Genomic DNA, 272,720 nt, shown 5'->3' with positions numbered 1-272,720 from the left:
GTGTCGTATCACGGGCACAGCGCCCATCGTGTGGAGGTGCTGGTAGTCTGTTCACAGAGGCTCAGGAAAGCCAACAGTCAGCTCTCCCTCTCCCATGTCCTCCTTGCTTACAGTCTAGCTGGGTAGAGTGCAGGGTGGCATTAGAGGCAGCATTGGACAAATGACTTGTTTTCCTAGCTGGCTTTGCAACCGGGGTTCCAAGGTCACAGAGTTGTGGCCAATCAGACATGAATAAAAGTCAGCTGGGGAGACAGCTTCTGCAGAGAAAAATGATCGGCTCAGCTAACACTGCCCTTTGTCCTGGGCCTGCCCGTGCCTGGAATACTGATGGGGCGTCGGGATTTGCGACAGCCATCTTGAAGGCCCAGCACAAAGAAACCGTGCAAGCCAACTGCTGAGAGCGGAGGAGCGGGGAGAAAAATGGAGCCCGAGCTCCTGTCCGCCTCTGGGAGCAGCTGACCAGGCCCCAGTGGTGGCCTCGTTAGGGACACATGAAGGACAGTGGAACTGCGCTGGGTTAAACCACGCTGGGTTGATTTCTGCCATTTCTCAGGCCCTCCTGTTTCAGTTCACAGATACCATTTGTTTTTAAAAGAACTCCCCCTCTCACTCTGTGTGTGTGTGTGTGTGTGTGTGTGCGCGTGCACCCCCATACGCCATGTTGTGCTCGTGGGGGTCAGAGGACCTCAGGTGTCCGTCCTTACCTTCCACCTTGTTGGAGGCAGGGTCTCTTGTTCACGGCTGTCGATACCAGCCTCGCTGGCCCATGAACTTTCAGGGCAGTCTCCTGTCTCTGCCTCCTATCTTGCCATAGGAGTGCTGGGATTCCTGGCGCATGCTACTGTGTTTAACTTTACGTGGATTCTGGGGACCCCAGCTCAGGTCCTCAGGTTTGCGTGACAAGCGCCATACCCACCGAGCCATCTCCTGAGCCCACTGATAGCATTTGTTGGTAACGCCTAGGGCCCCTGGTCCAATGGCTGAGGGTCAGCCCCTCAGGAATAAAGGGGAACGCTTGGACGAAGTTATCTGAAGCCTGATTTGAGACAGGAAGAAGTGCGCGATGGGGCAGGAGCTGCAACAGGGTGAAGCTTGCTCACCATGGCCCACCTGGTACCAGGCTGCCTGGTGGGTGGTCAAGCCTGGGCTGGGGCTCCACCCTCCGCACTCAGCCCTGCTGTGAGGGGACCATGACCTCATCCTCTGCACTGCGTTCCTGCTTCCAAGGCAGGGACCTCAGGACCACCATCCTCTCACATAAGGACTCATTGGTGTCCTCCAAGCGTCCACTAAGTCCAGTCCCTAGTCGCACGATCATTCCTGCTCTGGGCCTTGTCACCAATCCCCTGGTCAGCAGCAGCTCTGACCTCTCCAATGGCCTCCTTGCTTCTCCTTGTTCAGTCTCCACTCCACCCTCAACCAGGGAACCTGGGGAATTCTCTGTTTTTGTTTTTGTGTTTCTTAAAGAAGGTCTTATGAGGACTTTCATTTGGGGAGGATTTTTGAAGGTTTTTTAAAAATCATTTTATTTACTTATTAGATACAAGAAAGAGAACAGGCATGCCAGGGCCTCTAGCTATTGCAAATGAATTCCAGATGTATGTGCCCCACCATATGCATCTGGCTTATGTGGGACCTGAAGGATCGAACCTGGGTCCTTGGCCTTTGCAGGCAAGTGCCTTAACCACTAAGCAATCTCTCTAGCCCAAGAATTCTCCTTTCAACTTCTCTTGCTGCCTTAAACAATATGTCACAGCCATCATTCATGGGGTTCTCTAAATTGTCACAGCAAGATGTGATTGAGACTGTGGGCCATACCCAGGGCTGGAGGTGGGCCACATCCTCAGGAGTTCACAGGCTACCCTTGCCAGCAGAGAGCAGGGCAGAGGCCCCTCTGTGTGGGTGTCTTGCCAGCCTTAGGCACTGGTAGCTGAGGCTTTCAAACTCTGGGGGCCATTCTTCATGCATTCTAGTCCCTCACTTTTTCCTTCCAGAACACACCAGACCCCTCTCAGCTGCCCCTAGCTCTCCACTGCCTCATTGACACTGCCTCCTGAATCACCACAGGGTCTCTGGTCATAGTCAGTGCCTCTGCAGCCATGCTGCAGAACAAATTACTCCAAACTTGGAGGCAAACAGCAGCATGCCTCTATCCTCACCCCCATGAGGCTGCAGGTCTGTGATGGGCCAGCTGATATGCTCTGAGCTGGGGGTTGGTGGCCCAGTGCCTGGCTCACAGGCTCAGGCTGAATCCAGGTCTATTTCAGGTATTCTCCTTAGACCAGCAGTGACTGAGGCCCTGGCATGCCCATTCTCTCCCTGTCTGTCTCTCTTCTCTCTCTCTTTGGAGAGAGAGGAGAGAGACGGAGAGGGAGAGAGAGAGAGAAAAGAAAGAAGGAAGGAAGAAAGGAAGAAAGAAGGAAACCTAGTTGGGTGTAGCGGCGCATGCCTTTAATCTCAGCACTTGGGAGGTAGAGGTAGGAGGATTACTGTGGGTTCGGGGCTGCCACCCCGAGACGACATAGTGAATTTCAGGTCAGCCTGAGCTACAGTGAGATCCTACCTCAAAAATAAACAAAGAAAGGAAGGAAGGAAGGAAGGAAGGGAGGGAGGGAGGGAGGAAGGAAGGAAGGAAAGAAAGAAGGAAGGAAGGAAGAGACCTAATCAGCTCACTCCGGGGCTTAATGCTTGCAGCCCTAGGCTAGTTTTCCCTCTTGCTGTGTCCACAGTGTCTGGCAGAGACAACTTCCAAGAGGAAAGGTTTCTTTTGGCTCAGAGGGATTCAGGTCATCATGGCAGGAAAGCATGGTGGAGTGGTTCAGTTCATGGAGGTAGGAATGTGCAGAGAGGCTGTTCACATCACAGTGGACCAGGAAGCAGAGACATGGGAATGCTGGCCCTTGGCTGGCTTTTTTCTTTCTCCTTTATTCCAACCAGCCCCAGCCCATGGGATGCCTCCATCAACATTCAGAGAACCCCACCACCAGTCCAATTAATCCTATGGAAAATCCCTCACAGACACACCTCAATGTGTGCTTCAATCTCCTAGGTGAATCTAACTCCAGTCAAGGTGACAATGAAGATGACTGTCATTACCCCAAGGAACTCCAGCCTTACCTGGCAGCCCCGTCTAAAGCCACCTTGTGCCAGGGCCCCTTCCTCACGAAGCCCCCTTCCAAGGCTGCTGCCAGGCATGCCATCAAGTCTCTGCCCTTTGCCACTTTGAGATCAGGGCTCTTCCCCTTCTCACAGAAGTTTCTTCCAACCTCCCACTCACCACGAGGCTCCCGCCCCCCGACTGTTCCACCTGCCCTCTGGTACCCCACCTCTCACCTTCGCCTCTGTTGAGAGCAGTCTTTTTTTTTTTTTCTCGGTTTTTATTAACATTTTCCATAATTATAAAAAATAATCCCATGGTAATACCCTCCCTCCCCTCACTTTCCCCTTTGAAACTCCATTCTCCATCATATCCCCTCCCCATGTCAATCAGTCTCTCTTTTATTTTGATGTCATGATCTTTTCCTCCTCTTATGATGGTCTTGTGTAGGTAGTGTCAGGCACTGTGAGGTCATGGATATGCAGGCCATTTTATGTCTGGAGGGAGCACGTTATAATGAGTCTTACCCTTCCTTTGGCTCTTACATTCTTTCTGCCACCTCTCAGATCCAGAGCCTTGGAAGGTGTGATCGAGATGTTACTCAGTACTCCAGTCACTTCTTTTTTTTTTTTTAATTTTTATTAACATTTTCCATGATTATAAAATATCCCATGGTAATTCCCTTCCTCCCCACCCCCTCACTTTCCCCTTTGAGATTCCATTCTCCATCATATTACCTCCCCATCACAATCATTGTAATTACATATATACAATATCAACCTATTAAGTACCCTCCTCCCTTCCTTTCTCTTCCCTTTACTCCAGTCACTTCTTTCCAGCACTCTGATACCTTCTGAGTCATCCCAAGGTCACTGCCGTCTGAACAGAGAAGATTCTCTATGCAAAGTGAGAGTAGCATTAATATAAGGGTATAAATATTAAGAGAAGTGCTTACTGGGTAGTTTGATAAGCATTGTATGTACATTTTTCCAGACATTGAGAGCAGTCTTAATGGCTGCTTGTCATTAAGCACTTTGAAAAAGAGCTTTGCATGGGCACTTCCTGTAGATGGTAAGGAACCTGGCTGTGTGGCACCGAGAGACGCTGGGCGAATGTCACTTATGCAGATGAGGAAATGCTTGAGAGAATAGACTTGAATGGAGAGACAGACAGTGACAACGGGCTCATCAGCCCTTCCCGTGACCCTCTGAGCCAGCCAAGGTGTCGGCCATGTGTGCGGGAGCCATGTTGGGTGAGCCAGCCCAGCTGAATCCCCAGAGGACCGTCTCAGCCACCATCACGTGGAAAACAAGAGCTGCCTGGGCGAACCCAGCTAGCTGCAGAGCCACAGGAGAGAGTTGTGTGGCTGTCACTGTAAGGCCCTGGGTCCCGGAAGCTGCAGCCCTTGCCAGCCACTCCAGTGGCCTCTGTTCTTCTCCCCTTTGTCTCCGTGGGACTCTGTGCGGTGCAGAGCAGGGCTGAGGACTTCAAGGGAGGCAAAGGGAGCAGCTGTGTATATAATCTTAAAGCCCTTCATGTGCCCTCCATCAGGCTGTGCCCAAAGGCCAGAGGGACAGAGAGAGAGGAGCGAGTGTGGCCCGTGCTCACCTGAGGCTTGGAAGCCAGCGCAGCACACACACCTGCTCTTGATCCGCACTTCGGAATGTCCTTTGTACAGAAAGAAAGAGCTCTGGTCTGAGGGTCACCTTGTCTCAACCCCTGCTGAAAGGCCGCTCATGATAAGGGGGAGTAGAAACAGGAACTAAAATGCTCATCTTCAGAGGCACCAGGAGACACCTGTCACCTCAAGCCACCGTGTGGGCGTGGCAGAGAGCAGCCAGACAAGGACAGGGGTGAATGATCTACCAGAGGGTTGGGGGGAGGCGCCGTGACCACTGGGAGGAGCGGGGTGGGGGGTGGGGAGCTGCGGACAAAGAGCTGCACCCCAACTCGCCTCACAGATTCCCCGGGGGACACGGGCAGGAGGCGGAAGGGGTGGCCAGGAAGCCCGTTTTATGGAATGCTTTGGCACCAGGTCTCTGCTCTGCGCCTAGACAAGCCACGCATTCCTGACCACAGCAGGGAAGAGTCGCCCAGAAACACCTGCCACCGGCAGCCTGGCGGCGAGGCACCAAGACTGAGGTTTGGAGACGTGGCGGGGTTGATTCCGCTTAGCAATTTACTAATCTCCCACGCTCGCTGCCCCCCTCCCCCCCCCCCCCCGCTAGGCTGGGCCACAGGGTGTCAATCAGCAGGTGCTTTGGAGGACTGAGGCCCGGAACACCCCGGGGCCTGCTCTCTTGTGCTGCTAACCAAGAGCCCGCAGGGGGCAGGAGCTTGAGAGAAAAAGCCTAGCCGAGCTGTCCAGCTGACCTGAGGTTGCCTCTTGGCGTTCATCTTCCCAGTGGGACCTCTCTTAGACTGATGCACCCAGATCAAGATGGGAGTAAATAAATGCTTATTGTTGTTGTCATGGAGATTCTATGATAGGTTTGTTTCCCAGCAGTATCTGGCGGATTCGGGGGGCTAGTGAGAGTCTGAATTCTAAGCAGTGTGTTTATAGCATCCTTCCCCGGCCTGGCTCTGGAGAATGAAGGCCCAGGAAATAAACTTACCCAGGCAGGAAGCTGGAGGATCCAGTAGGGCTCGCCCAAAGGAGGGCCTTACAGAGGCTGACGTCCAGGCGTCCTGAACAACAGCCCCGTGGTGCTGTGGGCATGTCCGCCAGTGCGCTCCTTGAGAACCGGCAGGGTTCAGCACCTTGCTCTGAAGCACGAGCGCAGACCAAAGCTGATGGGAGCTGTGGAATGAAGAGAGGCCGATCTGAAAAGAAACACAGTGCACAGAAGAAAACGGAGGGCCCCGTCGGTGCTGGAGGACGAAGGAGGTGGATTCCCTCCACGGACATGTGCATCGCACTGCAGAACGGAGCAGCCTGGAGGCAGCAGAGCACTCACAAGAATTAAACAGAGGTCGATTAAAGAAATAGGAGGAGCGTGACGTGGTGGCACTTTGGAGGCAGAGGTAGGAAGGTCACTGTGAGTTTGAGGGCAGCCTGGGACCACATCGTGAATTCCAGGTCAGCCTGGGCTAAAGTGAGACCCTACCTTGGTTAAAAATAAAAAGAAAGAAAGATAAAATAGAAGGGCTGGAAGGATGGCTTAGCAGGTAAGGTGTTTGCCTGCAAAGCCAAAGGACCCAGGTTCGATTCCCCAGCACCCACGTTAGCCAGATGCACAAGGGGGTGCACGCGTCTGGAGTTCATTTGCAGTGGCTGGAAGCCCTGGCTCGCCCATTCTTTCCCTCTCTTTCTCTCTCCCTCTTTCTCTGACAAATAAATAACTATTTTTAAAAAAGAAAGAAATAGAAGGGTTCAGGGGCTGGGGAGATAGATGGCTCAGTCACTAATGTGCTTGCTGTGCAAGCATAAGGACCTGAGTTGAGATCCTCATCTCCCATGTAAGAGCCCACTGTGGAGGCAGGCTGCTGAAATCTCAGTTCTGGAGAGGAGGAGAAAAGGGATCATGAGATTTGCTGTCTAGATGTCTAGATGAGTCAGTGAGCTGTAGGTTAAGTGAGAGACTCTGTCTCAAATAAGCCTGAGGGCTGGAGAGATGGCTTAGCAGTCAAGGTGCCTGCCTGCAAAGCCAAAGGACCCAGGTTCAATTCCCCAGTACCCACGTAAGCCAGATACACAAGGTGGCACATGAGTCTAGAGTGCATTCGTAGAAGCTGGAGGCCCTGGAGTGCCCATTCTCTCTCTCTCAAATAAATAAATAAAAATAAATTGTCCTTAAAATAATAAGTCTCAGTTGGATGTGGTGGCACACATTTTTAATCCCAGCACTCGAGAGGCAGAGGTAGGAGGACTGCCTTAAATTCAAAGCCACCCTGGCACTATATATAGTGAATTCCAGGTCAGCCTGGACTAGAGTGAGACCCTACCTCAAAAAAAAAAAAAAAAAGTCTCAGAGCTGGAGAGATGGCTTACCAGTTAAGGTGTTTGCCTGCAAAGCCAAAGGACCTCGGGTCGATTTTCTAGGACCTACGTAAGCCAGATACACAAAGTGGTGAATGCGTCTGGAGTTCATTTGCAGCAGCTAAAGACCGTACATGCCCATTTTCTCTCTCTCTCAAAATAAATAAATAAAAAGAAAATATTTTTAAAAATTAAAAATAAGCCTCAGAGATATTGAAGAAGAAACCTTTGCACTCATGAGCACACATATGCGTGCATACCCTCCCAAACACATGAACGTGTAGGCACGCACACACCCACACATGCAAAACGAAAAGACTGGATGACAAAGAGTTTTTTTTAGGGCTGGAGAGATGGGTTAGCGGTTAAGCGCTTGCCTATGAAGCCTAAAGACCCCAGTTCGAGGCTCCATTCCCCAGGACCCACGTTAGCCAGATGCACCAGGGGGCGCACTCATCTGGAGTTCGTTTGCAGTGGCTGGAGGCCCTGGCGCGCCCATTCTCCCTCTCTCTCTATCTGCCTCTTTCTCTCTCTGTCACTCTCAAATAAAGAAATAAATATTTTTTTTAAAAAAGAGTTTTTTTTTTTTTAAGCAGGAAGTAGAACTGGAAAAGAAAGGCGAAAATGATGAAAGGTTTAATCCAGGAGACCCAATATTCAAATAATAGAAGTTCTGAAGGGGGCTGGAAAGATGGTTCAGTGGTTAGGGTGTTTGCCTGTAAAGCCTAAGGACCCAGGTTTGGTTCCCCAGTACCCACATAAGCCACATGCACATAGTGGCACATGCCTGTGGAATTCATTTGCAGTGGCTAGAGACCCTGACACACACATTCTCTCTATCTACCTCTCTCTCTTCCTCTCTCTCTCAAATAAATAAATATAAATATAAATATTTTAAGAAGTTCTGAAGGAAATAAGTAAGAATCTTTTCTAGAATTGAAGAACATGGGCCTCCAGATTGAAAGTGTCCACTGGTGCCCCAAACAAGGAGCGAAAAACACAGCCAACTAAAGCATGTTGTTATGAAGTTGCAGAAGACCTGGGATAAAATGAAAATCCTGGAAGCTTCTAGAATAAGGAAATTAGTTGCCTAATGATACTGTGTTCAGTTTTCATGAGTGTAACAAACTTACTCTGTGGTTCCAGGCTGGTCTCAAACTCAGAGTGTTCCTCCCACCGCAGCCTCCAGAGTGCTAGGATTAAAGGCTGCCCCACCACACCTGGCTTCAAACATTTCCATTCTAAAGGGGAGGTAAAGGAGGATAGGAAGGAGGGAGGGAAACAGCAAACCCCAAACGCATTCAATCCTGTGGAGCCCTGTCTTGCACCTGAGACGTGGTAACACGACTTCCCACCTCCCACTTTTAATCAGGTAGGTCGTCTTTCCACCAGGCTATCTCAGATTGCTCACTCTCAAACTGCATTAAAAACAAAACAAACAAACGAACTAAAAATTGTTTTAAAATTCTGGGTTTTCCTACCTGTAATACTTTTATTCTGAGTATGTTATTTATTTACTTATTCATTCATTGTTTTTGTACTTTTGGTTTTTTTTTTCTTTCTAGGTAGGGTCTCACTCTAGCTCAGGCTGACCTGGAATTCACTATGTAGTCTCAGGGTGGCTTTGAACTCACGGCGATCCTCCTACCTCTGCCTCCCGAGTGCTGGGATTAAAGGCGTGTGCCACCACGTATGCTTTATTTATTTTTTTTAAGATTTATTTTTATTTATTTATTAGAGATAGGAAGAGTGTGTGTGTGAGAGAGAAAGAGATCGGGCACTCCACCTGGAGGGAGGGAAACAGAGCAAACCCAAAATTCAGGGTGGCAAAATTCAGTCCTGTGGAGTCATGTCTTGCACCCGAGACACGTGGTAACATGACTTCAGCTTCTAAGGACTTAGGCAACCCCATCCCTATGGCCATGCCAGCCGTTGCCCACCTGACCTCTTTCCTGAGTTGCCTCTGCCCACCGTCCATGGCTGTCCTTGGCAGATGTTCCATGTCCCCAGCCTCTCCAACTCGGCAGGGTCTCCCTTTCATCTTTCGCTTTGCCCTCTCAGTGACCGACACTGTCACACCTTGCCTGCTTTCCAGAGCTTACTTTGAGACATCTGGATGGAAGCCTCTACGACCCTGCAATTCTCATGTTCCATGTGCCCGCAAAACAAGCACCGTGGGGCCGGTTCAAGATTTGCCACCATCTGAAGCAACAGCGGGGCCCTTAGGGACCATGGCTGCGACAGCCCCCCGGGAGCCTGGGGCAATGAGCATGGTGAGATGAATCCCAGGGATGCCTGTGCCATCCTGTCCTGGCAGGGTGCCTGGCAGGTGCTCTTTGGTTAGTCCAGTGTCTCAAAACGAGCTCTCCCTTCTGCACTCTGGCCCTGCAGCGAGGTCAGCTCCTGACGCCGCCTCAAGGTGGGCTTTCCTGCTGTCCAGGTGCAAGCCACTGGCTTCCTTTTAAAGGTGCTGATTTCTTTAGCACCGTGCCTTCCTTAGCTCCAACTTTAAGCAGCTCCCTTCCCCTTTCTAGGTAGGCAAACTGTAAGCTTTCCCAATTCTTTTTCCCTGTCTTTTGCTTCCAGTTTTCACCGTAAATCTGGCCAAAAGCCACTTGCAGTAACCGTGCTGCAGGCTGAATGCTGGGATGCCTTCGCATTCCCTCTACCAGATAAAGCACCGCACTCCCTCGAAACTCAGCCTCACACAGCACGTGAACAAGTTCTTTGCCACCATGTGATGCGGGTTCCCAGGACACTTCTCGTCCCCATCTGAAACCCCATGAACACAGTCCACATTCCCACTGGAATTCTTATCTCCTGAGCTTCTGCCAGAATCACCCATTAAACTCTGCTTCTAGAATTCGAGGGTTTTTCTGGCCCATTTCTACAAACATTTGCAAATTCCTCCCACCAACCAGTTCCAAAGCCTCTTGAACTGATGTGGGGAAGTATCTAAAACTAAAGCGAGTGGGGTGCTTCGGAATAATCCTAGAGCCCCAAATCCCAAATTCGTGTCTGTTAATTAGCTAAAGAATTGGCAGTCCTGACTAAAGAGAATGATTTTTAAACCACCACATTTAATTTGAACGCAATAGGGATGGATGGGAGGGAGAGAAAAGGGCTGAGGGGTCGAGGGCCGAGGAGGAAGGGAAAGTGGCCAGGAACAAGGAAAGGACACCACATTATCCAGGAGCCCATGTGGAGGAATGAACATGGACCCCAGACACAAAAATGTGAGACAGGGAGGGTTGGAGAAGAGATGGCTTAGCAGTTAAGGCGCTTGCCTGCAAAGCTAAAGGACCCAGCTCCAGTCCCCCAGGACCCACATAAGCGAGATGCACAAAGTGGTGCATGCATTCAGAGCTCGTTTGCACTGGCTGGAGGCCCTGGCACGCCCATTTTCTCTCTCTCTCTCTCTCTCTCTCTCTCTAAATAAATAAATAAATAAATAAATAAAAATAAAATTTTTTGACAAGTTTACAAAACGTGAAGAGGAGTTTTTCTAAAAAGCCAAGGCATGCCCTTCCAAAGACATTAAAAAGCCATAAAAACAGTAATAAAAAAAATTTTCCTTCCCATCTAGTGTGCCAGGGTGGGAGAGAGATAATCTTGGCAGCCCGGAGACCCAGGCGTGGAGCTGTATACAGCTCAAAACCAGAAAGAAAAGGGACCTTCTCTGTGGGCCCAAGTAAGATAGTTTGGAGTCTGCTCTCAGGAGCAGTTTAGCACACGTGTATCAGGTGCATCAGCCAATTGGCTCAGAGGAGGGGCCCACCCACACCTGGACAGGGTGCACGCTCCAGAGAGATTTGATTTTGATCGGGTAGGACTAGCAGACATGTGTACTACAACTGAAGCATGCTAGGCAGGCTGAGGCATAGACGTGGCAAAGGTGTGATGCAAGACTCCTCCTCAAGGCCCGCTTCCCTGATCCAATCGGCCTAATTTAGCCCTTCTGAGGATTACAAGGTCAGGGCTTGTCACAGAAATCACTTCACTTCTCAGTCCCAGTTTTCTGTGGTTGTTTGTTTGTTTTTGTCGTCACAGTGATGAAACACCCGAGAAACACACCTGGACTAGGAAGACTTCATTTCAGCTCAGTTTCAGAGGTTTCTGCCCACTCTCGGCTGGCTGCGTTGCTCTTAGTCCCATGCTCAAAATGATTCTCGGCTTCAGATTCCACACCCAGCCAAGCTACCCATGAATGTGAGAAATAGGTCGATGTCTCTTTTCTCAGGAAGTTCCCGGAATCCGTGTTTCACCCAGAGGAAAGAGTAAGCCATCAGAGAGGAAGACAGAGACTCCAAGAAGCCAGATTTAGCCTGGGAAAAGTTGGAAACAACCTGTCTACTCTGATGAGGAGAGTCCCAGAGCGCCCGCCACATGCAGGCCTAAGGGGTGACTGTTCAAGAATAAGGGAGAGGGAGGCTGGAGAGATGGCTTAAGCGGTTAAGGCATTTGCCTGCAAAGCCAAAGGGCCCCTGCTCGATTCTTCAGGAGCCACGTTAGCCAGATGCACTAGGGGGCACATGCGTCTGGAGTTCATTTGCAGTGGCTAGAGGCCCTGGTGCGCCCATTCTCTCTCTCTCCCTCTCTGTCAAATAAATAAGTAAAAAATGAAACAAAATGTTTTAAAAAAAGAATAAAGGAGAGGTCTCACTATAGACTCTGGAAATTCCACCCTGAAGCTGACAGTCACATAGAAATATGTCTTCCCAGAAAAGTAAGATTTTTTTTAATAAGCAAAGAAAAAAAATGAGGCAATGATTAATTCCTGGTTGAACAGGAAATAATATCTCCACTGTATTAAAAATGGAAATACTTGGGAGCTGGGTGTGATGGTGAACGCCATTAATTCCAGCACTCAGGAGGCAGAGGTAGAGGATCGCTGTGAGTTCAAGGCCACCCTGAGACCACAAAGTGAATTCCAGGTCAGCCTGAGCTACAGTGAGACCCTAACTCAAAAAACAAAATATCAAACAAACAAAAAAAGGAATACTTGGGGCTGGGAAAATGGCTCAGTGGTTAAAGGCACTTGCTTGCAAAGTCTGCTGGCCTGGGTTCAATTCCCATGCCCCCTACATAAACTGGACACAAAAAGTGGCTGCAAAGGCAAGAGGCTCTGACCCTGCATCCTCCCCCGTACATGCAAATAAATTAAAAATAAGTATAAATGGAAACACTAACATAAGTCTTGCTGAGAGGTCAGGGAGGAGGAATGAGAATGTGTAAAAAAAAAAAAAAATCAAGAATCCTGCTGGTGTGGTAGGTCATTTCCATAATATTAGTTCTTAGGACCAAGAGCTCAAAGCCATCTAGGACTACATAGTAAGATTCTATCTCAAAATGTAAAAAAAAAAAGAAAAAAGAAAAGAAGGAAGGAAGAGGATGGAGAGATGGCTTAGCGGTTAAGGTGCTTGCCTGCAAAGCCTAAGGACCTGTGATAGTTAAGGTGTTGTCAACTTGATCTGTTTAGTAATCCACAGGCTGCTTCTAGGAAGGATCAACTAAAGGAGGAGGTCTTTCTCCCAGGGTGAGCCCTTCCCCCAGAGTGGGCACCCCGCTCAGAGGGGGACTTGATATAAGGAAGCTCTGGGTAGAAGAGTTCCCTTTTCCTTCCTTCCACTTGGCTGCTGGAGCTGCTCCCTACCTTCTAGCGTGGATTGAAGACCAGTGTGGACTAAAGACCAACATCAACTGAAGACCCGTGTGGATCGAAACCCAGCGGCTCCTCAGGAAGCCTCCAGGCTTCCCCGCACCATCTGCAGTGCCGGGTCGGGACTGCTGAGGCATCCAGCCACGTGGACTGAGCAGCTACCAGGTTCAGTGATTCTCGGGCCTGCAACTGCTATTGGACTACTGTAAGATAATCCAATAAATTCCCTTTTAAAAATAATTCATTCTAGCAATTCTGTTCCTCTAGAGAACCCTGACTAATATAGGACCCATGTTCACTCTCTCTCCAGATCCCACATAAACCAAACTCAAAAAGGTGAGGCAAGCTCAAGGTCACACATGCCCGCTAGGTGGTGAAAGCGTCTGGAGTTTGATTGCAGTGGCTGAGGCTCTGGTGCACCAATTCTCTTTCTTTCTCTTTGTGCCTTGCTCTTGCTTTCTCTAAAAAGAAAGAAAAGAAACAGAGGAGAGAGAAGAGAAGAGAACACGGAGTGGAGAGAGGAGATGAGAGAGGGAGGATGCTTAACAAGATGGGGGTGAAACTGGGTAACTAGGAAGGGGCAGGCTGCCTGTGTGACAGGATGGGCAAAGGAGTTATCTGAGGCCATGGGAGGATGGCTATGTCTTGCTATCATGAAAAGTATTTTTTAGCACAATTGGCTTTAAAAATGTAATTCTGAATAATGTTTTAATGTCATAGAAGCAAATTAAAATAATTGCATTTCAGATAAGAAGGAAGTGCAGGGTAGGGAGCTTCTGAGAACGAGAGGGGCAGAGAGCAGCTGGCATCTACTAAACCTGCTGGAGGTGAGGGGAACGTTGCTGAAGCAATGGTAGGAAGGGGGGGAATGGGACAGGATGGGGACAAGCCTCATCTGTCTCCTCCTGTTGACTTTGGTCCGAAGCCTGGCAGCTGGGTGGTGAGGTGGGCCTCAGGTCTCTGGGTGCAGAAATGAAATGGACAAGTGACAGATTAACAAGGGGGAAATATGCAAATTTTATTTTCAACCACTGTGCACACAGTGGAGGTCCCCGTCTTCCCCCACAAAGGAGGTTGCGCCTGGCGACAACCTGGGTGCTCCCGTGCTAGGTGACCTGAGCGGCGAGTGTCACACGGGAGGGGGAGGGGAGGGCTGGTTTAAGCAGCAGGCCACTGCCCTCCCTGCGTGGGGAGGGAGCCTCTCTTGTGTGGCCTTCGGCTCCCACTTTCAGGAGGACAGGGAAGGTCGCAGTGTCCTTCTTCCTTTTCAAGTACTTTTAGTTAGAAAAAAATTTCAGTATGGCAAGGCGCATTTACGGGTGATACGCCTGGAACTCTTTCAGAGGCTAGTGAGGAGGGAGGTTCCTGGGCTGGCGAACCCAACAGGTAAGAGAGGGGAGTTCAAAGATGAAGCGATGGGGATGGGGCTGTCACCCTAGGTTAGAGAATCGGCTCTCTTCAGAAAAAGGGTCAGATTGATCCAATCCACAAAGATGGCTGATGCGTGGCCACGTGCCGGCCCGAGTCGTTCTGGTTCAAATTGAGCAATTTTTTCGGGTTCACCCCCTCACTTACAAGTGGTGAGCCTACTGTAATGGGGATGATTGAAATGTGAGGGAGCAGGGCCCGGAGGGTGTGTTTCTCTGGGAATAAGAGAGCTCCAGAAAGTCTCCCTTAGTTGGCTGGAGGAGGAGGGCCTCCACGCGTGCCAAGCCAGCTGATAGACCAGGAGAGCCTGCCTCCCATGTCGAACATTCAGAGATTTGAAAATCGTCGAGGACGTCTGGGTCCACTTGCATGGACTGCTCACTTACCCTTGTCACTGGTGATGATTAGGTGTCACCTTTTCTGAAACGTGCAGGGATGCAGGTCCAGGTTTCTTGAGAGAGAGCCTGACAACTCCAGGACTTATAAGGAGCGGTGTTTGCTTTCCATCCAATAACAGAGGCGGTAGGACTCTTGCTCCTGGGTTGAACGTCACTCACATAGATTCTTTAATTCCTTCTTGGCTTGTGTTGAATAGGAATTGATTTGCTTACCTTCTATCAGAATAAAATTTCTAAGTACACATGACAGGTGCACCCACATAAGCCAGATGCACAAGGGGGCGCACGTGTCTGGAGTTCGTTTGCAGTGGCTAGAGGCCCTGGCGTGCCCATTCTCTCTCTGCCTGTTTCTCTCTGTCTGTCGCTCTCACATAAATAAAAAAAAAAAGAATTGAGTCCTGGGGCTTGAGAGATGGCTTAGCGGTTAAGGCGCTTGCCTGCAAAGCCAAAGGACCCAGGTTTGATCCCCCAGGACCCACGATAGCCAGATGCACAAGGTGTTGCACGCGTCTGGAGTTCGTTTGCAGCAGGCAGAGGCCTCAGGGCACCCATTTGCTCTTTCTCTTTCTCTCTCAAATAAATAAATAAAAATACTTTTTAAAAAAATTAATTCAGTCTTTTTTTTTTTTTTCAAAGGCAGGGACTCACTCTAACCCAGGCTGACCTGGAATTCACTATGTGGTCTCAGGGTGGCCTCGAACTCACGGCGAACCTCCTACCTCTGCCTCCTGAGTGCTGGGATTAAAGGCGTGCGCCCCTACACCCAGCGCCCGGCTCCAGTCCTGGTTTCTGACGATCTATTCTGCAGCATGCCCGCTTCCTGGTGACAAAGCGCGTTTAGCCCTGGCCCCAAGGAGTGGCTAGGTTGACGGCTAGTGTCCAGTGGGCGCTCAGCTAAGAGGTCTCGTTATGACATTTTGTGTTCTTTTGTCCCCTGCCTTAAGGTAGGAGTCAACATAGTGTCCAGGGTGCCACGCCTGTGCTCAGATCCTCAGGACAGGGTGTCAGACCAGTGATGGGCACCTACGGTTACGGCCATGGTCTGTCCACCACTTGGGTCTGCTCAGCCAGCCAGCAGTGATGCAGTGTACAGATGGGCACCTGCAATCGATCAAGACCCAGGCTGGCCTCAAACTTGCTCTGTAGTTGTGGATGACCTTGAACTTCTGATCCTCCTGCCTCCTTCCTATCCCCCAAGGGCCGGGATTTCACCACCATTATGAGTTTATGTAGTGCAGAGGATCAAACCCTGGGCATTCATGCATGGTAGTCAAGTCTTCTGCCTACTGAGCTGCACCCCCATGCAATCTATTTGATGACAAAAAGAAACTTTGTGCGCCAATTACACAAAACAGTCCCTCCCCCAAAGAACTCTAGTTTTCTCGTTAGTGGATGTGTATATCCCATAAAACTGTAGTCATTACATTTGTGAATTTTGTCAATTAGAACAGTGAGAATTGGTTTTTGCGTTAGTTATGTCTTTGATTTTTTTTTTCCCTCTTGGCCCTCAAAGTGTAAAATACCTGCTTTCTACCCTGTCCTTCTCTTCTCCTGGCTGGGGGACTGTCCATCTCCAAACAAGCCTAGGATTACCATCCCCCGACCCCGGCCCGCCTCCCTCCCTGGGAATCCAGCTGTGGATGTTGATCTGCAGACCAGTGGACTCCTAGCTCAGTGCTCATCCTGCCTTCCTGTCCCTCTGCTCACAGCTGCCCCACCTCACACCTTCCCCCTGAGGAGACGCGTGTCACAGGGACCAGCGGGTGTCCTGCCACTAACTGGCAGCCCACCCCCCAACTTCCCCGAGCTCCTCTCTCCTCTCCAGGTCCCAGCAGGAGCCAAGGGCAGCAGCGTGGGTGGCTGAAATCTCCAGGGCAACTGGGTCTGCCCCTCCCTCTGCTGGCCTCCGCCCCTAACCTGAAGCCCCCCCCCCCCAGCCTGGCACCTGCTAACCAGCCTTCAGCCCCTCCTCCTGGCCCCTTCTGCGCCCCCTCCTACTCTCTCTTCGGCTGGCTCTCCATGTCACCATCTGTGGCACAATCTTTCTCTGTCACTACCCCTGCCACCCCCTCGTTCTCTTTCCTCCTGCTTCCTCTGTTCCTGCCTCTTTCTGTATCTTCCTCTCGTCTCTTCTTTTTCCTCCTCCGTTCCTTCTCCCCGGCACACGTCCCTTCTCACTCCCCCTCATTCTGCCTTTCCACCCACTCACTGTCTCCCCTCTCTCTCCACCTCCGACTGACCGCCCCCCAATATTCTATTGGTCTCTTAGTCCCCTGCTCCCCGCCCATCCTCCTCACCTTGGGGAGCGATTGCCTCCGCCCCTACAGAGTCCGCCTGCAGACCCCTATCCGTGCCCTGCCTCCCCCCCCCCCCCAACACACACGTGTACTGGACATGGGAGGTGACGCACCAGACATTGGTGGGAAGTCAGGGCGGGGGACCAGATGGGAGAGGCACTGTGGACCGACGTGGCCGCTGAGGGCCTAGGAGGGGGCCCAGGCCTGCAAGGGCTGGAGCAGTGAGCAGCGCACAAGGGCTCCAGCCAGCCGTGCTCTGGTGGTGCCCGGCTGCAGAATGACCTCTAGCCCGGCAGCTGTGGGAAGAGTCCGCACGCTGTGGACAGGTAAGGAGGCTGGGCCCACGGGGAGCTTTTGTTCTACCCAGGATGAGCTTGGAATTGGGCCTGGGGCTGGAAGAGGGTGGAGGACCCCAGAGAGCGAGCAGGGAGGCTTTGGGGGGGCCTCTGGGTGAGCTGCAGGGGTGAGGGTGTTAACTGCAGTTGTGTGCTGTGATTCTAGAACCCTGGAACCAGAGAAAAGCAGGAGGCGAGAGCTGGGCAAAACCTAGTGTACTGCACTGCCTGACCTCCTGGGCTGCCCTCCCAGCTGGGCAAGTTGCTCTTGCATCCCTCCCCCACCCCTGAACTCGATCCTCTTGGCATCTCTAAGAGGTGGGTCTGCTTGTCTTCTTTTAAATTGAAGACTGAAGCCAGCGAGGGGACGTGACTGGCCCAAGGTCACACAGCAGGCCCGCATCAGCGCCTGGGCCTACAGCTGGAGTCAGTCAGCCCTGCCGACCAGCACGATCCTGGCCTCTTTGGGTGCAGAGATGGCCTGAGGCCATCTGCCTGTGTTGCCCACGCTGCCCTGACTCCAGGTCGGTGGCCCTTCTGGAGGCAAATGTGCTCAGTAGGCAAAGCAGGTTTGAATATGGTCCCCTGGCTGGGTGACCTTGAGGCAATTACCTCTCCTAGCTTCAGCTTCCTTCTCTATTTCTCCCTCCCGGGCTCCACAAGGGTGTCAAGATGTGAGTCTGAGCAGCCTTGTACCTCGGGGATCAACTAGCTGAAGTGCTTGGTTTTGTGGTACCTGGTGACATCTAAGTGACGGGGCCAGGTGCAGAGAGCCGGCACTCTTGAAGGGTAGGGGCGGAGTGGGAGGTTAATGAGAGTGACCACGGGAGTGTCTGGCATGCCCAAGGGCTGTCCACGAATTACTGTGGGCTTGGTGGCAGCAACTCACCTTTTCTGCACTGCTCCTCCATCTGGAACAGCCCCCCAGGAGTCCGCCCCCAGCTTCAGACAAGCTGGTGCCAAAGACAAGCCAGACGGGAGGAAGAGGCCCTTCCTGGCCCCAGGACCAGCTAGATCCCCACTAAGGATCCCAGCTTCTTAAAAGAAATCGCAGATCTGGTCCCGTTGGTCTGTTCAGCATTGACAGAAAGGAGGGTGGTGGGTCGTGGGGGCTGAGGGGGGTCAGGCTGGGCAGAGGTACTCCTGGGCATAAGCCGTGCACACGTGTGCTCGTGTGGCAGCATGCATGTGCGTGTGCAGGGCTGGAGGGGCTGTCCTCAGAGCACCCCTTGGGCTTCCCCGAGGGCATCTGCGCCTGAAGCCAGGCAAGGAGATTTGCCTGGCTCCCTGCTCCCCGTCCTGCCTGGTGGCCCCCTCCCTTCTCAGGCCTGGTTGCTTTGTGATTGGCCACCTGGTGGGGAGCTATAAAGAGGAACTGCGCACAGCAGCAGCGGGCAAGGTGGCCTGGTGACGCGGGGCACCCCCACCCCCACCCAGGAAATAGGACTTGACGGTCCTAGATTCCGCAGTTCCTGTGGCTAAGAAGGTCGGACTCCGGCGTTGTGGAATCACAGTGCTCTCTGATTCAGACACGGGGAGCCTGAACCACCCGACGCTGAGATCCTAAGGTCCCGTTTCTCAGCCCCAAAGGAGTCTAAGGCTTTGCGGATGGGCACGAGGAACTGTCGGGAGAGCCTGATAGGTCAGTGGGAGAGAGTGACGCCAGCACAGCCCAGAGGCCGAGACTCGTCCTCGGTCTGCCATTCTATGCAGTGGGACACAGTGGGTGAAGAGGCCCTATTGGATGTACCCCATTCATGGCTGTGGGCCAGAGTGTGCAGCTGCCCATTGGCAACCCAACCACTGGCGAAGACAGCAGGAAGGTGTTCCGTGCAGGGCACTGTGTGTCAGGCTTTGAGGAGCTGAGGAGGGGCTGAGGGTGCAGTAGGTGGAGGTGGCTCTTGGGTGCCCGGACAGGCTGGGTTACCGCTGATCAGAGCTGCAGCTCAGGGGGTCCTTTGCCATTCTGGCATCACTGACCCAGCCCTCGGAGCTGCTGCACATGTTCCCTAGTGGGAGCACGGGGCCCCCCTTTCCCAGGACACCGAAGCGCTCTCAGGAGCCAGCGGAAGGGACTGGGGATGGGTCAGCACAGCACAGGGAGAGAGGCCTTCCCAAGCTGAGATTTCTTCTCCTTACACCCTCCACAGGGGGCGTCAGAGGCGGTGGGGGGACATTCGGGGGACCCGCTTGGGCAGGACAATCAGTAGGAGGAAGGCGGTGGGGTAGTGGGGGGCGGGGACGGAGTGGGCCAGGGAGGCTCTTTTCCCTGCGGGCCCCTTGCATGGAGAGCTGCCTACTCCAGGCCTGACTCATTCGATGCCTCACACTGGTGCGAAGTGGCAGGTGGGGGACAGCTGCACAAGGTCCAGGCTTCCGTGAACCTCCATCTGCCGAAGGAGAGGCAAGTCCAGCGGGGGAGCCCGGCAGAGTCTCTCCTGCCGCCCCCACTTACACCCAAGGAGCTGCTGTTGGAAGGTCTGGCCAAGTCCGTCCACTCCCGCTCAGCTTGTGCATTTTACTTCTGCTTCAGAGCTGGGGGGGGGGGGTTGCGGAGGGGGAGGGTGGCTGCAGATTACCTTGTGAGTGGGTTTCTCTTCATAGTCAGACTGGGGACCAGGGGCTCAGACACCCACCCATGTTCGCTGTCACCCTCCCGGACAGGGCCCTTGGTAGGAGACAGGGTGATGACCAGGCTGAAGGAGATGCTAAGGACTCATGGGGAGGGGACACCCATGAGTCCGCTGCCTTGCATGCTGTTCGGAATCAGGAAAATGAGGAACGTTCTGGGCGTTTCCAGAAAAGACAGGAACACGTCAACTTTCACCCAGAGTTTTTCGGGGGGGGGGCGGTGGTGGTGGCCAGAATCTGTGGATCCTTTTGAAGCTCCTTCCGGGGACCTGGGTTCAAAGTTGAACACCTGAGACTTGATGCATGGTTTCGGGCTGAGGGCTCAGACCCACTGGTGGGCAACAGGATCCGTGGATAGGGGCCAGAAAGAGCAAGTGTTATCTAGGCCTCATGCTACATGCTAGAGGCCGGTCACTTCACCTGCCCGAGGACTCAGTGTCTCGCCTAAGAAATGGGAGTAGCACCCACTTACCTTGCCAGGCTGTGCAGTAGGCACGAGATGGTCCATCAGGCTTCGAGCTGGCGCATAGTAGGTCTCCAGGTTCAAGGTGCTGGGGGAGAGAGCAGCACGGGGGAAGCCATGCTCGGCCACGACTGAGCTGTGTCCTCCCTCTTGCAGGCCAGTAGCTGACTGTTGATCACCTCCCCCTTAGCCATGGACACCCCTGGCTATCTTTCATCAGTGTTCCCAACCTTGGACCCCAGGAATACCTCCTTGGCCTGGCCCCTGGACACTATCCTGGGAAACACTACCGTGGGCCCAAGCCCGGAGGGCCTGACCGTCAGCGGCATTCTGATCCCGCTGGTCTACCTGGTGGTGTGCGTGGTGGGCCTGCTGGGCAACTCGCTGGTGATTTACGTGGTCCTGCGGCATACGACCAGCTCTTCGGTGGCCAACGTCTACATCCTCAACCTGGCGCTGGCCGACGAACTCTTCATGCTAGGACTGCCCTTCCTGGCTGCCCAGAATGCCCTGTCCTATTGGCCTTTTGGTTCCCTCATGTGCCGCCTGGTCATGGCCGTGGACGGCATCAACCAGTTCACCAGCATCTTCTGCCTCACCGTCATGAGCGTGGACCGCTACCTGGCCGTGGTCCACCCCACGCGCTCGGCTCGCTGGCGCACGGCCCCCGTGGCCCGTGCGGTCAGCGCGGCCGTCTGGGTGGCCTCGGCCGTGGTGGTGCTGCCCGTGGTGGTGTTCTCGGGCGTGCCCCGCGGCATGAGCACCTGCCACATGCAGTGGCCGGAGCCCGCGGCTGTGTGGCGAGCTGGCTTCATCATCTACACGGCCGCGCTGGGCTTCTTCGGGCCGCTGCTGGTCATCTGCCTCTGCTACCTGCTGATTGTGGTGAAGATGCGCTCGGCCTCGCGGAGGGTGCAGGCGATGCCGGGCCAGTGGGTGCAGACGCCTGCGGGCCAGCGGCGGCGGCGCTCTGAGCGCAGGGTCACGCGCATGGTGGTGGCCGTGGTGGCGCTCTTTGTCCTCTGCTGGATGCCCTTCTACGTGCTCAACATCGTCAACGTGCTGTGCCCTCTGCCCGAGGAGCCTGCCTTCTTCGGCCTCTACTTCCTGGTGGTGGCGCTGCCCTACGCCAACAGCTGCGCCAATCCCATCCTCTACGGCTTTCTCTCCAACCGCTTCAAGCAGGGTTTCCGCAGGGTCCTGCTGCGACCTTCCCGCCGCGTACGCAGCCTGCAGCCCGCTGCCCCTCCGGAAAAGACGGAGGAGGAGGAGGAGGAGGAGGAGGAGGAGGAAGAGGCAGAGGAGGAGGGGAAGTCTTGGAGACGGAAGGACATAAAAAGAAGTCGGGTCAGCCAGATCGCACAGCCTGGCACCAGTAGGCAGGAGCCGCGGCCCAGCCCTGCCGCGGCGACGCGGCAACAGTTGCCACCCTGGGTGGTGGCGGCGGCGGCGGCGCGGGAGAAGCCCAGGGCTGTGCGCACGAGCTGCCTGTAGGAGACCTTGGGGGGCCAGCGCGGCCCGGGGAAGGACAGAGGCTGTGCCCGTGCCCGCGGGCATGAGCACCTGACACATGGAGTGGCCCCGCCCACCAGGGGCCGGAGGAACCGGCTCTTTCATCTCCATGATCACGCTAGGTCTCACTGGGCCGCTGAGGTTCACAGGCCTCCCCTGCTCCCCCCCCCCCCCCCCGCCACCGGGCTCCATCCCATGGTGCCAGGCCTTGCCGTGTGTCGAGTTTTGTACTTGTTCTTCTGTAGTCCTTTCTTTAGACAGAGATTCCCCCCCCCCCCCGCCCCGCGACATCTCATCACATAAGCTTAGGCTACCCGCTGTCTAGCTCGCATCCCTGCTCAGAGATTTGACCGCATGGTACCAAGGCAGCTTCCTTTGGGCTGTCTGGGACTCCACGGCTCTTTGAGGGTCCTGGGAGGAGCCTGTCTCCTCCAAATCCAGAGACTAAGGTGGGGGCCCACCCTACACGGGCCAGCAAAGGAAGGCAGGGTCCACCCAGCAGTGTGAGGGGAGGACACAAGCAGAAGGAAGAAGAGGGTGGCCAGGAGATGGGGAGAAAGAGAAAGACAAAGGAGGGGAGGGAATGGATTTGTGCTGTGACCCTGAGCTGAGGCATCTGCAAGGTGACCCGGGTGGCCAATAGTCCGTGGGAACATCGTGGGGAAGGGACCCGATGGGTAATGTTCAATGCCATGAAAGGTCCGAGTGGACCCTTGGAGGGCACCGGAGTGCTGGTGAGGGGGACACAGGGATTGGTGGGGGTGGCCCCGAGAGTAGAACTGGCCCCTTAGGATGGTGGTGGGCGTGCTGAGACCCTGGTAAGGAGGAAGCCTCCCCACTCTCTGTATCTCCCCTCCCAAACCCCAGGAGGCTGGATGGACTGCAGGGAACAACCGTCGGCTGGGCCAGGGACTCCCTCCAGAGATGGAACATGGAACCCACACAGGATAACCCTGGGGACCTAAGCCCTGCCCCCTGTCCCACAGGTCCTCAGGGGACCCATAGATTCGGAAGCTTAGCCATCCAGATCTTCTATAACTCACCTCAAGCCACTTGGTTGGCCCAGCCCTCTCAGGACCTCGATGTCCCCATCACGACGCAAAGGCAGTAGGTCCCCAGCTGGTCTGCCTCCTGGAACCAGGGGGAAAAGCGAGTCAGGCTGGGTGGGCCTCCCCGCTCACCGCAATGGGGCACATGGCTTGCGGGAAGGCTTGAGGCTCAGTGCTAGATCTAGGACTCCTTGTGTGGTCTGAGGGCGGTGGCGGAGGGAGGGATGGAGAGCTGGAAGGATGGCTGGAAAAGCCCTTGCTGTTTTTGTCCCTAGCTTCTCTCAATAAAACGATGGCAACACATCACAGCAGCCATGGTCTGGGCCAGTTCCTTTCCCAGCCGGATGCATGTGTCACGTGGGAGTGAATGTGAGCTTGTGTGGGTTCTGTGCACCCTGGCCCCTTTTGTGTGGCCTTCCCTGAGTCCACGTCCTTCAGAGGACACACAGATGCCCTTGGAAGCTTGAGCCCTAACTCTTTCACACTTCCATCTAAAAGCAGTGGACACAATTTCTTCTTCTTATCCAAATACTAAATCTCAAAGCACAAAGATGAGTGGCGACAACCAAGTCACATGATGGTTCCCTGGGCCAATCACCAAAGACCAGGCTTGGGTGTCATGATTGGTCCCATACTGTTGCAGTCAGGTTCGCATTGCTGGTAGAAATCATCCAACCAAGAGCAGCCCGTGGGAAAAAAGAAGAGGATTATTTTGGCTTACAGGCTCGCGGGGAAGCTCCATGATGGCAGGGGAAAACGGCATGAGCAGAGGGTGGACATCACCCCCTGGCCAACATAAGGTGGACAATAGCAACAGGAGAGTGTGCCAAACACTGGCATGGGGAAACTGGCTATAACACCCATAAGCCCGTCCCCAACAATACACTGCCTCCATGATGCGTTAATTCCCAAATCTCTATCAGCTGGGAACCTAGCATTCAGAACATCTAAGTTTATGGGGGACACCTAAATCAAACCACCACATTCTGCCCCTGGCCCCCATAAATTGACAACCATATATGATGTAAAATGTGATGCATTCATCCAACTTTAAAAGTCCCCATAGTTTTTTTTTTTATCAATTCCAATGATGTTCATACATCCCCATAGTCCAAGATCTTTTTTTTTTATAAATTAAAAAAAAAATTTTTATTTATTTGAGAGCGACAGACACAGAGAGAAAGACAGATAGAGGGAGAGAGAGAGAATGGGTGCGCCAGGGCTTCCAGCCTCTGCAAACGAACTCCAGACGCGTGCGCCCCCTTGTGCATCTGGCTAACGTGGGACCTGGGGAACCGAGCCTTGAACCGAGGTCCTTAGGCTTTACAGGCAAGCGCTTAACCGCTAAGCCATCTCTCCAGCCCCAAGTCCGATAATTCTAACCAGCAACAGTCTCTAGTATTACAATTCTGCCCTCCAGCTAGCCTACTCACAGTCCTGGAAAACTTCAGGGCCAGCAGCTTTCCTTAGCAGCCATTTGTGGTCCCGGCAGCTCCATTGGGTCTCCACTGTAATCCACGGTTCATCCTCATGGCTTCTCTGGGTCTCCATGGAGGCATCCAGCAAACCTGTTTCATACTGCCCATGGCCATTTCCAAAACACAAGACCATACTGCAAACGCAATGACCCTCTCTTCCCTGCATTTCTTATACTCCACAACACCAGGCAGAGTGCCAGTTTGTTAATCCGGGGGTGGAGGGGGGGATAAAGCAAACTTTGCAGAACAGGACACTCCTTGAGTACCCAGGCCCCCTCAAAAGAGTCTACATTCTTTCTGTTGCCCCAGTGAAGGTCATCTGGCCCAATCTCACAGGTTGTAATCTCTCAATTGCAGCTGAACAGGCAGCAGTTAGTTCACCCAAAGATTTTTCTTTCTGTGTCATATCCCTTTGCTCACAACAGTTCATTTCTATGCAAAGCAACCATGCACAACTTCTCAGGACACGGGCATAACAGCAAGCTTCTCACACAAACTGCTAGCCCAGTCCAAGCAAAGCTCTTTCTCACCCTCATGAGCCAAACCTCACAGTCCATAGTTCTTAGTGAATTCAGGTCTTTCAACTCTGACCAGAATAGTCCATCAAGCTGTACTTACAACACTTCAAGGCATCTCTGAGGCCAAGGTTTCAAATCCTTCTACATTCCTTTTGAAAATTAGCTCCAAAACACCAAAGCCACAAGCTAGTAGCAACCCCACTCCTGGTACCATTTTACTGTTGTAGTCAGATTGGCATTGCTGTTAGAAATCACCCAACCAAGAGCAGATTGTGTGAAAAAAGAGGTTTATTTTGGCTTATAGGCTCAAGGGGAAGCTCCATGGTGGCAGGGAAGATGACGACATGAGCAGAGGATGGACATCACCCCCTGGCCGACATAAGGTGGACAATAGCAACAGGAGAGTGTGCCAAATACTGGCATGGGGAAACTGGCTATAACACCTATAAGCCCAACAATACACCACCTCCATGAAGTGTTAATTCCCAAATCTCCATCAGCTGGGAACCTAGCATTTAGAACACCTAAGTTTATGGGGGACACCTGAAATCAAACAACCACACATACCTACCCTTCTAGCCAGAGAGAAGGTAAGGCAGCGTGATGACCATCAGGCACAGCCAATCGGGTATAGGTGGGGTGGGGACAGGCTACCCATGGCCAGAGAGGGGTGGTCAGGTAGCATCAGGCTGTGTGTGTGGGAGGGGGCCTTCTTGTGTGACGGCCTTAGCTGTGATCATGCAGGTGTGTGTGGGTGACCATGCATGTAATGTGAAACTTGGTATGAGTTTAGTTCCAGGCAAGCAGTAAGTGCTCAAACCACCTTGGGCCATGAATGTGTATTGGCAAGTTTGGTGTGAGAGGCGAATGTGGGGTGCCAGTGAAGAGCCTGTTGGGAGGTGGGCATCACTTGGGAATGCCCACCTGGACTTGGGTCCCTCCTCTGCTTCCATGATCACACTCAAGTGTATGCATGCATGTTGGTCCTTGTCCCCCATTACGTGTCTGATAGATAGACTTGTCTTTGCAGAGCAGGGACAGTGACTGATGTCATTGTGTTCCTAGAACCTATTCCCTTGAGTGCTGGGAATGGATGAATGGCTGGGCCCGCTGCGTTTCCCAGCTTCCGGGAGCGATGGTCACACCTTGATGAGCCTGCTTTGGAACTGTGCAGCGGGGAATAAACGGAAGTGATGAGGGGGAGGGGGGCAGGAGAGACTGAAGGAGCTTGTTGTGGGGTTCGGGTTTGGAATCTGCTGAGAGGCCTGAGCAGGGAGGGGAGCAGTGACAGCCCAGTCGGCTTCATTCCTCCTCTCCAGCCATCGAAGTTGCTCAGACTCAAGACCTTACCTTGAACTTGTCTTTCAGAAGTGGTTGCTTGGCAACAGCTCATGGCCACCAGGCTCTGGACCAGGACTTTGTGAGTCAGCGATAGTATCATGGGAGAGGAACCGGGTGTCCACAGGATCTGGGGTATGGGAGGCCGAAGCTACAGTTCCCTGGGATCTTCTTCACCTGGAAGGTGATGGAAACCATTGTTCCACATAGAGGTGGCAGCTTGGGCTCAAGAGGACCCCCAGACACAGAGAGAAACTCTGAAGAGTGTGAGACTCCCAGGCTGTTTGGTGAGCAGCCTTCTTGGGTGTGGTCCCACCAGGGCCTCAGGACACTTCCCATCACTGGTCTTAGGAATCCTGGAATCCACTACAAGATTATACAGGAAATGTATCCCCTAAAAGTCATGAACCTAAAGTGAGGCATCCTGAGCCCTAGGATCCATTCTGATGAGGACCTACTGTGTGACTGTGGCCACTTTTTCACCTCTGTGGACATAGTCTACGTCATTTTCTGAGCACCAGCTGCATGCCGGCCCTGACACTGGACCGGCCAGGAGGGGAGGTCCCTGGGAATGGGCTGTGCCTCACAGGCAGATGTGTGCGAATCACCTGGCGGCCCAGTGGGAAAGGAGTGTGTGTGCACTCTGGGGGAACTCAGTGGGTGTGCATGGAGACAGATGTTGGAGACCTGAGCATGCCAGGTGCCAGGGTGCCATGTGCCAGGCCTGAGCAGGCTGAGGCTCTGAGGCTGAGGAATGCAGCCAGTGACGGGGTCGTGGGGAGGGGGTGGAGATGAGACACTGGAAGAGTTTGGCCACTGCTAGACAGGACCTCCCGAGGCGATAACCCCTGGTAGGGGGCTGAACTGTGTCCCTCCTAGTCCCTACACGGAAGTCGTACCCCACGGCGTCTTCCAGTGGGAAAGAGCATCACTGCAGGGACGTGGGTGAGAGAAGGTCGCATCCCGGTAGGGTGGACTCCTAAGCCAACAGGTCTGTATCCTTAGGAAGAGAGATCTGGATATGGACACCCACAGGGGTAATGCCACGGAAGCGTGGTAGTCAAGATTGTGGCGATGGGCTGGGATGGCACACACCTGTGATCCCAGCACTTGGAAGACTGAGAATCACAAGTTCGAGGACAGCCTGGGCTACATAGAGACCTCAGAAACTCAACTCCCCTGTGGCTGGGAAGATGGTTCAGAAGGTAAGAGTGCCTGATGCACATGCATGAGGCTTTGAGAGGGCCTGATTCACCCTGAATTTGATTCCTAGCACCCATGTAAAAAGCTGGGGATGGAGCTGGGCGTGATGACGCACGCCTTTAATCCTAGCATTTGGGAGGCAGAGGTAGGTGGATCGCTGTGAGTTCAAGGCCACCCTGAGACTGCATAGTGAGTTCCAGGTCAGCCTGGGCTAGAGTGAGACCCTACCTCGAAATAAAAAAATAAATGCTGAGGGTGGCCACACATGTCTACAACTCCAGTTGTATGGAGGGCAGGGACAGGAGACTCTCTGGGGCTCATTGGTCAGTCAGTGGGGCCAAAGACAGCAGCTCCGGGTATAGTGAGAGATTCTATCTCAAGGAACAACACAAAATGTGTTAAGAGGAGAGCACCTGATGGTCTCTGGCTTCCACTGGCATGCACACAGGGCACCCACCCGCACACATATGTGAATACACTATTCATACACAAACCGTACATGTTACACACACACAACCCAACTCTCCACACACACACACACACACAAAAAATCAGTGATGCTTCTCTAAGTAGAGGGATACAGAAATTGCCGCCAAACCCCTACAGCCAGGACAGAGGCCTGGAAAAGATCCCCACGACCGTCAGAAGGAAGCAACTAGGTGACAGCTTGCTCTTGAGTTTTCAGTCTCTAGAACTAGGCCATTATAAACTCTTGGGGTTTTTGCTTGTTTGTGTTTTTAGGGAGAGGAAAAAGTAGCAGTCTAGGCTGGCCCTGAACTCACTATGTTGCCCAAGCTGGCCTCGAACTCGTATTTGCTTGGGTTACAGGTACACACCACCACCACACCTGGCTATCGAGTGAGTGTTGTGGGACCACCCCCCCCCACTTGCCTGTGGCACTTTGTGAAGGCCAGTGCCCACCTGCCCCATGGAGTGAGTGGCCCATCCCCTCCTGGGTACCTGAAAGACTGTGGGACCAGCCTGCTCATCCATCTTGACAAGTGGTTAGTGCATCCTGTCAACTGACGAAGGCTGAGGGCATAGGCCAGGAGTGCCATCTTGGGGCTGGCAAAAGAGAGGCCAGCAGAGGTGAGTGTTCTGGAAGCAGTCAAGGTCCAACCCAGGTTTTCCACAGTGAAGGCATTCAAGACTTTGCCAGCCCTGCCGGGCAGCTCTGAGAAAAAAAAAGACAGTAAGGCCCAGGATGGTTGCGTGTCTTGCTTGCCCAAGGTCAAGCGCTCAGGAGCAGTACCAACCACACAGTTTGCCTAGCTCCGCTTCTCACACGTGCTGTCAAAAACTATGAATCAAACAAAAACTTATGAAAATGGGGGCTAGGAAGCCAGAGTGATGTTGGGGGTTGGGAGAGCTCTGAGGCCACTGATGTCAGTTTCCTAAAGGCTGATGGGGGGGAGGGAGATCCCAGGGCCCTCTTGGGCAAGCCTCTCTCAGGCAAGCCAGGGCTGGCCGCGTAGCACTGGATGAATGGCAGGCACTTACAATGGGCAGGGTTTCGGTTTTCTGCTAGATTCCAAAGAGTTACAGCCCACGCTATGCTCTCCAGGGACCCTGACACCTAGGCTTCTAGTCATGCCCTCTGCCACCTTGTTACGGGCCTAGGATGTGACTAAGCTCTTTCAAAGCTTTTCAGAGAAGGGACAGTGTGTCCTCTCTCAGCCCCTGCTTTCTGCTTTAACGACCCAGAAGCGTGTCAATATTTGCTCTTGGGAAATGTCGCCCCGCCGGCCCTCAGTCAACACTGGGGGAGCAGGCTTGGCCTCCCCATCTCTAAGGCTGTGGTTTGACTCTGAGCTCTGTCTGCAACCAAAGGAGAAGAAGGTCTCTGCCCGGCGTCCATGACTACTACTCTGGAAGGCGTGCCCTTGGTCACACTCGACAGATGAGAGGAAGCCATCTTCACCACTTCCTAGCTGGGTGCCCGTGGGCCAGCCCCAGGGCCTGGCACGGCCTTGGCTTCTTGTCCCGCACCGCACTAGCCTGGGCTGCAGCAGGAGCATCAGGATGCCCGAGGGCTGCGCCCAGGCCACGCTGCGCTTCGCGCGTCCGCCAGGGGGCGTCGCGGGACCTCGGGCTCCGCCTCCCGCCGCGTGGCAGACTCGCCCCCGCCGCTCCTCTCCGGTTCGGCTACGCTCGGCTCTGTTCGGTCACCCTCGGATCCAGTCGGCTGGATCCGACTCTGTTCGTTTGCACTCGATCCAACTGGTCTGTGCTACGGCCCTGCTCGGTCATATCCGGCTAGACTCGGCTGTACTGGGCCCTGCTCGGCGGTCCCCGGGGAGGAGGTCCCCTTAGACTGGGGGGGGGGGTTCAGGGGGAACCGCGTGGGGCCAGGCTGGAGCTGTCTCCACGGGATGTGTGGCAGTGAGGACCCTTCCCACTTTTCGGGGTGCTGGGGTTTGAAGGGAGAAGTGAGTGGGTGTGCCCTGGGCTCCCCAAATCGTCGATGAGCTGCTGGGGTGCCGGGTGCTGCCGCCGCGTGTGCTGGATCTCCCCAGCAGGTGGCGCCCACGCTCCCCCCCCCCCCCTTTGTTCAGATCTTCACTTGGCCACTGACCTTGAACCGCTACTGGAACTGTGCCCTGCCATTCACAATTTACTGGACTGATTCCGGCGACCTCAGGTCACCACCCTGTCTTCTGATGGCAGGAAAGGGTGCGCTCACACCATGGGATCCCTGCTTAGGTGATGGGGTTCAGGCTTTCTGTGTTGGGGTACACTAAGCTGATGAGGATTATGATAGGGTGTTGAGGGCATCCTAGGCCCAAGGGCTCCCTCCGCGGGGTGTGGTGAGACAAGTGGGCACACCTCACACATACCGGGCCTAACCAAGGCCAGATGCTATCAAATAGCCAGGACAGGGCTGGAGAGATGGCTTAGTGGTTAAGCACTTGGCCTGTGAAGCCTAAGGACTCCGGTTCTAGGCTCGACTCCCCAGGACCAAGTTAGCCAGATGCACAAGGTGGTGCATGCATCTGGAGTTCGTTTGTAGTGGCTGGAGGCCACGGCACACCCATTCTCTCTCTCTCTCTCTCTCTCTCTCTCTCTCTCTCTCTCTCTACCTCTCTGCCTGTCCTCAAATAAACAAATAAAAATAAACAAAAACTTAAAAAAAATAGCCAGGACAGGCACCTCTCTCTGCCACCTCTCCTTCCCTCTCCTGTAGTCTGACCATTCCCAGGAGCCGGCTGAAGGCTCAGGGAGATAAGGAAGCTTGCTCAAGGTCACACAGCCAGAGAGTTGTGGCACTGAGCTGTAACCCAAGTTTGTCCACTTCAGATGTGGTGCTCTCTCCAAGCCATTTGGCCTGTGGGGGACATCCTTGTGGCCAAAGACTGGGAGCCTCTTGGGTGAGCGGAAGGGATGCCGAGCTTAGTGGAGCGCACAGTGCTGGGCACAGTCGGCCCTCAGCATAGCTGTGCCCCTGGCCTGAGCTCCAGTTGCCTTTCTTTCCTCCCCCTTCTCTAGGCTTTCTAAGCCAGGGGCTGAGCCTTCCTCCAATCCCAGCGCGGCTGACCCGGCCCTGGGCCCTGTTATCTGCACCGGAAGGTGCTGCTCTGTGCGCCTGGCTCTGCCCTGGGAATGTTGTCCCTGCCTGGTGCTCGGTCTCCTTAACTCCGATGTCCCCCCCTCCCTGCCCCCAGACCCCTTTGCGCTCTTGAAAGGACCTGGAGCGCCGAGTCCGTTTGGGTGGTTGAGAGCAGCACCAGACCAGGACTCAGGATTCTCTGGCTGAACCCCCTTCTTGGTCTCCAGTCTGCTATGTGACCGCGTGCCAAAGTCTTGGCTTCTCTGCTTGCTGTGTCTCTGCTAGTCAGATTAAGGAATGGGATTAGATCATTTCGGATGATCCTGCTAGGACAGACACTCTACTGTGGGACCGTTCCCCAAACACATAGACAGCCCTGGTCATGGACTCGGAACACATGGGCTGGTCCCTTCTCCAAGCTGCGCGGCCATGAGTGGGGCCGGGTTTAGCATCCAAAGACCCCCACGGAAGTCTGTCCCGCTCTGTTCCTTACACTGCTGTAACTTCCCTAAATGAGGTTCACTGTAAGAACCACAGCGAGCTAGCCAGTGTTGCCATTTTACAAGCTGTGGGATCCTTCCATCACTGGGTGGCCTGGGGCAAGCCCCTCCAGCTGCCGGCTCACCCCTGCCTCTGGGTTGGGTCCAGACTAGGGGGGGATAATGGGTCTAAACATGCCTTGAGAACCAAAGACGCCTAGAGAAATGGAGCCCAGCTAGAAGTCCTCAGTAAACCTGGAAAGGGAGCATGGGACATTTGAGGCACTCTGCAGAGAGCCTTCAGGCCCAGTGCAAACTTGGCTGAATTTCCCCAGTCTGCCCAGAAGGAAACTGAGGCAGGGCCCTTCTCAGACTCAAGGCACACAGGCTACCTCTGTGAACATTTGGGGGTCACTTCCTTGGGAGACTGGCTCTGGGAAATCAGGGGGTTGGACCAATCAAAGCAGGGTGGTGGACAAGGACTTCCGCGGAGCTGGGACCCCAGGCATTGGGCCGCCTGCCCCTCACCTGGGACCAGGGAGGTCACAGTGTTCATCCCTCCCGCCAGCCTGTACCAAGCCATAACTGGGCCTGGCATTCATGGGCTGAGACCAGGGTGGGAAAAGCAGTTTCTGGCCAACTTGCTTGGCCGCCAGGTAGCGGGGCCAGGACTTGAGCCCATAGCAGAGGGTGGGCACCAATGCCCTTATGCTACCTTCCCTGGCGCTTGTGACTCTCTTGGCAAATGGCTCTTGGATTTCAACTGGACCCAGGCTGGAGAAGTTCCCAGCAACTGAGGGGCTCTGTCTCCCCCCCCCCCACACACACACCCTTGCTGCCTCTGTTCCTACTCCATGAACTTTGGCTCTTTGACTCAAACAGGACCCCGTGGCTGGGCCTTGGGCACAGACATCCCAGGGAAGAGTTAATTAAGCCTGAGATCCAGAGCTCCCGGGGATTGCCACAAAGGCCCAGGCTGGAGGGGCGGGAGCGGGAGGAGGGGACTGGGAAGTCCGCTCTGCGCTCCCTCCGCCCTCCCTGCATCCCTCCACCCTCCGAGCTCCGTCTTCGGCCTGAGGGTCGGGCCAGCAACCGGTTATTATGGGCCAAGGAGCCAGAGGCCGTCCCGAGGAGGCCCAGGGACCCTGAGCTAAGCACAAGGCTGCAGAGCCAGGGTAAGTGGCGGGAGACCCCTCTGCTTCTCTCGGGGTCTGTCTGTCCTCTTTGATGAGCGCACAGGGCTCTCTCCCTTTGGCCCAGACACCTCCTCTGGGATCTCTCCTTTCCCTCCGGGCTGCTCGGAGCTGCTCCTGGCTCGTGCCTGCCCTTGCAGCCACCCCCCGCCCCCAGCCACTCAGCCCAGCCCTGTCCACCTGGATGACTAGGGCTGTCCTGCTGTCCCCAGGAGGCTCCAGCTTGGCAGTGGGGGTAGCAGAGACCCCCCCGCCGCCCCCAACACACACACACACACACACAGTCACCCCATAGTTGGCCTGATCCTGCCTGTCCCTCTCCTCAAAGCCAGCCAGTGATCCCCAGCTGTGGTTAGCACTGCCCCAGGATGGCGCCCTGCTTCCTGCTTCCTGCCGGGGGGGGGGGGGGGGGGGCTGTTCTGTGTCTCTGAGCTCAAGTGGGGTCAGGCCAATAGCAAACAGTAATGTCCCCATACCGTGCCAATTCCCTGCAAGAAGTTCTGTGCCTTCCAGTCTGGAAAGACACAGGGACACAAAGGAACGGATTCTTCGAAGTCTTTGACAAGTCAGGCAGTTTCCCTGCATGTAAGTCTGTCCAGGGAGGAGTTGATTCCATCTTGTAAGTATGAAGGAACAGGAAGACCAGAGAGGTTCAGCCACCAGCCCTGGGTCACATGGCTTGAGAACTATTTTGGGAGACAGTCTCAGATTTCCCTCAGGATAGCCACATCTAGGACCAGGAAAAAGCAGGGGATTTTTTTCTGGGATCTGTAAGTGAGGGTGTTGATGGGGTGGGGGATGATCTCTGAGGAGGTCACCTGTCTTGTTGAGCAAAACCAGCAAGCCCTGGTAGAGTGGGGAGGGTCAGTCCCTAGTGGAGGTGGCTCTGGAGATACCTGCCCATCTCTCCTGCTGCCCCCCCTAGCCCCAGGCTAGAGGGCACAGAGTTTCTGCCCCTTTAACATCTAGCCTTCCCCCCTGGTAACATTTCGAGGAGGATTCGTTTTTTCACCTTCTTTACCTGAATTAACCGCAGAGAAATATTTTTGAATTGTACTAAATGTTAAAAGGGAACAAAAAGGAAATAAACAAAGAGAGGCAAGAAGTGTGAAACCAGCTTGGCTTCAGAAGCTCAGTTTCTGATCCGGCGATAACTGCTTGGCGCCTGCCCTCCAGGGCTGCCACCTCCTCCTAAGCCCTCTACGGGCTTCCTGCCCACCAGTCCAGGCCTCCTCCGCCTGTGTCCAGGCTACTTCCTGCCCCACCGTGAGAACTCTAGACCCCTTAGTGACCCCAAGACAGAACCTCACCAGCTTTGACCTTTTGGAATTTCCAGACCTGCTGGTCCAGTTCTTTAATTCCAATTTACCACCTTCATGGCTGATTGGTAGACCTGTCATGAGTGACACAGCCCCCTTCCAATGACTTCACTGCAAGCCTTCTCTGCAGGGCCTCAGGGTGAGGGCGGGCAGTGTGGGCTGTTGACTGCAGAAGGGGCCCGAGGAGCCAGCCTCTGCCAAGCTCCACACCCTTGGGGTTGTGTTCCTCCAAAGGGGACTTCTTGGTGTCTAACTTTTTTTTTTTTTTTTTTCTGAGGTAGGGTCTCACTCTGGCCCAGGCTGACCTGGAATTCACTATGAGGTCTCAGGTTGGCCTCGAACTCACGGCAATCCTCCTACCTCTGCCTGCTGAGTGTGCCACCATGCCTGGCGGTGTCTAACTTATTTATTTGAGAGAGAGAGAGGGAGAGAGAGAGAGAAAATGGGCATGCCAGCCATTGCAAATGAACATGTGCCACCTTGTGCATCTGGCTTATGTGTGGGTCGTGAGGAATCAAACCTGGGTCCTTTGGCTTTGCTGGCAAGTGCCTTAACCACTAAGCCATCTCTCCAGCCCTGACTTTTGCTTCCAGAGGCACCTTGTATGGCTGCAGACCTACACTATTAAATCCCACCTTGCTCCTGCTGCTGCTGGGGACCATGTGCCGACCCGAGGTCAGCAATGCTGGTTGGTGAAGGGTTCGCTGTCTAACTGGTGACCCCTAAGGGCAGCTGAACGTCCTCTTCCGCATTCCAGCAATAGTCCCGAACCCTGTGTGCTCACTCCGCCTGAGCACCTCTCCTCGGCTCCCTCCTTCCCAGGCCAGTGTGGTGGTGACAGTGGCTGGACACCAGCCAGTGAGAGTCTTTAGGCTTGCTCCATGGGCTGCCCCAGGTTTCTCTGTCTTAGGGCCTCCGCCCTGCTCCCCCAGTCACACCAGCACTGCAGAGGGACCACTGTAGTGTTGGCATGAGCACTGGCACGTTTGAAGCGTTGAGTTCAAGGTGGCTTCTGTCCTTCTGTCCAGGTCACCATGGGGACAGGCAGCTTGGGTCCCCTCCGGGTAGTGTTCCTGCTCTCTGCCGTGGTGTCCGCGGTCCCCACCGAAGAGCCCACCCCCGGGGACTCTGTGTCTTCCCACCTCCCTCAAGGTTGCCGGTGGTGCTGTGACCCCAAGGATGGGCTGCCCTCTGCCCACGCTGCTGGCACGTATCCCGTGTCCCCCTCTGCCCTTCCCTACGTTGTGCCTGAGGTCAGGCCCTACATCAACATCACCATCCTGAAGGGTGAGTTCCCACACGTGGATATGGGCAGGGCTGGCAAGGGAGCGGGGAGGACGATGGGAGCCCAGCGGTGACGGTGACATGACGCCCCCCTGCATGTTCACGGCGACCTCGGAGCTCTGCGCTTTGAAGGCGGGTGGGCCATGGATGGGCTGGTGGTGCAGGGGGTGGTGAGAAGGATTCTGGGAGCCCGCTGGTGGGCAGGCGAGGGCACTGGGGTGTGGCGTGAGGCACAGGCTGTAGGTAGGCGTGGCAGGTGCAGCGGAGGCTCCCGGGGAAGGCGAGCGTCCACCATGGGGTGCTTTGCTGTCTGGGGTATTAAAGGCGCCAACAAGGACTGTGCTGGGCCTCCCAGTGGGACCAGGGCGGTGTGAGAGAGGAGGAGACTGACCCTGGGGAGTTTCACAGGAAGGAGGAGACAGAGGTAGCAGAGGGCACCCTGGGCTCTGGGGTGGCGGGCTAGCGCCCTATCACCCACCTCAAGTGCAACAGTTACTGCCGCCACACGGGTGGGACAGTGACCACTGCGGTCCTGGATGCCTCAGCCTCACTAATGATCACCACGAGGCTGTGACTTTGTCATGCTTCCCAACAGGTAGATGGGGGAACGTGGAGCCTCCAGTGGGGGAGGGGGGGCCGCATGGGACAGAATAAGGTCACTCTCCTGCAGTGGCTGGCTGGCTTCGGAGACCCCTGCGTGTCTGGATTCCCGGGTGAGGGTGGCTCCTACCCTAGTGCCTTACCCAGCACAGCTTAGGGCACATTAGTGTGCTCTTCCAGCTGCCTCTTTCTCATAGCTGTCCATCCCAAGCCACATGCTGCCCTTGGCCAGGCTGTGCTGCCCACCAGAGGTGGCCAGTTTGCCATGGCCTAAGACCCTTGTGTGGTATACAGAGCCCTGGGCCCCAGTGGCTCAGGCTGGCCCTCTTGCCGTGCGTCTGCTGTCGGCTTACGTGTAAAAGGAGGCAAAGGCTCCCACCTCATGGCTGCCTGGCTCTTCTCTTGGACTGGGCACTGACCACGTGCTCAGGAGTGTCCCATCACAGCGAGGTGGCTCCATTGTGGGGAGGCAGCCGTGGAGCCACTTATCCCCTTTCCTTGGGGCCTCTCCCCAAGGGCATCCTCCCTTTCTGCCCTGCCCCGGCCAGCGGGGAGTTGAACAAGGACCCGAGGGGAAGTTAACCTGGGTGGGAGAAGGCAAACAGACACAAGAAGGAGACCATGCTAGGTGTTTGTCAAGGCCTCGAGATTTTATTTTTACATGTAGGTTTATATAAGGTTGTAGGGGGAAAGGGGACGTAATCAGGCCAAAGATCACAGAGTCACTGGTTAAGCCACAATGCCTTTGTTTCTTCATCAGCTACCGGCAGCATGGGGGAGTACTCAGCCAAGCGTACGATCCCTTTGTTTCTGGTAGTTGAATATTAGGCGAGGAAGTAGAAGCTTAACTGGCTATGTGGCGGTTTCTGTTAACATGGCCGAGGTTTGGTTCTTAGCTCCCAACACTGCCCCTCCTCCTCCATGGCCAAGGGCCTTGGGAGCACGCAGGCCCTGGCTAGGACAGCCGGACGTATGTGGGATCAAGTCTCCCCTGTGTGCTACGCGTCTGTAGTCACGGTCAGCCTCAGTCAAGGGTGAGAAGGGGCAACTAGGTTGGAAGCCACCAGCCCCCAGGTGGGTGGAGATGGATGGTCAGTGCTGGATGGATGGATGCACTACTCCTCATTGCCAAGTGTGTTCCCATGAGGTGGACAAAATACTCTTTAAAAAAGTTTATTTATTTGCAAGAGGAAAGAGAAAGACAGAGACAGATAGGAGGGAGGGAGGGAGAGAGAGATATAGAGAAAGAGAATAGACATGCCAGGGCCTCTTGCCGCTGCAAACAAACTGCAGACACATGCACCACTTTGGGCATACGGCTCTCTGTGGGTACCGGGGAATTGAACCTGGGCCATCAGGCTTTGCAGGCAAGTGTCTGACTTGCTTAGCCATCTCTCCAGACCACAGTTCTCTTTAACACACACACAAGAGAACCAAGAGCCCCAACCACAAAAGCCCTGGGTCACGGCAAAGTTGGTGTTCAGGGCTCTGTCTGTGGCCAGAAGTGCAAAGTCCATCTTAGCTTGCCCCGTCTCCCTGGCAACCTGGATGGGGCAGCTTCCCAGGGAAGGACCCTTCCTGCGGGGAGAAAGCAGGCTGGGCTACTGCCAGACCATGGCTGGTACCCTGGACGTGGCTGTGGTCTCTTCTACCAAGACATGTTTATGACGGTGATGTTAGGCATGGAGTAGGTGTCCAATTAAAGCCAGCTTCTTCTCCGGCCTCAGGCAGGGCCGGAGTCTTCCAAGACTGGCACAACGGACCCAGGTGCCAGCAGCCCTGACTCTGTCCTTTCATGTCGTCCCAGGTGACAAAGGGGACCGAGGTCTCCTGGGCACGCCAGGGAAGCCGGGCAAGGAGGGTTCCCGAGGAGACCGCGGTGCGCCGGGTGTCAAAGGGGACAAGGGCCAGGTGGGCAGCCCGGGCAGCCCGTGCCAGATGCGCTTCTCGGCTTTCTCGGTGGGCCGCAAGACGGCCCTGCACAGCAGCGAGGACTTCCTGCCGCTGCTCTTCGACAGGGTCTTCGTGAACACAGACGGGCACTTCGACATGGCCGCCGGGCACTTCGTGGCTCCCCTGAGCGGCCTCTACTTCTTCAGCCTGAACGTGCACAGCTGGAACTTCAAGGAGACCTACGTGCACGTGGTTCACAATGAGGAGGCGGCCGTCATCCTGTACGCGCAGCCCAGCGACCGCAGCATCATGCAGAGCCAGAGCGTCATGCTGGCCCTGGCGCCCGGCGACCGCGTGTGGGTGCGGCTCTTCAAGCGCGAGAGGGAGAACGCCATCTACAGCGACGACGTGGACACCTACATCACCTTCAGCGGCCACCTGATCAAGCCAGAAGATGACTGAACGAGCGCCCTCGGCCAGACCTCACAGCCAGGCAGCTCAGGGGCTGGTGGCCGGAGAGGCAGGTCCTACCTTATCCCCAGGGCAGGGTTCACTCACTCCCTTGGGAAGTGGGGAGAGCCTCCTTGTTCTTTGTCTCCATCATTGCTCACAGTGTTTCCAGCCCCCCACCTCCCAACACACATTCCCAACTTTCTTCTTGGCTTTATTTTCAGAAACTTTTGTATCAAAAGATCCCTGGACTTTCCCAGCCTCCAGCCCAGCACTTCTCAACATGCTGTCCGTCCCCCCTGGGGGACCTTGTTACACGGGCGACTCTGGTTTGGCCTGGCCATGTGGGCTATTTGGCATTTCTGACAAGTTCCCCAACCCTCCTGTCACTGTAGGACCCCCACCCCCGCCAACCATCTCTGTTTTCTTCCCTTTTCTCCTCTTCTATCATCTTCCCCTTCAACCACTCGCCAGAGCCACTGTTCACTCATTCACCCGTCAAATATGAGCACCCACTTGGTGCCAGGCCCTGAAAATGCCCAGGTGAGTCAGACCTTAGTCCTGCCCCTCCCTTGGTGAGCGCTGGCGGCATGGGTGGCGGTGGGGCACCTGCCCGCGGATGGGCCAGAGATCGGAGGGCACACTTGGCGTTCCTCTCGTCTGTTCTGGGTGCTCAGAGCCCCGTGAGGGTGGCATCCCCTTCCTAGTCTCTTACTTTCCCGCCTGATGCCTATAGTTAAAGCAAACCCTACCAGGCCCTTGGCCCTGAGAAGACCTGAGAGTTTGCGGGGGGGGGGGGCATTGGAGATTAAGGGCCCCTGTGCACTGGGGCCCGTGTTCCCAGCTCTCGTTTAAAGCAATGGCAATCCTGACACACACAGCCGTCTTCCTTCCGGAAGACTTCCCTGCCCTTCTCCGGACTTCTCTTCCAAGGCATCTGAGCCTTTCCCCCAGGACTTGCAGCCACAATCAGACCGCTATGTCTGCTCCCAGGTGTCCACTTGACCCTCCCGGCCCCTCACAATGCCAGTGTCCCCAAGCTGTCATACTTATGAAGGTGCTAAGGCCCTTGAGAGGCAGCTCCTGTCTCAAGGCCCCTTTGGCCAGTATTGCCTTGGCAAATGCTATGGGCAGTGGGCCAAGGGAAGAGGTGCCAGGCTTGATCCCTCAGCAGGTCTGGGGACTAAAGCAAGCAGGTAACATTCGGGTCATTTGGGGGTCTTCTTTGAGCCATGCTACCAAGGTAGGCCCTGGGAGAGGCCATAGGGGCGGAGACAGTTCCGTGCCTTTCCCAGGGTGTGTGACCTGGTGGCCCTCTAGCCTTCTCGTGCACCCTAAGTGACCTAACCTCCCAAGGGGGCCTCCACCCATCGGTGCTTCTGCAGCTCCAGGGCAGTGACGGCTCTGGGGGTGGTTTCCGGTGCTTATACCTAAAGGAGTCCCAGCCAAGAGGCCAGGTGATGGGAACAGGGCCTGCTAAGTGTCTCAAAGGCTGGTGCTGTCAAAGACTCAAAGACTGGGCCCTGTCCTGCTTGTCCAGTGTGAATAAAGATGCTTGTCCTCCTGGCCGTGCGGCATTCAGGCTGCTTTGTTCTGCCCTGCACGCTCGGGTCATCTTGGGAGGATACGAGGCTCCAGAGAGGTGAGCTCAGCCCACTCCTCCCCTCGGCTGCCCCCTGCCCATCCAAAAACCAGTCCTTGGATGGCAGCTCACACAGCCAGTCCGTGGTGATCTGGGCAAGTCCCCACATCTCTGAGCCACAGTTTCTTAGTCCGTAAACTAGGGGTGGTGACAGTCCTCACGGATGGATTCGGGATTAGATGGGAGGCTCGTGGTGGGTGCCACATTCCTTCTGGAGCTCCCTACAGTGGGAGCCACTGAAATTGAACTCTAGACGTTTGCGCCACCTAGTGGGCACGTGCAGCCTTGCACTTGCCTCACCTTAGTGTGTCTGGCTTACGTGGGATCCAGAGAGTCAAACGTGGGTCCTTAGGCTTCACAAGCAAGCACCTTAACCACTAAGCCGTCTCTCCAGCGCATGCTTTGTGCTTATAAAGAGAGTCGCCAGAAGAGATGTGCTGTGGCACAGCAGGTACCTTGACTGGGATGGCCAGCTCACACTGCATGGTACCACACACACGCAGTTCAGTTAAAGTAACTCGCATCCACATGCTGGGCTGTGTGTGGCGGGTGTTGAGGGAAAGAAGGAGGCTCCTCCCCTCTGCACACCATGTGGAGGACTCATGCTGTGAAAACTGCCTGCGGCTGCTCTGGGACCCAAGTTGGCCCTGCAGTGGTGGACGTGGGTGTCTGTGTGTCCTCGGAGCTCGCCTGGTCCCTCCGCCTCTGTAGCAGTAGCTCTCTGCAGAGAGATCCCCACTGTCAGAGGTCCCCACGGGGCGGATGGTGTGCTTGGGCTGGCCTCCGTCAATCCATCAGGCATCTTAACAAGCTCCTGGCTCAGGCACTAGGCCTGGCGGAAAAGGCCGCCACGGTCACCTTTGTCCTGCATGTCGCAAGAACTGGAGTTGGGCCCATCAACAGGCCGCTGAGCCAGCAAAGCTCTGGAAACTTCTTGCCAAGCACCGCAGCTGGGTTGAAGTCAGTCCTTGGCAGACCGAGGCCAAAACCACGGACGTTTTTAGGTAATGTTAGTTTAGGACACCCAGACTGACACCCCCATTGTGTCCGGCCCTTTCACCCGACACACACTGTCTTCCATCCTTGGTCAGAGGTGGCCATTGGACTGTCTCCAGTGGGCCCCAGTTCCCGAGGTGAAGATCTTGACCCAGTAGGTATCAGAGCCCCTCTTTCTGGGTGACAGATTCTCCCAACAGGCAGAGGCACGGTGGGGCCTGGGAAAGGGCTCTGCGAAACGAGCAGCCCTCAAACTAGGTTTGTGGCGAGAAGTAGTCAGATCTGAGTTTGGAAAGGAGTCAGGGAGAGCAGCAGCGAGCCAGCAGGACTGCGCTGGAGATAGGAAAGGCAGGCCGTGCCTGCGAACTGAGTGTTTGGATCAGCCTGTGGATAACCTCCTTGGTGCTGGGGAGCCCATAAGAGGTGGCTCACTGGGGCAAAGCTGACACAGAGGGGCCAGACTGGAGGCAGTAAGGCCTGTGCTGTGGGCCAGAGAAGGCACAAATGCTGGAAACAGTGATGCATGCATTCGGTAGCGGAGAGGAGGGTGGAGGGCCGCCAGCTTGGGCAAAGCCTCTCTCTACCAGGCTCTGCTACTCCTTCAAGACTTTCCTCTGATGGACATGAGGAGCGGCTAGGGACAGTCAGTTGTTTATTTTATTTGAAAGTAAGAGAAAGAGATACGTGTGTGTGTCGGGGGGGGGGGGGAAGGGGGTAGAGAGAGAGAGAGCAAACCAAGGTCTCTAGCCACTGCAAATGAACTTCAGACACATGTGCCACCTTGTGCATCTGGCTTTACATGGGTACTGGGGAGTCAAACTCAAGTCCTTAGGCTTTGCAGGCAAGCACCTTAACTACAAGGCCATCTCTCCAGCGCCCTCCCCTCCCCTCCCCACACACACCAGTTGAGGACTTCTACCCATTCAGGCATGTAAGACTATGTGAGAGTGGCTGTTTCCAGAACCCCATCAGAACCCTTGGGGGGAATGCAATGGCATAGAAATCTGGGCCAGTTGTGCAGAAAATAGGAAGTGCATGTGAGAGATGTCAGAGAAGCAGAAAGTGCTCACGTCTTGGCATGTGTGGGCCCTGGAGCCAGTCTGGGGGCTCTGGTGGGGGGCCCCTTCCCTGAGCTCTGTCCCTGGTTCAGAGCACATCCCCGTGGACATTGCTTGCAGCGTGAGCTGGGCTCCTTGCTCTATCTGTGTGAGCCTTGGCTTCGCTCTGCTTGAGGGTGGATTGGGATTTCTGTTCATAGAGGACGGACGGGCGCTGCCTGAAAAGCACTTACTTGTCGGATGCAGTGAAAAGCAAGAAGTCCTTGGCCAGGGGAGGACCCCTTGCTGCCAGTTCCCCCCGCCCGCCCCCCACGGGCCCGTCCCCACTGCCACGTGTCATCCATGGGATGTGGAGAACTCACCAGGAATTAAGGCAGATGTGAAAGACATCTGTTAATGGGTGGGGCACGCTGGGCGGCGGGGGCGCCTGCGGAGAAAGGCCTTGGGAGCCAGAGAGGAAGAAGAGATTTCCAGGACAAGTGTTCCAGGAGTCAAGAGTTCAAAGGACTTAGCCAGCCTGACTTTGGGCCAGCTGGCCTCGGAGCCCGGGAGGACAGGAGGCTGGTGTGGGCCCCGGGCGGTGGCATAGAGGCTTTAGTCACTGGAGATCCAGGCATGCCGGGGGAGAGTCGACTCTCAGGCAGGTTGACGTGGGTAGAGACGCAGATGCCCGCATTCTTGTGGTCTTCTTACCCTCCTCTAGGGATTGCTACTTACTTCGAGGGAGTAAAGTGATGCCACAAATTCTGACAGAAGTGAAACAGAGCTTGCTTCTCTGGCCAGTCGTCACCTCCAGTTCGTAATTTTGCCTGCTGAAGTTGAAGAAATGTGATTTAAAAAAAAATTTGGGGGGGGTGCTGGAGAGAGGACTTAGCGGTTAAGCCCTTGCCTGTGAAGCCTAAGGACCCTGGTTCGAGGCTCCATTCCCCAGGACCCACATAAGCCAGGTGCACAAGCTGGCGCATGCATCTGGAATTCGTTTGCAGTGGCTGGAGGCCCTGGAGTGCCCATTCTTTCTCCCTCTCTGCCGCTTTCTCTCTGTATGCCTGTTGCTCTCAAATAAATAAATAAGATACAAAATATAATATAATAATGAAATATATATAATATAAATAAAATATAAAATAGACAAAAGTTTAAAAATTTTTTCATTTATTTGAGGTGGGGGGAGCTCATGTGTCACAGGGTACATATGGAGGTCAAGGAGAAGTGGGAGGTGTCTGCCCCCCACCTTCTTTGAGGCAGGGTCTCTTGCTGCTGCAAATGAACCTCCGACTGGCTAACCTGTGAGCTTTGGATTCTCCTGCCTCCATCTCCCACTGTCGTAGGTGCATCGGGATCACAGAGGCGAGAGACGCTGTCTCAAAGAGAGTTGAACACAGACAAGCTCAAAGTTGTTCTCTGACTTGCTCACGTGGCACTTGCCTCCAAATTACGCGGGTGATGGGGAGTTGAACCAGGCGGACTGGCTCTGCAAGCAAGCACCTTTCACTGCTGAGCCGTCTCCCCAAGCTCCCCAGTGTAATTCGGTCCGGCCAGGTTGCTCTCCTCCCCATGGCCCTCAGCGCTCCTAAGCGCCCCGCCCTGGCAGTGCAGGCCGCAGCTGGAGACTCAGCGTCTCCACCTTGGCTGCTGAGGGCTTCCACTCGCGTCTCATGTCTGCGCCCCATCCGCTCCAAGCTGCTGTCACTCCCACACCCACCACATCGCTCTCACAGCCTCCCCGTCCTCACTCCTCTGGGAAACCCTTCTGCACACATACTGCGTCCTTAGAGGTCAGGCTGAGCCTGGATGTGCTATGGGGCCGTTTCTCACTCAGGCTTCAGGCCACCTCCCAGGTCCCCTCCGGATCTCAGATGCCCCCAGACCTGTGTCTGATGGGGATCTTCTCTGTGAGCCCTTGCCAGGCCCAGCATGGGGCAGAGGGCAGGATCACTCTGGGCAGAAGCCCCCCACACTGACACAGCTCTGTTTCCCCTCTGTCCTTCCCCAGGGCCACCTTGAGCTCATGGGAGTGTGACCGAGATAGGGAGAAATCAAGTTCTGGCCGGGTAATTGATCCCTGCATGGTATCTACGTGTCTCCTTTCCAATCAGAGAACCGGACACATTCTTCACTGCCTTGGTGACTGGGTGGCAAGGGTTCAGGGCGTACCTGCAAGCTTTGGCAGTGCTGGGCAGAACAGAATGGAGGCATTGATGGGGACCAGCTGGAGCCTGTCTTTGCTGTTTATCCTAGAGCCTTGCCCTTTCTTTTGCCTGCTCAGCTTGGCTCTCTCCCACCCAGCCACAAGACCTCTTCTTTCTCCGTGTTTTCAACCTCATCCTTTTAACCCCAGCATCTCCGTAACTACTTTCACCATCACAGGGAAGGGCCCTGAGAGAGGAGGGGGCGTGGATGGCAGCTGTTAAGGTGGGAATCTGAAAAGGCCCCAGGGAAAACTTGTCCTCCGCTGGCCACACTATTTTGGGCAGCCTGGGGACCTTTAGGAGGTGGAGCCAGGCTGGTGGAAGTGGGGGATTTGGGGTGGGCTTTCTGCTTCCCGGTCTGCAATTATGTGAACGGCTTCTACCACATATTCCTGCTGCTACAATACCATGGTACCATGCCAGGATGGGTGGGAAAATGGGCTGAAAGAAATCCCTCTCCCCTTAGGTTACTTCTGCTAGATATTCTGGCACGGGACGCACTGCGGAGTCCCCTCTTTTGGGCAGTGTTGGAGGACTTCCAGGTCACTGAGATGCAGGTAGGTGGCTGGTGGCCTTGCCTCTCCCCAGGCCTCTCTGCCAAGCGTCCAGCACCTGAGCTGTCCTGTCTTAGAGGATGGCTGGAGGACATGACTCCTTGTCAAACCCTGCTTAACTTGCTCTCAAAAGGAAGCGACAGGATTTTTAGTTTAATTGTGCAGAATGAAAGGCTACCTGTATCCTCTTTCTCACCTTCCTTCCAGAAAACTCCTACTCATCCTCAAGACCTAAACATGTAGAGCGGAACTCTTTGCATATCTCTGAGAAGCATCGAGTCCTTGAACCTAGGCACTCACAGTCCAAGTATGCTGGATCCAACCTACAGCGACTCATGAGGGTCCCGTTACACCCTTTCTCAGCTCAGAGCAAAGCCTCTGCCATGTCGGCTTGCAAATGGTTACAAGGGCAGTATTTATGGACCGATGGACAGATGCTACATTTTGCCCGTTTCTAATTATCACTTTTTATTTTTGCACACTAAGCTTTTTGTTAAAAATATACATCCCCTGGGCTGGAGAAATGGCTTAGTGGTCAAGGCATTTGCCTGTGAAGCCTAAGGACCCAGGTTCAATTCCCCAGTACTCATGTAAGCCAGATGCACAAGGTGACACATGCATTTGGAATTCATTTGCAATGGCTAGAGGCCCTGGTGCACCCATTCTCTCTCTCTCTCTCTCTCTTTCTCTCTGTGTTACTTTCTCTCTCTCTCTCAAATAAATAAAGTAAAAAAAAAAATTAAATCTATAGGAGAGAATTCCCCACTTTGCTATAACCTCCCTACCTGACATCTCCACTAATATTTGGAAAATGCCTTCATTTATGACTTCCTTTTGTTCCGTGATGGTAAAAGTTCACTTAACCTCTTCCACAGTAAAACATTTGATTAGGGGCAAGCTAAATCCATGTTCCTTAGCCACGGTCACCCTTACTTGGCTCAGAATAAACTCTCTCATTCCCTTTGAGGTGGGAGCTGTGTTTGCTCTCCATCAATACAGCCTTGTTGGAGGAGGAGTCCTAGCCTGGGGAGGTTACAGTGTGTGCAGAGGAAGGGGAAGTGTGTATAACCAAACCCCAGCCCCAGTAAGCCCCACAGGCTGGCCGTAACCACCCCACCGTATGCTTGACTTCTGACCACAGGAAGGGGCACCCAAGGACTTTGCAGGATGTATTCCTGTGACCACCTTCTCTGCAGGGAGACCAGCAATGAGGTCCTGAAAGCCACAAGTATCTTTGAGGAAGGAGCAGGACACATGGCCCAGCATGCAGTGGGGCAGTAGGAGGAGAATGCCAGGCAGATGGCTTGGATGAGAGGATGTGGAGCAGGACCTCAGATGTCCCTCCATGGGCTGGCAGTGCCACTGTGGAGGGTCAGGGAGGCATGGTTCCAGACGCTCCACCTCCAGGAGGCCGTGACTGACATGTCTTGGTCCTGAGAAGTGCTGGCTTCGCCCACATCATGTGTCTTTGGGGACAGCAGGGTCATGCAGAGCCTGTTCCTGGACCCGAGCCCCTTGTCTTTCCAGGAGCCATGGCTCCCTCTGGTCACACTCCTGAAAGGTTTGGAGACCAGCATCTTTGGTGATGTGGCTAACCCAGCTTGTGTAGGTGAGGTTCACATGGTTTGCATGGTGACTAGATGTCCCCCATAAACTTACGTGTTTCGCATGCTTGGTCCCCATGAGTGGCAGTTCAGGAGTGGAGTGCTGCTGGGGGAGGTGTGTTGTTGGGGTCTGGCTTTGGGGTGTTAAAAGCAGTTTGTGAAAGAGGATTGCCGCTGGCTTGGGATGGAGTTTTCCCCAGGCTATGGGCAGCCCAGCTGGAAGGGTGGAATCAGAATGCTAGAGACTTCCTTGTGGATCCCACGTGGACACAGGGCGGCAGGATTTGATATTTGCCCTGCTTGTTTTGGTTAGATCTTGCATTTCTTCAATACTGAAGCCAGTGGTTTGAATCTGATGTCCTTCCCCCATAAACTCATGTGTTTTGAATGCTTGGTCCCCAGCTTATGGCCGATTTGGGAGGCAGAGCCTTGCTAGAGGAGGTGTGTTGCTGGGGTCTGGCTTTGAGGCGTTATACCCAGCTCCACCTTGCCAGAGCATGGCTCATGCCCCTGCTTCTATTTTCCACCTGCTATGGCACAGGTGATGGCCAGCCTCTGCTCATGCCATGCTTTCCCCTGCCATCATGCAGTTTCCCCTAGATACTATAAGCCAAACAAATAAACAAACAAAAAAACCATACACACAAAACTTTCCTCTCATTAGCTGTTTTTATCTTAAAAGTATTTCTCAGCACAAACTTTGGTAAATACTTTTTTTTTTTTTAATGAAACACTTTTTATTTCATTTGTTTGAGGGGGGCGGTAGAGAATGGGCATGTCAGGGCCTTCAGCCACCACAGATGAACTCCAGACGCATGCACCACCTTGTGCATCTGGCTTACGTGTGTCCTGGGGAATCAAACCTGGGTCCTTTGGCTTCACAAGCAAGTGCATTAACCACTAAGCCACCACTCCATCCCCCATGAGCTGTTTTTGGTCAGGTGCTTTGTGCCCGCAATGAGAAGGTAGCCGTGACAGCTGGTGAAGCCCATTTCTAGCCTCCTCTGCAGAGCAGAGGTCTCGACTCAGCGTTAACCTTGGCAGAGCCAACTCTCAGACTTCACTGGAGCCTTTCTGTGGTCTTCGTTCTAGAAGAGTCTATCCTGTGCACCCATATCCACCCACCCATGTGTAGTAGTTACTTTTCTCGACACTGTGAACAGAAGCAACTTAAAGGGAGGAAGGATTTCTTTGGGCTCCTGGTTTATGAGCAACAGCATGGTGGAGTTCAAGATGGTGAGAGTGTATGTCCTCACATCTTGAAGAACTACAGCAGCTACTTCCTCATTGCTAAGACAAAATACCTGACCAGAAGCAGCTTATGGAGTCAAAAAAGGTTTATTTTGGCTCAAGGAAAAGTTTCTATCATGACACACATTGCCTGGCCTGCAGGAGGAGACAGTTGGTGTCATATCAACATCAGCAGGAAACAGAAAAGCTAAAAAGCCCCAAGGGGGATGGATCATACCCCCTCAAGGCACGTCCCCTTGACACACTTCCTCCAGCAGGGCTCTACCTCCTAAAAGCTTCACAGGTTCCCAAACAGTGCAGCCAACTGGAGCTTGAATAGTCAATCACACAAGTCTATGGCGGGGAGACATTTTACATATAAACCACCAGGACACTGAGGAGCAGAGAGCTCAGGCAGAAGGAAGGTGGATCTGTAACGTGAGGCCTGCCCCTGGCTCCAATAGGCTTATGGCTGTGTGTAATGCACAGTGAATTTAGTTCAACTTTAAGAGTTCTCATAATCCTAGCAGAGTCAGTATTATTCAAAATCTCAAAGCTCAGTGTCTCTTCTGAGACTTAGTACAGACTCTTAGCTGTAAGACCCTGTCAAAAAACATGGCATGGGGCTGGAGAGATGGCTTAGCGGTTAAGCGCTTGCCTGTGAAGCCTAAGGACCCCGGTTCGAGGCTCGGTTCCCCAGGTCCCACGTTAGCCAGATGCACAAGGGGGCGCACGCGTCTGGAGTTCGTTTGCAGAGGCTGGAAGCCCTGGCGCGCACATTCTCTCTCTCTCCCTCTATCTGTCTTTCTCTCTGTGTCTGTCACTCTCAAATAAATAAATAAATTAATTAATTAATTAAAAAAAAACATGGCATGAACAGAGGCTGGGCATCACCTACTGGCAAGGAGAGTGTACCAAGCGCTGGCAAGGGGAAGCTGGCTATAACACCCATAAGCCCACCCCCAACAACACACTGACTCCAGGGGGATTCAATTCCCAACTTGCCCCTACCTGGGAACCTAGTATGCAAAACACATGAGTTTATGGGGGACACTTGAATCCAGCCACTACAGCTCCTGTAAAATCAAATCAAATCAAATCAAATCAAATATTGCATACTTCCAATATATAATGGCAGAAAGTAAACATTCCCATCCCAAGAGGAAGAAACAGGGGCATAGCAAGGAAACCTAGGTGCCAAGCAAGACTGAAGCCCAGCAGGACAAGCATAAAGAACGCAAGTCTGGGTCCAGAATCAGGGTCTCATGGTGGAGTCATCTTGACCCTGATGGGCTGGGGTGGTCCCACCTCCCAGTTACGTCGTCAGCTACACACATTGCCTCTCTCTGGGGAATTCTCCACACTGTGCCCATAGCATTGTTTCTCTTTTTGTTTTTGATGGCCATCCCATGTTCCTGGCACCTCCAACATCCTGGGTTCTCCACTGCAAGTGAAACCTTCACAGTGGTGCACATGGCCTCTCAGGGTTGCCTTGTAGGGAATCCAACCCTGCCTGGCTTGAAAGCTTTCTGGAACCTTGGTGCAAGCTCCATGAGCCTGCAACGATTACATTTTGCATCTCTGCAAATCCAGCTCTGCATGGATGCTGCCAGGCTGAGGCGGGGCTGGTCCCCCATTCACCCTCAGGTTCCAACAGCACTATGACCCCGGAACCAAGAGTATGCTCCAAGAGTGTGTCTGGAAAGTTTTATTGGCCTTAGGGTTTGGGGTGGGAACATTCTGGCTGCAAAATGGGGAAGGGGGAGCCGAGACTGTGGGAGCTGTAAGCTGTCTGTACAGTTATTTTAAGGTCCCAGGGCCACAAGTCAGCCAGTGGCTTCTTGTTGCCTAAGATAGAGGGCAGCTGGTTGTCTCTGGAGAGACTGTGGCTCAAGCTTGCTTGCAAGGTTTCCAATCGCTGGGCAAATTTCCTGGCTTCTGCCCAGGGTCTGTTTTCTGACTCCTTCATTTCCAGACTGCTCATGTTTGGGAAGGGAGGTGCCATCCTGGCCACTTCCAGCTGAGACGGGGCATCGCTCAGGTCATGTGGCGTCACGTCGTGGGCTTGGAGTCTGGAGTGACTGGGGGAGTGCCGTCATCTTTATCCCGTCATGGGTAGCGGATCTGGTGATGGCATGAAGACATTCCAGAAGAAATCCCTACAAACTTAGGAGACAAGGTAAAAATGGCAGCCGGAGCGACATTGGGAGGAAGAATGAAGATGCCGAGTCGTCTGCGATTTCAGAGCACCACAGCAGCCAAGGAATCAAGTTGAGTTTGGACAGAGTCACCTGACCTGAGATTTCTCTTAGGCTTTCTGAGAGCTGGCATGATAGGGAAGTTATCTCATGTATAGATACTCAAGTCCAGCTGCTCCTGTGGCCACACCTGTAAAGATATCTAATGCTGTAAACAAGGGGAGAAAAATTATATCTTCTTTTTTTAAGATTTTATATTAGTCATTATGAGAATTGGGACAGGGGTTTCAGGGGTATAAAAGATACAGTAGGAGACAGAAGGCCAAGAGTGCATGTGCCAGTCCAGTTAGTGGAAAGACATAGAGATAGATAGAGAGAGAGAGAGATAGAGAGAGAGAGAGAGAGAGGGAGGGAGAGAGAGAGAGGTTTTACACATCCAGAAGGAAACTTAGGAAACCAGCGGCATCTAGAGAATGGGCTGGAGGCCATTCTAAAGGCCAGTTTCATAGCTGTAGCTTTTGCGCAGAGACAAGTTTCACGACGTGAACAGGCTGCAGTCACATCAGACTGATAGCGGGGTCAAGGTGGCGTGTGTGGCTCACGGGGACTCTAGCAGGAGTGCAGGTCCAATCTGCTCCCAGGAGGTGGCTCTAGAAGCAAACTGACAACGCGGGAGAGACGGAGGCGGTGGGCTTAGGCAGTACGAGGCTATTTTCCTTTTTCTTTAGTGAGAAGAAACGAAACCATTGAGGCCTCCCTGGAGTTTCCATGGGAGTGATCAGAGTAATTTTAAGGCGTCTCCCATCTTTTTGTTTTTAATTTTTTTAATTAATTATTTATTTGAGAGTGACAGACACAGAGAGAAAGACAGATAGAGGGAGAGAGAGAGAATGGGCGCGCCAGGGCTTCCAGCCTCTGCAAACGATCTCCAGACGCGTGCGCCCCCTTGTGCATCTGGCCAACGTGGGACCTGGGGAACCGAGCCTGGAAGCGGGGTCCTTAGGCTTCACAGGCAAGCGCTTAACCGCTACGCCATCTCTCCTGCCCTAAGGCGTCTCCCATCTTGACGGAGGAATCTGCACCTGTGAAGCCGAAGACACCTGGCCTATAGTGAAGTGGGGAGGGCCGCCTCTGAGGCAGGAATTGGCATCCCAGGAGAGAGTAGGTGGTCTGCAGAGTGACGCAGATGGATGTTTGAAGGGAGTAGAGGCGGGGGAGGGGAGCACAAAGACACCTTTCAATACTTGGAGGCAATCCCAGAGGTTCCAAGTAACAGGAATTTCTGAAACCATATGGAAATGAAACTGTTGAAACAAACTGTATACAATGGCAAAGGAAAGGTCGACTGAAGTTATTGAGAAGTGGAGAAATCTCTCTAGATGGGAGGGAGCCCTGGCAGACAAGAGAATGGGTTTTACCTTGAAGGAAATAAGCAGGCTTCCATGTATAGGTCTAGCTTAATAGATGTATGCTTATAAGAGCTACCGCCCAGAGCAACAGGTGTCTTTGCTGGTCACGGAGATGGCAGGTCATGCACAGAAATGGTAAAAACTGTGGTAGTGAATGTCCACTATCGAGTGCTGCTCCGGAAATGGCAAGTGTTGCAGTCAGGTTCGCATTGCTGGTAGAAACCACCCAGCCAAGAGCAGCTTATGGGACAAAAGAGGGTTATTTTGGCTTACAGGCTCAAGGGAGAAGCTCCATGATGGCAAGGAAAATGATGGCATGAGCAGAGGGTGGACATCACCCGCTGGCCAACATAAGGTGGACAATAGCAACAGGAGAATGTGCCAAACACTGGCAAGGGGAGACTGGCTATAATAACACCCATAAGCCCACCCCCAACAATACACTGCCTCCAGGAGGCGCTAATTCCCAAATCTCCATCAGCTGGGGACCTAGCATTCAGAACACCTAAGTTTATAGGGGACACCTGAATCAAACCACCACACCTCTTTATTCCAGAGATTAAGAGAAAGGAGGGAAAGCTGGAGGGAGAGAGAGAGAGAAAGAGAAAGACACACAGAGAGAGAGAGAACAGGTGGAAGCCAAGGACATCTTGGGGATTAGAGGTGAGCTGGGGGCTAATTACCACTGTCCACTGCTCCTTGGCTCGTAGGAGGGTCCAGGCTCTAGCACTTGCTCCTGGGTTTCAGCACCAAAATGTAAGGAAAAAGTTTTGAGGAAAGTTGGAAGAAAGAAATTTCTAGGAATGTCAATGGCAAAGATCAGGCTTTATTCCAAGGGCAGGGCCCAGGAGGTTGACCCCAGGTTCCAATAGCACAAGACACAAGAGTGTGCTCTGGGTGGTGTGTGGCCGGGAGGTTTTAGTGACCTTAGGGTGAGGGAAGGGACATTCTGGATGCAAAATGAGGGAGGGGGAAGCGAGGCCACAGGAGCTGCAAGCTGTCTGAACAGTTATGGGGGGTTACAAGTCAGCAAGGGGCTTCTTGTTGCTTAAGATAGAAGGGCACGTGATTATTTCCAGGCACACTGTGGCTCAAGCTTGTTTGCAAGTTCTGAATCCTGTGGAAAAGGACAGATAGAGGCTGGGAGGCTTCCCAGAGGATGGACCATCCAAGACCTGAAGAATGAGGGGTCTGTCCATGGGATTTAGGGGTTAAAGGAGGACCACATGAAAGACAAGGACTGCAAGAAACTCCCAACTGCAGAGGTGGCTTCTGAGATGGAGCAGGGCCTGTTGTGAAGGAGGGTCTTGCCAGCCAGGCTGGGGAGACTTTGATATGGTCTTGAGGCCGAGGGAGTCATGAACAATCTGGGAAAGCACTGCTCTTGGTTGGGTGAGGGTGGGATTTCTGGGTCCTGACAGCAAGGACCCTCTGTGAGGGTCTGGGAACCCGGCACTGGGACCTAAAGAAGGAGACAGCTGTGACAGATCAGGATCTGGCGATAAGGGTTTCTCCACATGCTTCCGGCCACCTACTCTGAACCTGGGCTTATGCAGGTCTCTCTGTCTTGGCTCGTCCTTTCTCCCCAGTTCCTGCTAATGGAACTTCTTGGAGGGGGGTGGGAAGGAAGGTCCCCTGTCATCATGAGCTCCTTGTAATAGTTTGTTTTCTTGTTCCTGTGACCAAATACTGCCTCGCAGTGCCTTGCACTACCTCCATGAAGACCCTCATGACGGGAGGAAAGGATGGTGACATCAAAATAAAAGAGAGACTGACTGAGAGGGGGAAGGGGCATGATGGAGAGTGGAGTTGCAGAGGGGAGGGAGAATTACTATGGTTTATTGTCTATAGTTATAGAAGTTGTCAATAAAAAAATAAAAATTGGGCTGGAGAGATGGCTTAGCGGTTAAGTGCTTGCCTGTGAAGCCTAAGGACCCCGGGGTTCGAGGCTCAATTCCTCAGGATCCACGTTAGTCAGATGCACAAGGGGGCGCACGCATCTGGAGTTCGTTTACAGAGGCTGGAAGCTCTGGCGTGCCCATTCTCTCTCTCTCCCTCTGCCTCCTTCTCTCTGTCACTCTCAAATAAATAAACAAAAATTAAAAAAAAAAAATAATTAAAGGGCTGGAAAGATGGCTTAGCAGTTAAGACCCATCATGCCTGCAGAGCCTAAGGACTCAGGTTCAATTCTCCAGGTCCCACGTAAGCCACATGCACATGGTGGCGCCTGCATCTGGAGTTTGTTTGTAGTGGCTGGAGGCCCTGGCGCACCTGTTCTCTCTCTCTGTCTAGTAAATAAGTAAATCTTTATTAAAAGAAAAGAAACAATAAAAATTTAAAAAGTAGCTTAAAGGAGGAAGGATTTATTTCTCTCAGTTTCAGTGAGTGAAGTTCAGCACATGGTTGTTTAGCCCCTTGCACTTGAGCCAAATGGCATGATGCCAAGCGTGTGAGGCAGAGGCTACTTTCTTCATGGCAATGAGACGTCCGTGTGTGTGTGTGTGTGTGTGTGTGTGTGTGTGTGTGTGTGTGTGTGCAGGGGGGTACGTGGGATAAGACAAAGCTCCCAGGGACATGTCCCCAGTCCTGTCTTCCTTCAGTCAGGCCCCACTTCCTATAGTGTCAGGAATCTCCCCAAACAGCAGTTAGATGGGGACCAAGCCGTCAACATGTAAGCCTGGGGGCGGGGGACATTTTCTATTTGGAGCATAGCATTCTGTCTCTGCCCCCACCCCACAGAAAAAGGCTCATGTCCACCTCATAATGTTGAACACACGGAGCTCATCTCCGGGACGCTTCAAAGAGACTTAGAAGTTAAATTGTTCAAAAATCCCAATTCAAAGTCTCTTCTGAGACTCCAGATGAAGATTTAGCTGTGAGCCTTTGTACGATCGAGAAGAAAGTTTCATGTTTGCAGGAGACAAGGGCATGGAGTCAACATGTTCGTTACAAAGAGAGAACACGGGCATAGGAAGGGGTGAGGGGGGCCCAATCAAGACTAGAGCCCAGCAGGGCAAACATTGAACTCGGCAGCTCCATGCCCAGTATCTGGGGTGCATAATGAATGGCATGGCCAGGGCAGCCTTGCCTCTGGGGCTCAGCTATTTACAGCCTGCCTGGCCTTTGCCTTAGGCTGGTTCCACTTGTTGCCTATAGCTTTTCAAGGCAGATGTTCCACATTTCTGGCGCCTCTCATACCCTGGGGTTTCCATGGCAACTTTGGCTTCACCCTCACAGCCTTGTTCATGGCCCTTTCAGGGGTTTTTGCAAGGGATCCCAACCTTGCTACACATTGCCTAGCCTCCCAGGCTTTCCTTTTTTTTTTTTTTTTTTTTTTAAAGAAGATGCCTTCTTTTTTTTTTTTTTAATTTTTACTTATTTATTTGAGAGCGACAGAGACAGAGAGAAAGACAGATAGAGGGAGAGAGAGAGAATGGGCGCGCCAGGGCTTCCAGCCTCTGCAAACGAACTCCAGACGCGTGCGCCCCCTTGTGCATCTGGCTAATGTGGGACCTGGGGAACCGAGCCTCGAACCGGAGTCCTTAGGCTTCACAGGCAAGCACTTAACCGCTAAGCCATCTCTCCAGCCCACCAGGCTTTCCTTTGAAGTCCCCCAGGGCCCCCGAAACTCCTGCACATGGTTTGCCTGTAAAGCCAGCACTGGGTGCCAAGAGCTCAAGCGATAGCTGGGTGGGCCCCTTGGGCTGAATTGGTTTCTGAATGCTTGGGTGGGATAGTGGGGGGGGGGGGACATATTCGAGGGAGACAACGTCCCAGAAGGCCTCGGATTAGCAGAGTGTCCCAGAGATACTTTCTAAGATCTCAGGGGAAAGTCAAGTGTGTTTACCCTTTATCCTGAAATAGGTGGGTTGGTCAATTCCTGGGAGGTGCTCAAGGCATCTTTCCTGTTGTCCTGATACAAAGTAATTACTTGGTTTTAATTTTTAGAGGCAGGTTCTCACCATGGCCCGGACTGACCTGGAGCTCTCTCTGTAGCCCAGGCTATCGTTGAACTCACTGCTGCCGTACTCCGTCCACCTCTGCCGGGATGACAGGGGTGACCCACCACACCTGGCTCTCTATCGAATGGCTCTAACCTACCTAACAACACATCTTCTTTGTACCTTTAAATGTATTTTTAATTTTCTTTTTGGTTTTTCGAGATAGGGTCTCACTCTGGCCCAGGCTGACCTGGAATTCACTGTGTAGTCTCAGGGTGGCCTCGAACTCACGACGATCCTCTTACCTCTGCCTCCCGAGTGCTGGGATTAAAGGTGTGCGCCACCACACCTGGCTTAAATATACTTCTTTTCTAGCCAGATGGTATATTTTCAGATTATTGCCACTCTGCATTTTACTTCTTTTTTAAAAATAATTATTTTGATTTTTATCTATTATTTGACAGAGAGAAAGAGGGGGAGAGAGAGAATGGGCATACCAGGGCCTTCAGCCACTGCAGACGAACTCCAGACACATGCGCCCTCCCCCCTTGTGCATCTGGCTAATGTGGGTCCTGGGAAATAGAACCTGGGTCCTTTGGCTTTGCAGGCAAACACCTTAATTGCTAAGCCATCCCTCCAGCCCTGCATTTTACTTCTAATTCTCACTGTAAACCTGGCTGAAAACACTTGTGAGTATCTATACCACAGTCTATGCTGTCTTGAATTTCCACTGCTGCATTAGCTACTCCATTGCTTTCTTGATGTATGTGTGTATGTGTGCATATTTTGATGCAGGGTCTGTCTCTAGCTTAGGCTGGTCTGGAACTCACTTGGTAGTTGAGGCTGGCCTTGAACTCAGTGTAATCCCTCTACCTTAGCCTCTTGAGTGCTGGGATTAAAGGTGTGAGGCATCGTGTGTAGTTCTAGCCCATTGTTTTTCTTATTTATTTATTTATTTGAGAGTGACAGAGAAAGAGGCAAATAGATAGAGAATGGGCACGCCAGGGCCTCTAGCCACTGCAAAGGACCTCCAGATGCTTGCATCTGGTTAACGTGGGTCCTGGGGAATCAGGCCTCGAACCAGGGTCCTTAGGCTTGACTGGCAAGCGCTTAACTGCTAAGCCATCTCGCCAGCCCCCATTGTTTTTGAATTTAACCCAACCGAAGTCTCAGGACACGGTGAAAATGTAGAAAAGTGCTTAGTCAGAATGTCACACGAAGGGCCTTTAGTCCAGTTTCTAACAGAGGCCTCTCACATCTGTTCACCAACTCCAGGCAAAGCTCAAAGGCGGCAGGAAATGACCACACAGGCTTGTGTACTAATGCTTGGTCCCCAGCTGGTGGCGCTATTACTGGACGTTCTGGAAAATTTAGGTGCTAGGTCACTAGGGTTGATCCTTTGGGGCTGTGTCTTGTCCCAGGATCCTCACTGTCTTTCTCTACATCTGCCACAAAATGAGGAATCCCCCTGCCTCAGCTCCTGCTGTCATAAGGTTCTACCTAAGTGCACAGGTCCACCCAACCCTGGGCCAAACCGCTGGAGCCGTGAGCCCAAGCGAACCTCTCCTCTCCTTTAATCTGTTCTGTCAGGTGTTTCGGTCACAGCCTTGAACAGCTAGCTAACACACATTGGGACCAGGCAAGTGACGCTGCAGCTGTGACCTCCCTTGGCCATGTGCTTCTTTAAGCTTTTGGGACTGGAACTCACTTGGTAGCTGAGGCTGGCCTTGAACTCAGTGTAATCCCTCTACCTTAGCCTCTCGGGTGCTGGGATAAAGTCGTGAGGCATCGTGTGTAGTTCTAGCCCATTGTTTTTCTTTTTTCTTTCTTTCTTTCTTTATTTATATTGGCAGGAGGAATTTGGGACACTTTGGAGGTGCAGGCTTTTAAAAAGCCAAGGATGCTTTAAGCAGAGCTTGATGGTCTATTCTGATGGGAGCTCAGGATGCAGGCAGACACATGGGCAGTAAAGACTGCTCTGAGGTTTTGGGAGAGCATGTCTCTCTTATACTTGCAATGCCCACATTTTCTTTTTTAAAATAACTAACTAAGTAAGTAAGTAAATAGATAAAGTGTGTGTGTGCGTGTGTGTGTATGCATGCATGCACGCATGGGCACACGGTCTCTTTGCTTCTATAAACTAATGCCAGGTGCATTTGGCTTTATGGGGATGATGGGTAAGGGCGTTTGGGAGGCTGGGGGCCAGACTCATTATCTGCATAAAAGACCTGAATCCTAAAGCCCATGAGATCCCTTGCAGGACTTCTGCTTTTGCCTTTAGGTCTTTGAACTCCCCCCCCCCCCCCCCGCCTGGGACCCTGGGCCCAGTGTTTTCCTCTCTGCTTGTCCTGAAGGTACCTGGGAGTCCCCAGAAGATGACCAATGTGGCTGTTCTTCTCTTGCCTTCTGGTCACTTTGCTCTAGGCGCAAGTGGACGCCCTCTGGTGGTAAGTTCTGGTACTGCCCATACCTGTCATGGGCTGTTATACCTGATTCTTTTCTTTTAAATTTATTTGCACGTACGTACGCGTGTTTGTGTGTATGTGTGTGTGTTTGTGTGTGTGTGTACAAACCAGGGGTTCTTGCTGCAAATGAATGCCTGTCCATTTTACATGGGTGGCTGGGGAATTGAGCTAGAAGGCTTTATAAGCAAGTGCCTTCCCAGATGTTCTTTTTTTTTAATTTTTAAAAATTTATTTGCAAGCAAAGAGAGACAGAGAATGGGTTCACCAAGTCCCTATCCACTGCAAACAAACTCCAGATGCATGCACCACTTTGTGCATCTGGCTTTACATGGGTTACTGGGGAACTGAAGCTGGGTCATTAGGCTTTGCAGGCAAGCACCTTTACTTCTGAGCCAACTCACCAGCCCCCCTATACTCTTAAAGCAATTACTAAACACCTTTTATGTGCAAAGTTGTCAGGCAGGCATGAAGTACATAGGGAGTCAAGGTAAGGAGGGACAGTGGAGTGCTCAGTACTGAAACATCTCTATCACAACTTACAAGGTTCAGGGTCCCTTGAGGAAGAGGTGGTGGAAAGAATGTAAGAGCCAAAGGAGGGGTAGGACTGCTTACAACATGCTCCTCCAGACACAAAATAGCCTGGACATTCGTGACCTCATAGTGTCTGACACTACCTACACAAGACCCTCATAGTAGGAGGAAAAGATGATGACATCAAGATAAAAGAGAGACTGATGGAGAGGGGGAAGGGGTATGATGGAGAGTAGCATTGCAAAGAGTAAAGTTGGGGTGAGGGAATTACCATGGGTTATTGTCTATACTTATGGAAGTTGTCAAAAAATTAATTTTTAAAAAGGTAAGGAGGCTCAGAGAGCCTCAGCTAGGTTGCTCCTTGAAGGCAGGACAGTACTTGCATGTTCATGGTTGTCAACTGATTGCCTAAGCGCAAGGAGGTCTTCGAGGTCAAAACTAGTCTTCAAGGGCTGGAGAGATGGCTTAGCGGTTAAGCGCTTGCCCGTGAAGCCTAAGGACCCCGGTTTGAGGCTCGATTCCCCAGGACCCATGTTAGCCAGATGCACAAGGGGGCGCACGCGTCTGGAGTTCGTTTACAGTGGCTGGAAGCCCTGGCGCACCCATTTTCTCTCTTTCTATCTGCCTCTTTGTCTCTCTGCCACTTTCAAATAAATAAAAATAAACAAAAATAAATTAAAAAACACTAATCTTCATAACACCAACATGACGTGTTTGTTGTTCTTCAGAATGCAACACCGACGTGATGCTCAGTGATGGCAAGTGTTACTGGTGTTCATAAATGGTGCTGTATGTATAATTTTGGATTTTCTCAGGTGACTGGTAGGTTTAGGCATGAGTGTTTCTGTTTATAAATCAACTCCCATTTTAGCTTCTGTCCTAAATAATTTATGCAGCCTCAATGTCATGAAATGGTTATTTTAAAATCCTGTAGCTTGTTTTGTGCCCAAGGGTAAATATAGATTGGGGCTGGAGAGATGGCTTAGTGCTTATCTGTAAAGCCAAAGGACCCAAGTTCAGTCCCCCAGTGCCCACGTAAAGCCAGATGCACAAGTTGGCACGTGTACCTGGAGTTCATTATCAGCGACTAGAGGCTCTGGTGTGCCCATTTTCTCTATCTGCCTCTTCCTGTCAAATAAATAAAGACTGGAATAAGTCATCAAACTAAAAAAACAAAAAAGGTAAGGAGGGTTGAGGCCTTAGCGTCACTAAGACTCCGTGCAGACTCTCTGAGCGCAGGTGAAGGAGGTGTACGTGTGAGGAAGGCACTCTGTTATGCATCATTGTATTAACCACTGGGCTTCCTCCTGGTCAGGGAGCTCACGGGTCAAGGGGTTCCTTTCCAGTTCCGTCGCCTCACTGAAGAGGAGGTCATTTATCATCAGCCATGTTCCAAGGGGATGAGATTCCAAGGGCCTAGAGGCGTGGGACCCCTTGGATGCCTGGCATAGTCCTCAGTGGCCTGGTGTGTCCACGTGGCTCAGGGTACTCGGAGGCACCATGCCCAGAGGTGGCTGCAAAGATCACATCCATGTTCACGGACATACACAGGCATACCAGAGATGAACCGGGTCTCTCCCCTTAGGGTAGCATGATCTCCTTACCCCAGGGAGCATTTGAGGGAGTCTGGTCTGCTGGCAGCTGGAGATGGGATCTGGGCTTTGGAGGAGAGCTGAGTGCCAGGCAAAGACTCCAGCTTGGGTAGGCCTGCTTGGGTTTGTGACTTCCTGCCCCTCTCCCAGCTCAGTCTGCTCCCCCTGACATCTGCTCTCTGAGCAAAGCCCAGCTCAAAGGCCCTTCCTTCGGGAGGTTGGCTCAGCCTGAGCAGCTCCCGAGAAGACATCTGACAACCACGGGCACACTGCGTTCACCTGGAGGCTCATTGCCCGTCCCTGCAAGTCGGCCCTGGAGTCCTTGACAAGGGCTGGCTGAACGTATGCCCCTTCTGCCCGCCTTCCCTCTCATCCCAGGAGCTTCCCAAATGTTCCCTGCTAGCCAGTACATGCTTTTACCCCAGGTGACCGGGAGAAGCACAGTTACTCTCCCCGGATAAGCAGGACTCAGAGAAAGGGTGGGGAGGCCACGGAGAGTTCTGGAACACTAGAGCTTCACATCAGAGGCAGGCTGGACATAGCAATGGTACACTGAATGTGCACAGGTTTTCTTGTCCAAAAGATGCAGCGGCTCAGCTGAGAGGCGTGTGTGCTCTGTAGCCAGATGACCTGGGTTCAAATCCCAGCCTTGATACTTTCCCCCTGTGGGGCTCTGGGGCACGTTGTTTAACCTCTCTGGGCTTTGCTTGCCTCATCCATCAAGTAGCATCTGAGGCCATATCTGAAAGGTTGCTGTTGGCATCAGAGGGGTCATTACATGGCGTTGCAGTCAGGTTCGCATTGCTGGCAGAAATCACCAGACCAGGAGCGGCTTGTGGGGTGGGGGGTGGGGGGTAGAAAGGGTTTATTTTGGCTTACAGACTTGAGGGGAAGATCCATGATGTTAGGGGAAAATGATGGCATGAGCAGAGAGTGGACATCACTAATAACAGCAGGAAAGTGTGCCAAACACTGGCAAGGGGAAACTGGTTATAACACCCATAAGTCCACCCCCAACAACACACTCCCTCCAGGAGGCAATAATTCCCAAATTGCCATCAGCTGGGGACCCAGCATTCAGAACACCTGAGTTTGTGGGGGACACCTGAACCAAACCCCCACACATGGCTCCTTGAGCTTCTGTGTATTTGCGGATCGCTCGGGGGTCTGGAACAAGGATAGATTGCGAGGCAGCAAGCCTGGGACGGGGCTTGTGAGTGAGCCTTTCTGACCAGCTCTGGGGCTGCACACCTGGCATGGTCAGGAATTAATGACAAGGGCCGAGAAAGTGTTACCGGGAGAGGCTGTGTGTTCTAGAACATTCTGCCTAGGAGCAGTCTTCTGCCTTGCACGCCTCTCACTGTGCTCAGCTCAGCTTAGTTCGGACATACGACAGCTCCTAACATCCACTGCAGACTGTGCTCTGAGCCATGAGGAGGCACGGGTGGAGGCAGGACAGAGCTCAGATGAGACGCAGGAAGAGGACCCAGAGGTGAGAGTGGCTCACAGAGCCCACTCCTAAGGTGACCATAATGGAGTGTGCCTTCACAGTCTAAACCACAGGCCTTGTAGTCTCTCCCACCCCTGGCCCACCACACCGCCCCCTGCTTCCTGCAGGCAAGGTGACTTCAGCCAGCCGACCGGGCTGAAGCCCCACGCCTGAGCCCATTGGCCACATCCTCCCCATCAGAGAGCCTCAAGCCCTTCTTTATTCTGAAACCTTCGCCACCCCCTCCTCCTGGTGCGCTGGCCAGTTTGGTCTCTGAACCTTAAGAGTGGTGAAGAACGAGGTTGAGGGGACGTAGAGGGTAAACCCCATGCCGGGGTCGGGGTACGGGTGCGTCTGAGTGTACTTCAACCTTATCTGCAACAGGAGCGACTGTCCAGAGTCGTTTCTGGCATTCTAGGCGGGGGCCTGAGAGAAATGCCTGAGCTAGGGGTACTGGACTCCTGGCTCAACCTGTCTATTCTGCCTGTACTCCAAGAGGGGCCATTTCTCAGGAACAGCCCCAGCACAGAAATAGCTGGCCATAGTGAGCCTCTGGCCTTGGGCCTGGGGGAATGACTGTTAAAAGTGAGCCTTGGGGGCTGGAGAGATGGCTTAGCGGTTAAGCGCTTGCCTGTGAAGCCTAAGGACCCTGGTTCGAGGCTCGGTTCCCCAGGTCCCACGTTAGCCAGATGCACAAGGGGGCACACGCGTCTGGAGTTCGTTTGCAGAGGCTGGAAGCCCTGGCATGCCCATTCTCTCTCTCCCTCTATCTGTCTTTCTCTCTGTCGCTCTCAAATAAATAAAAAAAAAAAAAAAAGTGAGCCTTGGGCTGGAGAGATGGCTTAGCGGTTAAGCACTTGCCTGTGAAGCCTAAGGACCCCGGTTGGAGGCTCGATTCCCCAGGACCCACGTTAGCCAGATGCACAAGGGGGTGCACGCATCTGGAGTTCGTTTGCAGTGGCTGGAGGCCCTGGCGTGCCCATTCTCTCTCTCTCTCTGCCTCTTTCTCTCTCTGTCTGTTGCTTTCAAATAAATAAATAAAAATAAACAAAAAATTTTTTGAAAAGTGAGCCTCTGAACTTGCTAGTGAAAGAGCCAGTGAAGCCTGGGGTCTGGTATCTTCTGTTGTTTTCAGGTTCAGCTATGAGCTCTGGGAGATCAAAAGATCAAGGTCATGGGTCATGAGGTCAAGGCCCACGGGTGAGGTAAAGTAGACAACGACTCTATTTTTAAATTTTTTATTTAGTTATTTACAAGCAGAGAGTAAGCGAGAGAGACTGGGCACGCCAGGGCCTCCAGCCACTGCAGACTCCAGATTGCATGCTCCACTTAGTGCATCTGACTCATACGGGTACTGGGGAATCGAACCCAGGTCGTCAGGCTTTGCAGGCAAGTGTCTTAACCACTGAGCCACCTCTACAGACCCTCAGTTTTAATTTAAAATATTTTTATTTATTTACTTGAGAGAGAGAGAGAGAGAGAAAGAGGCAGTTAGATAAAGTGTGAGTATGGGCATGCCAGGGCCTCATGCCACTGCCAATGAGCTCCAGACACGTGCACCACTTTGCGCATTTGGCTTTTTCCAAAGAAGAGGTTTATGGCTGGTGTGTATGTGTGTGTGTGTATCCCAGGACTCTTCCCAAGGCCGGAGAAGAGCCCCACCTCCCTTGAGGGAGGCAAGATGCCCAGCTTGGACTCCGATCATAGCTTCTGAAAAGGCTGTCTAGATCTAGATCTGCCAACCAGAGCATGCTCCTCCGAGGGATGGCGAGGCAGGGCCAAAGCAGGGAGGCCTGCACTTTGGGGTTCAGCTAACTCTGCTTGGCCATCTCTCTAGCCCTGGCCTCCAGCTTCTTAGCTGTGCTTCTGTTTCTCCACGGGGATCCACTTTCCTACATTGGGGAGCTCTTGGGAGAGCAACTCCTCCTGCTTCACATGACTTGTCCTGTGTGACTGAGCTTAGGAGGGGCCAGGAAATGGATCGCAGGTGGTGCCTGAAGGGGCCTTTGCAGCTAGGGTCTGGTGTCTGCCTTCTGAGCACTGTCTGGATCTCTAGTCTCCAGAATCTGTGAGAATCTGATCCTATTAGCTCATTGCATCTGGCTCAAGGCAGCTGCAGCTGGTTTCCGTGGTCTCAGCCCCTGAGCAGGATTCCCCGGGGAAGGGACCTGGACCTAGCGTGTGAAGTGGCACCGTTGGACTCACTGGTAGAGCTGAGATGAAGCGTCAGGCAAGAGCTTGTGTGGCAGGCATTGGGTGGAGGTGTTGGTGGTTTGCCTTCTGGGTAGAGTGAGGAAGAAACTGGAAAGGTGGGTGTGGAGGTCAGCTAGCGAGTCCCCCCCACCACCATAAGCTCCTCCCAGTCCCCCAGCTTATTTATGATAGATTCTGGTCCAGGGCAGAGGTGCGATGAAGTGTGCACCCCCAGGTAGGGGGAGGGTTTGGTAAGCAATAAGGTTCAGATGAGGCTGTGTGCTGTAGGATTTTCTAGGGTGCCTCTCACTCACTCCGAAAGTGAAACCAGCCACCCGCCAAACACGAGGCCCCTGTTGGTTTTGAGAGCTTGGAGGCCTCTCTCTTGATTAGCCAAAGCAGACTAGTAAGGCAGTTGGTGGGCCAGCCTCCCTGGGGGTACATAGGCCTCTCTTATCCAGCTCCCCAAAGTAGCAAGCAGGTGGCGAGCTGGACCCTGTGAGCCTTTTAGGCCCTTGGGGGTTAGGCAATCAATTGCGTCATCTGCCAGGAAGATACCAGCTGGGAAGGTCACCCTCATCTTCCTCATCCCCAACCCTGCTCAGAGACCAGGCAGAACATAGTTGGTACCTTAGAGCCCACTCCCATGTTGCCTGCCCCTGGGGCATTTGGGACCACTAAGGCCGTATGACAATGCCAACCCTATTGTAAGAATCTGGCACGGAGAAAGCTAAGCAGGACGAGCTCGCTGGTGATCTCTCACTGGGTGCCCACCTCACCCTCCCTGCAAACCTTCAGTCTGTGCCCCACACATGTTCCCTCAGCTGGGCAGGGGTCCTTGTATCAGCCAGCCTGGTTTGTGTCAATGGCGAAGGAGATTTGAGAGCTTGGGGTCCCTGTAGGACCCAGGAATCGGGCTTGAATGGCTCTTCCGAGGAGACGCATATGCCATGCATGCCAGCCTCCAGGGCTCCCCCTGCCTTTCCCCACATCACTTGTAGCCCGAGGTCTGGAGGAAGGCTTGTGATTGGAGGGGACTGCTCACAGGGCCACTGCACCAGAGACCTGCACTCAGGGCTTCTGACTGGAAAGCTGGGTCACATCTGGAGTCATGGCTTGTGACTAGGGGAGCCCGGGTCACATGGTCTTTCCACCCAAGTCCGTTTAGAATTGAGGGAACTTAGTGTGCAGAATGGAGTTCTGTTTGATTCTGGGATCATGCTTAGACTAGATTCTGTGACTTGGTTTTGCCACACACACCACAGGCATCCTTTAGGAGGCGGCAGCACCCAGGTGGAAGGTCTGATGTCTCCAGTGACACGCCAGAGTTTGAGCCCCAGCTTCATTACCAAGCCATGAGTTCAGGCAGGTGTTTCCCACATCATGGTGCCTCAGCTTCCCCTGAGACACGAAGGAGGAATTACTCTAATTCCTTCTTTTGTTTTGGGGTACGTGGTGTGCATGTGTATGAGTATGTGGGCACCCATGTGGGGGTGCGTGAGGGGACCAGACATTGAGTTGGGTGTCTTCCTCCATCACTCTTCTCTTTATTTTCTGAGCTAGAGTGTCTCCCTTGAGCCCAGAGCTCCTGGTTGCGGTAGTATAGCCAACCAGCTCCCCTTGGGGACTTCTGTCTCTGCACTGACATTACAGGGCAGTCACTGGTCACGTCCACCCAGCATTTATGTGGGAACTGGGGAATCCAAAGCCCAGTCCTCATGCTTACATAGGAAGCACTGCAAGGCCGGAGGGGATGGCTTAGTGGTTAAGGCGCTTGCCTGCCAAGCCTGAGGACCCATGTTCAACTCTCCAGATCCCACACACGTAAGCCAGATGCACAAAGGTGAGGCAAGCACAAGGTCACACATTGCCCACTAGGTGGCGCAAGTGTCTGCAGTTTGATTTCAGTTGCTGAGGCCTTGGTGTACCGATTCTCTCTCTCTCTATAAATAAAATAAATAAATAAAAGTTTTAAAAAAGGAAGCGCTTCATGCACTGAGCCATTCCTCAGCCAAGAATTACCATATTTCTCTTTTTTTAGAATCACCATAATTCTTACTAAGCACATGGGATGTTAAGAGGATTAAGAAAAAATGATATATGTCAAGCCCTCATGTTAAGGTCTGGCAAAAAAATTAGCGGTACTTGTTGGCTGGTATAATTATTTCAATTACTTAGCAAAAATAGCTTTCTTTTGTCTTCTGTGCTAAAACTTCCAGAGCCTGTTGACGAAGATTTCCTCATGAGAACGCTGCTTGGTCTCATGTCATAAAACCTCGAGCCGGGGACAGCTGAGGAGGTGTTGGGGAGGGGGCTGGAGGACCGATGCCAGGAGCCCCGCCAGCACCCTGAGGTGACAGAAGAGGGAACCACGCCCTCACCGCCCCGCCTTCCCTTTCTGCTGCAGCCTGAGTTGTTGCTGGTCGTGAGGAAGGGTTGCTCAGCACACGCCTCTCACAGGGCCTTGTCACTGGCCCTGAAGCATTTTCGCGTCCCGCTGCCTTTACCATAACAGATGCCCAAGATAGTCAGGGTATAGCAAGGAATGGCTCATGAAAGCTCACAGTTTGAGAAGTTCTCGTCCATGATCGGTTGGTCCCATTGTTTTGGGCCTACGATAGCACTACATGGTGAGCTTATGTGGTGCGTCAAACCGCTCACCTCATGGGCAGGAAGGAAAACAGAGATGATCGAATGGGCCAGGGTCCCACAATCCCTTCAGAGGCACATCCTCAGAGACATAAACACCTCCTGCCAGGCTCCACCTTTTAAAGGGGTCCCCCATTTTCCAAGGCCCTGCCACCCAGTGCCAAGGTAGAGAGCAGACCTTTTGCACATGGTCCTTTGAGGAACATTCTAGAGCCAGACTATAGCACCATTCGTAGGCCTCCAGCTGCCTCCTTCCCTGAGAAAGTGTCCTTTCCCTTCCTTACATAGCACGTGGTGGCCAGCAGTGTGTGTGTGTGTGTTTGTGACAGACCAGCTGGCAGCAGTGGGATGCACACTCTCTTTACAATCAAAGCCTGGCCTTCCGGCAGGAGGGTGCCACACTCTTTTAGATTCCAGTTTTCAAGCTGGGTGTGGTGTCTCACGTTAGTAATCCCGGCACTCAAGAGATTGAAGCAGGAGTTCAAGGCCAGCCTGGATTACAGAGCAAAAGTGTATCTAAAAAACAAACAAACAAAAAAATCCCAATTGTCCGTTGTTCTTGCAAGGTCAGTTTGCTGGTCAACATTTTCCATGCCCACCTTTCTTGTGGATGAATTCTCCAGTTTGCCATGGTCCCTGTCTTTCCACCTAAGGTAACTTTAATCCAAATGCTTCCCAAGCCCATTTGGAGAGAAAGCGGCCATCTCCCTCCTATGATGCCAGCTTCTCCCTTATTGTCACCTTCTCTAGGGCCCCTACACCTGCCATGAATGAGGATGAGGCCCAGCTGGCCTTCACACCCTGAATGGTGCCCCTTGGCTCTGAGAACTGTCATTGCTCCTGTCCCCATGGGAAGTCTCTCCCACTGCCTCGAGGCGCTGATTCTCCCCAACTGCCATTGAGGCCATGGTGTTCTCTTCAGAATGCAGCCGGGGTGTCCCTCGGCGGGTCCTTACACACCTGTGCAGTGGAAGCTGTGGCAAGAGCCTCTTAGTCTGTCTGGGCCCCATTGTGGCCCAGGGCTGGGGCTTTGGTGGCAAATGCTCGTCCAGGACAACAGGGCCAAACGGCTTCACACCACCATGCTTTCCACACACCCTTGCCACTTGGCATTTGTGAGGGGAAGGAGTGGGTGCCAGTCCAGGGCTCCCTTCCGGCAGGCCCAACTCAGCTCTCTGGTTCCCAGGAGGCTGTCCGTCTTTGTACCCCATTGTGTTGTTACCAGATCTCTCCTCTCACCCCAGTCTCACCTGAATTCTCTGCCTCCTGAGTGCTGGGATTAAAGGTGTGTGCCACCACGCCTGGCTCACCTGAATTCTTGAGGTGGCACTGAGATAGATGCAGCCAGGCACCATAGGACAGGACCAGTGGATTAATTTTCTGGTCTCTATATATGTCACAGGGCCCTTGGCACCTATGGCCTTGCTCCTGCCCACTAACTTCAGGGTGTCTTTCTTGCTCAGGGCACATCAGGGTCCTCTGTTCTCTGGGGTCCCTCGTCACTGGTTCCTGGAGTCATAGCTCACCAGGGGTATTGTTCCAGAGTGGGGTGTTTCTGACCCTGTTTTCTGCCTTCCCTAAGCAGACACTGTGGGCTGCAAAGACAGCCAGGCAAAATCTTCTCAGGCAGATGCTGAAGTTATTTTTCAGGTCTTTTAATGAAAAACACCAAGCACATGAGCAGAACTTCTAGACAGGGCGCTGCTCACAGACAGTGCAGACATCACATGTCTTCTCCAGACAACACCCAGCCCGTGCTCTGAGAAAGATCAGAGATCTTGGCGAAACCTTTCAGAAAAGAGCAAGCAGAGAGAAGGTTCTCACCCTGCCTGTTTCCCACGGGAAAGGGGTCACTGTGGGTGCTATCACAAGCCGTACAGTGTACCCTACTGTCCCCACAGGGACACTAGCCAGGCACTGACGACCTGTGTCTCTCTAGGCTCTGTAGACATGGGGGACCCTTAGGCCTGGTGCCTTAGAGACCTATTCAGGTTCTTATGACCTGGTTAGAAATGATCTAGGGTTAGCCCCGTCAAGGGCTCCCCACTTTTTATTTGAGTTTTGGTTCTAGTTCCATAAGGAGGACTTTCAACATAGCATAGTTCAGTTCATATGAACGGGTCACCCAGCTGACCTCCCTGGAGGCTGTGGCCATTGTCAGGGTTCCCATGACTTCCAGAGGTGCCCAGTGCAGGAACGTGCTAGCTCACAGCCATTCTCACACACAAAGGTTACACACACACACACACACACACACACACACACACACACACACAGAGTTTCTTCCTTGCCTTCTGCGCACATTTTTCTCAAGTTTGATTTTGTTACACAGTGTCCTGGGTCAGTCCATTTCCTCTAGACACCTGCTTATTTCTACCCAGTCCCCTGTGGGTACCCATTTTAGTTGCCTCTGGTCTTATGACTGCATGATCACTTAACATACGCTTCCTAGGTGGGTCTTTGTCAGAGCAATGAACTTGCTGGGTCACGTACGGAGTTGCCTGTTTAAAACCGCCTCCGGTAGCAAACTAATTGAAATTTCAAACAGATTTTACTCTTCCCAGTAGCATCTTTAAAATGCGCCTCACTGTTGGATGTTGCTTCAGGAAGATGGTACTTTCCAAGAAATGCATCTTGTTAGTTGATCCTATCATGATACTCACACCGCAGAGTGAACTTACACAAACTTCAAGGTCACTAGGAGCTACCGTCTCATTGTGACCATTGCGGCATATGTGCTTCATTGTTGGCTGAAATATCATTATGTGCTACGTGACTATATCTGAAATCTCCAAGGGTTTAGAGGTTCTAAACCTTTCAGTCCATTCTTGTCTTGTCTTCCTCCCTTCCCTGGAATCCCTTGTGAATGGTGGGGTCATGGTCCAGGCTCTGCAGGGGTCTGGACAGAGCCCACACGGCTCTTACTTGTAGGGAGTTCTCACTGCGCCTCCAAACAAGGTTATGACCTGAGATGCAGCCCCTGGGGCAGGCCCCACATCTGAGCTGCCTGGGGTGGGAGAAGAGGGGATGGCTGGTCTCAGTCATGGGGTTGAGTTGGTCTTGGGAAGAGGGAGATGGAGACAAGGTGTCTAGCCCTGTCTTGGTTTTAATGTTGAGAAATCCCGGGTCCTGGTAACCCCTTCAGGCCTGGGCAGGCGTCCTGGAGCAGTCCTGGCTGACGCAGACATGACTTCTATGTGGAAACACATGGAGTTACTCCTGCTGGTGCCAGGGAGTCTGGGGAAGCGACTGGCTCCCGGAAGATCACTGGAGAATGCAGATCTTCAGGTCTGGAGCTAGGGGGCCATCGAGGAGGTGACAACTGGGGCAATATGAACATGGTGAAGGAGGTGGTCTGGACGTGAGAGGGTGAAGAGAAGAAAGGAGCTGTGGAGGATGTCACCTTCTGGCTTGGGGGAGTGAACCCAGGGAAAAGTGGGCGCCAGCAGTGGCCTCCAGTGCAGCCAGGCACTCGCTTGCTTTTCTCCTTGTCCCTCATGAGTTGTGACGGTGAGGGCCGGGAGGAACTCCTCAGTCCTGTGGGGACTGAGCTGGGTGTCAGATGCAACATTACGCATGGTTGTCAAACTCCCTGCCGGGGACCAAGACTGGAATTGGGGCCCCCAGCGAGGCCAGTGTTGTGGAAGCAATGTGTTGTCTTTAGTTACCTGACTTTGGAGATGGTAGATCTCAGCGTGGGTGAGGGAGCCTGTCTCAAGGTGAGTGACAGCGTCATCTGGATGAGTGATCCTAATGGGACTGAGCAAGGGATGATGGGAGACCAGAGAGAGGGTGGCCCCAGGAGATGCTGGGGGGGGGGGTCCTTCACAGTGACAGAAGATAGGCTGTGGCAGAGCCCAGAATGGTACCCCAGGCCTATTCTCCCGACTACGTGCCTTCTATTTGTAGCTAGGCATTTTCACCAGCCTCCTTCGCAGCTGGGTTGCCGTGTAACTCCGTGATAGCTAAGAGGATGTCAGAGGTAGCCAGGGCAACGTTGGGAAAGGGTCCTGTTTGTTCCTTCCTTCACCTTCCAGTTGTGGGGGTGGTGACATGATAAGATGGCCCCCGGAAGCTCTGGCCTCGGAGGAGGTAAGACACAGTGTGGAAGAGAGGCTCCACCATCAAGGTAGCTTTAGGTCCTCAGAAAGCGACCTGCCAGCCCCAAGCTACCTGCCTCTGAACCTTTTAAGTGAGAAAGAAATAAAAGTCCTCGCTTATTTTAGCCCTCTTTTTTTTTCTTTTCTTTTTTGATGCGTGCTGCCCAGTCCTAACTGGGCCACTGCTGTCAGTGGAAAGGGTGGGGGCCTGTGGGCGAGGTCCGGGTATGTACAGGTCAGCGATGACAACGCAGGAGTGTTTGTGGACACCGCTGCGGAGGGACCGTGAGGAGGAATCTGCGGGCTGCAACATGAACCCTAATTTATCTCAGGAGCTAGGGTTACAAGGCTGGGCTTCAGGGCACAGGGGAGGGGGTAGGGAGCACACACAGGACGGAAGACAGGGTGAAGAGGGTGCAGTGTGATTTGGCCGTTCATGGGGAGAAGGTGGGTTTCTGGGCCTGGGCTGGGTTCAGTGATGGTGAACTGTGGACCGTGTCTGTGAAAGCTTGGGTGCAGGGCGGCTGTTTGTGGTGTGACCCCATGAGGATGTGAAAGGGAAGAGGGGCTGGGAGAGGCCCAGAAGCAGCAGTTGTAGGAATGAGGAGGAGAGCCTATCTTGCTAGGAGGCAGGGCTGGTGGGGCTCTGTCTAGTCCCTCTCTGAGAAGGTTCCAGATTCTACTCAGGATGTCTCAGGGAAAAGCTGGGGTCTCCAGGGCAGATCCATCCTCGAAGGGGACTCTGCTGGCTTCTGTTAGAATGGCCTCCAAGCCAGGCCTATGACATGGGAGGCAGGTGCAGACTCAGCCTGCCCAGTCCCCAAACACAAACAGCTCAGGGGTCTGAATGTGACACGCTGGCCTGGCTGGGGACCAGCAGGACCAGAGCTGGAGGGAGCCCGGGCAGGAGGCTTGTTGTTGAGAAGATAAATCTCAGGATTTCAGGCCAAGCTTCGGGGCCTAGGTTTTGTGATGATGGTGCTGGAAACTCACAGCAGAGGGAGGGGTTGGTGAAAAGACTTGATTAAGGTTGAGGGAAGATGGTTCCAGCAGCAAAAAAGGAAGCAGAGGCCCAGGAGGAGGGTCCTACGATCCCAGCATGATAGATGACAATTCCCTTTCATTTTTTTTTTTAAATTTTAAATTTTTTTTTTTTAAGAGAGAGTGAGAGAGAGAGAAAGAGACAGAGATTAGCTGGGCATGGTGGCGCATGCCTTTAATCCCAGCACTCAGGAGGCAGAGGTAGGAGGATTTCTGAGAGTTCGAGTCCACCCTCAGACTACATGAGTTCCAGGTCAGCCTGAGCTAGAGTGAAATCCTAATGAGAGAGAGAGAAGGAGAGAGACAAAAAGAGAGAGAGGAGAGAGAGAGTTGGTGTGCCAGAGCCTCAGTCACTGCAAACTCCAGATGCTTGCGCCACCTAGTGGGCATGTGCAACCTTGCACTTGCCCCACCTTTGTGCATCTGGCTAATGTGGGATCTATAGAGTCGAACATGGGTCCTTTGCCTTCACAGGCAAGTGCCTCAACCGCTAAGCTATCTCTCCAGTGGCCATGAAGAATTCAGTGACCTGCTGTGAAGTGAAGGCATGTATTCTGTTCAGGAGGAATTCAGTGAGGCAGCTGAGCATGCAAGGACCAGAAGAGAGGGTGGACTTTGTCCCAATCTGGGGAATAAAGTACATGTCAGCGACAGGATAGGTTTAACTTGAAGGGAGCAGAGCTGTGGGAATTCTTAGCTTATAGCAATAGATATCTTGCTTACAAAGAGATGTTAGGTCACATGTAGAGAAGTAATATTATTAGCCATTAAAAAAGGCTAATACAGGGTTGGAGGGATGGTTTAGCAGTTAAAGCATTTTCCTGCAAAGCCAAAGGACTGAGGCTCGATTCCCCAGGACCCATGTAAGCCAGATGCACAAGGGGGCGCATGTGTCTGGAGTTCGTTTGCAGTGGCTGGAGGCCCTGGCGTGCCCATTCTCTCTCTCTGTCTTTCTCTGTCAAATAAATAAATATAAATATTTTTTAAAAGGCTAATACAGCCCAAAATATTATTGACTCTGGATTGGTACTATTTACCTCTCCACAATCATTGTATTAGGTTATTATCCCCCATCCATCTTATGAGAGGCAAGGAGGCAGCTCTTCAGGAGAGTGACAGTTATCAGAGTCATCAGGAAAGAACCACCTAGATCATGTCAAATCCATTAGCCATTGTGATCTGGTTATGTATGTATGAGGTTTCTTGCGTGTGACATAACACTTACAGGTGACATGGACATTATATTTAATGTAGAAAACAAATAATAGTATAGGAGATGGTAAGGAAGGAGTTGTTAACTTGGAGGGGTGGTTCATTGGAATTTGTGGAAATATAAAGATTTGGTTTAGGTAGGGTAGGAAGTATAAGAGATTAGTACTGAAGCAATATTCGAAATATCTTAAATTATTTTAAATTCAGATGTGATAGAGTTTAAGAAATTAACTAATTTTTAAATTTAGGTTTCAAGGGTTTTGTGTGTGTGTGTGTTAAGTCTTTAATATCGAAGGCTTTTGGTCTTTACTTACCTGATCCAAAGATCAAAAAGTCTTATCTTTAGGAGAACTAATGAAAGTACATTGGGCTGAAAGGCTAAAACTTTGATTAGTCTTAATACTTGTTATTATAAGTTGTTCATTTTATAAACATAATGAATTGTGTTTTATGGAATTATGTTGGTTATATAATACAATGAAATATACTTTATATAATTAGACTCAATTTTATTTATTAGAATAAGTTTAAAGGTAATAAATAAAAGTCTTACCCAATAGGAAAACATATAAAAGTATAACATTTAAGAAACCTATTGTTGTAAACAGGTGTCCTATGTAACAAAACAAAGACTTAGTTTTCACTTTTATGTCACATTCAGATAGAGTTTAAAGGAATAAACAAAACTAGTTAAACTATCTTGATCTTGTTGACTTGGATATTGATATGGGAAGCTAAAGCTTACAGAACTGGCACCAGAGATGGAGTGGAGAATCAGTCTATTTTTACATCAGTGTGAGTCCAGGGGAATCTCTTCTAAAGCCTGAGAAAATGGTTACTGAGTAGAGAGATATCTGTAGCTGTGTTGTGGAGTTAAGAAGAAACACAAGGTAATTATAATATTGGTCAGAGGCTGTAATACAAACTATGGCCTTGAACCAGTATGAAAGCCACAGTGTCAGTACAAAACACTATGTAGTATAGGACATAATTAGCATAAAAGTTTGTTACAGTATAAGACATAACTTGAGCCAGAGGCCTTTACCTTTTCTTTTATCTTAATATGAGGTTTGACATTATAAATAAATTTATTGGGCCAGGTGTGGTGGCGCACGCCTTTAATCCCAGCACTCAGGAAGCAGAGGTAGGAGGATCGCCCTGAGTTCCAGGCCACGCTGAGACTACATAGTGAATTCCATCCAGGTCAGCCTGAGCTAGAGTGAGACCCTACCTCGGAAAACCAAATAAATAAAAAAATTTATCATCTTATTATAGAGAATTGTTTGAACTATGTAAACAACTAAGGCAAGAGAAACACAGCTTTTTAGAAGGCAGGCACATCTTATTCTTTAAGTGTATAATAGTTATAAGTCCAGGCAGAACAGGTCAAGTAAGGCAGCATAAAGTATTGGCATTTGTGTTTGGTAACCTCTTTGATTAGTTTCGTGCTGATTACCCCACCAATTGGAAACAGAAGAGCAGCATTTAAGATATTTTTTCAGAGCAGGGAATATGTCTTAAGGATTAATATATCTATAAGCAATGAACTTAAGATATAAGAAACGAGACGATTCCTTAGTACAGCCTTGACTGTGACTGAGTAGACACAGCTTAAGAAAAAGCCAACCCTGCTCATTGCTGAGCTAAGTTAGTCTGATTTTAACGTACACTAGAGACATTATGATAGACATCAAGGGAGTTTTTCATCAACTACCTTTAATCATTGAACCATTTTTAAGTTTAACATAAGACGATATTTACAAATGGTAGAATATAAGAAGCCTAGACAAACTATATTAACACGTATTATATATTGCAGGCTTTCCTGGGACAGGAGGAGTTCCCTCAGTTTCCATAAGAACAAAGTTACAATGACTAAATCACCTTTTATAAGATGTAGACTACAATCTCAGTGATAATCACCCAGTAAAACATGACCAGACAGGAACCATATTAAGGTTACAGGTTTATTTGAAATATAACAATCTTTATTAAATAGTGAACGGTTGACATCTAGAGGAATATGGCAAACTTGGTTGAGAACTTTAAAGCCAGTCTTTTACAGCTATTGTCATGACCAGATTAATATCAACGAGTTAAAGTTTTAAATTTACCATCTGAATACCACAGAACCCTGTTATCAGCAAGGGCCATCCTTGTTAGTCTGATATAAGCCTTAGGTTAATAGTCATTTTATATATCTCAAGGAATCTGTAATCTGATCAAGTACTTTAAGACTTAGTCAACTTTGTCTTTAACCTTCTGTTTAAGATTAATCATCCCTTCATCCACACACTTCTACCTTACAATCTATGTAACTGCTCTGTAACAATCTTTCTCACCAAACATTTATTAACATTTAAAGTTTCCTCTTCAGTTATCTTCCTTAGTCAGTCCATCTCATAACTACTAATAAAAATTTTCTTATCATAAGACTTTTAAAATGACCATTTAAGTTTTTTTTTTAACTCTTGCTGTATGATTTTTTGTCTCTATAGTTAATTATAAATAGACTGTCTGGATTCTGATTGTCTGTCTTCCAGTTTCCCTGGGTCAGCAGTCCCCCTAGGTGCCCCTCTTTATTTTTAATATTTAGGTCAGTTATATTATTTGTAATTTTTTATTTTTATGTTACCTTCAGATGAGGTTCAAATAAACAGACAAACTCAGTAAGAATGAATCTTGTTTTGGTTAAACATTTAGTTTTTTTTTCCAGTGGTCAGAGTTTTAACAGCAGGAAATGTAGGTATAGCTCAATTCAACTTTGATTTGTGACATGACAATATAAATAAATTAATCAACTTATTTAAAAGAGTACAGCCTGGACTATATGAACAATTAAGGTGAGAAAAAATATTAAGAATGAAAACTTTTAAGTTAACCCATTTTATCATAGGCAACCCAAACCTTTTTCAGTTTAAGTCTCATAACCTTTTCACATCATTTTCATATCCTTTTTAAAAAGACTTATTTTTATTTATTTATTTATTAGAGACAGAGAGATGGTGGGGGTGAGAGAGTGAGAATGGGCACACCAGGGGCTCCAGCCACTGCAAAAGAACTCCAGACATGTGCTCCACCATGTGCATCTGGCTTACGTGGGACCTGGAGAATCAAACCTGGGTCCTTAGGCTTCACAGGCAAGTGACTTAACCACTAAACCATTTCTCCAGCCCCATTTTCATATCCTTTTAATGACATATCTTTCAACAATCTTTTACCTTATAAAGTCTTTTCTGATCCAAAAACACATTTCTTTCTGTAGAAGCAAGATTAGAATTTGGTATACAAATATGTGTATTATTGTAGTAAGCATGAACAAGCACATTATCAAAACCATAGAGGTTAATTATTTCAAATATATTGTAAACTTGGTTTTAATAATTTAACATCATCTTAAAATGTATATGCATCAGAACATTTTTTAAAGATTATTTATTTATTTGAGAGTGACAGAGAGAGAAAGAGGTACATAGAGAGCGAGAGAGAGAATGGGCACGCCAGGGCTTTCAGCCACTGCAAACGAACTCCAGATGTGTGCGCCCCCTTGTGCAGCTGGCTAACTTGGGTCCTGGGGAATCAAGCCTCGAACTGGGGTCCTTAGACTTCACAGGCAAGTGCTTAACCACTATGCCATCTCTCCAGCCCGCATCAGAACATTTAATGACCATAAGCATTGGAATAATTAATAATCATAAATTTAGTCATACATAATACCAGACTACATGAAACAAAGAACATATGACATGACATGGCTGGCCAACATTAGACATGACAACATGAAACAGGGAGAGACATCCTTTTAAGAATTTAGTTGTATTTTAAATTGGTGAGGATTTAATCTTAACAGGGCAACAGCCAGTGGTTTGAATTTTAAGTTGACATTTTTTTCTTTGGTGGTTTATAATGAAAAGAAGGGGGGAAGGGGAAAGAAAGGAAAAACCCTAGACATTGTTTAGGAGAGAAAAATTAGATATTTGCATGTAGAAGAAGTTAAAGAGGCCCAGTAAAGGCAAGGTTTTTTTTTTTTTTTTTTTAGAGGGCAGAGTTTGTATTTGATTTAGTGAGAGGCTTGAATTTGGAGTGAGAGGGAGAGACCCTGGCAAGTCACAGCCAGGCGGCAGAACTGTGTGTGAAAGGGAGAGTTTTAGAAGGGGCAGGATTTTAGAGGGTTCGGTGACAGGGGAGAACTTGGTAGGTAGAACAAGAGGTACAAAGGGAAGGGCGGGAACGGGGGACAAAGAAGCCCTGAAGGTAAGCAACCTCGGACCACTCGCCATGTCTTCTGAGGAAGTTGTCTAGATCAATAAGAATATTAAAATCAAAAGCACCAAATTCAGGCCAGCAGTGGCCGTTATCTAAGGAATATTGTGGCCAGATTTGAGTAGAGAGCTGGAGTAATTTGGCAGGCAGGAGCTCAGGAAGGTTAAGTTCTTTAAATTAGCTTTGAGACATGCCACTGGAGTGTCTTTTGGAACAGATAATTTAGAGCCCATTTTGGAGGACAAGGACTAGAGTGGCCAATCCTGCCACCAGGGACGACTCCCGGGCTTAAGGAGGGCAAACGAAACTCAAGGACTAGGATGGAGTTTTCTCGAATTCGTAATGCTTGGGGTGTCTGGTGGAATAATATGTGGGAGGCTCCCAGAGTCTCCGATTGTCCACGGACTGAAAGGTGAGAAACTCCGGGAGTTTCTAAGGTCTGGGTGGGGCGCCTCTGCCACACACCGAGAACAAATGCCTTGTCCTGAAGTCGTAATGCGACGAGCGTGGGGACGCAGCAGGCCACGTGGCGCGAGGCCTCTAGTCTGGGGTTCGGGAGTCCCGTGGGAGGAGGAGGAGAAGCAGCCCAGGATCAAGCTGGAAGGAGGGAAGGCTTCAGGTCACAGGCAGCTGTTCGGTTCAGACTAGTGAGCACAGTGAGCTTTTCTATTCCTGAGAGAGTGAAACATTGGCAGGGAGGTAGAGAGGAGAGAGAAAGGAAGGGGTAGGGGGCATGCAGCCCGAAAGCCATGGAGGGGTATCTGAGTCATGGCACCAGAAATGTAAGGAAAGTGTAGGAGAAAAGCAAAAGAGAACCCCGGACTTGGTCTCTACAGACAGACAGTTTATTATTAGAGAAAACAGCGAGGGGCCTCAGTTTCCCGCAGGACGAAGGCTGAAGCACTGGGCCAGGCTAGGGTATAAGTTTATAAGGAGGATCCTGAGAAAAACAGACTGTACCGGTGAAGTTGATAGGAAAATTGTAGCTGCCTGTGTCCTTGTTCAGAACAGGCTTCTTCAGCCAGGAATGAGGACACTCAGATGGTCTCTGGTCCTTCAAGGCCGTCTAGGCTACGGGGAGTACATCCATCAGGGAAGGTGCCAAACTTCTTTATTACCCACAAGCTTTAGGGATAGCTGTTAACTCTTTAGTTCTGTCTAGTTTTCAGGGAAGACTATTAACCCTTCACTGGTCAGGATAAAACCCACTTCTCGGGCTGGAGAGATGGCTTAGCAGTTAAGGCGCTCACCTGCAAAGCCTAAGGATCCTGGTTCAATTCTCCAGGTCCCATGTAAGCCAGATGCACATGGTGGCACATGCACCTGGAGTTCATTTGCAGTGGCTGTAGGCCCTGGCGCACCCATTCTCTCTCTCTCTCTCTCTTTATCTCTAATAAATAAATAAACATTAAAAAATTAAAAAAGAACACTTCTCAGAGGCCAAATCATGTAGGTGAAGCTTGTTCCTTATTGTCCTCATAGACCAGGGTGGGTCATCTGAGACTGTCTGTGAGGGATGACCTTTAGGTCCTCAACCTTTCCTAGATTCTAAGACCTGTAGCTTCCCAGGCCTTTATTGTATTCCGGCAGGGGAGGAGAGAGATAGAGAAGTGGGGGTGGGGGAGAAGTGAGGAAAGAGATGGCCATGGATAGAAAGAAAGTGGAAAGGGCGGTTGGAAGGACAGGGAGAACAGGGAGACAGGTGGAACAAAGATGAAGGTTCTTTGTTTTATGATTTCAGTCATATTCCACTTGGCCAATTTCAGTCCTAGGTTCCACCTTCTCATAGGTATGGCTGGGAAATGGGGTCCTGGGGATATTTGGGGAGGAGGGTGCTTAGGGTGTGGGGAACAGGCGGTCCCCTTCTTCTCTCTCATGCCACTACACGTTTTCCTCTGTGCTCCCACAGCTCAGAAGATTGTAGGCTTGGCCTGGCCTTCAGGGCTTAGTAAATATTTGCTGACTAAAGGGAAGAGGGGAGGATGGAGGGGAGGAGGAAGAAGCTTGGGCTGTACCTGGGGAGGGGGGGGGCTGGTCAACTCATCCTCAGGGACAAAGTTGTATTGACACCACCTTGTTACAAACAGGCTTTATGATTCTGGCTTTGCTTGAAGATGTTTCTTTTCATTTCATTTTTTAAAAATTTTATTTATGATCCAGGCGTGGTGATGTGCGTCTTTAATCCTAGTACTTGGGAGGCTGATGTAGAAGGATCGCCATGAGTTCAGGGCCACCCTGAGACTTCATAGTGAAATCCAAGTCAGCCTGAGACAGAGTGAGACCCTACTTCAAAAAAAAAAATTTTTTTTTTTTTTTTTTTTAATGAGAGAGAGAGAATGTGCACCTCAGGGTCTCTAGCCTCTGCCAACGAACTCCAGACACATGTGCCACCATGTGCATCTGGTAATATGGATTCTGGGGAATCAATCCTGGGTCCTTAGTCTTTGCAGTCAAGTGCCTTGATGGCTAAGCCATCTCTCTGGCCCCTGGGGATGTTTCTTATACGTGTGTGTGTGTGTGTATGTGTGTGTGTGTGTGTTTTCAGGGTGAAGGACAGTGTTTATTATTATCTGTATGTACAGAAAGCTCAGTGGTGTACACTCAGCCCAGTTTGGTGGCCAGTTCTTTGGCCTTTGCCTTTTCCAGCTTGGCAATGCGAGCCACAGATTTTGGACCCAGGACATTGCCTCCCCAGTGGTGACGAATCTCGTCATATCTGTCATTGTAGTTGGTCCTGATAGCTTCCACCAGTTTAGCCAGGGCTCCTTTGTCTTCTGAGTTGACCTGTGTGAAGGCAACGGTTGTGCACGTCTTCCTGTGGACCAGCTGCCCTAGCCTGGCCTTCCCCTTGATGATGCAGTACGGGACCCCCATCTTGCGACACAAGGCAGGTGGGAACACTACCAGCTCAATGGGATCCAAGTCATGTGCGATCACTACTAGCTGAGCCTTCTTGTTCTCCACCAAAGTCGTGGCGGTGTTGACCCCCACTCGAAGGACAGGGGGTCGCTTAGTCGGACGTCCCCTTTGCCAGCAGCTTTTTTCTCAGCCCGGGCCAACAGCCTCTGCTTCTTCTCCTGCTTAGTCTCTGGCCTGTACTTGTGGGCAAGCTTCAGCAGCTGGGTAGCTGTTTGGTGGTCCAAAGCCTGGGTGAACTGGTTAATTGCAGGAGGCACTTTCAGCCGCTTATACACAATAGCCCTTTGCCTCTGCAGCCGGATGTAACGGGGCCATTTGACAAAGCAGGTGAGGTCCCTTTTGGGCTGAATGTCCTGTCCAATGCTAAAATTCTTGGGCCTTTTCTCAAAGAGAGGATTTACGACCTTTTTGGCTTCCTGCTTCTTTACGATAGCAGGAGCCACCTTCTTCCCCTTGGCCTTCTTTCCTTTCAGCATCTTGTTTGGCAGAGGAGAGAGTATACTTGTGTTTTAATTTTTTTCAACTGACTCCATTTATCAGAAGGGAGGAAATGATTTCAAGTTCGCCAAGAGGGCTTGAGGACAAAAGTGTTCTTCTCAGCCCTCCCTCACCTGGTCATTCTGAGAAGCTTCTAGAAGCATCCTGTGCTTAGGAAATGTGCTGTCTCTTAGTCATGTTCACCCTCTCCTGCCGTGGAAGACTGTCTAGAGGAGGAGGGAAGTGGGGTGGGAAATATAGCCTTTGTCCACTTCCTGTGGCTCTAACCAAATGAGACAGACTGGGTCATTTGTAGAGAACAGAAGCTCTCTGAGCTTACAGCCTTGTGGAGGCCTGGAAGTCCAAGGTCACAGCAGTGGCTTTAGGAGAGGGCCTTCCCACTGAATCATAGCATGACAGGGGCATCGCATAGAGAAACAGAGTGCATTCTGAGCCTCTCTTCCACAGCAAGCCACTAACTTTGTGGTAGGGGCACCACCCTTCTCTCCTCAGTGAATCCCCAAGGTCCCACCTCTATTTGCTGTCAATATATGTGGGATGGAGTTTTCAGCACATGAGGGTTTGGGGGCACATTCACATCCCAGCAGGGAGGCCCTGGCTGTTACTGCAAGCCACGCGTGTGGCCACATTTGAGGCTTGACGTATACCTATGAGAGAATCCTCGGGACATACCCGGGCAGGAACTGTGATTCCCTGCAACAGTCTGGATATGAGGTGTCTCCTCCAAAAACGCATGTGCAGGTGGCTTGAACTTCAGCTGGTGGGCACTGATAGGAGTAATTGGACCGTGATTCAGTAAGGTCAGAGTTGAATGGGTTGTTAGATGAACCCCAGTTAGGGTAAGTGGGTCACTGTGTAGATCTGTTTTATTCCCAGACTCTCTCTCTCTCTCCTTCTTAGTGGACAGATGAAGTTTCCCTCCACCATATCCTTCCTCCATGTTGTTTCTGCCCTGCTACAGATCTAAATGCAAAGGAGACAGCCAACCATGGACTGACACCCCTGAGACCGTGAGCCGATACAGCTTTGTTTCTTTGAGGTGATTTTGCTCAGGTATTTTGTCACCATAATGAAAACTAACAATTACCTCATTAAGAAAAAAAAATATATATAACTTACTTATTTTCAAGCCAAGAAACAGACACATACAGAGAGATAAAGATGAGTAGAGAAGAGGAGGGAATAGGAGAGGAGAGGAGATAGAACAAGAGAATAGGCACACCAGGACCTCCAGCTGCTGCAAACAGACTTCAGATACATGAGCCACTTTGTGCATCTGGCTTTATGTGGGTACTGGGGAATCGAACCTAGGTTGTTAGGCTTTGAAGACAAGTGCCTTAACCACTGAGCCATCTCTCCAGCCCTGATTGCCTCACTTTACAGGTGAGGAAGTTGAATCTCAGAGAGGCCAAGGTCACACAGCTGGGGTAGCTGTCCCCAGACGGTGCCCCCCATGTGTCTCCTTGGAGTTCTGTTCTGGGCTCCACAGAAGGGAATTGTACTTCAGTCTTTTTTTAGGATCTTCAATTCCTCTTTCTGGTGTCTGTGAGGATGGGAGGGTCTATTGAGCTGTCCTTCAAACTTCCTCTCCGCACGCCCCTCCTTCCTTCTTAGAAGAGGCGGTCCCTATTCCAAACAGGGCATTAGAACTGAGAGGAAGAGAGAAAGCTGAGCCCTGGGCATTGAACTCCCCATGGTCCATGGACCTGTGACATGACATGTAAATAGATGTTCATTTAAACAGAAGCTGGAGATGTGGCTCAGTGGTTAAAAGTGCTTGCTTGCAAAGTCTACTGGCTCACATTTGACTCTCCTGCACTCATGTTAAGCCAGACACACAAAGTGGTGCGTGTGTCTGAAGTTTGTTTGCAGATCCTCTCTCTCTCAACTAAATAAATATTTAGAAATAACCAGAAGTTTATGACTCATTATCATTAAAAAGAGAAACTGTAAGCTGACCTTCATCTCCCCAAAAGGGGAAAAAGCAAAGAAGAAGCAACCACGAGTTAAGAGAATGAAGAATGTTCTAGAAGGTCCAATCATGACTGGGGATGCAACTCAGTGGTAGAGAGATTGCCTAGCCTACACAAGGCTGGAGGTTTGATCCTTAGCACCAATTAAAAAAAAGAAGTTTCAATCAGTGGTCATCAAATGTCTCACCAAGCCCTGATAACCAGTCACTTCTGAAGGCTAACCGGAGCAAGGGGCTTCCTGAAAGGCGGGGGGGGGGGGGGAGAGCTGGGGAGGGGAGAGAAGTCTTTGAGAGATGGGCACAGAGGAGGCTAGAGTGCTCCAGAGACACTTAGAGGGCCATGGTTGTGGGTGTTAGTGTGTGTGTGTGTGTGTGTGTGACCGGAAGACACATGAGGCTTGGGCAGCCTTGTGAGATGGGGCGGGAGTAGTGTGTGTGTGGGGGGTCTTTGCTAGGTCCCTATGTGAGATTGTTTGTGTGTTTGTGCACACATGTGTGAGTGTGCCGCCACACACACGTGGTGGCCACCCCAGCGTAGGAGGGAGATCTTATCGGGGCCCTAGGTGCAGGAGTTTCGGGCTATCTCATCACCCTACTCTCCCCGCCTCCCACTGGGCCTTGCCCCCTCATTCTCTGCACAGGAAGTGGGCTCGCCTTGGGGTTTCAGTCTCTGCCGGCCTGGCAGCCTTCTGTTACCTGCTCTGTGCAGCAGGGGATGGCAGTGGACTCAGCGTTCGCGAGGACCTGAGGGAGGACGGCGCCACGGCCCCTTGTCTCAGCCAGGTGATGCCTCTGCACGGTCCCCTGGGAGCCCAGGAATCTCCACCACCCTGTCCTCACCCCCCCCCCACCAGGGGCAGCCAGTGAAGGTCATGGGAGGGGGCACTTGGCTGATTCAGTTCCCCCAGCAGTCAGTTTTCTTCCTGGGCTCTGATGCTCACCCTGTATTTAGGGACGCCCTAGGGATGGGGTGGTCTAGCTCTCAGGACTCTAGCCTTAAAAACACCCCACAGCCCCTTGGGCCAGGCTGCTCCTTCCCAGCCCACTGTGGGCTTCTCTGGCCTCTGTGCTGGTCCTCCAGCCCAGAAGGATGGAGAAGGAGGTGGGTGGCTAGACTCGATGCTGCCCAGGGGGACATAATGAGAGAAGGACATGGGGAAGCCACGTCTGCTCTCTGAGGACTGACTCTCTTGCTGCCTAGGGCCCAGCCTAGCAAGTGCTCCTCAGGAGCCTGGTGGCTGAGGGAGGAGAGAGGGCCCCCTCCGAGACCTGGCTGAGAAGCCAGATCTCTAGGAACCTTGGGCTGGAGGTGAGAGGCTGCTTTTGAGCTTGTATTTGTGTGTGTGTGTATGTGTGTGTGTGTTTTGGCTGGGTGACTAGACAGGCCACCCGCTCTAGGCACTGGACTCTACCTCTGGGGCTGTCAGGAGTAGAGACTCTACCCTCAGCCATGTTTGTAGGCTCCCCCCGCTGCACCCAGGGACAGATGGGTGACTGGAGAGAGATCAGAGACATCCTTCAGGGTCCCCGTCCTTCCCCACGCTTTGCCTGGAGATGACGTGCAGTTGAACAATAGGAGACAAGTGCTGTGTATGTGTGTGTGTGTGTGTGTGTGTGAGAGAGAGAGAGAGAGAGAGAGAGAGGAGAGAGAGAGTGCATCAGTGTGCGGTGTTTTAGAGTACGTGTGGAGCATGGGTGTGTGTATATGTGTGTGTGAAGGTAGCTAGAGACGTTCATGGAAACGGGGCTCCAAGGCCAGAAGTCAGGAGGGCACGTGCCTAGTCACCCACCTTCTGCTTACCTCGCTGACCCTCTTGCTTGAGTGAAGTCCCAGCTCTAGCCTGGGCAAAAGGCTGCCTGTGCCTTAGTCTTTGCACCCAAAAAAGAGCAGCAAGAGGTGTTTGTTACTCTTGGGCTATGAGAAGTGCACGCTGAAACAGCCCCACGGGGCTGGGACGGTGTGGGACAGGGAGAGTGGTGTCCGCCACTGCTGATGTGTCTTCATCATCATCATCGTCGCCGCCGTCGTCAGTGGGGTCATCATCGAACTGGAAATCAGGTGACCCAGTTTGAGCAGCTTGGCCTCTAGTTCAGACACTGATGACATGGGATGACAATCTCCATAGAGGCTGTGGTGGGACAGATGAGTCAGAAGGTGGGTGGAGTGGTCTGATGGTTGTGAAGGGTGAGCTTGGGCAAGCCCCCAGGTGGAGAGCAGCTGCGACTGAGGTCCTGGGCCGTGCATGCTGTCACGGAGGGCTGTGCGTACTGTCCTGGGGGGCTGTGTGTGCTGTCCTGGGGGGCTGTGCGTGCTGTCACGGAGGGCTGTGCGTGCTGTCCTGGGGGGCTGTGTGTGCTGTCACGGAGGGCTGTGCGTGCTGTCACGGAGGGCTGTGCGTGCTGTCCTGGGGGGCCGAAGCTGGCCTTGGTTTGTATGACTTTCAGCAGTTTCCGCAGTCTCCCTGAGACTCAGTTTCCTCCTTGCAGGAGAAGGATGCAACCATTGAGACCGCCTGGAGCGTCCCCCACCTGACCCTGCTGGAACCTTCCACTCTCTCTTCCCCTGTGCTGCCCGTGGTGGACACTCCCGCTTCTCCTCAGCCAGGATGGGCGGAGGTGCTCATGGCGACTTTCCCACTCTACTGTGAACCGTGAGGTCTGGCTCAGACCTTGTCATCTTGCCTTTTATCCCTATTACTCTTCCCTGGGTTTAGGTCCCAAGACCCTCTGGGATTGAAGTCACCCTAATTCCTGGGCCTGGCCTGGGTGACCCCCTCATCAAAGACCCACGGTGCCCCCCACAAAAAGCTGACACAATGAAATGTTTGGCTCAGGCTGGGTGGGGGGCTTGGTTGGGTTCTATGCTCTCTGAAGCGCCCTGTGTTGTTGGAGGGTCTGTATATTCCAGGGCCTTCCTGTGGGATGGTGAGTTGGGCAAAAGTGAGCCCACAGTGACTTCTTGGAGCTCCGGCCCCCGGGATAAGCACCTACTGATCAACTCTTGCCCTGCTGGGCCCTGATGCCACAGGGCAGGGAAGTCCTGGGTGTGGCTGAGCTCTGTGTTCCTGGCCCAGGACAAGCAGTGACTTAAAGCCTCCGTCTGCTTGTCTGTATAGTGGGGCCAGAGCTGCTGCAAAGCCCCAGGGCGGAGAGGAGAGAAGAGGCTGGTGAGTGGGAAGAGCCTGGCAGGGGCCTGGCAGAGTAGGCACGAGTGGTGAGTGCTGTCCTTGGGGTCAGTGGCAGTGCCTGCCGTCCTGAGGACTTCTGAGCACGTTCATTCAGCCCGTGGCATTTGTTGGGCACTCACTGTAATGCAGGTTCAGCAGTCTGCACAGTAGTAAACTGCCTGGCCAGGACTTCTTTACCCAGGAGGGAGGAACAGTGGCTCAGGGTAGGATGTCCAGGGGAGAGGAGGCTTTTGGAATGGGTCTTAAGGAATAACAAGAGCCTTGGAGATGATGGGGGGAAGAAGGACTCAAGGAAAGGCCTTTAGGAGCAAGTCCAGAGCCAAGGGCTTGGGTAGGCATAGAGGGGTGTTGTGGGAATGCACATCCCCCCACCCAATGCTCACACACACCCATATGTGCAACTGAAGGGCTGGCTGGGCTGCTGAGGGAAATTCAGCTTTTTGAGGCTTTAGGCTGGCAGGCGGTGGCTGGAGGGAAGCTTTTGGAGTGGTCGCTAGAGCAGAGGGACATGCTTCTGGCCAGGCTGGAAGGACACGTGGCTGGCCTGAGAGGGTAGAGAAGGAGCAAAATGGGCTCATTGTCACAAGGCTACCCTATTTCTGGGGGCTCCTGTCTGGCTGGGTGTGAGGATGAGGGGATCGAGCCCAGGCATAGCTGAGACATCAGGACCAGGTGGCACAGCTACCCAGCCCTCACAGTTGAACAGCAGGAGAGCTGGGCTTTTGCTGGGCCTGGGGAGTCCCTGAGCTGGAGAGAGACCCATAGGAGGAAGGGGTGGGGCTGGGGAGACCCGGGAAGACAGGAAGAAGGGGAGCCAGGAGAAGAGACACTGAAGTGAGCAAGTAGGGCCGAGGTGGGCAGTGTGTGGGGGGGTTTGGGGATTTGGAGATTTGGAGGCTCTGTGGTGCAAGGAGCGGGAAGCCAGAGGGACTCTCAGCAGTTCCCAGCCTGCCTGTTCCTCTCCCCTGGGACCAGAGCCACCACCCCTCTCCCTGGGAGCTCCCAGCTCAGCTCCTGCCTCTGCTTCCTGCTTTGCCTGCTCCGACCCAGTCTCCTTACAGCAGTCCCGTTATTTACCCAAGTGATCTCGGCCTGCCGTCTCTTTTTATAAGAACGCATGCGTGTGTAAGTTCACGTGTGCGCGCGCACATGCATGTGGAGGCCAGAGGACAGCCTCGGGTGTCATTCCTCAGCAAGGTGCCATCCACCTAGTTCTTGTTTCTCTGAGACAAGGCGACTCACTGTCTGCGAACTTGGGCTAATCAGACTAGAATAGCAGGCCAGGGAGGTACTGAGATCTACCTGGCTCTGCCTGCCCCGCCCCGAGATTATGCGCATATGTGTCAATACATCTGGCATCTTTTAAGATCTTCTTATTTGGGGCTGGAGAGATGGTTTAGCGGTTAAGGCGCTTGCCTGCAAAGCCAAAGGACTCAGGTTTGATTCCCCAGGACCCACGTTAGCCAGATGCACAAGGGGGCGCACGCGTCTGGAGTTCGTTTGCAGTGGCTGGATGCTCTGGCGCGCCCATTCTCTCTCTCTCTCTCTTTCCTTCCTCTCTCTCTCTCCACCACTAAGCCATCTCTCTAGCCCACACATCTGGCATTTTTACATGGGTTCTGGGGATCTAACTCAGGTATTCATGCATATAAAACAAGCACTTTATAGACAAGCTATTCCCCTAGCCCCTAACCCGTCCATTTTTCTCATGCCTCCCTCCCTACCCCGCAGAGGGATATCTCCCTGTGCATTCATAGCCCAGGTCACAAAAGGTGTTCTCATGGCGAGGCTAGACTCAGCCAAGAGTCCTTGACCTTATTAGTCATTGGACCTTGAAGGCAGGGTTCTTCCCCAAAGTCCCCTGCTCAGCATGGTGTGGCCGCTGTGGTGGAAGGCGGGCTACATGCTGCTGGGACATACGGGCTTTGGCAGCAGACGCTCCTCGGGGCAGATCTGGGGAGCTAGAGACAGGGACCCTGAGCTAAGTGTCAGTGTTAACAGAGCCTCAGCGGGCTTAGAGATCTTGCATCCTGTCCTTGACGCAGCGCCCGGCCAGACTTCCTGGGCGTCTGCAGGAGCTCCTGGGCAGCCAGGGGAGTGGGGATGTGGCCAGGTCCTCAGAAGCTTACACAGCGCTCTATGCCTCCATTTCCTCATCTGTGAAACGGGCATAACGAAAGCACCACCTCCTCAGGTGAGTGAGTGTGTAGCGAACCTGCGCGGTGTTCAGAGTGCCTGCCACGTGCTCATGCCACCTGACCGTGATGCTGTCATTGCAATTCCCTGTCATCACTGGGTCTTCATTTGCCTAAGGTGCCATCAGCTCTTTCAAAGCTGAATTATAAGAACTGCTTTATGAACCTCTATCTGGTGTTTTTTTTTTTTTTTTTTTTTTTCCGAGATAGGGTCTCACTGTAGCCCTGGCTGACCTGGAATTCACTATGTAGTCTCAGGCTGGCCTTGAACTCATAGCGATCCTCCTACCTCTACCTCTGGAGTGCTGGGTTAAGGCGTGCGCCACCACGCCCAACATGAATCCCCTCTGTGAGCAAGGCTATATGTTCTTAGATGGTCCAGAGCGTCGGTGTTGGCATGGCTAGAGTCCTTCAGCCTCTGCTCACCCTTACTTATGCCCTGGTAGGGAGTAGGTGATGTCCTCCTACCCAGCCTCCTTCCCCTCCTGAGGGCCTGAGTAGCATTCCTGGTGGCTCCATCCTGGAGGTGTGGGGCTGCCCTGTCTGGACTCTATGGGGGAGGGCTGCCCAGCATCTTCCTCTTAACCCAGGAGTCCAGAGTTCCCTTGCCTATGAGGCTGTTAGACTTTGGGGAAGGAAAAAGAATTCTACTTCCAGAAACATCGTGGGCTTCCAGAGCCACATGGGCCAGAAGCTAGTCTTGACCTGCCGGGCTTGCCAGGGCTGAAGTCAGAGCTCCTGCCCAGCCCCTGACTTCTCTGAGCCCGTCCTGTGAAGGGTGAGGGCAGGCTAGCCAGGAACCCACCCACCCCTGGACCCCTGGCCAGCACCTCCTGCTCTGTCATTACTTCAATTGTCCATCCTTTGGCAGCCGCCTGCTCTGTGGCAGGCACTGTTAGGAATTGGGAACTAGGGAAGGAACAAAACTCAAATGTCCCCATTCTCATGGAAGACCATGGTGTGTGTGTGTGTGTATAGTGAGGAAACATCTGTGGCTCCAGTTTCACGTTACTTCCATAACCATAGCCAGATGATATTAAACAAGACCTTCCTGAACTAAACAATGCTGCCATGAGTGGTGTGCTAAAATATTCTCGTGCTGTCCCGCTGCCTCCCGTGTGGGGCCCGAGCCATCCCCTTGCCCAGTGTGCCCACAATGCATAGCGAGGATTCCTGGCTGGGCCACGCTCATTTCGCTGCCCTCTCCCCTTCTTCTCTCCCCAGGGTTCTTCCGTCCCCAGCCCTGCCCCGTGGATGTGATGGCCATCCTTGCTGTGTCTCCGTGCGCCTACCTTCTCGTAGTCCTCCTGCCCCTGGCTACGCCTGCGGAGGTGGAAGGTGAGGGCTGGGCATCTGGACAGCTGTGCTTCCCCTGGGTGAGAGGTCACAGCCCGCTGGAGCCTGTCCTGGCCCTTGATTCTCAGGAGGGATGGGGCAATGGGAACAGAGGATCAGGCCCTTCCTCCCTGTCCTTGTCCCTGCCCTGCCTGTGTGCCAGAAGTTGGTTGACGGTCAGGTCTGGAGGCTGGGTGTGCCCTGCTGACCGCTCGCACCCCACCTTGCCTACAGGTGCCCCCCAGCTGGCATGTTTCTACAACTCGAGAGCCAACATCTCCTGCGTGTGGAGCCGGGAGGAGGGCTCGGAGGCCACGTCCTGCCGCCTTCATGCCCAGTCGAACTACCGGTGAGCGCGGACCGGCCACTTCACACAACCTTAAGGCCGTGGGTTTCCCAGCTGTGAATCTTGCAGATCGGAGCCCCACATCGCAGGAGCTGGTTCTGACCTTGGACCACTCAGCCGCTTAGGTCCCCAGCACAGGGTGGCCTCTTTCTTGGCTGTAGCTGAGAACAAGGAAGTTGAATGACAATGGCTGCTGTGTCAAGGCTAGATTCCTTGTCGTAGGCTAGGGGAGGCAGGTTGCGGGTGCTCCCCAAGATCTTTGGGTAATCTTGGATTTTTTTTTTTCTAAATTTTTTTTTTGTTCATTTTTTATTTATTTATTTGAAAGCGACAGACATAGAGAGAAAGACAGATAGAGGGAGAGAGAGAGAATGGGCGCGCCAGGGCTTCCAGCCTCTGCAAACGAACTCCAGACGCGTGCGCCCCCTTGTGCATCTGGCTAATGTGGGACCTGGGGAACCGAGCCTCGAACCGGGGTCCTTAGGCTTCACAGGCAAGCGCTTAACCGCTAAGCCATCTCTCCAGCCCTAATCGTGGATTTTGAGAGCTCCCTTTGGCAGCTGTGAGGAGAAGGGCCATGACCTGGGCAGATGCTGTCCTGTGGGGACAGATCAAGGGAGCCTAGGGGTGAGGAGGGAGTCGGTGAAGCTCAGTAGTGAAGGCCTTGGGCACACCAGGGATGGGAGGAGGCTGACACAGAGGGAGTTCGGAGGCAGAAGGGTGAAGGAGCTGCAAGGGACAAGGAGGGCTGGGGATAAAGGTGAATTTGAGCCCTGGCTCCCACACAAGGTGCTTTAAGGGGGTTCTAGATTATGATGGCTCCTGGGGACCAGGTTGGGAGGCCAAGGGCAGGGAACGGTGCCCTTGAGGGGAGGAGCCCCGGGAGCACATATGACAGCTGGTGCCCCACTGACCTGGGTTGGCACTGGGCTGACTGTCACCCAGCCTACCAGGCTGCCCGCTGTTGGGGCCCGTCACTAGCATAGAGGGCCCAAGATGGGTCCCTGGGCAGCTGTGTGGCTCCCTCCTTGTGTTTCGTGCTTGGTTTTTTGCATATATCTGTGTGTTCATATGTCTTCATACATCCATTGGTACGCATGTGTCTGCATGGAGCCAGAGATTGAGGTTAGGTCTTCCTCAACACTCCACACCTTGTTATTTCTAGAGACAGGGTCGCGCACTGAACACAGGGCACAGTGATTAGTCTAGACTAGCTAGCCTACAAGCCCTGTCTTAGCCTCAACCCCAGTGCCGGGAGTACAGGAGCACGTCCACACGCCTAGCATTTGACATGGCTCTGGAGATTGAACTCGGGGCCCTTATGCTGCCGTGGCAAACACCTCACCCACTGAGCCACCTCTGTTTTCTAATGTTCTTTTTGTTTTGCCAGGTCCTGGAACGTCACCTGTGAGCTGTTCCCAGTGACACAGGACTCCTGGGCCTGCAGCCTAATTCTTGGACCCCCAGATGTGAGTAGCCAGGCCAGAGAGGCTGCGAGGCGTCCTCGCAGCTGCAGCCCGAGGCCTCGGGGATGGCTTGCGCCCCTTACGCGCCTGAGACCCGGGGGCCGAGGCTGCGGGGCGGGAGGCAGGGGGACGGGCTTGCCCCCTTCCTGGATCTGTTTGGACTGTTTGTCCCACAACCTCTCTGTGTGCTTGTGAGTCCTGCCGCCTTTCTGAATTCTCTACCAAACAGGGACAGTGTCCCAGTGTCAATGGCAAATGCACTGAGGCATTCCAGGGGTGGGGTGGGGGTGGGAGGAGAGCGCAGTGCCTGAGGTTGGCGTCCCAGCCCTAGCACCATCTCAAGTGGCCGGATGACCGTGCACCCCTTCACTGCCTCAATTTCCCTATCCATAAAATGGGAACAAGAGTGGAATCTCACTTGGGAGATGAAGCACTTTACTGTGGGTGCTAACAAAGTAGGCGTGGGCGCGGCCACCATCAGACTCTCACCATGCCATGGGAGAAGCCAGCGTCACCCTTACCGATGAAGAATCAAAGGGTCAGAGAGGTGTGATCCCTACCCAAGGTCACCCAGCCACAAGCCACCGAGCTGGGGTTGACCCCAGGCCTGTGGGTCTCTGGTGGGCTTTTCCGAGTTGCTCCAGGGAAGGGCCCCCGGCACATCCGGGTGGATGTGTGGCCCAGCCTTCTTGGCAAACTGAGTGGGTGGCTGGCCCCAGCAAGCCCAAGCTGAATTGCTGCAGGTTTTTTCACACACTCTTAAGAGTCATGGAGAGCTTGGGAAGAGGGAGGTCACACGGTAGAGCCCGAGAATGTCCAGCCTCTGGGACCATGGCTATAACCCACCCTTGGAGCTCAGCAGGGGCCCTGGTTTCCCTCCTGGTGCCACCAGTTTCTAGCTGTGTGACCTGAGGCGAGTCCCCAACCTTCTCTGTGCTTCAGTCTTCTTGTCCTCTGATGGGAGTAGTGACTGACGGGACCCACAGCTCAGAGGGCGGTGAGAAAATTAAATAAGATAATTCGTGCAGAGGGTCCAGAACAGTGCATAGCAGAGAGCAAGTGCTCCCCAGAATCCAGCACTGGAACCCCTTTGGGGCAGCACCTGGAATAATACGCCATCATACTGCCGTGATGTGGGCAAGCCCGGCCTCACGGGTGCCGTAAGAAGCGAGATCAGCACCCTCGGGTGCACAGAGAGGAAGTGTGTCCTGACTGGCCAGTTGGGGAGCTCTGGCCGTCAAGGTCTGTGTAGGCTGGAGAAGCCTAGATGCCGAATAGCCACTCCAGGCCTGAGCACACGCCCCATTGTGGCCTGGCCCCAAGCTTCCTCCTGCAGCCTGTGGGCAGCTGCCCGCTAAGGAGGCTCACTCAGAACACGGTGTCCTCCGTGCTGTGGTCACTCAGCACACTGTGGTCCCCTGCCCTCAGTGCTGTGGTCACTCGATGAGGCTGGGGATGTGATGGCCTCATGTGAACCTGGCTTCTTACTAACCAGCGGAGCAGTGTGGGCCCAGCCCCAAACCTCAGGGCTCTCAGAGCAGGGTGGGGAGGGACTGCTGTTGGATAGCACAGACATGGGAGAAATGACTGCTCAGAAATGACTGCTCAGTACCTGGCCATTTCCCTCCAGAGCAACCAAGAGGTGGCTCTATCAAGTGTCAGGTGCCTCTTTCATGGGGAACTCCCTTCCTCCTCTGGAAGCCTACTTCGCGTTAGGTCAGGGGAGAGCCAAATTCAGCTGTTGACTGTGCTTTTAAATAAAGTTTTATTGGAACGTGGCCCTGCTGTTTGCTCACATCTTCTCTGTGGCTTCTTCAAAGAATGATGGCAGACAGAGTTGAGCTGTATGGAGGCCATGTGGTCTGTGCCACATGCCGAAAATGTTGGCAGCCTGGCCAGTTGTAGACAACGTTTGATACCTCCTGCTTTAGATGGCCTGGCACATGGCAGGGTGTGTCCTCACCTTGTCATGTCCACTGATCTGCCTTCTGTCCTGTGACCGCTGGCAGCTACCTGCGTGCCCTTCCTCTCTTGCAGTCGCAGAAGCTGACCTCGGTTGACGTGGTTAACATCAGCGTGGTGTGCTGGGAAGGGGAGCGTTGGCGCCTGGTGAACAGCGTGGGTTTCCAGCCCTTTGAACACTGTGAGTGAGGAGAGCCAGGGCGGGTGGGGTCCTGTCGGTCTCTGAGCCCATTCTGTGCTGGTCCCACTGCCTTGAAGGCTCTTCCCACTTGGGAGATGCCACCTTTGGCTCAGTGAAGACTCCCCACGTCCAGGAGGACATCCCACAACCCCCACCCTTTCCTACCTCCTCTGATATAGTAGAGGTCATCTGTTGTCACTGTGGGTGGCTCTGTCTCCTTCACTGGGCTGGGAGGTCTCCAGGGACAGAGTCTCTGCCACCCAGGGGGGCTCCTCTTCAAGGCTTCCTTACCAGGCTTGATCAGAGCAGTGCTCTGGGGAGGTTTGTTGAAAGACTGTGTGTGTCCCTTGATATTGGGAGCCACATCTAGGAAAGAGGTAGACTAGAGGGTGGGATCTAGGCAGCATTGAGCATGTCTGAGCCCGAGTTTACTTCTCTCCAAAATGCGGATATCGGAGTCCTCATGGTTAGACGGAGTATGAGCTGAGCCGCAGAAAGTACCTAATAAGTCAGTACTCAGTAAAGGCCTCAGAGTTTCAGAAACTGAGAGTAATGTAGCTCATAAAATGGTATAATTAGGCTGGAGAGGTGGCTCAGTGGGTAAGAGCGCTGCCCATCAGGCACGAGGGCCCGAGACTGCCCGAGTTTGACTCACATCCCCCACCTTGCCACTCCAGGCCTGTGGGGGAAGGGAGACTGGAGAACTGGAAAGTGGCACTCTGGAATCAGGAAGAGACTCCATGTCAAGGAAACAGAAAGATGAGTGGCAGAGTGGGCACCTCTGCCCTCTGTGTGTGCCCGAGCCATGCACTTCTGCACACTTGCATGCTCCACACACACACCACAACATGCCACATATATACCACACTGTGCACACTGTACACTCAGGACAATGAGAGGAATGTCACCACCATCAAACTAAAGATACATGAGGGCGGGAGAGATGGCTCAGTCGTTAAAAGTACTTGCTAGCATATCATGACGGCCTGAGTTCAATTCCCCAGTACCCACACAAAGCCAGATGCACAAAGTGGCACGTGCATCTGGAGTTCATTTGCAGTGGCAGGAGACCCTGGCATTATGCCCATTCTCTCCCTCTCTCTCTGCCTACTTCTTTCTCTGCTTCTCTCCCAAATAAATAAATAAATAAATAAATATATTTTTAAATACATGAGGGCTGGAGATGTGGCTCAGAGATGGCACATTTTCCCAGCATGTGCCTGGGCTCTATCCCCAGTGCCAGAATAAAAAAAAAAACCATGGTATTAATAATTAACAAAAATACTAATATATTGAATATATAAATATTAATTTATACATAAATGATATAGATTATATGTAAACTTCTGCACTATATAATATATGTATATAATGTGAATATACATACTTATATAGTATACCATATAAATGTGCTTATTTGCATACTTATGTTTTATACTATGTAAATGTATATGTATGAACATAAAACCATAAATGATATATAGGAATAAATAAGGAACACCAGCTATACTATAGAGCTCTCAGATCAGTTCCCCAGAGCAAGACTGAGCTATCAATTCACACAGCAGGGGGTAAATCAATAATGGATGGTCTCTCAAGCATCCAGCCTTCAACAGACACAAAGTCATCAGGCATCGCAGGCCCAGGGCACAAAAGGGAGAGAGAACCAGATAGATATTCAGTCTCTCAGGCCAGATCAAGTAGTAGCAAATAAGACAAAGCCACAGGGCGGGCGAGGGGGAGGGTGTGACCAGGGAAGGCCATACCCTTTGAGCAGAGAACAGGGCTCCTGGAGGGATTGGCTAATGCCAAGGGGAGGCTGGCCGGTGCAGAGGAGGTGGGGTTGGTACCATGGAGGCCTGGCTTGAACCATGGATCTGTGCTTCTCAACCATTGATGCTTGACGACTGTTCCCTCCTGTCTCCCTGGTGCAGTTCGCCTGATGGCTCCCCTGTCCCTGGAGGTCACGCAGGTGGAGACTCACACCTGCAACATAAGCTGGCAGATCCACCTCGTCTCTCACTACATTCTCCAAGAACTGGAGTTTGAGGCCCGCACCAGGGCCCCTGGCAGCAGGTGGGAGGTGAGCGTGTCACCCCTCCTCACTGCCCTGCCGTCTCTGCCTCGCCTGGGGCGTGCTCATGGGCTGTCACTTACTTCTCCATCGGATTGTGAGCCATCAGCCCCAGGGAGTTGGTGGGTGGCTGAGCCAACCCCGTTCCCGCCGCCACGCTCGGTGCTTCCCAATCAGCCCCTGTCCTTACAGCCCAGGGGCGGGGCGCGGGTTCATGACTGTGAGACGTAACGGCTGCCCACCTGTGACACGTGGGCATGCTCCCCATGCCGCGTGCTCCCACCAAGGGTCATGGGAGGTTGAGGCGTTTCGTTCGTGCACTCGCTCCTGGACTGCTGAATGGATCCCTCAGCATGTTCACCGAGCACGTGCTGGGCACTGCGGGAGGAGTGTTATGGTGGGCATGGGTTTTTGGGGAGGCGGGGGAATCAGACTGGCCCACAGAGACTAAGTAGAACAGGAAGGGATGACATACTGGAGTGACCAGGTGGGGTTTCTGGCCGCCCTGGGGCCGCTGCGCATTGGTCTCCCAGGGGCATCCAGGCAACTATGGAGCAGGGTCTTGAGTGGACGTGAGTGTGACGGGAAGAAACACCCGGGAGGCAGCTTCAGAGAACAGCTCGTTTATTTGTCAGGGGAATGGGTTAATAAGCATTTGTGAAAGAGCGGGAAGAGGTATGGGTAGGTACGGGTCATAAGGGGACTGGTTGGTTCAAAGGTCCTGCTGATGCCTAATTAGCATGTCGTGACGTCACGGGTGAGCAGGAAAGGGTCATGAGGTCTAAGTAGTGGTGGGAAAAGGGTACAGGTCTCAGGATTGGCTGTGCGAAGGCTGCTGGCTGATACCTCATTAACGTACAGGGACATGCCGGGCTAGCAGCAAGAGGTCACAAGGCTCTGGGGAAAGTCAAACCTAAGTCTTATCAGGATGCCCAGGTATCCTGGGCTGGGGGAGGGAGCGACCTCACTCCTGCAGGCTGAGGCCCGAGTTTATCGGGGTCCAGGCTTGCTGCATCCTCAGAGAGGGAGTGGCCCCCACCTCCTGCCAGCCTCAGACCAGAAGTTATCGGGGTCTAGGCCAGCTGCGACCTCCTGTGTCCCCAGGCTTGTACCGTGCCTGGCAGCTCAGGCCCACTTTGACCCTCCGTGGCCCGGGCCTTACCTGTGCCCGACAACCAGGCTACTTCACACCCAGGGCAGCTGAAGACACAGGAAGTGGCTTAGTTCTCAGGACAGGAAGTAGGGAGAGGCATGCCAAGGTGGGGGTCAGGGCTATGCACACCTCCCTCTCTCTAGCCTCATGGACACTACCCTTCAGTAGGGAGTGGCTCCAGAATGGTCCCCCTGGAAGAACCCGGGGACTGGCAGATGGGTTAGCTGGTGGGGGACAGCGAGGAGAGGGGCGTAGGGTAATCCTGGAATCTGGGATTCCAAAGCAGCCCTTGGGAAGGTTGGTGAAGGCGCTGCTTGCTTGGCCTCTTGGCCCAGCCATGAGAGGTGAGGTGGGCAGTGAAAACTGTTAGATTTGGGGGTTGCATTCTAGAGGCACCAAGACAAATACTTCTTTGGGGTTTAAGATGTTGCTGTAAATGGGCGAGAGAGAGGAAGAAGGGAAGAAAAAGAGGGAGAGAGAGAAAGGTGAGAGGGAGAGCGGGTAGGAGGGAGTGCCAGCGTCAGGGAGGAGGAGAGTCTCTAGAGAAAGAGAAGAGGCCCGAGGGAGTTTCATGGAAGGGAGAGAGAAACTGCCCTGCAAGAGAGGGGCCTTGGTGATGTGATGAGGGGTCGGGGGAAGGTGGCATTTGCTCTTGTTTCGGCCTAGAGGTACCCTCAGTGCCAGAAGCCCAGGCCTAGTCATGGCGGGCTGGGAGCGGGGAGCGCTCTGGGACTCTCCCAGCAACCTCTCTCTGAGTCACCGCCATCTCTGTCAGGACGCCCCCCTGCTGAGCCTCCGCCAGAGGCAGCAGTGGATATACCTGGAGGTGCTCACCCCGGACACCCCGTACGAGTTCCAGGTGCGGGTCAGGGCCCAGCGAGGCCACCACAGGGCCTGGAGCCCCTGGAGTCAGCCCCTGGCCTTTCGGACCAAGCCAGCAGGTATGGTGGGCAGTGGGGAAGGGGTCCAGAGGCTCTGGGAAGCTGCTGGCACTGAGTCAGGGCCTACATCAGCTAACTGCATCTTCTGTCGGCCCATTTACCAGGTGGAGACAGGGTTTATGAGGCGGGAGGGATTGGCCATGGCCAGTGTGTGGGGGGTGGGGCAATAGCAGGCCCTTTCCTGTTCCCCACTTGGAAACCCTAGAGTCCTAGTTCTGGCATGGGCCCAAGACCACTTCTTCCCCAAACTCACCTGCAGGACAGGGGCCGTGAGGAGAGGCAGTTCTGCTGGCATAGCCCCTCTGCCTGGGCACCCCGGGTCTACTGTACCAATGGGGAACCCCTGGCCCTCGTCACATCAAAGTCTGAGCTCAAGTTCAAGTGACACGGAGGCTCTAGGTGTGGTTTTCAGAGGAAGCTGGCTGGAAAAGGGGCTGCAGTTGCTGAGGTTAAGGTTGGCCACCATGGCCACAGGCTCTGTCTGGAACTCAGCGGCCCTGGGGATGTCCCAAGTCCCATTTAAGGTCACAGGTATCTGTTACTTCTAGTTGCTAGAATCAAATACCCACCAGAAGCAGCTCAAGGAAGGAGAGGGGTCATTTTTGGCTCATAATAGTTTCAAGGGGAGACCATCACAGCAGGAGCCAGAATCACATTGTCATACCTGCAAGGCTGAAGTGTGTTACAGGAAACTGAGGCACCCCAAAACCGGCACCAGAGGCTGAGTTGACTATCAGGATGTTTATTTTCATGCCAGTGTGGGCCCAGGGAAACCTCTTCCCCAAGCCCGGCCCCTGACTCTTGGTGGTTCAGAGCTTATATACCTTCTCTTGAGCTAGTCTCATTATTGTTAAGTCTCAGAGCCCAGAGCCCTGGCCCAGTACCAGAGTCCTTGAGTATGAGATAGGCAAGTTTTCAATACAAAAGACTGTGCAGTACAGGACATGACCAGTACAAATTCTATACAGTGCAGGCCATAATTGGGGTCAGGGCCTTCTAAAACTCATCCCGATTTCCGTCTCAGGAGAGGAATGAGTGCTAAATCCTTAGCTAGCTTCCCCTTTTACACAGTTCAGAACCCATCCCATGGGCTGGTGTCTCCCAGTTAGAGGGGTCTTCCTACCTCAATTAATCTAACCTAGAAATTCCCTCAAAGACATACATGACCAGAGATTTGTTTCCATGTTGATTCTAAATCCTATTAAGTTGACAATCAGATATTAACCATCACACCATATCTGGTTTCCTCAAGAGGGTGGGACCTAAGAAATCCCCAGACCCAGCAAAGATAAGTCCAGTAAGACACTGGTACCCAGTAGGTCATTGCCCCAGGGGAACTGTGGCTTTCATACCCTGCTGAGTCAACACGCCTCTCACGTTCTCCTATGTCTCCCATCCTCTGCAGACGCCAAAGAGTTTCTAACTCTGCCGTGGCTCTACCAGCTCCTCCTTGGTCTTGCTTGTGTTTTTGGCTTCTTGGTCAGTGTCCACATCGTGGCAAACTGTGGGTGCCTTGGGCCATGGTAAGGAAATTCCCTGCCTTTCTCTTCCCATTCATCTCTCTCTCTCTCTCACCCACACCTTGCCCAGTTGGGCTGTACGTCTGAGCCCCTGCTCCCACACACCCTTCTCTCCCTCTGCCCCCTACCCAATAGCTAGCCAGTCGCTGTGACCCCCCCCCCCAAAAAAAAATAAATGGAAGCTGATGAGGCAGAGAGAGATCCATGGAGCCCGACTGGAGCTCTGTTCTCAGGACTTGGGTTCATGTCAGCGGGCCAAAGGAGTCCTCTTGAATCTGCCCAAGTCTTCCACTGAAGGAACCTCAGCTGGGGTCACAACAGCCAACCCCATGCATGCAGTGCAGCTCTGTGGTGGAGCTCGGTCACGTGCAGAGGCCTCGGGTAGGAAGAGGAGAGGGGCTTCCAGGAATAGAGTGCGGGGAGCATGGTGTGTCTAGAGACCAGCATGGGGCAGGAGAGAAAGCTGACCTTGAACCTGAAGGCACAGATAGCAGCCAGGCTTGTCGGGGCCTTCAAGGCCACGGGGAGGATGCGGGGCTGCTTGCTTGGCAGCTCGGGAGGGTTTCCCCAGCACTGGGATGGGATGAGATTTGGTGTCTGTGGTTCCCGCTGTGCTGTGGAAGGTGGCCTGGTGGGGAGCAGAGTGGCAAGGTGATATGCTGCCCAAGGGGACCCCTGCTCCCTGGGGAGAGCCCTGATCCTCCCAAGAGGCTTTGTAGCTCGTGTGTCCATGACTTTCCAAGGTGCTGGGAAGGTGCAGTTTAGAGCTTCTGTGCCCTCCTAACTGAGGCGAGAATGGATCAAAGAGGTCAGCTGAACTGCCCGGCGTCACACAGCAAAGCAGCATCCCCTCAGCCCCCATCTGAGTACTTCCGTTTCTCCTTTCCTCCTCTGCCAGTCTCCCTAGCCCCAGGCTGGGCTCCAGACACACCATGCTCCCCACACTCTATTCCTGGAAGTCCCTCTCTGCCATGTCCTGGTTTCTGGGCCTGGGAAGGGTTCCCTCTCCCGTCACCCAAGGAGGGGCTCAGTGCCCTCATCGTCATCTTCTGTGCCCTCCAACCCATTTCCAACCGAGCCACCACGCGCTTCTCCGACGCTCCCTTCGTACCCATAATGCACCGGCCCTTGAGCGCTTCCACTGGCCTCTTGAAACCTTTATGCAAATCGATGCAAATCAGAAAGGGTGCCCTGTTCTCCAGATGGCAGCGCGGGGCCCTGGGCACTGAGCTGGCAGGTAGAACGTGAGCTGAGCATGGTCCCACTCATTGTCCCTGAGCAGCCACACGCTGTTGAGCAGTCTTGTCAGTCGCCTTCTCCTTGCTGGCACAAAATACCTGACAAAAAATCAGTTTAAGGGAGGAAGGAATTCTTTCAGCTTGCGGTTCCAGAGGGTAGACCATCATGACAGGGATGGCATGGCAGGGCCAGAAGCTGGAGTCACATCATCACATCAGCAGGGAGGAAGGAGAGAGGGAGAGAGGGGGAGAGAGAGAGAGAAAGGAGTGCTCAGCTAGCTTTCACCTTTTAAAAATATTTATTTCACTTATTTAAGAGAAAGAGGCAGGCTGGCGAAATGACTTAGCTGAGGTTAAGGTGTTTGCCTGTGAAGCCTAAGGACGCTGGTTCGATTCCCCAGGACCCATGTAAACCAGATGCACATGCATCTGGAGTTCATTTGCAGTGGCTAAAGGACCTGACATGACTGTTCTTAAGCTGAGCATTTCTCTCTCTCTCTCTCTCAAATAAATAAACAAATGTAATTTTTTTAAAAAGAGAAAGAGGCAGAGAGAGAGAGAGAGAGAGAGAAAGAGAGAGAAAGAAATGCTCAGTTTGCTTTCTCCTTTTTTTAAAAAATATAATTTATTTATTTATTTGAGAATAAAAGGGAGAGAGAGAGAATGGGTGCACCAGGATCTCCAGCCACTGTAGGCAAACTCCAGATGCATGCCCTACCTTGTGCATCTGGCCTGTGTTGGTACTGGAGAATGAAACCCAGGTCTTTTTTTTATATATATATTTTTTAATTTTTTATTTATTTGAGAGTGACAGACACAGAGAGAAAGACAGATAGAGGGAGAGAGAGAGAATGGGCTCGCCAGGGCTTCCAGCCTCTGCAAACAAACTCCAGACGCATGCGCCCCCTTGTGCATCTGGCTAACGTGGGACCTGGGGAACCAAGCCTCAAACCGGGGTCCTTAGGCTTCACAGGCAAGCACTTAACCGCTAAGCCATCTCTCCAGCCCGAAACCCAGGTCTTTAAACTTCACGGGCCTTAACCGCGAAGCCATCACCCCATCCTGCTTCCTCCTTTTTATACAGACCAGGGACCCAGCCCATGGAATGATGCCGCCCACAGTTTAGTGTGGGGGGGGGGTCCTCTCACTTCAACTATCCTAATCTAGAGCATCCCTCACAAATGTGACCAGAGATTGGTTTCCATGGTGAGCCTGAATCCTGTCAAGTGGACAGCCAGAGACTGACCACCACACCCATGACTACCTCTCTCTCTGGCCTGTGTGGTCTCTCTCCTACCCTGGATCCTTCCCATGAACCAGCCTCTCTTCTGTGTCTACAAAATGAGTTCTCCCATTGCACACTTGGGTCGGGTCTGTCTCCTCCTCAGAATGTTGGCTCCTAGAGAGAGAGGCCTTCGCTGCAGTTCATTCTTATGTCCCTAGTACCCATCTCACCGCAGTACCTACCCTCCCTTAGGGAGTTCTGCCATTATTACTGAGTAAGGGACTGGGCATGGGTCAGCCTCGCCCTGCCTTCAGGCTGTGGAGCTGATGGCAGGACACCCGGTCCCTTGGTCTCACCCTTACCCCGTCCCCTTCTCCTCTGACCAGGCTAAAGATGGCTCTCAAGTACCACATCCCAGACCCCGCCAAGTTCTTCTCCCGGCTTAACTCCCAGCATGGAGGAGACCTCCAGGTAGGAGCAAAAAAGGGTGAAAGACAGAGGAGCGGGATCGACAATGGGATGGGAAGGTGGCCCAGCCACAGTACAAGGGAGCTTCCTGGCGGGGGTCCTAGCTGACTGCTAGAGGAAGAAGAGGAGGAAGAAGAGAAAGGAAAAGGAAGAAGATGAGGAGGAAGGCGATGAGGGGACAAACAGGAGAGGAGGGAGGCATGGAAGAAGAGGATGGAGAGAGGAAGAAGGGGAGGAAGAGGAGCTGAGGATGCACAGGCGGGGTGGGGAGGAAGGCCAGGTGCCCGCTCACCCTTCTACCTTCTCCGGCAGAAGTGGCTCTCCTCCCCCTTCCCCTCGTCTTCCTTCCACCCTGCTGAGCCTGCGCCCGAGATCTCTCCGCTGGAGGTGCTGGACCACGACAGCAAGGCCGCGCAGCTGCTCCCGCTTCAGCAGGACAAGGCGCCCTCGCCCTCGCCCAGCGGCCAGTCTCAGACCAGCTGCTTCACTAACCAGGGCTACTTTTTCTTCCACCTCCCCGATGCCCTGGAGATCGAGGCCTGCCAGGTCTACTTCACCTATGACCCCTGTGCCGAGGAGGGCATGGAGGAGAGCGTACCCGCAGGCTCTCCCCTCCTGCCCCTGGCCGGGGAGAACGACGCCTACTGCACCCTCCCGCCTGGAGACGACCTCCTGCACTTCTCCCCCGGCCTCCTCAGCAGCCCAAGTATCCCCCAAGCTGCCCTGGGAGGTGAGGTGGCATCAGAGGCAAGGCTGGCTTTTTCACTGCAGGAGGACCCTCTAGCCCCCACAGACCCTGACCTGGTGGACTTGCAGTGCCCCCTGGAGCTGGCTCTGGGAGATGCTGGGGAGGAAGTTCCTGCAGTGGGCACCGAGGAAGAAGCTGGTATCCCTGAGGCCAGCCCTTGCCAGCAAGGCCAGGACAGAGCTCCTGCCTGGGGCCTGGACCTGAACACGGATGCCTACCTGTCCCTCCAAGAGCTCCAGGCTCAGGATGCTACCCACCTGCTACAGACAGAGGTGGGAGGCAGCGACTGCCTGTGACGTTTACCAGGCCTGAGGCCGGACCATTTGTCAGCGCCCTCCTTGAGGACTGTCCACTGCCAAGGAGCTGCCTGGTCATCCCCACTCGCATGGCCTCCCACCAAGCCAGCCCTCCACACCCAGAGGTCCTCTTCTGAACCCCACTTGCTGCTGTTCCCTGGTCTGGGTCTAGTTGGGACCTGGAGTGGGGCAGAGGAGGTCGGCCCTGCCTCCCTACTTTAACCACGGAGTCCTTGCTTCCTGCCATGGCATGTTCTCCAAATACAGACTTGCCCATGCTCCTGCCCTGCCCAGAACCTGCCCATGGCTCCCCAGGCCCTTTGGTGCCATTCTCTGCCCCAGCACTTGCTTCTCCAGCGTTGTGGAGCGCTGACTTCTGGGTATGACGTAGCCACTCGCATCTTAATCTGACTGGCTGTGGTGGCCTCACCCCACCAGACCCCAGTAAGATCAGGCCTGTTGACATTCCCTCATGGAAACAAAAGACGCTGGGAAGGGGCATTAGACCCTCACCCAAGACCCCAGCCACTTGCTCCTGCACTCTGCTCCAGGCTGCTCTTACTCTCAGAAGGTGCTAGAATATACTGAGGGTGGAAAGTTAACTCAAGGTGAGGAGTGTGTGGGTGGCGGGGGGAATGTCATCTATGCAGCTGTGAGGAGGTGGGCGCCCGTGTTGGGGTGAGGCTTTTCGGTGATGTACTTATTTTTGATCGCCCACCCTCCTCCTGTAAATAAGCCAGTAAACCCATCAGTTCACCAAGCTCGAGTTAGGTGAAATCGGCACTTTGGTCTGTGGTTGGTGCCTGACCTGGGGTGAAGAGATGTTTTTTAATCTCTATCCTCTGACCTCCACACGAGCACCGTGGCATGCACACCCCTGTACACATGTGTGGACATGCACGCGCGTGTGTACACACACACAAATAAATAATACAATTTTTTTTTTCTGAGCTAGGGCCTCACTCTAGCCCAGGCTGACCTGGAATTCCCTATGCAGTCTCAGGGTGGCCTCGAACTCATGGCGATCCTCCGACCTCTGCCCTCCAAGGGCTGGAATTAGTGGTGTGCAACACTGCACACAACTAAATACAGTTTTTCAAAGTACCATAAAAGAAAATGATGCTTATATTAGGGCTGAGAGTGGAATTTAGTGGTAAAGCACTTGGCTAGTGCACATCAGATTTGAGGTTCCGTCCCCAGCACTGCAAAAATAAAAATAAAAATAAAACAAAATGATGTTTAATCCACTGACTATTGGACATTGGTCATGTCTGTGTGGAGGGGTGACTAGTGAGCAGGGGGAGCTGTTGGTGACCAAGGGGAAACATCCTCTGAGAAGAAAGCAGGATTGAGAAAAGAGCATCCATTATGTATTTGTTTTTTAAAAACATTTTATTTATTTATTTTATTTGAGAGAGAGAGAGTCAGAGACAGACAGAATGGGTGTGTCAGGGCCTCCACATGCATGTGCCACCTTGTGCATCTGGCTTACATGGGTCCTGGGGAATTGAACCTGGGTCCTTTTACTTTGCAAGCAAATGCCTTAATGGCTAAGCCATTATCTCCAGCCCAAGAACATCCTTTTCTTTTCTATGAATCAGGTTGTTCTTTTCCATGTGCAGGCAGCACGAAATGTCTTGTGCATCCATACCTCACAGGTCCAGGCTTGGGAAGTGTTAAACTTGCCTGCCCGTCTGTCTGTCTGTCTATCTATCTATCTATCTAATCTATCTATATCATCTATCATTGTGGTAGTTGGAATGTATGGCCCCATAGACTCAGGTGTTTTATTAAAATTGAATGTTCAGGCTGGAGGGGATGGCTTAGCAGTTCAGGTGTTTGCCTGCAAAGCCAAAGGACCCAGGTTCAATTCCCCAGGACCCACATTAGCCATATGCACAAGGAGGCACATGTGTCTGGAGTTCGTTTGCAGTGGCTGGATGCCCCATTCTCTCTCTCTCTCTCTCTCCCTTCCCACCCTCCCTCTTCTTCTGTCAAATAAATAAAAATAAAATATTAAAGGCATCTACCACCATGCCAGGCTGAGACTTCAAAGACAAATCGAGTTTGCAGCTATCCCTAGCGTCAGACTCCTGCTACAGGGGCATGTCACTGGGGATGGCTCTGAATTCCAACTCAAAGGTGTGCAGAGAGGCCTTGAGCTCTGGCAGGTTCTGTGTGTGCCTGTGTTGCTACTTGCTGCTGGTTCCATTCATGCTTGCTACTTTGTGGTATTTGCTGGCTGTTGGGTGGTGTCTCTGCTTGGCTTCAGGAATGGGAGCCAGGTGCTTCTGCCATTGATGGAACTTTCCCTGGATCTGTAAGCTTGAAATAAGCCCATTCCTCCCATAAAACTGTGTCCGGTTGAATGTTCGTCCCAGCATCGTAGAACTGTATGACAGTCATCCATCTCCCATCTCTCAATCTGTATCAGCATCCTGAGGAACAGCAAAACAAAACTGAAGCCGTCCCTAGATGGTGATCCCTCCTATTCCTCAAGCTGCCCTCATGGCAGACATTGCTAATCAATTGCACTCATGCATGGCAGACATTGCTAATTGATCAAAACCTCCTATTCTGCAGTACTCAGATGCAACTTTAGACTCTTCAATGCTGTGTCAGAGGAACCACCTAATTGATGAGAGCTGGCATCTGGTGACTGAGGTGCTATCTCTGGGCCACATCGCTTCCCAAACAGGTTCTTTTTACAAAAGGAGCTCCTCATTGTCCCTCACTGATTCTCTAGGAATAAGACGTGCAGCCAGGAAAGTTGAGAGGGTGATGAGCAGGGGAGCCTCGGGACCCAGCTGTCCCCACATTTCTGGTTAGAGAACTAGATGAAGAAAGGGGTCACCTAATGCCAAGTGGAGATGGAGAGGCGAGCCAGCAGCCACCACGGATGTGGGTGACGTCCAGTGGGGATTATTAACACAGAGACATCAGGAGAGGGGCCAGGAGGGAGCAGAGGCAGGGGTAGGGAGGGAGGCCCAGGCGGACCTGGGTCAGACGGCAGGTGAGAGGCACCAGCTGGGGACAGGTACAGCTCTGGGTCTCCAAGACCTGCCAGGTACAGCGTGGGAAGCAGGAGGCAGCCAGGCCAATGGGGAGGATGTGGGCAAAGGGTGTAGAGATGGGAGCGCATCCAGGTTCTCACGTACCCTGTGGTTGGATTGATGTGTTTCTTTTCCTCTTCAATTCCCCACCTCTGACGGCCCCCACCTCCCACCTAAGCAACTTCCAAAATTCACAGCTCGAAGGCAAATGATGGTGGAAGTTTAAGAAGAGTAACGCATGTCTGATTCTCTAATTTCCCAGTTAACTGAAAAGGGAGACCCCAGAAAAGCAAAAGTAAAACAAACAAACAACAACAACAACAAAATAAAAAACGAAACACATTGAAACCAGAAGTGGCGTCTCACGCTTGTAATCCCAGTGGTGGGGATACCGAGCAGGAGGGTCCTAAGTTCCAGACCAGCCTGGGCTACGTGGTGAGCCCTGTCTCAAATGACAAAACAAAGAAGCATGTTTAAAAGGAGGAAGAGAATGAGCGTTTGCGCTCCAGACCATTCTAGGCCCTTCCCCACCATCACCCTGCCTGGAAATGAGGACCATGAGAGTCAGGGGTTAGCTGCCCATTTTGCAGGTGAGAAACAGAGGAAACCAAGGTTTCAGTGGTTAAGAAGTGCAGCCAGGATGGTTCAAGGCACTTGCTTGCAAAGCCCAATGGCCAAGGTTTGATTCCCCAGAACCCACATAAAGCCAGATGCACAAAGTGGTGCACGCGTCTGGAGTTTATGTGCAGTGGCAAGAGGCCCTGGTGCCCATACTCTCCTCCCCACCCAAATAAAATATATATATATATATTTTTTAATGTGCCAGCTGGGCGTGGTGGCACACACCTTTAATCCCAGCACTTGGGAGGCAAAGGTAGGAGGATCGCTGTGAGTTCGAGGCCACCCTGAGACTACATAGTGGATTCCAGGTCACCCTGAGCTACAGTGAGACCTTACCATGAAAGAAAGAAAGAAAGAAAGAAAGAAAGAAAGAAAGAAAGAAAGAAAGAAAGAAAGAAAGAAAGAAAGAGAGAAAGGGAGAGAGAAAGAAAGAGAGAGCAGCCAGTAGTGGGTAGAGTCTGGGCTCAAACTCTAAACTCGGCGCTCAGAGACCCTGGCCCTGTGCACATAAACCCACCCAGAGAGGTTCCACTGAATGAAGAAAACCAGAAAGTTCCATTCTTGGCCTCCTGGCAGGCAACCGCGAAACAGCAGGACAGCCTCTGGGCCCAAGACTACTGTGGGAGGAAGAAAACCTCTCCATGCATTGCTGTTGGGAGCTGAGCTCACAGGCCGGTGAGGAACGTGCCGCTGGTGGATCAAGCAAGGTGGTCTTGCTCTGGCCTCCACCTTCCTCCTCACCACCTCAACCTCCTTCGGTGCCCCTGCTCCTGCCCACGGCCCTGGCATGGCATCCCACAGGCCCCCACACTGTCACGTCTCCCGTGGCCCACCCCCGGGGTCACACTTGGGCTCACCATGCTTTGTTTTGCCTCTGGTGACACACTGCTGTTTTCAGCACCAGGGCAGATGCTTTTAAGGTCATTGTCCCTGACTTGGGGGCTCGGGAGGGGGGGTGGCTGGGGGTCTTCTTTCTGCTCTAGTGCCTCGGTTTCCCTTTGGTGAACTGAGCAGTCCGACTAGGTTGCCAGTGCCCTCTTAGTTCTTGTGGTCTGTGGTTCCAGGTGCCACATGTTTTACTTCCAGAAGTGGAGGCTGGGGGATGGTTGAGAACAGGGACCACATGTGACTCATTTGCCTTGGACTTGCTGATCCCTGTGGTTGAAAGTCTTACCCCTAAACAAGCCACTCCCTGACTCCTACAGGCTCCTGTCTTCTGAGCAACCCGTCCTGAGCAGAAGATCTTCTCTGAAGGGTCTCTGCTCTAAGCATCTCATTAACTAACGCGCTCCAAACTTATAGCACTGCCGGAGGGAGGCGCTGTCTCAGGCCATTTTACAGATGAGGTTGGGGCTCAGAGTGATTCGGTGTCTTGGCCCAGGTCACACACACTGTTCCCATGGGCCCAGCTCTTCAAGGCTTCAAAGCGTGTCCTGGATGATACCTCCAACAATCTTGCAGAAACTAGGGCAGGGTGGCGGACACTATGTCCTGTTTCTCAGCTGAGGACAGGAGGTCCCCAAGAAGATGATGCCACGTCCCCAGCCACAGTGAGTTAATGGGGGTGGGGGAGGAGTGTTGGTGAAGTCTGAGCTCAGTACCAGCCTGGCCCTTGTGACTGCCCCTAGGGACAGCCCCTGTGCTGACATTTTCCGACACCAGGGATGTGACGCACCCACTGTCCCACTGCAGGGGTGGAGGCCATGCGAAAGAGAGGCAGGAAGTTTGAAGCACTGGGTGCAGGTTGCGGTGTTGGAGGGGGGGGGCACCCGCGATTCCAGGAAGTCAGGACAGTGAGGGGAGTGAGCAAGTGGCAAACATGCCCCTTCCTCCCTGCTCTGCGCACCTGGCCTCATGCAGACACATGCAGGTGGGCACCTGGGCAGGAGTATTTGCAGAAACTTCTGTGCCAAGTTCAGGGAGTGACTGCAGGGGCCACAGTAGCTGGCAGTCACAGCCTGTTAGCATGAGGCTGCTGGGAAGGGAGCATATTGGGGGGATTTTAGCAGGGGGCAAAGCCAGAGCTCAGAGATTTAGACACAACTGGTTGAGATGTCAGTGAGCGACCCTCATCATCCATCCATCCACCCTTCCTTCCATCCACTCATCCATCCACCCGTCCATCCATCCATCCTTCCTTCCTTCCATCCACTCATCCATCCATCCTTCCTTCCTTCCTTCCTTCCATCCACTCATCCATCCATCAATCCATCCACTCATCCATCCATCCATTCATCTTTCCTTCCTTCCTTCCATCTACTCATCCATCCATCGATCCATCCATCCTTCCTTCCTTTCATTCACTCAACACCCATTTATGAAGGACGATGATGTCTAAGGCAGGTGCCTAGTGACAAAGCAGAAGTCAAGAGCCACTGTCAGCCCTTGTGGCCCTTGCAGCCCTTGGGTGGGGACAGTGGTTACAGCCCTCTAGAGCTGGGCAGCCTCCCATGGAGTCATAGCTCTGCCACCTGCCAGCTGTGACTTTGAGTGGATGCCAAGACTTCTCATGGCTCAGTTTCCTCATGCTGGGGATGCCAGGACTGTCACAGGATGAAAGACTTAGGTGCCTGTGAAGTACTTAAAAGAGGAGAATTGCCTGCTGGTAGACTGACAGCTAGGATGGGCTGTGAGCAGGTGACCCAGGGACAGCAGGTATTGAAGCTGTCTTCTATTACTGTGTGAAGTGGGGGGCTGACTTGGGCTCTGCTGTCTATTCCTTGCCCTCTCTAGGTTCTTGCTCCTTGCGTGCCCCCCACTTCTCAGGGGATGAAGGTTTGACATGTGGCCCCAATCCCTGACTATGGAATACTAGGGCGTGTGGCATCTGTTAAAGGTAAGGCACAGGGTCCTCCTCCTCTCAATTTGGCCATGTTGGCTGCTAGCAGCCTTGTTCGGGGCCAAAGTCATTGTGTTTGTTCTAAGTCTGTATCATTTGGCCCCTTGGAGCCATCTCTCCAGTCCTCTGCTGTTACAAATAAAGACAGCAGTCACATTGGATTAGGGGTCATCTGATGTCCTTCTGCCCTTAACAGCCCCACTTTGCCATGCCTCTTCCACAGGCCATGCGATGGTAGTCTGGGGAGGTGACGCACCTTGATTGGTCACCAACAAACAGATGGAGGGACCACGTGTTTAGTCAGTCTGATTCTCAAACACTGGCTGGATCTTTGTAACGTGAGTGTTGGGCATGCACGACAAGGCCCGTGTCTGTCCTACTGTGCCTCCCCCGCCACCCCCAGCCTCCGAGCCACCCCAGCCAGGCCCAAAAGCAGCTTCCTTGCCCCTGGGGACCAGCAGTAGAATGAAATGCAGACTTCCAGGAGCTGTAAGACCTTTCATGCCATCTGTGTGGGAATGTGTCCCTGTTGTGGAGACGCTTTTCTGAGCAAACATCAAGTCGCGTCAGATAACAGAAACACGACAGAAAGACGCGATTCCACATGTGTGTAGCTTGGTGAACCAATGAGTTCATCTGGGGTTAAAGGAACATGGGTAATGTACAGGCAACCACTGTGCTGAGGAAAATCTCCCTCTTCTCTCTCTCTCCGTGTGTGTGTGTGTGTGTGTGTGTGTGTGTGTGTGTGTGTAAAGGTCAACCATATGTTAACTTCTATGTCCTTCTATGTCCTCTGGAGAGGGGTGTGTTCTCATAAGACCCCCTCCCCTCCCCTCCATGGTGGAAAGTTAACTGGCCCAATCTTGTATGATTTTCCTTCTGGTAATTGCAGCTCCAGACAGTTCAAGAGAGCAACAGCCGTGTCATGCCCGGAGGACAGCATTGCACACCAGTCCCCTTTGCTGTGGTGACCAGAGTCTCCCTTGTCAGCAGAGGGAAGCTGAGCTGCTTCTCTTGGGGACGTGGGGCCCTTGCCCTCTTCACACACCTGGCTCAGTACTTGCTGCTGCCCTCCTGGGGCCAGATCCTCCCCCAGGCTAGGCAGGCCCATGGCTGTGGCCACCGGGTTCACAGAACGCGGATTGTGCAAGCCCTGTCTGCAGACCGTGCCGCTGCCAGCCTGCCTGGGCCAGGGCCTGGGCCACTTGGACTTCCACAGGATGAGATGGGCACAGGGTTGGGCTCAGGAGGTCTGTGACACCATACACATGGTCTCCGTTCCTGTCCCTTGAGAAGGTTGCTACATAGGCCAGGAGACATGTAGGAAGAAGAATGACCTGGGCCTGGGACAGCTAACAGCTGAGAAGAATGGGTCCTCTCTCACAGGGTCGGGGTCAGGACCATGGAAGAAGCAAGACCCCCAAGGGGCTGAGGAGCAGAAGGTGAGGAGTGCCACCCTCCCGGATCTATGCGTACCTTGTTTCACAAATGTACGCATTCCGTCCTATGAGCACACACGTGTTCACACGTGTCCTGCACATCTCACTCCACACAACCCACCCCTCCTTCCAGACATGTACTGTATACATAGATTTTGCACACAATCCCCTAATGTGTAGGTTTTCACCTTCACACGGTATACAGTCAGTATACCCCTGACACCCCATTTTACCTCTCCCCAACCGTGTATTTAGACACCCACGCATACATCTCACATTGCGTGCATATGTTCTCTACACAATTCACCCCCACCCCACACTCATAGTCCCTCTGGGACCCACGTGTCCACAGTACACTGGGCCTCAAGTGCTCCTACACATTCTGAGCTGGACAGGGGCAGGGAGAGGCTGGGTTCATGGAATGTCCACTTTTTCCTTCCCACCACATTCAGCCCTTTCCCCTGGGCTTTCTGGAGGACAAGGGAGACTGAGAGCCCCACGCCGCGCACGTATGTGACCACACAACAGGCCCCTCGGCTCGCAGGCTGGAGCTGGCGTGTGTGTGCCCGTGAGCCTGCCCACGCCACAGGAACCCCTGGCTGAGATGGAGTGATTTGGTGCACCCTCAGATCAGACCTATCATCTTCAGTCTAGGGGTGCGATCCCATAGAATGACCACAATGCTGAAGTTTTCTAGAAGGCGCATTCAGAATGCAAAGAAAGCAAGTGAAACTCATGTGGAACATGAATAGATTTCATCTCATGCGAGACAGCAAAATTGGTAACGCGTCAGTGTGCAGTCGATACAAAAATGATTGCTGAGGTAACTGACATTCTTTGCTTGCACCGGGTCCTGGAAAGCTGGTGGGTGCTAACCTGCAGGCCTGTCTCAGTTCAGACAGACCATAGCTGATGTGGGTCAGAGCCACATGTGGTCAGTGCCCACTGTCGTGGCCAGCAGGGCTCCGCTGAATAAGGTAATTCCAGTGATTCCCAGCTAAACGGAAAACGTACCATCTCCTGCCCCACCCCCTTCTCCTCTCCTGTCCCCATAGGCCCAGCCTCCTTTTGTTAGGCCAATGGCCCCTGCTGCCTCTTGCACGGGCCCCTGCAACCGCTGCCACCCCTCAGCAGGAAGTGTCCCCACTTATGCTCTTGGGGACCAGGAGCTGTAACCAGGTAGGGATGTCACCAGGCAACGGGCCCCGGGGGAGAGCTCAGGTCTCCCACACCTGTGTGCCAGCCCCCTGGGTACCCGTGGGGCGGGGCAAGGTGGGGTGGGAAGATCACGGCCTGTTTACCTGCGCCCAGTCTCCGTGTTGTCCTGGACCCGGCAGGAGGCCCATGGAGCTTGGGGCCACAGGCCACAGGGGACAAGGGCCAGACACCCCGGCCATGGCTCCAGGCCATTGATCCAGCCCAGGCCGGCCAGCTGGGGGTGGAGAGACCTTGGCTGGACAAACAGGCTCCTGAGGTCTACGAGCAGGTCCTGGGCCCACCTGCCACTCCTGAAGGGAAGGTAAGCAGAGGGTCCAGGATGAGGGGCCCAGGGCCTATGTGAGTGACCTGCTGACAGAGGCCCCCGCCGGGAACCAGAGCGAGCTCTCTGGACTTGAGCCACTTCTGTTATTCTGAGGCCAGGCCCTACTGGGCCTTCTGGGCCAGAGAGCGGCCTGCGAGCTGAGTCTGTGGGGCGTAGAGAGCCGGAGTTGAGGAAGTGTGCGGGGAGTGAGCCCACCGTGTGGAAGGCACAGGGCTCCGATGGAGGGGATGCTTCTGGGGGCCGGGTGGTGTGGCATTTAGGTGGACAGGGACAGGGAGAGGCCCGATTTATAGGCTAACTGCCTTTTCCTTCCCACCAAATCCAGCAATGTCCCTTGGGTTTTCTAGAGTGCAGGAGAGACTCAGAGCCCTTCATTGCACACGTAAGTGACCCACACACAGGACCCTTGGCTCACAGGCTGGAGCTGGAGTGTGTGTGTGTGTGTGTGTGTGTGTGTGTGTGTGTCTGTGTGGAGCTACGGCGTGCACTCCTCAGCCTGCCTTTATCTGGGGGCGTCTGTGTGGGTTTGCAAGCTCAGGACACCCAGCTTCAGCTGGTCACAGCAGGGCTTCCCCAAAGCACGGACCCGCGTGTCCCTGGGTCAGAGTCCCAGCTCAGCCCTACTCTGCTCAGTATCGGCAGAAGCGTTCGTCTCCCTGTACCTTGTTTTCATTAACCATTGAAAAGACAGCAAGGCAAATAGCTGAGGCTGCTGGATCCAAGGCTGCCAGAGCAGAAATCCCTACAGCAGTTAAGCCCAGACCCAAGTTATCAATGCCCAGCAGCTCTGCCCTCCAGCGAACGAGGACAAGGCTCCTGTGCTGTCAGGAAGGGGGGAGGAGATGGGGAACCGGTGCTGGTGTCAGGTGCTCCATCAAGGTAAAGGTTGCCATGGAAAATGGGGTACAGCCCCTCCTTCCCAGTGCTCTGTGTCAGAGGACAGAGTGTGCCTACTTGGTGAGTTGCACTAATGAGGTGGCTTCCCTCCTGGGACATTCTGGGACAGTGCCCAGAGGAGGGGGCATCTCAGCTGAATGTGGAGGGGACACATTGCTGGCAGATCAGGAGTAATTCAGCAGAAGGGGTGCATGGCATAGCAGAGGTGCTGCTCAGAAATGAAGGAGAATCACCGAGCTTGTGATGCAAGCAATGGCCTGCCCAGGGTAGCCTCCCTCTCTTCGCTTGATCTATAGTTTGTTAACTCTCCCTGTGGTTAAAATATAACCAAGAGACAGGGCTGGAGAGATGGCTTAGCAGTTAAGGCACCTGCCTGCAAAGCCAAAGGACTCAGGTGCAATCCCCTAGGATCCCCATAAAGCCAGATGCACAGGGTGGTGCATGTGTCTGGAGTTCATTTGAGTGGCTGGAGACCGTAGTGCTCTCATTCTCTGTGTTGGTCTCTCTTCTAGATATCTCTGCTCGCAAATAAATAAATATAACCAAGAGAAGGCCAATGTCATCAGGGGGGTGGTGAGAGAGGAGGTGGGGGAAGTGGGCTGGCCACATGGGCAGGCAGTGCCTTTGAGCTGTGGCCAAGGAGTTGGGATCTTACACTCGTTCATTCGACAGTTGAATGTCAGCTCTGAACCTGGCTAGGGAGCAGGACCCACAGAGGAGGGTGGAGAAAGCCACAGAGAAGACAAAGGACACCTAAGCACATTGTGTGACACAGGTCTCCAGAAGTGCCATAGAGAAGTCAGCAGAGAGAAGGGGGTGGGGAGGGAAGGCCATCTTGAGGAAAGGACATTTGAGGGACGGCCTGAAGGACGCAATGGTACGTGTCACAGACTGAAGGAAGCATGCTCCAGACAGGGCAGGTGGCAAGTGCGAAGGTCCCAAGGTAGATGTCTGCAGCCTGGCACGGAGCAGGTGTGTCTTCAGCGGAGAGGGAAAGAGGACAGGAAGATGTGAAGGGTCCCTTGGTTGGGAGCTACGTGGGGCTTATGACCCAGGCACATGGTGATGACATCACTCCAGCTGGTGCAGCTGGTGTGGGAGAATTTGCTGGTCATGATGTCTGTTGCGGGAGTTAATGGTGGCAGGTGATGTGGCCTGGATGACGGGGGCGGGAGATGTCGGACAGTGGCTTGGGTGAGCCATGGAGATGTCATGGAGGGCTGGGAGAGCCAGGCGTGGTGGCATGTACTTGTAATTCCAGCGCTCAGGAGGTGCAGGCAGGAGCAGAACCAATTCAAAATCAGCCTGGACAGGTTCAGGTAGCTGGGGTGAACCTCCAAACCAGGCACAGTTATGAACGGAAGGAGATTTATTGAAGCTTATAGATCCTGTGTAAATTCCATAATGGCAGAAGAAGTTGGCCCATTTTATAGGATGAAGGGAGGGGGAGGAGCCCCAAAGCAGCCACACCAGTACAGGCAAGCACACTTGGGGAACTCCAGGCAAAGCTCAGAACCTTGCATATCTAAGGCTAGAATTCCCCAAGCTCACGTTAGGGCTGGACTCTAGGCTCTGCCCCCCAATGACACCTCCTCCAGCCAGGTAGCTAGAAATCCAAAAAGCTTTAACAAAACTCCTGAATCTTATTGGGGAACCACCAATCAAGCTCTCAAATTCTACCCTGGCCCCAAATAGATTCATAACAATCTCACATTATATATTGTATTCAGTCCAAATGCAAAGGTTCCCACAGTCTTTATTTTATTTATTTATTTATTGGTTTTCTGAGGTAGGGTTTCACTCTAGCTCAGGCTGACCTGGAATTCATTATGTAGTCTCAGGGTAGCCTCAAACTCTCGGCAATCCTCTTACCTCTGCCTCCTGAGTGCTGGGACTAAAGGCGTGAGCCACCACACCAGGCTAAATTTTTTTATTACTTATTTGAGAGCAACAGACAAAGAGAGAGAGACAGAGAGAGAGAGAGAGAGAGAGAGAATGGGCACACCAGGGCCTCCAGCCACTGCAAATGACACCAGTCGTGTGTCCCTGCCCCTTTGTGCATCTGGTTAACGTGGTTCCTGGGGAATGAGCCTCAAACAGGGGTCCTTATGCTTCACAGGCAAATGCTTAACCACTAAACTATCTCTCCATCCCATTCCACAGTCTTTACTAACTTAAGATAGTCCCAAAGTCCCAAGTCTCATCTGAAATTTAGGGTTGTCTCTTAGTTGTGAGTCCTGTAAAATTAAAACAAGTTATATACTGTCAACATAAAAAGGCACAGAGTAAACATTTCCAACTGTTATAAGGCATAGCAAGGAGAGACTGGAACAATGCGAACTCAATAACCATCAAGCAAACATCAAACTTCTGCAGCTCCAGTCTGATAGAACCAGTGACCAATGGGGAGTCTCTGGATTTTCCAGTTCTGCCCCTCCGGCTGGGCTGAGTAGCCAGGGAAACCTTCCATCCCTAGCCAACAATGTCCATGGTAGCCCTTGCACAGACATGGCGCATCCAAAACATCTTCAGGTCTCTACTGCAAACAACAGCCCATCTTCCAGTGGCTTTGCCGGCCTATCAGGATCCAGGTCAACACACCCTGCTTCATGCTGTATCTCAGCAGCAGCTCCTGTCACTGTGTGCACCTCACCCCCTCCACGCATTGCATTTCTCACACTTCCTAAACCAATACCAGGTGTGCAGGACACAGCCATATTCTTAATTCAGGGACAAAAATAAATCAGTGACTTTTGAAGAGCAAGTTCCTTCTCCAGTCAACTCTTTCCAATAGTTTGCATGTCTATCATCGCCTTTCCTCAGACATCCTTTCCATTGTTTTAATGTAAAGCAGCTGGGCCATCTTCCTTCCAAATGCTAATGTATTTGACAATAGAAGCTTCAGCAACCAGTCTTTGTGTCTGTAATTCTAAACTTGTTCGAAATTTTTTCAACTTAAAATCTTAACTCTCTCGGTCCCATATCTTTAGCCAAACACACCAGTCCATTTAAGGTTAACATTGATCAAACTATCTGGGCATGGACAGCAGAAGACAGCCCTTCCAGTAGAGTTCCCACCATCTTTTTTCCCCCCTTAGAAAGTTCATAATCAAAGGCTCCAAATAGAGTTCTCTCTAAACTTAGCATTTTCAAACTCTCATCAGAATAGTCCATACAGCTTGGCTTACTGCTTTAGAAGGTGTCTTTAGTTGCAAGTGCCAAGTTCATGCCCATTCTTCCAAAACAAAAATTCCAAAAGACCAAAATCCACACGGTCAGATGCATCATGCAGCAACTCTGCCCCACTCCTGGTACTAATTCTGTAATAGCCAGCTTCAGGTCGCTGGGATGAATCTCCAAACCAGGCACAGTTATGGGAGGAAGGAGGTTTATTGATGTTTATAGATCCAGGGGAAATTCCATGCAAAGGGCAGGGGTGCTGCTGCCTTGCTTCTGGACACCATCAGCAAAGGCTCTCTTGTAGACACCAGGCTGTTTTCAGCTCCTCTCTTCTCCCACCAGGATGCCTGCAGCCAAGGCCCCCCAAGCTGCTGGCGGGCAGGTCGAAGGAGGTGATGGAGAAGAGGCTGAGCCAGAGGGGATATTCAAGACCTCCATGGGCACCAAGAGAAAGGCCCGAGACTACCTCTGCCTGGCACCTCTGTGTCTGGCCCTGGTTGCACTGGCTTCAGCCGGGTTCCTCCTCTGGTATTTCCTAGGTAACGGTGTGGGCCTAGCTAGAGTGGGGGCTGGGGAGAGCTTAGATGACTGCACAGAGCACACGGTAGAATGGACCAGGATTCTGGGCTCTGTAATGCCTAGCTACTCTCCTACTCTCTGTGTGGCTTTGTGTAACTTCTTGAGCCCCCTCCTTGCTTGACCTCTGAGCTAGGTCCTGTGGCTCAGGTCTGCTCCCTGCTTCCCCCTGCTGAGGTGGGAGGATTCTTTATCACCCAGGTCAAGCTGAGGTATGTGAGCATTTCTGTCCTTGGCCTACAGCTCTCCTGGGCAGCCTCGGATGCTAGGAGCCAGCCTTGCTTGCTGCAGGAGGCCCAGAGGCACAGCTGGTGCCTGGGACCAATTAGCACCTCTGCTCATTTGAGCCCAGCCCGTTTCCTCTAGGGAGGAACCACATCTCCGTCATCTCTGTGTCTCCAGGGCTCAGCATGAATGGAGGATGTAGGGGGCTAATGGAGAGCAGCCAGGCTTGTAGGTGGGGGGGGGTCGTCTTTTCCTTGTCTCTAACTTTGGCTATTTCCTCCTGATATCATGGTCCTCAAGCAGTCTGCTGGAGCCCTGGGAGCAGATGACCATACTCTGGGCCCAGAATCACCCTTGTACTCACATATCTGTGGCACAGTGCCCTCTGAGAATTGGATGGGGACTGGCTTGGCTCTCTAGTTCTTGACTACAGAAAGAAGTTGATCAAACAAATCAGGCTGAGCCTGTGAAAAAGTTCTTTATGGATTGTAGAAAACTTGCCCGTCCTTCTGTCTATCCATCCACCCATTCGTCCATCAATCCATCATCTATTCCTTCATGATCCATCCATCCAACCTTCATACATACATACGTGTAGTGCCAGACACCTCCTATGTTCCGGGGTCTGTGCTGGTCTCTGCAGATGGCCTCCAGTTTTAGGCTTTCACTGTAGTATCAGACGCGGCAATTATAACCCATTTCAGAACAGAGGGTGCTGAGGGGGTCAGTCAGGAAATCCCGGAAGGGACAACCCATCTTGTTTACATGATTAGAAACTTCCCATTAAACAGTTTGCAGAAGAAGGGTGGAATTCTTTCTGGATTCATCTCCTGTTGGAATTTTAGGCCCATTGAGCAGGACCTGGGAGCCACACCCACTTAGAGCAACCCTAGGGAAACAGATCTGCTCGAGCCCAGCTCAGGGGAGACACAGGGGTGACACAGTAAAGATCCCCATATATGTCAGGAAAGACTTACAAGTTCTGCTCAGTACTGAGCAACGCAGAGCAGGAGAGGCGCATACGGGAAGCACCAAGTGCTGGGCCGACTGGATAATTCACCCTCAGGACTGGAGGGCCAGGCATTTACCCATCAGCTATCATCCTAACTCCTCCTCCTCAGCAGTCCCAGGAGGGTGCTCCTGTGTGGCTGAGGACCCAGTGGGGCAAGTGCTCCAGAGCTTGCCTGGGAAAGACAACCCCCCCAAAGGGATTTAGGGTGAAGGAGGCCCTTGGGGTGCTGTGTTGATCACTCTTCCTGCCCGGGGTCAGCAAGAGGATAGGTGGGAGGCAAAGGCTGCTACTGTGAGGGGATGATGGCGCCAGGAGCATTTGTCCGGATCAGGACCAGCACCAGGAGAGGGACAAGAGGCTAGACAAGGGGCAGCCTGCTCCTGAGCCTGTTCTGGGGAGCAGAATGTGCTGGCTCCCTTGCTGCTCTGTAGGGTCCAGTAGCTGGCCCCTCCCGCTCCAGTGTCTTGGGCAGGCTCGTCTCTGCACCTTGCCTCACAATCCATGAGAAAAAAAAAAGAAAGCTACATCAGGGGCTGGAGAGATGGCTTAGCAGTCAAGACTGTGAAGCCTAAGGACCCAGGTTCGATTCCCCAGGACCCATGTAAGCCAGATGCACAAGGTGGCGCATGCGTTTGGAGTTGGTTCATAGCGGCTGGAGGCCCTGGTGCACCCATTCTCTCTCTGATCAATAAATAAAATTGAATAAGCAGAAAGAAAAAGCCACCCAGAGAAGCCCCTGGGCCGCCAGCCACCATCCCCTACCCCTCTGCGTGTTTCACCCCGGGGTCCCTTTGGTGGGCCCCTCGCCTCTGCTCCTGCTGCACACTCCTAGATGGCCGTAGATGATGGCTCCTGAGTGTTGAGGCCCCAGTGCCCAGTGCGTGCCCTGCTGTCTGTGCCCTCTGGAGATGGGCTCTGCCCTCCTGCAGTTCCAACAGCTTGTCAAGTTCAGTGCTGGATGCCGGGCACAGGTGGCAATCTTCATTGCATTTAACCCAGCTCACACCCTCTCCCCTGGCTCCTTCCGTTCCACGTTGTGCAGCGTGGAGCGGGTGGTTGTGTCTTGTCTTCTCCTCAGCTCCTCCTTCCTCTGCACTCCATAAGAAGCTTCTCTTCTGTCTTCACCCACTTCCCTTTTTACTTCTTTCTCTCTTTTTCTTCTCATGTGGATATGTGTGTGGTATGCACGTCCGTGTGCATGTGGGCACACATGTTGGGCAGGTGTGTGTGCACATGCATGTGGCCAGACGTTGAGGTCAATGTCAGGTGTTTTCCTCAATTTCCTTCCACCTCATTTTTTGAGTTAAGTCCTCTCACTAAACGCCGGGACTCACTGATTCTGCTGGGCTGGCTGGCCAGTAAACCCTGAGGAATCATCTTGTCTCCATCTCCTCGGCACTTAGATGACAGCCATGGGTCACTATACCAGGCTATTTGTTCTGAGCTATTTCCCCAGACCCCTTTCACCCCACTTCTCTTATCTTGTCCTGCATTGGAAGTCATGGTCCTTTTATGTCCTAGTGATTCCCAAATTTGCATGTTCAGCCCAAGTCTTCCCTTAAATTTCCCTCCCTCCCTCCCTTCCTTTCTTCCTCTTTCTCCCTCTCTTTCCTTCCTTGTTTCTTTTTTGAGGTAGGGTTTCACTCTATCCCTGGAATTCACTATAGCATCAGACTGTCCTCAAACTCACAGCAATCCTCCTACCTCTGCCTCCAAGTGCTGGGTTCAGAGGTGTGTGCCACCATGCGTGGGTCCATCTCTTTCCTGTCCTTTCTCTCCATTGTCCAAGAAATCCTGCAGCTTTCATTATTCTCCCTCCAGCCCATCCCCCATGACTCCTCTGGTGTCCATTTTGGCTTTGCAAAATCTCTCCCCATCACCCCTTGAGCTGGGTGTGGTGGTGCACGCCTTTAATCCCAGCACTTGGGAGGCAGAGGTAGGAGGATCACCGAGAGTTCGAAGCCACCCTGAGATACATAGTGAATTCCAGGTCAGCCTGAAAAAAACAAAGCTGTCCTCCCATTATTCTCTAGTATGCCCCACAGTGTGAGTCCAGTGTGAATTGGAGGCTCCCTTATTAACATGGTAAATGAGGGGTGCAGGGAGGCAACCCTAGCAGCGCTGCCTTGGAGGCCCAAGACCCTGGGCCACACTCAGGGTTGGGGTGGCAGGAAGGATTAGGAGAGCCAGAAGCATTCTGGGCAAGCTACACCGGTGACTTTGCCATTCCGCCCTGGGCAGGGTACAAGGCGGAGGTGACCGTCAGCCAGGTGTACTCCGGAAGCCTCCGTGTGCTCAACCGTCACTTCACCCAGGACCTTGCGCGCCGGGAGTCCAGTGCCTTCCGCAGCGAAACCGCCAAAGCCCAGAGGATGGTAGGTCTGGGTGCGGGGGGGGGGGGGGGTGAGAGGGGGAGGGCAGGAGTCTGCCAGTGTCTTCTCACTGGTCACCCTTTCTGGAACACTCACCAGAGCCCAGCTCTGTTCCCAGCACTGGACAGAGCATGTTGGAGGGTTGGCAGGTTAGCGTGCAGGATAGAACTCACTTCGGTGGGGTCCTGATCAAGCCTCTGGCTAGGTACACGCCCTGATGTCATAGCAGTCCAGCCGACAGCCACCAGCACAAGCCCTTTTCATGTACTGTGGCGGCCACTGCACTGGGGATGGTGGGCCACCGATGCCTTCCGTTTTCAGCCAGGCATAGAGCCGCTTCCCAGAGGCTGGGGGACTGCTAGTGTGTTCTCTCAGCCGTGAGATCTGGGGGGGGAGGATATTGTGTACCCTGAAATCTGGGCCTTGGTGGGTACAGCTCCAAGGGTCTCCAGACCGTGTCAGTGGTATCCTACTGATGGAGTTCTCACTGCCTTCGGCTCTCCCCTGCCTTCCTAACTGAGCTCCTGGCTGTGCCCAAGGTCAGCAGATGGAGGGACAAGACCTAGGAGCTGAGTGGGGTCTGCAGGATGGAGGAGGGCGGTGGCAGAGGACACGGGGGTGACTCTAGCGGAGGTATGAGGCTGCGTGTGAGTGCCTCACTTAACCTGGTACTTGCAGCAGTGGCAAGTCCCCGCCCTGAGCTCCTGTGCCCCCCAGGGGTGCTGGGAGGAGCAAAGATCAGGAGGTAGGAAGGGGCCTAAGAATCCTGAGCCTGTACCCCTTGAAGGGTGACCTGGCTCTTGCCGCCCTTTTTATTTTATTTTATTAAAAATTTTTTGTTCATTTTTATTTATTTATTTGAGAGCGACAGACAGAGAGAGAAAGAGGCAGATAGAGGGAGAATGGGCGCACCAGGGCCTCCAGCCACTGCAAACGAACTCCAGACGCATGCGCCCCTTGTGTATCTGGCTAACGTGGGTCCTGGGGAATTGAGCCTTGGACCAGGGTCCTTAGGCTTCACGGGCAAGCACTTAACCGCTAAGCCATCTCTCCAGCCCCCCTTTTATTTTTTTAGAGAGAGAGGAGAGATAGAGAATTGGCTCATCAGGGCCTCAGCCACTGCAATTAAACCCCAGACACTTGTGCCACCTAGTGGGCATGTGCGACCTTGCACTTACCTCACCTTTGTGCGTCTGGCTAACACGGGATCTGGAGAGTCAACATGGGTCCCTAGGCTTTGCAGGCAAGCACCTTGACCGCTATGCCATCTCTCCAGCCATTCTGTTGCACTCTTTTATAGCTCAAGGAGCTTCTTGCCAGCACCCGCCTGGGCGCTTACTACAACTCCAGCTCTGTCTACTCCTTTGGGTGAGTCGTCCTGGCCCAATGGGCCACAGAGAGAGCCTTGGATGAGAGAACCATAGGGACCCCATAGTGCACTATGGGGTTGCACGGTCTCAAAACCAAAGATAAATGAAGAATATAGGGAAACTGAGGCACAGAGTGGGAGTTTGGCTTCCTGTGCATGGCCCAATTTAATCAAGCTTGGTCTCCTTATCTACAGAATGGCAGTGTGGTATGGTGGGGCTCAACACCACTGGGTGACGGGTGGGCTGGTGATGGCCTGGCACACAGTGGGTTAGGTTGGGTCGGAAGTGATATTTGAGAGCAATGGTCCCTCTTGGTTCTGCCACCCACCAAGCAGTCTATATATGTGTATTCAACCTGCACCCTGTGGGTCACAAGAGTCCAGGATAGCTATGGACTGTGGTCCAACACATTTTTATTTTTTTAATTTATTTTTTATTTTAGAGAAAGCAAGAGACAGAGAGAGAGAGAAAGAGAGAGAATTGGCACGCCAGGGCCTGGGCCACTGCAATCCAACTCCAGTCACTTGCGCCACCTAGTGGGCATGTGCGACCTTGTGTTTGCCTCACCTTTGTGCGCCTGGCTAAGGTGGGGTCTGGAGAGTAGAACATGGGTCCTGAGGCTTCGCAGGCAAGCGCCTGAACAGCTATGCCATCTCTCCAGCCCCCAGCACATTGTTAGATGATGTGATAGTACCATAACAGAAGGTGGGACAACCCCGGTGGCGTGCAAGTGACTTATTTTCCGTCACTGTGGGTCAGGATGGAGAGAACAGCTCTGTCACTTTGGGTGAGGACGGAGACTAATGCCTGGGGTGTAGGAAGCACTCAGTCTGTCTGAGATTCAGTTGCTCTCCTAGAGCGCAGGGCTGGGCAGGGACTGGCCTGCAGACCCCTCTTGCTTCTGTCCACATAGGGAGGGACCCCTCACTTGCTTCTTCTGGTTCATTCTTCAAATCCCGGAGTACCAGCGGCAGATGCTGAGCCCCGAGGTGGTGCGCACGATGCTTGTGGAGGAGCTGATGTCCACAGCCAACAGCTCGGCCCCGGCTCCCTACAGGGCCGAGTATGAGGTGGACTCCGAGGGCCTGGTGATCCTGGGTCAGTATGGGAAGGAACCCTGGTGGGGCTGGATCAACAAGGATGAAGGAGGCCTGTACTAGGGCTGGGATGCTCAGATGGCCCCCTGTCACCCAGGAGCCAGGACAGAGGGACGTTAAGGACCAATCTCAGACATGCCTGGCTCAGATAGTCTTCCCCGATTTATTTCCATCGCATTTTACTTTGTTGCTTTTGGTCCTTGTTTATTTATTTGTCCATTTCCTTTTAACAGAGGGCAGCGTGAAAGACATAGTCGTACTGAATTCCACGCTGGGTACGCCACCATTTTATTCATTCATTCATTTATTTTTTCCTTCCCTGCTTTCCTTTTGAGTTTAAGGTTTTCTAGGCTGGCCCGTTGTTGGGAGTCACATGGCTTCCATAGGGACACCAAGGGATGCCAGGGGTCTGGGTGAGGGCTCTGAGCAAGGCTGGGGCATGTGGGATGGACAGGAGGCATTTTGGCATGAATGTGTATCTCATAGACTGGTGTGTCTGCCCCTGTGATGCGGAGCTGTTCATTCATACAAAAATCTCACTCTGCATCCGGTCACTGGATGCAACCTGCCCATGGGCCCTCCTTTCTACCAGTGGGAGAATTAGTCTTGCCAATGCAAGCTGGGTCCAGGATTAAGCCATGGCTTTTTTTTTTGGAAGCACCATTTCAGGTACCCTCTGGGACATCATCCTTTTTCCCTTTCCACTAGGCTAAGCAGCCCTCCTCCCTCCCTGCCCCATTATTAGTCACTTCGCTTTTCTCTAAGAGGCCCCAAGACTTCCTGCTGAGTCCTGGGAAGCAGGGTACCAGCTGGACCATCCTGTGGCACGGGCCCCGGGGTACTGGCCACATCGCAGTCTGTGGACTGACAACTCTTACAGCTATGCCATGCGCTGCCTGGGCAACTGTCTCCTACTGCTCTAGGTACAAGCACCCGAGTGCTCAGATTCCTCCTATGTTAAAGCTTCCACTCAGACCTGAGGGAGGGATGGCGGTCTTAACCCCTCTCAGGGAGGAAGATGGACCAAAATCCTAGTTATTTCTTTTCTGACCTCCTTTGCTCCTGTCCTGCTCATCATATGTACTTCCTTGGTGAGTGAAGGTTGTGTTGTGGTCAAAGCACAGTTTTCAAAAGATTAAAGCTGAGCCTGTGCCAAGTTTACTGCCCTCATTTATGAGGAAGCCCATAGGATGGTATGGACACAGATCCTGTCTGTCTGTCTATCTATCACCTATCTTCCACTTATTTATCAATCTTTCATCTATCTAGCTTCCATTTACCTATCAATCATCAAGCTTTCTTCTACCTACTTATCTATTATCTACCTACCATCTATTTATCCGCCCACCATCCATCCATCCATTGGTGGGAAATGCAATACTGGGATGGCGTTAACAGGTTAACTGGCTGATGTCCTGCCAGGCAATAAGGCTCTAACATTTAAGGTGACCTGTTTTCCAGTGAACCCAAATTCCTTTCAGCTTGGTGGTCTTCCCAAGGTGAACACACAGCCTTGAGAGCCTTGTCACATTGAGTCTGCACAAACCCTCACTCCCGGGAGTCTCCTGGGGGCTGGCTGGATGATGCTTGGGGACATGCGGGTGAGCCTTGGCCGCAGGCCACTCTGCTCTGCTGGCTGGCTCTGGAGGACTCATGAGCTGACAAAAACTTTCACATTTTTTTTTTTCAAGGTAGGGTCTCGCTGTAGCCCAGGCTGATCTGAAATTCATTCTGGAGTCTCAGGCTGACCTTGAACTCACAGAGATCCTTCTACCTCTGCCTCCCCAGTACTGGGATTAAAGGCTTCTGTCACACGTGCTTGCCCAATTTTTACATGTTTAAACGTCTTTTTTTTCTAGCATAATAGCCCTAATAGCATAATAGTCTGTCTCTTAACTCACAAAGTTTATATTTACTGTCAGGTCCTTTGCTGCCCAACATAGAGTGTATTCCTCACAATTCTGGTCTCTAGACTCCTTCCCTCAGGAGGCAGAGGTAGGAGGATCACTGTGAGTTCCAGGCCACCCAGAGACTACATAGTTACTTCCGTGAAACTCTACCCTGAAAGACCAGAAAAAAAAAAAGAAAGAAAGAAAGAAAAAGAAAAATTATTTACTTTTGAAACAAGGCCTCTCTAGGCAGTTGAGAAAGTCTAGACTGACTTTGAATCATAATCCTCCTGCTTCGGTCTCCTCAGAATTGAGATTACAGTTATGTGCCACTATACTTGGCTTTAACTTATTTTAAAAGCACTAACAGCCGAGCGTAGTGGCGCACACCTTTAATCCCAGCACTCGTGAGGCGGAGGTAGGAGGATCACAGTGAGTTTGAGGCCAATCTGGGACTGCAGAGCGAGTTCCAGGTCAAGCTGGGCTAGAGTGAGACCCTACCTCAAAAAGAAGAAGAAGTAATGATAAACTCATTAATAGAAACAAAATATTTTTTTTTCTGCAAAAATAGCAATTTCCCCCTTAATTAGTTTGCTTTGAAAAATGGCATTGTAGTGCCTGTCCGGTATCAGGCTGAAGAGATGGCTGGCAGCTGTTCTTGTGGGTTTCTATAGTTGGTCTGCTGTAATGTCACAGGGCTCTGGAAAATGCCACTGCACTCCAAGAGACCAGTGGCAGAGGGGTCTATTCATGTTAAAATGACTCCACGGGCCCATGGAGAAGCCTTGCTGTACTGTGTTGTGTGGGTGGCTCTTAGTATAGCTGTCGTGTTTTTTTTCTTTTTTGGTTTTTCGAGGTAGTTTCACTCTAGCCCAGGCTGACCTGGAATTCACTATGTAGTCTCAGGGTGACCCTGAACTCATGATGATCCTCCTACCTCTGCCTCCTGAGTGCTGAGATTAAAGGCATGCGCCACCATGCCCAGCTCAGTATAGCTGTCTTTATGCTTTATTTCTGTGTCTGAAGGAATTTGCTTTCTTATCGCAGGAAGATGGCTTTTGTAATATCCTGCCGACGGGTGTGAGGGTTCACACTTGTAATCCCAGCACTTGGGAGGCTGAGGCAGGAGGTCAGAGAGTTCCAGGCCAGCTTGAGGGACATAGGGAGACACCGTCAAAGCATACTTTTTAAACCCTTTCTGCCTTGCCTTGGCAGAATTTGCACCATTCTCACATCGTCTGCTTCGGCAGCCTCCTTTGATAGGTCATGGGGTGCAAGGTCTAGGTCAGCTTGGTCAGCGGGGAGGGCCCAGGATATCACTCCTGGGTGTGCCCTGCCCGAGTCAACACTGTGGGTGCTCTCCTGTGGGCGAGCGCACATGGCATGGCCCTTGCCTGCGCTTTGTCTGCCCTGATGCGTGTGTCGCTGTGTTTTTGACAATGACTCCGGTGCTTCTTGCTTGCTTCTGCGCCCACCAGAGCCCCTGTCCTCCTGAGCTCAGAGGCCGGGGGTTGGATGAAAACTCAAACTCCCTGTTGTGCTGAGGATTGAACCCAGTCCAGTGCTGTACTGTTAAACCCCACCTCAGCCTGTTTGAACCCGCTGAGGAGCCCTGGTTCCGCCAAGGAGAGATACTCACGCAGACTCCTGTAACTGGAGTGGAGCCTGGCAGCCAGGAAGAGGAGAGCTCTGCTCAGGGGACAGAGGCTGACACTGGGCTGGGAGGCAGAGAAAGGGGAACAGGGGGACATCCAGGAAGTGGGGAGGGAGCCTGGCCAGATGTCCCGGAAACCTTCATAGAGATGGGATTTGGGCTCAGGCCTGGGGAGCTTAGAGTGCTCAGGTCCAGAAAGGAAGGGGGTTCCTGAGCAGATCCTCTGCCTCCAGCCAGCAGGGGCTCCAGGTTCCAGAGGTGTCTCTGTTTAACCCCAGAGATCGGCGCATGTCTCAAAAAGAAAATGATTAAAATTAGTCAAGCATGTGCTGAAAGCAAGATTTAAGGAATACAAACACCCAGAAACAGCGGGGACCTTCACCAGCTGGTGGCAGAGGTCAAGAGCAGCGGCCTGCCCCTTCCCCAGGCAGGTAACTGGGCTCCTTTGGTGCCCCCTTGAGGTCCTCGCCCTGTTGGAGTCAGGTGGCCAGGGTGCGAGAGGTTTCTGAGGCAGGGTGGAGCCTCAGAGCATGTGTGCCACCTCTGTTCCGTTTTGCTGTTATCTTTGGTCCTCGGCACCATGCAGAGAAGGACAGAGCAGAACTTAAGGTGGTTGAACCCGGAGTCACCCAGCTGAGGAGCAGTGGTACCAGGGTGATCGATATTTCCGAGTCACCTATCTTGGCTCCGGTCCCAAGTCCTTGTGCTTCCTGGCCGAGCACTTGAAGCTCCTGGCCTCCCCACACCATGGCTTAAGACCAGGTGTAAATGTGGCATTGCATGCTCCATGGGGAATGGTTGCTTGGTCACCACTCGGTCCAGAGCTCTGACCAAGCACATCGGAGGTGTCGAATCATGATTCTGGACAGATGAATGGGAGGTCCTATTTTGCGATATCTGGCATTGCATCCATAGAGAAGTGACATTGGGGTGAGGGGATCTGGAGTTGTATGAGGCAGGAGGAGGTGCGTCTATGCAAAGTGCCCACGGGCTACTACAGGAAACGAACAGGAACTGAGTTGGTGGGTGTGAGTGAGGCTCTCGGGCTCTGGCAGCATCCATGCTTGGTGGGCACTAGCTCTTTACCGTACTCCAGGGGCGAAGGTCCGCTCAGAGCTCAGCCCTCCCCCAGGGCTGTCTTCCACAGCGCTCTCAGAGAAGTCCTTCCCCCTGTCCCTTCGGCCTGCAATGCACAGGTGTCTTGCCGGTCTCCATTCTGCTCACTGTTGCTGCCATGGGATCCATGTCAGGCCACTCCCCAGCCCCTCCGAACCTTCCATGGCCCCCTGTGGCCCCAGGACAACGCGGCACTGGTTCTGCGCCTTCCTGACCACCTACCTGTCTCTACCTTACAAGGCCCCAGAGCTCCCCTCCCTGCTGTCCCTGACCCTCTGCTTGAGACAGCCTGTGCCTCTATCTGTCCACCATCCTGGGCATCCCCAGAGAGCACCTGGCCCTCTGTCTGGCACTCAACCCTGCACACAGGGCTGTTTGTTGAATGAGTGACTGATGGACCTGTGAGTGCATGTGTGGATGAGGGACTGTACAGCGAAGCCATGGTGGGCGGGGGGTTGGCAGAAAGGTGGGTGCCACAAGATGGGCTCAGCCCCTTCCCTCGACACCCCACACCTTGGCCTGAGAGAACCAGCTAAGGGCTCTGACCTCTCCCCCTCCAGGCTGTTATCGCTATAGCTATGTGGGTCAGGGCCAGGCCCTCCAGCTGAAGGGACCCGACCATCTGTCCTCCAGCTGCCTGTGGCACCTACAGGGCCCCAAGGACTTCATGCTCAAACTGCGGCTCGAGTGGACCCTGATCGAGTGCCGTGACCGGGTGGCCATGTACGATGCGGCCGGGCCCCTGGAGAAGAGGCTCATCACCTCGTGAGTCCCAGAGGATGCTGGGAGGGCTCTGAGGTCAGAGTTCACACTGCATGCCGAGACCAGGTGCCGTGTCCGCAGGCTGGCCTAGAGGTCAGGGGGGGAAAGGAGGCTGAGAATGGTTATGTGCTGAGAAGCAGACCCCAGTCCCTTCTCTAAGCATATTTCCCCATCAGGATGTAACAAAGCAATTGCTCTAGGCGAGCCCTAAGGTCAGCTCTGGGAGACAACATGTCTTGTTAGACTATTCCAGCATCTGGGAGCAGCCCGGACTTCCTGCTTCTTAGTCATGTGACCTACGGCTGAGGAGTTTGCCTTTCTTTTCTTTCTTTTTTTTTTAATTTATTTGAGAGTGACAGACACAGAGAGAAAGACAGATAGAGGGAGAGAGAGAGAGAATGGGCGCGCCAGGGCTTCCAGCCTCTGCAAACGAACTCCAGACGCGTGCGCCCCCTTGTGCATCTGGCTAACATGGGACCTGGGGAACCGAGCCTCGAACCGGGGTCCTTAGGCTTCACAGGCAAGCGCTTAACCGCTAAGCCATCTCTCCAGCCCAGGAGTTTGCCTTTCTGAACCTCAGTTGTGTTTTTTCCTCTGCAAAGGGGGTTTACACTCATGCTTGCTTGCCAGTGGTATTGTGAGAATTTGAATCTCACCATCTGTGCCACATGGTGAGCATCCGAGTGCGCTTGCATGCTAGGCAGTCGAGCTGGGCCTCGTGGCAAAGGCACGGAGTGGCAGGAGCAAAGTGCCCTGTCGTCGTTGGTAAGTAGGGAGCTACCGAAGGCTCCGGGGCAGAACAGTCAAGCTTCAGGCTACAGAACGTGGTGCGCGGAAGTGACTTTGGGGCTGCAGTCAGTAAGGTGCTTGCCTGGTAAAACATGAGGATCACTGTGAGTGTGAGGCCTCTCAGACTACAGAGTGAAATCTAAGTCAGCCTGAGCTAGAGTGAGACCTCCAAAAACAAACAAATAAATAAATAAATATAAATAAATAAATAAAAAGAGGGACCAGGCATGGTGGTACACACCAAGAGTTTGGACACAGAGACAGGAGGCTCCCTGGGGCCCGCCGGCTAACCAGTCTAGCCTACTGGATAAATTCCAGGCCAGTGGGAAACCATGTCTCCAAAAGGAGGCAGATTGCCATTGCCGGCCGTGATGGCTCACACTTTTACTCCCAGCACTCAGGAGGTGAAGTAGGAGGATCACTGTGAGTTTGAGACCACCCTGAGGCTACACAGTGAATTCCAGGTCAGCCTGGGCTCGAGGTAGACCCTACCTTCAGGTACCTGCAAACACAAAGACCTGACTATGATCACAGGGCAGAGAGTGGGCAGGGTGAGGAGGGACTAGAAATGACCTTGGCCTCTAGGGGCCTGGCCACCCACCCTAGAGAGGGCAGAACATATGTTGGATCCGCAGGGCTCTGTGGCAGATTGGGGCAGGCAGTGTCTGGTCATTCGTTGAGCATTTACTTTGTGCCGGGGACCAAGTGACTGTAGCTTCAGTATTGCTTGGGCCTGGCCAGCTTCTCCATGACAGGGAGTGAGTGTTCTGATCCAAGGAAGTCCCTAGATGTGAGTCAGGCCACCCTCCACGGGCCCCTGAGACTTCAGTTCTGAGGTTGCTGATGGTACCTGTCCTTGATGCCCTCCCGACCCCCATTTGGGGTGTGCGTGGACTGCTCCTGAGGGCTCTGGGATGCTTGCTGGCTGATCCCTCCTCCAAACAGCTGCTGGGAAGGTGACCTGATTGCAGCTCAGGCCTGCCTCTGCTCACCCAGGCGCCAGGCTCACTCCCTTCTGAACTGGCCCAGCTGGCTCTTCAAATCTGCTCTCTGCTCGGTGTTGGGGGAGGGGGCGGGGCTTTTCAGTGACTGGCAGATAAGCAGGTGCCTCACTCAGCTGGCTTTAGTTTTGCTTCTCAATCTTCCTGAGGCTCTGCTGGAAGTCTAAGGTGACCCCAATAATAAAAATGGGAACCCATGCCAAAACGGAGGGGGCTTGATCCCTCTTTGTTCTGATCTTAAATTCAGCTCTCAGAGAGATGAGGCCTTGAGGCTGAGAGACCTCAAAGGGGGGGGGCGGGGACCGGGACTGCAGGGTAGATTGAGGTGCGGGGCGCAGCCACAGGAGGGGCAGGCCAGGGGCTTAAAGCTTGGGGGATGTGGGGAGCTGATCATGCCCAGGCAAGACGAAGCAGGAGGCTGAGTGGTCACCCTGTCTGGGCCCTGAGCAGTTGGGCCGGTGAGGAGCTAAGTGGTTGGGGCATGGGGAGGGGATGGGCATGCCAAGGGCATCACATATGTGGAAGGAACCAGCTGTGGCCCTGCAGAATGTACACCTACCCCTGCAGAGGCGGGTGGGGGCCTCAGTTTCTCTACCTGGAAACCCAGCAGTTGGCCTTGACAATCTCTGCCGACTTCTCATGGCTGACATTGTACTTCCAAAGTCTGAAGTTTTAAGGCAATGTTATTTCTCCTGAGCCTTCCAGACGCTAAGTTCCAGGTAGATGCCGGGGGGGGTGCCCCAGCGGCCACCTGACCTCACACTGGCTCCCTCCCTGTCCCAGCCCACAGCAAAGCTCGGAGTCTGACGTGGACTTTCAGTGGTGGGGTGTGTGTAGGGTGGGGTGCTGCAGCCCTCTGGCTTCCCTGCTAAGATTCCCTGGGTCCCTGGCGACTGGGGCAGAGAGGCCCGCCATGGGACCCGGATTGGGGTCCGTGCCGCAGCTCCAAGTCTGGAAGTCTTTCTTCTCTTCTTTCTGTGGAGGTGGCCTGACCCAGAAGGGGCGGGGCCTACTCAGAGGCACATGGCCGCTGGTTGGAGACCTGAGCCTGGAGCGGGGTGTCTAGACCCACGCATGCTCCCATCTAGCAGCCCGGCTCCCGGTGCTGCCCCTGTGCCCTCCTCTGCTCCACCAGGGTCTACGGGTGCAGTCGCCAGGAGCCCTCGATGGAGGTGTTGACATCAGGCGCTGTCATGGCGGTAGTGTGGAAGAAGGGCCTGCACAGTTACTACGACCCGTTCGTGCTCTCTGTGCAGTCTGTGGCCTTCCAGGGTGAGCGTTTCCAGGTGGTGGGATCTTTGTCCTGACTCCTGGGAGGTGGGAAAGAGAGAAGGTTCTAGAAGCTTCTTGGCTCTTCACCCTATACCCAGCCCTCTCCTATTTTCTTTTTTAAAAATATTTTATATGTTTATGAAAGAGAGAGAGGGCACATGAGGGCCTCCAGCCATTGCAAATGAACTCCAAATGTGTGCACCACCTTGTGCATCTGGCTTATGTGAGTACTGAGGAACTGAACCTGGGTCCTTAGACTCCTAAGGCAAGTGCCTTAACCAGTAAGCCATCTCTCCAGCCCTCTCCTATTTGCTTTACTATCTTTCCTTTCCTCATGCATCAGTCTCTCTCTTTCTCATTTTTCCTGATCTCAGCTCTCCTCCTTGCCACACTCAACAAGCTGAAAATATGGCAAGCCAGCCCCAGGTCTGACCCCAGCACAGGAGTTCAAGGCAGGACCTTCCCCAGCCCAGCCACCTTTCTCTCGTCCCTGGCTCTCCATTCCCACATCACACCTTGCGCCCTGTCTGTCCTCTGAGTCAAACTCAAGGTCCCTTCCTACGCCAGCAGGGAGGGCGCTACAAGGCCCCTTACTGTTTGAAGCTTGGGTTGTCTGCTTCTCTTTCTTCCAGCTCGGTGTCCCCTCCCTCTCCTGGTTAAGCCAGGCATCTTCAGCATGTCCCTAGCCGGTCTTGCAGGATGTGGAAGCTGTCATTCTCTTGAGCTCTCCGACCTTGTGTTGAGGGAGGACAAGGAAGAGCTGAGCAATCTCGGCCACGGAGAGAGGCAGCTAAAGTCATTGTTACTTCCAACCTCCGCGTCCTGAGCACCTCCCTAAGCGACTTGGCCACGTCTTCCTTTTCCTCCAAACCTCATCCTGCTTCTTTTCGTGGCACTGTGATGGAACCCTGGGCCTTGGCACGTGCCAGGCCAGCGCTCTGCCACTGAACCACACCCCTGAATACTCTGAAAAGGGAGCGGCCCTCCCCCCTCAGCTGTACAAGAGGCCAGCCGTCCACCTGGAGGGGGAGGAGCACGCCATGTCTGTCTCATCTGCTCCGCTGTCCTTGGAACTGTGCGCTCTCCTTGTCCCCAGTTTATAGATGAGGAGGTTCAGCCATGTCTACATGGTCACGCTCGGCACCAGACTTTGTGTCAGAGGTGGTGGGGTGCGGGGTTGCAAGCTACCTGGTGGTAGCTGCCCACCTGGTGGAAGGCGCTGTGAGGAGGGCTGAGGGACCCAGCTTGAAGGCTGTTCTCCTGCCCAGACTGCCAGGTGAACCTGACGCTGGAGGAAGGGCTGCACCAGCAGGGTACCTTCAGCACGCCCTACTTTCCCAGCTACTACTCACCGAGTACCCACTGCTCCTGGCACTTCACGGTGAGTTGTACCCCTGCCTCCTTCCTGTCCTCTGCCCAGAGCAACCCACGGGGCTCCAGGACCTGGGGATAGAGGGACAGGGCCCTATCCTGCTCAAGAGCCCATGCAAATCCTACTGGGTGGGTGGCAGCTGGGACCAGGGCCTCCCTCTGTTGGTCCCAGAGATGTGTTGCTTGAGTGACTGGCGGACCTCAGCTCCAGCTAGTGCTGAGTTGGTGGGCCACCTTCCCCCTGTGTTGTCTGGAGATGTGGGCACTCCCGCTTGACCGCACCTCACAGCCCACGTGATGACCCACGCCTCTCTCTCCCTCCAAGGTACCTTCTCTGGACTATGGCTTGGCCCTCTGGTTTGATGCCTATGCACTGAGGAGACAGAAGTATGACGTGCCGTGTACCCAAGGCCAGTGGATGATCGAGCACCGGAGGTACCAACCGGAGCCCCTCCCCTCCTCCCAGTGGGGACCCCACCTAGGGAGCCCAAGACCACCACCTGGCCCAGCTGGGCATCAGGGGAGTGAGCAAAGGACTGGGCTTGGGCTGCCAGCTGCTCTCATGCTGTCTCGGCTGTCATGTGCCCCCTTCCTACCCTTGCCCCGTCCTCTCCTGTGGCCACACAGGCCTCAAGATGCAGATGATGATATCAGTCTGGGGGCTCATCCCAGTTAAGGAAATGGTGTCGTTTCCTTGGGTGCTGTAACTCAGTGTTGAAAATACGAATCTAGCGACCAAGGGGACAAGGATATGGGACCCTCAAGGACACGTGGAGGCCTTTCTTCCTTCGTCCAGCTCCCCAGACACAGACAGCGGCAGGTTCCGGCTTCCACGAGGACAGTGAGCCTCTGGGCCTCCTACAGAGCGTCCAGCCCACTGATCCTGCTCCTGTCTGTGGTCCCTTCGTCGGAAATTTCTGGCTAACGATAGAGTCCTCTGGGGAGCTGGCAGTGGATAGAGGGTCCTGCCGAGGGAAGCATGTCACCAGCACCAGTGTGGCAGGGAGGATGAGGACAGTGGCGTCCCCCAGGATGAGCAACTTACGACATTACACAAGTTGGGGTGTCTGCATGGCTGTGTCTGTCCGTGTGTGCGTGTGTGCACTGTGAGAGTGATCACACTTGTGCACTGTCCTTCCCCACGGCCACTGGACATCCCAAGCCAGGGCACCCACCTTCTGGTTGGGGGCGGGCTCAGGCCATTTCTGTGGCTATCAACGGTTTCCCTGAGTGAGGTCCCACCCCTATCCCAGACCTTCACTGGAGGTCCAAGGTCCCCTGGTGGAGATCCATCCCTCTACCCCCGGGCCCCTGCCGTGCCTGGTGAAAGGGAAGCTGTCGTGGGTCCTGCCGAGAAGAAGCACAGGCCGGCCCGGCTCTGGTTACCGTAGGCTGATAACGATCATGTCATTTCTGGGAAATTCTCTGAATGAGCATGTCCTGGAAAATGTGCTGTGTGGGTGGCGGGGGCATGAGGGTTGTGGGGGGGGAGGGCTAGTCCTTTGACCCAGAGAGCCATGAGAGGGGTCAGGGAGAAGGCATCTGACCCTCCGCGTTAGTGCCCATCTGACTGCTCTGAGCCTCCTTGTCCCCCTCCCCGCCCTCCCTGTCTTCTGCCCAGCGTGTCCTTCTGTCTTCCACGTGCCCTGGCGGAAGTCCCCCATGCCCTTCGGTGGCTCCAGGCGGTGGAAGGCCTCGTCCTCGTAAGATCCGGCCACTGGCTGCCGGTTTCACAGAACCCCCTTGCTGGGCTCCCCTTTTCCAGGAACCTGTCCTCACAGGCATCCTCTCCTGTGACGTCATTCTCCTGTGACCTAACCCATCCTTTGCCCTGGCTTGCAGCCATGAGATCGGGGGTAACCATAGGCTCCTGAAGCCTGTGGGACTCCCTGTGGCCTGGTCGGGCTCTAGCTAGCCCTGGTGCTGCTCTAAGACCCTAGGGCGCAAGTGCTGCCTGGGGCCACTCTGTGGATCTCACAGGAAGTGTGCGTGTGTGTGTGTGTGTGTGTGGAGGGGTGTAGGTACACAACTGTCATCTGGCTGTAATGATGTCACTCCAAGAGGCTGACCTAAGAACTGAGAGTCATACTTGTCTTGTACCAAGGTCACAAAGCTTGTCGAGTGGCAAAGCTGTCTCTCCGACTAAGCTCTGCAGTGCCACCATGGGGGTTGCTGTCTGCCTGTCCCTCTCCCCTTTGGTCCTGCCTGTCCCTTTGAAGAGGCATGTGTGATGTGTGGCTGACTCTCCCTTCCTCCCTCCCTCTCGCCCTCCTTTCCTCCCTCCTTTCTTTCTTTCCTTTTCTCCCACCCATGCTTCTGTCCATTCCCCAAGTATTTCTCCAGTTCATCTGTGTGAATTTGCTGGTATGTAAAGTTGACAGGATCCTGACCAACCATCTAGGTGAGGCAAGAAAGGAAAATTACCCCAAAACCCAGAAAGGTCAGGTAGCAAGGCAGGCCACACGGTGCCACAGCATGCTCTCCAACACCTGGCACTTAGCTGAGATAAGTGGGCACCAACCACCAGCCTTCTGGTGCTTCCTGGAGAGCACCTGGTGGACAGGGTGAGCTGCTGGGTAGATGGTTCCACAGCAGGAGACAGACCCAGCAGGGCTAAGAGGCAGAGGGCCAGGCTCAGCTCCTGGGTGCTATGTAGGGAGAGGGAGGGTCCTGCCTATGTGTCCAAGCCAGGGTTTCTGGGCTTTCTTATTGTTACATGAAGTCAGTTGGCTGCTAAATTAAAAATAATTTGTCACACTGCATAGATACAGGCCATCTGTAGGGTACATGCCTTGGGTGGGGCACTGGCTATAGGCCAGTGAACTTGAACTCTTGTGTGTCCTCCAGGGATCCCACCTGCATTTCCATGGCCAGTACCAAAGGCTACCCAGTCAGACAGGTTCGTGAGTTCGGGACCTAGCCTGTGCAAAGGCTGGGTAGGCTGCGGCTCGCTCTGGGATTCTCTTTGTCACCAGTAGAGAGAATGTCCTCTTGGTATCACTGGTGCTATAGCCCCCCACCTGAGGCCTCTTCCTCTCCATCTTCACCCCCCAATCCTGCTCTCCTTGCTCCCCTATCTCCCTACATGCTGCCCATGGCTGTGTGGGAATGATGATGCCACATCCCTAAATTTTCAAGGTATGCTCTGATCCTTGCTTCCCCTGTCTGGTATTTCTTAGTCCCTAGCTCCCTGTCCACTTCCTGGGGCACTCTGGGAAAACAACGGTCCATGATAACACGTGTTTTCCCATAGCTTGACAAAGGGCATTGCTCATGCACACCAAGGGCAGCTTGACTCTGGGAATCCTGAGGCAGGGCTATGGTTCTCAAAATTTTCCTTTATTTGAGCACTTGGAGATTTTTCCTGACACAGGCTACATGCCTATATTTACACTTTGAAGGATTAAACCTGAGAAATGTAGAAATGCTTATTGCAATAGTCCCCACATCTGCAATACTGGTTACCCACAGTGATCTGTGATTGGAAAATACTAGATGGAAAATTACAGAGGTGATTTTTTTTTTGTTATTTTGATATTTTGTTACTAGTTACCATTCTCTGACTCTGCCTAAGTTTATAAGTAAGTTTTATCATCGATGTATATCTACAGGAAAAGTATATCTAGATACATACATAGTATTTCTAGAGTTTGGTACTCCCTGTGATTCCTGGCATTCATGGGAAAGAGGGGGTCCTAGAAAGTGGTTCCCTTGCTTAGGGGTGAACTGCTGAAGTTTCTTTAACTGTGTGTTAACACAATGTTAAAAATTTTTAAAAAATCCCTGGGTTGGAGAAATGGCTTAACAGTTAAGGCATTTGCCTTTGGAGCCTAGGGACCCAGGTTTGATTCCTCAGGACCCACGTAAGCCAGATTCACAAGGTGGCACATGTGTCTGGAGTTTGATTGCAGTGGCTGGAGACCCTGGCATGCCCATTCTCTCCATCTGCCTCTCTCTCTCTCCCTCTCTCTCTCTCTCAAATAAATAAATAAATAAATAAATAAATAAATAAATAAATAAATATTTTAAATCCCAGTCCAGGACTTCTGGGTAAGATGGCAGCATAGGAGTCATGCCAAATCAGCCAGCCTAGGGAGGGATTTAAGCACAACCACAGCAAAATACATCCTTCTTCTGAAAAGTGAAGGTATGTAGGTTATTGTTGGCCACAGCAGAGAATCAGGAGAGACGAAGATCTACCAGAAAGGAGGAAACCGGCCAGAATCCCACCAAGGTGCTTGCAGCCCTGATCTGCGCGGATCTGCGCACTTGCTCTGCCCAGCTCTGAGTTGCAGGAAGGGCTAGTCTCTCTTTCCACGTCAGGGCAGGTTGTGGGTTACATATTCTTGGTTGGCTTTACCATTCTTAGCTAAGCTGTATTTGGGGGTTGACTATTGTTGCCTTTGATGCTTTCATATTTATAGGGCTGGGGGCAGGGTCTGATTCAGACCCAAGCTGACCTGGAACCCAACCCAGAACAGGATTCTTAGCTTCCCGGCTGACAGGATTAAGGGGTACACAACATAGGCCCTTAAGGATTTTGGCTTTATAAGGTTACCTTGCACACTCTGTGCTGATTTTTATCGAATGTGTATATTGCCCAGTTGAATTTTAGAATTTGCCGGTAAATTGTTCCACCCAGCCCACTAGAATACTTGAATAGCAGGCAAACTCAGCACCTAGGATTGCTTGTGGTTGGACTGGAGTACAAGAGCCACACTTGGCACCTTAGACTCCTACACCGAAGGTGTATAAAGTGGGATTGCCATGTCTAAGAACGCTGCAGGTAATTAGAAAACCCAAGCATCAAATCAACTCAGGATGCAAAAATCACTACATTTGTAATACAAGAAACACAAAGAATTAAGACAATACAATTCCACCAAAAATTATAAACCCATCAGAAATGACCCCCCCCCCACAATGAGACTGTTTTAGAGAAAACGCCTGACAAATATTTCAAAACAACAATTTTATCTATACTCAAAGAAAGCAAAGGAATTAAAGAAGCAAACAAGGGAATTGAAGAAAACAAACTCCTGAAGGAATTCCAAGGTAACACAGGAAACCAGCTTAATGAAATAAGGAAGTTATTACAAGACATGAGTAAGGAAATACTGAAGAAAAACCAGGCAAAAATACTATCACTGAAAAACGCAGTAAGTCAAATAAAAAAAAACAACTCCATGGAAAGTCTCACCAGTGGAATAGATGAAGGAGAGGACAGAATATCTAAACTAGAAGACCAGGTGGCAGACCTAATACAGTCCAACAAAGAGAAAGACAAGCTAATAGGAAGGTAAAAAATTCCCAATCCAGAAAACATTTAGTGATACAGTATCATCCCTTCACATTTCTTGTGGCTTCTTTAATAACTGGTGTCATAACCCATGACTGATCCTGACTTTTGCTTCTGCAGTCAGTTGGTCATGATGGCACATAACACATCTCTAGAAAGTTCTACTGAATTGCTGTGAATGAGAGAAAAAAAAAAACCCAAAAAACCTATATCAAATGACATGTGAGTAAGGTGTCTTTTGGATACTCTGGGGTCCCTGGACTGCACTTTGAATATTTTATTTAGTTATTTCTTAATGAGATAGAGAGGCACATGTTGATTTCCTCCACTTCTCCTGAAGAGCACCTTTGCTCCTCTCTTTTTAAAAAATTGTTGTTTTTATTTATTTATTTTATTTATTGTTTTTATTTATTTATTTATTTATTTGAGTGTGACAGATAGAGAGAGAGAGAATGGGTGCACCAGGGCTTCCAGCCACTGCTAACGAACTCCAGACGCATGCACCCCCTTGTGCATCTGGCTAACGTGGGTCCTGGGGAATCAAGCCTCAAACCAGGGTCCTTAGGCTTCATAGGCAAGCACTTAACCACTAAGCCATCTCTCCAGCCCTGCTCCTCTCTTTTTTAAACAACATATTTTGTTTATTTATTTGATAGAGAAAAAGATATGGGGTGGGGGGAGAGAGAGAGAATGGGCACGCCAGGGCCTCCAGCCACTGAAAATGAACTCCAGATGCATGTGCCCCCTTGTGCATCTGGCTTATGTGGGTCCTGGGGTATCGAACCAGGGTCCTTTGGCTTTGCAGGCAAATGGCTTAACTGCTAAGTCATCTCTCTGGGACTCTCAAGCTACAATGTGGATGTGGGTCCCACATTCAGTGGCCATTTGACTCACTCTTTGGGGGGCTCCCTTCCCTGGGGGCTGACGGAGAATCCCACCTAGGAGGGAAGGGTCATCTGGCTGCTCTCTGGAGACAGCCACTCTGAAAGCATGCCACCTGCCCAGCAAGGGGTCCAGACCCAGATACTGTGATTTCCTCAATGCATAACTGGGAAGACTCCACCTCTTGGGTGTCTTCTCTCCTGTGCCTGAATAGAGAACCTTCTTAATAGGGGGTTTCCAGGGACAGTGGTGTTCCAGCTGGGTGAGGCCATGTGTGGAGACAGCCACTGGGCACTGTCTTATGTGCCCTGGGAACCCCCAAAAGGATGCAGAGCTGCCTCTCCAGGGGGGTCCAGCACTGTATGCAAGCTGGCCACCATCAGCTTGCACGGAGCACAAGTGTATATGACCTTCCTGCCTGCACACAGTGGGCCCGTCAGGATGGTTCGCCACTGCTGGCCCATGGAAAGCTCTGGTCAGATCCAAGTTCAGCAGCCATGATAATTTTCCTTATGAAGTGAGGAGGGAGAGTGAGTTTCAGAGAAGGACCCTGAACTGCTGCTAGAACCTCATTCCCTAGAGGTGACAGGGGCTTGGCATCTGGCAGAATGCTACCCCACAGGCAGGTTTTTGAGCGGGGGAGTGACATAGCCGGGCTGCTCTCTAGGCAGAGGGATCTGGGGCTGACCTGGAGAAATCAGAACTGAAAGATCACCAGGCGTGGTCATGCATGCCTTTAATCCCAGCACTCAAGTGGCAGAAGTAGGAAGATCGCTGTGAGTTTGAGGCCACCCTGAGACTACATAGTGAATTCCAGGTCAGCCTGGGCTAAAGTGAGACTCTACCTTGGGGGGGGGGGAAAGACAGAAGGATCGTGGGTGGGGGTGCACTCCCCATTCTCCCGGCTGCCAGCTCCACCTTTGCCTTGTCTGCACAGGGACCTACTCTGTGTCTTCCTTTGGGCTGGGAATCCAGCCAGTAGATTTATCTCTGGGCTATCCCTGGTCCCTGCTAGGCTGTGTGGCATGCGCACCCTGCAGCCCTACGCAGAAAGGATCCCTGTGGTGGCCTCGGCTGGCATCACCATCAACTTCACGTCCCAGAACTCCCTCACCGGCCCAGGCGTGAAAGTGCACTACGGCCTGTACAACCAATCGGACCGTGAGTACGGGTGGCAAGGGGCGGGGCCCTGCTCGCAGCCTCTCCCGGCGCTCCAGCTCCGCGCACAGGCGGTCACGTGCGTGCGTGCGTGCGTGCGTGCGTGTAGACCCTGGCAGATGGATGTTCTCATTGATGACATGAGTCCTAATCGTGCCCTTCTGCTTCCACTGTGCCCTTTGGGTGCCCAGCCTGCCCGGGAGAGTTTCTCTGCTCTGTGAATGGCCTGTGTGTCCCCGCCTGCGATGGCATCAAAGACTGCCCCAATGGCCTGGATGAGAGAAACTGCGGTGAGCGGCCGCCCCTGACTCTCCGCTCTCGGTTCCTATGCGCTGAGCTGAGCTAAGTGTCCCCCACCCGCCCCACATGAGCATCCCGGAAGTGCTGCTGGGAGGGCAAGATGGAGAAGGGGTGAGAAGACAATCTCCCTAGAGTTATCTGTTGAGGCCATGGCAGGGGTGAGTTGGGGCCTTCAGCTCAGGCTCTTCCCTCCCACTCCAGGCTAATGCCCCAATTCTGGCCAGTCTTCAACCAAAGGGTAGGGCAGGACCAAGAAGGGGATGGATGGCTGTTAGGCCAGGGTGAGAACACCTTACCCTCCTTGGATGCGCCTCTCCTGTCTCCGGCCTGGGCTTCAGACCAGGAGGGTCAACTCTTCCTGTCCAACCCTGAGAGAAGAGACTCAGGGCTTGGTGGTCCCCAGGCCACAGCACTCTGGGAACGACTCCTCTCTCCCAAGGGCTAGGTATGGGCCCCTAGAGCCACCATCCAGGCACTGGGTATAGTGGCAGACGTACCCCCACCCCGTCCCGTCAGTTCTCCATCTATGAGAAGAGAAGTCGGTGGGGAAGGGCTGTGGGCCTACCACCGTGCTAGGAAAGGTGCTTCATATTTGAAACGGAGCGTCTGGTGACCTTGGACACCGTACTTCACGTTTTTGTTTCTGCTCATAAATGGGGATTTAGAGGATTGCTGTGAGGCAGGTGTAGAGCAGCTGCAAGAGATTTGTGACCGGGGACACGTGATGCAGGACCCACGTACCGACGCCACAAAGCCTCAGCCTGGTCCTCTGGCTTGCTTCCCCTGCCTCTCTGTGCCTACAGTCTGCAGAGCCACATTTCAGTGCCAAGAGGACAGCACGTGCATCTCGCTGTCCAAAGTCTGTGACCGGAAGCCGGACTGTCTCAACAGTAGTGATGAGGAGCGGTGCCGAGGAGGTAGGATGAAGCCCTGCCCAGGAGCTAGAGGGGCACAGCTGGGCATTCCAGCCCATACCATGCCTCTTCTGCAAAGGGTTCTACCCTCTCGTCTGAATTCCTATCAACCCCCCACACGCCTATGCCAGTACGTTCATCTGGTTGGGTGGATACCTCTACCAATCCATTATCCATCTGCCCAACTACCCTCTCACGTACTTACCTATCCAACATCCACCACTCTACCCATCCGCCCATCAACCCACCCTTCCATCCACCTACTCACCAATCCATCCATCCATACATCCGTCATCTATCCATTCACCCACCACCTGTCTATCCATTCACCCACCCATCTTCCCATCATCCATCCATCTGCCAATTCATTTATCTACCCACCCACCCATCATCTATCCACCCATCCACCCATAATTTGCTCTCTGGAATCACACTTTCTGTCCATTGATTCACATGCTTGTTCATCCATCCAGCCACTACCCTACCAACCAACTCTGCATACCCATTCTTCCATCCATCTATCCAAGCAGTTCTGCCAGCCAGAAAGTCAGTCATCCATCCATCCATCCACCCACCCGTCCATCCATCCAACTGACCAACCGACCCTGACCGCTACTCAGTGATAGGCAAGGTGGAGCAGGCAGGTGAATATAAGACACGAGAGATGTGGTCCCTACCCTCCAGGGGTTACTTCTTAGTCAGAGGATTGAAAGCCTTTGGGACACCATGTCCAGTAGTGTAGGTAGGTTGGGAGGGCAGAAAGCCCTCAGCTGGGCCTCGTGGAGAGATCAGGCACAGAGCAGGCGGTGGCAGGATGTCCACTGAGGGCAAGAGCTCTTGGAACCCTAAACTGATAGAGGAAGCATGGTTTTGCCTTCAGGGTCCACGTGGGAGCAAAAGGCATTTCCCTGTGGTCAGGAATTCCACTCTGAGAGGAGGTACAGCCCCCCTCTCTCTCAACAGGCTAGGGTGGGTGGGCGTGGGGAGACCCTACAGGAAATTTAGACGAGCTTTCAGGGTGATTGAGACCCACTACCTAGTCTCCTGGCCTCTCCTGGTGCCGTCTTTTCCCCCGGGGCTCAGAGACCCACCTTCGGTGGCCTGCCTGGCCCCCTCCATCCCAGGAGTGCCTTGTGGGACCTTCACCTTCCAGTGTGAGGACGGCAGCTGTGTGAAGAAACCCAACCCGCAGTGTGACGGGCAGCCGGATTGCAGAGATGGCTCCGACGAGCTTCACTGTGGTGAGCCTGCTGGGATGGGGCCGGGAAGCTGGAGGGGGTCTCACTGCGTGTCCATCTGAGCCTGTCTCTGTCATGGCCTCTGCCACCTTACCCTGGGCCCAGCTCTTCCTGCTTTCCTGTCTCTCCATCGCTTTCCTTTGTCATGCCTCGATCTCTCTGCTTCTCGCTGACCTCTCCCCTCCCCTCTCCCCCTCTGTCCACCTCTGACCCTCGCCCACCCTCAGACTGTGGTCTCCAGGGCCCATCCGGCCGCATCATAGGCGGGGCTGTGTCCTCCGAGGGTGAGTGGCCGTGGCAGGCTAGCCTCCAGATTCGGGGTCGACACATCTGTGGGGGGGCCCTCATCGCTGACCGCTGGATCATCACAGCTGCCCACTGCTTCCAGGAGGACAGGTGAGGGATGACATCAGGATGTGGGAGGTAGTATGGGAACATTACATAGACAGAGGAAAGGGTGCGGAAGAGCCACGGATGGTCTGCAGTGACTTGTGGGATCTGGTCTGGCTCCACCTGAGCATGCTCTGTGTTGCTGGGCGGTTACTCAACCTCTCTGTACTCTCCCTTGGTGTCTTGCTTTAAGTTGGGTCTGCCTGAGACTCATTCATTCCCCCATTCACTCATTTGGCAGTGTTTGTTCAGCTCTTGCTACATGTCAGGGGCTAGCTGCACTTGGGGGGTACAACAGGAGACAAAACTGCCCGAGCTGGCCATCAGCCACAGCCCTTACCACAATCAGAGCCGTGACAGCCGGTGGTAGGCAGGTTGGCCCCATGCTGTCTTTCAGAGCTAGCTGGTGAGCTCAACCCCCTCCAGTTGGAGCAAGATCTGGACTCCAGACCCCTCCCCACAGCCCTTGGCACAGAGCCACCCCGTTGCTGGCCTCTGGGGACCCGCTTGTGCTCTTCAGGCACGCTGTATTGCAGCCATCTCTTCACCTCCCTGCTAAGTGGGCTCTCAAACAAGGAGAGGCACGCTTGTCTGATTTTGTCTCACACACACACACACACACACACACGTCTCGTGTGCTCTTGCGTGGGTGAGGGGGTTGACACGAGAGAAGCCCCTGCTTGGCTGGGGAGGGATGATGTTGGGGCCCCAGGCAGGAGAACCCAGGCCAGTGCTGAGGACTGTCCTCCAGCCAGGGGGATCTCGGGAGGACGGGGAGGCTGTGAGGGCAGCCGGCCATCACTGTTATTATTTATGGTCCCTGGATGGGAGGCATCTGCTGATCTAGGATTCTTTCCACCTCACACCCCAGCATGGCCTCCCCAGCTCTGTGGACCGTGTTCCTGGGTAAGGTGCGGCAGAGTTCACGCTGGCCGGGCGAGGTGTCCTTTAAGGTGAGCCGCCTGCTTCTGCACCCGTACCACGAGGAGGACAGCCATGACTACGACGTGGCGCTGCTGCAGCTGGACCACCCTGTGGTGTACTCAGCCACCGTGTACCCCGTCTGCCTGCCAGCCCGCTCACACTTCTTCGAGCCAGGCCTGCACTGCTGGATCACGGGCTGGGGCGCCCTGCGCGAGGGGGGTGAGCAGGAGCCGGCGGGGGAGGCTGGGGACATCAGTGGATCAGGCTGGAGGAGGGCGGGCAGGGCCCCAGGGCTGAACCCCTCAGGCTCTCTAGCTCTGGGGTTTGACAGGGCTGACTTTTATGAAGAAACTCTCTCCTCTGGCCCGTCCTTCCCTCTGGAAGGGAACTGCGGCAGAACCCGGGCCACGGGACATATATGTGGGGCCAAAGGACAGGCAGGGATGATGCAGCCCGTGTGGCTGTTTCTGGACGGATCATGTGTGTGTGTGGCGGGGTGGGGGGGGGCTCAGAGGAAGGACTCACTGCAGACTGGACTTGAGAGGAGGCTGTGTGTGCACTGCTGAGAGCGTGAGCAAGTGACGCTTGCCGTACTGCTCTGCCATCTTCTTGAACAAGTCTCTCTCACCTGAGCCTCAGTTTCCCCATCTCCAAAATATCTCCATTGGAAGGTGGGCATAATTCAGTAGTGGGGCACTTGCCCAAGTCCAGGGTCCGGGGTCTTTCTGCAGCTGCTGTCAGAAACAAGGGGTCTCTCCCTCTCTAGCCTTACCCGTACTGAGCCGCCATCTCTGGAGACCCTCGCGCTCAGTTCTGGGAACAAGGCTTGGCTGCTTTGGTGGTCTCATGAAGGCACAGGTGTCAGATGGGAAGACCTGGGGCACCACCAGCAGCCAGTAGGAAGGGAGCCTGGGCGGGGACAGGTGTAGCTGGGGAGGTTCTCACAGGACAGGTGGGACCGGCAGGCCACCAGAAGGACTTGGGCAGGAGTTCCTCTTCCCCACCCGCACCTTCAGTCACTTGTGGGGCTTCAAAACCCTGATGTCTGGCCTCATGGTAGACTGACAGATACCCATGCGGCCAAACTCCCGAGGCCTCCTACCACTCAGCATCCTGGAGGTGAAGCTCTGGGCTGGAGAGCAGGGGTTACCGAAGAGCTAAGTGGGGGGGGACAGTGAGGGCCTCGTGTTTGTATGTTGAAAGCATCCTCTGGGAGCCGCAGCAGAATGGAAGGAAGCAATCCAAGCCCGCATCGGGATGGGAGGAAGGACAAGTGTCCTGAAGGGCTTTCTGTTGGGGGTTGTGTCACCATGAGTCACCCGGAAGAGCCAGAGGGTGGGGTGAGGCAGGGAGGCAGGCGAAGGTGGGCAGAGGCTGGCGGCCCCTCAGGTCTCACTGCCGCCCTTCCTTCAGGCCCCACCAGCAGCACGCTGCAGAAGGTGGACGTGCAGCTGGTCCCCCAGGACCTGTGCAGTGAGGCGTACCACTACCAGGTGACCCCGCGCATGCTCTGTGCCGGCTACCGCAAGGGCAAGAAGGACGCCTGCCAGGTGACTTCTGTGGGACATGGGCCACCACCGGAGGGAAAGCAGTTGACCCTGCTTTGTAGACAAGGAGGCTGAGGCCTGGAGAGGCCGAGGGGCCCTGTCCACAGATGCAGAGGCGCAGAGCAGAGACCTTGGGGTGGGAGGTCGTGGACTCTGCTCCTCCGCTCACACAGTAGGGCGGGCTGAAGGGAGACCCTTGCACTGATGCAGCCCTGTCTCCACGTCTCTCTCAGGGTGACTCTGGCGGCCCGCTGGCTTGCAAGGAGCCCAGTGGCCGGTGGTTCCTGGCGGGGCTGGTCAGCTGGGGCTTGGGCTGCGGCCGGCCCAACTACTTTGGTGTCTACACTCGCATCACGGGCGTGGTTGGCTGGATCCAACAGGTGCTAACCTGACGAGCCACCCCTGCAGAACAAGACCCAGGCCAGGGTGCTCACTTGGCCTGGGAACAAGTATTCTGGGGCGAGTAGCCCTGTGGAGGCAAGAGGAGGCACTTGGTCCCCCAACCTGCTCCCTGAAACTTGCCCCAGTAATGCCAAAGAGGAGACGGGTGGCTGGTGATCTGGAGAGCATCCCCTGAGGGTCAGGAACCATGCCCAGCCAGGCTGCATTTGCCTCGGAGCCATTTCTCCCCCAGGCCCTGTGTCTCCTTTCTCTCAATCCACTGCTGCCTTGGGGCAGGGGTTGAACGAATAGCAATGATGCTGGTTCCCAGGTCCCTGGAAGAAAGTGTCTGAGACCCCCTTCCCCACACAGAAGCCACCCACTACTACACTTTGACCAGACAGAAAATGCCTGCATTGGAGGGGACACTCAGAGCCCTGAAGACTGCCAAGTGGGCCACTGTAGGCCAGAGGGTGGGACAGCCCCAGCGGCAGGATGCCTACCAGCAGCCTTGCCTGGTCCTCCCCGCCATTCACTGGAGGGCAACCTGTCTGCCCTGCAAATAAAGTGCTTGCCCAAGCCCGCTGGCTGGCATCTGAGACCCCGCAATCAATCTCATGCCCTTGACTGAACAGAGTGAAGGCCTGCCCATCCTTGCCAGCTGTCCAGAGGCCACTGCTCAGGCCCAAGAGAAATCTGGGACAGGTCATGGGTTGGCTGGGGACCCTCAGCTCAGAGCTGGGGAGGGTGTGAGTGGTAGATCCTTCTGGATCCCACCAAGGAAAATAGGCTCAGCTAGCGGGCAGCCTTCTGCCCTTAGGCAGACACTGGGGGTAGACACAGAACCTAGTGCAGACTACCTGCTGGCACAGTCTGAGCCCCCCTCCCGTGGCAGGACACACACCCTCTATGCACTGTGAGCCGTAAGCATCTCACGAGCTTCTGCCATGAGTACTGGGTACATGGGCACTGCACTGGGGCTGGAGATGAGAACACGGCTTCTGGTCGCCGCAGCCTGGCGAAGACAGCCTAAGCAAGGGTCAGTGGGGACCATGGAAGGGGAGATCAGAGATACTGCCATGTGGATGTGCTGGAGTAGGAGTCCAAGTGTGCACAAGGTAGGGAAGGGCATTCTGGAGAGGTGGCACATGGGCAAAGGGCACAGAGCCCTGGGGAAAAGGTACCCTGGGGGCCAGCAAGCTGAGGCTGCTAACCATTTGATTCTGAAACAGGCGCCATGCAATCACACTTGGAACACCCCCTCCTGTACGTGCACACACACACACACACGCACGCACACGCACACACGTGCAAGGAACTGGAGGCAGGGAGGCCACTGCTTGTGTCCAGAGAGGAGAAGGTTAGAGGCCCAGGGCAGTGGGGATTGGCTGCAAGATCTCAGCTGCTCAGACACCTAGTGTCACAGGTGCCACTGGAGGCAGTGATGGTAGAGGTCAACGCAGGTGACTCCTGGAACCTGACTGGGACAGAGGGAGAGAGGCGGGCAGAGAGAGAGCTGGCTGGGCTCAAGCAGGCAGGGCAGCCTCTGTAGCTAGGGATGGGCATAAAAAAGGTCAGGTGGGGGCTGGAGAGATGGCTTAGCGGTTAAGCGCTTGCCTGTGAAGCCTAAGGACCCCGGTTCGAGGCTCGGTTCCCCAGGTCCCACGTTAGCCAGATGCACAAGGGGGCGCACGCGTCTGGAGTTCGTTTGCAGAGGCTGGAAGCCCTGGCGCGCCCATTCTCTCTCTCTCCCTCTATCTGTCTTTCTCTCTGTGTCTGTCGCTCTCAAAAAAAAAAAGGTCAGGTGGAGGCCCCCTTCCTGGGTGAGCAGAACAGAGCAGGAATCACCTAGGGTACTCTGCGGCCTTAAAATCTTGGGCCCCACCCAGTCTGGATCCCAGACAGGAGCATAGGTAGGACTACTTTGAAAATGCCCCCAGGTAACTGGGAAAGCTGTACAGGGGCAGGAGCTGCAAGCTCACCTTGGGGAGGCTGGCAGGATCTAAGGGGTCACTACCAGGTGCAGAAACCCTCTGAAGGAATGAGCCTAGCCAGCAAGAAAGAGAGAGAGGCTGCAGAGCCTCGGAGAAGGGGTACGGGGAACAGAGGCCAGGTGACCAGGAAGTGGTGGTGCATCCTGGGCTCAGCATCCGGGGATTCGGCTGGCGAGGCAAGTGCTCAGTTCCAGCCCATAGGCAAAGGACCTGGCTGTCTTCCCACAACACGTGGCAAAGGGACAAATGGGAGGGTCTCTGGGTTCCAGGAAAAAGCACTGCTTTTTAGGGGGGGGATGTTAATGTTTACCCCACCATAGTTTAACTTCTACTCCCAAAAGTGGTCCAGAGAAAGAGGGAGGCAGCCAGGCCAGCTGTTTCTTCCGGTTTATTCACGGTGGGGTGGGATGCGCCCACCCCAGGTGGTCATGACAATGGAGGGCAGCTCAGCCTGTCACACGGGACCTACAGTGTCCCCTTCCCCACAGGTTCCTGGGCAGTCCCACCCAGCCATGGCACTCTGCTGCAAGATGCGCGGCAGTGTGGGGTGGGGCGGGCAGAGTCTACGCCCTCCTTCCTTCCTTCCTTCCTTCCCACGGGGCTACGTCCCTGCACTATCAGCCAGGCTCCAGCCTGGGGGCTTGGCTTGTCCCCCTCAGGGAATGTGAAGAAGGGTAGCTCCAGACACCAAGGGGGCTTTTGGGGACCCCTCTCCTCCCCATATCCTCACAACAACCCTGTGAGGTAGGTGGGCAGAAGGGTGACTCCATGGAATCGACAAGGAGACTGAGGCTCAAGGAGGTGACATGACTGGGCCGGGAGGGAGTGCATCGGCCATGCAGCAGGGAGACCGGGCTGAGGGGACGGAGGGGCCCGGGAGACACGAGTGGACAGTGCCACAGTCTGGCTGTGGGCCGGAGGCTCTGTCTGGGGGTCCCAGTGTCCACCTTAGGCCTTGTGAAGTCCCAGTGGGCCCTGGGCCTGGAGGCAGAAGTGAGTCCCAGCCCCTTGGCAGGTGCAGACAGCAGTGGCAGGGGAGAGGGCACGTCTTCCTCCTCAGGCCGGGGGCCCACCCCGAGGTACAAAAATAAAGGATTTCAGATCGGAACCCCAAGTCCCTGGAGGTGATCTGGGGGCTCACATCCTGGTGCCTCTGGCTTGTAATAGCTAGAAAATAAGAGGAGAAAGGGACAGAAGGAAGGGGTGAGAAAAGAGGGGCCGGTGAGGAGGGGTGATGCAAGGGCAGGAGGGGATCCAGGAGAGCGGGAGGGGGGGCGGGGAGAGAGGGAGAGAGAAAGGCAAGTGAGTCACAGGCTAGCTCTGGAGGAGGGGGTGGGGCTGGGGCCCAGAGGAGGTGGAGTCAGAACCCAGGAGGGAAGCCTGGTGCCTTTAAGATCCCCAAGATCCCAACCAGGGTGGAGCAGGCCAGGAGAGGCAGATGGCTATTGTCCCAGTCAAATGGATTGACATGGAGTGGCTTCTGTCCCCATTTAGAATCAAACTATGGCTCAGAGAGGGACAGGAACTTGCCCAAGGTCACAGGCAGGCAGGTAAGGCTGAGGGAGAGGGGGCCAGGGCTTTTCTGCCACACTCCTTAGCAAACTGTAGTGGACCCCTTAGCCACGGGGCTCCACCTGAGTCCTCTGCAGGGGCTTATGAGTCCCCAGACACCCAGGGGTGAGGCAGAGGTATGTGGCTTCCACAGTCCTGTCCTCCCCAGCCTGGCTCCGGTGCCCACAGGCAGACCAGCAGGAGACACCCCACTTCTGCGCTCTTTCTGCTCTCAGGGCCTTGCCCCAAGGCTCAGGTAGGTTTGGCAGAGGGAGAAAGAGCGGCGGAGGAAGCTCCCTGGGCACAAGCCCGAGGACAACCGGTTGCGCGCCCTCCTTGCTTCTGCCCCTCCCTCCGGCTCTGCCAGGCTACAAACCGGGGACGGCAGCTCTGGGGGCGGGCTCGGGGCCGAGGAGCTGTCACAGCAAGCTCGGGCTCGGGTCTGGGAGGGTGCAGACAGGGACCTGCAAGGAGGAAACGTGAGGAGGCAAGCGGGGACCCGTGGGGCCTGCGGCCAAGATCAGCCTCAGAGGTGCCCAGTGGGGTCAGAGGGCACAGAGCAGGTGCACCTGTGGCCCTCCTCCCTGAGCTGAGAGGCGGAAGGGGCCAGAGGGGGCACAGGAGGAGGCAGCAGGCAGGATGCTTGGGGACGCAGGGCCATGGGGTCTGAGGGGAGGGCGTGGGAGGCTGGGACCAGGGTGGCCCCAAGGTGGAGGCGGGAGCAGGCGGACAGGAAACCTGGACAGGGGCACAGAGGGAAGAGGCAGGGTGCAGATGAAATCCAGGAGGAAGAGGAGGTGGATGAAGATGAGGCAGGACCTCCAGCGGGAAGCGGAGGAGGAGGCGGTGGTGGGAGGGAGAAAAGGTTAGCGGGATCCTGAGATGACAGGGCTGCAAGAGAAAGTGAGAGAGGGATGGTTATGGGAAAGGTGACGGTGCTGAGCTGACCCTGGTGGCCCGCCCCACAGTCCCGGTCTGCAGCTGCTCCAGCAGGGAGGGGCGGGAGCCCCGGCTGGCCGGCTGGCTTGGATTAGCACTCATCCTCCTGGGGGCGGGCTGCACCTTTCTCCTGGGCATCCGCCTCCACCTGCACCTGGGCCACCTCCACCTCCTCCACCTCCTGCTGCCGCTGCTCCTCCAGCTGCTCCTCCGCACTCTGCGCACCCGATGCCGACCAAGGAAGAGAGAGTGGACACACTGACGTGGGGGCAGAGCTGTGGGCGGCTGTCCCCAGGACCCAACCTCGGGGCAGAGGGGCAGGCGGGTGTGAAGGGGCCTCGGGGGAGGAAGGGCTACAGCCAAAGCAGCTGGGGCATCTCCAGCGCTGGGATGGTGCTGGGATGCTCCGGGCCAGCCTGGCCAGTCCCAGAGAGGCTGTGGAGGAACTGGTGGGTGTGGTAAGGGGACAGTGAGGGGCACCTGCGGGCAAAGGCTTTGCTTTGGGAGGGCGCATCCAGAGCAGACAGCCAAGGAAGTCCCAGGGCCGTCACCATCTGGCTCTGGATGCCAGCAACAGTGTCTGGTATCCTGGGCCTGGGATGGTATCGCAGGGAGGCAGAGCAGCAGGTCGCCCTGTGCCCCTGGCACAGGCTGGGGAAGCAGAGGAATCTCAGCAGGACTAGGTGGCAGACAGATAGGAGACTGGAGTCCCCAAGTCTCCAGCGCTAGGGGACAGTCTCTGAAGGAAAAGGCTTCCTCCTTCCTCCAGGGCTCATGCCCACTCTAGATCCTACCACGGGTCCCCAGGGCTTCCAATTGCCCTGGGTAAGGGGACAGGTCTGTACTCCATCTCTCCCCAAAGGCCGCCACCAGCCACACCCTCAGGAGGCTGTCACCAGAACCAGCCTGTGGGGCTCTCGGTGGCCTTTGTGCAGAGTACTGAAGAGACCCGGGGAAGAGGAAGCCACTGGATTGGGCTTCCCTGACCTGACCTGACCTAGCCTGGCTCGGGATAGTCACCGGGGACTGGCAAATCAGCTGGCCACTTGGAAAGCAGGAGTTGCAAGTTTCCATCAACAGAGGAGTATACAACCCAGCCTTCCCTTCACAAGAAACACAGCTAAGGTGCCTTGAGGAGGCAGGTCTGCAGTCACACACACCACCACACTGTGCCCTGACCCATACAACTGTGCTCTGCCTGTGGCCACCACATGGTGCCCATGCAGGAGGCATTGAGCCCACCCCGACTGTGCCCTCAGATGGTCCTGCCTCACTGTTCCCCAGCCTGGGTCTGGACTGTGGTGGCATGAGATGGATGGCATTGGCAGTGACTGTGACCATGGGTGTTATGCAGGAGGGAGGAGAGAGAGGAGAGTGGGGGAGGGCAGGAGGGCACCATCTTCACACAGGGCCAGGGCTCACCTTGGTTTTGCGGCTGGACTCGGAGCTCAGGCCATGCGGGGAGCTGTGCAGCTCCTTGGACACCACGCACAGGAACTCCGCCTGGTCCTCGCTGCCGTAGTTATAGGAGGAGCCAATGTTCACCAGCTGCAGGAGGCGGGGCGGGGGGGGACACACCAAGAGGACAGGGATGAGGGGGACCATCCACATGTCCACACAGCTTTGTTCCTGGTGGCCTGTGCAGGCGGCGCCAGGCTTGCCAGAGGGCAAAGTGGACAGGAAGGTGGACTCCCCGTTCCTCTCCTGCACCTCTCCTGGCTTGACTGGACCGGACCCCAGCAGAGGGGGCAGTACCACACCCACCCCTGCCCCACAGCCAGGGGCCACTTCCTGACAGCGGGTGGAGGCCCATGGTGGGCAGGCTGCCCCTCCCCCAGCCCAGATGTGCCTGCAGGGTGGCACGGCAGGTTGGATGAAGACACAGCCTGCTCTACGGGGCCCAGGACTGGTGGCCCTGACTACTGGATCTGCCTCTGGGAGCCCGAGCAACTGCTCAACAGCCTTAGCTTCAAAGAGTGGGCCTCTGGGTTGTGGAGTCCTGTGAGTCACCCCTGTGCACCCTAACTAAAACGTCCTTGCATGTCATGAATCTCATAGAACTCGCAGGAACCCTGACTTGGCAGGCAGAGAAAAACCTCACTCTGCTGGCAGCAGGGGCTGAGAAAGGTTCTCCTGCCTCGACCTCCTCAGGGCAGATGTGGCTCTTCTCACAGTCTGTGTGCAGGACTAGGACCTTCCTGACGGCCCTTTTCATTTTCAGAAGGACCCCAAGGACGAGGTCCCGCAAGCCCACATCCCAGGACATCCGGGAGGGGGAGGAGCGGGCTTGCTGGGCCTGACCATGGGAGAGCACGGCCATGGGAAGAAATGAGGGGACGCTAGCCTTTCCCTGCAGCTTGCAGCTACGGGGGAGCTTGTGGGCAGACAGGGTACACAGGGGCTGGAGGGGCCTTTCTCCTACTCTCAGTGCACATCTGACTTTGGGTTCCCTTTAGTCAGGGCTCTGGGCCTCTAGAAACCTGGGAGGTGGGAGGTGGCGGTAGCAGGGACTTCACCACGTATGTGTGGTGGTTTGCATGGAAAGTGTCCCCACAGTCTCCTGTGTTTAAGATTAAGACTCATACTCAGGGCTGGAGAGATGGATTAGCAGTTAAGGCACATGTCTGTGAAACCTAAGGACCCAGGTTTGATTCCCCAGGACCCACGCAAGCCAGATGCACAAGGTGGTGGCGCATGTGCCTGGAGTTCCCTTGCAGCAGCTGAAGGTCCTGGTGTGCCCATTCTCTCTATTTGCCCCTTTCTCTCTCTCAAAAACAAACAGACAAACAAAACAAAACAAAACGAAAAACAACTCATACTCAGTCCCCACCCAGCTGGTGGAATTTGGGAGGTACAGTCTTGCTGGAGGAGGTGTGTCTCTTGGGGGCAGGCCTAGGGGGTGTTATAGGCCAAGCCCCTTTGCTGGAGCTAGCTCACTCTTGCTGCTACCTACTATCACAAGATGTGATGCCCAGCCTCTGCTCTGCCATGCCATTCCATGCCATGATAAAACGTCCTCTTGAGACTGTAAGTTGAAATACGCCCTCTCCTCCCGTCAGATGCTTTGGGTTGATGCTTGTCCCCGCAAGGAGACGTGAACCATAGTGCAGCGTTAGGACAGCGGTCTCCCACTGGTGAGCCGCATGTGTCCTGAGGCACCTTGGGTCATGAGAACCTCACAGGAAGCCACTGCCCGGACCTTCCCAGAAGGGAGTGATGCTTATCACTGCACACGGTTGTCACAGGGCCTGGAGGCCCTAAGGCCACGGAACTGTAACAAGGCAGCCTGGGTGCCACTCACTCTGTGGGCACCTGAGCTGTCCCCGAGGATCACAGCCTTGCGCCGAGCAGGGTCCTACTGATGAGGATGCCCGGCGCTACCCAGTGGCAAGGGCTTCCCACCTCACTCCTCAGTCTGCACCCAGTGGGCCTTTCCTAGTCTTGTTTAGTTCAATCAAGACCCCAGGTGAGGACCACGGGAAGCTCGAGACTGAGGCTATGGGAAAGGAAGGGCGCGGCACAAACCCAGCCCACCTGCTCGAAGCGCCAGCCGTCAGACATGGTGGAGACCATCTGCGTGAGCTCCTCCTCCTGGCACTGCAGCACGCGGTACACATGCTTGGGTGGCACCTGTGGGCAGAAGGGTCACATGGAGTAAGCCGCTGTGTGGAGGAGACACCAGGCACACAGCGACCTACTTCTCAGCTATATACCCCTAGAAGGAGGATCAGAAAGTAAGAAGGGGCGGGGAGAGGGAGGAGAGAGTCAGGCTCTGAATACCTACTGTGTGCCAGGGGTTACACACGTGTAATTCACTTCTGCCCACATCCCTACACAGGGCAGGATTTTCACTGAGGCTCAGGGACGTTCCTTTACTTACTGAAGGCCACCCACCTCAAGGAGCCAGAAGTGGATCCGAGAGGGAAGGAGGGTAGGACATGGGGAGGTTTCTAGATTAATAATTGAGTCGAGCCCTCACATATTTAGCACCTGTGGCCGGGAGGCTTGCGTCTTACTCTATCCCTAGCTGTGTACCCTCAAGTTAGCAAAGAATCTCTTCCCCTGTCCCCCTATAGACTGGCCTCTGTGGACTGGGAGCCAAGAGCTCATGTGCGCCCACTGGGAACAGCTGACTTCACGAAATGGACCTTTATTCATCCTGCGTGGGCCTGGTGGGACCCTGTACCTCTACAAACAGCCACTGTGAGGAAGGGGTGGGTGGGCAACTTTGAGCACCTCTATGTTCTACAAGAGGGCACTCAGAGAGGGGCAAGGCTGTCTCCAGGACACATAGCATGAGCTGAGGCAGGGATAGAACCCTCACTGTGTGTCCCTCCACTTGGGCCTGTGCTGAGCTGCCAAAAGCAAAGGAGCCCCCTGCCCTCCCCTCAGGCTGCTCAGCCTCTCCAGGCAGACCACCCCTCTCCTCCCCACCACCCACTGCTGGTCCTGCCTCGTCTCGCCAACCTGGGTCACCGTGTAGTCCTTCTCCTCCATCCGGTCTTTGATGATACGGATCAGCGGGCCGATGTTGTAGAACTCGGCTTCCTCCAGGACCCCTGGCATACAGAGTGGCCCCAGTCACTGATGCTGCCCTGCACCCAGTTCTCTCTCATCCCCCACTCTGGTCACATGTTCTGACAGGGTCCAGAGATCAAGGGCAAAACAAAAGGGCACACTGCTTCCTTCTTTGGTCCCTGCACCAGGGGCCATGATGCTACCACCCAGCCAGCCCTATGTCTCTCCACTGTGCTGGACCTGGTGAACAGCTGGAGTTGCTCTGGGCTGTGAGAGACAGGGGTGTGCTGGGACTGAATCCCGGAATGCCATGGAAGGGTTCGGGCTTATCCTGTTGTGCGTGTGTCCCCTTTCGCTGAGAACACGCTAAGTGCCAGGCCCCGGGCTGCAATGTCATCACACTCTTTATGAATTTGGGGGTCGGGGAGGCTGGGAAGAAAGCTCAGTCAGTAAAATGCTTGCCTCACAAACACAAGGGCCTGAGTTTGATCCCTTATACCAAAATAAAAATGCTGGGTGTGGCGGTATACGTTTGGAACCCCAGCATTTGGAGGCAAAGACAGAAAGATCCCTGGGGCTTGCTGATTAACTACTCTAACCTAACTAGTGAGCTCCAGGCTTACAGAGACCCTGGCTCAAAAAGAGGTGGACAGGAGCTAAAGGGATGGCTTAGCGGTGAAGGCACTTGCCTGCAAAGCCAAAGGATCCATGTTCGATTTTCCAGGACCCATGTAAACCAGATGCACAAGTTGGCACAGTTGTCTGGAGTTTGTTTACAAACTGGAGGCCCTGGCATGCCCACCCTCCCTCTCTATCTGCATCTATCTTTTTTTAAATTTTTATTTATTTTTGTTGACAATTTCCATAATTGTAAACAATATCCCATAGTAATTCCCTCCCTCCCCTACTTTCCCCTTTGAAACGCCACTCTCCATCATATCCCCTCCCCTCTCAATCAGCCTCTCTTTTATTTTGATGGCATCATCTTTTTCTCCTATTATGTCTACCTGTATCGTTTTCTCTCTCTCAGACAAATAAAATAAATTCACATTAAAAAAAAAGTGGACAGCATTTTTCAGGAACACACAAGGCTGTCCCTGATCTTTATATGTACACATGTACATGAGTGTACACACACACACACACACACACACGCACGCACACTTAAAAACAAACTCTAGTTGGATGCCTTTAATCCCAGCACAGCTAGGAGGATGCCATGAGTTTGAGGCCACCCTGAGACTCCATAGTGAACTCCAGGTCAGCCTGGGCCAGAGTGAGACCCTACTTTGAAACACCAAAAAATTAAACAAACAAACAAAAAAATCACAAACTCTACAAGTGGGTGTTTTCATCATGCATATCCATTGGACAACTAGGGAAACTGAGGCTCTGAAAGAGAAGTAGCTTTCCAAGGTCATGTGGCCTGTAAGTCACTGAGCACATGCCTCAGCCTGCAGGTTCCCCGTGGTCAGTAAATAAGCTTTAATGTGGGCTGGAGAGATGGCTTAGCGGTTAAGTGCTTGCCTGTGAAGCCTAAGGACCCCGATTTGAGGCTCGATTCCCCAGGACTCATGTTAGCCAGATGCACAAGGGGGCGCCTGCATCTGGAGTTCATTTGCAGTGGCTGGAGGCCCTGGTGCACCCATTCTCTCTCTCTCTGCCTCTGCCTCTTTCTCTCTGTCTGTTGCTCCTAAATAAATAAAGAAAAATTTAAAAAAAAAAAAAAAGCTTTAATGTGCAGCCCCTCAGCGATCACTCCTGACGGTTTGCAAAGCCCTTGTGGGTCCATCCGAAGTTTTGGGATGCAAAGCAAGCAGGCTTCACTGTCACGTTCCAGAGCTACATTAATCTGAGACTAAGTCACCCCACCCCCACCTAGCGCGGTAGCCTGAGCTCTCAGGTGTCTGCGCTGGCAGAAGTTTCTGCTGGGCCCCCTGGAGACAGGGCCTGTCGTGGACGTGCATGTCCCTCAAAGCTCATCACCAATGCGATGGTGTCAGGACAGCACAGGCTAGTAGGAAGGAGGTGAGGAGGTGGAAAGCAGAGCCCGAGGAGGTGAGAGCACTTAGAGAAGAGCGAGGCGGCGACCCTATGGGCACCTGGAGCATGCCAGGGGAAGTGGGCAGTGTGCAGGCACTCCGGGTTCCCCAGCCTGGGTCACGAACAGCAGAGAACCACCGCAGACGGCCCCTGTGTTGCCACACTAATCCCAGCCTGCAGAACTGGGACGGTAAGCACTGGCCATTACATCCCCGCCACCCCGCATTCATTACAGCAGCTACAACTGACGAAAGGGGGCGCTTTCTTTCTTTTTGTTCTTGGTGTTGTTTGTTTGTTTATTTTTTAATTTATTTATTTGAGAGTGACAGAGAGGGAGAGAGAGAGAGAGAATGGGCGCGCCAGGGCCTCCAGCCACTGCAAACGAACTCCAGACGCGTGCGCCCCCTTGTGCATCTGGCTAACGTGGGTCCTGGGGAACCGAGCCTCGAACCAGGGTCCTTAGGCTTCACGGGCAAGCGCTTAACCGCTAAGCCATCTCTCCAGCCCCCTAAAGGGGGCTCTTTCTTATCTACACTGCATCTCTGATGTTCACTGAGGACCTGCCAGAGCAGGCGGTCAGGCCAGCAAGTGTCTCTGCTTGAGTGACAGACATCTCCACAGGACCTGGCAGACAGAGGACAGATGACAGATATCTAACGTGCTCCATGCTGGGAACTATGACTTCCTTCTGCCCTCCGCACTGCTTAGCCAGGTGGGTACTTCTGACACACCATTTCACAGAGACGGGCACAGAGGCTCAGAGCGGTTAAATAACACCTCTACTGTTGTGCGGCTAGTAAAAAAAAAGTCTCCTCCCAGGCCCCTAGTTCTGCCCTGTCTGAAGGTGTGGGAGCAGCAGGGCTCGAAGGAGACAGAACCTGTAAACAGGTGTTGTCTGTGAGCAGCTGCCGTGTGAGCCTCCCTCCCTAGGGATCTGCTCCCAGGCCCAGGCCCCGCCCATGCTATCTGCTCCCCTTGGACTGCCAAGCAATTGCAGGGCCTGCAGAGCCAACCACCTACAGTGAGCTCCCAGGATGCCTTGCCTCACTTGGCCTCCACACCACTGTATCCCACTGAGGTCAGCCAGGGGAGACCATAGCCCACAGTAAGAAGGCATGGGCTGTGCCAGAAAGCCACAGGTGCATGGGACAAGCGATCTCTGCAGTCCCGATGCATGCTCTCCAGAATACAGGTCACTGTGCCTGTTTTGTAGACACGAGTGGAGATTCAGATAACAGTAACATGTCCAAGCTGGCCTGGCTGTGTCAGCTGACCCAGGGTCATACTCGATGCCCAGAGGAATGTTGATTTGGGACTGATCAGCTCCTGCCCTTGGACCAATCTCCTGAACACAACTTCCTTGTCTGCTAGGCCCCCGTGACGTACAGAAGGACGGGAGGGCCAAAGCCTGCCAGGGAGTGGCTCATACACCTACCTCCGCCCCTCCCAACACTCTCACAAGCCGGGGCTGTGCTGTGGAGGCTGCCAGCTTTGGGGAAGTCACCCACTCCACCCACCTTGCACAGACAGCAAGCCTGTGCTTGGGAGACACTGAAATACACCGAGAAAGACTACAGCTCTTCCCTCACCCAGCTTCAGGGCGCGATGAGCCACACCTGGCTTCCCAGGAGGCCAGCGAGAAAGGGCACTCCCCTGGCAGCAGGAGGCCCCAGGCCTAGCCAGCTTCCTTCACCCTCTGCCTGCCACTCCAACACTTCCCCAACAGCAGCTGGTGTCAACACGAGCCTGTGAGCTTGGCAGAGCCCCCGAGAATGGGACACCAGGCTGGGATGGCAAGAGGCAGAAAACACACACAGGAGAGAGCAGATGTCACCCCAGCTGTGAGAAGTGGCCTTCCTAAGAAGGCCCCCCTGGCAGGCTGCAGAGAATGACAGCTCTAAGACACGGGCTCCAGGCCAGCCGCTGGACTGACCAACTCACCCTCCTCAGCCATGTCTTTGTCCAGCACCAGCTTGCCATGTCGCAAGAAGTTCAGGATGGGTCCAAAGTAGGTGGGATCACGGTCAATGAGGTAGGCCCCAGTTTCATCCTGTAGAGCAGATGGCCACGGGCAGTGAGAGATGACCAGGCCTTCCTGCCCAGGGGCCACACACATATCCAAGTTCATGACAGGCCCCAGAAAGACAGCCAGGAGGCAGGAAGGGAAGAGCGGAAGGATGAAGCAATAAGGCCCTGGGTTCAAACCTGACCTCTGCCTTATCTAGACTATGTGACCTTGGACCAATTATGCAGATTCTTAGAGCCTCTTTTCTCTTAGGGAGTGAGTAGGTGCATGCAGTGATAGGAGGACTGAGTGGTCCTTGTCCCAGCACAGGGCTCAGGGACCTTCCCTCTTGGAAACCCTGAGCCAACTCCACCATTCAGGGCACCTCTAGTCTTTCAGGGGATGTTTTCAAGTTTCCAAAGGAACCGCCCTCTGATTGGTCGTTTGCAGCCTGCAGGGAGGGTATCAGTACAACTCCACAAGAGAAGACTGAGACACCAAGAGGAACGGGACTTGTCCAAGGTCACAGCATGGGAACGACACAGAATTGGGGACAGCGGACCTTAGTGGACATCCCCACGCCCTACCGATGAGGGGGCTGAACTCTGACCAGGGGAGGTCATGTCTACAGTTGACAGCAGAGTGGGGTCCGAGCCCAGAAGTGGTGCTTTTGCTGGGCCGACGCTCCTCCCACATTAAGCTCAGCTCCAAAGCACCCAGACCACCTCCACCCAATCCCCCCCTCCACCCCGACCGTTCACACCCCAAAGGCAGGGAGAAGCGGCCTCATGAGCTCCCTCCTTCCCTGGCGCGGGAGTCCTGTCGGGGAAGCTGGAAAGGCCCGGCTTGTCCCTGCATCTCACGGAAGGGGTGCGTCCCCATCCAGGGCAGCGCTCCAAGCCTCCAAATGGCCGCGGAGGCCTGCGTCGTCCCGTTGCCACGGCAATGGGCACAGAGCTCCTTCTCTGCTCCACTTCCTTCCCCCTCCTCCTGCCAGTTCTTCCCGCCTCCGGCTCCCGGGAAAGGAGCGCAGCCGGGCCTCCAGGCTGGAGGGCGCGCGGGCTGGACAGCGCTGGGTAGGGCGCGGGAACCCCGGCACCCGCGGGCTCACCCGGTCCGACTGCAGCTCTTCTCCCTGGCACAGGCGGCTGAGGAAGGACTTCTGCTCCCGGCACAGCGTCTGTCGGGTGGTCAGGAACACCGTGCCCCCCACATTAAGCCGCACCCACTTGCCCCAGCCGCCCCCGGCGCGGCCGCCCGCCCCGGACGGCGGCTCTGCCTCCCCAGCCTCCATCCTCATCGCCGGCCCCGGCGTCTGCATCCTCCGCTCGGCGCGCGGCGGGCGGGTACCAGCGCGGGGCATGCCGGGAGTTGTAGTCCGAGCGCTCGGGCAAACTGGGCTGGGCTGGGCTGGTTCCAACAGGAGCAGCCCTGGGATGCCTTTGGTGCCGCCCACGCAGTCACCCCTTCATTGCTTTTCTTGGCAGGCCGTGCACTGGGTCTCTCCAAGAAGCCCTTCAGCTAGATGACAGGGTTTGGGCATTATCAGGTTCTGGGCACTGGGAAATCAGTGACACCCACCCCTCACCTCACCCCAAGCAGCAGTTCTGTTTGTTCCCATAGTACCGTTTCTGCTTCGTGCAGCGGTGGACTGTAGAACAGTTGGTGAAAGAGCTTTCTTCCTCCTGGGATTCCTGCTGCATTACGTGTTTCCACTTTCTGGTAGGAGTCGGGAGGAGCCGGTGTGAACGTGCGCGCCGCTGGCGCAGTGCCAGGAATGGAAGCTAACGGCATGCTAGCTCAGGACTGTGCCCCGAGCTGCCCCAACACTCTTTCATTCTTCCCTGCGGGGGCCACGAGGAGCCCAGGAACGAGGGTGGTCCCCCTCAGAAGTTCTTCGAGGTCACATACTTGCACTTGGGGTTGGCTGAACTCTGGTGCAGCCGGCGCGGGGGGGGGGGGGGGGGGGGGCATGTGTACATCATACGCTCATTGAAACTCTCACCAAGTGAAGGGCCCGTCGGCTCACACCGCTGGTGGCTAAAGGGTCCATTTTCCACACCACAGCCCCTTTCCTGTGCCCTGCCCTGGCTTGTCACGGGTGCCCAGGATGGATAAGGAGGCAGAGTTGAGTGGCACCGAACAAAAGGACGACTGGCTTTGCAGGCTGAGGAGTTGGGAAGGTCTCTGTGTGCAGGAGAAGAAAGACCGAGCGCGCTGGGGGGGGTGGTTTGGCGTAGCAGAAAGGCAGCAACCGTATCTCAAGGCCACACCGCAGATGAGGAGGTCACAGTCCTTGCAGCTTGCCAGCCCAGGCAGGCCAGGAGGAGCCCAATGTAGCACTGGGTCTTGTGTGGAGGTGTCCGATGGAGGCTGGGCCAGCATGTTGGGTCCTAGGTAGAGGGGAAGGCTTGTCTCCGTTCCTCCCCTTTTTTCAGAGCACGCTCATCTTGCATGTGTTGGTCAGTTTCCAGGCTATGGCCCGAGGAAGGTAACTTAGAGGAAGGGATTGTTTTGACTCATGGCTTCAGAGATTGACTCCATTGCTTCTAGGCCTACGGCAAGGCAGAACATCATGGTGGAAAAGCATAGCAGAGAACAGCCGCTCACCTCGAGGTAGTCAGGCTGCTGAGAGGGTCAGGAAGGGGCCAAGGCCAAGATCTGTTCCTCTGGAGTAGCGGTTAAGCCTGAAGAAGGCCAAACCTCAAAGGCTTACTGGTTGCACTGCCCCCTGCTGTCCCTTCTGCAAACATCAGCCTCAGCTGCTTTTTTGTAGGGAACCCGGTTCTGGATCCCCAGCAGTCCAGCTTTAAGGCTTCTCAGATGGGTGGAAGAGTCATAGGCCCTCTCTGACCCTTATTCCCTGTCTATAGAATGGGGCTAACAGTGCCTGCCTCTTGCAGTGACTGTGGGGAGACAGCCAGTTAACACTCAAGGGCTCGTCACAGCTGCTCAGCCCACCACCTGCACGGAGGTCCGTGCACACTGGCTTTTGTTTTTATTTTTATTTATTTATTTGAGAGAGAGAGGGAGAGAGAAAGAGCATGGGCGCGCCAGGGCATCCAGCCACTGAAAACGAACTCCAGACATATGTGCCACCTTGTGCATCTGGCTTATGTGGGTCTTGGGGAATCAAACCTGGGTCCTCTGGCTTTGCACGCAAGCGCCTAAACTGCTAAGCCATCTCTCCAGCCCAACACTGGCTTTTGTGAAGCCAATGGGCCATCACGTCAAGACTGGGGCCTGAGCCAAAGGCAGCTGAGATAGCCTGGGATGGACCAGCAAAACACACCTCCCCATTCAAGATGGAAAGTGCATCAGTTATTCTCTCATTGCTGGGGGGAAACACTCAACCAGGGGCAGCTTATAGAGGAAGAGTTTTATTTTTGTATTAGTTTTGAAGGGAAGTTTATTTTTAAAATGTTTATTTATTTATTTGAGAGAGGAAAAAAGTCAGACACACACACAGAGACAGAGAGAGAGAGAGAGAGAGAGAGAATGGGTGTGCCAGGGCCTCCAGCCACTGCAAATGAACTCCAGATGCATGCACCACTTTGTGCATCTGGCTTATGTGGGTCCTGGGGCATAGAACTGAGGTCCTTTGGCTTTGCAGGCAAATGCCTTAACCACTAAGCCATCTTTCTAACCCTGAAGGGAAGTTTAATAATGATGGGGGGCTGTGGCAGCAGAAGGCTGGGGTTGTATCTTCACTACAGCATGTGAGACTCTAGTGTGGACTAGAAAGCCTCAAGGCCCGCCCCCAGTGACACACTTCCTCCCACAAGGCTCCACCTCCCAGAGGTACCACAACCTTCCCAAACAGCAGGACCAACTGGGAGCTAAGCATTCAAACACTTGAGTGTTTTGGGGGGCCATTTTGTATTCAATACACCACAGAGGGGAAGGCAAGGAGAGAGGCCAGCCCCCACCAATGACCCAGGCTCCAGGGCAGAGTGCCGGCATTGCCTCATGCTAAGCCCCCAAGATCTAAAGCGACCTTCAAGTCACTCTGCTCCCTCTCCTGCAGGGACACAAAAATACCTTAGGGAATTCTTCCCCGGGCACATCATGAGTTGTCCTGTTTTGAACTTTCTCTCCTTAGAAGCATCTCCTCCCCTGAGTGGATTGTGTCATGTCTTCTGGCAGTTCTATGAGTAAGATGTCGTTCATCTTGCTGGGTTTTTTGCATTCAGTCCCTTCCCTCCCCCCCATCCTCAAGTTCAGAATGTCAGAAACATTCTGCTCAGCCTTCATTTCCTGTTTGATTTCTCACATCGAACCCATTCCCATTGCTGGATGGTGCTGGTTCCGCAGCTTATCTTTGTGGGGATGCTGGCGATTGTAGACAGCTCCACACTGCCGGAATGAACTTCCAAGCCAGACACAGCTTACGGTGGGAACGGGATTTATTTGAAGCCTGCAGATCCAGGGAAGTGGCATAATGGCAGAAGAGGCTGGTTCTCTTTCACAGGTCTCAGCAGAGGGATACCACCAGCCAGCCGGCACACAGGAACCTGTAGCGGCTGAACCCCCTGAGCTCACTCTGCATACCTTAGGCTAAAAATCAGATCTGCCTCCAGTAATGCTAGGGTTGGACCCCATGATCCGCCCCCCAGTGACACCTCTTCCAGCCAGGTGGCTGGAAATCCAAGTTTCAAACTTTAATAAGACACATGAGTCTATTGGGGGACATATGTTCAAACTACCACCCTGGGCATAAGCTCGCACCTCTTTAAGTCACCTGAAGAAAGGGACAATTGGAGAGTGCACATCTGATTAGCAAAAAAACTACTCCTGACTGGCCAGAGGGGCTTTGGAGGCCCCATGGTGCCCTGACTCCTGCTTGGGTTAAGTGTTATAACTTCTTCAGTCCTCACATCACACCATCTGCAATATTGAAATCATGATGCCATCCGTACTGACCGGGGATAGCAGCCTTAGTGAGTGTGATGACTAAGCACCCGCTATGCGCTGTGTCCTAGACCAGAGGCAGCGTCATCTGAGAGGCTACATGCTGGTCCGCACGCTTGAGTACTTACGCCACATGCGCCCACACGCAGAGACCCAGGATGTCTTCAAATTGTCAACGGTCACTTAACCAAGCCTGCCCCAGGGGTGAGGATTTAGTGTCGGAAAGAGCAAGAGTGTAGCATTCAAGAGGCAGGATGTTCAGGGGTTCAAGGCCATCCTTGGCTAAATACTGAACTTGAGGCCATTCTGGGCTCCGTGAGACACTATTTTAAACAAAAATCAAAAACCAGACAGTGGTGGCACATTCCTGTGACCCCAGCACTTGTGACGTGGAGGCTGAAGGACTAGGGGTTCACAGCCAGGATGTACTAAAGGAGACCCTGTTTCAAAAGACCTAAAAAAAAACAGTGGTAGTAGTAAAAATAAAATAATAGGGCCGGAGAGATGGCTTAGTGATTAAGACGCTTGCCTGAAAAGCCAAAGGACCCAGGTTCAATTCCCCAGGACCCACATAAGCCAGATGCTGGTAGTCCATGCATCTGAAGTTCATGTGCAGTGGCTGAAGGCCCTGGCACACCCATTTCCCCCCCCCCAAATAAATTTTAAAAATTAAAAAAAAATAAAATAATAGAAAAATGTGAAACCCAGACCCTCACTGAGCTCACAGAGAGAGGGCCTATAAAAGTCCTCCCACCCCAAAGGGTGCTGTTCACATCGCAAAAGGGGACCCTGAAGGCAAGGGCGCCTGCTTGCATTGTCCTGGAATAGGGTGGAGAGGCTGCCACAGCGGGGCCAGACACCTCGTGCTCTCTCAAGTCAGCAGGGGGCGCTCACTGGACTCCCCAGCCTGTCCTGACCCAGTGGGAGTGCCACCGAGACTCTTCAGAGGACACACCAACCTGTCCCCAGCCCACCTGCTAGTGTGCAAGGCTCCCCATGCATCCATTGGTTCAATTTCAGAATCTCAGCTCTGGGGACAGAGGCCATGACATGTGGCGGTAATCCGAGATCTGTTACCAGCCTCGGATTCAACCGCACAGCTCAGTCACACAACCAGAACTCCACGGTGTGTCTCCTGGACTCCCGCCCCAGCCGGTCCTGGGAACATTCATGAGCACGTCTATGCGCCGGGCACTGCACCACAAACCTTTAATCTGTGCTCTACTGGGAGCCGCAGCTGTGAGGGAAGGAGCTATGGAAAGTTCTAGCTCTCTCCAGACTCTCCCTCCAGTTTCCTCCACCCTCCACAGCTTTGGCTCCTATGTTAGGTAGGGATGGGAGTGGAAGGAGAAAAAGGCCGTGGGGGGCTGGGTGGGTGGTTCTTTGTCCAGCGCCCTTCCTCCTCTGGTGTGACTTTGCTGTGGATGTTTGGGTGGTTGTCTGGGTCTCTCTCTAACTGCTGGGAACCGTCCATGGTACACCTTCATTCCTGGCAAGGGCCTCTCCAGGTTGACCCTGGAACACGGCTCAAGGATCCCCTTTACTGGGAACCCCGGGCCACACCATCCCAATCCCAGACCTCGCACAAAGTTCCCGCTGGGGGTGCCATCCCTTCATTCAGCTCTTAGCTACGGCCCCAGGCAGCCCGCACCCTGGCCGGTGCTTTATCTGGCCTGTGGGCTTTCCCAGGTATAGGGTCCCCATCCTCTGAGACTGCAGTATCTAGGACCCAGAGTCAGGACAGCTTTCTGCTGGGAGCTCCTGCAGGGCAAGGGTGTGCTCTGAGTGAGGAGGCTTCATGGTTCCATTTGGGGTGGTGTGGATGGGACAAGTCCCCAATAGACTCATGTGTTTGAATGCTCTGTTTCCAACTGGTGGTTCTGTTTGGGAAGTTTGTGGAACCTCTAGGAGGTACATACAGCCTTGCTGGAGGAAGTGTGTCATGAGGAAAGGGGGGTGGGGATGGAGACTTGAGGTGTTATGTTTCTTTTTTAATTTTTATTTATTAGAGAAAGAAGAGGAGAGAGAAAGAATGGACGCACCAAGGCCTCCAGCCACTGCAAACAAACTCCAGATGCAGGCACCCCCTTCTGCATCTGGCTAATGTGGGTCCTGGGGAATCAAACCTGGGTCCTTCTGCTTGGCAGGCAAATGCCTTAACTGCTAAGCCATCCCTCCAGCGGGAGGTGTTATATTTCAACCCCACTTGGTGCAGGTGCCCTTTATACTTCCTCCCTGATGACGTGAAAGTGTGATGCCAGCTGTCTGGTCCTGCCGTGACAGACTTCCCCTGGAAACTGTAAGCCCCAATAAGCCCCTTCCTCCCATGAGCTCCTCCTGGTCTGGTATTCTGTGCCAGTGTCCTGGGGCCACTCCCTCGTCTCTACAATGGGTTTCCAAGATAAGTGTCTGACCCCTGCAGTCTGTGCGCCTGGCTTTCGGAAGTGGCACCATTAGCAGCCCCAGTGGAGTTGAAATCAGAACCTGCGTTGAAACAGCAAGGCCATTCCAACCTTAAAAAGCTCCAAGACATGTCACAAAAATAATACCCCCCCCCAAAAAAAATCCCTAAATGTTACTATCTTATTACCCTTGCTTGTCGGTTCTCTTCTCTGAGCCTTTCCTTCATTTTCTAATGACAAGGGCATTCTCTCACATAATCAGTAGTGATCCAAGCCAGGAAATGAACATGGGTGCATTACCTGTAACTTATCTAAAATGTTTCTGTGTGCCTCCCTTGCTAATGTCCTTTATAGCAAACAAAATAACATGTTAGGGCTGGAGAGGTGGTTAAGCGCTTGCCTGTGAAGCCTAAGGACCTCGGTTCGAGGCTCATATTCCCCAGGAACCATGTAACCCAGGACCCATGCTAGCCAGATGCACAAGGGGGCACATACATCTGGAGTTCGTTTGCAGTGGCTGGAGGCCCCAGCACGCCCATTCTCTATTTATCTGCCTCTTTATCTCTCTGTATGTGTGACGCTGTCAAATAAATAAAATTTAAAAAGTAAAAAAAAAATAAAATGACATGTTAAGAACACCTTTTGCACTCAGCCTTTTTCCCCTCCCCTTCTCCTTGCTTACTCCCCCCCCCCCATGGCCTTGAACTCACAATCCTCCTGAATGCTGGGGATGACAGGCATGCATTGCAACTCCCAGCCACCTTGATTTCCTTTAGTCACTTTCATTTGTTTATTTTTTTTTCCCCTTTTTTCGAGGTAGGGTCTCACTCTAGCCTAGGCTGACCTGGAATTCACTATGGAGTCTCACAGCGATCCTCCTACCTCTGCCTCCAGAGTGCTGGGTTTAAAGGCATGCGCCACCATGCCCGACTCTTAGTTGCTTTTATTTGTAAAGCATGTGGGTGAACTGTTTTGTGGAGAGCCTTCAGTGTGAGTTTGCCTGACTCTCACTCTCACAGTTGGCTTCCGCGTGGGCACAGGTGCAGGAGCACCACAGAGGTAATGCTGCGTCCTCAGCACCTCCCGGCCAGAGCTACCTGATGTCAGCCGGCCCCAGGGCAGAGAGGTGAGCTCTGGTGTTATGTGGAGAAGGTCCCTGCCAGGTTTCTGTGCAATTCCTTCTGTCTTCTAAATGAATCAGTATCTAGTGAGGCGAGACGCCAAGACCACGTTAGCATCCTGATTCCAACCAAACTCATTTACCTCATGATTAATTTTAGTGCTCACTGATTGTTCTTGCCTGAAATAATTATGGCACGTTGAGGATTGCCAAGTTGTGACTTTGTAGTCGCAATCAGTCCTTGTACTTTCGGTAGGTGGCAGTCCACCGGACAGAACGTTTCCTTCTGAGTCCAGTGGTTCTTCCATTCATTCATTCCTATCAATTTGAACTGTCTGACTCTTACTTTATTCTATGGTCTATAATATTGCTCTTGTTATTTATTTTGGTCCTCAGATTACCTAAGATTTTTTGATAGGAACTTCTGCAAACTGAGTTCTTTATCCTTTTGTCAAAAATAAATTCTTGCCGGGCGTGGTGGCGCACGCCTTTAATCCCAGCACTGGGGAGGCAGAGGTAGGAGGATCGCTGTGAGTTCGAGGCCACCCTGAGACTACAGAGTGAATTCCAGGTCAGCCTGGGCTAGAGCAAGACTACCTTGAAAAAAATAAAAACAAAATAAATAACTTCTTGGTGGGAGGGAAGCAGGGGATATGGCTACAGAGAATCCATATAAAAAGGTGGGTACGGCCACCCATGCCTATCAGTCCAGGGCTGGGGCTCCGTGGTCAGTCAGTGTGACCAAAACACAAGGAGCGCCAAGCTCAGCGAGAAACTCCATCTCAAGGAAGTGAGGTGGGAGAGCAACAGAGGAAGATGCAGGATGCTCTCCTCTGGCTTCCATAGGCGTGTGAACAGGGCATGTATATATATACACACATATGCACACGTGCATACACCACACACACACACACACACCCGTTTCCACATCTCTCTCCACTTGGAATCTTGAAGCCAATAAAGCTTCCAACTCTGACCCAACATGGCAACTTCATTTGAGCCTTGCTTCCTGCCTTGGTTTCCCCTCTGTGATGGTTTGTGTCAACTTGATCTGTTTAGGAATCCCCACACATTTCTCATAAGTGGGCCTCTGAGGTTGCTTCTAGGAAGGATTAACTAAAGGAGGAAGTTCTTCCCCCAGGGTGAGAGCCCTTCCCCCAGAGTGGGCAGCCCCTCTTGGAGTGGGGGGAGCTTTATCAAAAGAAGCTCTGGGAAGGAAAGGATCCCTCCTTCCGCCTGGCTGCCATCCAGCATGGACTGAAGACCAGCATCTCTCCAAGAAGCCCCCAGGCCTTCAGTGCAGGATTGGGACTGCTGAGGCACCTGACCACGTGGACTGAGCAGCTACTGCGTTCCTTGACTCTCAGGCCTGCAACCTGCTATTGGGCTGCTGGAAGCTAATCCAGTAAATTCCCTTTTAATACAATCCGTTCTATCGGTTCTGTTCCTCCAGGGAACCTTGACTAATACACCCTCTCTAGCCAAGAAAACATTGGCTCCCAGCATCCTCTGTACCTTAACTGCTAATTCAGTCCTCATTTTATAACTGGTAGCCTGGAAGCACTGAAAAGCAAACCTGTTTGTAAAGGTGTGATATTTAAAAATCTTTATTTTATTTTATTTATTTGCAAGAAGAGAGAGTTAGAGAGAAGAGAGACAGACAGAAAACGGGCATGCCAGTGCCTCTAGCCACTGCACACGAACTCCAGACGCACATGCCTCTTTGGGCATCCGGCTTTATGTGGGTACTGGAGAATTGAATTCGGGTTGTTAGGCTTTGTGGGCAAGTGCCTTAGCCTCTGAGCCATCTCTCAAGCCCTCAGCGTTTCTTTTCAGAGGCGTACGTGTGTTTGCATGAGTATGGGCGTTTGTCTTAGACAGGCTCTGGTTAGGTAGCCCAGGGTGGCTTCAAACAACCCTTCTGCCTCAGCATCCCGCCTGGATCACAGGGTCAAACTTTACTTTCCCAGTTTATTTTGTGCTTTTGCCTGGAGACACACAGCCCAGACAGTCAGGTCTTGGAGGGGCAGTGGGCAGGGAGAGCTGAGGGCTCATGCTTCTTCCCCTCTTGCTTGAGTGACTCTTCTTCCTTGGAAGGAGAGCTGGGTTAACTTGTGATTCGAGCTATATTTTGATCCCTTCATCACTGTCGACTGACTTAAAAATTTTTTTTTGTTCTTGTTTATTTTTATTTATTTGAGAATGATAGATGGAGAGAGAGAGAAAGAGAGAGAGAGAATGGGCATTCCAGGGCTTCCAGCCACTGCAAACGAACTCCAGATGCATGTGCCCCCTTGCGCATCTGGCTAACGTGGGTCCTGGGGAATTGAGCCTCAAACTGGGGTCCTTAGGCTTCACAGGCAAGTGCTTGACCGCTAAGCCATTTCTCCAGCCCCCCCCCCTTTATCCTTTTTCTTTAAAAAATATTTTATTTATTTAAGAGAGAGAAAGAGGGAGAATGGCGCTCCAAGGCCTCCAGCCACTGCAAAGGAACTCCAGATGAATGTGTCACTTTTACATACTGGGGAATTGAACCTGGGTTCTTTAGCTTTGCTGGCAGGCACCTTAACTTCTAAGACATGTCTCCAGGTCCCCATTTTCCTTTTGATCCCCAAATGTGCAAAACCATCACAGGTGAGAGACCCTGGAGAGAGCTCCCCACCGAGGAACTGATCTTCCATTAGTCTTGTTTCAGATTAGCTGTGTGTCTTTAGGCAAACCACTTGACTTCTCTGTGTTCATTTTCTCTCATAAAATTAGTCTGGTGTTGGAACTGGGGAGATGATTCAGTGGCTAGAGGTGCCTGTTTACAAAGCCTACCAGCTAGGGTTCAATTCCCCGGTACCCAGCACAAGTGGATGCAAAGTGACACATGTGTCCCACAACACCTACAACAATGGGAGGGAATGAGAAGGAGCCAGAGCTAGTTTGACGTTCATTTGGTCTGGCAGTTCGTGTTTAATGGCAGGCGACCCTGTCTCCAAGAAGGTGGATCACAGAGACATCTTGAAGTTGTCCTCTGACCTCCACACATGTGCTGTGGCAGTGGTACACGTGTGCACATGCATGTGCGAATGAATTATTATAAAATAAGTCTGATATCAAACAGATCTAATTTCTGGTTCCTTTTCTTGGTTTGGAAGCTTTGAGAGGTAGGTTCCAGGAAACAATTCTCTTATTTGACAGAGAAAGCCACCTCTCCAGCCCTCTCTCTCTCTCTCTTTTTTAAAGACTTAAATTAGTATTAAACTACTTACAAAAATTTTAACAACATCCATTCATGGCTTAAGATAGGTATCTTTATCTCTGTGTTCAAGATCAAAGTCTTAAAAACAAAAGGCAATCTTCATCTATCACTTGAATATCAAAATGCTGACTCAACTTCAGAGATTTCTCATTACCACCTATGTGTTTAAAATACCAACTCTATTCTTAGAACCAGCCTTATTAATACCATCCCTTTGAACTATATTATATCCCTTCTTGTATGCATCAGAACTCAACTCCACAATGAGCTCTGGGTTGCAAAAAAAGGTATATTTTTGCACCTGTTTTTAAGTCTTTGTTCATCAGTTCAACAAAGATACATACAAGTGATACACAATTCTTCATTTTTTTAAAAAATTTTTAAATTTTATTACGAGAAAGGGAGGGGGTCAGCTAGATAGAGAATGGGTACACTAGGGCCTCCAGCCACTGTAAATGAACTCCAGATGCATGCACCACCCTGTGCACCTGGCTTACTGGCTCTTGAGGAGTCGAACCTGGGTCCTTTGGCTTTACAGGCAAACACCTTAATCACTAAGCCATCTCTCTAGCCCCACAATGATTTTTTTAAAGAATATTTTTATTTATTTATTTGCAAGCAGAGAGAGAGACAGAGAGAGACAATGGGCATACCAGGGCCTCCAGCCACTGCAAACAAATTCCAGACACATAGGCCACTGTGTATCTGGCTTTACATGGGCACTGGGGAATCAAACCTGGGTTGTTAGGCTTTGCAGGCAAGCACCTTAACGGCTGAGCCATCTCTCCAGCCCAGGATTCCCACTTTTACCGAGCTGGAGAGGGTGGTCATTTTGGGGGGCTCTGAAAGGATAGGACTTCCGTTAGAGCCCTGGCTGGTAAAAGTAGACTCCCACACTGCAGGCTCCTCCCCTTCCTGTGACCTAGGGGTGCACTCAGCTTCACAGGAAAGCCAAAGAGGCAATTCCCAGTCCGGAAATGGGGACCTGGTCCCAGCTTGGTTGTAAACACCCTTTTGGAAGCTGCTGCCTCCCTCTGGTTTGCTTCCAGAGGAGGAAACAGACAATAGACAGAACCATTTGCAAGGTCTTCCCTAGTGCTGACGGACATGCCGCTGCCCCTGCACCACCGAGAGGGCCTCTGGGGGCTGGAAAGATGGGGAGAGTGGGCTAGGGGTGTGGCTCAGTGGTAGGACCCTTCCCTGGCATGCGTTAGGCCCTTGGTTCAATTCCCCACATTGGCAGATGGCATGGAAAGGATGCTTGCTTAGATACGCATGTTCACCTCTTACCAGAGGCTAAATACAGAAAGTAGGGCACGAAGCTCCTATGTTGGGGCATAGGGCAGCACAGCCCCCTGGAAGAGAAAGGCTCCAAGCCTGGAGTCGGCCTGTGGCAGGGGAGTTCAGGGAGCAGGCGCAGCAAGAGCTCCCAGGTTCAGGAATAGCCTCCTGTCAACTGTGGACCCATCCTTTTCCTGAAATGAGATATGCTGTTTCCCTATGTTGGGAGGGAAGTTCCCAGTGAGACCCCAGACAAGCCACAGCAAAGTTCTAATATATGGTCTATTTTAGAGAATGTTCCATGTGCTGCTGAAAAGAATGTATATTCTGCAGCCTTTGGATGAAATGTCCTGTATATATCTGTTAGGTCCATATCTTCTATGACCTCATTTAGTCCAGATGCCTCTCTGTTTATTCTTTCCCTGGATGACCTGTCAATTGATGAGAGTGGGGTGTTAAAGTCACCCACCACCACTGTGTTTGGTGTTATCTGTGACCTTAGTTCTAATAGTGTTTGTTTGACGAATTTGGGAGCCCCCATGTTAGGTGCATATATGTTTAGGATTGTAATGTCCTCCTGTTGGAGTGTGCCCTTAATCAATATAAAGTGACCTTCCTTATCTTTTTTGACTAACTTCGGACTAAAGTCCACCCTGTCTGATATTAGGATAGCAACCCCTGCTTGTTTTCTAGGCCCATTTGCTTGAAACACCGTCTTCCAACCTTTCACCCTAAGATAATGTCTATCCTTTGTAGAAAGGTGAGTTTCTTGAAGACAACAAATTGTAGGATCCTGCTTTTTAACCCAGTCTGCAAATCTATGTCTTTTCGTTGGGGCATTGAGACCGTTGATATTAAGAGATATTATTGAAATGTGTGTATTTATGTTTGCCATTTTTGTGTGTGTGTGTGTGTGTTACTGGTTCTACCTGTGCTCTCTTCTGTTAACTGGTATTTGAGTATGGCTGGTTTTTTCTAGGTTCCTTATATGTGTGCTTTTCCTTTTGTTCAGCATGGAGGATTCTATCAAGTATTTTCTGTAGAGCTGGTTTTGTCTTCAGATATTCCTTTAACCTGCTTTTGTCATGGAATGTCTTTATTTCTCCATCTATTTGGATGGATAACTTTGCAGGATAAAGTAACCTTGGTTGACAGTTGTTATCTTTCAGAACTTGGAATATATCACTCCAGGCCCTTCTGGCTTTAAAAGTTTGTGTTGAATAATCTGCTGTAATCCTGATGGGCTTGCTTTTGTAGGTAACTTGATTTTTCTCTCTAACTGCTTTCAATATTTTTTCTTTGGTTTGTGTGTTTGGAAGTTTGAGTATAATGTGGCGAGGAGAGTTTCTTTCTGGGTTTTGTCTGGCTGGGGTTCTAAAGGCTTCCTGTATCTGTATTGGCACCTCTTTCCCAATTTGGGGAAAATTTTCCTCTATGATTTTGTTGAAGATGCCTACTATGCCTCTGGAGTGGAATTCTTCTCCTTCTACTATGCCCTGAATTCTTATATTGGATCTTTTCATAGTGTCCCGAATATCTTGAAATTCCCACTCATACTTTTCTATAAGTTTGTTTTTCTCTTTGTTGGACTGCATTAGGTCTGCCACCTGATCTTCTAGCTTAGATATTCTGTCCTCTCCCTCATCCATCCTACTGGTGAGATTTTCTACAGAGTTTTTTATTTCATTAACTGTGTTCTTCATTGCTAGTAATTCTGACTGGTTTTTCTTTATTATTTCTATTTCTCTATTTATGTCTTGTATTGCCTTCTTTATTTCATTAAATTGGTGTCCTGCCTCTTCTTTGATTCCTTTGATTTCCTCTTTGATTTCCTCTTTGATTTCTTCTTTGATTGTTTTCATGTGTTCTTTGACCTCTTTGAACATATTTATAATTATTCTTTTGAACTCTTTCTCAGGCATTTCCTCTAACTCTTTCTCACTGGAGGACATTTCTGATGCATTAATACTTTTAGGTAGATTTATATCGTCTTGCTTTTTAGTGTTTCTTGTGTTATAATGTATATATTTTTGCATCTTGGATTAAGTTAATGCTTGGATTTTCTAGCTAGCTGTGTATTCTTAGCTGTATCAATTGATTTGGTGTAAAATATTTTCAGGGTAGGACCTTAAGGTATTAGGTGTGGCTCTTAAGACTCTCAGAGTATCTACAAAGATGTTCTTAGGGGTTGAGTTTCCCTGCTATAGGAGTATTCAAGCAGGCTGAGTGGAATAATATACTGGTAGATTCTAAAATTTAGCTAAACACTGTACCCATTCCATCAAAAACAGCCCCGAGTATGTATGCAAGAGTAGTTATTATAATGACCAGATCCTCTATCAACAAAGAGGTTTAGATTTCTGGTCTGTTGAGGTATCCAAGTCAGCTTGTGACCAGGTGAGACCCTTCCCTGGTGCAATCCCAGTTACCTTGGGTGATTGTGGTCTCAGTCAAGTTGCTGCCTGGGTCGTCGGGTTGCTGTTCTGATTTCTGGAGCTGGGCACTTGCTTTTCCTACGGGGCAAACTGAGTCGCTGCCGCCGCCTCTGCAGCTGTTGTAGATGTCACCGCCGGAGCCCCCACCACTGCTGAAGCTGCCGTTGTCGTGTCCACCGCTGCTGCTCACCCCGAAGCCGCTGCTCTCCTGGGTCCGCTGCTGCTGGGGCCACTGGTACCGGTGCTGGAGCCGCTGAAGTTGCTGCCAAATTCTGCTCCTGCTTGGGTCCCGCCGTCAGCCCAAGTTGGCGTGGCCGGGTCCCGGGCCGCTGCTGTGTTCGCTGGAGCTGTGTTCAGGCGGCAGGGGAGGGGAGGGAGCCGCGGCTGTTCTGGTTGTATCGTGTGCTTTTACCTCGCGGTCTGCTCCTCCCTCCGTTGCTCACTGCCACTCTCCCCTCACGTTTCCCGAGTTGCGGAGAGCGCGGTGTGAGGGGAAATTCCCGCACCTGGCTTGTCCTGCGGCTCGAGCCAAGAGTCCGGCGGTTTTCTGCCGCTCCGCGGTTGCGGCGGGTAGCTGAGCCGCCCCGGGCCGCTGTTCCCGCCTGTGCAGGCTCCGGATGCTCTATAACTCTTCCACTTCTCCGCTGCCGCCTCAACTTCCTATACACCTCACTTTTTAGTAAAAGTGTGTATTTTGCTGAGTTTTTTTTGGTCTTCCCCCCCCAGGCTATTTTGGCGTGGTACCTACGCCGCCATCTTAACCGGAAGTCCAGAAATATTTTTTAAAAAGGAGGATGAACTGAAAATGTAGAAATGAGCATTTTCTGTTCTCCCTTACAGTCTTTGTAGCACTCAGCAGCTAGGTCTGATCTCGGATTCCGACCCAACCCCGGGATGACTTTCAGGGTGGGGTGGGCATCTGCGTCTGGGCTGGAGAGGGCACCGCCAAGCCCACCCGTCCCCTCAAACCCTCCAACACGTCGCAAAGTTTACTTTAAAGAGTTCAACAACAACAACAAAAAAAAAAAAACAAAATTAAAAAAAAAAAAAAAAGCCCGGCATGGTGGCACACACCTTTAATCCCAGTACTTGGGAGTCAGAGGTAGGAGGATCTCCATGAGTTCGAGGCCACCCTGAGACTACATAGTGAATTCCAGGTCAGCCTGAGCTAAAGTGAGACCCTACCTCGAAAAACAACAACAACCACAACAACAATAATAACTAAATAAATAAAGAGTTCAGAAGCCAGAGAAACCCCAGGATTATGGGTGGAGGGCTTTTTCAGAGAGCATTCTGGTCACAGGGATGGGGACTCGGAGGCCCTAGCACTGATTAGAAGGCAGCTGCAGGATCCCCAAGACCCTGAGGGTCCCTGAAACAACCTCTGTTGGGCATGTATAAAACAGACAGAAACCCTCATAGCTACAAGGCTTTTGAGCTTGGCATTTTATTTTTCAACAGGAAAATAGAAGGGAGGTGGGTCTTGGCTAAACAGCACGTGGGCAATTCTGGGGCTCCACCTCCTCCCCCAGGTGCCCGTCTATTGCTGCCTGGGCACTTCTCCTGCCTCCACTGGGTACTCATGAGTCAGTTGAATTCCTGGTCACTGGGATGTCATCTCGAATACCATCCGAGTTGGATGAGGAAGCAATCTTTCGATGAGGCAAAGTCAAAATGACCAGGCTGGCACTGCTGGTGGTCAGATGTCACTTGAACGGAGCTGGCCTCACTGGCTCTTCCCTCGGCCCTCTGAGATGACGTGCTCTGGCTGGGCACGCATGTACCACTCCACCCAGGAGCCGTCGTAGATGGGCACGTCGGGCTTGCCGCAGAGGTAAGCCCCTAGCGCAACGTGGCAGGCAGTGACACCAGAGCCACAGGTGGCCACCAGGGGCTGGGACAAGTCCACCTTTTTCTCCTGGAACAGACGGCGGACCTCCTCAGGGCTCTTCTCCAGGCCCTCTTTGGTCAAGAATTCTGTGAATGGGATGTTCATGGCACCTGGGATATGGCCGGGCTCGATGCCTACGCAGGGGGAGGGGACAAACGGAAGACCACGTTAACAGTGCCCAGGATTGGTGCTGCCCGTGGTACCGTCTGCCACCCTAGCAGAATGCCGAGCTCACCTGCATCATCCCACCTAGTCCTCCCACCAGACTGCAAGCCAGTCCCCATTGTACAGACAGCAAGACTGAGGTCAAGAAGTGCCACAAGTCATGGTACCCAGCCAAACACTGGCTGGGGTCTGAACCCAAGAACTGGGCCACAGGGAGCCCCAGGCTTCCTGACTGTGCACTCTGGGGACCTCACAGCAACACACAGGGCCTTGTTCAGCTGGGACTCAGGGTATTTACAGACCAGGAGGTAGTCTTGGGGCCAATGGGCAATTAGTCAGATAATTGCTAGTGTGTTGCATATAACAAGAAGGCTCGGGGGCGGGGGAGGGGCTGGAGGGATAGCTTAGTGGTTAAGGCATTTGTCTGCAAAGCCAAAGGACCTGGGTTCGATTTCCCCAGGACCCACGTGAGCCAGATGCAGACGGTGGCATATGCACCTGGAGCTCGTTTGTGTGGCCAAAGGCCCTGGCATGCACATTCTCTCTCTCTCTCTTTCTGCCTCTTTCTTACTCTCTCTCTCTCTCTTAAAAAAAAAAAGGCTCAAGGGCTACAGCATGAAAAACAGAAATCTTACAAGCTGAGCTGACATCACTCTACAGGGCACTGTCTGGAAGTCCTCACCAGCACTTTCTCCTCTAGCCCACCCCAAGAACTCTATGGGAAACAGAGGACCGTCCCTCCGAGCCCCAGGGAATGAGGCACAAAGACTCTCTTAGCCCAGCGAGTACTGGAAAGTGAGGATTGTCATCCAGGCCACCCCAGAACCTGGGCTGCTTCAGAGCAGGCCAGCGGGGTGGGGCGTGGGGGGGGGCTTCTCCCACTCTGGGAGTCAGCCAGTGTAGGAGTCCAGGTGGCAAGGCCCAGAGTGTCCTAAGAAAGAGGACTCCAGGGGAAAGGGACAGGTCATCACTGTCATAGGGTTGTGCAGGGGCCAGAATGCCTTCGTGGGTATGGAGGAAGACTAGGCTCTGGCCTGGCCCCAGGAGAAATCCGACTCCATTCTCTCTCTCTGTCTTTTGTGTATTTGTGTGTGTGGTATGTGTGTGTGGTGTGGTGTGTGTGTATGGTGCGTATTTGTGGTGTGGTGTGTGTGTGGTGTGTATTTGTGGTGTGGTGTGGTGTGTATTTGTGGTGCGGTGTGTGTGTGGTGTGGTGTGTGTGCATGGTGTGTGTGTGGTGTGTATTTGTGGTGCAGTGTGTGTGTGTGGTGTGGTGTGTATTTGTGGTGTGGGGTGTGTGTGTGTGGTGTGTATTTGTGGTGTGGTGTGTGTGTGGGGTGTGTATTTGTGGTGTGGGGTGTGTGTGTGGTGTGTGTGTGTGGCGTGGTGTGGGTGAACATGTGGGATACGGAGGCCACAGGAAAATCTCAGGTGCCATCCTCAAGTACACTGTCTGCCTCTTTTGTGGGACAGGGTCTCCTCGGCCTAGAGTCCACAAACTAGGCTAGAGTAGCTAGCCATTGAGTCCCAGGGATCCACTTGTCTCCACCTCCCAGTACGGGGATGACGGGCCTGCACTGGTATTTTTAGCTGGGTATTGGGGCTTGAACTCAGGTGCTCATGCTTCTGAGGCAAGCACTTTACCCATTGAGCTACCTATCTCTCCAGCCCCCCAGATTCCATGCTTAAAAGAGCACAGTCTTTGGCTGGAGCAGTAAGAGAACCCAGGGAAGACTATAGAGCTGAGTTGAGAGAAGTGTCATTTCACCCATGGTTTTGCAAACCCACTCGGCTCCTAACACACATTTTATTTCCACGTCCCCCTTTAGGGCAATGCTCTTACAACATTTTCTTTTCTTTTCCTTCTTTTTTTGGTCTTTCGAGGTAGGGTCTTACTGTAGCTGACCTGGAATTCACTATGTAGCCTCAGGGTGGCCTTGACATCTTGGTGATCCTCCTACCTCTGCCACCCAAGTACTGGGATTAAAGGCGTGTGCCACCATGCCCAGTTTCTTACCACATTTTCGTACCAGGGGCTGACATTTGCAACAAAATGAATCCTCATCAGCCCATTACTCAAATATAGGCCACTTGGACTCTAAGTCAGGGCTCCAGGGCAACCCTGCATGGGGGGACACCTCTGGGAGGGCTGCAGGACTCCCTCCGTGACACACCTGCTCCGTGTTCTCCAAGTGGCAGGAGACGGCAAAGCTGAGCTTGGCTGCAATGGCCAGTGACCGCGCTGAACAGGAGCAGGAACTGGGCTGCCTAGGAGTACCCCACCGCCCTGCCCACAGCAGCGACAAGAGCAAGCGTCAAGCCAGGGTGACGCCCATAAAACCCGTAAAGTCAGGGTTTCCTTACACCTTGACTTTACGAAGACAAGCGTGTTCTCTGCTCCCTAGCGAATGGATGGAGAAAGATCACAGAAGCGCTTGGCCAGGCCTGGGACTGTGCAGCAAGAATGACAATGACTTCGATGCAGGCTGCCCTGCCTTTATGTCTGACAGCCGGAGCACCTCGACATGCATCATTAGCTCCCAGTCTCGGGCGAGCAAGTTCCACGGAGGGAAGAGAGAGCTGCGCAGGACTGGGGCGATGGCTCAGTGGTTAAAGTACTAACCAGTGTTTGCAGTAGCAAACAAAAGGACCCTGTCTCAAACAAGGTGGAGAGTGAGTACTGACGCTCCGAGGTTGTCCTCTGGCCTTCACATGATATATATACAACACACAAACACACACACACACACGCACGCACGCACGCACGCACACACACGGGCCTTGAGCAGAGGAGCACAAGCTAATTATACCACTTCCCATCTCCCCTTAAAAAAATTTTTTTTTTGTTTATTTATTTGAGAGTGACAGACAGACAGAGAAAGAGGGGAAGAGAGAGAGAGAGAGAGAGAGAGAGAGAGAGAGAGAGAGAGAGAGAGAGAGAGGGAGAGAATGGGCACGCCAGGGCCTCCAGCCACTGCAAACGAACTCCAGATGCGTGCGCCCCCTTGTACATCTGGCTAACGTGGGTCCTGGGGAATCGAGCCTTGAACCGGGGTCCTTAGGCTTCACAGGCAAGTGCTTAACCGCTAAGCCATCTCTCCAGCCCTCCCATCTTCCTTTTTAATTTTTTTTTCAAGGTAGGGCATCACTGTAGCCTCGGGCTGAGCTGGAACTCATTCTGTAGCCCCAGGTTTGCCTCAACTCAGGATGAACCTCCCTAGTGTTGGGATTAAAGACTTGAGCCGCCACGCCCAGCTGCTTCTCATCTCTTGAGGACAGTTTCTCTGTGTGTGTAGGGGAGAGGGAGCCAGGCCCTTTAGGGATTTGCCCTTCCGACCTCACGGAGCCCCTCATGTCCCATCTTCATATTCCCACTGTACACATAGAGGGGTCAGGGTTCTGAGGGGTCACGGGGCCTTCAGAGTGTCCTATAGCCAGTACAGTCAGAGACGGGGCTCTACACATGGTACCAGTAGCCATCCTATGTTGCTGTTCCCCCCCACCCCGGGGGCTGAGGTGGGTGGCACTCTTGCCAGGCGGAACCATCAGAAGCTGCCAGGTTCAAGAATGGTTGGAGGGGCTGGAAAGACGGCTCAGTGGTTAAGGCACTTGCTTGAAAGTGTTAAGGCCCAGGGTTCCATTCCCCAGGACCCACGTAAAGCCAGGTGCACACAGTGATGCATGCAGCTGGAGTTCATTGGCAGCAGCCAGAGGCCCTGATGTTCTCTCCCTCTCCCTCCTTGCAAATAAATGAATAAACAGAATATTTTGAAGAAGAGGAAGAAGAAGAAAAGGTTGGCTAGTCAGCAATTTCCAAAGGCTGGAGACATAGTAATACTGCGCTGCAGGACTCTGTGTGACAGGAGCCCCTGAAGTCACCAAATGTCCCTGGGACCTTGGTCTGGTGTCAGGTACTGTCTGGTGGTTGTGTCCAAGCACTTTGGAAGATGTCAAAATCTGGGGATGCACAAAATCTCTTATGTACGACGGCATCCTATCTGCACGTATCTACACACACCCTTCTGTGCATTCAAATCTTCCTTCCTTCCTTCCTCTTCCTCTCCCCATCAGAGCAGCTGAGGCTGGCCTAGGATTCATTCTGTAACCTAGGCTAGCCTTGAATTTTTTTTGAGGCAAGCCAACAGACTGGCCTTTTATTTTTTTAATGGGGGGGGGGCACAGAGGGAGCCATAGAGCAAAAGCCTCTCCATTTTGCCTGGGCCTGCTCATAAGCTGACTCATTACTCAGAAAGCTGGTCCATCCAGCTTTCTGTTAGGTACGTCTGGAACGTCGGTCAGCAGACTGCTTACCGAATCTTATCTTTTGCAAAAGGCCAGTTTATGGTCAGGATGTGAAGCCTGGTGCAGTCAGGATGTTAAGCCATTGAGGCAAAATTAGATGATCACCTAATTACATCCCCTCTAGGTCTCCTGACAATTCCAAAGCCCTAAATCACATCAGCCACCTTATTCCCCCACCTTTTTCTTCCCCTATATAACCACTGTGTGAAAACTAAAGACTCAGGGGCCTTGACAAACATCTAGCATGGTCTCCTTCTTGTGTCTGTTTGCCTTTTATCATTCAGGTTAACTTCCCCTCGGGTCCTTGTTCAACTCCCCGCTGGCCGGGACAGGGGAGAGAGGGAGAGAGGGAGATAATTGGCACCTCAGGGCCTCCAGCCACTCCAGATGCACGTGCCCTCTTGTGACCACGGGCACTTTACGTCACTGTGGCTTAAGTGAGACCTGGCCTCGAATTCATGGTCCCTTCGCCTGAGCCTCCAGAGTGCTCAGGTGAAAACACAAACCAACACACCCAGTATAGGATAAGTTCAGTATGTAATACAATGTATAAACACCCTGTACATAGTTAGGGAATAGTGACAGGGGAGAAAAATGCAGGTGCTTAGTGCAGACAAAAGTTATTTTCAGATAGGGAAGGCTGGTTGTTCTCATATCCTGGGAGTTCTGAAGAGGAACCCCAACTCCCAGTAGGCCAATCTGTGTTGTAGGTAACCCCCTCCCCCACCCCGTCCCCCAAACACATTTTACACATGCCCGTATGGTTTTCTTAGAGACTTTTTGCCTGGGCTTTTGGGCAACAACCCCAGTTTGGTGACCACCTCTCATACCCCTCTCTAGAGATAGGGCTCTTTCTGGCTAAAGTCCCACTTGTCCGTCACTAGCCCCTCCCACGTGGCCAACTCAGGTGCAGCATATGTGACCAGGGCCCATGCCCCAACTTGGGGTGGGGGGGGGAGCTGCTGCCTCTCGCTATTCTGCAGTGATCACACAGTTGCTTGCAGAAAGCCATCTGGACCCTCCATCCTCGTCCTAGCTGGGCAGTGCCCAAGGACCCAGGCCAGCCCTGTCCACGCCCGTTTACCGTCTCGGGGCTCAGGCTCGAGGCCTTGGAAGCGGCCAGCCGCGCGGGCGTCCACCACCTGGAAGCGCCTGGACTTCAGGTTTTCCTTCATGTCCTCAAACGTCTTGATGAAGGACGGGTCGAGCTGCGCGCGGAACTGGGCGGGCTCGGGGTGGCTGTGGTCCGAGCTGATCGGAAGCTTCTCGCGCAACCAGTGACGGAGGCCACCGTCCAGCAGCGACACGGTGCTGTGGCCGAAGACACGGAACATCCACCAGACCCTGGGCGCCGAGTAGAGCCCCTGGTCGCTGCCGTCGTAGACCACGACGTGCGTGGCCGCGCTCACGCCCAGGCTGCCTGCGTACTGGGCGAAGCGCTCGGCGCTGGGCAGCATGTGGTCGTAGGGGGACTCGTGGTCACTGCACTGGTCGAGGTCAAAAAAGGCGGCTCCGGGCAGGTGGCGCTCCTCGAACTCCCGCCGCGCGTCGCGGCCCAGCTTGGGCAGGTACCACGAGGCGTCCAGCAGGCGCAGGGGCGGCGAGGTCCCCGGGCTGCGCAGCGCCTCCGCCACCCACTGCGCCGACACCAGCGCGCGGAAGAGCTGCGGCGCCGCCATGGTCCTGCGGGATGCTGCTGCGGCACAGGAAAGAGGTCTTAAGAGGGAAGAAGGCAGGGAGGGAAAAGGCCCGGGACCCGGCCACTCCTTGTCCTCAGCTTGCATTCTGGGGCTGTGGCTGGGCCCTGGGACCAATGAGGGTGCGGGAGGTGGAGCCCGCAGCCAGGGCAGAGTTCAGGAAAGCAAGCCAGACTTTGCGGGGGGAGGACCTGAAGCTCAGACTTTGGTCACCCAAGGCCTCCCCCCACTCTGCCAGGCCTTGGGTATGTACACAGCTCCATCTGAATTTTGGCCATTGGCACCAGGAGAGTGTAGTGTGAGCCCCTTGCTTTTTAATTTTTTCCTCCCTACAGGGCAGACAGCTAGGTAGGGCAGGAACAGGTCCAGTTAGCCCTTAAGTAAACGGGCGAAAACCGCAGCCCCTCCCTAAGATGCAGCTCAGTGGTCTTATGGACCAATCAGATCCCAGGAGGAGTTCATCGGCTCTTCCACCCAGCACTTCTATGAGGCCTGTAATAGCGCAATAGCCTGAAACCACGCCTTTGCCACACAAGAGTTAATCCTCACACCCTACAACATTTGACACAGTGGCCTTCCCAAGATCCGCAGAAAGCATGGCATTATGAGGCTTGGGGCATGGCCGGCCTCTCACGAAAGACTTTGAGGCTCAGAGCAGAGCGTTGAGTCATCCAGGTGTGGCCGTGCAAACTGGCCACCCCAGCCCTCAGGAAGCTGAGGCAAGAGGACCAGGATTCAGGATCGGCCTGGTCTACACAGTGAGTTGCAGACCAGCCTGGACTATGTAGCAAGACTTTGATTTAAAAACAAAATAACACAACGAAAAAAAAAAAAATAACAGCAGAAACCCGTGTACTAAGTGGCTTTTGTCGCTAGGCAGACTCATGCCAGACACCCAGAAATTCCTGACTGCAGCAGTTTCTAGACCAGCTCATGCAACGATGGGAATGAGGAAAGCCTGGAGTTCAATGTGAACACTGGGCTCCTACCTCAGCCAGGGGCGGGAGGGAAAGGATAGGAGGGCCTCCTTCAAGGGACGGAAACCCAATTTGACCATTGCAAAGTCCCAAGAGCTTCAACTTGACCATAAGGAGAGGGAGGTAGCAGTGAAGGGCTGCGGCTGAAGGCAATATCTACACCTAGGTATGACTGGGGAGACTAAGGTTCCCTGAACAGCCCCTTTTTAAGCCAAACAGCTCTTGTTCTTGGGGATGCTTGCTCCTCCTACCCCACAAACTCCAGTTTGTGAGTCAGAGAACCCCCAAAGTAGGTACAAATCCCACAGCACTGTGCGCGTGTGTGTATGGTGGGCATCTTCAGGTCCCTGTGTCACATTGCTTATAACCGAACTTCCAGCCTCCATCTCTGTGTGGGGGATGTGTATGTGGCGAGTTTTTGTGTGTAAGTGTTCATGTGTGTGGCGGTGCACTTGTGCGTCAGCGTGTTGAGGCCCAAGGTTGGCATCAGTTATCTTTCTGAATCACTCTTTGTAATGGACAAATTTGGGGTTCTGAGATGCTTCCTGGAATCCCAAGCCCTGAGTTCATATCTGAAAACTAACCAAAGAATTGGGCTGAAGAGATGGCTCAGCAGTTAATGCACTTGCTGAAAAGCCTAATGACCCGAGTGTGATTCCCCAGCACCCAAGTAAAGCCAGAGGGGCAAAGTGCTGCATTCATCTGGAGTTCATCTGCAGTGGCTGGAGGCCCAGGAGCACCCATTCTCTCTGTCTCTCTTCTATCTCTCTCTGCTTGCAAGTAGATAAATGAAAATATTAAAAAACACTGATGATTCCAGATTCAAGAGAATGAATTTTAAAATGCCACACTTTATTCAGATAACACAGGGAAAAGGGCTGAAGATGGGAGGGGAAGGTGCGGAGAAGGAAGATCATGGGGCTCAGGGACCCATGTACAAATATGGATCCAAGATGATTAAAAGTGAAGACAGTAATAAAAAATAAAGATGTGCCAGGGTGGGAGAGAGAGTGAGAGAGCTTACCGGGTCCCAAACCCAAGAACTTTGCTGTCACAGTTCTGGGGAGAGAGAGAAAATGGGAGCCCGTCTCACCGTGGGTCAGGGAAGATATACTTTAGACTTCATGCCAGCCCAACTGGACACACTTACCCCAGGTGGCCCAACCAATTGGCCTGGGCTTAGCGGAGAAATTCACCCATACATGGGCAGGGTTCAAGCTCAAAAGAGCTCTTAACGCTAAATTCCACGAATGAAGCAGGTGAGGCTAGCTGGGATAGGCGTGGCGAGGGTATGACGTCCTAAGGTCTCTCCCTTTAAGAGCTGTCCATCCTGGTCCTGCCTACTTAAACTAACTTCCTATAATAGAGCCTTCCATCTCCACTTTGTCCACGTTGAGACAGTCTTTAGCTGAACCCCAAGCTCACTGATTCAGCTAGACCCAGGGGTCCTCCTGTCTCCACTTCCACACTGCTAGGATTACACGTGAGTTCCCCCACACCTGAGATTTTACGTGGGGCTGGGGATCTGAACTCAGGTCCTCATGCTCATGTGGCGAGTGTTTTTCCCATTCTCCCCAGCTCTTGATTTTGATATTTGAAAACAAATTTTCTCTACATATATCCCAGGCTGTCCTGGAACTCATTATCCTCTCTCCTACCCCAGCCTCCAAAGTGCTGGGACCACAAGTATGTACCACCATGCCTGGCTTCAACCTCTACCTGTTGTCAAGACTAAATAATGATGGCCTGGAGAGATGGCTCAATGGTTAAGACGCCTGCCTGCAAAGCCTAAGGACTCAGGTTTGATACTCTAGTATCCACGTAATGCACAAGGTGGTGCAAGCATCTGGAGTTTGTTTACAGAGGCCCTGGTGCACCCATTCTCAATCTGCCTCTTTCTCTCCTAAATAATTAAATAAAATATCTTTTAAAAATAATGAACATAGAAGAGTCATCATATATACAACTGGATATATACAACTGGTTTGAACAATCAGTTATGACAATTGAATGTTGTCCCATTATTTTCTTCCAATTCCTCTCCTGGGTGGCTCTTGAATCGTCAGTAGCAAACCCAGACTCTTACTTTCAGGGGGTTGGGCTTCAGGAGTGTGATGTCACCCAGCTCCATCCTCTGTGTTTGACTGACAGTTCTCAGAAAAGACAGTGGGCTTCAGAGGCACATCTGGGAGGGCAGGTGCTGGGTGTCCCTGAGGGACAGAGAGCAATAAAGGGACCCAGTCCCTCTGTATATGATGCTCCAAGATCCTTGGAAGAGAAGGTTCTTTGGGGACAAAGGACCTCCATGACCTTCAGGACAGCCCAGGCCTTACCCACCTGTGTGGAAGCACAGGCACTCAAAAATATCTCCTGGTTGGGCATCACCTTTTAGCATCACCTCTCTCCCAGTGTTAATTTTTAAGGCTCAGAGACCTTTAAGGAAATGCTAATCAGTGTCTGAAGTTTTGCAACATGCTGTGTCAAGCATTTCAGAGTAAGACTTTTTTTTTTTTTTTTTTACTGTGAAGGTTTTCTTGTTTTGTTTTGAGGTAGGGTCTCATTCTAGTCCAGACTGATTTGGAAAGCACTCTGTAGTCCCAGGCTGGCCTTGAACTCACAGTGATCCTCCTACCTCTGCCTCCCCTGTGTTGAGATTAAAGGTGTGCACCACCACACCATTTTCTTTTTAAAGTGGTGTTAGTGGAGAGGTCCCAGAGAAAAACATTTCAGGCCATACTGCAGCCTACAGTGCTGATGTCCTGCCCATTTGCAAGAGCCATGTTAGATTTACAGAAAAGTTGCCAACTGACTTTTAAGCAGCTATTGTTAAAACTTAACCCTACATAAATTTATAATTAAATGGGTTAAGTAGTGTTTTTGTTGTGGTGGTTGTTGCTGTTTGTTTGTTTTAAAGAAAGCACTCGGCTTTGGAGGAGAGCGAGGAACACAAAAGCAGCTCCCTACACTCACTGTGGCCTTCCGATCAGAGATGAAGTCCTTCTAGACTCCACCATGTGCCTGGGCACCCGGCTCTGCCTCTTTCGGCCCAGTTTGGTGAAGTTTCTGGTTTACTCAGAGTTGTTACAGGGACTGTCGCTCACTAGGAGTAGCAAGGTAGGCCGCAACGTGCCTGAGAAATGTTACTTTCATGTCACTCCAGTGCATTCTCTGACTCTCCTGGGGTGTGGGTCAGCGGGTCTCCTCACCCTGGCCCCTCTGATGGCTTTATTTTGTCCCCTCCAGCGCTCTCTGTCTCTGGGGGCACCGAGCCACCCCCCCTCCACCCACTGCTCCCCACACAACATCCACTCAACCCCAACCTACAGGCAACCTCAAGCAACGGCGAACAGTCCCCCCCCCACCCTTAAATAAGCGAACCTAGGGGCGCCTTCACCCATAAGCTGCGCCCCCTCCTCCATTCGCACGCGGTCCCAGGCTGCCGCACCTCGACCAGCACCTTCCCTCCCCCCTGCGGAAAAGCAAGCAGGACGCGGCGGACAGCAGTTACCAGGGTCCCGGGCTCCCCGGATCTGCCACGGCGCCCCCTCCCCGCGCCCTTGAGGGTCCCCTCCTTCCGCCACCAACCTGCAGCGGGCCAAAGGGAGGAGACTCGGGCACGTCCCACCAGCCCGGCCACTCGGAGCCGCAGCCGTCCGCGCCTTCCACTCGCAGGGCTGCGGGGGACGCCCGTGCCGCGCGCTCGGGTTGTGCGCGCTGCCCCAGCATCACCCACGCCCCCAGCAGCCCCCCGACAGTGTGACAGGTATCACACGCCCCGGCACGGCCAGCTCCCAGCGCGGCGATGCATTCAAGGCGCAGAGTCTCGGCTGTCTGGGAGGGATCCACCCCTCGGGAGGTGACGCGATGGAGCCGGCCACCAGGGCACGCTCCAAACTCGGGGTTTGAAAGGGCCAGCTTCTGCAGCGGGCCCGTGCCAGCACCAGAGCGGTGATCCCGGACGAGTGAGTGCCTCGGGTCGCCTGGGATGCAGCCCAGGGGAGGGTCTTGGTGTCTCTGGCGGGGCGGGGTGCCCTGATTCGACCTGGGCATTCTAGAGGCCAAGCTGCAGGGAGAAGGGGCCGAAGGGCTGGCGAGGGCCCGGGCCAGGGTCCTGGGGATCCTGACGCACTTTCTTCGAGTGTCCCTAGCTCCTGCCCTCCTAGGAGAGGGGACTACCAAGTTCAAGATCCATCTCCTTCATCCTCACTGCCCCTTTCTGGCGGGGCTCCCAAGGCGACTGTCTTAGCTTGTGGTGGAGACAGACCCTGGCTAACAGCTCCAGCAATTGGAACAAACCCCAAACGTGTGGCCGCGCCCTTTCGCGAGGGGGGGGGGGCGGAGCGAGGCAGGGTGGGCTCCTGGCCAGTGGGAGGAGCCTAGCTGGCTTTCCATAGGGAAAGCCTAAACGTACCCCACTCCGTCCAGCCCAGCACACCCCCACCCCACGCGGTGACCAGAGCTCCGCCTCCCAGGTCCTGCCTTCCGCAATCACAGTCCTCTTCAGCCGGTCCCTCTCTTTTTTTCCTGGTTCTCACCCTCGCCAGGTGACACGCAGAGCTGACACCATGGTTCAGCAGGTGCTCTACCGGGCGCTGGTCTCCACTAAGTGGCTGGCGGAGTCCATCCGATCGGGCAGGCTGGGGCCCAATCTGCGGGTGCTGGACGCATCCTGGTACTCACCCGGGACCCGCCAGGCGCGCAGGGAGTACCAAGAGCGCCACGTGCCTGGAGCGTCTTTCTTTGACATAGAGGAGTGTCGGGACACCGCTTCACCCTACGAGATGATGCTGCCCAGCGAGGCCCACTTCGGGGACTACGTGGGCCGCCTGGGCATCAGCAACAACACACACGTGGTGGTGTACGACGGGGACGACTTGGGCAGCTTCTATGCCCCCCGAGTCTGGTGGATGTTCCGGGTATTTGGCCATCGCACGGTGTCGGTGCTCAATGGTGGTTTCCGGAACTGGCTGAAGGAGGGTCATCCGGTGACAGCTGAGCCTTCACGTCCAGAGCCAGCGGTTTTCAAAGCCACGCTGGACCGCTCCCTGCTCAAGACCTATGAGCAGGTTCTGGAGAACCTGGAGTCTAAACGGTTCCAGCTGGTGGACTCACGGGCCCAAGGGCGCTACCTGGGTACCGAGCCAGAGCCGGACGCAGTAGGTAGGTGTCCCTGCGGAGCCACGGGAGGATTGCCCAGTGGGAGAATGAGGAATAAGGGTGGCTGGGTCCCACAGGCTTCCCATCTGTAAACTGGGAGGGTATGGCCAACCCTGAGGCTTTTTTTTATTAACTTAATTTTTTTAGTTAAGAGAGCGAGAAAGAGGGAGAGAGAGAGAGTGGGCGTGTCAGGGCCTTCAGCCACTGCAAACGAACTTCAGCTGCATGCCCCCCTTGTACATCTGGCTGACGTGGTCCCTGGGAATCAAACCTGGGTCCTTTGGCTTTGCAGGCAAACGCCTTAACCACTAAGCCATTTCTCCAGCCCAACCCCGAGGCTTTTGTAGTTCTGATGCGTGAGGACCTCTGTATACATCCCCAGAGACACACATATGCTCACAAGTGGCCCGGCATCAGCAGACCACTGACCTGAGCGTCCATGTCCAGCTCCACACACCAGCCCTCCTGCAAGCCCACTGGTGTGCCGAAGAGTGTCCTGCCCATGAGCTGGCACCTGCATGGCTCCATGGAAGCCTCCTAAAGGCATGCCCAGTCTCTCTGGGCCCCACAAACCCTGTTGACACCAACAGGGCCCTTTGCCTGGTTTTCCTGGGCCGTAGGCTGGAGTTTGCCAGAGGCAGCCTGGGTGATCACTTCTCTAAGCCCCTTCAGCGTGCCCGTGGAGTTGTTAACAGTGGCTCCCAGTTCATGCCAGGCGCTTGGCACTGCATTCCCTGCAATGGGCTATTGAATGATAGGATGAAATACCTCACTGCACATGGAGGGGTTGAGATGCCACACTGTTAAAGCTACTTGCTTGGTTAATCAACAGAGTCGGGATTTAAGCCCAGCTCTAAATGGATGTACCCCACTCCCTCCCCCTCTCCTCTCCCAGTGCTAAGGCAGAGAGATGGCTCTTGGGTCTCCTCCTCTGTGTGTATGTGGGGGTGGGGAGGAGGAGTCTTCATTGCTTGGGGACTAGAAAACACCTCAGGAGAGGAGACGCGACATTCTAGAAGCTCCTGGCCCCAGAGAGCTCCCAAGCTGTCCCTTTTTTCTAGGCGCTGGACTGGCGGCATCACGCTGTTCTGCTCTCCGTCAGGGGCCCTGTCCCGTGGAGCTGACTCCCATGCAACGTTTTGCTTAACTTGTTGCAAAATGTCTTCCTTTCTGTTCACAGAGTTACTGTTTGCACAGTCTCAGAACTGGGGGCCTGAGTGTTCAGCACACAGTTCAGGGCCCAATCAAGGCCACACATTAGTCGCCAGCAGCCCTGGGAGCCTTACTCGGCTCTGCTCTCCTCTGCCTTGCTCTTTCCATGCCCTTACTGTCCTGGCCTGACTTGCTTAGGAAGATCTGGAGGGGACAATTTATGTTCCTTTTGCACCTTCCAGAGTCTTCTGGTCTGAAATGCCTCTAGCTCCTCCTCACCATGGCCCAGGCTCCGTTTCTTCTTAGAATTCACTTTGTGCCAAGGACAGGGACAGTGGGGCTGGTTCTATCAGTCTGCTAGGAAGTAAACTGAGAAGTGAGTGACGCTAAAGACCCATGTTACAGATGAAGAAAACTGAGGCTCGGAGAGGAGGCAGGCTGCTGCTGGCAAGGCCCCCTGAGAGCTCAGATTCTAAAGTCCTATGATATGACTATTCCCACCTCCTCCAGTCCCCCTGGAGTGTCATTCCAGCACAGCCACTCCCTGGTGGAGGGCCTTCAATCCAATCACTTGGCCTTGAGCTCCCTGCTATAAAAAAAAAAACAGAGGTGGTGCAGCCACACCCACCCCTGCACACAGCTGTTATGTGCCCTGCTAAGGGGCTTTGAAGAGGGGTAAGGACTGAGCCAGGTCCAAGGGCAGCTGGAAAGATGGGATGGGCCACCCTCAACCCCCCATTCTGTACGGGGATTTGCTGGCCATCAGCCAAGGTCACGATCCACAGTGGGTTCAGAGAGGCTCCCGTGGGTTCAATAGTCCAGTTATAAGACATAGATTGTGGGAGACCTTGGGACAGACAGACCCTGACCTCAAGCATTCCTGGAAAGCGTGAACCTGGCAGAACTTGTAAGCATGGCCTCTTCCTGCTCACTGGAGACGAGCAACTCTTGACCCACTGGCCTTCACGCTGTCCCCTCAAAGGTCCCGTGATCTTTCTGGAAACGATGTGGGTAGAAGTCAGACAGACCTGAATGTATATATAGGTGAGTCATCTACGTGCAGCAGCAGAGGCACCCCTTCACCCTTGCACCGTGCTCCAAAGAGAGAGAGAGCCTCCTTCGCCTTGCAGGAACAGGTGGAGGAGGACAGGGACAGTCCCTACCCAGTCCACACTGTTCTCTTCTCCTGTGACGGAGGGCGTTGACCCCTGTGGAGCGCTTTGATTGTAGGTTTTCTGATACATAGTCTTCTAGAACCTTCAGTGGCCTGCCAGGGGAGGAAAGCAGGGGGTGGCTGGCCCCACTTTAGCAGGTGTGGCAGACATCAAAGTGAAGTTTTGCCAAGGTCACTGCTGATTGTGGGGTGAACTGTTTGCAAACACGGGGACTGGGGGAGGGGAGAGGTCACTGCTCCACCTGGTCGATTGATGGCAGCAAGAAGCTCCTCTGCCTGGCATTGCCCCAGCCTTGTGAGGATTGAGGTAGATAGCCTGTTTTAATTTTTTTTCAGTTTTTTAAGTTTTTAATTTTTACTTGTTTATTTGAGAGTGAGAGAGAGACAGAATGGGCACGCCAGGGCTTCCAGCCACTGCAAATGAGCTCCAGATGTGTGTGCCCCCTTGTGTATCTGGCTTACATGCGTCCTGGGGAATCGAACTGGGGTCCTTTAGCTTTGCAATCAAATGCCTTAACCACTAAAACCATCTTCTCCAGCCCTGTTTTATTATTATTTTTTTAAATTTGCTTTTGTTTTTTGAGGTAGGGTCTCACTCTAGGCCAGGCTGACCTGGAATTCACTATGGAGTCTCAGGGTGGCCTCGAACTCACAGCGATCCTCCTACCTCTGCCTCCCCAGTGCTGGGATTAAAGGCGTGCACCACTGCAGCCGGCTAGATACGGTTTTTGAGAGAACCCACTGTCAGAGTTCCAGCTACCAGAGGTTGCCAGAATGGTGACCTGTTCACTGTGGGGAGAGGACACCCGGAGCCTATGGTGATAGACTGGGGGGAGACAAGAGGCCCCGCTTCTGGCCTGAGCCTCTGCCCTTCCATTGGCAGTATTCCAGCATGTTCTGGCCCAAGCCCATGGGGTTGTTTGGCCTCTCCCAGCACTGGTTGTGGGCTCTGCTCATTTAAAGTCCTCAGACGGGCTCTGAGTCCTGCTGGAAGATGTGACTGCTGTCACCTCCTCATCCTGGAGTTTCCAGGACCAACCACTTCCATCTTTGTTCAGAAGGACAATAAGACTTTGAGGCCGGCGTTTTTGGGGGGGGGGGCGGTGGCAAGGGAAGAAACAAAACAGCGCTCAAAGGCTCCCATGTAAATTCACGTGCGCTCTGTCCACCACCTGTGAGAAACCACTGGAACTTGGGGAAGCTGAAGTCCACAGACCAACTTGCTCCTCCCTGGCGGCAGCTTCCATGTCACAGCGGGAGGATGTCACCGTCCTTCACAAGCTGGAACAGGTGACGTGGGAAGGACCTCTTAGAGTTCTGGTGATTCTAGAGCCTTCTTTGGAGCCTGGGGTGAGGGGTCCTGCACGATGCTGGCTTGACCAAGTGCCAGCTATGATGCACCTGGGGTCATGGTGGGCTTTTAGCTGCAGCAGAGGAGACTGGGACCCAGGAGGGCCGGGTCTGCATGGCCGCCATCTGCTCCTGTGCGAGTGGGATGTCTGGTCCCATCAGCCTGGTCTTTTCCCTTCTCCTCTTCCCCGCCCCTCCCCCAGCCCCGCCCCATGGTCCAGGTTTAATGAGATGGTGGGACTTTTGGAGAGAGCCGAGCATGGAGATGGAGGCAGGCCTGGGCTGGGTCTGCTCCAAGTGCTGTCTGCCAGGTGCAGTTGGCAAGAGGAAGGAAGGACCTGGCGGCACATGCCGGTTCTGAGGAGGTCTTGGTCCTCTGGGTGCCACCAGTTGGCCACAGCCCATCTCCATTGATCATTTTTTTTTCTTGGTTTTTAAAAAAATTATTTATTTATTTATTTGAGAGCGACAGACACAGACAGAAAGACAGATAGAGGGAGAGAGAGAGAATGGGCGCGCCAGGGCTTCCAGCCTCTGCAAACGAACTCCAGATGCGTGCGCCCCCTTGTGCATCTGGCTAACATGGGACCTGGGGAACCGAGCCTCGAACCGGGGTTCTTAGGCTTCACAGGCAAACGCTTAACCGCTAAGCCATCTCTCCAGGCCTTTTTCTTGTTTTTTTGAGATAGGGTTTCACTTTAGCCCAGGCTGACCTGGAATTCACTATGGAGTCTCAGGGTGGCCTTGAACTCATAGAGATCCTCCTACCTCTACCTCCCAAGTGCTGGGATTATAAAGGCGTGCACCACCACGCCCAGCTTCCATTGATCATTTTTAAAAAATTATTTTATTTATTTGAGAGTGAGAAAGCCCTGGAGACATTATTTTCTACTTGCAGAACTCTGTGCTCGTAGTCCTGGCTGGTGGCAGCCTCTGAGCTCGCTAGTCCCTACCCCCATGCCTCCATTAACTCTTGCTCACTACTGCTACGCAGGACTGGGTTCCGGTCACATCCGTGGTGCGCTCAACATGCCCTTTATGGACTTCCTGACAAAGGACGGCTTCGAGAAGAGTCCCGAGGAGCTCCGTGCCATGTTTCAGGCCAAGAAGGTGGACCTCTCCCAACCCCTCATTGCCACATGCCGCAAGGGTGTCACCGCTTGCCACATCGCCCTGGCTGCCTACCTCTGTGGCAAGCCTGATGTGGCCATCTATGACGGCTCTTGGTCAGAGTGGTTTCGTCGGGCGCCTCCCGAGACCCTCGTGTCCCAGGGGAAGGGCGGGAAGGCTTGACCTGCCACTAGGTTCCAGTTGAGTGAGACTGGAGTGACCTGCAATGGTGTCAGACCTCTTAGGCAAAAGAGATTGACCAGAGTTTGGAATTCCAGGGAGGGATCATCCTCCACAAACATGGAATAAAGTGCCTTTTTTTTTTTTTGAGTACTGTGTCTGCCTGCTTCAGCCACATTCCACCCTTGCTCCCTACATCCATCCACTGCAGACTTTCCAGACTCCGCCCAGGAGGGAGCCTTCCTTTGTCACCTCCAGCCAGGGAGAACACCTCTGTGTCACTCAGTCTGCCCTGTCCAAAGCCTTTAGTTGCTGTCTCCTGTCAGGCGTGCCCTAGAGTATGCTGGGAACTATCTGAGAGCAAGGGGTACCAGGAAGCTAGAGAGATGAAGCCAGGGCTAGCCTTGCTCTCTGGGAGGGGTGCGTGCGTGCGTGCGTGCGTGCGTGCGTGCGTGCGTGTGTGTGTGTACCTAACCTTCTAAAGGGCTCCCAAAGGTGTTAAGCCTTCGGGGCTGTTGACAAAAGGGAGTTGGGCCTGGCATGGGGGCCCACTTTAATCCCAGCACTCAGGAGGCAGAGGTAGGAATTCCAGGCCACCTTGAGACTACATAGGGAATTTCAGGTCAGCCTGGGCCAGAGTGAGACCCTACCTCGGAAAAAAAAAAAAAAATGGAGTTGGTCTTAGTCTTGACGCCTTCCTGACTCAGATAGACCCCCTGGGGATGACAGAGAGTGGGCTGGAGCAGCAGCTGGGCCCGGGAGGGCTGGCAGTGGCGTATGCAAGCCAGCGTGGGTGAAGGTTGCCTGGGGAGGCAAATGCCTGGTCATTGCGGCTGGATGTTGAGTTTCCTAGAATGAGCTCTGGAAACCCTCCTTTGGGGCCTCCAGGTGCTGTTCAGACTCCCTGGGTTAAGATAGGTTCTCCGAGGCCCGGGGACCAGGTCTGCTAGGGAGGAGGCACCACTGAGCCCGGCACTGGGACAGAGGAGCTCAGGGGCTGCTTGGGAGGTATTCCGGGGCTGCATGCTGAGGCCTTGGGTCTGCAGAGCCTGGCCTCTGCTCCCCATCCTGTGACAGCTTCCCATCTCCCTGCACCTAGATGCACCTAGAACAGCCTTGGGGACTGAGAGGAGTCTAGCTCCCTCTCTGATGCTGTCCACAATGCACATGCCATGAGTGTGGCAGGGTTCAAACAGGCTTCCCTCCATCTCATGTGGGTCTGTAGCCTGCGGGGGTGGAGGGCAGATAAGACCCAAGAACAAAGACTGCCCCGGGGTCATGCACTAGTGGAAGGAAGGGGGAGTGAGGGATGAGGAGTGTGGGCGGCTGAGTAGGTGTCTCTTAAGCAGGGTGGTTTGAGAAGTAAGGGGGAGGCGGGGAAGCGGGCTCTGAAGACACGTGGGGAAATGAGGTGCCAGCTGGGGGAGACATCTGTGTGCGAAGGGCCTGAGGCCACCGCACAGCGGAGGCCACGGATGCATGGACCGAGGGAAGGGGACCCATCAGGTATGGCTTTGCAAATAAAGAGGAGGACTTCAGCGGCCATTCTGGTGGCCGTGGGATGCTCCCGGAAGGTTTTGATCCCAGGCGTGATGTGATCTGGCAGAGGTTCGGCCAGTGCCTACATGGGAATGTGGCCTGTAGGATGCAATGTGGATCCTGTCATGTCTGCCTTTCTCTCCTGTGGGATCCTTTCCCTCAGAGTGAGGGGAGCTCACGGTTCCTGTAGTGTACTTTTAGCAACAAAGCAGGACAGTTGGTGAGAAACCACTCCCACGAGTGTATGAGACAAAGCCAGCCTTCCTTCCTTCCTTCCTTCCTTCCTTCCTTCCTTCCTTCCTCCTTTCCTCCCTCCCTTCCTTCCCTATTTCCTCCCTTCTTTCTTCTCTCCCTTCCTCCCTCCCTCCCTCCTTCTTTTGTTCTCATATATATATATATACATGAGTAAGAGAGAGATAAAGTGAGAATAGGTGTGCCAGGGTCTTTAGCCTCTGCAAAAGAACTCCAGATGCGTGTGCCACCTTGTGCACTTAGCTTATGTGGGTCCTGGGGAATTGAATCCTGGTCCTTTGGCTTTGCAGGCAAATGCCTTAACTGCTAAGCCATCCTTCCAGCCCCTTCCTTTCCTTTTTCTCTTACCTTTCTTTTTTTTCCTTGCCTTAATTTTTTTTTTTTTTTTTGCGTGCTCATGTGCATGGTGTGCAAGTGTGTGGGTGCATGGGTGCGTACAGACGTGTGGAGGCCAGAGGTTGATGTCCAGCGTCTTCCTCAGTCTCTGTCTCACAGAGACAGCGTCTCTCACTGAATGTGGAGCATTGCCGATTCAGCTAGACTAGCTGGCCAGTGAGTCCTGTTTCCCCAGCACTGGGATTACAGGCTTGTGCCCCCATGCCAAGCTTTATTTTTTTTTATTAAGATTTTTATTTATTTATTTATTAGAAGGGGGTGAGAGAGAGAGAGAGAGAATGGGCACACCAGGGCCAACAGCCACTGCAAGCGAACTCCAGACACATGCGCCACCATGTGCATCTGCCTTATGTGGGACCTGGACAATCAAGCCTGGGTCGTTAGGCTTCGCAGGCAAGTGCCTTAATTGCTAAGCCATCTCTCCAGCCCCTGTGCCAAGCTTTTATGTGAGTGTGGGAGAGCCAAACACAGGTCCTCATGTTTGAGTGGTAAACACTTTACCTACTGAGCCATCTCCCCGGCCCCTGGTGTTTCATTTCTTTGCTGGCTTTAATGAAGTAAGTGGCGTGTGGGGATATTCCACTTCTCTGTTGCAGTCAGGTTGGCATTGCTGGTAGAAATCACCCGACGAAGAGCAGCTTGTGGGACAAAGAGGTTTATTTTGGCTTATAGGCTCGAGGGGGAAATCTCCATGATGGCAAGGAAAACGATGGCATGAGCAGAGAGTGGACATCACCCTCTGGCCAACATATGTGGACAACAGGGACAGGCTTTCTGAGACCCCCACAGCAGATGCCAGGTGGCCATGCTCAGACCCACACTCCCCACAAAAATAACCGTGATGGTACATGCGCATTAAGCTGCGAAGCCTCCTGGAAGAAAGGATTCTGACGTTGAGCAGATTGGTGGTGCACACTGGTAATCCCAGCACACAGGAGGCCGAGGCAGGGTCAGCACACCCAGCCATCTCCCGGGCCCCTAGCGTTTCATTTATTTGCTGGCTTTGAGACAGGATCATCATGAATCCGGGGCTGTTTTTGAGACAAAGACTCAGCCCAAGCCCCTATCTCTAACAACCAAGAGGAGTAGAATTGCTCCTCTAGAAAAACGGAAGGCCCAGGGACCCCCAAGTTCAACCTAGTGTTCTCTGCCTCCTGGGGAGACCCTGCGAGGCTGGGTATATGGGAGGCGTGCCTCTACCCCCAGCCCAGTGACAGAATTGGCCCTGCCACCAATGGCTTCTGCCTTCTCTTCACCGTGTAAAGTTGCTTAATTTTGTTGACGTCACTGGTGACCCTCAAGGGGAAGGACCCTTACTGTCACCCTTGTGCTTTACTTTTGCTGTCTGATTCCTGCACACTCGTCTCTGACAGCGAGGGGCCCTGCCGTAGACTACTTGTCTGTTTTCAAATACCTTCATGCCTTCCTCAGTCTACTGTTCTCTTCTACGTGGTTAAGCTCCCCTTTAAGATTCAGCTCAAAGGGCCACTCTGTGAGCTCTGCCCAATTTTCCCTAGAGAGATTTGGCCTACTAATTTTATTTTTTTTTTAATTTTTTGGTTTATTTTTATCTATTTATTTGAGAGCAACAGACAGAGAAAGAAAGAGGCAGAGAGAGAGAGAGAGAGAGAGAGAAAATGGGTACGCCAGGGCCTCCAGCCACTGCAAATGAACTCCAGATGCATGTGCCCCCTGTGCATCTGGCTAACGTGGGTCCTGGGGAATCGAGCCTCGAACCAGAGTCCTTAGGCTTCACAGGCAAGTGCTTAACCACTAAGCCATCTCTCCAGCCCTGGCCTACTAATTTTCTTGTTCTCCCAAGAATTCCCTTTGCACTGGGTAGCATTTGAGCCTTTCCAAGCCTGGCTCATAGTCAGGCCTCAGTGGCTGCTTAGTGGACATTTCTGAGTGACTGGCATGAAAGTCCCTGCCCTCTCGGGCTTGGCTCTCTTCTGGCCTCTCTCCTCCCGGGGGTAAGCCTATCAACCCTGTGAGGTAACAGAGCCCTGGGTATAGCGTTGCCGAGGCAACTCCAATCAAGGGCTGGCAAGACTGCACCCCGGCAACCAGCCAGTGGGCCTCCGGGGTACTATCGCCGCTGAGGTCGGTACCCTCCAGTGTGGTTCACGTGCTTTGAAGGTATGAAAGGCTCTGACGAGGAGAGGCAGAGAGACCTGTGAGGTGGGCCGGGACTCTGCTAGGACTTGGGGTTTCACCTTTCTTCTCCCCACCAAGAACTGCTTGTGTGAGGGTGCAGGCAGAGGCCGAATCCACCTTCCTGCCCTCTTTGGTCAACATCTCTCAGGACCTTCCTCTTCAGGTTAGCGACTGGCACTGAGCTCATATCCCTTGTCAGCCAGAGTAGGTGGCTCTGGCTGGCAGTGCCTTTTTTGAGGGGGGGTTGATGAGAAGCTTTGGGTTGGGACATACTTCAGGTGTGGTTGGGGAGGATGGTAGTCAGACCAAACAACAGAAGACTAACTTGAAAGAGTTAACTTGAACTCTACCCTGCTTCAAGATGAACACAGGACCCCATGCACATTAGGAACACACTTTCCCATTAAGCCCCCCCCCCCCAACTTCATCTTCTAGCCCTTCCTTTTGCTCTGACCCAGGTTCCTTCATGATGACAGAGGAGTGAGTTCATAGCAGCTCTGGGCACCTCAGTAAGTCCCCATGAAGACACACCAACCCTGCTGGCTGTGGACGGGCTGGGCATATGAGCTGTAGCAGTCAGCTCTCACTGCATAACAAGTGGCCCCAACATTTAGTTTGAGATGGTGCTTTGGACTGCACCATGGGCCTGGAATACAGGTGTGGGTTTTGCTGGGTCCGTGTCGGCGCCTCTCCCAGGCTGCAGTCTCCGTGTACACTGCAGCTTCTGCCTCGATGAGCCTGTCACCAGGTCACTCACATGGCCAGAGCCAGCTCAGTTCTCATGATTTCCTACCTGGCCACTGGCCCTGATCTGAGCCAAGGAGACAAGAAAAGCAGGAGAGAGCCTGTGACCAAGAGGGGAGCCAGTCCTTCATGGTGTAGAGGCAACACCCTCACTTTTGCCATATTCTATGGGTTCAAAACAGATCTCTAGGTCCCACCTGCCCACCCTGGGGTCCTTGACGCTTCAGCTGCCTGTGAGTGTCTCCTGGTCCCCAGTAACACATGTCCCTCTGACATGAGTGCACATATGTCCCCTCTGGAGACCCCTGGCATCTCACCTGCAGGCAGGTGATGAGAAGGCATGGAATGAGGCACAGGTGTGTGGGGGGCTCTCCAGCTGCCCCTGGAGGGTACCTTTCCCCCACCCCCGGATCTGCATGAAGCCATGCACCTGCCAGGAAGCGGCAGGCCCAGGAGGGTGCTGTGGGCATTTCTGTTCAGAAGTGGGGGTGGCAGAGGTGCACGGTGTCACGGGTGGTCCTGAGCCTTACCACGTAAAACTGGGCGGTCCTTGTATCATTGTCAACATTGAAGATGACTCCCTGCCACCCCCGTTGCTGGGAACTCACGCTGAGCACTTTCAATTTTAGTTCTTGACAATTTCATACATGTATGTAGTGCATTTTGACCATACTCACTGTTGCAGTCTGGTTTGCATTGCTGGTAGAAATCACCCAACCAAGAGCAGCTTGTGGGAAAAAGAGGTTTATTTTGGCTTACAGGCTCGAGGGGAAGCTCCACGATGGCAGGGGAAAACGATGGCATGAGCAGAGGGTGGACATCACCCCCTGGCCAACATAAGGTGGACCACAGCAACAGGAGGGTGTGCCAAACACTGGCACGGGGAAACTGGCTATAAAGCTCATAAGCCCGCCCCCAACAATACACTCCCTCCAGGAGGCATTAATTCCTAAATCTCCATCAACTGGGAACCTAGCATTCAGAACACCTAAGTTTATGGGGGACACCTGATCAAACCACCACACTCACCCTATTACGTTGTCTTGTTCCCCTCCTATTGAGCTTTCTAACTAGTCTCATTTTTACCTTGATGTCTTCTTTCTTTCTTTCTTTCTTTCTTTCTTTCTTTCTTTCTTTCTTTCTTTCTTTCTTTCTTTTTCTTTCATTTTTTAGAGAGAATTGGCATGCCAGGGCCTCAGCCACTGAAATCAAACTCCAGACACTTGAGCCATCTAGTGGGCATGTGTGACCTTGTGCTTGCCTCACCTTTGTGCGTTTGGCTTATGTGGGATATGGAGAGATAGAACATGGGTCCGTAGGCTTCGCAGGCAAGTGCCTTAACTGCTAAACCATCTCTCCAGCCCCTGATGACATTTGTTTTTTTCCTGCCACATACCTCAGACTCCATCCAGGCATACCTGTCACTTGGTCCCGAGCCCACTTCCAACATTCACGTTTGTTTGTTGCAGTGACATGTCACTCTTGGTATCAAATGTGTATTTATTATCAATTGCTGCTCAACAAATGATCACAAGACTTAGCAGCTTAAACCTCAGTGCTTTCAAAAGTTCTACCTGGGGGGCTGAGGAGATGGTTAAGGCGCTTGCCTGCGAAGCCTAAGGACCCAGGTTTGATTCCCCAAGTACCCACATAACCCAGATGCATAAAGTAGTACATGCATCTGGAGTTCCTTTGCAGTGGCTGGAGGCCCTGGAGTCTCTCTCTCTCTCTCTCTCTCTTTCTCTCTGCCTCTCTCTCTCTCAAATAAGTAAACAAATAAAAATATGTTAAAAACAACAATAAAAGTTCCTTTTGGGGTCTCAATATTTCTACTGCTACTGAGTCTAGGTGTAGAAATTGCTTTATGGAGACACCCCAGCTTGAAAGAGAGAAGTTCAAGGGAGAAACAAGGTGGGTTTTACTGAGGGACCTGGAAGATGTCAGATATCAATGCCTGAAGGGAAACGGGAGAAGCTGACACTGAGTCCAGGGCAGGGGCCCAGGAACCTGAGCCGCACGCTGGCAACGGGCAGCCTTTCTCAGGATGACATTATGTCGAGGGCAGGATGTTCCAGTTCAGCAGTTTTCTGGCCCCTTCTCAGAATCAGCTCATGAAAACAAGTCATACTGCAGGAAAGCACAGTGAATGAAGGCTACAGTCTGGGATGGAGAGAGGGGCCAAGTCTGCAGCCAGACAGAGCCACGGATGGCCTGAGCAGTACGAACAGGACCTCCAGGGTCGCATTTGTCTATAATTGCTAAAATGTCACCTGGGCTACAGGCTTACCGCCAGGATCTGCTGGGAGAGGGCCACTCCCAAGGTCATCTGAGGGCAGGGCTCACTCAGTTCTTTGAGGACATATGTGAACTGTTGGCCCCCAAGGCCACCTCAGCTCCTTCCATGTGGCCTCTGCATGGGGAAGCTAAAGCATGGGGCAGCTCAGAGCGAGCTGAAGGGGAGAGATCAAGAGGAAGAGCGTGAGGCAGCCACAAAGCGCAGATCCAACTCGGAAGTGATGTCCACTGCCCATCATTTCATTACATCCTTTTAGATACTTTAAAAAATAGGGCTGGAGAGATGGCTTAGCGGTTAAGCACTCGCCTGTGAAGCCTATGGACCCCGGTTTGAGGCTCGGTTCCCCAGGTCCCACGTTAGCCAGATGCACAAGGGGGCGCACGCATCTGGAGTTCATTTGCAGTGGCTGGAAGCCCTGGCGTGCCCATTCTCTCTCTCTCTCCCTCTATCTGTCTTTCTCTCTGTGTCTGTCGCTCTCAAATAAATAAATAAATAAAATGAACAAAAATATTAAAAAATATATGTTATTATTTATTTGCAAGGAGAGAGAGAAAGAATGGGCATGCCAGGGCCTCCAGACTAAAGGTGTGACTTGCCTAGTATTCGTGAGGTCCTGCTTCTGTCCTCCCAAAAACCACACACACAAAAATGATGGCTATGAATCTTCTGATAAGGTCTTCTCTTTGTAGGAAGAAAAGATTGCCAGAGTGGGGACAGAGGCAGTTCCTCCCCTCCCCCCAGCCAGAGGCTGCTCATGGTGGGAGAGGAGATAAGGAGACGACAGGAAAAGAGCCCAGGTCCCTGAGCTATAAGAAAGACCTCTGTGGCCTGGGGTGGCCCTGGTTTTCCAGAAAGTGCCCAGAGAGTGGCAGGGATGCCGTGAGTCTGGAGGAAGCAGTGACGGCAGCAGGAGGCTGGAGGGGTACAGGAAGTCGAGTCGGGCCTGACAGGATCTCTGGGGCCTCCCCGATCAACTAGTTCTCAACTGTCATCCACCTCAGAGACTGTCATTTGAGACCTTTCAATGCGTTGTTTTGTCTACAGGACGAAGCCCGGAATTGCTGGTCATGGAGCTGAGCCACCAACCAGGTAAAAGATGGGGGTCTGCCTGGGAGAGGATTCCTCGGGGCAGCTGGGAACACCCCCTCCTCATCTCCCTAGGTCTTGCCGTGGCCTCCAGGCCTCCTGACCTGACCCTCTGAGCACAGAAGGAAACAGGGAAGAATTACTAAGCTTCCTGCCCCCTCCCCAGGCCTGGCAGGTGCCAGTGCTCAGCCTCTCTGGGTTAACACACTGGCCTAAGTGGAGGGCTGGAGGAAGAGCAATCTTTAATGAGCACCGGAATGGGCCACGGGAATGCTGGGCCCAAGTAGGGGATACATCAGGTGTAGCCAGGGGTCTTACACATTGGGAAGTGTGGGCAGAGCTGCCAGGCCTGGAAGGGGAGAGGGCAATGCTTTGGCGGGGCACTGCCAACAGGGAAGGGTTTTCTTCAGGATTGGCTGAGCCAGGTCGGCTGTAAGAAGGGTCCTCAGGGAGGAAGAGCACTGGGGCTGAGGGAAGCAGGTCAGGTGGGGAGACAGTGTCTGCTGAGTCGGGGGTACTCCTTCATGAAACTTCCCAGTGACCAGAGTCATCCCTGGGGCCATTTTAGTTCCTTAGACACTGGCCTTTTAAATGTTTATTTATTTGAGAGAGAGAGAGGTAGAGAGAGAATAAATGGGCGTGCCAAGGCCTCTAGCCACTGCAATCAAACTCCAGACACATGTGCCACCTTGTGCATCTGGTTTATGTGGGTCCTGGGGAATCGAACCTGGGTCCTTTGGCTTTGCAGGCAAGCCCCTTAACTGCCAGTACTGGCCTTTTTCCGGAACATACCGACACAGCAGCTCTGGGAGGTGACAAAGGGGCCAAGGACAAAGGAAGAGGGGACTTGGGCAGGAAAGGGGCACAAGACCAGGTCTCCAGGTGCTAACTCCTAGGGTGGGGCGTGCACCACCTCGGGTGCTCCAGAGGCCTCCCAGGGCATCACTTACTGTGACAGCTGAGTAGGGGCCCGTGAGAGGGCCACAAACCCCCAGAGGCAAAGCCTGCTTGGTGCTCAAAGTTGACCCCAAGCAACATGAATGCCTGGGACCATGGCCAAGGCCTGCAGAGTTGGAAGGAGCATTCCCTCTGTTTGCCACCTGGACTTGATGCCCGAGACCCTTGGGTTTGTCCTTCCTTCCTTCCCTCCCTTCCTCCCTCCCTCCCACCCTCCTTCCCTCTCTCCCTTCCTTCCTTCTTTCCTTCTTCCCTTTTCTTAAAGCCTCCAACACCTGGTGTTTCCAGGTGGTCTCCCATCCAAATCCTAATCAAGGCTAGACCCTGCTTAGCTTCCGAGAACAGACAAAATTGGGTTCATTCAGGGTGGTATGACCATAGACTGGGTTGTTTTTCTTTTTTATTATTTAAATTTTTTTTTTAAATTTATCTGAGAGTAACAGACAAGAGAGAGAAAGAGGGAGAGAGAGAGAGAATGGGCAGGTTAGGGCCTCCAGCCACTGCAAATGAACTCCAGGTGCGTGCGGCCCCTTGTGCATCTGGCTAATGTGGGTCCTGGGGAACCGAGCCTCGAACCGGGGTCCTTAGGCTTCACAGGCAAGCGCTTAACCACTAAGCCATTTCTGTAGCCCTGGGTTGTTTTTCTAATAGTGAGTTTCAAAGTGGTACATACAATCAGATCTCATTTACACAAAAACTTCATGTTGTAAGTGGATTGAAGAGCCCTTCTAAATTGTTTCAAGTGGGGAGCTCACCAAGCACATTTCCAGCTGGCATCTGGGCCGAGGATGGGAGCTGACTGAGGGGGCTCAACCTCTGTTTTTTTTTAAAAAATTATTTATTTCTTTATTTAAAACAGAGAGAGAGGCAGGCAGAGAAAAAGAGAATGGGCACGTCAGGGCCTCTAGCCACTGTAAATGAACTTCAGGTGTTTGGGCCTCCTTGTACGTCTGGTTTACTTGGGTGCTGGGGAATCAAACCTGGGTCCTTAGGCCTTGCAGGCAAGTACCTTAACCACTAAGCCAACTCTCCAGCCCCTCAACCTCTGTTTTGCACAGTCATAAGGTGCATGCTACTTTGTGCTAGAGAAAGTGGGTGTTCCCAGCCTTCTCCACCGTCACCGGAAGACACATCATATCACTAAGAGAAAACACTGCAGGTTAGCTCTGAGCCATGACCTCGCCTGCTTGCCTTGTCCACTACTGACTGATGGGTTCCTGTGTGCTGGGCACCCTGGGCTGTGATGGGAAGCCTGGGACTGGCTCACACGTGGAGCTGAGGTGAAGTGGCATAGCCAGCTTGAGGATGGGTCTCAGAAGGCCTTCCTGGAGGGCTGTGCTTGAAGGAAGGCTTTTATTTGATGTGGAAGGAGGGGGCTGCCTCTCCAGGTAGTGGACCAGCCTGGGCGATTGTTGTGAACAAGGACGTTCCAGAGTGTGTGGTAAGGTCGAGGGACAAGCCACAGTGACTGGTCAGAGCCGGGGTTGAGTGGGGTAGAGATGAGGCCCTTACTGAAGCCTTGCTGGTATTTGGGAATCTGGAGGGTGAAGTAAGTGGCAGCGGGGGAGGGGACCGGGTGGGCTCTGAGAAACCAAGAGGTGGCTGGGATGAAGGACAGAGGAGGACCTACCTCTGACGTTAGCTTCCCTGACTGGATTGCTGGAGTTCAGGGTTGGGGAAAGAGGACTAACCAAAGTAAGCCAGGGGACACTCATGCGCAGAGAGGCCAGGTCCTTTGCTCAAGGCCTCCAGTGGTCAAATGCCACATGGGACAGCCCTGTGCCGTGGAAATCGGGCTGCTGAACTCGCTTCTCTTGTTTCTTTTCCTTTCTCACCTGAGTCTCTGGCTCATGTATTTCAGTTCCTCTTGGTTCTCTGACTCCGACTCTCCAGTCTCCCTGGGTCTAATTTCCCTCCCCTACTTGCTTCTCGGTCGCCTTTCCTGCCAGCCACTTCTCACGCCCTCTCTCCATCTCTCCCCTTTCCAGGCACAACCACTTTGCCCAGGACCCAGCTGGACAGAAACAAGGACATGGACTCCTGGAGTACTACCCACAGTGACCTCAACCCCTCCAAGCTCAAGTATCAGCCACGTCTCTCCCTGACCCCGCGAAGCAGCTCCTTAGAGCAAGGTCACCTGGAGATCCCACCTCCGCCACCTACGCCCACCAGCAGGACTTCCCTGGGGGGGGACCCAAGGCCTGGGGACCTGAAGAACATCGGATGCAGACTGTCCTCTGAAGAAAATAAGACTGGGGTGGAGGAAGGCCCCAACTCGAGGACAGTGCCTATGAGCCAGAAAGACAGCGTCATTCCTAACAATATCCGCCACAAATTTGGAAGCAAAGTGGTGGACCAGCTGGTCCCTGAGGAGCAGGTATCAGAGGGGTTGGTAGGAGGCTAAGGGTGGCAGAAGGGTGGTTGGGAGAGACAAGATGAAGACCGAAGCCCCACCCCGTTGAGAACAGGCCACACTGTATGAACATTAGACAGAAGTGTTTCCTGGTACCTGCTATGGGCTAGACACTGTGCAGCTTCATTCTTTTTTTTTTAAATTATTTATTTATTTATTTATTTGAGAGTGACAGACACAGAGAGAAAGACAGATAGAGGGAGAGAGAGAGAATGGGCGCGCCAGGGCTTCCAGCCTCTGCAAACGAACTCCAGACGCGTGCGCCCCCTTGTGCATCTGGCTAACGTGGGACCTGGGGAACCGAGCCTCGAACCGGGGTCCTTAGGCTTCACAGGCAAGTGCTTAACCGCTAAGCCATCTCTCCAGCCCAGCTTCATTCTTTATGTGTCACAATTCATTCAAACCTCCCAGCTACCCCATGGGGAAGGTAGTGTTATCCTCATGTTACACTGAGAAGGCACCCAAGGGTGAGAGGAGTTCAGTAAGTTAACCAAGCCAGGCGTGGTGGCTCACGCTTTTAATCCCAGCACTCAGGAGGCAGAGGTATGAGGATCGCCATGAGTTCAAGGCCACCCTGAGACTACGTAGTGAATTCCAGGTCAGCCTGGGCTAGAGTGAGACCCTACCTCAAAATAAATAAATAAATGAATGAATAAATAAACAAACCAAATGTACCCAACTGGACACACTTCTACTCTGGGTTGGCAGATCTTGGACCCCTGGCCGGTACTGTCTTTGCAGTGAACAGGTATTTGACTTGTTCGGTTTCAGTTTGAACACAGCTTCTAAGGAAGACAGTGAGCATGTAGGCTGCTACCTGCTTGGGATCAGAAGACAGGCTTGTTGGCTCTGCTGGGTGGCTTTGCATAAATTGCTTTCTCTCCCGCCCTGTGCACAAGACTCCTGGTCTGCAGACTGAAGCAGTCGGACTAGATCAGGCTGATAGATTCATGGCGTACATACCACAACTGTCCTAGCCCGCATCCGTGACAGACATGACTAATCCATGCTGGCACTCTTTCCCGCCAGCTACACTCTTCTAGGCAGCCATTACTAATCAACTGAATTGAGATTAAAAATCCTTCTGCCATTTCTGATCAGCTGCTAAGCATCCTTCCTGTTTTGGCACTATGAATTCTGTTTTCAAAGCCACCATCTCAACCCTTTGAGCAACTGCACTGTGTGGCCCCAGGCAGAAGTTAACTGCTTCCCTTTAAACATCTGGTAAACCCAAGGCCAGCAGAGATGATGCGATCTGCTTGAAGTCACAGAACTGGAGGGTCCATGCTCAGAAAGGCCATAGCGAGCCCCTCCCGTGTGCCTTGTCAAGACACAATTGCCCCTCCCATTAGACAACCTGTGTGTGGAGGGGGCACAATCCCATAGTCCCTGCCCCACTAGGAGGGATTTGTCCCATTTGAGTTGGCTGTGGTCACTCATTGTCTCTCTTGGCTTTAGGACAATACCATTTCTGTTAAGCTACTGTTTATTGTCCTGGGCTTCTAAGCAAGACTTCTGGCTTTCAAGGGCCTTGGTCCCAAGTATCATTGAGCCAGAAAGTGTCGGGCTTGAACCACTTCAAAGACCCTCCAGTTCTGCTTCACACACACACACACACACACACACCCACACACACTGCAAGTAGCAAACTGGTTCAGGGAGGTGCAGAGGTCTGCCGAACCCCAGGCTAGACTTCTCTGGCTTCAGTTTTCAAGGCGATACAAAAAGAAAATTAGCCTTATGGAAGTTAAGAACCTGGGCTTGTAGGGTGCTTCCAGTGTAGGCGGCAAGGGCTCTGGGGCTCTCCAGCTGAGTGAACTGGCAAGTCTAGCACTATTTTCTCATGGAGGGAATATAGCTAGCTACCTTATGTGGATGTGAGGAGGAGGAGGAGGAGGAGGAGGAGGAGGAGGAGGAGGAGGAGGAGGAGGAGGAGGAGGCTGGAGGATCACTGGCATCTGTGAGGCCCCTGTCCACCAGGAAGCAAGAACCAGAGCGGGGAGGGGGAGGGCTTTCAACTCCTTTAGCTCCCCAGCCACGGGGACAGCGGGGGTGGGGGGACCTGCTGGTGGGGAGGATCAGCGTCAGAGGGAAGGGGGGTTAGAAGGCCACTGGGGGGCTTGTCCCTGCTTTCTAGCTTTTGTCTCTTCTCCCCGCCTCCCCCATCAGGCTCGGAGAGCCATCGATGAGATCCTGGACGGTCCGAAGAGAGCAAGCTCGTGGTCCAGCCAGACGCGGAGTCCTGCAGAGCTCTCGTCCATCTTTGCAGATTACTATGATCTGGGCTACCACATGCGGTCCAATTTATTTCAAGGTCAGGCTGAAGGGCACAACTAGGGCTGTGAACATCCATGGTCCCCTGGTTGTTAAGCAACAAAGGGTGTGTAAGGCCATGATGTGTCTCAGGAATGTTCGCCTCACACGTTTCCAGGGTGTTCTGCACGCTGGCTGCGTCCCTCCTAGCCTCCTGGCAAGTCTGTCATCCTCCCACTGGTAAAGCAGCCTACTTGGCAGCCAGATATTCCCACTTTGGGCACTTCTGGTTCCTTGATCTGTCAGCTGGAGGCCCAGGTATCCCTGACCTCTGATGCCTCTGGTCCCAGTGACAATAGCAAGTTTCTTGGGTTCAAAGTTCAGCCATTCACTTCTCTGAGCCTCAGCCACCTTGGTCTGACACTGGCTTGATAATGACAGTATGTCCTTTCAGGGTTCCTGGGAGATAGGGTGCTTGGCCTGTGGCCCACGCTGAGCACTTAGTCTGCCAGGCCATTATTTTTCTTTCCTGAAGCTTGGGGTGGTGGCCTCACCTGGGGAAAAGGACAGGTGAGTTGGAGGTATGCCATTTCTAGAAGGCTTCTTTTGGTCTGCTCAGGTTTGTTTGCCTTGGGAAGACTGGAGCCCAAGTGCCTGAGAACTCAGTTACCTGAGAAGGAGCTGCTGATGGCCAGAGCTTCCAGTCTTTTCTCTATATCAGTCCGTAGTCACAACATGGTTCCCAAAGGGTTTCTAGATTGCCTGGGGGAGAGGGGCATGCAGCCAGCATGGAGGGGCTGCTCTCTGCTGCCCTTGCCAGCTCCACCTCACTGCCATGGCTCACTCTCTGTGGGCTTCCCATCCTCCTCCTCATCCCTCCAGCCCATCCCCAGTGTTCCCAGGTCCTGCCAGACCTCCTCTGCCTGGCGTGCATCCCTGTCACCGGAGGAACCAGACACCCTGTGGAAGCCTTTCTGGGTTTTTCTTTTGAGTTCAGAGGAGAGGTGGTGCTGGGGGAGGGGACGCGAGAATGGCTTAGGTTGTTCTCCATTCTGGATCCAGGATTCCTGCCGTCCCTCTTGTCTGCTCAGCGATTCTCATTGGAGTTCCTATTTAGGTGGTCATGTCTACTAAAGTGTGAGAGAGCACCGTTCTTAAGAATCCACGTCCCTGTTGCTCAGCCTAGGCCGCAGAAGTGTGCCAAGGGGCACTGAAAAATCAGCCCCCGGCAGCTGGTGTGACTCACAAGGCCTGATTGTTGGAGTTCCCTGAACTGATCGGCATATAAATGCTATCTTAAAATTGGCATGGGAACAGTCTGCATGCTCCGGAAATTGGCGAGCGCTGTGAGTGAGGGCTTCGCTCTGCACGCAGCCGTCAGGGTGTCCGTCCTGAGCCTCTTTCGGGCACCACTCGCTGGGCTTTGTTCACCTTGGCACTTGCTGTTCCAACCTGAGCCATGTGTGTGTGAGCACAGGGGAGCAGGAGGAGGAATCAGGCCGAAGTGTGGACTCCAAAGGTCTTTGCTCCTCAGTGGAGCAGGATGCCAGGCAGAGTTGGAAGCAAGGGGAATGGACTGGTGTGGGTTGGGTGAAAGCTCACTCCCCCCAGTGCTCTGTGGAGAAGGACGCAGAGGAGCCGGGGTGCACACAGGAGGGGCAGACTGCAAGCATCCAGGGACACCCCGTGCTGGCAGCCTTTACTGTAACTAATACCAGAGGCGATCAGCTTACAAAGAAGAAAGGTTAGCTGGGTGTGGTGGTGCCTGCCTGAAACCTTGGAACTCAGGAGGCCCAAGCAGGAGGGGTACAGTGAGTTTGAGGCCAGCCTAAGTAAAGCTACTTGGTGTGTTCTAGGTCTAGCCTTGGCTCAACAGTGAGTGAGTCTATCTCCAACAAACAAAAATAAACAAAACCAATACATTTTTATTTATTTACTTATTTATTTTTTGGTTTTTCAAGGTAGGGTCTCACTCTGGTCTAGGCTGACCTGGAATTCACTATGTTATATCAGGGTGGCCTCGAACTCAAGGCGATCCTCCTACCTCTGCCTCCCGAGTGCTGGGATTAAAGGTGTGCTTCACCACACCTGGCTACCAATGCATTTTTTTTCTCAATTTTTATTAACATTTTCCATGATTATAAAAAATATCCCATGGCAATACCCCCCCCACTTTCCCCTTTGAAATTCCATTCTCCATCATATCCCCTCCCCATGTCAATCAGTCTCTCTTTTATTTTGATCTTTTCCTCCTCTTATGGTGGTCTTGTGTAGGTAGTGTCAGACACTGTGAGGTCATGGATATCCAGGCCATTTTATGTCTGGAGGGAGCACGATGTAAGGAGTCCTAGACTTCCTTTGGCTCTTACATTCTTTCTGCCCCCTCTTCCGCATTAGACCCTGAGCCTTGGAAGGTGTGATCGAGATGTTACTCAGTACTCCAGTCACTTCTTTCCAGCACTATGATACCTTCTGAGTCATCCCAAAGTCACTGCCATCTCTGCTAATACATTTTTTAAAAGGCAAGGTTTATTGTGGCTCACGGTTTGGGGGTTCAGCCCACGATCAGTTGGCTCCTTTGTATTTGGGGCCTGTGATGAGGCCGCATGTAGTGGAGGGGAGGGCGGGGTGGAGCAAAGCAGGTCACTTCGAGGTCACCGAGTGACAAAGAGGAGAATGAGGAAGACAGGGCCCTGCAATTCCTGCGGGACAAGTCCCCCATCTCCCAATAGCAGCAAACTGGGCACTAAGCATGTGACACCTGGATCTTTGGAGGACAGTACAGATGCAGAATTTATAGCACTCGGTCAGGTAGCTGGGCCGGGCACTGTGCACACCTAAAGGACACTGGTGTACAAGTCTGGTGTAGCAGGAGTCCGGGTGTGTGTGTGTGTGTGTGTGTGTGTGTGTGTGTGTGTGGCAGAGCAGCAGGCACACGCTAAGGCTGGACTTGGGTATGTGTGAGACAGGAATTAAGGCTGATTTCAAAGCAGTTCACCTGAGCAGGAGGCTCCTGGTTATGGAGATGATCCTTCTGGTGGGATGCAGGCTGTGCTGAGGCATAGGCATGATCCTTTCTGCAGTCTTCCTGGAACGTTCTGGGTAAGGCTTTAATCCCTCCGAGTTGAGCTCCGTTTTCAGAGGACAGCTGGGATTTGTTTTGAATTCCTTCTTTGTGTGAAGTACTGAGTCTCACCTTTCCCCAGAGACCGGCAGAGCAGCCGTCAGCCCTCAGGTTTTCACAGGCTCTGGTTCCTGCTTTCCTGCCCATCCCTCTAGTAAAGTACATGGGTGGTCACCGGCGTATTGTAAGTGGCGTGAGATCTGGCTGGGCATCGCCCATTGTATTAGTTACATTCTCATTGCGGTGAATCAATCCTCCCCCAGAAGCAACTAGAGGAGGGAAAGGGTCTCATTTATATACAGTTCTAGAATTACTCATTTATTTCATCATGGCAAGGGAGGTGTGGTGGCAGGAGCAAGAAACCAGTTTATCACATTGCGTTCAGGAAGCAGAGGATAAATAGGGACCGGAGAATGGCTAATAAAACCTTAAGGCCTGCCTCCAGTGGCCCACTTCCTCCAATGACGTTCCATCTCCTAAAGGTTCCATAATCTTTCTAGGCAGAGCCACCAGTTGGGGTCTGAGTGGGGAAGGGGAGCTTGAGGCAGCTGGTTCTTAGGTCCTGGTGCATAGAAGGCATTTGTTAAACACAGCTCAACACCCCAAGGGCCAAGTGTGCAGTCACCACAGTTAGATGGTCTAGAGGAAGGGTAGGTACCTGGGCATCTGGGTCCACATCTGGCCGGAAGTGACGCTTGCACTAGGGGATTTCAGCCCCCAGGGCCAGGGTGTCTGTGGGGGAGGGGGCCTTAAGGACGTTGACTTAACTTAAGCTTTGGCAGGGTTTGAAGGCAGGTATTTCTCTACCGGGAGAGGTAGTGTGTCCTACCGTCACCCTGCCGTTCTGATGTTTCTCCTATGGGTGCTCACCCACCAGCCCTCTGAACACCTTGGGGTAGGATTTCCAGGGCCCTGGGTCTGCTCTGTACTGACCACAGCCGTCCACAGAAACACGAGGCCCTCCCCCCACAACATGCCCTCTGCCGCGTCCTTTCTCCTTCTTGGTGTCTTTCAAACTCTTGGGGGATACACCAGCTCCCAAAGTGATCTACAATCCATCCTGTCTAAGTAGGTTTAATCTGGAAGTGGGAGGCAGGCCTCTGCTTTGGAGCCTTAAAAGGAAAAAAAAAAAAAATCCTCTTAAACAATCCTGGCCATTTTCCTCAAATCTGACCATTTCAGCCTCTGTGAAGACCCGCTTTCAAGGACTGTCCAGAGGCGTCCGCGGCTCAGCTGGCACTGAGCCCCAATGGCTGCTGGGACTGAGGGCTTGAGGCCAAACCACGAACTCATTCTGTTACTTAGGCTTTCAAAGCCATAAATACCAACCTCAAAAATTTGCCTCTCCAAATGTATTTCTAGCCTAATGGCATCGTCCTTGGAGAGGTGAGTACACTGCCTGAGATGATTTTGGGTCCTTTGAAGTTGCTGAGACCTGCTTTACAGACCAGTGACAGCCAGCTCCGCAGATGACCTCATGTGCAAGAAAATAACCCCTTGGGTAGAGGATTTGGTGTCTAATAGAACAGACTTGTTAATTGTTTCTACCCAAATCCTGTCATCCTTTGTTAATACTCTTCGCTTATCTACTGATTACTAAAATACAGACCTCAAAATCTTTCCCTGGGCTGGAGAGATGGCTTTGCTGTTAAGGCACCTGCCTGCAAAGCCAAAGGACCCAGGTTTGATTTCCCCAGGACCCACATAAGCCAGACACACAAGGTGGCGCATACGTCTGGAGTTCATTGGCAGTGGCTGGAGACCCTGGTTTCCGCCCAGGTTCGATTCTACAGGGCCCACGCAAGGCAGGTGCACAAGATTGGTGCATATTTCTAGAGTTTGTTTGCAGCATCTGGAGGCACTGGTGTGCCCATTCTCTCTACCTCTCTCTGTCTCTGTCTCTCTTTGTCATAAATAAATAATAAAACAAAACATACCCTATGACAGCAGATGCGTCCATTTCTCCTACCGAGCCTGTTGGTTTTGCTGCATCTATTCTGAGATGGCTGCAGCAGACTCAGAATCACAGGGCTCTTCGACAAATTACAGTCTTACTCAAAGCTCATAGTCTGCCTTATAGTCGATTTTGTCTGATATAAATATAGCTATGCCAGCTTGCTCTTGGCAAGTACTGGGTTGGTATATCTTTTTCCATCCTTTCCTCTTGTGTCTTTTTTTTAAAAGAATATTTTGCAGAATATAAATCTGGAAGATAGTTTCTATATTCTGATAATCTTTTTTGTGGGGGGCAGTTTGAGGTAGGGTCTCACTCTAGCTCAAGCTGACCTGGAATTCATTATGTAGTCTCAGGGTGGCCTTGAACTCCTGGTGATCCTCCTAGCTCTGCCTCCTGAGTGCTGGGATTAAAGGTGTGTGCTACCACGCCTGGCTTGATAATCTGTTTTTTTAACCAATAAGGGTAGTTCACCTGTATTGATTACAGTTACCCATATTATTTTGGGTTTATTCCCATGATTCATTTTGTATTACTTTTCTATGCTGGTTTTTTCCCTCCTGTCTTCTGTTGGGTTTGCATGAACTTTCCTCCTTTATTCTCCAATTCCAAATTTTGTCTTTTCTATCCTGTTATTAATTTTGTAGCTACTTCTGATTTTTTTTGTTTGTTTTTTTGAGGTAAGGTCTCATTCCAACCCAGGCTGGTCAGGAACTCACTCTGTACTTTCAGACTGGGCCTCAAACAGCGATCCTCCTACCTCCCAAGTCCTGGGATTAAAGACATGCGCCACCATGCCTGGCACTTCAGACATTTTTTTTTAATGTACATAGTCGACAGATTCTGAAGTGAAGGAATGAGGCTTTCTGTACACTCAAAGGACTGTAGAACTCTTCATCATTACTTTTTCCACCGATTTCTCAGTGTGTATGTTTTGCAGAATTTTTTGCTTATTTTTATTTATTTATTTGCGAGCGAGTGAGCGAGCGAGCGAGCGAGAGAGAGAGAGCCAGGGCCTCCAGCCACTGCAAACGAATTCCCCCTTGTGAATCTGGGCTAACGTGGGTCCTGGGGAATCGAGCCTCGAAAAGGGGTCCTTAGGCTTCACAGGCAAGTGCTTAACCACTAAGCCATCTTTCTAGCCCTACAGATTATTTATTTTTTTAACATAAGCGAAGTACTGTGAGCTTTCAGTCTAGGTCTTTTGTTTGCCAGCTGTGAGATGTTAGGCAGGTTGCTTCTCTGTGTTGCAGCCACTTCAGCGCTAAAATGAGGATTAAAATCCCATCTGCTGCTTAGGATGTCTGACAAGATTCAATGATCGGGTTCATGGGAAGCTTCTGGAAGTGTTCTCAGCCTCATATGTCTCAAGCGGTCAGCAGGTTGGGGGTGTGGCTCAGCGGTAGCCTAGTTTGATGGTTAATCTTGATTGATAAATTGAATAGCTTTGAGAAGTGCCTTGGAGGACCAGTGAAGCATGCCACTTGGCCTGCCTGTGAGAATCTTTCCAGACAGCGGCTTGACTGAGTGGGATGAACCTGCCAATACGTGGGCAGAGGCATCCTCTAGGCTTGGGCTCCTAGGTGAAAAGAAAGGAGGAAGAAGAGAATAAAGAATGATACTCAGGCACTCCCCCGACCCCACCATTCCCTGAGTGTCGCGTGAGCTGCTCTGCTCCACCAAACCCTCTGTGGCAGTCTCCTTTCCCATTGCTGGGACAAAACACCTGACCTAACGCAGCTGATGGCTGGAAGAGGTTTTCTGGCTTACAGTTTCGAGGGGAAGATTCACTGTGGTGAGGAAAGCAGAGCCGAGGCTGGGCATCAGATCATCATGTCACCTATCAGCCGGAAGGTAGCAGGAAGAGTGAGCTTGCTATCAAACACCCAGTAGGGGCTGGACTAATAAACCCCAAGGTCCGCCCCTAGTAGCACACCTCCTCCAGCAAGGCTCCGCCTCCCAACGAGCTCCTGTCAGCTGGGGATTGTGTAGGAGGCTTAACCACAAATGTGACTGGTCAACATTAGCTTTTTTGTGTGTGTGTGAGAAAAGTGTTTTGTTGGTGTTCTTGGAAGATACTTGTATGATAAGCTATTATAGATCAATGATTGTTTCCTATCAGCATTTACATCTTGATCCATTTATATTGTGTGTGAGTATGTATGTATGTATGTATGTATGTATGCGTGGATGTGGTGTGTGTGTGCCACGATCCATGAGTGGAGGTCTGAGGGCAGCCTTGGGTAGTCTCTTCCTCCCACTGTCCTTGAGACAGGGTCTCTATTTTCTATTGCTGTTTGTTTTCTTTGCTACTTGGTGTGTCTTGTCTAGCTGGCTGGTGAACTTCTGGATTCCCCTCCCATTATAGTTGGCATGTTGAGATACAGATGCATGCTCCCCTTTGTGTCTGGCTTGACGTGGGTGCTAGAAAATGGAACTGGTGCTAGCAGGCTTTGCAAGCCTTTAACTGCAGAGCCACCTCTCATTCCTTGATCCATTTCTTCTGTGGTTGATAGTTAATTAGGTCACTATCTTTTTCCCATCTATTTATCCAAATATTTATTTGTGTACATATTTAAGGAGATATTAAAAATTATGATCATCAAATGTTAACAGAGTTATATTCAAGTGTCAGACTTTTACAAAATGTTCAAAAAGTAACTTTGAAAAAGATCACTGCCATCCGGGTGTGGTGCCGCATGCCTTTAATCCCAGCACTCAGGAGGCAGAGGTAGGAGGATCGCCATGAGTTCAAGGCCGCCCTGAGACTCCATAGTGAATTCCAGGTCAGTCTGGGCTAGAGTGAGACCCTACTTTGAAAAACCAAAAAATAAAAATAAAAAATAAAAAAAAGAAAGAAAGAAAGAAAAAGAAAAAGATCACTGTCTTTTAAAAAATATTTATTTATTTATTTATTTATCTATTTATTTATTTATATACTTGAGAGAAGAGAGTCTGTGAGCATGGGCATACCAGCGCCTCTTGTCACTGCACATGAACCCCAGATGCATGCACAGTTTTGGGAATCTAGCTTTACTTGGGGACTGGGAAACAGAACCTAGGCCATCAGACTTTGCAAGCAAGTGACTTTAATCTCTGAGCCATCTCTCAGCCCTTGATCCCACTTAGGTCTGTGATTGGTGGTTAATCAGATCACTATTCTTTATAAGTAAAGGGTCTTTTCTCTACGTCAACAGCTCAGGTTCTTTGTCGTTGGTGTTCTAAATCTCACTTGGTTGCTTTTAGACCAGGCATTCTTGGGCTTTGACTTGGCTGAGTGGTGGATAACTTGCCTAGCATGAAGGATGCTCGAGGTTTGACCTTCAGCACTAAAAATGAAAAGAGAATTTTTTATTGATGTGCTAAGAATTGAACAGCTTCATTTCCAGCCTCCAGTCTCTTTACGTTTTGTGAAAATATATTTTTATTTAATTATTTGCAAGGAGAGAGAGAGAGAATGGGCACACCAGGGTCTCTGGCTGTTGCAAATGAACTCCAGATGTGCTCACTGCTTTGGGTATCCGGCTTTATGTGGTACTGGGGAATCAAATGCAGACCAGCAGGCTTTTCAAGCAAGCATCTTTAACCACTATCTCCCCAGCCCAGCCTCTATCTTAATTAAATCCTTGCTGTCTTTTAGTTATTTTTCCTCTGTTGGATGTGTCTGTTGGTTCTTCAACATGGTAGCTTATTTCCTTATGTGCAGTGAGAAAGTTCAGGTTATCAATTGCCGCATGACAGATGCTCTAATAAATCGCATTTTCCCAAAGTCGCAAGGTAAAGAAACTGAAGCTCAGAGAGGTTAGGAACCACATGAGTCCACTCTCCTCCTCAGTAATGGCTCGGAAGCCATCCCACCCCTAGGAACTGACAGTCAGGGTGAACCGTGGAGAGCCCCGCCTTCACTGACTTGGGGATATGTATGTGGTATCTGACAGGTGCCCCCCTGGAGACAAAGAGCCTCATGAAGGCCTCCTACACACCGGAAGTGATCGAGAAATCGGTGAGGGACATAGAACACTGGCACGGCAGGAAGACGGACGAGCTGGGTAGGCGGGAGCAGGGTGAGGCACGGGGGTGGGGTAGTCGGGGTGACCCTTTCCTTGTGGGTTTCAAAGGTACAGAGCAGGTGGTGCTCTGGGGGGGGGTGGATTTTGAAGAGGTCACTGCCAGGGCCTGGACCCTCCAGGGGATGCTAGATGATCCATGCTGTCCACCCCCGCCCCCCTTGGTCTCTGCAGGTCGGTGGCACCGGAAAAATGCTATGAACATGAACCTACAGAAAGCGCTGGATGAGAAATTTGGAGAAAAGAGCAAATCCAGGAGCCATAAGTAGATAGGACCTTAGAAGGTATGCTGTCTACTCAAAATGCTACCAATAAAGAAAGAGGCAGAACTCGAGTCCGTCCAGCTTGCTGTCTGTCCATGCTGGGGTGGGGCTGTGCGTGTGTGCTGGGGGGCGGTGAGGAGACACACTGAGGACACAGCTACCTGCTGAGGCCCCTCTCCACGCCTTCCACGTGACCCCAGGAAAGATGGGAGATGAACCAGTGTTCTTGGTGCGCCTATGACCTGGGCGACAAGTCATCAAGTGGACATCACTGGGTTATACCCTTTGTGATTTTCTTTTTTGTTTTTAAATTCCTTTTTTAAGAAAAATCTTTTCTTTTGTTTATTTTATTTATTTGAGAGTGACAGACAGAGAGAGAAAGAGGCAGATAGAGAGAATGGGCACACCAGGTCCTCCAGCCACTGCAAATAAACTCCAGATGCATGCCCCACCTTGTGCATCTGGCTTACATGGGTCCTAGGGAATTGAGCCTTGAACCAGGGTTCTTAGGTTTCATAGGCAAGCGCTTAACTGCAAAGAGATCTCTCCAGCCTTGTGATTTTCTTTATTTTTTTTTAAAAAAAACCTCTTTTTACTTATTTTATTTGAGAGAGAGAGGGGCAGATAGAAAGAGACGGAGACAATGGGTTTGCCAGGGTCTCTAGCTGCTGTAAACAAACTCCAGCCACATGCCCCACCTTGAGCATCTGAGTTACGTGGGTCCTGGGGAATCAAACCTGGGTCCTGTGGCTTTGTGTGCAATCACTGAAACTGCTAAGCCATCTCTCCAGCCCCCTGCGTTGTGATTTTTCTTAGTAGATCCCAATTGCTTCTAGGTTAAGTATTCTTCCCACACGTGCTTAGGGACTTCAGAGAGTTTGTTTGGTCACATTCATCCCTCCCAATTTAGGAGTGAGTCTGATGGATCTCTTAGTAACCCTTGCCTTGATCTGCTTCCCTTAGACACAACATGACTGGTTCAGGGAATGTGACTCAGTTTGAGCTGATGAGACGCAAGGAAAGAGGAGGGTGTGAGCTGCCTCCTGGGAAATTCTTTCCTGGGCTGGGCATGCTAGGGGAGCATCCCTGGTTACTGTCTTGGATGAAAAGCTGAACAGCCATGCAGGTTGTCCCCTGGCAGACACCCTAGGGCCAGAGTAACTGAGGGCAGTAGCATAGTCTGGCCCTCGGGCACCTCACTGAGCCATGCGAACTTGGCAGAATCAGGTTACCCGTGGACTTCCCTCAACGTGAGCATTGGAGGGTGAAACGGAGGGTGTGTCTGTTTCAGCAGCCCAACGTCTCCTCTGTCATGAGCATCCCAGCTAACAACAGTGGGGAGACAGGGACTGGAGCCTCGGGGAGACGGAACCCCCAAAGAAGGAATTCTAGGATAGGCAGCTAGGTTGGCCCTGAAGCGTCTCCCGGGTGGGTCACTGAGCAGGACACCCCACCCCGCACCACTGACTGACGCCCAGAAGGGCGCTCTACTCATGGGACCTTTGTTGTTTGCTGGGCTCCAAACGACGCCGAGAAGCAGTAGCTTCAATTAACTTGGTCATTTACTCCCAATTATGCAACTGGACTGGGCTTGCGGGCTGAGTTCAGCTCTGCCTGAGTGGCTTCTGCTATGAAAGCCTTTTGCTCTCAGGCCTGGTGCCTCAGGCAGGGTAAGGACCGCAGCTGGCATGGGTGATGGGTGCCACAGCTGGCATGGATGATGGTACCACAGCTGGGATGGGTGATAGTACCACAGTTGGTATGGGTAATGGTACCACAGGTGGCATGAATGATGGGTGCCACAGCTGGGATGGGTGATGGTACCACAGTTGGCATGGGTGATGGTACCACAGCTGGCATGGGTGATGGGTGCCACAGCTGGCATGGGTGATGCGTGCCACATCTGGCATTGGTGATGTTGCCACAGCTGGCATGGGTGATGAGTACTGTGGTATTTTGAATAGATTCCCCCCCCCCCAAATAGATGTAGTTTTGTTAAAACCTTCTTGGAATTTCAGCTACGTGGCTAGAGGTGTTCACTGGGTGAATCCTGGGGTCCAGGCCCAAGGTGTTTGTTACTGGGGTCGGATCTGGGATTTCCAGCCTAAGGTATGCAGAGCAGTCTGAGCTCTGCCCAGGGGTCCTGGAGCGTGCTTGCTGACGGCGCTGGTGGTGGTATTTCTCTGTGCATGGATCTGTGAAAGGGGGCCAGCTTCTTCTGCCAATATGGAACTTCTGGATCTATATGTTGCAAATAAATGCCATTTCTCCCATAAACTGTGTCTCGTCTGGAAGTTCATCTTAGTGATATAAAGCTGACTGTGACCGGTGCCGTAGCTGGGATGGGGGAATGGGTGCCACGGATGGGATGGGAGCCGCAAGTATGATGGCTCCCACAGGTGCTGAAAGGATAAAAGTTGCCTTATTTCTGCTGCCCTGTTTTCTAGCTGCTCTGCTAACCTGCCTTTTTAAGCTTCTGTAATATGGCTTGCTTGCTGCTGCACTGAATCACAGAACTGCCATTTTGCAACTGCCTCCATTTTGTAAAAAGTATACCATGAGGACCTGACCTTTTGTACGCCCTACCCAATCAGAGGGACCCACACGAGCCCACCCCGTGGGCCCCACCCAATCAGAGGGACCCACGGCTGGAAAGCCCCTATGACTCTGCATACCTGTGGTTTTAGCTTATATAAGCTGACCAAACCTGTTGCTAGGGGCTCTTCACCCCTCCTGCGAGAGGAATCTGTGTTGAGCCCCGATGCATCGGATTTAATAAACCTCGTGCGGTTTGCATTGAGAGCGTCCTGCGTGAGTGTTCTTGGGGTCGCGTAGACAGCCCTGAGCGGGGACCCCTCTGGGGAACCCCACAGTGCGAGGGGTTCCACAGGTCATCTGTGCATCACTCCCTGCGGGACCTCTCCTTGAGACTAGCTCTCTGGCTCAGTGTAGTGGCAAAACACGTGACCAGAAGCACATGGAAAGGATGGGCGCATTCTGCCCACAGTCTCACGGGGCAGTTTCCTCATGGCAGGGAGTCATAGCATGAGCAGGACTGGCTCACAACGTCACATAGCAGCAGGGAGGTAGGACAGAGAGAGAGAGAGAGAGAGAGACAGTGAGGGAGCACTGAGCCATGAGCACTTGCTGCCCTATTGCATAATCACAGTGCAATGTCGCCACACATGAGGATCCGTCAGGGAGAGCAATATGCAATCCAGTCGGGACGTCACCGTCCGCAGAGAAACCGTGAGGAAGAAGTTGGCTCTGAGGGTCATCTGCCCACCTGGCCGGCATGGGCAGAGCACCCAGCATGCCTGCCTTGAGCCGGCAACACAAACGTGAAGAAGCCACAGCACTTGTCTTCTGAGAGGCACACAAGCGCATCAGCAAGCGCACGTCGTGAGGGCCACACGGGGCCGTGGAGGAGGACGTGGTGGGGGCGGGGGTTGTGACAAGGCCTCTGGTCAACCATATGCGAGGCTTCGCAGTAGAGGCAGCGCTGCAGATGAGCCTTGGAACACATCCAGGTAGGTTCAGGTAGCCAGGAAGGGGTCAGCATGCTGCCATGAAGCCAAACCCAGCGTGGCGTGTTTGGGGAGTTGCGGGTGTCTCCCCAAGCTTGGAGAAGAGCTCCGGGAGGGGAGGCAGGAATGCTAGGCAGCATGTTCCAGAGAACGGGCCCCAGCCCCTCCCTCAGGAGCTCAGGCCGGCACATCCCGGGTAGCTAACGACTGAACCGGAAAGCCGGAGACGTGCACGGTGTTCCCAAGTCAGACATGCAAATGAAGACAGGCAACGCATCAGGTTGGCAAAAAAAAAAAAAAATTCAAATGCAAGTGCAGATGAGGACATGGGAAACACTCCCCCGCATTTAATTATGAGCATAGAACAAAAGAACACCTAGCAGCGTTGAAATTCCACTTATTCATAGCCCAGAGGACCCCTTGCTCATTCTGAACCCCCCACAACCCCGCAAGGTACTCAGGCCGGCGGTGCCTGTCACGATAAGATGAGCTGACCTTCTTTCGGCCAGACAGAGGACAAGTCGGCTTGATCGGCAACGAGAAGGACAGGAAGCACACCTGCGTGCCTCAGCATGGCGTCATGTCACAGGGGTGGAAACGAAAATCTGTAGACGGTGTTCCACGGGAGGAAAGATGCCATGTCACCTTCTAACGACGCTTGTACTTGCAGGAGCAGGGAAGGCTGTCCCGAAGAGCCCTGCTGGCACCCACCCACCTCCGTGCCGCGCTTAGCTCTTCAGAGGCAGGGGAGCCTGGCGACTGCCTTCCCCTGGGAGAACTCAGGTGCCGGAGAGCGCCCTAATGTGATGTCGGCGAGCTGATCAAAAGCAAGTGAGCAGTTTCCATTTTGACACAAGTGCCCAGATGTGGCTTGCTTTATGACTTTGCCTCCCTGAAAGGTTCCATCTCAGGACATCAAGAGGGAGCTCTGTTTAATGGTTTAATTAAACATTTTCCAGAGAGAGAGGAAAAGCAGATATCTTGAGTAAATAAAACATGCTTAGACTTTTTTTTTTTTTTTTTTTTTTAAACTTAAACGAGGCCTTGATTTCATTGGAACGGTTTCAGAGCTGCCTCCCTGGCCCTCTGAGTGCCTGAGGCCACTGTGACTGGTTAAGTTTCACAGGGGTATGTTGGCCAGATCTCAAGGAGTATTTTATTTTTAATTTATTTTTAAAATCTTTCTTGTTTTTTTTAGGTAGAGTTTCACTCTAGCTCAGGCTGACCTGGAATTCACTATGTAGTCTCACAGTGGCCTCAACCTCAGAGAGATCCTCCCACCTCTGCCTCCGAGTGTTGGGATTAAAGGCCTGCACCACCACGCCCGGCCTCTCAAGGAGTATTAATTCACATAGTGCAAAGTTATTCAGCCTTCCATTTTGACAGGGCGATTCAGAACCATCTTTATAATTTCTGCCATGTCCAGGTACCACCAATAAATGCCCTTTAGAACAGTCCGAGTGAGGCCACAGCTACCCAGGGCCCTGGCTAGTATTCTGGGCCAGCTCGCCTCCCAGCGGCAGGAGCTCGAGGCAGCTGCTCACATGCAGGCCACAGAGCAAGCCGAGTGAGGGATGCTGCTGCTCAGCGAGCCCGCTCCATTTTCTACAGTCCAGAACCCAGCCCATGGGATGGCGCCACCCACCTTGGCTAGCCTAACCAAGATAACCCCCAGGGACAGTTTTGATTAACCCAATCTGTATAACCCCTCACAGGTGATTTTAGATCTTGACAGTTCACATTAACCCAATCTGCATAACCCCTCACAGGTGATTTAGGTTTTGTCAGGAGGGCAATCAGTATAAACCTTCAGGGCTGGAGAAATGGCTTAGCGGTTAAGGCACTTGCCCGCAAAGTCCAAGGACACAGGTTTGATTCCCAAGGACCCATGTAAACCAGCTGCACAAGGTGACCCATGTATCTGGGGTTTGTTTGCAGTAGCTAGGGGCCCTGGCACATCCATTCTCTCTCTCTCTCTCCTTCCCTCAAATAAATAAATAAAAGATAAAAAATATTTAAAAAATTATATAAACCTTCATAGATAGACTGAGGTTGCTATAGTTTGGATTTTGAATGTCCCCTAAAGGCCTATGTGCAAATGTCTCGTTCTTAGGATGGCATTAATGGGGATGGCAGAATCTTTAAGAGGTGGGGCTTAGCAGAAGGTCCTTGGGTCACTGAGAATGTTCCCTTGGAGAGAGTTGTGGGATTCTGTCCTTCTTTCTCTCTCTCTCTTTCTCTCTCTCTCGCTTGCGCACTGGTAGCCAGACTTCCAAAACCATAGGGGAGCATAAACCTCTTCTATTGAATTATGTAGAGTGTTTCACTATAGCAATGCAAGTGACTCACCCGGGGTATGAAACAGGGTGGATGGCGTTAGGGCCGACAGAGCAGGGCGCCTGGCACAGGGCCCGGCCCCTTCCCTTCCTGGCTCTGGGAAACGCTGTGAGTATCCCACTGGGAGCAGATCACACAATCAGGGGCTGGGACTGGAGGCCATTGCTAGAGTGCTTGCTTAGCCTTCACGAGGCCCTGGGGTGCTCCTTAGCGCCACAGAACAGAGTAGAACCAACACCTCAAATCATGTAAAGATGATTTAAAGCATATGGGGAGGGGATATGTAGGTAAATGCAAATTCTATGCCTTTTTGCATATGTACTTATAGTGGGTGTGTGTTTGCATGCGTGCGGTTGTGTAGGTGTGAGTATGCACGTGGAGGTCAGCAGCCAATGCCACTGAACTGAGAGCTCGCCATTTCAGTTAGACTAGACTAGACAGCTGGCAAGGTTCAGGGATCTGCCCGTCTCTGTTTCCCCGGTGCTGGGGCTCCAGGCCAGAACCACACCCCTGAGCTCAGGTCCGCATGAGTAGAACTTTACCCACAGAACCAGCTCCCGCCATGCCTGTTTTATAGAAGGGATTTGTGCAGCGGCACATTGTGGCAACTGTGGAGACCCCTCGAGACCAACCGTCCCCAGATCTGAAGGAGCTGAACCTGGTCTCATGATGGTGGTGTTTTTTGGGGGGGGGGGGGCTGTGGTGAGCGTTCATCTCCTTCCTGGCCCGCAGGCAGGCACAAATCAGGCTGGGAGGCCCTTTCTTTCTCAGCCTTCCAGTACAGCTGGCTTGCCTGCTCTCTGGTGAGGGGCTGGATGACAGGTCTGGGGCACTGGCAGGAGCCATCCTAGTTCAAACCCCTTCCCATGGGCTGGAGGGCTTCCACTCTAGAACATTGACACCCATGAACTTAGGGCAAGGACTTAGTTCAGCCTAGTGCCACCCCCCCCCCGCTTCAGGGGCGGGGCTGAGAAGCTGAGAAGCAGTGTCCCAGACCATAGGCCATTTGGGGGCAATGCTCTGGAGCTCTGGAGCACAGGCTCCACGTACACTCAGTGAGATGGAACATTCCAGATGCACTGGGGGAAAGTTTGGTGACTGTGGACCTTTTGGATTCAGAAGGGTCTCACTGATGCTCACTGGTCCCCAGCTGGTTCCCCAGCAGGTGCCCTCGGATCATCTCTAGGCCTCTGCCTTTCTGGTCATCCCAAGGCTGTTCTCCATACATGGGTGGCCTGGGACCTCTGCTGGACGGACATCGCAGGAGGCCACTGTTTTGAACTAGGCCCCTGTCCAGGCTCCAGCGGACCAGACTTAACTCTAGCACGTGTCATCCATGCTGACATCCCAGCCACCAAGCCAAAACCAAGCTGAAATGGCCTTTTAAGAAACCAAGAGAAATGAGAGCTAAGAGGCAACTTTCCCTGGGCCGAGGTGGCATGGACAAGGCCCTAGGTTCGATTCCAGCACCTCATAAACTGGGCATGATGGTGCATGCTCATAATCTCAGCACTTGGGGGGGGGGGGAGGCAGAAGGATCTGAAATCAGGAGTTCAAGATCATCCTCCACTACATAGTGAGTTTGACTCCAGCCTGGGCTATAAGAGAGCCTGTCTCAGAAAACAGAAGGAAAGGGGTGGGGGAGAGAGAGAGAGAGACTGGATACAGATGTTTAAGATTAACTTTGTGCCCTTTTGCTCGTTGAGACACAGTCAATGCTGGAGCTGGAATTTGAACCCAGGTTGGCCTGAAGCCCATTCCCTTGACCATGAAGCTAGCCGGCTCTGCAGCCATGCCAATTGTGGTTTTCTCAGGAGTTCAGGTGGGCCGGGCTGAGCCTCCTGGAATGTTTGCACAGAGCTTGGAGCAGGAAGTTCACACAGAGATTTTCATGTTTGTGTTGAGCCTTTAAGTTCTTCCTCATAAGGACATGTCAGAAATCCCTTACAGCTGGTGGCGGAGGAGGAGAAGGAAAAGCTGCCGACACCCTTGGTAGATTTGAGTCAGAGCCAGGCAAGGCTATGAGGAAAATTACCCTGAACGATACTGACAGGTGGCCAAGGTGGGGGCATCTTGGGCTACGGACCCGAGGCAACGGACCACTGAGCTCCCTCCCCGAAAGGAAGAGGAAGGCAAAAGTTGGAAGCCTTTAGAAACACTCCTCTTATTTAACAAACAGGGAAACAAAGACATGCTGACAGACGTGTCGGGAGCCATTTTGGCTGGACTTGTATCTATAACTCTGGGCTTCTGGCAGCAGGACATTAGCAAAACTATAGCAGCCTTCCTGCAAGTAAGATTGTGTATCTTCAGGGTCAGGAAGCCATCCGGCAACAAGACATTAGCAAAACTATAGCAGCCTACCTGTAAGCAAGATTATGTATATTCAGCCATTTGGCTGGTCTTTTGTACTGAGAAGTGATTGAAATGCAAAAACTCTGTAACAGGAAGGTTTTTTGATAGGAACTTGTAAAGCTCATAAAATCTTTGTCCATGGAAAAACTGTAAAAAGATATAAAAAGGAATGCTGTGAAATAAACCATGTTTTCAGTCCTGGATAGAGGCCTTGCTTCAGCCCTGGACTGGGGTCCATGCTTTCACTCTTTCTTCTGTCTTTCCTTAATCCTCACTCCCCATCAGGCTCGAACCCTTTCAGCCGGCAGGCTCCGGCACAGATGGAAATGGAGTGCCAAGGTTCAGAGGCAGGAGAGAGAGACTGACACTGAACTCATTCCGGGCTGAATCCAGGCCTCTGGGCCTCCCATGTGGAGGTGGCCCTTTGGTGACCTTGCTTGTCTTTTCTAACAGGTTTTGGTAGGTGGTGGATCAAAGCTCCCTGGCTCAGCTGACCTCAGGTTCCTACGGACAGGACAGTCAAGAGCCTTCCTCAGCGGGCAGTTCCCAGGGCAGTGACTCAGCAACGCCAGGCCAGAGCAAGTCATAGGAAGTGCATGGTAGTCTCCATGTTCTCCACACGTGATGTCCCCTGAAGTCATTAAAACAGAATAGCAGCAGAGAAATTGAGAAGCGAGGGGTTCGAAATTACACCCCAGGAAAACCCTGGACAGGGCTCTGCCCCCAGGAGACAAAGGCAGTGTTTACTGCTTGCTGTCCTGTCATTTGCCAGCTGTTTGAGTGGGGAAGCAAGGTGCTGTTCCTGGACTCCGTTTCCCGGAGGGGCTCTGGGAAGCAACGTGGACGTGTGCCTGAGTCACATCCTTGGTAGTACTTGCCCCCCACGCCCCTCGATGCTCATGCTTTGCACAGGCTCCATTCAGCATCCTCACATCCTCACGAGATCAGGGAGGGGGTCTGGGTGTCGGTGGGGCCCTGCGGGGGTGTCCTGGGATGCTGAAGGTGGAAGGTCCTGGGAGTCAAAGAGAAACGCAGCTGCATGTGAGTTAAGGTGGTGAGAGCAGACTGAACTCAGCAATATGCTAATGGATTTATTTTTTTCTGTTATTATTATTATTATTATTATTATTATTATTATTATTATTTGAGGTAGGGTTTCACTGTAGTCCAGGCTGATCTGGCATTCACTATGTAGTCCCAGGGTGGCCTTAAACTCACAACGATTCTCCTATCTCTGCGACCTGAGTGCTGGGATTAAAGGTGTGCGCCACCATGCCAGCTAATGGCTTTATTTTTGATTATTGAATCTGGGCGACACTTCATTCTATGAAACCAAGTAAGCTTCCAAGAGCGAACTCAGGAGGTTGCTTCATAGGCAGGAGGGGGCTAAAAGCAAGTTACTTCCCTTTTGAATCTGGACAGGGAAATAGAGAAAATAACTGCTTAGTCTCAAGACTTCAAGGGTTCTTTGCTGTGTTTGAGGGTTAAAGCAGAGGGAAGTTCATTATCATACCACTGGCCATTGGCCTGTTTGGGAAGCACAGCTGTTATCCTTCTAATCATGATTTCTCAGAGGGTCCAGAGGGGAAAAACGTAGCTGGAGTTTGTTGTGAGTTCATTTTAATTTTTTCCTCTCTTTTTTATTTTTTGTTTTTTCAAGGTAGAGTCTCCCTCTAGTCCAGGCTGATCTGGAATTCACTATGTAGTCTCAGGCTGGCCTTGAACTCATAAGGATCCTTCCTCCTACACTCCTCTGCCTCCAGAGTGCTGGAATTAAGGGCGTCACCCCACCAGACTTCCAGTTTAATTTTTACAGCCTGAACCACTGGGGCCCAAACACCACCCTGCTGCCATTTTGGGTAACGCTATCACAAAGGAGGAGGAGGAAAGCCCCTTCTGAGCAGCACAGAGGTGACTGGGACTTCGAAAGGAGACTTGGGACTTAAGGCGAGAGAGCAAGGGACTCCAGGTAAAAATGGCCAAGGGATGGTGCGTGTGGGTGTGACTGGGCCATCAGTGTCTGCTGGTTGGTCATTATAGATGCTGAGGTTCCGTACCTCGTCTTGACCAAGAGGCAGAGAACCTCTTTCCTTTCTTGCTGGCTCCATTCGAAAGGAATGCCTTCTTGTTCCTTGAGAAGGGTGCCACTGAGTAGTAGGTGACATCCACCTGTGAAGGAGATAAGGGGGAGGACACAACCTCTTTAGTTACTGCTCTGGGAGGTCAGGGACCTGTGGCCTAGCATTAGCCCCCATAAGAGGTGAACCTCCAGTAGCACTGAGCTTCTTGGGCTGGAATTTAATGGGCGAGGGCCCATCGGAGTGCTTGAAGCTACGCTAGGCTTGCATCTTCTCTGGATGCAGGGGTTGGACACCGTGGTCATGTGCCAAGAGCCCAAGAGCAGCCTACTTGCTCAGCTGTCCCTCAGCTACTGAAATCGAACTCCAGACGCTTGCGCCACCTAGTGGGCATGTGCAACCTTGCGCTTGCCTCACCTTCGGGCGTCAGGATCATGTAGGATCTTGAGAACTGAACATGGGCCCCTAGGCTTGGCAGGCAAGCTTCTTAACCTAAGCCATCTCTCCAAGCTTAATTCCTTAAGAAAAAGTTTTGGGGGGACTAGAGAGATGGCTTACCAGTTAAGCGCTTGCCTGTGAAGCCTAAAGACCCCAGTTTGAGGCTTGATTCCCCAGGACCCACGTAAACCAGATGCACAAGGTGGCATGTGCGTCTGGAGTTCGTTTGCAGTGGCTGGAGGCCCTGGCACACCCATTCTCTGTCTCTCTATCTGCCTCTTTCTCTGTCTGTCGCTCTCAAATAAATAAAAAAATTAATTTTTTTTTTCTTTTTCAAGGTAGGGTCTTTCTCTAGCCCAGGCTCACCTGGAATTCACAACGTAGTTTCAGGGTGGCCTTGAACTCATGGTGATCCTCCTACCTCTGCTTCCAGGGTGCTGAGATTAAAGGTATGCGCCACCACATCCGGCTTCCAAGCCCAATTCTTAATAATTTTTGAACAACAGGCCTTGCATTTTCATTTTGCTCTGGGATCCATGTACATGGATGCACACATTTCTGTCTCCTGCCTTGCTGAGTCCAGAAACCCAAGGGCTTCAAATGAGAGCTGCAAAGTGCCATGAGAGGTTGAGGTAAAGTCTCGATCCGGCCTCTAGGTGGCAGCACAACGCCGTGCAAACCTCACCCAGGAACGGAAGGAAGCGGGCAGCACGGGCAGGAAATGGGCATCTCAGAGATCCTAGGAGCATCTCCTGTTTTCTGGAAAGTTGGAGATTCTCCAAAGCAACAGTCTCCGAGCAATTATCAGGCCTGTTCTCCTGCCAGCTTATTTTGATAGCTCTCTTTTAAAAAAATGTGATTACCAACACAACACATTTCATTATAGAAACTAGAACCCACAGAAATGTAAAATCCACGCATAACTTGACACTTGTTTTTATAAAAAGAAGTGGCTGACATCAGTTCCTCTCCTCCGGTGTTCGTGTCAAACACTTTTTTTGACTCAAGCACTTACACGAATTTATGCTCACATGGAAACGTGTGTGTGTGGAATTTTGCACAGTCCACACATTGACCACTCCACTTAGTGTAACCTAGCCACGTTTTCCTGGCCACATGGGGTATTATGCTAGGAAAGGAGGTCATGGAGAGAGGAGTATCAAGATGAACATATGGGCTGGAGAGTTGGCTTAGTGGTTAAGGCGCTTGCCTGCAAAGCCTAAGGACCCAGGTTCAGTTCCCCAATAGTCACATAAATCACATGCACAAGGTGGCACATGCATCTGAGGTTTGTTTTCAGTGACTAGAGGCCCTGGCATGGCCATTCTCTATCTGTCTCTTTCTCTCTCTCTCAAATAAATAAGTAAAAATCTAGAAAAGATTAACGTATGGAGCCTGTCACTATTTCATCATAGATGGGGAAAGTTCATAACATTCCACCATTTTCATAGCAGCTAATAGCAATTAATAGTTGTGTGCGCCGGGCGTGGTGGTGCACGCCTTTAATCCCAGCACTTGGGAAGCAGAGGTAGGAGGATTGCCGTGAGTTCGAGGCCACCCTGAGACTCCATAGTGAATTCCAGGTCAGCCTGGGCTAGAGATAGACCCTACCTCAAAAACCCAAAAAAAAAAAAAAATAGTTGTGTGTGTGGGGGTAGGTGCAATGTTCATCATGGTCTAGCCATTGGTAAACTGACCATTCCCCAGGAAATTATCTTCTGCCCTTGTTCATGCGAGCAAAACGAATTGAACTCAGTGAGTCAGAAAACAAAAGGCAATAAGATGGGGATTGACGGCAGAAGGCCAGTTGTGGGAGGGAAGGGAGGGGGTTGGGAGGTAATTTTGAAAAGTAAGATAAAAATATAACACATGCATCAGAGTGTCAAAAATGTAAAAGAAAAATTAAAAGATTAACATATGAAAAAAGCTCGTTGCTAGAAAGTCTGGAAAATCCTTCTTGCACAGGCTACGTGCAACGGAGCATGTGTGGGGAAAATACCCAGCGTGATGAGAACACGAGAGACGGTGGATGCCATGTGAATGACATATTGGGGCTCGGGACTCTTGGGGCACAAGGCCTTTGAGGTTCTGTCCCCAGCACTCGGGCCCACTTCCATTCTCAGTGGCGTCTTCCAGTTCTTAAGAAACTGTCTCTATTTCTTTCTTTATATTTTAATGTATTTGTGTGTGTGTGTGTGAGACAGAGAGGGAGAGACAGAGAGACAGAGAGAGAAACAGAATGAGAATGGACACACCAGGGCCTCTTGCCACTCTAAACAAACACGCGTCACTTGGTGCGTCTGCCTTTGAACTTGGGCCATCACTGCAAACAAGCTCCTTTAACCACTGAGCCATCTCTCCAACCTGCCTGCCTCCATTGCTGTCACTAACCATGTGTCCCTGGTCCAGTTGATTGCTCAGGACAAAAGCCCAGGAATTTTCGCAGGTGCATTCCCATAACAGCGTGTGCAGACTGGTTTCAGCTTTTGGCTGTGCGGGATCTAATATTCCAAAGCCTGGCTAGTCCAGGGCTTAGGTAAGCGGTTTACTGGGCGATCTGCTCCAGGCTGAGCGCAAGCACAAGGCAGTTTTATTTTTCTCCCATCAGATCCTGTTCATCTCAGATGGGCACGTGGAAATCCCATCTGCTACGCTTTCTTCTTATCTTTCTTTCCGTTGCTTCTTTGTCTTTTGTTGTCATCTGCCCTACTTCCACAGTCCAAGAAAGGCCCAAGTCCTTGAAGTTCTGTGTAATGCCAATCACTTCCCTTAGTGCATGGGACCGTGTTGGAATTTTCTGGAAGCAGCTGGAAGATACATCTCACCTGCTTTCTTCTCAGAGTTACCACCAGTCCCTTTCCCCACCCCCAACAGATGTTTCCCAGCAGCCCCTTCTGTGTGGCCTGGCTTATTCCCTAGGTCCAGGTTCTTGAGTGCCAGGAAGGAGGCAGGAGGGAGGCAGTAACTGTCTTTGGCAGGCACTGTAGTAGAGGGGATGTGGGCACAGGGGCAAGATCCCAGCACCCTTGGGAATTCAGCTGGATAGAGGACTGTCTAGGAAACTCGAAGTGACGCCTCCTAGTGGCTCTGTGAGGTTGTTTGCAGAGGGGACTGTGTGTGTCTGTGGACTGAGTACCGATGATCCACCCTCGTTTTGGGCTGGCACCATGGCATCAGCTAGGATCCCACATAGAACAAAAAGGCAGAGGACGGAGTGTCCTTCCCTCTCCTGGAGTGGGGTCACTCCTCCTCCTCTCCTCTGACCTCAGGATTCCTGGCTCTCTGGGCTTGCGTCCAGATTCCCTGCCTTTGAACTTGGGCTAAAAATTACATGATGCTTTTGTGGAAACACGTCTCCTCTCCTCTGACCTCAGGACTCCCAGCTCTCTGGCCTTGACTTCAGCTTCCCCGCCTTTGAACTTGGGCTAAGAATTACATGACGCTTTTGAACTTGGACTGAGCCATGGCATGGCACCTACTGTTTCCAGCTTGCCGATGCCCCAGCCTCCAGGATCACATGAGCCAGTTCCCTCGTGAATCCTCTTTCCTCTCCCTCTCTCGGTTGCACTGTGCAGAGCCCTGACGGATGCGAATGGCATCATCGCCCGTGCCAGGGGTGGCTTCCCTGGCATTTACTCTTTATGTTCTTTTGGTTCTGGAAATAAATTTTAGGGGAGTAAATGTAGAAGATAGAAGACTGGAATTATTTATTTGATCGTTTTAGATTTGATGACCACAGTGACCTCATTGCAAATAGAAATGGACCACTGAGTTCATGACCTGCACTGGTAAATCAGCTACTTAAATTAGCATCTGTAATTGCTTGGAGTCAAGTGCCCTTGGGAGGCAAGGCCTTGGACATCAAATGGCTGTGATAATAGGGCATTGTGAAAGAATGGGTTGAACTCTACAGATGACACTAGGGAAATTGGAGAAAGAAAGCGAGAGAGAGAGAGAGAGAGAGAGAGAGAGAGAGAGAGAGAGAGGGAGAGAGGGAGGGAGGGAGGGAGGGGGAGAGGGAGAGGGAGAGGGAGAGGGAGAGGGAGAGGGAGAGGGAAGAATGATAAACTCAGATCTTCAAATTCTCAGCGCAGGGACTGGGGAGATGGCTAATTGCCCACAGCACTTGTCACACCAGCGTGAGGACCTGAGTTCAGATCCCCAGCACCTGTGTCCAGTGCTGGCCATGGTGATGTGTGCCTGTAACCCAAGCACTGAGGACGGGGAGATGGGCGGGTCCCTAGTGCTCAGTGACTAGCCTGTCACCGAATCAGTGAGCTCCAGGTTCCGTGAGAGACCTTGTCTCCAAGAGTAAGGTGGGGAGTAACTGGGGACACCCAACTTCAACTGCTGGCTTCCACATGCATGTGCACACATATGCACACATGTGTTCACACATACACGCACAAGCACATGTGCACCACACAACACACATTCTAAATGTTTTATATTGATTATTGTCAAGCAGAGAGGAAGGGGGAGGGGGGGGATGAGCATGCCAGGGCCTCTTGCCACTGCAAATGAACTCCAGATGCTCAAGCCACTTTGTGCATATGGCTTTATGTGGGTACTGGGGAATCGAAACCAGGCCATCAGGCTTTGCAAGAAAGTGTCTTTAACTTCTTAGCCATCCTTCCAAACCATATACATGGTCTAAAAAAAAAAAAAATCTTCTTCCAGGGAAAGTGTAGAAAGCCAGAGAGTTTCTTGACCACGCTGAAAGAAAATGAACAAACAAAAAACCTTGTTTCTTATAGTCCCAGAACTCAGATTTCTGAAGCAGAAGCACAAATTTGATTTTGAGAGCATATACACTGCAATACAAAGTCAACTCATGAACGTGGGAGAGGAAAAGAGCCCTCCCCTAGACCTAAAGTCTATGTCCAGGTAAGTCAAGAATTTTGACACAACTAACACAATTTGCTATGAAGGTAGCCTGTAGTCCTTTATAATAAAATTTTTCTCCAATAAAGATGTGTTAAGTAAAAATCAAGATGGGGCTGGAGAGATGGCTTAGCTGTTAAGGCATTTGCCTGCGAAGTTTAAGGACCTGGGTTTGATTCCCCAGAACCCATGTAAGCCAGATGCACAAGGTGGCACATGCATCTGGAGTTCATTTGCAGTGGCTAGAGGCCCTTGTGTGCCCATTCTCTCTCTCTGCCTTTCTCATAAGTAAACAAAAATAAAGTATTTTATTATTTATTATTTTTTGAGAGAGAAAGAGGGAGAGAGAGAGAAAGAGATCAGCCTGGGCTAGAGTAAGATTCTTTCTAAACACACACACACACACACACACACACACAATCAAATACAACAATTTGTTTTAGTTGATTCGCATCCTCACGCTCTCCCAACCCCTCTCTCTTTAGTTTACATGTCACATGTGTCCTTTTGCCCTTCTCCACTCCCTTCCTAGTTACCTCTTTATACCCATTCATGGTCACCATTCTAGATCAATAGGTGTTGCAGTTTCTTTCTCATCGTTGAGACAATCACCTGACCAGAAGCAGCTTATGGGAGGAAGGGATTCGTTTCAAGCTCACAGGATCCAGGGGAAGCTTCCTCATGCCTCAAGCAGCTGGCCCACTTCCATAGATTCACCCAGACAGATGCCACCAACAGCCAGCAAACAGGAACGGCCAGTGCTCCAAAACTGACTCTGTATACACATTAGGGCTCCACTGAAGATACACCCCCCCAAAGATGCCTCCTCCAGCAGGCTGCTAGAGACTTAAGGCTGTGGGGACATACAATCAAACCACCACAATAGGTTTCAGCTAAGTGCCCCCCCACTTTGTATTCACACCTGTAGACATACAAGCTAGGGTCCTCATATGAGAAAGAACACACAGTTTTGGTCTTTTTTTTTCCTTCAGTTTTTTTTTTTAATTTTATTTATTTATTTGAGAGCGACAGACACAGAGAGAAAGATAGATAGAGGGAGAGAGAGAGAATGGGCGCGCCAGGGCTTCCAGCCTCTGCAAACGAACTCCAGACGCGTGCGCCCCCTTGTGCATCTGGCTAACGTGGGACCTGGGGAAGCAAGCCTCGAACCGGGGTCCTTAGGCTTCACAGGCAAGCGTTTAACCGCTAAGTCATCTCTCCAGCCCTTCCTTCATTTTTTTGAGGTAGGGTCTTGCTCTAGCTCAGGCTGACCTGGAATTCACCACGTAGTCTCAGGCTGGCCTTGAACTCACTGCATTCCTCCTACTTCTGCCTTCCAAGTGCTGGGATTAAAGGCGTGTGCCACTATGCCCGGCCAGTTTTGGTCTTTCTGAGTTTGGGTCCCTTCACTTAACATAATTCGAGATCCATTCATCTTTCTGAAATTTCATCATTTTCCCCTTACTGCTGAGTGCCCTCCATCGATCGCTACACGCACCACATCATTGTTTACTCATCTGTGTGTGGGCATCTCGGCCGCTTCCACTTTTTTGCCATTATGAATAAAGCAGCAATAAATGCAGATGTGCAAGTATCTCTCCTTGGTAGGTTTTTGAAGTGCCTTCCTAGAGTTTCTGTTGGATTCAGTTTCAAGTTTTTAAGATATTATAGGGGTTGGAGCTGTGGTGGGCAGTTAAAGATGTTTGCTTGCAAAGCTTGACAGCCTCGGTTTGATTCCCCAGTACCCACATAAAGCCAGATGCACAAAGTGGCACATACATCTGGGTGCATTTGCACTGGCAAGAGTCCTATCATGCCCATTCTCTCATAAATAAATAAATAGAAAACTAACTAACTAAATATCAGATATATGTGTGTATGCGTATATATATATATATATATATATATATATATCTCCTCCTCCTTACTCCACTGCTCTCTTCTTCCCTCCTTCCCCATCTCGTTCTCTCTTTCTACTTCCCTCTTTTTCTGGCATTTTTTCTTTTTTCCATTCTCTTTTATAGATAATATCTCACCAACACATTTTATGCCAAGTGATTATACTTAGTAGAAAGGAAAGCTATTGGTATTTGTGTAATAAGTTTATACCCAGCTTTATCCTGAGTCTCATTTGTTGGATAATTCTTTTTTTTTTTTTTAATTTGTTTGTTTTTGAGGCAAAGTCTCGCTCTAGCCCAGGCTGACCTGAAATTCACTATGTAGTCTCAGGGTGGCCTCGAACTCACAGCAGTCCTCCTACCTCTGCCTCCTGAGTGCTAGGATTAAAGGTGTGTGCCACCACGCCCAGCTTAATTCTTATGCAATATGTCATGTATTTAGCTTTGTTTTTTGTATGTGTGTATGTGTATGGTATATGTGTGTGTAGGCATGTTTGCATGTGTGTATAGGTACATGTGCACCTTTGTGTGTGGAGGCTGCTGTTGTCCATCTTATTTTTAAAATATTTAATTTATTTGTTTATTGGAGAGAGAGAGAGAAAATGGGCATGCCAGGGCTTCCAGACACTACAAACTCCAGATGCATGCACCACCATGTGCATCTGGCTTACATGGGTAATGGGGAATAGAACCTGAGTCCTTAGGTTTCACAGGCAAGTGCCTTAACTGCTCAGCCATCTCTCCGGCTCCCTCTTCGTCTTATTCTTTGAGTTAGGGTCTCTCGCTACATCTAGAGCTCACTGATTTGGCAATGCTACGTCCACGGCGACCTCGCCTGTGTAGCAAGCAGAGATGCTTCTGCACTGGAAGAGAGCTGAGGACAGAGGGCCAGCACTCCTCGGAGGGATGCCCCGGGTGACCCCTTGGCAGTCAGTTACTGTAAAGGTTCCTGCTGCCCATGAAGTCACGACGACCTAATTGCTGGCGCCAATGAGCTGTTTTCTGCGTTCTGTTTCTTTCCTGCTTCCTTATAGTTGTTTGTCAAAGAACAGCTAGTTTCTACGCTACGCTTACTATTAATCATGCACACAATCAGAGCACAAAAAACAATTTGAGTATTGAATGTGCCCCTCCTATGATTAGGGCAATGGAGGAAATGTATAACTCTACTAGGAATAAAAAATTAACTCTAGAACAGTTTTTAGATGGTGTAAAGTAGAAACAGCTTATGATGTTTTAGGACAATACTAATCCTGAGAAAGTGAAAGTAGAAATGTTAATCGGTAATGTTCATAAAAAACATGACAGTTCTACAGAAAAGGAGTTACAAAACCTTGACATTCCCACCAGGAAACTTCCTGGGGGATATGTTCAGTACTTGATCAAGGACAGATGGTGGACTCCCAGAGCTGGGAACTACCTAGATCCACTCCCCTATGAGGGAGGATATGATGAATTCGGTAATAGATGAATGAATTATGAAGGAAAAAGGAGGCTATGGCATTCTCTTCCATTTATGAAATGCTTAACAAGGACACGTAAGCCTTGGTGCTTATACTCTAGACAAGTAAGAAAAGAATTCCTGGAAAACATTAAACCAGCCTTAAAATATTGGTGGTCTTTTGGATAGAAACACTTTTATAATAAATATGAGGATTATATAAATAATCTAATAAGTGGAAAGAGATGGCTCTCTGCTCGGTTTATAAAAAATAAATAACCTATTGTTCATCTTACACCCCTTACCCCAAGCTTCTATTCATGTAAAGCTGTGGTCAATGGGGCAAGACGTCCTTCTTAAAAAAAGGGAACATTCCTGCCTGATAAATATTACATGTATGCTTATAATAGAACAATACTTAAGATTGTTTAGATTAATGATTTCTAAGATCACTTGTTGGCTTGCTAAGTTTCCCTGTGTAATCTGTATAAAATCTTCATGAAACCTTCAGTAAATTGCAGCAGCATATTCTACCTAGAGTGTGTCTGTCTGTCATTTCCTCGCCGAATCCCGAGTTCTCCTTGAGCCTTCGCCCTTGTTCTCCCTCGGTCCTGATCTCCCCGAGAGTCAGTCCGCGGCATGGCAAGACTGGCTATGCAGTGAGCCCCAGGACTCCCTGTCTCCGCCTGTGCAGCTGTGGGGTTTCAGGCATGCGCGACTACACTGGACATTTAGCATGGGTACTAGAGACCCAGACTCAGGCCTTCGTGCCTGTTAAAGAAGCACGTGATCCACTGAGCCAGCTCCTCAGCCCCATGTAATAGGCCTTCTAAATAAATAGTTAATAGATCTCTTTTTGTGCTGCCTCGATCAGATTTATGGAAAAATGAGTTAAAAATAAGCATAATTTAAAAAAGAAAAGCTCAGCTTTCAGGATTTTAAAATCTGTCAGATATCACGCATCCAGGAATTCTGACATGGTCAAAAGAGTGACAGAAGCTTTTCTTTAAAAAAATTTTTTTTTTTTAATTTATTTATTTGACAGCGACAGACAGAGAGAGAAAGAGGCAGATAAAGAGAGAGAGAGAGATTGGGTGTGCCAGGGCTTCCAGCCACTGCAAACGAACTCCAGACGCGTGCGTCCCCTTGTGCATCTGGCTAACGTGGGTCCTGGGGAATCGAGCCTTGAACCGGGGTCCTCAGGCTTCACAGGCAAGCGCTTAACCACTAAGCCATCTCTCCAGCCCTTCTTTTTCTTTTTATTGACACATAATAACCACATGTTTTCATGGGGTATGGCATGATATTTCCTCTTTGTTTTTTCCTTTTCCTTTTTAATTTGAGGTAGGGTTTCATCATGTGGTCCAAGCTGGTCTTAAATTTGCCATCTTCCTGCGTCAGCCACCGGAGTGTTGGCATTCCAGGCCTTTGCTGCCCCGTCTGGCTGGTTGGCTATTTCAGGAGAGGTGTGTCATGTGTGAGGGTCAAATCAAGCTCGCCCGTGTGCTCATCACCTCAGACATATGTTTCCTTTTGTCAACCATGTAAAACCCTTTCCTTTAGCTGTTTCCAAATAGATAATAAAACACTGTGGACGACAGTGCCCACTTTGCTATAGAACCTACCTTTATGTGAGAGGGTGAGAGCGGCAGTGAGAATGAGAGAGAATTGGCATGCCAGGACCGTCAGCCACTGCAATCAAACTGCAGGTGTGTGCGCCACCTAGGGCACATGTGCCACCTTGCCTACTTGTGTCACCTTGCGTCTGGCTTAGGTGGGACCTGGAGAGTTGAACATGGGTCCTTAGGCTTTATAGACAAGCACTCTAACTGCCAAGCCATTTCTCCAACCCCTACATCCTTCCTTTTTTTTCTTCTTCTTCTCCTCCTCCTTCTCCTTCTTTTTGAGGTATGGTCTCACTCTAGCCCAGGGTGATCTGCAACTTACTCTATAGTCCCAGGCTGGCATCAAACTCACAGAGACCCTCCTACCTCTGCCTTCTGAGTGCTGGGATTGAAGGTGTGCTTTCCCATGGCCCAACCTACCTTCTGAAACTGTGGCTCACGATCCTATAGGCACAAGGCGAAATGTAAGGGGCACAAAAATTTTTGGCAAAATAAACAGGTTTTTGAATGTACAATGCCCCGGAATTAATTCGCAGTCAAATGCACAAGGAGTCCAAGGTGCTCCTTGCAGTGCTTGTCCACGGTATATCATGTGACCTCATTGCAGCCTCGGTTCTGGACACACAACATGTGTTCCTGGCACCGTGAGATGCCGTGCAAAACCAGTGACCCTGCGTGAAATACACTGGCTGGGATTCGAGACTATGTTGAATTGCGGTGTTTTTATTGTATGTTCAAAATGTTCTGCTCTTACGGAAACAAAATGGTTTCATTACAGGAAGCAAAGATTTTAAATATTTTCCTACTGTCATTCCTCAGCATGTATTCATCAAATTAGTGCATTTTTGGATTATGTTAAAAATGTTTGATTTTAAGAATTGCTGTTTGAGGGCTGGTGACATGGCTTAGCAGGTAAGGTGCTTGCCTGTGAAGCCTAAGAGCCCAGGTTCAACTCCCCAGAGCTTATGTAACCCAGATGCACATGAAGACACATGTTCCTGGAGTTTGTTTGTAGTGGCTAGAGGCCCTTGCGTACCTATTCTCTCTCTCTCTCTCTCTCACACACACACATAAATAAATGAATATAAAATATTTAAAAAGAATTACTGGGGCTGGAGAGATTGCTTAGTAGTTAAGGTGCTTGCCTTCAAAGCCAAAGGACCTTGGTTTGATTCCCCAGTACCCATGTAAGCCAGCTGCACAAGGAGGCGCACGTGTCTGGAGTTCATTTGCAGTGGCTGGAGGCTTTGGTGCGCCCGTTCTCTCTATATATATCTCCCTCTTTCTCTGTCAAATAAACAAAAATTTTAAAAATATTAAAAAAGTAAATTTTGGGTTTGGGACTAGGACAGAACTTCCAACAATTTCTGAAATTGTAAACATTTTGTGTTATATATTTATGTGGAGTGGCTTTTTCAGCAATGATGATATAGAATCAGGATATCCATCAACTAAAAATTGCTGGAGATGCTTTATATCTGGCAGTATCGAAGATTCAGCCAAGATTGTGTTTTTCTATGACAATAAACAAGCAATACATCTCAATATGCAAATTTACTTGCTTTAAAAAATAATTTCAGCCTGGTGTGGTGGCACATGCCTTTAATCCCAGCACTTGGGAGGAAGAAGTAGGAGGATTGCCATGAGTTCAAGGCCACCCTTAGACTCCATAGTGAATTCCAGGTCAGTCTGGACTAGAGTGAGACCCTACCTTGAAAAACCGAAAAAAGAAAAAGAAATTTCATTTATTTGAGAGACAGAGAGAATGGATGCACCAGGGCTTTCAGCCGCTGTAAACAAACTCCAGATGCACGCGCCACCTTATGCATCTGGCTTCCGTGGGTCCTGGGGAATTGAACCTGGGTCCTTTGGCTTTGCAGGCAAATGTCTTAACTGCTAGGCCATCCCTCCAGCCTGCAAGTTCACTTTCATCTTCAGTAAATGGTGCAGCTCTTTGTATGTAGAAGAATTGTTTTAGAGCCAGGTGTGCTGGCTCACGCCTTGGTCCCAGCACTCAGGAGGCAAAGGTGGGAGGATCGCTGTGAGTTCCAGGTCAGCCTGGGCTAGATCAGACCCTATCTCAAAAACAAACAAACAAAAAAAAGCAAAAAAATTTTCAGGGGAAAAGTGGCTATGAGTGGAAAATGATTAAGAAGGCCTGCTAGGCCCAGAAAGCCAAGCGCCACATGTTCTCCCTCATATGTGGATCCTAGCTACAGATGATTGGGCTTCTGCATGAGAAAGAAAATACTTAGTAGCAGAGGCCAGTAAGTTAAAAAGGAGATATAAAGGGAAGAGAAAGGAAGGGAGGAGGGTACTTAATAGGTTGATATTGTATATATGTAAGTACAGTGATTGAGATGGGGAGGTAATATGATGGAGAATGGAATTTCAAAGGGGAAAGTGGGGGGGGGAGGGAGGGAATTACCATGGGATTTTTTTTATAATCATGGAAAATGTTAATAAAATTTTAAAATAATAAAAAATTAAAAAAATTAAAATTAAAAAAAAAAGAAGGCCTGCTACAGAATGTCACGCCCTCCTCTTCCCACCTGGCCGTGTCACCCGCTCCCTGCCCCCAGCTCGTTTCCCTTAGGCCTGTTCTACTCTCGACTCCTATGACGGCAACTTAGTTAGCTTATTTAGGGACAACATGTAGGACGTGTCATTCGGTGTGTGTTTATTTCTGTCCCGTGTCTCCAGGCTCGGGATATCTCTTAGTGCTGGGGTCACCCACGGAAGCTTCAGAGTCTCCGAGAACCCCCGTTCTTTAAGAACTTGCCCGAGCTTACTGTTGACTCATTTAGGCACCGTCATGCTCACGTAATTTTCATGAATTATATAACTAAGCCTGAGCCACTTTTCACAAGTATTTGAAACAGCTAAATTAGGTCTTAATCTATGAAAAGAAGACTAAACATAGTTTTTGTCTTTTTTCTTTTCTTTTTTGCATTTTGGGTTTTGGTTTTTTGAGGTAGGGTGTCGCTCTAGCCCAGGCTGACCTGGAATTCACTATGTAGTCTCAGGGTGGCCTCGAACTCACAGCAGTCCTCCTACCTCTGCATACCCAAGAGCTGGGATTAAAGATGTGTGCCACCATGCCTACCTCTAAACATAGGTTCTCATTGGCATCAGAATATATCATTTTTCTCCCTGGGAGATGGGAGTTTGAGTTCAGGTAGAGTGATAATCGGCTGGCTTTGAGGCCTCCCCTTGGCACCAAGCTCCCGTCTGCAAGCTCGTGGAGAAGCTGTGAGCTAGCCTCCATCTCAGAACCTCCAGTTTTCTTTCTATGGGAAGGATTTCATGTGTCTCCCCTCAATTTCATGTGTCTCCCCTCAAATTTCATGTGTCTCCCCTCAATTACAGGCCAGTCAGCTATACTGTACAAATATCAAGCTCCCCTCATCTCATCACCATTTATTTGGTATTATTTAGATCCCCTGGGAATTGCCTGGTAGTTAAAATTTACCTTCTGACAACTTACAACTTCAGCTTAACGACTAAAGAGAGCTTGCCTGTTAAACCTCAGAGGCCTGATGCATTTGTAAGTGGTTAACTCTCAAGGAATCTATTCTATGATTGTTCTGTTTTTGAATGTTTTACCATTTAAAAAGGAGATTTAAAAAATTATTTTTATTTATTTATTTATTTGAGAGAGAGAGAGAGAGAGAGAGAGAGAGGGAGAGAGAGAGAGAGAGAGAGGGGGAGAGAGAGAGAGAGGGAGAGAGAGAGAGAGAGAGATACAGAAGTAGGCAGGTAGAGAGAGAAAATGGGCACACCAGGGCCTCCAGCTACTACAAACGAACTCCAGATACGTGTGCCCACTTGTGCATCTGGCTAACACTGGTCCTGGGGGGTCAAACCGGGGCCCTTTGGCTTTGCAGGCAAGCACCTTAACCACTAAGCCACCTCTCCAGCCCCTAAAGAGATTTTTATGGGGCTGGAGGGCGGTTCTGTGGTAGAGCACTGGCTTAGTATATGCTTAGCAAGACCCTGGGTTCCATCACAGGACCACATAAGTAAACACATGAATAAATGAATGAATGAATGAATGAATGAATGAAGGCTTATTGGTTTCCGAAGATCCACTTTTTACATGTCAGCTGCCAATCATCTGGTCTCAAGGGTGTGGTCCCAGAAAATGGCACTCTTGCCATCAAAGAGGTCTTCCTCCCATGGTTTAGAATCACTTTAAGCCTTAGGCTGGTTGCTTTTTCATCATTGTAAAACTACTGTGAGACTTCTTGGTAATATAATACCAACGGCTCCCCTTGTCATCCCCCTAGCTGGCATCAAACTGCCAGGCCAGCACACAGTCCTGTGACTTAGGGAAGTCCCTAACGTCCCCACAGAGACCAGAATTGATGAGGTAGTCAAGCCTTTTGTGGGAATGAGAAACCTATAGCGTATGAGGGTAATGGCTATTGCGTCTGACTTATCTCCTCCATCTAGGTCCCACCTCCTAAGTTTCCCCACCCCTCAAGAGTGTAAGCATAGAGTGATAGCGCTTTTCAGCCCATCGTGGTGAATGGACAGAGGATGCAGCAGCCCACCTCTTGGCAGACTAAAATAGGGGCTGCTTAGACGCCGAGCAGGCTCACACCAGACAAGCTGGGCTTTGGAGGAGATGTGTGTGCGTGGGGGGGGGGGTACACTTGAACTAGCTCCCATACCACCCCCATGGTGACCAAAACCATCTCCACTGACGCCCCCAGCAGGGAGCATCGGTGCCCATGTCTCCTAGAGGCTTGGAGCAGGGGAGAGGAGGGCTTTGCTGGTGGCCAAGGCTGCTGCCTGGACCCTTGGCAGTGCTGGGACTGAGTCACCTTCCCAGGCCTTCGGCTCAGTGTAGATTTTGTCTCTTCATCTGATTCTCTACTGTAAAGCTTCTGTGACAAAATATCGGACAAAAGCAACCTTGGAGAGGTAGGTTTATTTGGCCTCGTCATTTGGATGGATAGTGTCCGTCATGGTGTGGTGGCTGGTCATACTGTGTCCATGATCAGGAAGCAGAGAGGTGAAAGCTGGCGCTCAGCTAGGTCTCTCTCTCTCTCTGTTTGGTTTTGTAGGTAGGGCCTCACTCTAGCCCAGGCTGACCTGGAATTCACTATGTAGTCTCAGGGTGGCCTCGAACTCACAGCGATCCTCCCACCTTTGCCTCCCGAGTGCTGGGATTAAAAGTGTGTGCCTCCAAGCCCGGCTAGGTCTCATTTTTATTTAGTCTGGGAGCCCCCCAGCCCATGGAATAGTGTTGCCTATAGTCAGGGTGGGCTTTCCCCCCTAAATTAACCTAATCTGGAAACTCCCTCACAGATGTGCTGACGAGGTGTGTCTCCCAGGTGGTTCAAGCAAGTGAGGAACAGACGCGTTCACACTTACAGATCATGAATATGTAAATGAGCTGCTTTACATGGGCCTGTGCTGGAGGGGGGAGAGTTGGGCTCCCTAAGGGACAGAATTTATTTGCACATCTATAGACAAGGATTATTTTGCATTGCTTTGAGTTATGTACAATTTGCAGAGCTGAAAAAGAGCTCACAGGCAGTAAAAGGCTGCGACACCCCCACTCTCACCAGAGCTGCTTTCAATAAAGTGTAATTTTCCACTGGGGACATCTAGGAATCGTATCTGCATACTGAGAAGTTCCTCAGGAGGCAAAGCGGAATTGATTTCTTTTCCCTATTTTCATTTATTTGTGCGCATGCACGTGTGACTGCACACGTGTCTGTGCGTGTGTACGAGCACCTGTGTGCCATGGCTTGCGCGCGGAGGTCAGCAGACAATCTTGGGGCATCTCTCCTCTCCTTCACCCCTTTGAGACTCGCTCGCTCTTGCTACTGCTGCGTGAGGGCTTCCATACTCACCTGCCACAGCTGCAGGCATTTTGGGCTCACACAGACCCAGGGGCCACTTTACACCAGGCTTTATATGGGCACTGAGGAAGAACAAAGCAGGCTTGCAAGCAAGTGCCTGCTGAGCCTTCTCCCCAGCCAGCAAAGTGGGATTTTTCACAAATTTGGTTAAAACAGATGAGGCACTCCCAGCAAGCCAGGGAGGGGTCGTACCACACCAGTGAACCCAGAGAAGGCAGATGTAGCATGTCACAGCTTGCGTCCTCTTTAGATAATGGTTGTCTTTACTTTTTTTCTTCATTTTTTTTCTTTTGTTTTTTTTTGAGGTAGGGTCTCACTCTGGTCCAGGCTGACTTGGAATTCACTATGGAGTCTTAGGATGGTCTTGAACTCTCAGTGATCCTCCTACCTCTGCCTCCCAAGTGCTGGGATTAAAGGCGTGCGCCACCACGCCGGCTTGTCTTTACTTTCTACGTTAGTGCTTGTGTCAGTGCGTGTCCAAGGACTTTCCTCTATCTTACCATCCGCATCAGAGGATTTTTTGAGTCTTCAGTAAAGATGGGCTGGCTCCCTGTCCGTCATTCTCAGCTCAGAGGGAAGGGGATGGGCAGTTGGGCTTCTGCCTGGCTCTAGGTGCCTGCTGGTCCCCTGGGGCTTACAGATTTCCTGGAAGTTTCAGAGAGGCCAAAAGCCCATTGGAAGGCTGAACCATCTCCATGAGGCATGGGGGAGGTGGGAATATCTCTCACAAGAGGGGCCATGTGGGCTGGGTTCCTCTGGATGTGGGGAGTGATGTCCCTTGCAAGGCTCTGGAGAATATCTGGCCTGGCCCAGGCCCGAGGCTAGGGCAGTGGAGAGTTGCCTTGTTCCTGCCTACTGTCTCTGATGCCCTTCACAGCAGCTCACTCGTGAAGGAGCCTCCTTCCTCCCGAGGCTCCCACCTCATCCTCAATGGCCAGCAGTCACTAAGGTTTTTTTCTTTTTCTTTTCTTTTTTTTTTTTTTCTCCCTGTCTCCTCCTGGAGTCCCCAAACTGTGGCATTGCCTCAGCCATTTCCACCCTGGGCAAGGCTCTGAGCTGGGATCCAGGGGAGGCTGTCCAGCGTGTAGGTATACATGGCTTGTTATTCAGCTCCTGGGACATGGCAGAGGTGTCCGTGGTGGGCCCCGGCCCCGTCTCCTCCTGCTGCCGCACTGATATGGTTTCTGGATTTTCTATCCCGATCATGTCCTGGACATCGTTAGGACAAAGACCCTGTTTTCAAGGACTGGGTTTGAATCCTGCCTCTGCATCTAACTGGCTCGGTGACTTAGGCAAGTCATGCAACCTTTCTGTGCCTTAGTTTCCTCATGTACAAAAACGGGTGGCGCACGCCTTTAATCCCAGCACTCGGGAGGCAGAGGTAGGTGGATCACCGTGAGTTCGAGGCCAGCCTGAGACTACAGAGTGAACATCAGGTCAGCCTGAGTTAGAGTGAGACCGTGCCTCAATAAAACAAAACAAAAACAAAACAAAAAAAAAATTGGGTCTGAGAGCTATGAAGAGTAAGTACATTGATCCTCCAAATAAGTCCACTGAGTGGGCCTGTCAGGAACAAGCTCTCCATTGTCCTGGGCTTTCTCTAGGGACACTTGGTCTCTGGCTTAACCTCCATCCTCATGGCTGAGAGCAAGGACAGGGTCTCCGGACAGTGAATGATTTGTAAAGTATAATTATCTAATCTTCTTCTCCCTCGCTGTCTCCCTTCCTTCCTTCCTTCTTTCCTTCCTTCCTCCCTCCCTTCCTTCCTTCCTTCCTCTCTGATTCTTTCCCTCCCTCCTGTGTTTGCCCACTGAATTCTCACCATATTGGCCACAGCCTTATCTTCCACGGTGCCCTGGCCCCATGCCCACCCCATGCTCACTGACGCTGTCCCCACACTCATTCGGTGTCTCAAAGACCTGACATCCTTCCGTGTCACAGAGCCCATCTTCCTGACAATAGACTCGAGGATTCAAAGGGTACCCCTCTCCTACCTTCCGACACGCACACAAAGTTCAAGGCCTGCTGTTGTGTTATATTACGTGTCTATTGCGTCCTCCCCTCTTAATGCAAGGCCCTTTGGATTGATTGTCTTAATACCTATGTATCACACGCCATCTAAGGTTCTGCTTTCGTGTGCGCCGACGTACTACTGTGAGCGACACTGTGGACACACATTCCCATCGCTAGTGATTTTCTTTGAGGCAAGGAACAGGGACAGAAGAACATGAAAGCAGCAGGCACTTTTGCTCGGATTGCTGTGGACTCAAAATCAAATATAAAGCTGGGGTGATTGATAAGGGACAGAGGGGTACAGAGAGAGGGCTTTCCTACTTCGTTGAAACACAAAAGGAATTGGAAACAAAAGCTACAAATGGGGACGCGTGCCACGTGGCCATGGAGAAGGCCTCTGTGAGTGTGGCACCAGAATGGAGTGCCGCTCAGTCACCTGCCCAGGACAAGGTGTGACCATGGAAGCGCCACCTCCCGCACACAAGGATCAGACAGCTCAGGTAGTGTGTGTGTGTGTGTGTGTGTGTGTGTGTGTGTGTGTACACACCCTCCATGACAGCCCATAGTTACAAGTTCATCAGAGAAAGGTGACCCCACTCCCCCCCACCCCGACTCCTCACGGCAGTACACAAGATGCACCTGACGGCGTGTGAGGCTGGGTTGTGACCAGATAATGCCAGTGAAAATGAGACAGCTGCTATTAGGTTTGAGGGGCAGGCAGGCAGTCATCCCAAAGAACCTGCAGTCCCCTGAGCAGGCCCATGCGTGGCCTCATGGCCCCTTAGGGCCGCCAGTGGGAGCTGAAGGAAGGGTGGTAGAGGCAGGCAGAATACAGGCCAGCGGTTAACTACACCCTGTGGTCACTGTCACGTTCTCCTATGTTCAGAGTGACTCCAACTTTTCCACAGTTGGCCTCGTTTGAGTTCTGCTTTCCCCTCCTTCCCTGCTGCCCCTTGTCCCACTAGCCTGGCCATAACCATGGCCGCCACTTGGCATTGCCATATGAGCCACTTCCCTACATGCCGATGGGCCTTCGGACCCCTAAGGCCTCTCTAGTCCCCTCTGAAAGGACCAGCAGGGCTCCCCAGCAACCCCCAACAGCCTCACAGCATTTCCCCTTTTTCTCCAGGTGACAGTCAAGGCTGGGTAGACACAGCCCCAGCCTGGTATGAACCTGTCTTTTCTATGTGCTGTCTGTCAAGATCTGACCCCCAAGGTGCCCACCAGAGCACCCCACCTCCTGTGCCAGGCTAGAGGAAACGCCCTATCATGGGTGCTTGCAGGAAATAAGCAGCCATCAGGTCTCCTCAGCTACCAGACAGGCCACGCAGGCTCACGTCTGGAAGAAGCCCAGTCCTCTGCCCCACTCCAACCGTGACTCAGTAGGAGAGGGTGGGCAATCTGGGAGAAATAAGGAAATCTGATTTAAAGAAAACCGAGGTGAAATATGCATGGTAAACCAGGATCTGAAATAAATTCAAGTTGATTTTGAGAGACAGAAACAGAGAAGAGACAGGAAGGGAGGGCGTTGCTGAAGGTCAGGGGCAGGATGGAGGGGCGGGCCGTGCTCCAGTCCAGACATCTTGGTGGGACAGAGCCTCTGGGGCCCGTTCGGGCTGCCGGCAAGGTCATGGGTTTCAGCACACTTGCCCAGGCCGGCTGATGTCCCAGGGGGGCAGTGACAGATAGTCCTGATGCTTCAGGGACTTAAAGAACTGGATGGCGGGCACCTGGGCTGTGGGCTCACAAGGGGGCTTCTTGCCAGGCAATACCTTGCCTAGGTCTTCAATCACGGGACTTGAGCCGGGGGAGGAGGGCTTGCTTTGTGGTGAGGGGGAGCCCGGCCCCAGGCCAGGGAGGAAGCAGTAGTCCCCAACCTGCTGCAGGACAAGGAGGCCCTCAGGCTGCGGGGATGCGGGGACCACCTCCTCCCGGGGCTCCCCGGGCCTCACAACAGGGCTGCTGGGTGAGGGAGGACTGCATTGAGGGGCCTGGCCCATGGTTGCGGGGAGCTCTACATAGCCTTCAAACTTTGATAGCCCAGAAACTGGGGTTCCTGGGGACCCATCAGCTAGCCTGGGGCAGAGGCTGGGACTCTTGTCTGAGGGAGGATCTAGGGCGATAGACAAGGCCCCTGTAGGCGGGGTGAGCACCAGGTCTGCGGGAGAGACGTAACCAGAGGTCACCATAGGGTCCTCAGCGCCTATGGGAAGAGCCACTGGGCTGTCCTCTCCTGGGTCCTGTTTCTTCACATTTGGCCCAGGTGCTGGATCGGCAGGTCCACCTCCCGATTGCGAGCCGGGGCTCCCTTCAGCCTCCAGGCTGGGCCCATTTTCCATGTGCACACTCTGGTCTTGCCCCATTGCCTGGGCCAATGGGACCAGCTGCACCTGTCCCCCAGGGGGCAGACACAGGTACTCCAAGGAGGTTGGCAGAGCGGGCTTCAGGGTCCCCCTTGACTGTGGGTTCACCAGCTGGTCCATACTGTCAGGCAGCGAGCAGCTGTGGGGTGGCCCCAGGTAAGGACCGTTGAAATCAAAGCTGGGGACCTGCTTCTCTGGCTGGTTTGAGGGGCCTGGAGGGTCTAGGGAGAGGCCAGGGGGCTGCTGTTCCACGGGCACAGGTGAGGCAGCTGGGGTTGTATCAGGCCTAGATGATGGAGCTTGGACAAGGTTGGGGTCCTCTGTGGTGAGAGAGGACACCTCACCATCCCCCAGATATGTAGGCCACGCGCTGTGGGGACAATGGAGGCAGAGATATGGAACCTATCAATTCAAAGTGTGCCCTGGGCAGGAGGAGGAGGGTTCTGGGCAGCCTGAGTCTCTCCCTCTAGGACTCACAGTGGAATCCAAAAGCAGGGAGGACCAGGCCCTGCAAGTGACAGGGGACAGGGGTTCTGTGTCCCTGAGGATTATGGACAGAGTGCTCACTTCAAGGTTCCAATCACAGGTTCGTATGAAGGCCCTACCATCAGGGCCAGGTTTACGGCACCATCCGGGCCTCCCATCTGTCTTCCCACCACACCACGGATTCTCCTGGACGGAAGGAGCTCAGCTGCCCCTCGGGGGTGAGTGCGCACTCTTGGCCACACATGAAGCCCCTGCAGTTTGGCACCTTCCAAGCTAGCAGGGCAAGGTCAGGCCACCCGCTCCAGGGTGCTCTGGTCCCTTGTCAGCCCTGGTCTAACCTGGGACTTAGAAAGTTCTCCCTCATGTCTACCTGGGGGGCCACCTACCACAGCGTCAACTACCTCCTGGGAGCTCTTCAGAGAGCCACAGTCCACCCTGTATACACCGCTGGTGCACACGACAGGACTGTCCTCTTCCCACAGGCGGCCCAGGGGTCAGGAGCCATTCTGAGCCCCCACACTCACCCCTTCAGCTCGGAAGAGATGTTGCTCCAGGAACCCCAAGGGACAGGGCTTTTGCTGGGGAAGGCAGCCACGCTGGCCGGAAGTAGGAACCCCGCACCTCCGTCCTGGAAGAGGAAGGACCGAAAGAGGTGAGGAGGAGAGAGGGATGTCGGGGATGCCCTGAGAGCTCCACGGAGGGGGGGGGGGCGCAGTCCCTACAGAGCCACTGGCAAAGGCCTTCTTGATGTCAGGACTGTGAGATTCAGGGGTGGGGTGGTGACCTCCTAGGGTCAAGAGGAACTGGGGGATGGCAAGCCCTGTTGCTGTGGCTGGTGCTGGTGGCCTTCTTTGATTCTCTGGCCTTTGCAGGAGCTTCTCTCTCAATGTGCCCCCCCACCCCCGCCCCACACCTCTGTAGCAAGCACCTCGCCACCTGGGATGTCTTCCCAGGAGGGCCATGCTGAGGGAGAGTCAAGCCCCCCCACCCCTGCATCCTACCTTGAACAGCTGGCTCCTGCTGGGGCTGGGGATGGTCTCCTTCCACTTCCTGTTCAGCCTAGAACACAGCAGGGAGGCGACAGGCCACCACACGGACCCTCAGGGCCAGCTCTGCTCATACCCATGTGCGCCCTTCCTTGTGACCCCTGGAGCCTGGGTCCCCCCCTCCCCCACCTCCCGCACACGACGTACCTGTAGCCGTAGATGCTGCCGAAGCGCAGGGTCAGGAGCAAGACCAGGGTGGCTCCGATCAGGATGAGAACCAGCACCCACGTGGGGAGCACTGGGACAGCAGACAAAGAGAGGGGTATTTAGTTCGGGGGGGGGAGCGAGATGCAGGCTGGGAGGGGGGTGGAGAGTGGTATCCCCAAACCCTCTGTGCAGGCTGGTGGGGGGGCTTCAGAAGCATAGCTAGCAATTGGAGGTGACGGGTTAGGTGGCCAGCTGTACATGAGAAGGGGGCTGGGTCCAACCCACTGCTCAGGGTCAGGACTCAGAAGGTTCTGCCCACACAGAACAGGTGCTCCGCATGGAGGGAACTGGCTAAGCCTAGTGTCAAGGACGCCTTCCTGAAGGAGGCACCCTGAGAAGTGACTTTCGGGCGCACGGTGGGTCAGAAGCGAGGGGAAGGAGTGCCAGTAGAGGGTCCTGGCCCTTGGGTGCTTCTGTCAACCCCCTCCTGGTAGCACGGAATTCCCCTGGCTGGGCCTTGCCGAATCCCTCCACCTGTCGCCGCCGCAACCCGCCCTCTCCCAGCCGTGACCATCTCCCTGGGGTTATTTCCAAGGCTGGCCGTGTGGGGTGCTTGCTCCCAACTCCCTTCGTCCTCTCTGAGATCCCCTTGGAGCCTGTCTTGTACAGTAGGTGAATTTGGCAGGTCACTAAGGGACAGGTGAGGGGGACGACGCAAAGAGGCAGGCAAGATCTCAACATCACACCCAACCTTCCAATGCCAGGTCCCCGACTGTAGCTCCTGATGGCTTTGCCACTAGAAAACGAGAACCCAGACTAACTAACCATGGCTGCCACAGAGGCTGAGGAAGCCAAGGGCCATACGCAGTGAGTGTTGAGTCCCGAGCCCCAGCTTGAAGGAATTCTGATGATGAAATCACCTCTCCTTTGTCTCAAGTCCCTACTTATGGGGTGTGCGGGAGGAGTGGTGCCCCAGCAGACACAGAGGGCAGCAGGTCCGGGCGAGGTTTTCTGAAGCCCCCCTCCCCCTCCCTGCCCAGACCCCCTTCTTCTGTGCAGTGGGGCCATCCTGGGAGGGTGAGAAGGGCTGGGAGACGTACCCCACTCCGTGGTCCAGAAGTGCTCCTCGCTCCACTCACTCCAGATCCCCTGGTAGTATCTTTGGATGGGCATGACCCTCACCCTGGCCCAGTACTTGGTGGAAGGCTTCAGCACTGGCAGTGCCATGTTGTGGGCACTCTGGAGGGTCTCTGTCTTGCTGTCCTGTGGTGATGGATGTTCTGAGGCTGGGCTGCCGGTCAGGCACAGGGGACCCAGCTACCCTCCTCTCCCCACAGCCACCCCAGACACGCTGGACTTCCAGTACAGCCCAGACTCCATCCCTCCCAATGCCGATGGCCACACTTTGACCCAGAACCTTCTGTTGAAAACTTTCCCACTTCCCAGAGGTCAATGGAAGGTGGAAGAATGAAGTGCCGGTTTGCCAGGCTCTGACAAGAGGATCTGGGCAGACCCTGCCCCCCTCCGGCTGCCTGCCTGCCGGCCCACATCTTGCCTTCAGTGTCTTCATTCCCTACCTGAACCTCTGGGCTTGGCCTCTTGGCTCTGCTTTGGGCTCGGTGGAGTCCCAGAAGCCACACTGGAGCCCCAGGTTCCTGGGAAGGGCCTTCCCTCAGCTGCCCCTCGTTTATGTGCTAATCTGTTTCCTCAGAGGAAAAACACCTGGGCCTTTTGACGTGCAACCTTTCATGACAGTAGCCTTAGACACTTCATCCTGACAGAGTCTATTTCCTAAGCTCAGGGGCAGCTCTGATCATGAGACCATGTCATGTCACCTCTCTGAGCCCCACTCACTCACTAAGAGACGAGGAATCCATCATTTGACAGCACACGAGTGGACCCTAGGTGCAGTGGGACCTCTGAGTTACTACCTGTTGGGCCAGGGTCCCCGGCAGTTGGGGCCATGGGGCGTTCATTCTCCCCTAACCCCCCATTCCTTGCCCCCCAGTTTCCCCCTAGATCCAGGCTCTCACATTCCATGTGGCTGAGTCCTCCCTGTACTGGACCTGGAATGTGTTCTCGATGTGTGAATAAAACATTTTCATCGTTTCCCAACGCAGGCTGTAGCTGTGTCCATCCCTGGTCACATTGAGGGTTGGTGGAGGCATCTGGACTGGAGGGAAGGCAGTCTCAGGGGACACTCTGACATGTGTCACTAGACTGTTCCCATGACCTGTGCTCATCACGGGCACCGTCCCTCCCTGCACCAAGATCCCACTCCGCACCCCCCTTTCATCTGTGAACCTCGCGCTTCACCAGGTCAAAGTGTTGCCCGGAGTGGTCCCCCTAGGGGAGATGCTGAGACAAGCATGGGCTGTGGGGAGGCCCAATGTTCAGGTGCCTCTTGGCTAGTGCAGGAAGCCAAAATCCAATTACGGTGAATCAGTTGACCTGGCCGAGTATCCCGGGCCCTGGGACACATGCTCACTTGGCAGGAACTCACCCACTCGGTTCTCATAGCCTTCTGTGGAAGGTGCTTGAACCCTTCCATGTCACACATGGGAAATAGCCTAGACCAGGGCCGAACGATGGAAAGGCTGGTGTCTCCACTGCCCTGTCAGAGCCGCCTGAAACTGAGACTGGCTCACGGGTTCCCAGCACCTCCACCTCCACCAATGGCTCTGGGCCTTCAGATCCAGCCAGATGACCCTCTCTCCAGCTGCACTGCGGCCAAATGACAAGGCAGAGAGCCCTTTGACAGCTGTACCACCCACTTGGTGAGCAGACTGGAGGCTGGAAAGCGGAACCCACGCATGGGCTTGGATGGTCCCATGAAGCCTTGATGGGAACTTTAAGTTAAGTCACTTGGCCACTCTAAGTTCTATGCATCCATTAAAAAAAAAAATTCGGGGCTGGAGAGATGGCTAAGCGGTTAAGTGCTTGCCTGTGAAGCCTAAGGACCCTGGTTCGAGCCTTGATTCCCCAGGACCCACGTTAGCTGCACAAGGGGGCGCACGCATCTGGAGTTCGTTTGCAGTGGCTGGAGGCCTTGGCATGCCCATTCTCTCTCTCTCTCTCTCTCTCTCTGCCTCTTTCTCTGTCTGTCACTTTCAAATAAATAAATAAACATAAAACAACAAAAAAAAAATTTAAAAAAATTCAAGGCACATAACTTGAGGACTTCATAGGGCTTTGACCTAAGTAATGCAGACGACATCAGTACATCCAAGAGTGCTCTTGAACCAGAAAAATACCTTTTCCCATAGGGTCCTTGCTATGAACTCAGAGGTGACAAAGATCACTAGGCTGCTGAAGATGACATGCCTTGTTGGTTGGATGGAAGAACTTGGCCATGGTGACAGCACACGGGAAGTCCCGTGGCACTGGGGGCCCAGCAGCATGCCAGGAAGACGTGCCACTTGCCAATGACCACCTGTTTGTGCACACTCACTCCCGGTGGAAAAGTGAACGGCAGGTCGGTACTTTGAAAAGTGGGAAGGGGGCTGGAGAGATGGCTTAGCGGTTAAGCGCTTGCCTGTGAAGCCTAAGGACCCCGGTTCAAGGCTCGGTTCCCCAGGTCCCACGATAGCCAGATGCACAAGGGGGGGCACGCGTCTGGAGTTCGTTTGCAGAGGCTGGAGGCCCTGGCGTGCCCATTCTCTCTCTCTCTCTCTCTGTCTTTCTCTCTGTGTCTATCGCTCTCAAATAAATCAATAAAAAAATGAACAAAATAATTAAAAAAAAAAGAAAAGTGGGAAGGGAAGAAGTCACCAAGTGAAGGTGGCCAGATTGGCAAAGGAACCAGCACGGTGTCCCAGGGCTGGCCCTAGGGAGGGAGCGGGCCCATGCTGAGAGGAGCCAGAGAACAGGAATGGGGAGCAGCAGTTCCTGGGGACCCCCAAAGGTGCCCTGCAGCAGAGCTTCAGTGACCAAGCTGGCCGTGCCAGTCATGGCTGCCTGAGACATTCAAGGCTGGGGCATGGCTCAGCAGGCAAATGGCTCATCACGCAAGCACAAGGGCCTGAGTTCGATCCCTGACAGCCACCTCAGGAGCGGGGGGCATGGCCACGCCTGCTGGGAATCGCCGTGCTGTGGGGAGCTGAACAGAAGGGTTCCTGGTGCTCGCTGGTGAGACATTCCATCTCGAGGGAACACACAGAAGAGCAGTGCACATCTGACCTTCTCCTCTGGCCCCCGGGCACGCGTGCAGCTGCACACGCACGCGTGCATCACACCAAACCACGCTTACGAGAAGGAGAAAACCAAGGAAGACTGCAGAAACACAACAGGAAGCCTTTGCAAAGCTGTGAGCTACTGTGCTTAGAAAAGTGGCAGACAGCAGAGATGTGACAGGAGATTCGCGGATCATGACTGGTGGTGGGGGGTGCGGGGGGGGGGGGAACCGCACGGGCCGGGAGTCTCGAGAGCTCCCCCTGGAGGCCGGGCACACTCACTGTGTTCTGCGTTGTTGATGAACTTCCCTTGCCTCTGTGGCTTAACTGAGACCGTGTACTGCTTCTGGGTTTGAGGGTTGTGCACAGCTATCCTGCAGCGGTACCGCGTGTAGAGGCTGCCCAGTGGCTCCGTGTGCACCTCGGAACATTCTTCCTCCCTGGGGAGCACAGCTGGGCTGAGGGTGGGGCCAGGGAAGGGACCTAGGTGGGCTGGAACCATAGGTGACAGAAAGGAGCAGGGTGTGACGAACGGGGACGCTCACTGTGCGTCGGGGCTGGAGCTGTAGAAAAGGCCGAAGGAGACGGAGCCGGTCAGCTGGGTCCTCACTTCCCAGGAGCAGCTGAGCGCCTGGACCCCATCGAAGAAGCATCTCAGGTTCTGGGGCTGCGCCATATCTCCTGGAAGAGGCCATATGTCTCCATCGCTTTGTGCCCACTCATTCTTTAACTTAGGGTGCCAGGTGCCTCACACCGAGGGCCCAGGATGTAAGGCAGCAGGCAGGGTAAGGCTATGGAGAGTAACCCTACCTCACCCACCGTGTGCCCCCAGCTCAGGAGGGCCGCGGCCTCTCCTGAGGGGAAGGGGTTAGACCTCAGGGTTTAGTGTGGAGCTCAACACAGGGACACAGGTAAGCTTGCACGCAGCACAGAGCTTACTAACACATTGCAGAGAAAGACACTACTGTTTTTTTTTATTGGTTCTTTGAGGTCTGGTCTCTCTCTAGCCCAGGCTGGCCTGGAATTCACTATGTAGTCTCAGGCTGGCTCTCCTGAGTGCTGGGATTAAAGGTGTGTGCCACCACACCCAGGAGAGACAGAGAGAGAGAGAGAAAAAAGGGTGCACCAGGGCCTTAAGTTGCTGGAAATGAACTCCAGACGCATGCACCACTTTACTGGGGCATTGAATTCAGATCATTAGGCTTTCCCGGCAATTGCCTTAACCGCTGAGCCATCTCTCCAGCCCAATACTGCTACTTTTTGACCTTCATTGTCATTAGCAGACTCTGTGTGGGAATTTGGAGCCCAGAGCCCATGAGATGCAGTGGCCTGGGCAGGTTACTGGGGACATGGGGCTGGTGGTCTTATAAGACGTGGAGCAGAATCTGGAGCCAGAGAGAAGTGGGCTGAGCTTTCTGCCACTTGAGTTCCTCACATACCCACCTTGCCCAGAGTGGGACCTCCCACAGGACCCCATTACCTGGCTGGGAGTCCCACTGCACCTCAGGGCTCCACAGGCTGGGTATGCCCCTAACATGCAAAGCTGAGGCGTTCAGCCAGGTGCGTACTCGAGCCACGTACGTACTGCTGGGCAGGACCCTCGGTGGCCCCAGGAGTGTGGACGAGGCCGAGACTCGGACGTGGGCAGCGTCCTGTAGAGAGAGCGGTCCTGAGGGAGGAGCTGACCGGCTGACCCACGGGGCTGGGCCCAGCTGTCTTGGAATCCTACCTCCCAGGAGTCCTGAAGACGCCTGTAGGTCACTTCAAACTCCACGTCGTCCCGGGACAGCAAGGGAGGTTGGGCATCCCTGAGGGGCACGCTCCAGTTCAGTAGGAAAATGTTCCCATCCGGGTAGACTCGTAGGTTCTCCGGAGGTGGAGGCTGAACTGCGAGGCAGGAAACAGAGCGCAAGGGGGCGCTGAGCACGGGGACAACCTGGGGACAGCCTGGCCTTCTGGGGGACATTTGGGTCCAGGTTCTGCACTAACGGCCCCCGCGCCCTCTGCTGGTAACCACGAACAGGTCCTCCTCCTCTGCAGCTGCAAACGTGGGACCACATGCGGCAACAGTGACAGCTGCGTGGGTGCTGCGACCAGTACTGTGAGCTGGCCTACACTGTGTGGACATGGAACTCCCGGAGCCTCCTCCTGCCCAGTTGCGCACCGCGGCTCCATGCCCAGCAGAGGGCGCTGTGAGGCACGCAGCTCTCCTGCTGCTGACTCTCCTGCCCAGGTCCCTGCCCTCACTGTCTGACCTAAGCGCCCCCTCTCCGGAGGATCTTCTTGACCCTCAAGCCCAGACAGAATCCCTTGTGCCTTTTCTCATCTCACCGCAGCTCACTGTAACTTGCCTTCCTAGACCTGCCATGGCAAGGAACATGTACGACTTTCCTGGAACTTGGGGAAGAGATGATAAGGTCCTGACTCCCTTTCCTATCGCCAGACGTGGGATGCAGCTGTTTGGCGACACTGGACGCATGCACTGCCCAAGAAATCATTCCATCAGCCCTCACAGGCACGCCCCTCTGGGGACAGCCGGGTTAGTGAGGAGGACGCAAGGTCTATGTGGCATGGTTCCTGCTCCCCAGCTTTCCTGGGGTTTGTTGCTAGGGGAGAACTTTGAATTACAAATATTCTCCCAAGTAGGACCTAAATGTTCACCATTTCAGTCTATGTCTCACGAGTCGGAACTAACATGTTACAAAGACATGCTGGTGCCTATACCCAAGTGAAGAGTCCGGCAGGAGTCACAAGCCCAGAACAGGCGGGGGTGCAGTGTAGACAAGCAGCCCCCACCACAGCCAGGGCAGGCATCACTAATGGATCACCAAGCTCCAAGCCTCTGAGGCTCACACGGAGGGGGAATCCTTCCCAACACAGATAAGAGTTCCAGGAAGCTGCTGCCAACGGAGGCCATGTGACAACCCTTGCCATTCAACTTCAGAGCTCGGAGTGCACAGACTCATCTCACAATTGAGGCAGAGAGAAAGCGAAGGGCCCACGGTGGGAGCCTGGGAGGGGTCAGATGAGCGCGCGAACCCGCCCGGGCACCTCCATGCCTCCTTGGTGCAGTGCCAGTCGGCATTAGGGCTGGTACTGTTGTCTTTCCTCAACATATGCTATATGAGGCCAAGAACCACAATCCCCTCCCTGACTCTCAGCTGTCCCCATCTCTGTCAGCAGCCTCCCCAGAGTCCGTGCCCTGAGTTCTTTTTGTTAAACAGTTTTTATATCTATTTATTTGTGAGAGAGGGAGAGATGGGGGAAGGAAGGAGAGAAAGAGAGAGAGAGAGAGAGAGAGGGAACACACAGCAGTGTTTCCTGGCACTGCAAGTGAACCCCAGACCTACATGGGCCACTTTGTGCATCTGGCTTTACATGGGTACTAGGGACTTGCAAGCAAGCGCCTTTGACTGCTGAGCCATCTCCCCGGCCCCCATGCCGTAAGTTCCATGGGGCAAGGATCTAAGTGGAATGTTCACTGCTTTTCTGGCACACATCAGAAAGAACGAGGACAAAAATGAACTATCCTGCATGTCCCTATGTTCCTATCCCCCAGATCATATCCCCAACTCAGACCCCATAATCCCAGGTCCCCATTGCTTCTTCCTGGACTGAGTGTCTTATGGGTCCCGTTTCTCATTCCAGCCTCCTTCCTCCTCTTCCTTTCATCCTGCCACACGTTGCCTGCCTCTAGCAGTCTCTTTGATTGTGTCATACTCCCCAATGGCTCAGCAGCACAGGGAGCAGGTCTTGCCCTCCTCTGCAGGGCGCGCAAGCTCCCGCACGTTCAGACCCTGCCTGTGGCTTGCATTTCTTCCTGCCATTGTCCAGCCTTCTTGACCTTGGTGCCTCCCGGACACGATGAACAGACCTTTACTACTGGCATGATTCTGCAACCTCTCGGCCTTTCTGGGTACAGCACCCCTGCTAGGAAAGGGCTTCCTGCTTTGGGATCCTCCTGCTCTGTGGATCCGGGCTGCAAAGCTTCCCTCCCTTGCTCACTCCCTCCCTCCTTCCCTCCCGGAAGCCCATCTTGAACCCCAGAACTCCTTTCCCCCTGCCCCCTCATGCTGGAGCTGGCTACTTGCATTATCTGGTGTTGCCTGATTCCTTCATCCGGCAGCTCTGATCCCCCCCCCCCACCACTCCCTGCCCAGGAACCGACTCTCATTGATCAAGTGCGTGTTTGGAAGCCTGGTTTCAGAGGAATTCCTGAGGACCTCACTCACAGCCTCTTCCAGGCAATAAATGGGGTGAGGGCAGAGAGCGCAGGAAGCAGGGTGGCACTCTCCCTGACCCTTGCTGGAGTAGCAGAGCGGGAAGGGCTCACATGTTGACTTCAACAAGGCCACCTACAGGGTCAGGCCTCTGGGTATCTCCTCTCCCTCCCTGGGAGATTCAAAGGCAGTGACAACAGCTCCCAGCCCAGCATGCTGGTGGAGGTAAGCAGCAGTTGCCACGTCTCCTAACAGCCACTGCACGCGTGGGTTTGGAACGTCAGAGCAAAGCCCAGTTGCTCCTTTAGCCTCACCTAGCCAGCGCTTTCCTTGAACCCAGTCTGAAGTTCTGAGCACATGTCTCCAGCTAAATCCCCTGAGAAAGCCTCACACAAGATGATCGCCAGTTCCATGCTGTGCCCACGGGTCTCTGTGGACCGCAGTGCAACCCCGGGCCCAGTGAGGGCAGTAAGGAGGATGGCTCGTCACTGCTTCGTGGTGGCACTTTAGAACCTCTGTGGGCCTCAGGGTCTCCGCCTTAGGATGGGGCTGTCGGAGCCATGAGGTGAGGCCATGAAGGCCAACGAGTTCTGTTGGCTGCACAGTTCCCATGTGAGCCAAGCAAGGCTTCCCCCAGAGAGCAACCTCGGGGCTAGAAGCCAGTGGATGGGAAGGTGGCAGGAATGGCTGAGTCAGGGAGGACCGGGGGGGGGGGGGGGGGGGCAGACGCCTCACATCACACCTCTCCGCTGGGAGATCCTGCTCCCTGGCCCACCTCCTGAAGCCTGGCCACCCCTGGTGCCCACTATATAGACAGGGCCAATCCCCAGCAGGGACCCCAGCTCCTCACCGTGCTGGAGCAGAGGAACCGTGAGCTGGACGCCCAGATCCCGGTCTGGTTGGAATGAGTAAAAGTCTGTGCTGACGAGGTTAAAAATGGTGTTGGGAATGACACATTTTCTGGGCACGCAGCGGGATGATGGGCAGGTTGACCAGGGCAGCTTGTCACTGAGGTCACAGGACACGGGCTGAGGAAGGTTCCTGTCAGTGCATAAGAGTCATTCATTGATCAGATATTCAGTGAGAGTCCACTGTGTGCTGACTTTAGCCAGGGTCAGGGTCTGGTAGTGAAGAACGAACACACAAACACACACACACACACACACACACACACACACACACACACACACACACCTTCACACAGATGGGGCATCCTGGTGAGAGTACGCACATGCTAAACTTCTAACATCTGTATTGTGAGAAAACTTCAATATAGACAAATGAAGCAAGAAAGGGGGACTGGGCAGATGGCTCGGTGGATCAAAGTGTTTTCCATAGAAGCATAGCGCCTGCATTCAGCTCCGCGCACCCACGGCAAGCTGGACACAGCAGCACGCGTTTGCACCTGGCACGCTGACCGCAGGGTGGGCGGTGAAGACAGGGGGTCCCTGGAAGCTCCCCGGCCAAGCGAGTCTGCTGTCTGCCGCAGGGAACAGCGAGAGGACAGACCTCAAATAAAGTGTCAAATAAAGGTTGTCCTCTGACTTCCACATACGCGCTGTGGTCGCGCGCACACACACACAAACACTGATTTAGAAAGAGAAACTGTGTGGGAGTGGTGGCGCACGCCTTTAATCCCAGCACTCGGGAGGCAGACATAGCAGGGGCGCCGTAAGTTTGAGGCCACCCTGAGACTGCATAGTGAATTCCAGGTTGGCCTGAGCTAGAGTGAGACTCAGCTCGAAAAAAACACGAAAGAAAAAGAAAGAGAGAGAGAGAGAGAGAGAGAGAGAGAGAGAGAGAGAGAGAGAGAAAGAAAGAAAGAAAGAAAGAAAGAAAGAAAGAAAGAAAGAAAGAAAGAGAGAGAGAAAGAAAGAAGGAAAGGAAAGAAAGTGTGGTGGGGAGCCTAGAAGGCTTGGGTGTGAGGAGCACAGGGTGAAACAAAGTTCAGGGAAAACTTCCCAGGAGTGTGATGAATGGGCAGTCTACAGGGACTTAGAGGAGAAAGTATGCAAATTCAGAGGAAAGGGGATTTCAGGAATGAAGAAAAGCAAAGTGCAAAGTTCCTGGGGCAGGCTCAGGTTTGGGGGTTTTACTCCGTAGGCGTGTGGCCAGCCCGATGAAGTCCGTGAGGGCGGGAGGCTGGGAGATGAGCCAAGGAGACATGCACGTGAGGTCTACAACCGAGGGACAGCCTTCTGCTTTGCTGGACTATTACGGACTTTGGGCCTGGGGAGATTGCTCAGTGGTTAAGGCACTTGCCTGCAAAGCCTAACAGTCTAGATTCTAGTACTCAGTATTCAAAAATAGCCACATGCACAAAGTCCATATAGCTGAGTTTGTGTGCAGCGGCCGGAGGCCCTGGCGCATCCATTCTCTCTGTCTCTCTTCTCTCTCTCTCTTTCTGTCTCTGCTTGAGATATATACACATATCACTAATTTTAGCTGGGCATTGTGGTGATACCTTTAATTCCAGCACTCTGGAGGCAGAGGTAAGAGGATCACTGTGAGTTCAAGGCCACCCTGAGACTACATAGTGAATTCCAAGTAAACCTGGGTTAGAGTCAAATCCTACCTTGAAAAAAAACCCCACTAATTTTATTGTGTATATGTATGGAGGTTGTTAATAAATTTATGAATAAAATTAAAAAAATAAAAATCATTAGTTTCACCAGTCACACAGCTGAACAATATACTATTGGTCTGCTACTATGGATCACATCGCTGACCAAAGCCACCTCACAAGTTAAAACTGTTTTCTGGTTGGGCGTGGTGGCGCACGCCTTTAATCCCAGCACTCAGGAGGCAGAGGTAGGAGGATCACTGTGAGTTCGGGGCCACCCTGAGATTACATAGTGAATTCCAGGTCAGCCTGGGCTAGAGTGAGGCCCTACCTCAAAAAACAAAACAAAACAAAACAAACAAACAACTCCTCCCCCCCCCCCCAAAAAAAAACCCTGTTTTCTGGCAAAAGTTCCTGTCTGCTTCCGTCCCTGGTTCTGTGTCTTCACCTGCAAGGTTAACAACTATTCCTGAGAGAAGAAGCTAGAAGACTCAAGGCATGAGGCATCCTACAGAAACTTTTCTTCAGACGTTCCCGACCTAGCATTGAGCGACCTCTAGATAACTGTAGCAGATAACTGCGTCAGGAAGGCGGATCACTGTGAACCTTAAGGACGCTTGGCAATTGCCCAGGTGCCCATCAGAGACAAAGGACCCCTTCCCCGAGCCTCCAGATACGCCAGCCTTATACCTGCCACTCCAAAGCAGGGTGAACTTCGCTGGCAGTTCTCTCCCATCTTTTCTAGCAGGTGGCCCTTCCGATAAACCCTTCCCCTTCAACGTGCCCTGGAGCATTGGCTTTCATGCCGATGTGTGTCTGATCACAAGGAATACGGATTTTCCTGGGAGTCAGTACTAAGCATTCAGAAACGTTTATGTAAAAAGCCAGGCAGGGTGCATGTTGGGGTGGCTTTGGAAAGATTTCCCAGGGGTCTGAGGAGTAACAGGAGGAGTAGGTTGGGAGTGTGGAGGTGAGCTGGTGGCTTTTGGGCCATCCTGGTGATTGTAGGTAGTTTGGACCACAGAGGGGACATCAGCATCAATCAGATTCACGTTCTATTTGAAGGACAGCTTGGCAGTGTTGGCCGACAGCTCGGATACCGCGGCAAGGAGGGAGGCAGGAGAGACCTTCAGTTCAAACCAACACTCCCAGTCACTTAGCCTGAACTGCTGTCTCTCCCCTTCAGTGACATGAGATGGGGAGGTGGAGGCAAGAGCAGAATTTAATCCGGGACATTTGGAGTCCAAGGTTCTTTAAGTGATCACGTGGCGAGGCAAGTGTAGAGATAAATATCTGAGAGTTGCTGCCCATGGTCTGAAGTGGGCTCTCTGAAGACTAGAGACAGAGAGGAGGCCACACTTAGGGGGCGTCTTACCCTCTGCAACTGGGAAAGGATAAAGAGGCAAAGGGAATGGAGAGGGGGTGATCAGAGACACAGGGGCCCTGGGTGAACTTGCTGGCTGGGAAGTCAGGTGATGGTCATCCTGGTGGATCAGGTGGAGCGTGGTAGTTTGAATACATGTCCCCCAATAGATATAGGAGTTTAAAAAAATATCTCTATTTATTTAAGGGGGGAGAGGGAGAGAGGGAGAAGGGTAGATAGAGAATAGGCATGCCAGGGCCTCTAGCCGCTGCAAACAAAGTCCAAATGCATGTGCTACCTTGTGCATCTGGCTTATGTGGGTCCTGGGGAACCGAATCTGGGTCCTTTGGCTTTGCAGGCAAGCGCCTTAACTGCTAAGCCATCCCTCCAGCCTGAGAAAGAGGGGTTTTATTAAAGGTTTTTGGATTTTCAGCTACCTGGCTGGAGGAAGGTGTCACTGGGGGCAGATCTGAATTTCAGTCTAAGATATATATGCAAAGCATCTAAATTCTGCTTTCTCTCTCTCTCTCTCTTTCTTGCTTTTGATGGTGGATTTTATGTTTTCCGCCATTATGGGACTTCCCCCGGATCAGTAAGCTTCAAATAATCGCCGTTTCTCCCATAAACTGTGCCTGGTTTGGAGGCTCACCCCAGCGACCCGAGTCTGACTGCCACGTGGAAGAAGGCCAAACCTCGGCCATTGAGCCAATCTAGCGCCAGAGAGACTGCAGAGTGGGCAGGCAGAGTTTAGGTCGCCCAGTGGGCACGGCCGAATCCTGGGGCAATGCCTTCAGACGGAACAGACATCAGGGACGGCGAGCCCAGGCAGCTCCTCAGAGGCAAACTGTGGCGAAGGGGAGCCACGAACAGGAGCCCCGGACGGACGCAGGAGAAGTGGGTGGCACACATTTGCAAGGTGGCTGGGGATGACAGGGACACGTCACTGATGACGCAGGTGAGGGGGGCGGGTGGCAGGGAGGCCCTTGAGCATTAGCACCGATGGGGGTCGGGGCCACTCACCTGTTCACCTGCCGATGGAGGGTCACGTTGATGAGCTTCTGCGCATGCTCGGTGTCCGCCCAGCTGCAGACGATGTTGCTGGTATAGTCGTTGTAGCACCGCAGCGTCTGCAGCGGAACCGTTTCTGACAGCAGAGAGGCGGGAAGGTCATCTTCTCCCATCCAGATGTCCCCCCCCCCCCCCGCCACCCCCTCCTCGTTCTCCAGCTTCCTATAGAGGTACAGGTGGCTAGGCAAAAAGGTCCTGGGCTGGGTGTTCCTGGCTGGGGGGGCGCCCCTCTCTTGTCAACAACATGGGGTTCTAGTAGATTCTCAGCCATGCCTGGGCCCTCTGTGGATTGCTCAGGCTCGCAGGATGGGGTCATGCATCAGCATAGGCCCCGTCCCTTACTCCCCAAGGTGCTACCTGGCAGGAAGGGTGGAGCCTGGATCCCAGATGAAGCTGGAAACTTCTCACCTGGCCCCACCCCCACCTGCTCTGCTCCCTGGTCTTGGCGTCAGGCCCTAGGCTTGGCAAAGGGAACGTGGCTGCCATGCTCACAGCCCCGGGAGCCCCGCAGCGTCCCACAGTGTCTCGGAGCGGTAGCCGGGAGCTGAGGCCCATGTCGGAAGAGAGCCACAGGCCAGGGCCCCCAGCGGGGACAGTGAGGTCTGGGAGCCTGAGGCCACCAGAGGATCAGAGTCTGGCTGTAGGTGAGAAAGGGACTGGCCCGGCCTGCTAGGAGATCGCGGAGCCCCATGTCACATGGAGGGAAATGGGTACAGAGGTGACAACCCCTGGGCTGGATGTTCCAGGCCCAGGCAAGGATGGGTAGGGACTTGGGGACCAGGGAAGGGGGGCCCAGGGGAGGTAGAGCTGGGCATCAGGACTGAGGCTACTGGGGGGGGTCTAGGAGCTCCTTGGGGTTACAAGTATGGGTGGCCCCTATGGGCCCCAGAATTGGGGAGGGGGATGGGAAGAGAAGGGGCTATGAGACTCACTCTCTGCCCCTGTCACACTGGGCCTCCAGCACAGAGCCAGCAGGGCCACGCAGAGCACCCTCCAGGTCAGCGCCATCTGTCCATCAACTCCGGGTGTGCGGGTGGCTAGCATGGGTGGGCTGCATGGCCAATAGGCAGGGTGGAATGCTCACTGTCCCTGGGTTCCATGTTCCAGCCTGGCCGAGAGCAAGGCCATCTCCACGTCACACATCTTGGGAGTCCTCTCTCTGAGACTGCCGCCTCTGAGCCTGTAGAAGAAGGATATGCCAGTCGGGGGCTGCCTGGGTCACGTCTGATGCCCAGGGACTTCCCTTTCCCTCGAGCCTTGGTTGTCTTAAGGCATGACTGGGAGGCAGCAGCCCCTCTCCCTCTGGGGCTCCACCGCAGGGTCCTGAGATGAGAGCACTGGCGAATCACACACCACAGGGGAGCGGAGCCCCACTGCTTTGGGGGCCACTGGGGTTGGGTGATCTGCTATCCTCTCTCTCGGTTGTACTCTTCCTCTCTCACTCTCTTGCATACTTGGAGCCTGGTGCTCTCCCCACCTCGCCTCCACTTATTACCATGTCTCTCTCAAGCCCCTGTGTTTGTCAGGGTTCCTCTTTCCCTGAAGCTTGGGGATTCCCTCACAGTTACTAAGTCTACCTGGGAAGTACCTAGGGAGCAGAGCGGGCAGTGCGGCTCTTTCCTTCTGAAAGGTGTTTGAAACTTTGGTCAAGACACACACACTATATGCACCTCACTCATCTGTCTATCATCTACCCATGTATTCCTTCATGTATCTACGAATCATCTATCAGTCCACCATCTTGTGTCTATATATAATCTCTATCAGCTACATGTCTACGTATCTACCTATCCATCTATCTACTACCTATCTATATTATCGATCCATCATCTATCTATATTATTTACCTATCCATCATCTATTTATCTACCATCTATATACCTATATTATTTATCCATCATCTACCTTCTATCTGTATTATTTATCTATCCATCATCTATCTATTTATCTATCAAGCTACCATCTATCTGTAATGGGATGTTCAGGGTCCAGGAAAGTCCTTGAATTCCAAACCCTAGGTTCCTTTCTAATTTTAATCAAAGAAATGACTGAGAAGGATAATTATTAAATTATTAGATTTATTGAGGGAAGTACGGAGCCAAGGCAAGGCACCCACGTGGCTAGAGATCCCATGTGGAGGGCCTGGAAAAAACCATGGAAAGAAAGTTCAGAGCACTCCTGCCCTGTGGGGAGCTGGAGAGGTTAACAAGCCCGGGCGGAGAGTAAGGGCTAGGGGTTTCTCCCCTCAGCCCAGCCCTGCTGGCCCTGGGAAAACAGCTCAAAGTTCCCAAGTGGTCAGGCAGCTCCAAGAGCTTGCTCTCCCCTCACAAAGGCGTTTATAACCTGATGGTGGTGAGCCTTGTCTTCCAGCTCAGGCGAACCAGAGGGACAGCTGGTTGGTTAGGGATAGGGGCTGAGGCTAGCTGAGCTCTGGGGGCTGAACTTGACCAACCACATTGTTTAAATCCTACGAAAGACCTCCCTCCCAGGAGGAGTCCTGACTGGTGTGTGTGGGGGAATACAAAACAGGTCTAGGAACTAGGCAAGAGAGAAAAAGTCAGCTCATCCTTGATTTCTATCAAGTGCAAACTTTCCTTCCTTTTACTTTTAGGGGCCAGTCACTCTAATTGCCTGTGCCTTCTCATGCCATTTATCTATCATCTATGTATCTATATTATCTGCCTATCTATCTATCTATCTATCTATCTATCTATCTATCTATCTATCTAATCAGTGGACAAACTGGCTGAAAACAAATATTATTTTTGCTCAGGAATGTCCCATATGATGGAGGAAACAATAAGCAATGTGAAGTGATGAGAATGCCAAGATAATTGAATAATAACATGAAAGAGTCTTTCAAAGCCCCACCTCACATCCTTCTCCAAACACAAAGTTAATAAAAAAATGTACGTGTTGGGCTCGAGAGGTGGCTTAGAGGTCAAGGTGCTTGCCTGCGAAGCTTAAGGACCCATGTTCCACTCTCCAGATCCCACAGTAGCCAAAGGTAAGGCAAGCGCAAGGCCTCACATGCCCACTGGGTGGCGCAAGCATCTGGGGTTCAATTGCAGTGGTTGAGGCCCTGGCGCCCTCTATCTCTCCTTCCCCCCGCCCCCCCCCCTCACTCATCCTCTCTTAAAAAAGAAATTACATAGCCGGGCGTGGTGGCGCATGCCTTTAATCCCAGCACTCAGGAAGCAGAGGTAGGAGGATCGCCGTGAGTTCAAGGCCACCCTGAGACTACAGAGTTAATTCCAGGTCAGCCTGGACCAGAGTGAGACCCTACCTCACAAAACCAAAAAAAAAAAAAAAAAAAAGAAATTACATGTTAGGACGAAATCATACTAAAGTTCAAACTACAGGTGCAAGCACCTGCGAACTGTCTAGGCTTAAACGTAATCAGACACACCATAGACGAGGATTGACAGAGACAAGTGTATTCATGTGAACTCTTCTCTCAAATCAAAAGACAAAGGATGAAATGCTGAACACACTTTGCCCTGATGTCCTAACCTCCTTGGGCTGCTGTTGGAGATGCCCTACACTGGGCAACTTGCTCGATTCCAGACTTTGACCTGTTGTAGTTCCAGAAGGCGAGAAGTCACTGGCAGGTTTTGTAACAGTGAGACTCCTTTCCCATAGGCTGCTTGCTCCTGTTCCCTCATGTGGCGGGGACAGTGAAGATCTCCGGGCCACGGAGGGTTCTGTTCTCATGACCCCGTCACCTCCGAAAGGCCCACCTCCAGTACCTTCCCACTGGGGGTGATGTCTCAACACATGAGTTTGAGAGGGACATGAACACAGCTCCTAGCAACCAAAATTGTGATTTAAGTACTGTCTTCTACTGTCAAGGGTTACAGCGTGGCGGGGGGGGGGGGGGCGGGCGGGTGGCTCTCTGGTCAGAAGCGCTGATGCAAGCTGGATGATCAGATCCCCAGAATCCAAACCAAGGAGAGTTCATGGGTTCTGAATATAGGAGAGCCAGAACATTTTAAATGTGCGGTGTGTGTGTGTGTGTGTGTGTGTGTGTGTGTGTACGTGTGCATGCATAGCCCAGAGGACAGCCCCAGGTGTCATTCTCTAGTCCATCTTTTTGAGACAGATCTGTCACTGGCCTGGAGCTCACTAATTAGATGAACCTTGCTGGTCAGTAAGCCCTAGGAATCCACCTGTCTCCACCTGCCCAGTGTTCGGTTACAAGCATGGGCCACCATGCCCAGCGTTTTTATGTGGATTCTGGAGCTCAAGCTCAGGTCCTCAGGCTTGTGGGGAAAACACTTTGCCAACTAAGCTCCAAGCATTTTAAAAAATTCAACTCCATGATGGGGTAAGTCACAGAACACCGCCACAAATGATCATCTGACCCAGGCAGATATGCAAAGACAGAGAATGAACAAAGAGAAGGGAACTCGAACAAGACCCAGAAGCAGAGGACAAAGACACAGGAACAATGGAGCCAGCTACCTAACTGTCCCCTTCCTCCTTGGTGACAGAAGGTCAGGTCTCAGCTGGACCTGTTTTGCACAGAAGGTAATGAGTACACTTCCTACCCTCACTATCAGCGGGCTTGATCTCATGACTAAATCCTGGTTAAGGAGATGTGAGAGCAAGCAATGTGTGCATCTTCCAGGAAAAACCCCAAAAATCAAAAACCTGCTTAAAAGGAGTTCACTTGGGTGGAAGGGATCTACTTTTGCCTTTCCTTCTTCCTTCAGCCTATGTCTCAGAAGCAATGGCTTGATGCAATCAAAAGACAGGAACCTGAGTGGTTAAGGTGTTTGCTGCAAAGCCAAAGGACCCAGGTTCGATTCCCCAGGACCCACATTAGCCAGATGCAAAAGGGTCGCACATGTCTGGAGTTTGTTTGCAGTGGCTGGAGGCCCTGGCATACCCATTCTCTCTCTGTGTCTCCCTCTTGCCCCCTCTTTCTCTGTCAAATAAATAAATAAAAATAAAATGCTAAAAGACAGGAGCCAGGGGCTAGAGAGATGGCTTAGCAGTTGAGGTGCTTTCCTGAAAAGCCTAAGAGTAAGGACCCAGGTTTGATTCTCCAGTCCTCTTGCAAGCAGGATGCACAAGGTGGCTCATGAGTCTGGAGTTTGTTGCAGTGGCTGGAAGCCCTGGTATGCCTGTCTTCTCTCTCTCTCTCTCTTAAATAAAAAAAAAATTAAGTAAATAAAGAGGAACCAGCATTCCTCTTGTCAGTCAGAGCAACCAGACAGCCTCAGATGACCTGTCTCTAGATGTCTGTTATGTGAGAGGAAAATCAGCTTCCACACAGTCAAGTCCCGCCGCACTGGACGACTCCTCAGGCTTTAAAAAGAAGATGGCAGCCCCTCACGAAAACCACAAGGTCAAGAAAGACATTCAAGGATTCACGGATCAAACTTTGCAATAAAGGAAAGAGATTAAAAGTTTGACTACTGGGTTTTCTCTCCCGGTCACTTTCATCTTACTCTTTGAGACAGGGTCTCTCACTGAAGCCAGGGCTCACCACTTTGTCTAGGCTAGCTAACCAGTGAACCCCAGGGATTCCCTGTCTCCTTCTCTCCAGTCCTGGGGTTAAGGTGCATCCCACCATGCCCAGTTTTCTACGTGGATTCTGGAGATCCAAGCTGAAGACCTCATGTGTGCCTGGCAAACACTTTACGCACAGGGCCGTCTCCCAGCCTGCAAGGTTCCTTTTCAATAATGCCAACTCCGGTCACACATGCTGTTGTGAACTTTCAGTCTATTTAGAGCAAAAGGCTAAGGCTAGAGCAGCTTGCAGAAGGAAGCAAGCAACAGGCTGCTTTTAACAAGACAAAGGTCGTGTGTGTGTGTGTGTGTGTGTATGTGTGTGTGTTTAAGTTTTCAAGGGGAATCCTGTGACCTAAATACGTACTGAGGTTTTGAGGGTTTTATTTTGTTTGTTTTTTGGGGGTCTTTTGTTGTTGTTGTTTTGTTTTGTTTTATCGAGGTGGAGTCTCACTTTTAGCTCAGGCTGACCTGGAATTCACTATGTAGTCTCAGGGTGGCCTTGAACTCATGGTGATCCTCCTACCTCCGCCTCCCAAGTGCTGGGATTAAAGGCATGTGCTACCACACCAGGCTAGATTTTGATACAACCCAAAGAAAATATTAATGACCCAGAACCCTGAAAAGCCAAGAGTTCCTTGATGTTGTTTATTATTTGTTTACTTGAGAGCGACGAGAGAGAGAGAGAGAGAGAGAGAGAGAGAAAGAGAGAGAGAGGGGGGAGAGAGTGAGGAGAGAGAGAGAGAGAGAGAGAGAATGGGCGCGCCAGTGCTTCCAGCCACTGCATACGAACTCCAGATGCGTGCGCCCCCTTGTGCATCTGGCTAATGTGGGTCCTGGGGAATCGAGCCTCGAACCGGGGTTCTTAGGCTTCACAGGCAAGCGCTTAACCGCTAAGCCATCTCTCCAGCCCTTCTTCTTTTTTTTTTTTAAATAAACTTATTCTAGCATGTATTCAGGGAAGACAAAAATCCAAGAAAGCATGCATGAGTGGAGCAAAGGAACCAGCAAGACGTACACTTTAAATAGGAAGCATTACCACCTTGTGAAATGAAAATAAGGGAGTACACAGTAGGACTGACCTTTCCCATTGCCGGGACCAAATACTAAGCAAAAGCCAGCTTAGGGGGAGGGTGTGGCGCAGCAGCTGGGATCAACTGGTCCCGTTCAGCCCAGGGAGGAAGCAGATTGGGGTGAACGCTGGGGCTCAGCTAGCTTTCTCCTGTGTTCGCAGTGCAGGACCCCAAACTGTAACCCCCACCATTAGGGCTGCTCTTCTCCCCTCAGTGAACCTCATCAACATCCCTCCTCCCAGGCTTGGGCAGATGCCCGTTGCCTAAGTGACTACACAAACTGTCACAACACATGACAAAGTTGAACCAAAACCCGGCTGACGAATGTGGGAGGTGGCTGTGAGTGGGGGTGGAGGAGAACCGAAAATGAGCCGAGGGCCTTGTCTTTCTTTAGAAGAGCTCGCGTATTCTGTTTCAACCCCGGCGTAGGTAGATGATATAAATGAAAGGCGTGTTTTGAAAATATAAGGGTTAAGGCCGCACAGCTACTAAGGAGGCTGAGACAGGATCACTTCAGAGCAGGAGCTTGGGGCTAGCCTGGGCAACACGGGGAGAGCCTGACCCAGAGAAACAAATAATAGCAAATAAAGAGTGAACTCACTGAGGACGCAGGTAAGCAGAGGCTGGCGGATGAAAGAGAAAAAGGTGGAAGGAGAGGGAAATAGAGGAGAAAAAAAAAAGGAGGGAAACCAAACATGTTTTCACTCAAACATGCCCTCCCTGATTCCTGAGTATGAAGAAACTTAACGGTGGGAATAAAAACTGAAAAAGAGGGGGCAAACAAAACACAAATCTTAGGCTACACAAAAGCAACTTCGTAGGCCAGTCTGAGGAAGATTTGTTGAAGAGGAATAAATACATCAAGGCCATGTGCACAGGATGCCACCGCCGCCGGGAGAGAACTGTTGTGAAACGGATCGACGTATGAGGAAGAGAAACACACTCACCAATTACCAGAAGCAAGACTTGAAAAACCAAAAAAAAAAGGATAAACAAAGTAACTTGACAGACCCATGGAAATATTAATTAAGAATGCACACATTATTCCTACGAAATGAACCAGCAGAGTCTGGCTGCTGTCAAGGTCTGAACATCTACCTGAATGTCAAGGTGACTGCAGAATCTGAGGGGACCCTTGGTCCCCTCCCTCCTGGACAAGGCACACACTAGAGCTGGCTCCACCCTTGCCTGTCCCCAGGGCCAATTCTGCAGTGAATAAACTCCAGATTCCATGCATCCGAAAGCAAGACGCCCCATGGATTCTTTTCAAATCGCTTGCCAAGCTGATCCTACATTCATGCCAGTGAGAGGTGTGATCTATTTACCAGAAGAACGGTAAAGACTATGTCTGTACACCAAACAAAAAATAAGGAAACTAGCCACGTATATGCCAAAGTTAAGCAAGTACGAATGGCATTTCAAGTCACCAAGAAATAAAAGGCTGCACTCTCATAAATGATGATTTTTAGACGTTGAGAGGATCATGTTTTTAGACATCAGGTTTCTAGTTGAATGTCAGGTGGGCTAAAGACCCAAAAGTCAGAACTGAAATGGTAAGAGCATTAAAAATTTGTCTTTAAGCTCAGATGTTGATTAAAATAGCCAACATAAAGAATAAAAGAAAGTTGCCGGGCATGGTGGCGCACGCCTTTAATCCCAGTACTCGGGAGGCAGAGGTAGGAAGATCGCCGTGAGTTCGAGGCCACCCTGAGACTACATAGTGAATTCCAGGTAAGCCTGGAGTACAGTGAAACCCTACCTCAAAAAACCAAAAAAAAAAAAAAAAAAAAAAAAAAAAGAATAAAAGAAAGTAAAAAAAATGAGTAAAAAGAAGAAAGAAACGAATGAAGGAAAGAGAGAGCTTTGATTTGTAAACACTGAAACAGTCTTTAAAAACATGGCATAAAGCACCTTGACCCTGAAAAGACAAAAGATGTGACAATCTGGGAGAAGATTTTTTTTTTAAATTATTTATTTATTTGAGAGCAACAGACACAGAGAGAAAGTCAGATAGAGGGAGAGAGAGAGAGAATGGGCGCGCCAGGGCTTCCAGCCTCTGCAAACGAACTCCAGACGCGTGTGCCCCCTTGTGCATCTGGCTAACGTGGCACCTGGGGAACCGAGCCTCGAACCGGGGTCCTTAGGCTTCACAGGCAAGCGCTTAACCGCTAAGCCATCTCTCCAGCCCAAGAAGATATTTTTATATGCAAATAAATACTGACCCATGAATGACTGAATCACCGCTCCAAAAGCTAAGGCACCAAAAGACCAAGAACCTGCTCAGAAAATGAACCAAGAACTCAATGTTCATCAAACACGGTCCAAAGCCTGGGTGCTGTGTCGCCTTCACCCCAAAGGGAGGCAAAATCCCAGGCAGGAGCAGAAACTCTTCACCCTCTTTGAGGCAAGATGAAACGAGCGAGAACTTTCCTGGAGGAAAGCTGGCTTTAGGGTGCTCTCTGGTAGGGGTGTGTGTGTGTGTGTGTGTGTGTGTGTGTGTGTGTGTGTGTGTGCGCATGTGTGTGTGCGTGTGCGTGTGTGTGTCCTCAGCCACTTTGGCGTGATCTGACGATAATCCTTACAAACATCTAAACACGCCCCCGGGATGTGACCCGCAGCTGCAGGCTAAGGCCTGAGAGCAAGCGAGCCACAGCCTCCGGGTTCCTGGGGGGGAGGGAGGATGGTTTCCAAGAACACGAATGGGAGGATGGCAGAGAAACAGGATGGATGGTAAAGACCCGATGAGGCACAGTCTAAAAGTTCAGCACCCCGTGTGGGCGTGAGTGGGAAAGGGGAGCATCCTCAGAGCTGGGAGGGATTGACAGATGCTGAAAATGCTTGGGGATCGAGAGACATCCACATTTCTCCCTGTGCCCCCGCCCCCAGGATCTCTGCATCCCATGTTCCATGGACGGACGGACGGATGGACGGATGGACACACACACACACACACACACACGCACACACTCACGTGCGCCTCTTCTTCCCTCTCTTTCTATCCAGGGGGTGAGGTGCTGTCTACCTTTGCCCCATTTTACAGATGTGTCTGGGGCTGGGAAGAAGGAATCAACAGCAGGGTAGCCAACTCAGGGGGAGCACCAGTGTCTGACCCCCCAGTGGGTGGGGGCTCTCCCAGGTGTCCTGCTAGCCACCCTAGCTGGACCCTGCGGGTGGGGCTGGGTCCTGTTCCCGAAGCATCCAGCTGGGCTGCCCTGGCCAGATGCCACAGCCAGCCCCGGCTCCCTTTGCCCCTCTCCCTCCCGGGGGGGTCCCCGCACCCCTTACTCTGAGTCCTCTCTCAGCTCTTGGAGTCAAGCTGGGCCCTACCTTCGTGTTGGGGGACAAAGCAAACCTCTTCGGGAGCCCCAGGCAGCATTGAGTCTCTTTCGTGTTTCCTATTTATTTATATCGTGTCCAGAGGAAACAGAGAGCCAAAAAGAGGAAGCCGTAGTGCCCTTTCACAATCATCGCCCGATTCTCAGAATTGCGGACACAAAGCCTCCCATGATACGTGCGACATTCATTTCTGTTGGACTCATTTGAAGCCCATTGTCTTCCCGCAAACTCCCACGGGGCTCCGAGTCTCCTTCCAGGAAGGGTCTCCCCCAAGCAGCCTTGCCCGCCTCCCCTGAGGAAGCAGAGGGAAGTGGGGGCACTGGAGCCTGACAGCTGGTGTGGACCCCAAAGCCATTGCTTCTTATCATGTGACCTTGAGCAAGCCACCTGCATGTGGCTTCTGAAAGCCTGGAGACCCCATCTGGTATTTTCCTAGAGAACCTGTGAGTC

General features: G+C 52.5%; 9 protein-coding genes, 1 non-coding gene and 1 pseudogene across 22 annotated transcripts; 6 read left to right on the top strand and 5 right to left on the bottom strand.

Moving 5' to 3' along the window:
* Positions 1-18,684: 18,684 nt before the first annotated feature.
* On the top strand, positions 18,685-21,781 carry Sstr3 (somatostatin receptor 3). The gene is made up of 2 exons (XM_004650588.2): positions 18,685-18,835; positions 20,444-21,781. The coding sequence occupies exon 2, from the start codon at positions 20,480-20,482 to the stop codon at positions 21,779-21,781; it is 1,302 nt and encodes a 433-aa protein (XP_004650645.1). The 5' UTR covers positions 18,685-18,835; positions 20,444-20,479.
* Positions 21,782-32,437: 10,656 nt separating this feature from the next.
* Positions 32,438-39,718, top strand: C1qtnf6 (C1q and TNF related 6). The gene is made up of 3 exons (XM_012949766.2): positions 32,438-32,586; positions 34,952-35,210; positions 37,615-39,718. The coding sequence occupies exons 2-3, from the start codon at positions 34,958-34,960 to the stop codon at positions 38,160-38,162; spliced, it is 801 nt and encodes a 266-aa protein (XP_012805220.1). The 5' UTR covers positions 32,438-32,586; positions 34,952-34,957; the 3' UTR covers positions 38,163-39,718.
* Positions 39,719-79,053: 39,335 nt separating this feature from the next.
* On the bottom strand, positions 79,054-79,901 carry LOC101602652 (annotated as a pseudogene).
* Positions 79,902-82,575: 2,674 nt separating this feature from the next.
* Positions 82,576-102,369, top strand: Il2rb (interleukin 2 receptor subunit beta). Its single transcript, XM_045153476.1, has 11 exons — positions 82,576-82,678; positions 84,383-84,551; positions 88,503-88,616; positions 88,848-88,962; positions 90,350-90,428; positions 92,463-92,568; positions 94,503-94,651; positions 96,571-96,748; positions 98,151-98,259; positions 101,106-101,190; positions 101,500-102,369. Exons 3-11 carry the CDS (start codon positions 88,538-88,540, stop codon positions 102,229-102,231), a joined length of 1,632 nt encoding a protein of 543 aa, XP_045009411.1. The 5' UTR covers positions 82,576-82,678; positions 84,383-84,551; positions 88,503-88,537; the 3' UTR covers positions 102,232-102,369.
* Positions 102,370-111,268: 8,899 nt separating this feature from the next.
* On the top strand, positions 111,269-145,951 carry Tmprss6 (transmembrane serine protease 6). 2 transcript variants are annotated; one of them, XM_045152979.1, is made up of 18 exons: positions 111,269-111,362; positions 116,146-116,342; positions 119,858-119,991; positions 121,289-121,356; positions 122,272-122,456; positions 122,689-122,730; positions 127,675-127,879; positions 130,802-130,938; positions 132,207-132,319; positions 132,635-132,744; positions 139,506-139,651; positions 139,840-139,938; positions 140,752-140,865; positions 141,987-142,103; positions 142,328-142,496; positions 143,362-143,633; positions 144,828-144,964; positions 145,195-145,951. In XM_045152979.1, the coding sequence occupies exons 2-18, from the start codon at positions 116,147-116,149 to the stop codon at positions 145,351-145,353; spliced, it is 2,403 nt and encodes an 800-aa protein (XP_045008914.1). In that variant the 5' UTR covers positions 111,269-111,362; position 116,146; the 3' UTR covers positions 145,354-145,951. The 2 variants fall into 2 exon arrangements, with proteins under 2 accessions (XP_045008914.1, XP_004650338.2); XM_004650281.3 differs by lacking the exon at positions 111,269-111,362 and adding an exon at positions 111,511-111,702.
* Positions 145,952-147,711: 1,760 nt separating this feature from the next.
* Positions 147,712-159,713, bottom strand: Kctd17 (potassium channel tetramerization domain containing 17). Of its 12 annotated transcripts, none has more exons than XM_045153111.1 (9): positions 159,504-159,713; positions 158,329-158,437; positions 154,294-154,385; positions 153,361-153,456; positions 151,249-151,374; positions 149,950-150,043; positions 149,626-149,778; positions 149,264-149,351; positions 148,295-148,503 (listed from the first exon to the last, which is right to left on the bottom strand). In XM_045153111.1, the coding sequence occupies exons 1-9, from the start codon at positions 159,711-159,713 to the stop codon at positions 148,434-148,436; spliced, it is 1,038 nt and encodes a 345-aa protein (XP_045009046.1). In that variant the 3' UTR covers positions 148,295-148,433. The 12 variants fall into 12 exon arrangements, 11 of the variants coding, with proteins under 11 accessions (XP_045009043.1, XP_045009049.1, XP_045009046.1 ...); XM_012949345.2 differs by having other exon boundaries at positions 149,707-149,778; XM_004650278.3 differs by lacking the exon at positions 149,626-149,778.
* A 10,584-nt stretch (positions 159,714-170,297) lies between these two features.
* LOC123461971 lies at positions 170,298-170,423 on the bottom strand. Its single transcript, XR_006638014.1, has one exon. It is a non-coding gene; the product is annotated as a small nucleolar RNA SNORA40 (small nucleolar RNA).
* A 4,788-nt stretch (positions 170,424-175,211) lies between these two features.
* On the bottom strand, positions 175,212-186,427 carry Mpst (mercaptopyruvate sulfurtransferase). The gene is made up of 3 exons (XM_004650277.2): positions 186,406-186,427; positions 181,231-181,839; positions 175,212-175,813 (listed from the first exon to the last, which is right to left on the bottom strand). Exons 2-3 carry the CDS (start codon positions 181,823-181,825, stop codon positions 175,515-175,517), a joined length of 894 nt encoding a protein of 297 aa, XP_004650334.2. The 5' UTR covers positions 181,826-181,839; positions 186,406-186,427; the 3' UTR covers positions 175,212-175,514.
* Positions 186,428-186,639: 212 nt separating this feature from the next.
* Tst (thiosulfate sulfurtransferase) lies at positions 186,640-193,093 on the top strand. Its single transcript, XM_004650276.2, has 3 exons — positions 186,640-186,782; positions 187,365-187,980; positions 192,648-193,093. The coding sequence occupies exons 2-3, from the start codon at positions 187,386-187,388 to the stop codon at positions 192,944-192,946; spliced, it is 894 nt and encodes a 297-aa protein (XP_004650333.1). The 5' UTR covers positions 186,640-186,782; positions 187,365-187,385; the 3' UTR covers positions 192,947-193,093.
* An 8,282-nt stretch (positions 193,094-201,375) lies between these two features.
* Tex33 (testis expressed 33) lies at positions 201,376-216,515 on the top strand. Its single transcript, XM_004650585.2, has 5 exons — positions 201,376-201,416; positions 204,359-204,747; positions 206,953-207,097; positions 216,053-216,163; positions 216,356-216,515. Exons 1-5 carry the CDS (start codon positions 201,395-201,397, stop codon positions 216,448-216,450), a joined length of 762 nt encoding a protein of 253 aa, XP_004650642.2. The 5' UTR covers positions 201,376-201,394; the 3' UTR covers positions 216,451-216,515.
* A 29,849-nt stretch (positions 216,516-246,364) lies between these two features.
* LOC101601764 (colony stimulating factor 2 receptor subunit beta) lies at positions 246,365-272,331 on the bottom strand. The gene is made up of 14 exons (XM_045151810.1): positions 272,262-272,331; positions 263,277-263,524; positions 262,297-262,420; positions 258,201-258,391; positions 254,860-255,017; positions 254,611-254,782; positions 253,676-253,811; positions 253,413-253,570; positions 250,992-251,131; positions 250,059-250,221; positions 248,959-249,049; positions 248,767-248,824; positions 248,290-248,393; positions 246,365-247,649 (listed from the first exon to the last, which is right to left on the bottom strand). Exons 2-14 carry the CDS (start codon positions 263,386-263,388, stop codon positions 246,554-246,556), a joined length of 2,703 nt encoding a protein of 900 aa, XP_045007745.1. The 5' UTR covers positions 263,389-263,524; positions 272,262-272,331; the 3' UTR covers positions 246,365-246,553.
* Positions 272,332-272,720: the final 389 nt, after the last annotated feature.

The sequence above is a fragment of the Jaculus jaculus genome, chromosome 6 (genome assembly GCF_020740685.1).
Source record: "Jaculus jaculus isolate mJacJac1 chromosome 6, mJacJac1.mat.Y.cur, whole genome shotgun sequence".
In the NCBI taxonomy this organism is placed as follows: domain Eukaryota; kingdom Metazoa; phylum Chordata; class Mammalia; order Rodentia; family Dipodidae; genus Jaculus; species Jaculus jaculus.
Note: the sequence above shows the minus strand (reverse complement) of the source record. Positions and strands in the feature narration are given on the sequence as shown.

What these genes read in the sequence shown, in the direction of transcription:
- Sstr3 (XM_004650588.2), top strand. Translation starts at nt 20,480, where the DNA reads ATGGACACCCCTGGCTATCTTTCATCAGTGTTCCCAACCTTGGACCCC.
- C1qtnf6 (XM_012949766.2), top strand. Translation starts at nt 34,958, where the DNA reads ATGGGGACAGGCAGCTTGGGTCCCCTCCGGGTAGTGTTCCTGCTCTCT. An exon ending in CAACATCACCATCCTGAAGG is followed by an intron (nt 35,211 to 37,614) that starts GTGAGTTCCCAC and finishes ATGTCGTCCCAG; the next exon opens with GTGACAAAGGGGACCGAGGT.
- Il2rb (XM_045153476.1), top strand. Translation starts at nt 88,538, where the DNA reads ATGGCCATCCTTGCTGTGTCTCCGTGCGCCTACCTTCTCGTAGTCCTC. An exon ending in TACGCCTGCGGAGGTGGAAG is followed by an intron (nt 88,617 to 88,847) that starts GTGAGGGCTGGG and finishes CCTTGCCTACAG; the next exon opens with GTGCCCCCCAGCTGGCATGT. An exon ending in TTTCCAGCCCTTTGAACACT is followed by an intron (nt 92,569 to 94,502) that starts GTGAGTGAGGAG and finishes TCCCTGGTGCAG; the next exon opens with TTCGCCTGATGGCTCCCCTG.
- Tmprss6 (XM_045152979.1), top strand. Translation starts at nt 116,147, where the DNA reads ATGCCTGCAGCCAAGGCCCCCCAAGCTGCTGGCGGGCAGGTCGAAGGA. An exon ending in CCGCCAAAGCCCAGAGGATG is followed by an intron (nt 119,992 to 121,288) that starts GTAGGTCTGGGT and finishes ACTCTTTTATAG; the next exon opens with CTCAAGGAGCTTCTTGCCAG. An exon ending in GCAGTCTGTGGCCTTCCAGG is followed by an intron (nt 130,939 to 132,206) that starts GTGAGCGTTTCC and finishes TCTCCTGCCCAG; the next exon opens with ACTGCCAGGTGAACCTGACG.
- Kctd17 (XM_045153108.1), bottom strand. Translation starts at nt 159,713, where the DNA reads ATGCAGACGCCGGGGCCGGCGATGAGGATGGAGGCTGGGGAGGCAGAG. An exon ending in ACGGCTGGCGCTTCGAGCAG is followed by an intron (nt 151,375 to 153,360) that starts GTGGGCTGGGTT and finishes CGCCTCCTGCAG; the next exon opens with CTGGTGAACATTGGCTCCTC. An exon ending in GGCGGATGCCCAGGAGAAAG is followed by an intron (nt 148,504 to 149,949) that starts GTGCAGCCCGCC and finishes CTTATTTTCTAG; the next exon opens with CTATTACAAGCCAGAGGCAC.
- Mpst (XM_004650277.2), bottom strand. Translation starts at nt 181,825, where the DNA reads ATGGCGGCGCCGCAGCTCTTCCGCGCGCTGGTGTCGGCGCAGTGGGTG. An exon ending in CGAGCCTGAGCCCCGAGACG is followed by an intron (nt 175,814 to 181,230) that starts GTAAACGGGCGT and finishes CCCCCTGCGTAG; the next exon opens with GCATCGAGCCCGGCCATATC.
- Tst (XM_004650276.2), top strand. Translation starts at nt 187,386, where the DNA reads ATGGTTCAGCAGGTGCTCTACCGGGCGCTGGTCTCCACTAAGTGGCTG. An exon ending in GCCAGAGCCGGACGCAGTAG is followed by an intron (nt 187,981 to 192,647) that starts GTAGGTGTCCCT and finishes ACTGCTACGCAG; the next exon opens with GACTGGGTTCCGGTCACATC.
- Tex33 (XM_004650585.2), top strand. Translation starts at nt 201,395, where the DNA reads ATGGAGCTGAGCCACCAACCAG. An exon ending in AGCTGGTCCCTGAGGAGCAG is followed by an intron (nt 204,748 to 206,952) that starts GTATCAGAGGGG and finishes CTCCCCCATCAG; the next exon opens with GCTCGGAGAGCCATCGATGA. An exon ending in CAGGAAGACGGACGAGCTGG is followed by an intron (nt 216,164 to 216,355) that starts GTAGGCGGGAGC and finishes TGGTCTCTGCAG; the next exon opens with GTCGGTGGCACCGGAAAAAT.
- LOC101601764 (XM_045151810.1), bottom strand. Translation starts at nt 263,388, where the DNA reads ATGCTAGCCACCCGCACACCCGGAGTTGATGGACAGATGGCGCTGACC. An exon ending in AGCTCCAGCCCCGACGCACA is followed by an intron (nt 253,571 to 253,675) that starts GTGAGCGTCCCC and finishes TGTGCTCCCCAG; the next exon opens with GGAGGAAGAATGTTCCGAGG. An exon ending in CTTCTGGACCACGGAGTGGG is followed by an intron (nt 249,050 to 250,058) that starts GTACGTCTCCCA and finishes CTGCTGTCCCAG; the next exon opens with TGCTCCCCACGTGGGTGCTG.